The following is a 288,358-nucleotide window of genomic DNA, read 5'->3' as shown; positions in this document are numbered from 1 at the left end:
CTCACGTAGCGCTCAATTTCTCTGCAGACGACGCTTCATTCGCATCAATTCGGACGAACAATCCCAGCATGTTGGGATCGTTCGCATTCGCATCTTTTCGTCGGTTTTCGCAATTCGCAGGTCGGAACTAGTCGAGGCACTCCAATTCATTTACACGTGCTGGGAAATTCGCATTCGCATTCGCAATCGCATTCGGATGCAATGGAGGCGCGGCCTTACAGAGGCCTCATCCGATTAGTTATCGGTGGAAATGAAAAATTCTTTTTTTTTTATTGCTCCATAGTTTCCAAGCTACTCCAACTAAAGAAACTGAAAATTAACGATAGAACATCCATACGTATGAGTTATGCGTCAATTTACATGTTTTGCAAAAAAAAAAAAAGATTTAGACCTTTGGTTACATCTGGCAACACTGTGTGGTTTCTAGTGTACTTCAATCGTTGCTTCGTAGTTTAAAAATATATGCATGAACAAAGCTTCAGTTTGGTATAACCATTATTTGTGTATCGCTTCAGGTTCAAAAGTGCTGCTATCCCAAACTCCGGGTTGCATTGTATATGGATACCCTTATACAGTGATTTATTTGTGGATTTTGTAGAAGGGGGGAATGTTTATGCAAGATTGTGTTCCGTATAACAGAACAACTTTACAGTCGGGTTGGGACAACGTTATTTTTAAACCTATCTATTTGAATATTATGGTACTAGTTTGATAGGCGGTCCCGAAGTTCTTTGCTTTCTTTTTTTTTTTTTTTTTTTTTTTTTTAGCTTTTTAAAAACAATTTTATGATAAATACGGTTAGGTACGTTAGATAAGATTTAGTTAGGTAAATTAGTTTACATGTGTTACCTTGCTACTTTTCATCCTACTGCTGAAGACAAGTGTGCAGCATCCAGTAAAAGCCCTATAGTTACATTGCAATCTGCACAACTTTTCGTAACAAGTGTCACACTCCTACGTAAAACAGTTTTGTTATGACAAATAATTCTTTAGTCCATTCTAATTTGGTCTTTGAAAACCAAATTCCTCGCCCAAACAATAAATATGATAAAAGGTAAAAATTTACTTTGGGTAGAACAGTGATAGGTGCACATACACTTGAACCTGATTTTATTAAATAGAAGGGGAAAGGCGGTATTAAATGTCATTCGTCATATCATGAATGAGTTTTTGCACTTGCTCCTTCTACTTAATAAAATTAGATTCAGGGATGTATGACCTTAGCATTGTTCTGCTGAAAGTAAACTTCTGGTCAACAAAACATACTGGTATTAAAAGGAATCCGGAATTGGACAAAGACTGTAATCTGGTCTCCGAAGAATCATGAGCATGTATTAAACAATTACCAATATGATGCTACCTAGGGGGAAAAAAATACCTTTTCTTTCACTTTTACTCTCGAAATTGAAACAGCCATTGTAGCCTACAATATTTACAGTTTTTACAAGAAAGGACTGACTGCCAATTTCACCCTGAGTTAAGCTGAGGTATGACTTATGGCGTGTTATCTAACACTGTCTTTAGAAATTAACATTACTTTCACAGCGTACCTCACTTTAGAATAGTGAAACAATAGGAGGTTGGTTTACATCGGATACCGTCTTTTTCAGTTGGTTTGTTGGTATGATGTCCATTTTTTATCCAGCTGAAGGCATACTTTTCTGCATTGAAAGAAGTAATGTCTGGCCCATTAACGTTTATGGAAAGAAGACATTTGAGGGTTTTTACAGATAAATGGTTTCTAGCGCCAGTATACTGTAATTCCAAGCTGGAAAAGCCTCTCTCACACTCTGCAGAAGGAACTGGAAGCTATTCTATGAACAGTTCTTCAGAAAACAATTTTATGAACAAGACCAACATAGCTGGCGACAATAAACATACTGAAGAAAAATAAAGAATCGCTACTAAAACATGAAGTTGAATCATTGCATTTCAATTTCGTTCGTTCGTTCGATTGTTCATAGCTAGTCATGATGACTAGCACCCTTTTAGAGGGTTACGCACTCTCTTAGGGAAGAGTATTACTTAAATGGACGATTTGAGGGATTTTGTGATGGTCTCCTAGAAGTTCTTTATCATAATAATTTTTAAGGTCTTAAGGATCTTTCCGATCCTTAACATTGGTAGGAAATTAGCGAGGAATTTCAATTAATTTATTATTGTACAGAACTGGAACAGCAGATATATGATAGTAAGAATGGGTACCTAGTGGTAAGGCATATCATATTTATACAAAGTGTGAATGATGAGCATGAAGAATGAGGCGAGGTGTGTCTTCACATCGCAACACTATAAGTGTTGGTCAGACAGACGAAGATATCTTCTCGCCTATGGGCTGATCGAGGTTCCGACGTAGATAATGGGAGCCCTGTTGGTAGCAGATGGATTCAGCGAGCAAATGATGGAAATATGAGTGGAAGATGATCATGAACTTGATAGTCTGTGAGGAGCTCCTGGTCTAATGCATCAGGGGGTAGAGTGTAGCAGTAGAGAGCATAGAGTAACGATAGCGGTGGGGGGTAATATCGAGATGGAGAAGGATGGAGAGCTAAGTGGTGCATAGTATTCAGAAGTAGAGGGTGTTGGGTTTTATAACGAGAGCATATGTATGTCAGACGTAAAGTTTCAAGATGAAACTGAAGTGTAGGAAACTGAATCCGGTCGTACAAATCTGCTGTGGGACTAGGCAGTTTGACTCGATATGCAATGCGGAAAGCATGCCGTTCTAACACTAGTAACTTTTCGTAAATTTTTCGGGTAGCCGCAATCCATGCAACGTGTCCGTAAGTCAGCACAGGCCGTAGAAAGGCCTTGTATGTGTTCAGAATAGTGTTCGCTTTTAGTCCCCAGGACGTTCCGGTGAGCCGTTTTAATAAGTTAATTCTACTGTAGGCTTTAGTTGTGACTGTTTGAAGATGTTGTTTCCAAGTGAGATGTTTATCGAATGTGAGCCCCAAGTAAGTTACAGTTGAACGTGCCTGGATGGGAGTTTGGTCTACTTGTAGTGACAGGTGGTTAGGATTTCTTCTGACTCTTGATGTTCGTTTCGGTGGAATGAAGACAATTGCCTGCGTTTTTGTGGCGTTGATCGTTAGCTGCCATTTGCCGCACCAGCGAAGAAAATTGTTAATTGCTAACTGTAGAGCAGTGTTGATGGATTGGATAGTAGATCCTAGGGCAAGAAAGGCAGTGTCGTCGGCATATTGAAAGAGGTGAATTTTATCAGGAAGTGGAGGCATATCGGCAACATAGAGAAGATAGAGGAGTGGTGACAGAGCCGATCCTTGAGGTACTCCACAGTGAAGGAAAATAGGATGTGAGAGGCAGTTATTTATTGACACATATGACAGACGGCCGATTAAAAAGTTGTATATCAGTCTTATATATGGAACAGGAAATCGAAGATGAGTTAATTTGTATATAACTGCGATGTGCCATACCCTGTCAAATGCTTTCTCGAGGTCAAATAATACAAGACATGATGGTTTGACCGAGTTATAGTGTTGTGTAACCATGGTGGTTAAACGAAGTAGTTGATCGTTGATCGAATAACCTGGGCGAAATCCTGCTTGGTGTATGGGAAGTATCTGGCGTCTTTCTATGTATGCATGGAGTCGTCTTACTAGAATACGTTCTAGGATTTTACTAAAAGTAGACGTTAATTGAATTGGGCGGTAGGATGATAAGTTGGCAGGAGGTTTCTTTGGTTTTGGAAACATTAACGTCTTAGAAGTTTTCCAGGTGACAGGAAAATAGCCAGTTCGCAGAATGAAAGTAAAAATCGTGGCTAACAAATTAAGCAATAAAAGAGGACTTTCTTTTATATGGCGATAGGTTATTGTATCAAAGCCAGGTGCACTATTTCTTTTGTTGCGAACAACTGTACTTATATCTTGAACTGTGATTGGCTCTGTTAGAGGTTCATTTTGCGGAAGAGTATGAAGAGCATGAGGTTGTAATGAAGGAGAAGATGGATTGACTGTGTCAGCTGGATGTCTATATAAATATGTGGAACTGAGTGGTGTGAAGATGTCTTGGAGAAAATCAGCAAAAGCGTCAGCTTTGGCGGAGTCTGTTTGTATAGGTAAGTCACCATTTAATAATGGATATGGTGTTTTAGCATGTTTACCGCACAGAGCATTAAAACGTTTCCAGTACTTGCTAGGATGAGTGACGTCAGAGAGGGAATTACAGGTTTTTACCCAACACCGTAGCTTGTAAGCACGAATGTAATTCTTGACCATCCTCTGAAGTTGCCGGTGATGACGGAGTGATTCTGGATTTTTTGTACGTTGATAGTCACGATAAAACTGTCGAGAGCGAGTGATAAATGTGAGATATTCTGGTGGCAATGTTGGTCGGTAAGGCGTTGATGTAGTTACTGGTATGTAAAGTGAACTAGCTTCTTGGATTGAAGTTGTGATGGTATGGATGTCATGATACAGTTCGTCCTCTGATGTAGGAGGTTGCAAAGGCTCTACTGCTGCCGAGAGATATGTTCTGTATTGTTCCCAGTTGGCTTTGTCAAAACGGAGGCTAGTTCTTTGAAATTCTGTAGATTGAGACGTATGACGAGTACTGAGTTGTAATTTGATCGGAACATGGTCACTTCCTAATGGATCGAGAACATCAATATGGATTTGTGAAACGAGATTAGCAGAAGTAATGACAATATCTGGTGTGCTTTGTGATACAGGCCTAGTGGGTTTTGGAAGATTATGAATGATACCAGTCGTGTGAGTTGTGACAAAGGTTTGAAAGGTAGACCTGTCTCTCTTTGATCTGCTGTGCATGTTGAAGTCGGCCATAATTATGAATCTCTTATAATTATCGGAAATGTGTTGCACGAATGCAGTAGGTAGAGGCTTTCCAGGTCTGATATAAACTGTAGCAACGGTTATGGCTATGTTACGGAAGTATAAAGTAATGATGAGATATTCAGGAAAATCTGGCAGCCTACAAAAGTGTCGACGTGATGGAATACGTGGAGAAAATCCAATTGCTGTTCCTCCATTTGCGCGCCTCCTAGGAAGGGTGCTATCCTGTCTAATTAGTGTATATCCAGAAAAATGACAAGTGAGGGAGGGAGTGAGAAATGTTTCGTTAAGGATAAACACTGCCGCTCTTTCTTCCAGTAACAGCGCTTCGAATAAAGCTTTATTCTGACGAATGGATCTAATATTGAGAAATATAAAGACTATATCCATGATCAGTAGGTTAGACAGTAGTTTCCAAAGGTGCTGTATGAAAATAGACATTTTGACCAGAATAAGTAGCATGAAATGTAACCTGGAATATTTCTTTTGCTGCATGGGTGATTTGCTTTAAGACATGCGAACGATGAAATGGTTGAATATTTTGAAGAGTAAGTGTTAGAAAGGCAAGCATATTGCACACTGTTATAGGAGAGTCCAGTGAATGTGGAATGTCTGTAGAATAGTTATATATATGTAGTGGTGCCACGTACTCAGGGTGAGCTTCGGTAGGGGCGGGTTTGCCCTTGCACTTGTAACTATATGTCGGGTGTTGTTCATGGCAAGTGTGACAGTTCGGTGGTTGTTGTAGATTGGGACATGAACGAGTTGAGTGATCACCAGAACAGTAGCCGCAGATAGTGGTATTTGGGCATGTTGCGGTAGAGTGTTGATTATATGTCTGGCATTTTTCGCATCGAAGTGGTAGGGGTGCTGGTGACCGTGAAGGTTCAACTCTGTGTCTTCTGTTATAAATGTATGCCCCATTAGTCAGAAGAGAATCAATGGTGGTTTGAGAAGGTGTTAGTACTCGAACAATGTACGTGGGGCCTGCAGCATTTTTAATTCGTATAACCTTCTGGAGTGTGTGTCCTTCGCATGTAAGTTCCTCCTGAATCTCTTCATCGCTATAAGAAGGATCAACACCGCGAATCACCACGGAAAGGAGAGGAGGACGGCGAGGTGGTGGTATTTGCTTGCGTTGAGATGCATTGAGATTGGTGAGTTTAGCATCTTTGCCGAAGGTATCTATAGGTACTTTGTTCCTTATAGTACTGAGCAAGTTTGAATCTTCTGTTTTGAAAATAAAGCCGTTCCTAGTCTTGACTATTTCTTTGAGTGAGGCACGAGGAAGGTACTTGCGTAGTTGTAGAGCAACTTGTTTCTCAGTCGAGAAGCGTGAATCGAAATTGGTCAACAGAAACGAGTAAATTGATTGAGATAAAGCTGGAGCCGCAGTAGAATCTGTTTCCCTGTCCGTAGGGTTGTCCACTCTATCTGGTGTAGTGTGTGCTTTCTTTGCAGGTGGTGAGAATTGCAAGCGGTTAGAATAACTTTGCTTGATCGACGAGCGGGAAGCCACAGACGCAATAGAGCTTTGAGATGAACTTCTGGTACGACCACCTTGCGGTTTTCCACCTTAGTGGAGCAACCTGGAGGACCAGGGATGATACTTGGTAAAGCGTGTTTGCTGATTGCGCGTTTGCCATGTTCGATGCTATTGTCCACCATAGTGAAAACTGCCTGGTGGGCTAAGCCCAAGTATGAGATGATACCAAATAAACCGTAAAACCAAGAAGAATAGCAAAGTCGTCTATAGGTAATATCAGTTAGGCGTGTTAGCCTCCGTGGAGGCTTCAAATCAACTCGACGGTTGTTTCCTTGACCTCAAAGAGGCAAGTAATCCAACCGTATATAGATGTTCGCGATTTAACCAAAGGGAATGGAAATACTAAAGGACTTGCTTATTTTTCTCCGCCAGCTACGGATACCCTATTTTTTTTACCTGGTTAGAGATTCCAGGTGGCCAGTTCTGCATTTCAAAAGAGTTTATAGCTTAAGAAACGGAGAAAACATCTTCCCAGGCTGGGAAGGCTGAATTAAACCTAGAGACAGGGAAGTCAAAATTTAGAAGGGGGCAAATTCCCAGGCTTCCCTGGCTACAAATAAATCCCTGCCCTTATATATACACACTGTGTGATCAAAATTATCCGGACACCCCCAAAACATACGTTTTTCATTTTAGATGCATTGTGCTGCCACCTACTGCCAGGTACTCATTATCAGCGACCTCAGTAGTCATTAGACATCGTGAGAAAGCAAAATGGGGCGCTCCGCGGAACTCACGGACTTCGAACATGGTCAGGTGATTGGATGTCACTTGTGTCTGAAGTCTCTACGCGAGATTTACATACTCCTAAAGATCCCTAGGTCCACTGTATCTGATGTGATAGTGAAGTAGAAACGTCAAGTGACACGTACAGCACAAAAGCATACAGGCCGACCTCGTCTGTTGTCTGACAGAGACCGCCGATAGTTGAAGAGGGTCGTAATGTGTAATTGGCAGACATCTATCCAGACCATCGAATCAGGGTACACAATGTGGCGATCCGATGGCAGGGTATGGGTATGGCGAATGACTGGTGAACGTCATCTGTCAGCGTGTGTAATGCCAACAGTAAAATTCGGAGGTGGTGGTTTTATGGTGTGGTCGTTTGAGGGATGGTGGTTTCTTTGAGGGGACTTGCACCCCTTATTGTTTTGCGTGGCACTCTCACAGCGCAGGCCTACATTGATGTTTTAAGCACCTTCTTGCTACCCACTGTTGAAAAGCAATTCGGGGATGGCGATTGCATCTTTCAACACGATCGACCATCTGTTCATACTGCACGGCCTGTGGCGGAGTGGTTACACGACCATAATATCCCTGTAATGGACTGGTCTGCACAGAGTCTTGACTTGCATCCTATAGAACTCCTTTGGGATGTTTTGGAACACCGACTTCGTGCCAGCCCTCACCGATCTACATCGATACCTCTCCTCAGTTCAGCACTTCGTGAAGAATGGGCTGCCATTCGCCAAGAAACCTTCCAGCACCTGATTGAAAGTATGTCTACGAGAGTGGAAGCTGTCATCAAGGCTAAGGGTGGGCTAACACCATATTGAATTCGAGCAGTACCGATGGAGGGCGTTACGAACTTGTCATTTTCAGCCAGGTGTGTCCGGGTACTTTTGATCACATAGTATATATATATATATATATATATATATATATATATATATATTGCTAAAACTTTAAATAATATATATATATATATATCCCTTTCGGGATCCGGGGTTTTTGGGGTATTTTTTAGACTTTCAGTCAAGCAGCAACTGTATCGTCACTATTTATCCTAGGATCATGGTTCATACCTCATTCTCTTCAGAATGGAGCTGGCTTTCAAATGGTACCACTTGCATGCTCATACCATATACCAGGAGAGGGAAAAGTGATGTCAAAGGGAAAATTTCGAGGGAATTTTTTCACACATTGGGCCCCTCTGGAACGGCCCTGTGTGAACGTAGAGATCTCAAAAAAATCTGATAAATAGTACTTGGTATACTGAATGTGTGTGCCAAATTTCAAGTTTCTATCTTGAATACTAAGAGCGGGAGAAATTTTATCAAGAATCCCCACAATGCCCCAAATTACCACAAAACACCATGATCTCAGGTAAAAAAATTCCTGATACATCTCTATTTATCCTAGGACTATAATCCGCCAATCATTCTCTTCAGAATAGAACTGCCTTTCAGGCGGTACCATTCACGTGTCTCCATCATGTATCTAAGGCGGGAAAATCCCGAAACAAGGTTTTTTTTGGGTCTAAATATACCTTTTTTCAACTTTTAGCCCCCCTGGACCTCCCCTGTTTTAACGCAGAGATCTGAAAAAATCTGATAAATACTACTAGGTGGGCTGAATGTTTACGCACAATTCCAATTTTCCAGGTCCAAAAGCAAGCCCGCCAAAAAAATATATACCGACAATGTCCCATATTCCCGTATACAGAGGGATGTTTTGTAAAAATTCCCTGAGACATCCCTAATTACCCTAGGATCATGGTTTGCACATCATTCTCTTCAGAATAGAACTGCCTTTCAGGCGTTACCACTCATATGTCTCCATCGTGTATCTAAGGCGGGAAAATCCCGTGAAAGGGAGTTTTTGGTAAAAATATCCCTTTTTTAACTTTTAGCCCCTCTGTACACCCCTGTTTTAACACAGAAATATGAAAAAAAATCTGTTAAATACTACTCGGCGGACTGAATGTTTGTGCACAATTTCAATCTTCTAGGTGCAAAAATAAGCCCGCAAAAATACCGAAAATGTCCAAAATTCTCCTATACAGAAGTATATTTAAAGAAAATTCCCTGACACTTTCCTAATTACCCTAGGGTCATGTTTCGCCCATCATTCTCTTCAGAATAGAACTGCCTTTCAGGTGGTACCATTCACATGTCTCCATCATGTATCTAAGGCGGGAAAATCCCTAAGAAAGGAATTGTTTGGTAAAAATATCCCTTTTTTCAACTTTTTGCCCCTCTGGATCCCCCCTGTTTTAACGCAGAAATATAAAAAAAAAAATCTGGTAAATACTACTTGCTGGACTGAATGTTTGTGAAAAATTTCAATCTTCTACGTGCAGAAATAAGCCCGCCAAAAAATAATGAACATAGGCAAAAAAGAAAACATATAAAACAAAATATATATATTTAAAATTATGACGTCATCACATCCTATGTCTCGACGCAGGAAGGTGTGAAACCATACGTAAGGTCTTCTACAATGCCTCTGGACTTGAAAAACAAAAAAAAAAAAACAAAAAAAAAATCCGGACGAAAAAGCTCAAATAGGAGAGTTATAACGCAATGTACCATGAAACACCCGTATGGTACAAATTGGATTTAGTTTGTTAATTTTGGAAGGTCTTTAATGTTTCCCTCAAAATAAACTAAAGACCTCCCAAAATTAACAAACTAAATCCATTAGTGTACGGTAAACAGAGAAAGTACAGAAACAATTGTTACCTAATCCTAAACGCTACTAATTCTCTCTCTATCTCTCTCTCTCTCTATATATATATATATATATCCCTTTGGGGCACTTATGGTACAATTTGTACCATACGGGTGTTTCATGGTTTACAGTTTACAGTTAACATCTACAATTCATCCCATCTACATCTGATCCCTTCCTGAAAATATATATAGAGACCCCGCAAATGTAGCTCTTACGTGAAAAAAAAATGAAATGAAATCTTTAAGTTTTACGTCCCACGGTTATGCCGGTTAGGCTAAAGGAGACGGTGATAATGAGATATGAGTAAAATGAAGAAAGTTGGAGGAAACGGGAGAACCCCGAGAAAACCCACGAGCACGGTGTTTGTCTACCACAAAGTTCACTTGACGGGGGCTGGGATCGAACCCGGGACCTCAAGCACCAGAGGTGAACGCTCTACCACTGAGCCACCGCGCCCCAGCTCTTACGTGAAACCCAAAATGAACTTACATCGTATTGCAGTGAATGGTGAAGGATATTATTGCATTAAATTCAGCTGGGAAATCCAGCGTTATAGCTGATGAAACCTATGATACCAGTATCAATGAACAACCTAGTGTAGGCCTGTTTAAGACATGTTAAGGTGAAACATTTTATAAACATTGGAACAATTTTTGAGACTTCCAAATATGCTATGCATAAGTGTTGGAAGTCTTATACAACGGCTTTGTCTGTTCGTCTGTCGACAGGTATCAGAGCAAAAACGACAAGTTATCGAAATTCGGTTCTTGCAATCTATTCAGTGTCCAGTGGATAAGTACAATCTCTTCTCTCTATTCAAACCGGAAGTGATTCAAATTAGTCATTTGTGTTTGAATGCTTATCGCTCTAAAACTAAGACGGTAACAGATAGTGAGAAACGTTTTGTAATAAATGATTCAGCGTCTCAGGGCAACGTACCATGACTATTCCGAACACTCTAACAAAACGGGAAATAGTTAGAATTTAGTATTAATTCTGATTTCAATACTGATTTCTACAGAGCAAGAATGATAGATATATCGAGATGTAGTTTTCTAAAATCGATTCATTGTCTCAAAAAATAAGTTCCATTTTCTTCATTAACCCTCTATTGAAATTAGCCATTTAGAGTTTTAACACTTATTACCAGGGCCCGGATCTTGTTGACAAGTCAACTTTCTTCTGTTACGCATAGGAGAAGGCAAGTTCAAGTAAAAACGTTATGGGGCGTTTACACTTAGTCGATTTAGTCGCACGACTAAATCGACTCGCTGCATTTGCCACTAAATCCAAGCAACTAGGCCGAATCAGATCAATTATTTCAACCACAGAAAATAGAACGTCTTTTAATTCAGTTGCCAGTCGATTAGTCGCCTTCGATCAACAAGTGATTAAGTTGAAGTCCCGTTTACACTGTCGATTAAGTTGAAAGTGACGTCAATTCAACTGAATCGAACGCAAATCTACTAAGTGTAAACGCCCCATTATCCATCAACTCTAGGTTCTAAAAATATAGTTTTTTAGGATCAACTTTTGGTCTCTTTTTGCTGTTTTGAAATTTCAGGTCATTTTTTAATATCTTAAGGTAACATTTAGGTCACTTACGGTCTTTTTATTCTTTTTTTCTACATAAGGAAATCTTTAGATGAACACGGTTTACGGATGTGGAAAAGACGAAGTTGAATAATCTCTTTTCTTACTTCCTGACTATTGGAGTGGAAAAACTGCATTCTTAACAAGCTCATGAAAACTAAACTGTAGCTGGTTAACGAAAGGTGGGGGTTGGTAGGTGGCCAAACAGATAGTTTTGGGTTATTGACCACAAAGAATGTGATCACGTGAATAACTAAAAATGCATTAGAAGTCGTACAAGGGCTTTAAACGTATTTTTATCTATTATTTTCATGTAGTCTAAACTTGCTAAGTTTTATTGTTTAAGAGTGCTTCCTAGTTTCAACTCGGGAGTGAACTGACGCTTTCAATACTTACAATGCCGTACAATGGACTAATCAATGGACATAAGTGATCAATGGACTGCAACTAACTGAAACAAAACTTTTTGAAAAAATGTCAAATGAAATAAAAGTTTGAGAAAACGTAAGTTTTAAGGTCAATTTTTGTGATTTTTAGGGTCATTTTACAGGAATTTTAGTGTCATTTTATAGGTCACTTTTTAAATTTTTTTAGGTCAACAAGATCCGGGCCCTACTTATTACCATAGAAGAAAATGGTAATAGATAGCGGTAAGCAGGTTTTCTGCAATCGATTCAGAGTCTCTAGAGTACGTAACATCTGTAACGCCCCATTCCCCAGGAGTCAGAGGTTGAAAACTAAAAAAAAAAAAAAAGAATCCCAAACCAACCCCGGACTCCACCGAAGAAGGGACTACGGCAGGTGGATTCGCGCTGCTCAAGCTCACCTGATTAACTTGTGGCTAGACTGTGATTATCCAGTATTCACTCTAATATAAGGTTAAACAACAATAATAAAAAAAATAACCAACCAAAATTCAGTTTTCAAATAACAAATTTTATTTCAATAAGTATAGGTGAATATTTGCTCAAGCGTTTGAAGAACAGATATTCACCAACATGATTTAAAATATCCAAAAAAATTTAAACAATGTAATTAAATTCCGGAGCAATTAACCAATTTTTCTTTGTACTGAAACCTAGAACCTTCAGATTGAACCCTGAATTTATAGATTTCTCTCAATATTTTTTAGCTAAGAGCAATTCGTATTATTAGCAAAAACTCTAGAAAAAAGAATATTCAAAATTTCGCACCTGTTCGGAGAAAATATTTTTCTTGAGCAAAATATCTTAATTGATCAATATTACTAATTAAAGAAATTCAAACCATTCAAATGTTTTCAAATGCATGAAAATGCAAGAAAATATATTCAAAAAAAATATTTGTTCTTTACTGATTTTTTTTCCGGCAGTATTCAGAACTCTTCCTCTTAATTTTTTCCGCGAGGCAATTTTTTTTATACAATTTCTTATTGTGCAAAACGATGTCCTTATCACAGATTATACTAATATAACCACCAATTAAAGAAATCAATTCCAGCTTAGTACGATTTAGGACCCACAATTTCAATCCAATTCAATCAATCTGTCCCATTCAATTTCTTGAATTCAAATATACGAATTTACAATTTCAACCCTCTTAATAGCCTCTTCAATTCTGTCTATTCAAACTTTGCAAACAGCATTTCTGAAAACCAGTTTCATTATACCCAAAACAACTGTGACTCCGAGTCTAATAATGACGTGAGAATAATGACGTGAGAGAGAGTTTGCATTAAACGCTAAGCTCTGATCAAACTAATTAACATTAGAAAAGGTAATTCAATGAATACTGGACAATCATACCAAGAATTTCCACCCAAAACAGCATTTAAGCATTACTAGTGAGGTGAGTCTAAAAATTTGGGGGGGGGGGGGGGAATTTTCAATTTTTCGCAAAAAATCTGAAAATATCACTCTTATTCTCTGGAAAATACCCGAATACATGTCAGCGATTAAATGCAAGTTATATTAACCCATTTCCAGCTCATTAATGATACTACGTAACCAACTAAACCCATATGTAAACTACTAGTTAACTGCGAACTTACCAGGATTAAACGAAACGCAATTTAGCTCCAGCAATATTTTACCTTTGTAGATAATTTTACTTCCCTCTGGTTGGAACAGCTTATGTCCTATGGTCTAGTACTGACTTTCTGTTAACTTGGGCCCGAGACGAAGTGAGTATAATTGATTTTTTCTTTTTGAGAAAAAGGCCGAAAAATAGCTTTAAGAAATTACAACACATTGAAATCCAAACAATATAATCACAAATTGGAGCAGAATGGAGTTACTTTAATGGGCACTTTTGTCTGACCACCAAGGCTCACTCAAGCACCGTCTCCTCGATGCCGGTTTAACTCCATTAAATTTCAAGAAAAATACTTTCCACAAGGGAACAAAATTCTCCGAGATCACAATTACTAACAAAACACTCAGCTGTGTTCACTGAAAGCATTTCAATACACTCACTTCACCTTTGGCCACCTTTATTCTTTTCACTTTTAACTCTGCATTCAACTACAACACGCGCCATGCAAGCTATGAAACAACACACGGTGAACAAGCATACGCGAGCCCAACTCCACCAGCGGAGGTCAAAACAGCATGATACGTTCAATTTCACGTCATACAAAAAAAATATTTAACACAAATAGAATTTATGATGAGTATAGCGAATTTGTAATTTCTTACTTTCTGTTAAAGCAACGAACTAGGATTGATTTCTAATTTACATACGCAACGGAATTTCTAACGCAATAGCAGGTTCTTGTCAAGTGGTAGTCCGTCAATGAGATCTTAGCGATTGTGCCATCTAGCACATGTTCGACATCAACTGGCACTTTATGTTACTATTATCCTATAATCTAGGTATTTAATATGACTTACTGAAATGGAATCATACATTAAAGTTCAAGTTATCATTTATTGAAATAAAGAAAAAAAAAATTTTGAAATTACAGCTTAAGAAGACGGTTATAAATTTCGAACTATTGTTTCAAAATTAAGCTTGCCTCCTTTAGTTTTCACATTCGGTCAATACATAACTTCCAATCAACATTATTACAATTGCACGTGATTTACATATTCATAGCTTGCCAGTACAAAGAAGAAAGAAAAGAGGAAAAAAAAAATATAACATATAGATGATACATCGTTAGTAGTTTCATTGGTAGGCTAACATAGAGTATTACACTCCAATGGAACAATCCTATTAATTCCAACTATTCATTGATCCATTTATTTTTATTCAAGATTCAGGAAAATGTCAGGAATAAATAAATAAGAAAGAAAAAAAAAATGAAGTATTATGTTCCATGCACTTCTGTTACGTACTGCATATGTGCCCATTTATGTCATCTCCACTTTTATATACTACATTATTATTACAATTATTATTCCTCCTTAGGAATCATTTCATAACATATATTCGTAGCATATCTTAAATTTGTTTCTATGACATTGGGTCACATTTTCTAACATAACAAAACCTACATTGACTCTCAATATGAATGAAGATGATCCATATACAAATGAATATGAAGAAAAAAAAATACATCAATATTTAGCACTTTCCTGATTATACTGTGAACATGACATTTTATTCTATGGATCAATATATTTAAGTAAAAGGAAGAAAGAAACGACAAGTCGAGCATAACTAACCTAACCTTGAAACTACATAAGGACATCACGTTCGAAATCTGTACCGAAAGCTAAGTTTATTTTACCGAATGCATACTAAAATTTAATAATGATATTAGTCTTAATAATTATATTAATGGAAGTATTACGATAATCCTGTTAAATGCGTGGCACAACACGAGATTTTATTTACACATGTTTGTCGTACTATTGATGTACCGAATAAAAATTTCACAAACTGTCATTAAGTTGCAAATAGTTTAGGTTTTATATCACCACTGGTACCCTTGCTGTCATCAATCTGAATGGTTCTCGGTTCAGGATAAATAAGTAAGGAAAGTTTTTACCTTATTACACGTTGGTTGTATCCTCCTCACTCCTCCGGATTCTGCCTTTTCGTTACAGCATCGAAACTGCACACTTCGAAGAAATGATGATTATATATCCAACTTTAAACCACCCGACACCTACTAATTTCAGCATTCATAGGCGGTTTCATCAGGCGACCGTTTACCGAAATTGTTAAAGATTAATTTAGCCTTCGGCATCCAATTCTTTTATTCCAATTATCTCTAGGTTGGATCAAAACACAAATTTTGATGAGGTTGAGTCCTAAAAGTACGTTTTACGTATTTAAATTTCAAATTATCATGGATGACCGAAGGGGGTCGCCTATTTTGTAGCACGGTAAAAATGGCTGAGCATCATGCAATACCTGGCGACTACATAGCTCAACTACACCATATTTTTTTATATTGTAAAGCTTAATATTTTAATGTTATTACTTCCCTGAAATTTAAGAACTTAGTGAAGTATTAATATATATAATATATTTAATGAGACACATAATCCATCAAACTAAAAACAGAATATTGATAACTCTCACCTAGTCGTGTCTGTCCATTCACTTGAAGAACACCAATCGGCATTCAGTTCATTTTCATATCTTCTCACCCGATTATCGCCATCTTGGCCCTGTTTCCCAGCATGCTACACAGCATGCTACACGCATAAAACAATTGAATGCAAAGGACCGATGATCGACACGACTAATTATGTTACGTCATGGGTGAGTGTTATGTAAATAAGCATTTTACTATTGCAGTGTTAATAGAATCTACCTAGGAAATTTAGAAGAATCCGATATATTATTAAATCATTTGTAATTGATATTAGTTATACGTAAATATAGTGGACAGTCATAGAATAACCTCACCATCCGGTGACTTGTATTAACAGTAAGAAACATTTGAACAACTAACGTTAATAGCTAACACGTAAAACAAATAAAACATGTATACGAGCTAATGGCATGACTATACCAAATGGGGACCATATAACAAAATAACAGCACAACAAATAACAATGTAAAATACCGGTAAAACAATAACAATGTAAAGTACATGTAAAGTACCGGTAAAAGGGTACGTTACATTTTTCCCAGCGACCTCGAGAAAAAAAAATTTTTTTTTTTTTAAGTTAAAGTTGTTCGAAATCTTTCAATAACTCAATTCGCTTCTCTTCGGAACAATTAAACAATTTAACATTCATTAAATTTTGGACCGGCACTTCTCTCCCCTTTAAATCCTTTAAAAATACGGAATTATGTTGAACCTTCGACACAAAATAAGGCCCTGTAAACACAGGAAAATATTTGTGCGTGACCTTTTTGAAAGCGTCCGAAAGAAAATGAGTTTTCACCATGACTAGATTCCCTTCTTTAATTTCAACTACATTCTTTTTCAATTTCCTCTTCCTCTTTGACAACAAACGAGGTTGTACTTGTATCAACCTCTTTGAATTTTCTACATTTTGAAGTTCAGGAGGCCAAGGAAATTTCTCCCGAAACCTCTCTGCAGCCGAAAAAGAAATAAAAACTTCTGCAGGTGTACAATTAATGGAACTATTGTAGGAGTAGTTTAATAGGTCTTGTGCGACCTTCAAGACATTTTTCCATTTGGTATGGTTAATACTACATAGCAATCTGATGATCCTATTCAAGTCGCGATGCGATCTCTCCAATATTCCATTCGCCCGAGCGTTGTAAGGAGAAATCAGAATATGCTGTATCTGATGTTCCTTACAGAAATCCTTCCACCTCTGAGAAACAAACTGTGGGCCCTGATCAGAGACGATATAATTTGGGTATGGACAGAGATAAAAGTAGTCTTTCTCTAAAGTCCGAATAATTTCAGCTGTTGTTGCTGTTCTTAAAGGTAGGTAACAAAGGAATCTGGAGTAAACATCAACAATCGACAGTACATAATAATATCCATAGCTGCATGGGAGCTTACCCACAAGATCAACACACACCTTGCTATGTGGTTTATCTGCCTCAATATGCAAATCTTCGCGAAAGATAGCTCTGTTCGAAAATTTCGTTCGCGCACACGATTCACAATTGTTTATATGTTGCCGAAACGTTCGCTTTTGACCTTTCCAAAAGAATAGCTCTTGCACTAATTTCATGCATTTAGCAACACCAAAATGTCCTGTGTCATGAATATGTTTTACTGTTCTTTCAATCAGAGATTGTGGAATCACCAGCAGCCAATTCTTAGTTTTTGAATTTTGGATATAAAGTAGATTATTTATAACCTTGATTCTAGAGTTCGCAGATTCCGAATTCATTTTAGCTCTCAACTCACCACAGTACTTGTCCGATGCTTGCATTCGAGCCAACTCGTTTGCATCAAACAAGGTATTATCATTGTAATTAATGAAATTTACGTGATAGTCCTCCGACTTGGCAGGGAGTTCAGGAGAATTCCTACTCAATATATCTGCAATTTTATTATCCACTCCCTTGATATGCTCAAATCGGAGATCAAACCTTTGGAGTTTCAACAAAATTTTGGTCGTTCTAGGATCAAGGTTTTGCAAAGTGAAAGCATAGGTCACTGCACTATTGTCACAGTGAACCGTCACCTTCCTGCCTAATATATAATACGAAAAATGTTCACATAGGAACAAAACAGCTAGTAACTCTAATTGAAAAATCGAGTAAGACACTTCATGAAGCTTTAATTTTCGACTCGCGTATTCGATGACCAAAAGTTCTCCATCATCGTCATATTGAGCCAAATAACCCGCCAAATTTTCTAACGAAGCATCTGAAAATAGATGAAATGGTTTGTCGAAATTCGGTTGACTAAGTGCAGGAGGTTCACTTAGCAACTCTCTTAATTGTTGAAATTTACTCATTAATTCCTCCGTAAAACAGTATTTCCTGTCTTTCTTCAAAAGATCAAAGAATGGAGCCGTTAACGCAGCGAATTGAGGAATAAACTTTCTCCTCCATGACAGGATTCCTAAAAAGGATCTTAACTTCTTTTTGTTTTTAGGAACTGGAAAACACTTAATGGCTTCATTCTGTTTAGGGTTCGGCTTCAATTCCTTTCCATTCACTACATGTCCAAGAAACGAGATTTCAGTTTTTACAAATTGACACTTTTTAAAATTTAAGGCAAAATTTCCAAATTCTAAAATTTTGAAAAGGGTTTCCAAATGTTCAAAATGCTCAGTTAAGTTCGAACTAAAACATAACAAATCGTCCAAATAGACTACCACAAACTTTCTAGTGTTTAAACCGAAATATGAGTTCATAACATTTTGAAATATGCTAGGACTAGACTTGAGTCCCATTGGTAAGACACATAAAACATACTGTCGTCCTAGATAAATAAAACTAGTGCATGAAAAGGAGTCAGGATGAAGCCGAACACCATAGTAACCCATGGTGGCATCCATCGAACTGAAGATTTTCGCACCCGATATTCGAGAAAGTATTTCATTAATTGGTTCGACTTGAATTTTAGGGCTTATGACTTTTGAATTCAGGGATCTGAGGTCAATCACTGGCCTAACACCCCCTGAAGCCTTTCGCACGCAGTGGATGGGGTTCCTATAGCTACTCGGTTGTTCCTTAGCTATCCCCAACCTTATCCATTTGTTAAGCTCTTCCTCAAATTCCTTCTGCATGGCTTGAGGAATGGGATATATTTTTCCCACGACAGGTTCTTGGTCTTTAAGCTCGATCTTATAAGGCTCACAATTTATCGGCTTGGGGTATTCGCAAAATAAATGGTTGTATTTCAATAACAAATCTTTTAGTTTCATTTTAGTATTTGTATCTAAATCAACACGATTCTTTACATATTCTATGATTTCTGTTTTTGAAATTTCACCATAGTCATGTTTATGTTCCTCAGAAGGGGAAAGATTATGATTTAATTCAGTCAACGATTTAGCATTTTCTACATGAATTAGCAATATATTCGGATACGAAAGGTCCAAAGTCACTTCCTCTTGATAATTATTTTTCAACACTAATTGTCTATTTCTACTATCTAAAGTGACCTGGAACTTCGCAAAGAAAGGTGACCCCAATAACAAACCAGCTTTCATGTCTTTTACCACGAAAACAGGAACATCAAAGAGATTATCTTGTATATTTAACGTTAGTTCCAACAATCCTTTCACTGGGAAGCTATCTTTTCCCGCGAATGCATTTAAATGTACACTGGGTACAGGTTTGAGTTTAGCTGACCGAAAAGAATTTTGTAAGGTTTGCCAAATGTTATAATTTAAAAGGTTTAACTCAGCTCCTGTATCCAGGATACATTTTATTTGTGTTTCCCCTACTTTACAATCTAGAGAAGGGGAAGGATATATCTCAAAATTTTGATTAGCTATATTTCCTTCCTCTTCTTCTTTTAAAACGAAGTGTGTTAATAACTTCAAAGAGGGTGATACAAGCTCACTTTGTTTTGGAACTACTTCATTCCTGATTTCAAAATGTTCTTTTGGGGAGAGAAGTTCAGTCGAGCAGCCATCGTCTCCCCTTAATGACGACTGCTCAATATGTTTTCCTGATTAATAACAGGATTACTAACAAACTGGGAAACATGATTGTTGTTGTTGTTACTAACTGACTCCGCTGCAACTGAAGAATACGGCGGATTCAGTGCAGATGTGACCGTAGTCACTATAGGCATGTTCGAAGAAAATGGAGATGTCACCATTGGACCAGACAGAAATTGACCAACCGGTGGTTTTATACTATTAAAAGTATACATTCCTGGTACCGCATATGATACCGGTACTTGTCCATACATCATGGGGAATGGTGGCATAGGTCTAGTTATGTTTCGATTTTCCCAGACGGATTTTAGATTTTTAGATTTCTTCCAATTTGATCGATTAAATTTTCGAGGTTTGATATTATCAAAATTATTATCTTTACCTAACGCTTCTTTGTTCACTGGTTCCGTTTGCACCGCATTATCTATTTTATCGGAACGAGTTGTCGAGAGAAATGCTTTCCGAATTTGTGGTTTTCTATTTTGGAATTTCGTACCCCCATGACTTTCTGGAATAGTATTCGGGCCACATTCCAATTCTGCAATTCTTAAGATTAGATCTTGGACTGTACTAACTGAACCTAACTTCAAGATTTTAGATTCCTCCCCAGGAAGACAGTCCAAAATCAAATCCTTCAACTCCTGATCTGATGGAGAAGTCACTATCGAATTATACTTTTCCACAATATGACGGACAAACCCAAGCAGCGAAGAATGTTTTGATCTATCATATCGCAGTGAATAGAGGTGACGTTTCTGCGCCCTCTCCATTCGCTCCGATATGTATTGTATCTTGAACAATTTTATAAAATCATCAAAAGTTCTTATTTGTGAAGCAACACTTCTATACCATATCTTGGCAGACTTCTCCAAAACTCGTCCTAATATATATAATCGATCCTTGTCGGTAAGAACATACATGTTCATGGTCTGTAACAAGTCATCTAAAAATATTTTCGCCGCTCCCTGGGTCAGCTGTCCATCAAATTTTGGGAAGTGATGCAGTTCCTTCAGATAGGTTCCTGCACCCCTTTTATACGAAGGACTTTTGTCCCAGTGTCTATTTTCACGGTCTAAGTTTGATGTTTCCACGATTTCCTGGTCATTAACAATTAAATCTAACGGATTACCTTGTTTCGTACGCGACTCACACCGCGATTCCTTCCTTTTTCTCTTTTCTTTCATTTTTTTATGTTTACAAGCGGATTCATCCCCAACCGCTTCCACGTCAGATGAGGAGGATACCTCAGTCGTATTTATAATTTCTTCAAATCGAATTCTCTCGAGATTTGGAACTGAAGGTTCCCTACCATCCTGATAACTTCTATCACTTTCAACTAAATTCCCTTCACGAGGAGAATTTTCACTCTTTGTATTTCTTTCACCCGATTCGAGTACCTTTCTCAAATTCTCGGTGTTCCGTTCACATCTTTCCCGGTTCTGACGATATGCATCCACTACATCACGCTCCAATATCTTAATCATGTTTACGGTTTGTTCATTTACGTCCCGACATTTCCTATAGTCATTAACTTGTCGTTCTTTCACATTCTTTAGCTCAGTTTCAAATTTAGAGGTTAGATTTCCGAATTCGTTCCTCAACATTGACACATCCTTTACAGTAGTTTCTAACTTACAATCTACTTTCTCAGTGAATTCAGTAAAATTTCTAGTGATCTTATCTAAATCTAATTTAACATTATTCACACCCTGATTCACATTGTAAATTTCAGCCATGCAATTTTCCCGTACATTTTCTACAGATTGACCTAAATTCTGTTTAGTTTCGTCTATTTCATTTCGTAATTTAGATACTTCAACGTTTAGTTCCCCTTTTACATTTGCAAAAGACTCTTTTAATGCTACAATCTCATTGCTCATCTTAGTTAGTTCAGCTTTCATTTCTAACTTCAACTCATCTTTATTAACAGTCATCTGATTAGTAAGCTCTACTCTTACAGCAGAAACCTCAGACTTTAAATCTTTAATTATGTCCATCAATTTCTCTAACAATGGACCTCCCCCGATTTCTATTTCCGGAACCACTTTCTTTGGATTTCGAGCACGACTCACTTTCTCAGCACCCGAGTCTACATGCTGTTCAACTACACAGCTGGCACAGAACCATTTTTCCTCTGACCGCTTTAGCACTTCTTGTTCCGGTTCAGGAATGTTTAAACAGTTCATATGGTACCATTTGTCGCAACTCTCACAGCAAATTGCAATAGCGTTCTCATCAATATTAGCACCGTTACAACAACTATACTCTTCAGTCTCATGCATTATATCCGTTTCACTCATTTCACATATATATTAGTTGAGCCACGCATCTCTCAGTCTTATCCCAATACTTCCATTAATTATTCTAAAATCCCATTTTAGTCCTACCTACTAGACATTTAAAAACAAATAATAGTGATAATCCTGAAGCTAAAATTGCCAATTTTTGAAACATCAGCTTCACATATTAACACAAATTATCAAATAAACAAAAATCCTAAAGCTGAGGTCGCCAATTTTGATACGTTCAATTTCACGTCATACAAAAAAAATATTTAACACAAATAGAATTTATGATGAGTATAGCGAATTTGTAATTTCTTACTTTCTGTTAAAGCAACGAACTAGGATTGATTTCTAATTTACATACGCAACGGAATTTCTAACGCAATAGCAGGTTCTTGTCAAGTGGTAGTCCGTCAATGAGATCTTAGCGATTGTGCCATCTAGCACATGTTCGACATCAACTGGCACTTTATGTTACTATTATCCTATAATCTAGGTATTTAATATGACTTACTGAAATGGAATCATACATTAAAGTTCAAGTTATCATTTATTGAAATAAAGAAAAAAAAAATTTTGAAATTACAGCTTAAGAAGACGGTTATAAATTTCGAACTATTGTTTCAAAATTAAGCTTGCCTCCTTTAGTTTTCACATTCGGTCAATACATAACTTCCAATCAACATTATTACAATTGCACGTGATTTACATATTCATAGCTTGCCAGTACAAAGAAGAAAGAAAAGAGGAAAAAAAAAATATAACATATAGATGATACATCGTTAGTAGTTTCATTGGTAGGCTAACATAGAGTATTACACTCCAATGGAACAATCCTATTAATTCCAACTATTCATTGATCCATTTATTTTTATTCAAGATTCAGGAAAATGTCAGGAATAAATAAATAAGAAAGAAAAAAAAATGAAGTATTATGTTCCATGCACTTCTGTTACGTACTGCATATGTGCCCATTTATGTCATCTCCACTTTTATATACTACATTATTATTACAATTATTATTCCTCCTTAGGAATCATTTCATAACATATATTCGTAGCATATCTTAAATTTGTTTCTATGACATTGGGTCACATTTTCTAACATAACAAAACCTACATTGACTCTCAATATGAATGAAGATGATCCATATACAAATGAATATGAAGAAAAAAAAAATACATCAATATTTAGCACTTTCCTGATTATACTGTGAACATGACATTTTATTCTATGGATCAATATATTTAAGTAAAAGGAAGAAAGAAACGACAAGTCGAGCATAACTAACCTAACCTTGAAACTACATAAGGACATCACGTTCGAAATCTGTACCGAAAGCTAAGTTTATTTTACCGAATGCATACTAAAATTTAATAATGATATTAGTCTTAATAATTATATTAATGGAAGTATTACGATAATCCTGTTAAATGCGTGGCACAACACGAGATTTTATTTACACATGTTTGTCGTACTATTGATGTACCGAATAAAAATTTCACAAACTGTCATTAAGTTGCAAATAGTTTAGGTTTTATATCACCACTGGTACCCTTGCTGTCATCAATCTGAATGGTTCTCGGTTCAGGATAAATAAGTAAGGAAAGTTTTTACCTTATTACACGTTGGTTGTATCCTCCTCACTCCTCCGGATTCTGCCTTTTCGTTACAGCATCGAAACTGCACACTTCGAAGAAATGATGATTATATATCCAACTTTAAACCACCCGACACCTACTAATTTCAGCATTCATAGGCGGTTTCATCAGGCGACCGTTTACCGAAATTGTTAAAGATTAATTTAGCCTTCGGCATCCAATTCTTTTATTCCAATTATCTCTAGGTTGGATCAAAACACAAATTTTGATGAGGTTGAGTCCTAAAAGTACGTTTTACGTATTTAAATTTCAAATTATCATGGATGACCGAAGGGGGTCGCCTATTTTGTAGCACGGTAAAAATGGCTGAGCATCATGCAATACCTGGCGACTACATAGCTCAACTACACCATATTTTTTTATATTGTAAAGCTTAATATTTTAATGTTATTACTTCCCTGAAATTTAAGAACTTAGTGAAGTATTAATATATATAATATATTTAATGAGACACATAATCCATCAAACTAAAAACAGAATATTGATAACTCTCACCTAGTCGTGTCTGTCCATTCACTTGAAGAACACCAATCGGCATTCAGTTCATTTTCATATCTTCTCACCCGATTATCGCCATCTTGGCCCTGTTTCCCAGCATGCTACACAGCATGCTACACGCATAAAACAATTGAATGCAAAGGACCGATGATCGACACGACTAATTATGTTACGTCATGGGTGAGTGTTATGTAAATAAGCATTTTACTATTGCAGTGTTAATAGAATCTACCTAGGAAATTTAGAAGAATCCGATATATTATTAAATCATTTGTAATTGATATTAGTTATACGTAAATATAGTGGACAGTCATAGAATAACCTCACCATCCGGTGACTTGTATTAACAGTAAGAAACATTTGAACAACTAACGTTAATAGCTAACACGTAAAACAAATAAAACATGTATACGAGCTAATGGCATGACTATACCAAATGGGGACCATATAACAAAATAACAGCACAACAAATAACAATGTAAAATACCGGTAAAACAATAACAATGTAAAGTACATGTAAAGTACCGGTAAAAGGGTACGTTACAAGCAAATCAGCCTCAGGAGGCAGCTGCTTCGAAAGCAAGACTCGCCATACAGGATAGGAAATTCTCTCTCACGTTATTATCGCTCGTTACATTTTTTTTCTCTCTCATTTTTTTTAAAAAAGAAACATTTTCTTTCAAAACGTCTGATACCACATAAACGGTAAATAGACGTTACTGTAGACCCACATATAATGCAAATACATCATAATTAGATATAATTATCTTAAATATCAATAATATTTGACTAGATATTATTAAAACAATTTTTGCATTTAATCAGGATTTACATTTTTTTTAATTTCAGTCAATACAAATCTCTATTTCCATGTAGCTGGAATGCTACATCCTCCACCGTCCAACAAAAAAAAATCCAGAGCAAGGATTTTTTTGCCTAAAAACACAAAGAATCACAATTAGTTAAACAATACAATTTTAGAACAATAATATAGATAAACCTAAACATAGTAAATAAGATCTGTAATCTAAAGTATTCAATTTTAACTTTATTAATATTTTTACAATAATATTTCCATTTAATTACCCAAGTTTAACAATTAAAAGAGAATTTGGATTACCATGGCCATAGCAATCGTTAAAATGAATGAATCTTAATAAATATAGAATTTTCAATAATCTAATTCAATTTTTAGAACCAACACAAATTTAATTAGAAATATTAATTTATAAATTCTCTAATATAGTACTTATTTTTAATTTTGATGTTTCGATTGGATTATCAATTTTTACAGAGAGAAATTTTAATTTCTACGCTCCCGGAACAACTTAACCTCAGAAACGTGAGACTTACAATATGAATCTTGAGTATCCTCTTCGTTAGAAACCAGCAACGTATTTGGGGTTAAAAATCTTCTAATTACGAAAGGACCATTCCACTTCAGACTCAGGGATTTGGTGATTTTATCTCTCAGAGATGACTTAATATGGGTCTTTATCAATACCTTGTCACCAACCTTCAAAGTAACTTCTCGTCTTCGTTGCATCATTAGCTTCCGTCTTCTCTCCCAGCTTTTCTCCATGTTGGTTATGGCTGCAGTCCACAAGTCAACCGAAGATTTACCACCATAATCTGATTCTGCGATGTTCCATCGTATTTCAAGAGGTGTATAATTAGGACGTCCATAAAAAAGCTCGATGGGACACATCTTCAAACCAGCATGTTCACTGATGTTAAGAGTATATTGCAGATCCGGGACCAAGGATGACCAAAGATGTTGTTTACTCGAAAAATAACAACGAAGCGACGATTTTAGGGTTTTTATGAATCTCTCAGCCGGATTCCCTTCTGGGTGATATGGACTTAATCGGATGTGCTTAATCCCGAGCCCAAACAAAAACTTACTAAAGTACTCCGATACGAATACTGATCCGTTATCGGTAGAAATTGCTTCTGGGAAACCAAATCTGGTGAAAACATCTTGCAACTTATTGGCTATGATCCTGGAACTAATTGTCCTCAATTTCTCAAGAATGACGAAACGACTAGCGTTATCGACTCCAATTAATATAAATTTATATCCTCTTGAAGTTGGCAAGGCCCCAATGATATCGAACATCCAATGTGAATTAACACGCTTGCTGAATTCTGACATTAGATGACCCATTTTCTTCCTGTTATCCTCCTTCGATAATTGACAATTCTGACACGATCTCACGTATTCATTCACATCTCTTACCATATTATTCCAAGTAAATCTTTTCATCAACTTCTTCAATGTTTTGTAAGATCCCGAATGTCCACCGACCAACTGATCGTCATGATGATATTCAATCAGGAGTCTTCTCAAATCTCTAGGAATAACGATCTTAAAAGGATTTATGGCTGAATTTGTCCGCTTCATTAAGATCTTCTTATTTAAAACATATCCTGGGCAAGCTTCACCTTTCTCCAACTTGTCAATTATTTCATTTAACTCTGGATCTTCTCTCTGAAGAGCTTCTATAGGTTCTTTCACCAAAGGTAACCGCCACAGGTTGGCAAGCTTCATATTGTTGGAAAATGTAGCCAAACCAACTGGACTATCCATGATGTTAAATTCGTAAGGATCATAGACCCGTGTAAGTATGTCTGCAACTAAATTTTCCCCTGATCTAATGTGCTTGATCTTAAAATCAAATTGACATAATGTTTCAACAAACGGTCCATATTTCATGAGACGCTTTGAATTATTTAAGATCCATGTCAAGGCTTTATTGTCAGTAAGAATATCAAATTCCTTGACTAAATAATGCCTAAACCTGGATATAGTTTTTACCAAGCTTATAAACTCGATCTCATAAATAGATCTGTGTTTATCGGCTTCTGAGAGTTTCTTACTATAAAACGCGATCGGTTGGATTTCCCCGTTGCTGTTTTCTTGTGAAATGCATCCCGCGATGCTCTTCCCAGACCCATCGATGTTAACAATAAAACGCTTATTCAAGTCTGGTATTTTCAAAACTACATTTTCAATAAGTGTATTTTTCAATTTCTCCAAAATACACTGATGTTCGGTTGTCCAAACAAATTTGTTATTTACAGATTTAAGAGAACTCAAAGGTCCCATAATCTCTTGCATCTCAGGAGCGAACTTCGAATAATAACTAAAAAGTCCTAGGATTTTCATCAGCCCTCTTCTATTTCTCGGAGGTGGAATATTACGAATAGCAGAAACCCTTGCAGGATCTATCTTCATTTGATCACCACTTATAACATATCCAAGGTAATTAATTTTGTTATAAAACAATAAGCATTTATCAGGAGATATCGTTATATTATATTTTCTAAATCTTTCAAAGACCTTTTCCAAGACCCTCCTATGTTCTTCAAGTGACCTTGAAGAAATTAGGACGTCATCAAAAAAAACTCTTACTCCTTCTGACTCTAGATCTCCCAATACTTTATTCATTGCCCTAGCCAGAATGTTACTACCAGTCTTTATTCCGACTGGAACTCGAGTATACTGGTAACACCCTTTGGGGGTAACGATGGTTGTTATTTCACGTGATTTTTCATCCAAATATATTTGGTTATAACCTTTACGGAGGTCCAGTTTGCTGTGAATTGCTTTATCGGCAAGGCCTGCTAAACAAGATTCTAAATGTGGAGACGGATAACCATCATTGACAATTAACTCGTTGGCCCTTACATAATTCCCCACAATTCTAAACGTATTATTCTTGTTTTTTACTAAAAAACAACTACTAGCATAATTGCTGTGGTCAACTTCCACCAATATGCCTTGTTGGATCAAAGTTTGAATTTGCTGATCAAATTCTTTTTCTTTATTTCGTGGGATGGGAAATGGTGTTTGCTTAAATGGCTTATTTTCACTTAAATATAGCCTACCTACAAAATCCTTAATACAGCCAATTCGATCCGATATTACATCGGAGTATTTCTCCTTTAACGAATCAATAAAAGCTAAGGTCTCCGAATCCCGACATCTCCAGGACTCATTAGGAATCACCGGTTTTTCCACCTGTGTGTTATCAAGGTTTTTCACCTGTATTGCCGATTTCAATTTTTTATTAAAACATGAGTTATCCGGAGGCAAATATTTCCTATTCTGGCTTATTAATTTTTTAAAGTTCTCTGACTGTTCCATATCCACATCTGATGCTTCTGAATCGGTAATCTGAAGTTTTCTATCCATTTCCCCTTTTGATGACAATACATGCATTTCAGCATCTGAAGAGTTTCCAACAGTCTTCTTGGATCCATCTTTAACAGAAATTTCAACAGCTGGTTTGCTATTATCTTCATGTTTCATAGATTCAACTCTGGAATCACTCTGTTTCTTCTTTCGCTTTCTTCTACGTTGTCCTTTGGGAACACCAGGGAAACCAGAATCCGCTCGACACTCTTCCACCGATACTTCATTCTGCAAATTAGTCGTTGCCACCAAAGAACTACTATTTCCACCAACAGGACATTCCACATGACTTTCAGGAACTACCTTTTCATCCGAATTTAAAACAAAATTTTTAGTGTCAATTTTGTCTGTGATAAATGCTAAATCAACAGGAATCTTTCCAGAACCACTTTGTTCCCTATTTCTGTTTAAATTTTCTATCAAAGTCCAAGGTAGTTCTTGATGCGACGAAATATCACCGAAACCAATATCCTTAAACCCAGTATCCACTGACCGAGGTAACAAATCAGGACCCTGAACACCTCTTCTACCAAGTTCACACTCAACCACTGTCCTCAAATTCAACAACTGAGAGGCTGAAGGATGTTCAATTTTTAATAACTCAGTTTCTAGTTGTTCACATTCCAATTCACACTGTATTCCCTTGCTAGCAATTCCCAAATAATTTACATCCTCCTTAATAAATATCGAAGCCATACCGGAGTTTTGCCCAGAAAACCAGACTAAGTTCGAAGCACTATCGTTCCGAGTTTCGAACTGGTCACCTTGATCAACTGATCGCAACCACTTTCTTTTATCGTTTAACATACGCCGATAGTTCAAGCGAATTACCTTCTTTCCATTATTCAACATTATTCGATTGTTCACATAATCGATAACTGATTTGGTTTCACGCAGGAAAGGAGTGCCCAACAAACAGTCACATGGGAGTTGTTTCACCACACGAAAATTAACTCGCTCGAAATGACCGGACAGGTTGATATTAAGTAACACTTCCCTATTAGTTGAAAAAGTCAACCCAGACGGAGCATTCACCGTTCTTTCATCCGCTTCCTTCACAAAATGTTCAGCCCCACAACGACGCACAAGATCTTCAGTCACCAAATTGAAACTTGATCCGCCATCTACGCAAATATCAGTCAATTGACTATTAACTTTCCCAACAACAAAGGATGCTATAGTGCCATTTAGTTCTGATGGAATATTTCCCCTGGGACTGGGTTTCTCTCCTGTGAAATAATTCGGCTTATTCCAATGAGTCTCTGAAGATATCGAATTTCGAGACCCGAACCCCTTTTGATTCGATTTCGAATTATTTTTATTAGGATGTTCCTTAAAATTATCTTTCCCATTACCACACAATCGATTAGTTCTAGCATTACTACTAGAAAGAACTACATTTGATTTATTTTTGATATAACCCGATTGTTTATTATAATCAATTTGATTTTTATTAAATCAGGACGAACTGGTCAGCTATTTCCAAAAGTTCTCCTCTATCAACAGGAATATACGCATTTAACATTCTATGTCTCTGATTCGGATTCATTCCGCTCAGGATTATATTAACTAATTCAATCTCAGGTGCCCTCATTCCTAACACATTCATAGCAACCATGACTGATCGAACATAATTATTAATTAATTCATTTAATTTCTGCCTCCTATAAACACGTTCAGATATTAGCGTATGAATACATACTGGTGTCACAAACTTTGTCAACAGAGAATATCGTAACTCTTCCCAACCAATGTTATCATGTAAGGCAGACAAAATTATTTTCAAAACTGTACCTTCACATCGCGAAATCAAAGCTGTCAGTATCATTCCCAAAGAATAACTGGTATCTAATAAGATTTCTTCGATGCTAACCATAACCTCAAACATCTGAATACTATCATTTCCATCTAATTTCTTAAAATTTCTAAATTTATTCTCTAAATATTCAGAGGTTTTACTAAAAGTATGTTTAATCATGAGCTTATTCTCTACCTGAGAAACAAAATTTGCTGATGCATTTCCTGAATCACGATTATAACATTCGGGGTAATTCAAATTAGCATAGTTGACATAAGGTTGTTGCTCATTCCTAGTATTAACTACCTTAGGAGTTGAATTCCTGATCCTTGAAACTCTTTGATAGTATTGACCCAAATTCAAATACCTATTACTAGGCTCAGGATTCTGAGCCTCGATATTACTTTCTGGACACCCTATATGATTTCCTAAAGATGGTCCATTCAAACTTTCCGAAAAGGTTACCTGCCGACAATCCCGTCCATCATTACTTAAACTGGGATTCACTTGCCTACTAAATCCAAAAGTCGAATCATTTGTACTAGGCATTCCCTCATTATTCTGAACTAGTGAAGGCCTATGACGAATATAAAAGCTTCCTTGAGTCGGAGGTGTAAAAGACATATTAGCATAACCAAGACTCGAATGCTGATCTAAATCTACCTGGCCAGTCCTATCCATGGTTACAAATCCTGAGATATCAATAGGCATATCAATACTAACGTATTCTCTTTCATAATTTCGATTATCCATCCTTGAGATACAATGCTGATAAGATAATATCAATACCAAAATAAACAAAATGATTTCACTTATAATTAACATACAACCAAGTTACCACTAAAATCTACAATCTACCAGTGACCAAATGGAAACAACCCATACAAGAACTACTAATCCAATCGAAATTTCAAAATTTAATTCAAGAAACTTTCTTTTTTTTAAATATAAATAATGATTAATACTGTTCAAATTTCCAATAATATTACTACAAAACACAACCATCAATTATTTAACCGGAGGTGGAGGTCACAAATATTTATGAAAACACAGTATATATATAATTAACAAGTGAAAATTTTCTAAATTTTAACGTAATCAGGAAAATAACAAAATTAAAAAAATAAATTGGATTTGCTGTTTTGTCATTGTAACGCCCCATTCCCCAGGAGTCAGAGGTTGAAAACTAAAAAAAAAAAAAGAATCCCAAACCAACCCCGGACTCCACCGAAGAAGGGACTACGGCAGGTGGATTCGCGCTGCTCAAGCTCACCTGATTAACTTGTGGCTAGACTGTGATTATCCAGTATTCACTCTAATATAAGGTTAAACAACAATAATAACAAAAAATAACCAACCAAAATTCAGTTTTCAAATAACAAATTTTATTTCAATAAGTATAGGTGAATATTTGCTCAAGCGTTTGAAGAACAGATATTCACCAACATGATTTAAAATATCCAAAAAAATTTAAACAATGTAATTAAATTCCGGAGCAATTAACCAATTTTTCTTTGTACTGAAACCTAGAACCTTCAGATTGAACCCTGAATTTATAGATTTCTCTCAATATTTTTTAGCTAAGAGCAATTCGTATTATTAGCAAAAACTCTAGAAAAAAGAATATTCAAAATTTCGCACCTGTTCGGAGAAAATATTTTTCTTGAGCAAAATATCTTAATTGATCAATATTACTAATTAAAGAAATTCAAACCATTCAAATGTTTTCAAATGCATGAAAATGCAAGAAAATATATTCAAAAAAAATATTTGTTCTTTACTGATTTTTTTTCCGGCAGTATTCAGAACTCTACCTCTTAATTTTTTCCGCGAGGCAATTTTTTTTTTATACAATTTCTTATTGTGCAAAACGATGTCCTTATCACAGATTATACTAATATAACCACCAATTAAAGAAATCAATTCCAGCTTAGTACGATTTAGGACCCACAATTTCAATCCAATTCAATTAATCTGTCCCATTCAATTTCTTGAATTCAAATATACGAATTTACAATTTCAACCCTCTTAATAGCCTCTTCAATTCTGTCTATTCAAACTTTGCAAACAGCATTTCTGAAAACCAGTTTCATTATACCCAAAACAACTGTGACTCCGAGTCTAATAATGACGTGAGAATAATGACGTGAGAGAGAGTTTGCATTAAACGCTAAGCTCTGATCAAACAAATTAACATTAGAAAAGGTAATTCAATGAATACTGGACAATCATACCAAGAATTTCCACCCAAAACAGCATTTAAGCATTACTAGTGAGGTGAGTCTAAAAATTTGGGGGGGGGGGAATTTTCAATTTTTCGCAAAAAATCTGAAAATATCACTCTTATTCTCTGGAAAATACCCGAATACATGTCAGCGATTGAATGCAAGTTATATTAACCCATTTCCAGCTCATTAATGATACTACGTAACCAACTAAACCCATATGTAAACTACTAGTTAACTGCGAACTTACCAGGATTAAACGAAACGCAATTTAGCTCCAGCAATATTTTACCTTTGTAGATAATTTTACTTCCCTCTGGTTGGAACAGCTTATGTCCTATGGTCTAGTACTGACTTTCTGTTAACTTGGGCCCGAGACGAAGTGAGTATAATTGATTTTTTCTTTTTGAGAAAAAGGCCGAAAAATAGCTTTAAGAAATTACAACACATTGAAATCCAAACAATATAATCACAAATTGGAGCAGAATGGAGTTACTTTAATGGGCACTTTTGTCTGACCACCAAGGCTCACTCAAGCACCGTCTCCTCGATGCCGGTTTAACTCCATTAAATTTCAAGAAAAATACTTTCCACAAGGGAACAAAATTCTCCGAGATCACAATTACTAACAAAACACTCAGCTGTGTTCACTGAAAGCATTTCAATACACTCACTTCACCTTTGGCCACCTTTATTCTTTTCACTTTTAACTCTGCATTCAACTACAACACGCGCCATGCAAGCTATGAAACAACACACGGTGAACAAGCATACGCGAGCCCAACTCCACCAGCGGAGGTCAAAACAGCAAATCAGCCTCAGGAGGCAGCTGCTTCGAAAGCAAGACTCGCCATACAGGATAGGAAATTCTCTCTCACATTATTATCGCTCGTTACATTTTTTTTTCTCTCTCATTTTTTTTTTTAAAAAGAAACATTTTCTTTCAAAACGTCTGATACCACATAAACGGTAAATAGACGTTACTGTAGACCCACATATAATGCAAATACATCATAATTAGATATAATTATCTTAAATATCAATAATATTTGACTAGATATTATTAAAACAATTTTTGCATTTAATCAGGATTTACATTTTTTTTTAAATTTCAGTCAATACAAATCTCTATTTCCATGTAGCTGGAATGCTACACATCACAACCCGGAACATTTAACCAAACTGGAAGTGGTTGAAATTTACTACTACTTCCGCTTTCAATATTGATTTCTGTAGAGCAAAGACGGAAAGAGATTTTCAGATGCAATTTTTTGCAATCGATTCAGTTTTCCCAAGAGTAGGTTCTATCTCGTCCTTTAAACATCTAAATCCAAAAATAGTTTAAATTAATGATTTTTGGTCTTAACCTTTATCACCATAGAACAATAACAATAAGGCGCGCAAGTAATGGCTTTTTGATATGGATTCAACGTCCGCAGAACAGGTTTTATCTTTAATGCTATCGAGTTAATGCAACCAGTATTATAAATGTACTACTTCTAATTTTAGTGTTAAATTCCGTAGCTTAGAAGTCTAGTGTATAGTTTAACACTGTGAAACAGAACTCACTAATTTCAAATTTATAAAACTTAAGTGTTCTTGGGTTGCGATATCAAAGTAATTGTAAGTGCCTTGCGTGATTCGGGAGTAAAGACGAAAAGTTTAGTCGGCCAGAACTAGGTCAGGACCGAGATTTGTCGTCTATAGAATTTCTTTTTACACTTTTGTGTTGATGAAGTGATAAGACAACAGAAAATGCCGGGTGACATCATGTCACTGTTGGGAATTTAAAAAATCAGGGTATCAAACTTGTAAAAAAAATCACCGTGAATCAAACTTACAATGTTAAAAATTGTAAAGAACACTTTGTAAATATAAATGCTATAGCTTTATCCCTCCCCTTACATCATAGATAGCCATAAGAAAAAATAGAGAAAATTGTATTCTATCATATCAATCCATAACATATATCAGAACAGTGTATCCAACTTACAAGCAAAAAAATCCTGTCGTGTCAAATGCGTTACCCTATCTTAAAACACCAAGGTATCTAACTTACAAAAGAAAAAAATCAATAACAATGTCATTAGAAATATCGCATATAATAACTATGGTTTCTTTCTACTATTCATTTCAAACATAATGATGATATACCTGAGAAAAAGTAGGTCAGGACAAAGGTTTTATTGATTTTTCTTTCCTTTTGCGTTAATGAAATGTCACCAAAATTAAATGGTGACACGAGCTCACCCTTGGGCATTTTTTTCAATTGGAAATTTCAATTTTCGTTTACTTTTTGATCTTCTTCTCAAATATATAGAACTAGCAGCGTTCACCCCGCTTCGCTGCGGTCACCCCGGAACGCAATAAACTTTGTTACTTAGATAATTTTTACTTTTTCGCTTTCAAGTGATATGATAAAAACCATAGTAGATTGCAGTAAATGTTAACATTATATCGCCTGTCATTTATGTTAACCCGCCGAGTGACACGGTCATGCGGGTTGCATATAAATACGTTTATTTTTACCTATGATGAACTAATAACAAAGGATTTGTACGTTATGGACACTTGAATGGTCAATTATCTCAAGACACTGGTAATTAAAAATTAAAGTGATATGATAAAAACCATCTAGGGTCCAAATCCTAATAACCCCCCAAAAATAAAAGAAATTGGTTCAGCCGTATTAGCGTGATGAGGTAACAAAGGATTTGTGCGTTCTCTTTTATATAATAGATTATATGTTAATTGAATACATTAATATGTTTAGACTGTACTAAATGTGTTTCTTCTTGTTTCAGATGAGGTACATAATTGAGAAGAGGACAACGAAAATAAAAACGATGGAAGAGAAATGCTTCTTTATTTATAAATTCGATTGTGACGAGAAAGGAGAAAAATTAATTTTAAGTCAACTTCGTGGGATTCAAAACATTATTAGCTGCAGTAAAGTGTACAATGACAATTTACACATTAGCCTTGAAGAAAAACCAAGATGTAAAAGTGAAGTGTCATAAAAGTTGTGTGTCATCATATACATCATCAACCCAACTAGCCGGACACCGAAAGAGGCAGTCTCAGGATTCATCTACGGTGGCCCCCCCCCCACCTTCAAAAAAAGTACATTTCAAGTTATTGAATAATGTTTATCGGTCTTTTATAAACAATGTCCAGTGTGTTGTCGTCGGCAGAGCTCTACACTGTAGACCTTAGAGTCGCAAGTTTCTGAGGAAAACAGTGTCCATTTATTATTATTATTATTATTATTATTATTATTATTATTATTATTATTATTATTATTATTATTATTATTATTATTATTAGTCTATTATTACTAGAATGACAAAAGAAGAAAAGAAAAGACACAGTCATAGCTATTGATAGGAACAGAAGAGATATACTTTATATCACATTCTTTTCAGGTTTACACAAGATCGTAATAATATTATTATATTTATGGATTACGAAAACAAGAAATAGAGTTTAAATATTTGTTAGCTAGCAGCAGTAGTGAATTTTGTTTCGCCCTTCTTCTAGATAAGTTGAGTTGATTTTGAGTTTAACGTCACTTTCAGGAGCAAGGCGATATGAGACAAGAACTACTGATTAACGTGGAATCCGAACTATATGAGCTCTGAAGGGAATCGAACCCGGGTTTTTCTAGGTAGGAAGATGAGGTGACACTTTGAATAGAATCGTTCTTGAGACTAGAGTTGTAAGTTCGATCACTATTTGTAATTTGTGTCATACCTTTCATACTATATCAACGTTGCATGTAGCGTTAAAGCTAATAATAAGTTATGGGCGAAATCAGATGTAAAATTTGAAGACCGAGTTAGTTGTGTAAATTAGCACACAGATCGAGGTAATGATGCCAGAGTAATGTGCGTATGTCTTTGCTTCAGCCATCCTCCCTCGTAGAGTATTCGATAGCAAGATAGTCTGAAGATCTTGTAGTCCACGAATCGAATCCCGCGCACACAGAACTGTTTTTATTTCTTAAGTACAAGCAGAAAAGGCGCAAAAAAAAAAAAAAAAAAAAAACATAGAGACGTTTGAACTTTAGAGCTAACAATTAAGACCGAACCAAAGGTATGGGTCATTACGTTATTTGCTTAAAGAAACAATAAAATGGAGGAAAGTTCTTTTGTCTTTGTCTAGGAATGGAGTATAAATAAAAGAAGAAACTACACTTCTGTCCAGAATTTCTGTTGCATGTCTTTCAAAATTACATAAATAGAAACAACTCTCTTTCTTATGATAGAAAATCTTAAATGTCTTCTTAGAAATATGCAGAAAAAAGAAACCAATATTTCCAAAAAAGAAACATTTCTGTAAAAATTAAGAAATAAAGAAGTTATACTACGAAACTCAAACTCATCGCCAAATACTAAGTTCCATTTTCGTAAGCGTAGCAAACGCGCGGCGAAATTTACACACATACGGAGAGAGCTTTATCCTTTATTAGAAATACAACGTAAATCTTTCATAATCTTAGTTACTATACATATTGCACAGCTCTAATAATAATAGGAATTAAACATTTTATACGTAAACAAACAAATAAAAAGAAATAAGCCACAAAATATGCGAAGTGATCAGGCAGTTTGTGCTAGTGATTTCCTGAGATACGTCTACTAAGAAAGTGAACCTTAATATTCCTTCTTAGACTATACGATTAGAGCGCTCTCCTGAAGTGTTTTGTTTATATCCACGATCATCAGTTCGAATCCCATACACTACGTTGAATTTTTTAAAGAAAAGATTGATTCTGTCAATTTCTTAAACAGCAATGTTTTCTTCAAATAATGTTGCTTAGTATTATCGTCTTCATTCTAGTTTATTTGAATATTTCCAAATAATCCAGAATTACGTCCTTTAAATAAAGTATTACAATTATCAAGAATTTTATAAAAAGAGGAAACTTCATTTCTAATCATTATCTTAAACGGAAGGGGAAGCTTATAAATATTTGAAATGGTAATTAACATGACTAAACTTTAGTGAAATATTACTAAAATAAAACATTTACTCCGAATAGTCTCTGCATGTAATTTGTAGAAAATGGACATAAATAATGAACATACAGTATTAGTTGTTAATTAAAACTGTAGTAGCGATAGTTCTAAACCAAAGTAGCATATTCACTCTTTGCTTCGTGAAAATAATAAACATTTTACAAAAATAATGATCTTTTTCTGTATCGTAAATATTTAGTAAATAAATAATTAAAATACATATGTATAATTTAATCACCGTGACTCAATAGCTGATTGCGAGCTTGAATATAATGAATGTTACTACAAACTATTACAAAGCTAAGGGCCGCAGTGGCCCACTGGAAGCCGGTGGGAGAAGCTGGGCAGACTGACGATCGTGAGGTTTTCGAGTCCCTCTGCAAGGGAGGAATTTTAACTGTCCTCGATGTTTCTGTGTTTATGTCCCTGTCAATTCTAGTAGTCATGAAATGTAATTGAAATAGTGAATAAGTCAGGAAGTTAAAAACTGGTAGAACGTTGATCTCTGGTGCATAGTATCCCTGGTTCGATCCCAGCTCTCACCAAGTGAACGTTGTGGAGAACACAGCGCGTGTGTGGGGTTTTCTCTGGGTTCTGTCTTCCTCCACTTTCTTTATTCCACCATTTCTTTCGTTTCTCATAACCACCGCCTCCTTTACCCTAGTCGGCATAACTCAGGAACGTAAAACAGATTCCTTTTTTTTTTTTTTTTTTTTGTAAGAGGAAAATGACTAAGTAAATTACTGTAAATAATTGTGAATAGAATGTTGTACCCTCAGATAAAATATTAGCTTTCAACCCTTCCCGCTGGTCTAGCGAGTTGCACGTGCGCCTTTTATGTATGCGGTTCCGGGTTCTATTCCCGCTAGAACACAAAAATAATTACATTTTCATTTACTCTTATTAATTGTCTATAATTTTTAAAATAATTCCGTTTCTATTGTCCTGAAATTTCATTGTCTCAATCATCAATTGTTGCGATCGTGCTATATACTACCATATGTATACAAAGGGCTTGTTGCAGCTGATCCGAATTTGAATGTGGTTTTTTGTGGTTGTTTAAAGATTCAATGATTGTTTGTGTTAATTCTTAGGCTATCACTACTGCTGTGGCAAGGTGTCTTTCCTTTAGGCAGTTACCTGGTTGCCATCTAATGACTAGCTTGTAGCTCGTGCCTACGTGTTCTGTGTTGTGCTTAGCACAGTAGTCTTAATACGAATAAAGCAATCTTTTCCATTCTACATGAAGTCTATCACACAAATCAAGTATAGGTGAACGCATTTAGAAACGACAAAGTTTTCACACGTCATTCACTACAGACGAACTTCTATTATCCAGTTTTGTTTGCTGGCAGAAACTTCTGTTTTATACTGAAAATTGGCATTCAATGCACAAAGGAATAAGGTTCACTTTTGGTATGACATTTCCAAACTGTGCTATGCATAAGTATCTAAAGACTCATAGAACAACTATCGTCTGTCTGTCTGTCGACAGGTAAGAGAGGGAAAATGATAAAAGATAAAGAAATAACGGATCTTTCAATAGATCCACCGTCCTAAGGATAAGTTTAGATGTCCCGACAAAACGTACCACTTGAATTTTCGCGACAAAACGTACCACTTTTGACGACCTATCATAAATGACAATCTATCATGGATTAATTAAAGCATTTCTGATATTTATTCCACGACAAAACGCACCACTTATATAAATTACAACCTGTCATGGACTAATTAAAACATTTCGGATATTTAATCCGCGACAAAACGTACTACTTCATGTTAAGAAACTACTTCCTCATGAACAGGTAAAACAACGACAGCATAAGGTTGAGAAGAACAGACAGGTAATGTATCGAGTTGTCAAAGTGCAGAAACTCATTGGTAAAAGAGGGCTCATTTACAGAGGAAATGTAGCAGTCTATAAACTAAAAGACACAGCTATAGATCATGGAAACTTTTTGGATATTATTCCTTTCTTAACCAAATTTGATCTTCCGCTTAAAAGTAATTTAGATAAGGTCACCGAACGTGTGATTCAGTTGATTTTGAGTTTAACGGCCCTTTTAGCAGCGAGGCTATATGAGACGGGGCATACTGATTTACGGGAAATCCGAAGCACATGAGCTCCCGCCGGGAATCGAACCCAGGTCTTCCACGACAAAGGCGCATACGCTAACCGCTTAACTACTAAGAAACTCAGTTACACGTGTGGTGTTACGCTCATATACTCAATCATGTCATATGTGATCTGACAAAAAATTGCATTGATTCTGTGTCATTGTTCTGCTGAATGACTGTGCGATATTTATGCGTGAGTCTTATCAGCGAATGTACATTTGGAAGATCAAATGTTAACAAAGGCGTCTTACAGTTATTGCGGAATCAAGATGGTAGAAAACACACTGTTTTTCAGAAAAAGTTTGGTCATTTTTCGAACCAAAAAAGGTGCTTTGTATATAGGCCTAGAGTTGACCATAATAATTAAGAAAATTGCTTCTACAGAAAATATCAAACCAAAAGCTAGGTGTAAAGTGAAAGGATATATAAAAGATCTTCTCAAGTTCAAAACAATTCTGATAGCAGAAATGTTCCTTAAGATATTTCAAGAGACGACCTCTCTGTCAAACTATCTCCAAATAGAGGGTGCTGCTAGTGTATTCCTATCGGATGGTGCAGACTACTCTGTTTCAACTGAAAGAGTAGAGAAATGATTTTGAATCCGTTAAGAATGCAGAATTAAGCTTTGCAGAATGGACCAATAACAAATTTGAAGATAGAACGTGATTTCTTTTTTTCTATTGACCTGTCGACAATTCGCCTTCAGAGATGGACAAAGATTTTTCCTGTGAATATGAAGATGAAGCTGCTTCTATCCAATTACCAGGTACTGCATCGAAGCATTCAACACAATATTAGACATGGTAGTTTTGAGTATTTCTTCAATATTCAAGAAGCAATGTACTTTATGGATTATTTGGACCCTAGCCACTTCAACCAAGTAACAGAACTTCCAGACGTGCCTTTCGATAAACTTACATATTTTCTGAAACACTTCAGTTAAGAAGTTTCCAAGGATACTATAAATGTATTCTCTTGGACTTTTGAAGGACGTGGGTATCCTTGAAAGTCAGTCTTGATGACGAGCACAACCGAGGAAAAATGACTGTGCTGATGGTGCAAGTGATTCAAAATTAGGAGAAAGTACATTTGTTTACAAGGGAAGTGAATGCAAACCGCGTTGCAAAATTGTCCAATGTGCTACTTTTTAATTTTGCAGAATTGTAGTTTGTGCAGTAATTCTTATCCAGGTTTCCAGTATACAAATTTTTATTGACTTTGCCCATAACTCAGATAGCACGTGAAAGAAATTTTTCAAAATTGAAATAAACTGAAATACATTAAAAATAGGCTAACGAGTACCATGTCTCAGGAACATTTGAAAACATTCTGTTGATGTCTATTGAAAAAGATTTATTAAAAAAAATATTTCGAATGCAAAAGTGATAGATACAGTAGCATAAAACTAGTACACTAAAACATCTGCTAATTTTGTAATATAGTATACGTTCTCCTTGAACTTCATATAATATTTTGAACAATTCAGAATAATATACTGATGAAAGAATATCAGGTTTTAATTGTCAAAACTGTGCAATTGATTTGTGACATTGAGATGCTGGTGGCCCTTGTGGAAGAAAGCGCCCGCGCCCCTCTAATAATGCCTATCCGTCTCTGGTCCAACGCCTGGATGGTGTGTGATGGAAATCAGCAAATATTCAAATATTGTATATGCAAGATTCCTGCTGGTCTTGGTCTGGCGAGAATCTTGCAGGTATGGTCTTGGTGTTGCGAGAATCTTACAGGCATGGTCTTAGTCTTAGCCTTAGTCTTGGTCTTGCATCGATACTTTTCTCAGCACCAATCTGTTCAACTTTTAACCTTATTTTGGCCTATATACATACATATACACATATATATTACAGTCAATTAACTCTAACAAAAAAGCAATCTGTTTTACGTTCCTGAGTTATGCCGACTAGGGTAAAGAAGGCGGTGGTTATGAGAAATAAAAGAAATGGTGGAATAAAGAAAGTGGGAGAAAACAGAACCCAGAAAAAAACTCACAGGCTGTGTCCACAACAAATTTCACTTGGCTGAGATCTAACCAGGAACCAGGCCCGTGCTGGCCCACCGGGACACCGGGACGTGTCCCGGTGCGCCCTCCGAAATGTCACAGTATAAATAAAGGTACAAGTTTTTAGTATTAAATTCTTACAGTTTTATTGGTAAAGAACCCGTGAAAGGTGCAGTGCGCTCTTTAAATTAGATGCCCTTGCGAGACCACATCAAAGATGAACGATTTTATTTACTCTTTTGTATAGCACAGTTCTGTACAATAAATACATACAATTACTGTTGGTGAAGAACCCTTGATAGGTACAGTGCGCCCTTTGCATAAGGCGCCCTACGAAACATCACATTATATATAAGTGGTTTTAGTTATCCTGTATACCAGCTTTGTATATTAAATTCAAATACTGACTAGTAGTACAGAACCTGTGAAGAATACAAGGCGCCCTTTACATAAGATGCCCTGCGAAATATCACATTATATTTTTTTAAAAATTTTATTCTTCTGTATTTCAGTATTGTATTATAAATTCATACAGTTGCTATTAGCAGAGAACTGGTAAACAGTATAATCACTTATTATAAAGTTATGTAGCTATAAAACGAAACAATGTGATGCATCAAGAGTAGTTCGGATAGTCAAACGTACGATGCATTTATGTACACTACAATAACACTAGTCTCTAATTTACGATTTTTACGGCATCGAAGCTTTCAGTCTTAATACGCATCCATATATCCGAGCATATTGATTGTTCGTGTGTGTTTTAAAGCAGTGTTCGGATAATCAGTACCTATTGTATTTCTGAAATATAGCTATATTAATTTCCGTAAAATGTGGTCTTCCTGTCACCACGGCACGGTGCGTCCTCAGGTTGTGGATCGAGAAGATGGCCTCTGAGATATAGAGATTAGCTGCGAATATACTGAATAAGCAGTCGCGGACAGACAAGAGGTGATTCTCCACCTTGGGGATTTGGTGTGGGGCTAACAACCTCATCCTGAATTTAAAAAAAAAGAACTTTTCAGATAAGTTCGCAGAATCCCCAGATCAGAACTAATAACTTGGCACGAACTCAGCAAAGTAAAATCGACATGAGATTTGGAACATGGAATATAAGAAGTCTCTATAGAGCAGGCGCGTTGAAATTTGTAAAGAATAAGTTTAGAAATAGAGGATGGACCTAGTGGGATATCAGGAAGTTAGATGAGAAGCAAATGGAGGAGTCAAGTCGAGGAATTTAACGTTCTTTTATGGGCAACGGATTAAAAATTACCAACTAGGAACAGACTTTTCGTTCACAAACGAATATCAGCAATTAAGCGGCTTGAATTTGTTAATTATAGATTTTCTTTTACTTCTCTTAAGGATCGGTGGTGTAATATTATTGTTTCAAATGCACATGCCCCAACAGAAAATAAGGATGGCGATAAAAAATACAGCTTTTACGAAAGAATAGAAAAGGTATTTGTCATCTCCTGCATTACCATACTATTCTGTTAGGCGGTTTCAATGCGAAGGTAGGATGAGAGGGTATTTTCAAATCGATTATAGGGAATAAATGTTTGCATAAAGAAGGTTGTGGCAACGGCTTTAGATTCGTGAACTGTGCAACATCCAGAAACCTTATCGTGAAGATTACAAAATTCCAACATCGCGACATTTATAAATATACTTGGACTTCATCAGATGGACATACACATAATCAAACTGATCATGTTTTAGTAGACAGAAGAAAACAGTCTGGCACAACTGATGTTCGGTTGCTCAGAGGAGTTGATTGTGATAGTAAGAGAGAGACTATCGTTTAATAAAGGAAATATTCAATATCTGAAAACGGAGCGGTTTAATTTTTTTTTTAAAAAAAATAGAGGAGAGTCAGATGAGGGGAACCAAATTGAAGTATCGAATAGATTCTCGGTTTTAGAAGGTTCACTAAACTAGTGTTCAGGATACTTGGTTGAAATTAGAGATAACATTAAAATTTCAGCAAAACAAATATTGGGGCACGCAGAAATACGTAGGAACAAACATGGTTCAACCAGGAATGCACTAAAGTAGCAGGGAAGAGCAAACAGAAGAAACAGCGTTGGCTACAAAATCCGAACGAAATAACTACATAAAATTTCATTGTCATCTGGCAGGAAACTTCCAAAACTTTTAGAACAAAGAAACGCGACGTTTGAAAGTTAAAATTAATTAACTTGAAGATAATAGTGAAAACAAAAACATTCGGGACATGTATAAATGCATCAACGAACTTAAGAAAGGCTATCAACCTCGTGCTTATATATTAAAGAAAGCTATGGAACAGTTCTCACTGATAAGGATAGCATCTTATATAGATGGAAAGATTTCTTTGACGATTTGCTTAACACATAGCCAGAAACTAATGCGCGTGGAGAAAGTGAAATGCATACAGCATAACCGTGTATTCCAGAATCTAACCAGACAGAAATAGAAATTGCTATTCAAAAATAAATAAATAAATAAATAAATAAATAAAATAAAATAAAGAAACACACATCTCCGGGTGCAGACGAAATTCTGGTTGACTTAATTTTAGCTGGAGGGGAAAAATGTAGAGCAAGATACACAAACTCATTATCCTTATCTGGAACAAGGAGGAATTACCACAAGAGTGAAAAGAATCAATCATTGTTCCAGTTCAGAAGGAAAGCAACAAAACAGATTTAATACTTATTGAGGCATTTCTCTTCTGTCAACATCCAATAAATTCTCTTAAACATTCTATTAGTATAATTGACTCCATACGCTGATGAAATTATTGGAGATTATCAGAGCGGATGTAGGTAAAATCGATCGACTATCGACCAGATATTTACCATTCGAGTAATACTTGAAAAGAAATGAGAATACAATATCCTGGCACATCAATTATTGACTTTAGACTCGGGTAGGAGGGAAACATTGTACAACATGCTTACAGAATTTGCAACACCGAAAAAGGTAGATTAATTAAGATATGCTTAAATGAATCCCAAAGTAAGGTTCGAGGAGAGAGACAAATTCTTTTCACGAGCTTTCACGTTGAGAATGGTCTGAAACAAAGAGATGCGTTGTCGCCATTATTCTGGAGAACTTTGCTCAGGAGAACACTATAATGAAAATCAAAGACGGCAATCAGGTGGTAGAGCTGAATTGTATTTGCCAGGTTAGGGCGTATGCTGATGATGTAAATTTAATAGGGAATGATAGAACAATAGAAAGGAATGCAGAAATCTTAATTAACGCTTGCAGGGATATAGGCTTAAAAGTAAATGCAGAGAAAACTAAATAAATGGAAGTTTGTCGGGATCGTAATACTGCATTTTATGGATACTTTAAAATACCAAATAATATTTACTTTCCACAAAGTGGATACATTCAAATATCTAGGATCATTATTAACAGACCAAAACCATAATCACAAAAAAATTTAATGTCAACTAGAAGCAGGGATGTCGTGTTATTATTGTTAAAAATCTTTTGTTGTCGCTAATTCTGTTGAGGAATTTGTAGCTCAAAATATAAAACGATAATCATGCCTGTTGTTCTGTATGGTTGCGAAACATGCTCACTGACTCTGAGGGAAAATCGTAGACTGAAGGTATTTGAAAACAAGATTCTTAAATCAATATTCGAACTCCAAGAGGAACGGGAATTGGGAAAGGTGGAAACTTCATAAGGAGGAACTGCATAATTTTATACCGTTTACCAAACATTGTTATGGTCATCAAGTCTAGGAGGCTCAAATGGGCAGGTTATGTAGCCAGGATGGAAGAAATTAGACACGCTTTCAAAGTTGTAATTGGAAATCCAAATAGGAAAACGACCATTAGGATGACTGAGGCGCAGATGGGAGGACAAAATTAAAATGGTTCTCGCAGAGATTGGAATATAAAGTAGAAACTGGGTCTAGTTGGCTAAGGACAGAAATCAATGTAGAACTTTTGTAAACGTGGCACTGAACCTCCTGCGTTCATAGGCCATAGAGCTATATTAAGTTGTTGATACATTTAGCTTATTTTTATTTGACAGAAATTTTATTACAGGAACTAAACAGTTTTTGTCTAGTAAAGAGGATTTCGATTCGAGGTTAGCTATTTACGTTAATACTAAAACAAATTTGGTGATGATTTTGATATAAAATGGCACCCATACCTTTCTAAGTCTCTTTCTCTCTCTCTCTCTCTTTTTTTTAATATATATATATATATATGTGTGTGTGTGTGTGTTCCCGTTTGTATGGGCGCCCTTTTAGTAGACTTGTCCACCGCCCTCATTAGTATCCCAGCACGGCCCTGCCAGGAACCCTATGCACCAGAGATGAACGCTCTACCAGTATTTAACTTCCTGACTTATTTTCTATTTCAATCACATTTCAGGACTACTAGAACGACAAGGACATGAACACAGAAACATCGAGGACAGTTAAAATTCCTCTCTTGCAGAGGGACTCGAAAACCTCACGATCGTCAGTCTAACACCTCAGGCTACTCAGCTATTCCCACCGGCTTCCAGTGGGCCACTACGGCCCCTACCCTTGTAACAGTTTGTAGTAATATTCATTATATTCATCCTCGCAATCAGCTATCGAGTCACGGTGATCAAATTATACCTAATATGTATTTTATTTGTTTATTACTAAAATATTTACGATACAGCCAAAAGATCATAATTTTTGTAAAATGTTTATTATTTTCATGAAGCAAAGAGTGAATATTCTACTTGAGTTTAGAACTATCGCTACTATACTTTTAATTGACAATTAATATTTTGTGTTCATTATTTATGTCCATTTTCTACAAATTACTTGCAGACTATTCGGAGTAAATGTTTTATTGTATCTAGCCATTGCATCTTGCCAATAAACCAAAATCTCATCTAAAAAATGCCAAAAACCAAAACACACACAAAAAAATCTAACGCACGCCCAAATGCCATAATAAAAATATTCATTTCCTAAACCTTATCTCTCTTTTTTTATAAAATATCCTCATAAATTTCTCTTATATCCCCAATAATCTTATACTTCAAAAAACAGCCACCCAAACCCAATACCTATATTACAAACTAAATTCCACACTTTCACTCAACTAACGGCTTGTATATAAATAAAATTTCTTTTCATTTTTCCTCCCCCACACACCCTTTACATTATTTTAGTAATATTTCACTAAAGTTTAGTCATATGTTAATTTCCATTTCAAATATTTATAAGCTTCCCCTTCCGTTTAAGATAATGATTAGAAATGAAGTTTCCTCTTTTTATAAAATTCTTGATAATTGTAATACTTTATTTAAAGGACGTAATTCTGGATTATTTGGAAATATTCAAATAAACTAGAATGAAGACGATAATACTAAGCAACATTATTTGAAGAAAACATTGCTGTTTAAGAAATTGACAGAATCAATCTTTTCTTTAAAAAATTCAACGTAGTGTATGGGATTCGAACTGATGATCGTGGATAAAAACAAAACACTCCAGGAGCGCGCTGTAACCGTATAGTCTACGAAGGAATATTAAGGTTCACTCTCTTAGTAGATGCATCTCAGGAAATCACTAGCACAAACTTCCTGTGGCTTATTTCTTTTTATTTGTTTGTTTACGTATAAAATGTTTAATTCCTATTATTATTAGAGCTGTGCAATATGTATAGTAACTAAGATTATGAAAGATTTACGTTGTATTTCTAATAAAGGATAAAGCTCTCTCCTTATGTGTGTAAATTTCGCCGCGCGTTTGCTACGCTTACGAAAATGGAACTTAGAATTTGGCGATGAGTTTGAGTTTCGTAGATTTTTTTTATTAATTATAACTTCTTTATTTCTTAATTTTTACAGAAATGTTTCTTTTTTGGAAATATTGGTTTCTTTTTTCTGCATATTTCTAAGAAGACATTTAAGATTTTCTATCATAAGAAAGAGAGTTGTTTCTATTTATGTAATTTTGAAAGACATGCGACAGAAATTCTGGACAGAAGTGTAGTTTCTTCTTTTATTTATACTCCATTCCCAGACACAGACAAAAGAACTTTCCTCCATTTTATTGTTTCTTTAAGCAAATAACGTAATGACCCATACCTTTGGTTCGGTCTTAATTGTTAGCTCTAAAGTTCAAACGTCTCTATTCTTTTTTTTTTTTTTTTTTGCCTTTTCTGCTTGTGTTTAAGAAATAAAAACAGTTCTGTGTGCGCGGGATTCGATTCGTGGACTACAAGATATTCAGACTATCTTGCTATTGAATACTCTACGAGGGAGGACGGCCGGAGCAAAGACATACGCACATTATTCTGGCATCGTTACCTCGGTCTATGTGCGAATTTACACAACTAACTCGCTCTTCAAATTTTACACCTGATTTCGCCCATAACTTATTATTAGCTTTAACGCTACATGCAACGTTGATATAGCATGAAAGGTATGACACAAATTACAAATAGTGATCGAACTTACAACTCTAGTCACAAGAACGATTCTATTCAAAGTGTCACCTCATCTTCCTACCTAGAAAAACCCGGGTTCGATTCCCTTCAGGAGCTCATGTGGTTCGGATTCCACGTTAATCAGTAATTCTTGTCTCATATCGCCTTGCTTCTGAAAGTGACGTTAAACTCAAAATCAACTCAACTTATCTAGAAGAAGGGCGAAACAAAATTCATCAGTGCTACTAGCTAACAAATATTTACTCGATTTTTTGTTTTCGTAAAATAGGAATTTTCTCTGTCAATCTATAAATGTTATTACGTTCATGTGTAAACCTAAAAAGAATGTGATATAAAGTATATCTCTTCTGTTCCTATCAATAGCTACGACTATGTATCTTTTTCTTTCCTTGTTTTGCCATTCTAGTAATAATAATAATAATAATAATAATAATAATAATAATAATAATAATAATAATAATAATAATAATAATAATAATAATAATAAATGGACACTGTTTTCCTCAGAAACTTGCGACTTTAAGGTCTACAGTGTAGAGCTCTGCCGACGACAACACACTGAACATTGTTTATAAAAGGCCAATAAACATTATTCAATAACTTATTGTCTACGGTTTGAACTGCAAGAAATGATCATATTTCTTCTCGATAATGTGAATACAAAAGTGAAATGCTGTGTTTCTTCAGAATTTCCTTTTCTCGGATGACTGGATATTTTTTTTAAAAACTTCTATTGTTGTAAAGAAAAAGACGTATGTCTTTAGGGGGGATTGATCTGAGGACCCCGCGAACTTGAGACCACGGTGTTACCAATTACACCATCAATCCTTACTTGCAAGGAAAGCGCGACATTGAGTGATTTGACGAAAGAGTCTAAGCACTTTAAATTGCATTGTTTTTTTTCCTAGTTTCGTTTTTATTACGTTCCCTCTGTGTTTTTCGTACAATGCACGAAAAAGCAAATTCATTTTTCGCCACGATACCCAAGACTACTGTTTTAACTGGTCAGCAAATAGGAAGCTAGTGGCGAAATGATATGGGGTAAGGCGTAGTATTTTATTTTCATAGCAGCAAGGGGCAAGATACTATCCCGCAGAAAACATGCATTTATTTGTTTGACAGACAATACATGATCAGTAATGATCTACTGATAGGAGCTGTCATGACACTTTCCACACACATACCGAGTCCGTAGATGACTATTTGAAGTATGCTAACATTGTGCGTGGATTCTGACGTGGTCATCTCTGCGACGAAGGTAGTATCGTTATGCATCGGACCATGCAACATTGTGCCATTGCTCGGCAGTCCAGTGACGAAGGGTACATTTTCATTCCAGTAGCTATCGATGATGTGTTTTGATTGACAAACATGGGTACACATGTGGGACATGGGCTGCGGAGGCCTATATCTAACAAATCACAGTGTACGGTGAACTGTGACAGACTCACTTGTGCTTTGCTCACTGTCAAACTCTGTTAAAGACTTGTTAATTGTACGCTACAGTTTGTGCCCTAACATGTTATACAAACCTTGACAATCTACGACGTCCAATATCTTTAATGAGCTGTGGCCGTCCCATGTCTTGTGCTTTGGTGCTAGTTTCACCCTGTTTTTTCCAACTTTAGAAGACACTAATCGCGGCAGCTCGCAACACTTGACAAATCCAGCTGTTTTCGAGATGCTCGTTCCCGGCCGTCTGGTCATCAAAATCTGGCCCTCCAAAACTCTAATATATTACCGACCTTCCCCATTCTATACCCCTAAGCATCAAACTGACTAGTCGAGTAAGATTCGTGTCACCGCCTGGCGAGCAGTTCTGTTGTGTTACTTGACTTTGTTCCAAAAGCAGCGGTCAGTCATAATGTTTTGGCTGATAAGTGTATATCAAGACATACAATATGTTGCAAAGTTAGGCATAATTACTATATCTTACTGTAATTGAGACGCTAACTTTGTTGTTCATCTTTTTTTTAAAAAAAATGAATGAAAAATAGAGGAATACTTACTAAGGTACATCGTGTAATCCTATGTGAGAGAAGTTGTTGAAAAAGTAAAGATAAAAACTTTCAGAACTTGTTCGTATTTACAATATAATCCTCTTAAACACACCACAAAGAGAGATATAATCATTCACTTATGTAAATTTGTATCATTTGCTCATCCTGCATAAAGAAAAAGAGCGAGAATTTGTATCCACATGGGATTCTTTCAGCCTACGGAAGCTTGGTTTGAAATGCATAGGTAAAAGTTAATATAACGTCGGATTAAACTGAATTTACTTGAACACGAAACTTACAGAAGTTTTAAAGCAACGTGGAAAGAGCTGTTAGATGTTCTGCACTAAATGTACCTGTATGTAACCCCTAGAATGAAATGATGACATTACCTTGTTTGTAGCAAATATATGTGGGTGTAATAGAACCTAATGCTGCAATCTGTTTTGGCTCACATCTACATATACACAAATAAGTTCCTATTTACCTATATATATATATATATATATATATATATATATATATATATATATATATATATATATATATATATATATATCGTGGAAACATATTTATTTATGTTCTCTAGCAAATTAGAAAAGTTTTTCTTTAATTTACTTTATCAACGAAAGTATCTATTGAAGTAAGTTAGGAAGACAAAATAAAATAAAATCCCTAACACTACAGTCCAAGGGCAGCTTTATGCGGCACACTGAAGTGAATTATACGCGGTCAGAACATAGATTAGAACCTGTTACCTTTCTAGCCCTATGCGTAATCGGTAGATCCAGCTTCGATTCCAGGTGGGACCTCGTGGTTTGCATACCACTTTAAGGTGTAAGGGCACTTCTTATTTAGCCTCAGTGATGAAAAGGGACGTTAAATTCCAAATTAAATAATCTTTTTGCACTTTATCACTTCTATAGATCGTCATTAGTCTTACAATACATAGGTCGAGATGGTATTGGTTATTTCCTCATGCATTAAAATGAGGTACACTTCCACAAGTACCTTATCTTGCTACTGATCACGAACTGGGAACCCATAACAACTGTAGAAATCTTGGCTTACAGCCAGAATGAAGGAATGCTATAAAACAATGCAATATTGCCATAAGTTAGGTGAAATTTTAAGAATACGGTTTAGCATGAATTATTTACGTCAAAAGAGATCTGAATATTTCTCAACTATGCATGATACATGCACATTCAATTAAGGATTCAATCATAGCACACACTCAGTATCCCATTTAAAAAAATCCGAGGGCAAAGCTCTGTTTCTTTAAATTTTTAAAAGACTTATGAAAAAGAATGTATTAAACATAAATTGTCCTTTTGTACCAGAAAATAGCAAAAATTTGTGATCTCGGAAAAATTTATACATAATGTTATTTTTAAAAAAGTAGTTATCATTGTTTTTACTGTGGTCAAATTTAAGTAAGGTAAACGCATCACAAGAAGGCTTTTGGGGCTTGTTGACAGAATTTCAAAAATAAATAAATAAAAAACCTAGATTACCCATAAATGTAGTATGAAGTGCATTATCACTTTAAATCCTGGGCTTATATAACAAAATTTAGCTTTCTGTCAATTTAGTGCATTTATTAAATATATGTATCAAGTAGTGGAGTAAAGGTATGCATACAAAATGCATGGCAAATCTCTAAGTATAAAAGAAGTCTTGACTTAGTCACTGACTGATCAACGCCTAGCCTAAACTGCTTAAGCTAGAAACTTGAAACTTCGACAGTACATAGGATTTGTGACTAAAGAAGGATTTTTGGAAGTTCGACGGGGAAAGCAGAGAATGTGTGTGTTCAACCTATATTTTGTCTCAAAATGGAAATTACTAGGTTTCAAGAATGTTATACAATACGCGACTTAAACAAGAGACAGATAACTTCACGTGTAGAATTTGATATTTCCGGGTATGTTTCAAGAAAAAAAAAAGTATTTACATATCAAGCTAGTCGTACATCATAGACTCATATTGGAGTGCTAACGTTTGTTGAGCTTTCTAGTGAATTAGGGCTTCGTTGGAGGTTTTGAGAGAGAATTCACTGATTTCCAGTCTGATCTATAGAATTTTAATGATACATATTCTTGCATTGAAATATGTTAGATTATTCCAATTATTTATGAGGAACCTTAGTTGTAGAACTTCTGCCTACGAAACGAGGAAGGATTTCAAGGGGAAGCAGAGAGGAGACAGAACTCTTTCAATAAAAGATACAGCTTTTCGAAACGAACAACCCTCAAATATTGTCTTTGGGCTCACTTATTCAAACAATTATTCGAATATTATTCGCTATTCGAATAACGAAATTTGTTCAAGAATTTGCAGAATATCGAATACTGAATAATGAAAAAAAAAATTTTAACAGCGCTAGTAGAGAGCTCCCTTCTGGTGGACGGTTTTCAATTTCGGTATGTGGGAGTTATACTTTATGTTAAATAAACATAGTGCGGATGATTTCTCTTGGGGATCCACATTCCAATATCATTAATTGCTTTCATACATCATTGTCTCTCATAAGCTTCGAGCATAATTGAGGAAAGTTAAATTTCAATATATACTGTTACTAAACAAATTTTGTATCAAGAAATGCAGACAACGAACCTTTACTGAAGGGCTTTGTAACATATAGTACACAAGTGCCTCATTTATTAGAAAGAACCCGTACATCAAACTTTCTTTTCTGAAATTTCGTCCCTCATCCTACACTATATGTTGAGATAGATAGTCTTGCATAAAAGCTTCAAAACAACGAAGAGCATTCATCATTGTTTACTACAATCCCTTCAAAGAACTGAGGTATAGTTTCCAAAAGCGAATGCCTAAGTTTTTTTTGGACATGAGTGTACATCGGAATAATAAAAACAGTAAACGAAACAAACGACATTGAGAATGTTAGTAAAGTAGCTTTAGTAGTAGTGAAGTTCCAGAGAACCGAATTTTGCAAAGCTTTATTTTATATATACACCTAGGTATAATTTTAAGTTTTGACTTGAAATAAGAAATCAAGCCGAAAAGTAAATGTTTGAGTGACTGTACAATTTTTAATACTTGTTACAGCAATATGATTTTCTTTTAAAAGTAAGAAAATTATTGTCAGTGTAGTTTTAGTCCCAATATTATGTACTTGAGGCGAAAAGAAGACGATCAGAAATGAATGATGATAATGAAATGAGTGTAGAATGATAAAATATAAACACTCATGCTTTGAGAGAGGTTCGAATCTGCAATAGATAGATCTTGTGCTCGTCACCCTTGTGCACTTTACTGTTCGTCCATAACTGCTAGTAGCATGAAATGAAAATGAAATAGGGTCTTAATGTGGTTTGAATGTATTATTTTGTATACTTTTATTTGCTGTTTCTATTTCAATAAGTTAACACACTAGGGCAAATGAAAATTGCACTTATTAGGTGAACCAAGTAATCATTTTCCTTTTATCCTGCAAGCGACGAAAGGAGAGAAGAAAGTATGACGATCATAAAAAATAAAAAATCGATTTCGAGATTTCAACGGATTTACACGTTTTATGGCCCATACTTATTGAAAAAGTTATTTTTCGACATCTATCCGCCTGTTTATCCATTCGTTTTGATTTACATTTGTCTAGAGGCCACACCGTTCAACATATCGAGACCAAATACTAAACTTAGGACTTTTATTGGATTTTCCAGCTTTTTTTTTTTTTTTTTTTTTAATTTTCTTTCAACGACTAAAAGTAAAGGTAGTTTACTGAAGGGTGAAAATCAACATTGGCAATTTTCTCAAAATGGCTCTAACAATTTAATTTATATTTCGTAAATCAATTCGAATAAAGTCAACTGTGGTAAAGGGTGAGAAAATGAATCAGGCGATTTTTTCATATTTCATAAATAAATACTAATAACCTGACAATATGGCATGACTCATTTGTCCTAAAAATGTGCACGAGTGATAATTTTGGGGGGAGGTTTGTTTATTGGACGATTTTCTCAAAAATAACTTGGGAAATTTTGTTCATATTTCATAAATAAATGAATACGAGGTACATTCAAGTTATAACTCCTCTATTTTTTCTCAAAACTAGGGATGGGCATGAGTCGAGCTAAAATTCGACTCGACTGGAAACTCTACTCGAATTCGAGTCGAGTTAAAGGTAATTTTCTCTAGTCGAGTTCCGAGCCGAGTCACTCTTTTTTGAGATCGAGTTTCGAGTCGAATCGAGTTTGGTAAATGGTTCGTTCAATTCGTTTTGAAATCGTCGCCTGATTAGACTGAAAGTGAAAGCTATGAGAAATATAAACAGTAATGTGGAAGACCTTACGTTGTTCACGAGAGGAGACACTGCTCGCATCTCGTCTCGTCATGATAACTAGACGACAATAGATTTTGATAATGAGTCAGCCTCAAATATCATGAGTAGCAATACAAGTATATACTGTAGTATTCTTGCCATCAAGACTGAGACCTGCACTATCGAATTTTTGAGCCCAAGCAGATGTCCAACCTGGTAGTAATGACAATCGGCTCGGCTCTGTTCAACTGAGCGAACAGCTCAAACTGGCTCGGTTGGGATGAGCCATTGACTCGGTTCAACTCGGGTCAGGTGAGACTTCGGCTCGAGCTGGGTCGGTTTGATTCGGCTCAACTGAGCCGATTGCTCGAGCCCGCTCAGTTGGAGTGAACCATCAGTTGGGTTCGGTTCGACTCAGGTGAGCCATCTGCTCAAGCCGGCTCGGCTGGGATGAACCATTCACAAGGGGCCGCTATGGTTGGGTGAGCTGTTGGCTCGGTCCACTTCTCGGTTTGGCTCGATAGTAAATGAGCTATGAGGCGAGCTGTTGACAACCCTAAACCTGGGAAGAGCAGTTTTGAATATGTTTCACCGGCACTCTATAACATTTAACAATTTTTGGCTCGCTCTTGAATACTTGTTCCTCCGGAACTCAAACCCAGAACCTCCTGAAAACTTCTCGACGACCGAGGTCGGCAGTCAGCTAGTTTTTAGTATTGAGATACAAACCGCCCATCTTTCATGTTTATACACGGTATTTATACACTAGTACTACTACTACTACTACTACTACTACTACTACTACTACTACTACTACTATTACTATTACTAATAATAAATTGTAGTAGTAGTAGTATCATTGATAATAATTATATTGTCTATGTGCAATACTTGAAGAGAGTACTTGAAACTACACACAGGATTTGGCTCGTTTTGGCTCGACTCGACTCGAAACTAGACTCCAATTCAAGTCGAGTTTCGAGTCGAGTTGGAGAAAATCTTTCAGGCCGAGTCGAGCTCAAAGATGTTTGTTTCGAGTCGAGTTGAGTTTCGAAGAAAATTCGCTCGAACGTGCTCGTATCCATCTCTACTCAAGACTGGTAACAGATAGAAACGTACCGGTACTGCTTGTTTTAAAATACGCGAGCACTCGTTGTCAATGCGTACACAGAATCAGATGTAAGTTTCATATGTTAACACGTGTACTTTTGTTACAATGGGTATTTTATAACAAAACTATACATGTTATTGTTAACTTACGAAGCTTTTAGTGGATTTCATCAGCCCTTCCGCGAATTCTAACTCGTTTCTAGTGTTCCGCAACAACCTTTCAGTAGAAATAACACAAAAGAAGTAGAATTTATGCGCCCGGAAATACGAAATAAAGTCGGCCAAGGTGGCTTTGTGATACCCTCACTGTTGGTCTAGTGGCTAGCACATGCGTCTTTGGAATTTTAACTGTCCTCGATGTTTCTGTGTTCGTGTCTCTGCCGTTGTAGGTTACTAGAAAAACGAATAAAATGAAGTAGAAACCTAGTAATAAGTAGTTAAGTAAGTTAATGAAGCACGTTCAGTGATTCAATTTACTTAAAAAGGTAGTAGAGCGTTCATCACTTGTGCGTGGGGTCTCTGGTTCGATCCCAGCTTGCACCTTGTGAACTTTGTGCTGGACAAACATTGTGCACATGAGTTTTCTCGGGATTCTCCCTGTTTCCTCCCATTTTCTTCATTTCATCATTTTTGATTAACTCTCATCATTACTTTCTCTTTTAGTCTACCCGACATACTTGTATGATGTAAAACTGAAATATTTCATTTCATTTTTCTTAAGTGTATAAAAACCAGTTCTTTAGTTCTATAGCAGAACTGAAAAATATAACATTGTGTAACAGAAGATAATATTAAGAACTGTGTTAAAAGGAAAAAAAAATGCAATCACATCAATTTATGAAGTTATTGTGATATTAATTATGTTTTGGTTTATTTGTTTGGAGCTTAATTTTCTTTTTCAGCAGCAAGGCTAATGAGACCTTTCTGGTCCCAATGGTGAGAAATAACACTTACCCTAGGAATGACACTTACCACTTATTCCTAGGGTATCAAAAATATGCCTGGCAACACTTACCATTTACGTCAGGTGTATGTAAAGGTTCATGATAATGGGATATGATAAAACCGCAATGAAAATACTGTGACAAAATCATGGGGAACAATACTGGCAAACGATACCGTGGCACACAACAGGCCACCTTTCAAACATCGTGCCCCCCCCCCATGGAATTATTATTTCTATTTCTTAAGCCTCCACTTCCCCCTGTATCTTCAGGACTTATAGAGACAGATGCTACTGCGACTTACTGTCTCTTCTCTCTCTCTCTCTCTTTACTTTTTTGTTTTATCTTCTCTCTTGTTCGATTTATTTCCTTTAGCTAGGAACAAGGCACTTCTTTTTAACCCTTATTTTCACTTTTTTATATTATTTATTTATTTAGTATTTTTATTACAATTCCCTCCATCTCATAATAACAAAAATATTTTTAAAAAACAAAGGATATTAAATCACAGTGTCTTAATTTTCACTTAATTATTTAGTCTTTTCTTTTCTTTATCTTCTTTCTCTTTCCTCTATATCTCCTCTCATCGCCATGTGATTTTTTTTCTCTAATTTAGTTTCTCTTCGTTTCGATATTTTCATGGTTTCCTTTGGTGGCTTCTTAACTAACTTTGATATCTCACCTCTCATCATTTATTATTTGTTTCACTTAGATTTCACCTGTTGCTTGCTGCCTTTTTTCGCTTATTGACTTTGGAATAAATATTCACTACTTATTTCACATAATTACTTCAACTTGTTCACTACACTTTTATACTTTGGGTTTGCCCCTGTTTTTATTTGCAAATTACCATTTGTAACTCATCATCGCAATATCTAACTCATCATTTCAATTATGAACTACTTTAAATCTCACTTTGGTTTCTCGCCTTTTGCTCATTTCCACATAGTGATTTTTTCTAAATCTTTTCAATACTCACTACATACTATTACTTTACATACACAACGTTCACACTATTTCACTAATATCAGAACACTATTTAACTAAACACACTTACATACTTCAATAAACCCCATAGAATAATAACTTTTAACGAAGTGACATGATAAAAACTCACTTTGACGTAGATACTAACAATGTTCCAAAAGTTATTTCAGACGAGTCAGCTGTTTCCCCACCCCGAAAGCTATGGATTCGACACTTTTCTCGGTCATTTTTGGATATTTTACTTTTCACCCCTTCTCATCTACCACGCCAATGGAGACTCAACGTGGACTTAAGCAGCGTCAGAAGTGTCAACATTCATCTGAGCGATTCCGAAAACTGTAGATTCGATAGGTTGTAGTTGATTATTTTTACTTATCACCCCCTTGTGATCCCCTCCTAGGAGTTTTACTCACACTGGAGGCTGAACTTGGATTTAACGACGTCAGAAGTGTTAGTATTCATATCAGTGAACAAAAAACTATGGATTCGATATTAATACATGTCGTTTTCGATTATTTTTACATGTCATCTCTTTCTACCCCACTCGTAAAGAGCTAGGAGTGTCTTATTTTATAATTTTTCCTATATTATAAAATATGTGTGTACCAAGTTTGGTTGAAATAATTCCATGCGTTTCAGAGTTTGGTAAAACTTGCGCCTATACACACATATATACGAGTATATACAGTATATACATTTTTATATATAATGTATAGTTTTATGAGCAACGCCTAAGGCGTTGCCTCTGTCATAATTTAATAATCCGAGCAAAATAAATAACGACAAGCAACGCCTTCGACGTTGCCCCTGTAAATTCCTGAGCCAGCTGACATCCCCGTTCTTGCTTAAAGTTGGGCTTAAATGTCATCGGGTTTAGCACTTTACAGCTTAGAGACCTCGAGAACATAGTACTGAACGATAAACCCCATGGAATAGACAGCAGTCTCGGTCATCTTTGACATCTTATTTTGCATCGTTCTCATTCCCATACCGCTGAAAGCTGAATTTGGACATTAACTGTGTCTGATTTGTGATTATTCATCTCCAGTGACCCGGAAAACTATGGATTTGACGATAATATCTATAATTTTGATTGTTTTACACGTTTCTCCTTCCCACACAAATAACGGGGACGTCCATTGGGGTTTGAACCTGCACCTAAACGGCATCGGGAGTATCGTGCTATAGGGGAGGCTTTACCCAAACTGTGAGCTAAGCTTGGACTTAAAGGCACCGGAACTGTCACTAATCCACTTAGGGACCCCGAAAACTATCGATTATTTGAGAATATTTTTACATGCTACCATCCATCAACCAGAGGTGCTAATGAAGGCTGAACTTGGACCTTGGATATTTGGATAGAGGACATACTAGTTCCTAAATAAAGTCTTGACCCGACTACGATAGGTCCCATAGTTTTAGAGCTATGGACCTTTAAAGTTCATTTTTTCATGTTTTCGGCAGCCTATAACTCCGAAAGGAAGTATTTGTGCACCCAGGTTGGTCTATACGTTTTGTCTTGTCCTGGTGTCAGGAATCACCTCCCAAACGTTGTCGGTGTTGTTTTGAAACACCCTGTATAGGCGGTCAGGATCTCCCATACAGATGGACGTATGTAACATATAGCTGACGTATGTAACATACTGAAGACTGTATGTACTGTGCTATACGTACGTAAAATACTGAAGACTGTTAAATGGCATACCTCCTGCAACAGCATGATGTAATATGTAAGCGGGAAAAGTATGTACTATACGGGAAACGTATGCTCCGTACTGATTTCCATAGGAAATATAAGAATTCCATATATTTGTATATACAATATACCGTTGTCCGGATAACGTTTTTTTTTCTGTGTAGTACTGTGATATTTAAGAAATTAATTGTGCTTACAAGATAAAATTGCGTACACCGAACTCCCGATATTGGGTTCTTAACAAGTTATATTCTGATTTCCTTTGTTTTTAAGAAAGCAGTTTTACATATAAATAGCACGGTTTGCAGATCACTTACCGCAAACTGAGATACGTGTAGTGGTCGAAGTAAGACGGTATGCTGTGGTATGCCATACCGCCTCTAGTTTTCAGTGATGAAGGCATACCGCCTCCGGTTATTCAGTAATCAAGATATATCTTCAGTAGAGAGTAGATGCCTAAATACCTTTAATAAATCCATGTTTATATACAGTAGTTGACGAATAGCTTTGCACGTAAACAGATTTAATTTCTTATGTACGTAATTTGTAAGTTGACAACATCAACATTTTTATTATCTTTTTCCTAACTTTTGCTTTTAAAATGAGGTGTCTTCAAAGAAGATTATCTAGTTTATATTTTGATGTACCATATAGAATTGTTTCTTTCGTATGTATGTGTATGTGTCTTGCCTTAAATCATATATATGTCATGTTTTGAGCATAAGTGGATTTAGGGGTTGTCCGCTGTGGGGGCGATTCTTTCAGGGGTTTGGAATATCCGTCAGTCGAGTGAGGAGTCCGGGAGCTTTCCCGCAGGAAATTGTTAATATAAAAACTGGGTTTTGATCATTTTCGTGTATAATTCTTTAAAATACAACGTAAGAGGATATTTTCTAACGTTTTTTTTTTAGAAAGTTGTTAGCGAGAGATCAAAATCTCCCTATGCTCACCTCTCGTAACTAAGGGGAAGCTCTGCAGTGGTTTCCAGTCATTATGTAAATAGAAATACAATAATTTAGGCAACATACCCTCACTGTATTTCAACATTAAGAGCCTGCCTTACTAAAAATAATACAAAATTTACCATTTTTCTTTTCCTTGTTCATTCATCAGTGAAAGGAGATAATGAAATGCAAGTTACCACAATCATAGATAATGTTATTCTACAACAGAAAATATGAACCTGAAGAATGTTCAGTGTTGCCATCCATAGAAATTACAGTGTTGCCAGAAAAACAATTTCCCTAAAATCTAAGTTAAGGCAGCGAGTAGAGGAACAAACTCAACTGCATTTGGTTACGTATCATATTGATTTGGTTTCCTGTGAACTACTTTTTAAATAACAGTTGTATTTAGTTTGTAATAAACAAAATAGTTTTAACTTACAGTTATTAAAACTAAATAATAGCCGGTATGTCGAGTCAAAATCGTAGTAAATTATACCATCTCGGCTTTTTTTCCACTTCGAACACTGCTTGTATACACAACGCTCTTCAACTAACCTCTTCATCTTCAGTAGGAATTTTCTGTTTTAATAACCTCCGTCAACTGTAGCTTCTCTAGTTCCGTTTTTTTTTCCTATCACATTCCTTATGATACAGTTCTTCTCACTCAATATCCCAACTAATTTCTCGTCCCCTTTATAATTACATCTAAAAATTGTTCTCCCCTTACCGACTATTCCAAACACTTCCTCATTTATTTCCTGTTCGACCCAACTAATTCTCTCCATTTTTCTCCACTCTCACATTTTGAAATCCTCCACTCTATTTTTATCGTTTTTTGCGAATGTCCATGATTCTGTCCTATAGAGCACAGTACTCAACACTACACATTTTATAAGGCTTCTCTAAGACGAAATAGACTTTTCTTCTACCTAAATGCTTTCACTATTTCACGTTCGCATTTTGTAACTTCAAATAATATCTGGCGAAAATAGTTACTTGCTCTATTCTCCTACTTCTATAGGTATTTGATACCGACAAATTTGTTTCAATCACCACAGCTTTTGTGTTTCTAACTCTTATTTTCGACTCATAATCTTCGTAATTTTTCCTCAAGTTTTATAACTTATTAATTATCTCTTCAAATTCAACAACAAACATCTTTGCAAACTTGCCTCTGAAAAGAAAAATCGGACACACAAAGTAAAGAAAATACAGTGCATCTCAACCTTAAATAAATGTGTAGTGTACCAGATTGTGTTTTGTTTTTGAAGGCTATTAATTGTAAGTTTGTCTATAGGCCTATGTTACGAATCGATCGTTCAGAAGTGTGTTCCTGATCATTACTCTTTCCTTTTGTACAGTGTTCGAAGTGAGATGATATTCGGTAGTATGTCATACCGCCTCTGGTTTTTCAATGATGAAGACATACTGTCTCTCGTTTTTCAGTACTCAAGTCATACCGTTACTGCAAAGTGGATGCTAATATACCTTTAATAAATCTATTTTTATGCACAGTAATTGACGAATAGCTTTGCCCTTAAATATTTAATTTCTTATTTTGAAATAATTTCTACGTTGTCAACAGACATTTTTATTTTTCCTACCTTTGTTTTTAAAATGAGGTGTCTACAAAGAAGTTCACCCCTTGCTCCTGCGCAAGAACTCGTGTTGGTTGTATTGGTTACAGAAAAGGGTCCCATGACAGAAAGGAATGAATCATGGGCCAAATCCAAACAAAAAGTAAATAGGCCTATATTGAGGCAACTCGTTTAAACTGAAATCGGAAAGCATTGTTGTGAGTTCATCGGGACTTCTTTTGCGCCTATAATGATAAAGAAATATATAACTGAGGCCGATATTTACGAGGGAAAGAATATAGTTTATGCAATCAAAAAATATGTTGTTTTCATTAAAAAGTATTTTTGCGTCTTTCTGATAATTGGATCACACTGTGAATACGTGTGCGATGATAGTGTGCTTGAGCGTATCCCTAATATTTAGATCTTTGTGGCGATTGCTTTTAGATAATTCAACTTGATATTGTTACTTAATGGAAGTTAAATATTTTCAATATAGAGAAGTTTGTAGTAAAAATTAATAGCAACTCTCTTACATGCTTCCCCAATAAATTCATTTATCAGAAAGTTAATCCTCATGACATGGATTTCGCTACATTTTCTTATTATCTTAGTAGAGCACAATGAGAGGCCAAAATTTCCCTCCAGGGGTTTGGAATACTCCTCAGTAGAGTGGGGGGTCTGGAAGTTGTCCTGCGAGAAACTGTTTTAAAAATGTTCATTTAAAATCTCGGATTTTGAGCATTTTCATGTATAATTCTCTATAATACAACATAAGAGGATTTTAAAGATTTTTTTCTCAGAAAGCTGGGAGCAGGGAGCAAAGCCTCTCTATGCTCCCTTTCCCTGTAATTACGGAAAAGCTCTCCCATGGTTTCTAGTCATTATGTAAACAGAAATGCAATATTTTAGGCAACATACCCTCACTGTATTTCAATATTTAGATAGCCGGTATGTCGAGTCAAAATTGTAATAAAAACACACCTCCTCTGCTATTTTTTTCCACTTTGAACACTGCTTTTGTAACTTTATTATCTAGGTATATTACTATTGTAATATAATTGCTTCATTTCATGAGTCGTATCTCCCTATACGTAATGGACTCGGCAACGATGGTTAAATGCATTAATTCACTACTGTTATATAATTAAGAAATGAATTCCGTCGGTGACCAAATGAGAGAAAGTGAGGATAAATAAAGAACTCTGTGAGATATCAGGAAGGATTAATTAAATCAATCTTCAGGGCAAGGGTTGCTTCGAAAAAAAAAAAAAAAGTGAGAAATATACTACAATGTTCCCAAAGCTGCTGTTGCTGATGACGGGAGTGTGAATTAAGATTATTTTTCCCTTTCGTGTGTGAGCGTGGGTGTAACTAGGTAACTCCATCAACTAATTGCCTGTCGAATTCTCTTCAGAATAATCATCATTGATGCTACCCAATGTGCTTCTATTCTGATGAAAGTTTATTTTTTTCTATTTCTTTCAAACTAACAACTGACTGGTCTCGGACAGTATAAGGGGGCGTGGTTTCATCTCTGCCTACACACACAAATACACACATACGCAGCCTCCTTTTATTCTGCGAGAGAGTTTATCTAACACACGTGAGAACGTCCACAAGTCACACTGCATCAGTTAGCCTTGCCGAGCGAAACTTCTCAGTGGCTCTCTCTCTCTCTTCCATAAGTTTCACACACGAAAAAGCCGGCACGAGAGGATAGGACAACTTGATTGTACTTTTTTCCTACTTGGTAAGTACTATGTCTAATATATATATAAAATATGTGTACTCAAATATATTTTTCATACTATTTTCATTACGTTAGCGAATAATTAACAAAAATATATAGATGGAATTTCCATCACTACGTTGGTGGAAGATAGGGCTGCTTGAAAAACAAGAATTAGGGTTATCTCGTCTCAACAGTCTTGAAAGTGACGTCTTGTCTCGGAAAGTTTATCTGTTTTCATTGGAAGAGCTCTACCTTGTCTCCTATTTCATTAAAAAAAAAAAGTTCCGTCTCGTTTCGTGGGCAACGTTAATGCAAGATGATTTTTGTGTGGTTGTTAAAATGTAGCGCCTCTTTTCAGGCCCAATCTATAAGAGATGTGAATCTACAGTTTGAGATGAAATCCGAACCATAGTAAAACGTTTAAATTTTTAAATCTTTCCCGTCGGGAATCGAACCCGAGATCACGCACTATTTAGGCACTTTTTAGACGTAACCAGCAGTAAAATCTTCTTTGGTTGGTCTGACGCATGAGGATCGGACCGGACATGTCGCGATTAGGAAGATCACACCACGATGTCTATATTTAAAAGTTTATGAATCGCAATAATTTAATGACGTAGTGTGCGCATTACATGGTCACAAATTCGATTCCAATAGTGCACAAGCACCACACACACACACATGAGTTTCCTTAAGTTGATCGACTTCGTTTTAAAATATAATTCCTTTTTTGATTATTCTATTGCCTTCTATTCTTTGCAATAGAAGAACGAAATGTTTATTCTGTAATGGCAACTTGGTACTACAGAATAATGGTTAATTCATATTGATATTAGGTAGTTTTGCTTTCTTTCTTCTGAATATATTGTTCGAAATTTCGAGGGACGAAAAATGTAGTGAATTAATAAAATAGTGCAAACCTAGAAGATCTTTTTTCAGAATTTCGAATATAATTTAATATTGTAACAGTAAGGATAACTCATGAAGACGTAATTCAGCTTGAATATTTCCTTTCTAAAAACGTTATACAAATATGAATATTTTGCATCTGGAGATTATATTATTATCTACTCGACTTTCCTACACTGTAAACAATTACGATCGTATTTACTGACCGTACCGTCAATTCTGGCTACCAACTGATTACTCTAAAATTTACGGTATTACTGTAAAATTTATGATTATAGGTCATACGCGTATGGATATATGCCCTATTACCATAACTTTAACACTAATACCGTAAACTTTAAGGGTAATCTGTTGGCAGACAGAATTGACGGTAATCGGACCGTAGCTGTTTACAGCGAGGGTAGTTTTCTTACACAATGAAACAAAGAATTTTTAACAAACATTTTAATTTGTTATATTCATGTAGTTTTAACATTAAATAAATTATATATCTTTTAGAAATTGAAAATTTCGCTATAGCATCTTCATTGAAGTGGATCCCGGAAGTGTTTAATTTTAATTGAAATTATTTAATTTTCAGTAAAATCTCTGGAGCACTATCTGAATGGTGAAATTCTCTCATCCTCTGCTCTCACGGTCATCTTCACTAATTTTCCTCCTCTATTCCTTGAATATACATGTTAAAGATTATTTTAAAACATACCCTATACATCTGCTTGCAAATTTCAACGATATCTTATCGGATGAGATATCTGTGTGATGCACTTTCACCCCGTAACATTCACAACTTTATGAAACACTCCTTCATTGACAAATTGCTGGGCTTCAGGACAAGCTGACGTATTTTGAGATCAAGAACAAAACCCTTTTTGTTAAAAACATTAATTCTTTCAGGTCTCTTTTCGATAACGCATGTAGTTGGACATTCCCAACTGTGCATCTGTCAGACATAACCAGTTCAAGTATACGTAAAACTACTGCATATTTCTGAATTCAAGACGATGTTCATTGTAGCAATTTTCTGCTAAAAAATATGGGTTCATCTTGCTTTCGCGACATGTGATATGAGATTTTTCTTTCCTGAACAGAATTATAATCTTTCATTGAGTTCTAACTTTACTTTTTTCTTCACCGACCGCTTTAGCCCTGAACGCTCGCAAAATCAGTGGACTCTTTAGCGAGCAAGACTAAAAGAGATTGATTTTTAATCTAGTTTTTTAGTAGTTTTTGAAAATAACCCAACATGTGTTGTAGATGTATTTTGTTAAAAAAAAATTGTTTTAAAATGCGGAGTAATCTTAGATTAAGAAATGTATGATATACTGTATAACTGAATTTGTACATTTTCAAGCTCCTTATAATTCAATTCTCTTGGAGATGAAATCTCGTGTTAGGGAATGGACATTTCTATGCGAAGTGATCATGTATAACAGTCTATGCACACGCTAACTGCACAGGATTAAAATCTTACCGTGGTTCAGATTCCACGTAAAGAATAGGTCCATTCCTTCATAACATCGGTGTTATATAAGGAAATGAAAATATCAATATCTTAAGCTTTAGAGCATCTCTTTGCCGCATAGTAACAAAACATGTAAATGAGTAAAAGTAAATTCGTTTGGAGTAGATTGAAAAAAAAAGGTGTGAAGACAGAAATATGTTTTCCTTTTAGTGGTATGGGTAGTGTGTCTCTGGTACACTTTGTTCTTGTTCAATTCCCGCACTAATCTAGTTTTATAAATTAACTACTGAGATACAGGGAATTTAAAAAAAATAGCTGAAAGCTGGAAGTTAATGCACTGATCCCTGTCATTCAGTTTAACATGTGCTTTTCTAAGAACTAGAATAGCTCAATGGGCTAGGAACGTAATATTTCTAGAAGATATATCACATTTGTAACCAGCTGAAAATGCTTCAAGAGCATTGCCAGAACGAATTTAAAAAGAATTAACATTTTTCGCGTTGTATATGAAATTATATATTAAATTTATTTGATAAACTAATGACGCAATAATTATTGAATCAATATTGGTATAGATCAACACAAATATCATCTCTCTATGACTTACGGTTCCCGAGATATGGCTCCTTAAATCTCCTGAAATTGGAACTTTTTTGGCCAATATCTCGGGAATGGTAAGAGTAATGCGAAAAATTCCATCACTTCTTTTAAATAGTTTTTGATGCTCCATCGAATGGAGGACTCAAAATTGAAAAATTTGCAAATAACAGACAGACACACATGCACACACAGACATAGAGAATTCAGTAACGAACTTTTTAAGTTAGTTGAAAATCATCTTTTTGTAAGTTTTTATTTGATATTTGCCAATGCAAATACTGAATATGATCCGTTTATTTCCGCATTTGTTTTGTCAGTCACCAAAGGTTGTAGGGATCGGTTGAAACTGTTCTTAAACAGGAACTGAAACAGCCAAGCCAGACTGTCGCAAGAACTTTGCTCTTCACACACATTGAAAAATAAGAAAAATGAGATCAGCGTGTACTTGGTTCTCCTATTGAACTAACTTTACTGAATGAGTCAGGCATTAGAAGGAATTTTAGCAACAGTACACTAGATTCGGAACGTCACGATTATATACGAAGAAAAGACAAAAATCAAGCAATTTTTGATCAGCTTCATAGAGCAGTGACTAATTCGATATATATTTTCTTTTTCGGTATCAGTATTCGATTGATTGGTTGAGCTCCTTCGTGGCTAAGCGGTTAGCGTACGAGCCTTGGGCGTGGGAGACCCGGGTTTGATTCCCGGCGGAAGCTCATGTGGTTCGGATTCCACGTTAATCAGCCTCGCTGCTGAAAGGGACGCTAAACTACAAATCAACTCAACTCAAATAAACTAGTTGCTCCCGCAAGCATTCGGCTCGCTGTAAGTTATAGGTTAAAATTGTGTTTACTTAAAAGTTCTTGTCTAAATATGGTTACAGCCTGTTTAATGGAAGTGGAAGTGTTTAATGGAAGTTTCATACGGATTGGCGACCAAGCTTATTAAATATTGAAATATCCTAAAGATAAACGGTAACAACTGTCTGTAGATTATATACTGTGTTCAAGTTGCTTAGTTAATAGGTTATAATGTGCTTGAAATGGAATAAATACTTTTGGATTTTATATAAGTAACTGCAACCTTATTTACATTTAATACAGTCCTTGCTTTAATAATAAACAGTAAAGAATGTTTATGGCCAGCATAATCACTTTCCATTTTCAAATAAAGACAGGCAGGCAGCAAATATAGCGGTGCGGCAATTGTTAATTATTAACAATTAGCGTTACTCACAGACTGAGATGATTTTGTATTATGAATAGATTTACACAGTATAAGAAAATATATTCTGTAGTTAATTAACTTTTCTACCGTCAAACTAACAACATACCGAAAATAGTCATGTAGAACTTTCTTTAATTTATAAACTAAACTTCCATTAGACTTTCTGATAGAATATCTGAAACACCCAATAAAATGTTTCCGGATCAGAGAACAAAATGTAAATGAAATACTATACCGAAACAAATATGGATTTGTATGTGTTTCTTGATTTATGATACTTTTTTCTTGATTGCCAGTTTGAAGTAGGCAACCCGCACAACACGTGCAACAAGATGTAGAACTCTTAGGAACTTGATACAGTGGCTAGGAAATCAACATTAATCTTGTGGTATATTGGGTTGCATAACTTAGACTTGTTAGCCACCAGTAAAGTTCCAGTTCCAAAACTAATAAAGATAGGCTACCCCAAACTGAATATAGAACTCATACAGTAAGTAGTGAAAGTTATAAGAGCACTTTTTTTTTTTTTTTTTTTTTTTAATTGTAGGATTCACTACAGGAAAAAGAAATGTAACACTTGAATACAAAAATCATAGAAAGTCAAAAACGCGAAAATTTCCGATTTCCTCCTCCAAAAAAGGGTGCTTTTCTGCATTTCTACTTTTCCTATAGCATACGTAGCATACATTTGAGCTTCAGTTTACTCTCGTTTTCAGCTGCGAGGCTACTGAGACGTGGTCCTACAGCTTAACGTAGGATCGGAACCACATGAGCTATCGCCGGGAATCGAATCTGTAATAAGAAGTGATAGATAATAGTACTTTTGGATTCAGTATAGGAATAAGAGCAAAGATGGAACCTCTTTTTGAGGGAGGGGGATTACCATTCACACCAACAAGTCATTACTCGCTGTCCCTTACCGTTCATTCTCTATGGATATCTAATACCCGGCGTAAATCGAATCCCTTCATGGTTCATAACATGTCTCATGTTCGAGTGTTCTGTCCGCAGGTAGCTTACCTTATCATGCTGATCCAATGTTGAAATTGTTTACGCATAATTGGAGCCAGCAAGCCAGTTAGCCAAGGGTAGGGTGCTCAATTTATTTCTCTTGTCGTTCAAATGAGAAACTTGTAATTACTATCTGGAGCAGAGGAATAGGTTGAGGATTAGGATTACGGATATATCTATGCAAGAAATTTATAATTATTGATTCATTACACAGGTAAGCATTTCCAAACGAAGGGAGTCCGATCTAAAGTACTTCGATTTCTTACAGTGTCAAGAAACTAGTGTTTTCATAAGACGAGAAATAAGATTTCCTAACCTCGTCTTGTTATGTTACTCTAATTTTGTAGAAGTCTCATCTGCCTAGTTTCTCGAATTCTTTCTCGTCTTACCTCGATTCTCGAAAAGTTTTTTCTGATTTCGTCTTATTATGTAAAGTTATGTACAAAATTTCTGCCATTATTTCATTTCTTAACTTCATCTGGAAGTTTCCAGAATCCTTTCCATCGCAAGAGGTCCACGAAGGGACTGATACATCAACAGTTAAACCATATTTATTATTGGAGTATTTTATATTATATAATGACTTGGGTATCTTGAATCACTGATAAACGCTTTTTTCCCGGCACTCGTACAATAATGTAATCAATTTAGAGTTTTATATTATGAATCATTTAACACTGAAACAGTCTTCCAGATCTACACTTGGGTGAAGTAGTGTTCCCTACGAGGCTTCGTGTTGTTTTATAGACCAGACGGGAAATTTCTCGTCTCATTTGGCAACACTGCAAGGAATTAGAATCTTCACAGAGATAGTTCATGGTATGTCCCCACCCCGATTCCCAATCATTCTATCGTATCTCCTCTTTTCACTCCGATATAATCTTGATTAAAATGTGCTCTTCTTGTATACAGATTGAACACATTCTATGCAATTTTTTCGTTCAGTTTTGTGTTTCACGACACATTTCAAAATTTCATTGACGCATTTTGCGTCATAACATCTGTTTGTGGATACCTTGTATAAATCAAAAATAGATAATCTATTCCTAGTAATTTGCGTCAATATCAATGAAGGGCTAACATTTTGTGAATTTAAAGTATAGAAATTATACCTCCTGGTTTAATAAAATAATTACGAGTATAAACTCAGTATTTTAGAAATTATATGGACAGGGTAACCGAAATGAACGTGATATTAGTTCATGGACAAAATGTGTTCAAGTGCTCTATTATTATTATTATTATTATTATTATTATTATTATTATTATTATTATTATTATTATTATTATTATTATTATTATTATTATTATTATTATTATTGGGTTTGTGTTTTATATGGCGAAAAATAAGTTCAATATCAATTTTGTAAATAGAGTAATAATGAAGCTATGGTGACAAATATGGAGACTTTGAAATAAATAATGATAATGTAAAGGTTTCTTTTGTGCAGGCCAGCTTGAGGTAGCCCACCGACGGTATGAAGACATCCAAACTCTGAAATTGTAAAAAGTGTTTTCTTGAATTCGGCACGTACAAATTATGTGATCGGCACAACACTAAAATAATAATAATAATAATAATAATAATAATAATAATAATAATAATAATAATAATAATAATAATAATAATAATAATAATAATAATATAATATTATATAATAGGTGTGAAAACAGATATTTCGTTGATTTCCTTAAGATTATCTTACATTATGCGATTTCGCTATTATTAATTGCGTTCCAATCAGTTCTTGTTATCCCGATTTGCCAAATCGCATAAGAATTGAATAATGTGTGTTCTGACATTTTTCGTCTCCCCTCCTTCAATAGTTTTTTTTTCCCCGAAGGTCCCAATCCCCGAGGTAAAAATTGAGGAATATTTTTACCTTTTTTGCTTTACCTTTGTCTTATGAACGATAACTGCACACTTTTTATTTCATTTTTCGTTTTGCGACAAACTAGCAAAACGAATGTGGTAGTTTCCTGTTGCTTTCTACACCTCATATCCTAGCTGAGGAAGTCACTCTGACCAATCCTATGCCATAACGTCCTTCAAATTACAATCATTTTGGTTTCTGCCAACTTGAAGAACTGCTGCTTATTCTCATAGTACTTTTCGTCTGGCTACTCCATTTAGATCAGTGTATGGATCAAGCCCGATGTACACTCAGGGTGCGAATCACCGGGGGAGATGAGGGGGATTTTCCCCCTCAATCACATTTTCTCCCCCCAAAGAAGTCAGTTGAAGTATCCCCTCCGGGGATGCTCGCTTTCCCCTCCAAACTATGCTTGGTATAACGCCAAATTTCACTGATTTTGTCGTTTCTTGTAAGTTTAATCTTCTAGCTGGATTTCGAAATGAGCGATGTAAACTATTCACTTTTGGTCATTTCTAATTTCCCCACTATTTTCATCGTTGTTTATTATGACTACGGTTGTTATTTGCAATCGTATCTTTATACCCTTCAGTTCGTCGTCGTTCGTGAATTTGAATATACCAGATGCGCATAACAAAGTAACATATGTATTTATAAATGCTCTTAACGGTTGGCCAAGAAGAAGTAAATAAATAACTTCTTCCACCATACTTGGCAAAGGTCGGACATGTCATATTGATCCTCTACATTTGTATCGATTATCATCCCGTTTTTATTTTTGTCGTATTTAATTTTCAAGTATATTCCTTGATAGCGCATGGTCCTCATTTCCTAGTAGTTTGGGTGTATACAACTCAAAAATTGCGTTTAATTTGTGGTAATGAGCATAGTAATCACTGCCTTTTACAGTTTATGGAAGTGAACTTTTGGAACTGTACTCAAAATCTGAGATATACAGAAATTTAACTGCTGTTAGACTGACTACAAGGGCTGATGGAAATCAGTGTTGACACCGAAAGTAGTAGTAGTAGTATATTTCAACCACAACGGTAGGCGGTGCGGTGGCTCAGTGGTAGAGCGTTCACCTCCGGTGCTTGGGATCCCTGGTTCGATCCCAGGTCGCACCGTGTTGACTTTATTATATGGACTTTATTATGTAGCCAACATCCACTGATGAAATCCTCACATCTAAACAACAAAAAAGTACATATGAAGATAGGGCGAAAAACGCGTTGTTTCAAAGTTACGGGATTCCGAAATCGAGAAAATTGTAACTTTGAGTCTCCCTAGCTTGAAAACTATGAGAGATATCAACGACGGTTAAAGACATATTAGAGGAACTAGTACCCTGTCTATCTAAATAACTATGTTTCAGAGTTGAGACGTATCGGCGCAACGGATTTTATAGAGGGAGCTGCGGTATAGGTTCCGCTCTTCCTCCCGTCTCTCTAAAAATCATATGCGCCGGTACAACCCATGTAAGTTAAAAATGATCCTCCGATGTAAGTAAATATTCGCGTTTTTCTTTAGTAAATTGTTATACTATTGATTAAAATGTATATATATATTTCTCAAACTGTGGGGCTTGAGTACAACTGCCCCATCCTGAAGCTCCAAATTATGTATCTGATGCAAACCAATATTTCGAAAATAGCTTTGAGTAAATATTTAGCAAAATTAGACGAAAAAACTGGCGAATCGAAGAATTCCACAAAATCTACTCCTTCTGAAATACGGTATGGGTAATAAGTAGGGTGACCAGACGTTCTCTTTTACCCGGACATATCCTCTTTTTGAGACTCTAAGAAGGCGTCCGGGCGGATTTTGTAGAAAATAGTCAAATGTCCTCTTTTTTCGGGTCCTTTATGAACCATCATATAAAGTAACACGTGAAAAAAATTTATTTTTACCTGATTTTTGACAATAATAAAATTCCAATCTTTTCTTATAAAAACAAGTTTAAGAAACTTATTCTGCCTATTAACATGGAAGGCCAAGCTGACCTACTGTATTTAGTAATATAGGGAAAACGTAAGAGCGTTTTTATTTTTCTTCCCTTTTACCTGGCAACATTGAGTTTATCAGAAATAAACAGCGTAGGTTGTAGAGCTTTGAATCAACATGTTTGTGGATTTAAAAGGGTTGCGATATGTTAAAATTTATAATATATTTCTTAAAGCTCTTAGAATATCTGTCTACATTATAGACTATATAAATTCTTAACCATTGCACGGTATGATAGTATGTTCCTTATTAGTCTCACAACCACCTCATCAACTTGAAACCATCATAGGCCATGCCTTAAGTTCGCAATAAGCTATTTTCAGTGTAGAGTAATTAGGCTATATAGATATATATTATTTCGGTCCACGTTCTTTTAGACAAATGTCCTATTTTTTGAAGTCAGTAATATGGTTACCCTAGTAATAAAATCGAGACACGGGACATTCACATGGAAACTTCGTGTGATGTATAGAGTTGTAGTTCGGAAACTTAAAGTTTAGCATCCCTTTTCAGCATCGAGGCTGTGTGAGACACGAACCTACAGTTTAAGGTGGATTCCAAACCACTGTAACGCTTTCAACGCTATCCCAGATGGAGCCAAACTAGATAAGAAGATCGTCGTAGACAGCAGTGAAAATCTGTCTTCAACATTGAGGACAAGTAAGACCATTTTTTGTTTTGTTTGTTTTTGTTAAGCGATGCTCAAAATATTTGTGAAGTTGAGAAAAACAATCCTGTGAAGGATCTGGGAGCAGAGTTGTCTTCAACATTGGGAGGCGGGCAGATTTGAGGCTTATGCAGGGAAACATCAATTTCATCTCACTTTCTTTTGTGGCAATCGGACACAAATCATCACATCCCCCCCCAAAATAAAAAACACACATTCAAAATCGGATTATTGGGGGAGCAGTCCCTCCCAGTTATCCCCCGGAATTTGCGCAGTTGTCGTAGACGCCCACGCTAGCCACAAGAAAGCTTTTCGAAGCCTTTGATGAAATGCACGAACAAGAGGGTCAAGAATAAGTATCCCGTTTATAAAGATTGGTCGTTGTTGGGCTCCTTTTCAAATTGTTTTATACTCATTATTGTTATCATACTGCACATTTATGATTAGGATTACCCAAGTGGGCCTTATAAGATTGTTCTCGCTTCACATGATAATTCTTGAACGAAAGCGAAATTTTGAATTCTGTTGTTTTTTAAATAAATAACTAAACCTTGTTCGGCCTAAGCTCTAAACTGCGATAAACAAAGCCATGTGAAACTAAATCTCGCTGATTTGCTGTTAGCCTACCGACGCTTGCAGTCCTCCGCAAAATAGTTCATATGATTTGATTATTACTTTTACTATGAAGCTCCATATAAAACTACTACATTATTACAAATGACAAAAAAAATATAATACGGATTATCTAATAACACTGCAATCGAGTGTGGTTAATGAAACAATAAAAATAAACACTAAGCATGCACAGTAATTATGGCGCTAATTCAACTGTGGACGAGTGTTCTACTTTCAAGCCTGAAAGACGGCTAGCATGAATCCCGGTTCCGCGAGTCTCGAGTGTTGTGGTGAAACACCAAGGTAAACCTTTACTCACTAGGTAACAATTGTTTACCAGCGAAATTCAATTTTTTTAAATCTCCCGAGTTTTTTCTTTCTTTTCTGCTGCTGCTAAAAGTATCTGGACAACACGAGACAGTATTGTCAAAATGCACGTTATAATTTGCTCCTCCCCGTGGGAAGTGGGAGTGATAGTGGGAGTGAGACTAGTCAATCGTATTTGTGACAAGCGGAAGAATACAAATATTTTGTTTACCAGAGTTAAGAGCTTACGCTGAACAGGGAATAGAACAGTTGTCTCTGCCGAGTACGTTAATGGAATAAATCCGTTAACATCTTCACGAGTAACGACTTACGCCCGTCCGTTACTCCACACGATAACTCGAATGAAAACAATTTTTGAGTTACATTTTTGCAACAAATAACTAGATCGATTGTCTCGCTGAGTTAATGGAGTTAACACCTTAACATCTTCGCGGGTAACGATGACTTAACGGTGGCTGTGCATATTCCATTTTCTGATGCTGAAACAATGATATGTAGAATACTGGAAATTATACATCGCGTCACTAGATGGCAGCAACATCTTCTAGCAGTTGACATCTACTGGACGAAATTGAAACTTTGTTATACCCACTACTTGCTCCGGCTGGATGTCATACATTCAGTATGTTTATGTTCATTTATGAGTACAAATTGCATTACTGTCATTCAGAGGAATTACCATTTATTCAATTATATATGTTCCGACAAGTAACGAATCTGCACCATCTCTTTAGTTTAATCTACGTACAGTATTATGGATGTAGACGAAAGGGTCGGGGTCTGGCAAACGAAAAGAAGAAGAAGAAGAAGAAATATTAGCTATTCGATTTTTTCAAAATACACTAAAGCTCTTGGAAGAACAGGAACGTTCCATACTATAAAGTCTTCTAATTTTGTGGAAAATCAGTGCAAAACTCGGCAGGCAAAGGCTAAGTTTTATAGATTTAGTAGATGCAATACCAGGTAATACTGAATCTGCAAGTAATATTTATGGAATTGGTTTTTTGGAGTGGAAAAATGTACAATAATATGGAAGGCTGAACAAAAAGCAAAGGGAAAATAATATTACTTTTATGATTGTTACAAAATACAAGTTGAAATTCTATTCTGGTATTTTTATATGACATGGTAGGATTTTGAATGCTGATAAACTTTTAAAGCACTTTCATTTAATGTTTATAAGTTTACTAACTAGGTATAGTTGCTAAGATTACAACAGTAATTGTAATTATTGTATGAAGAATAATTATTATTCTTCATACAGTAACACATCTGCATGCTATTGGAGTAGTAAAATGACATATTTCACTTTCAAGTTGTTCATCACAGATCTTCTTTTCATTTTATTGTTTTCTGGTTTATTGTCCGGTACTAAGCTCCTGTAGAAAAGAAAAGTAATGAGAATTATTTAGCAAATGCATAGAAATATACGTTAATATGTACATTATTAAGAATTGCTAATATACTAAAGTGCACAATATAATTAATTATGAAATAATAATTATAATGAGAGTGTTATTAAGGTACATGTACTATATGAAATATAGATATAATGATATTTCAAAAGTAATTTCAGAACAAATACAGAAAAGAGGGACATGTTACCCTGGGTCTTATTGACCCACGCCGATGTACAGGATACTTACGATGACCCTTCTCTAATGCTGGTATTACCTGTAAATAAAGAATGAAACATTAGCAAATTAAAGAAATATTAAAAGATACTAAATACTCTATGCATGAGCTATATGCCAAACTCTAGGTGCATATAACCTAATGTATGCATGGATGTAACCTAACCTATTTCCTACCTGAATCTATTTCTATTTTCTACATGATTTTACTACTACTTACTTACAACATGATTCTGCTACTACATACTATATGAATCGCTAGTTATCCTACGAATCCTACTATACTTTTAGCAAGCACTACTAAAGCAAATCATACTAGCTCTCAAGTTTCTACTAATCTACTATCTACCTATCAGGAAATGCTTCTTTACTTGTTGGTATGATGCTTGAATGCACTGTTACTTATCGGTAAATGTTGCAATTTAATAGATACAATGTAACCCTTCTTACGCTATTTACTTATTTTTCTGTTCATGTAGTGAAATTACATAATAGTATTTATAATGAATGCCATGAATACGAGTACATTGTTGAATTCTTCTTTTTTGACTTTCATTATTATATAATCACGTGAACACACATCATATTAGCAGATTTGTAAATTTAAGGCCGTTAGATGTGGGTTGTAGTATACCTTGCATTGGGATTCGGCATTTCCCATTATACTATCCCCAGGCCCAGAATCAGCCCCAAAATGTAGGGGGTGGTAGAAGTTAGGGGAGCGATCCAACCATATTATAGTTCATTACCATATTATAGTTCATTTGCAATCCTACCGTGAAAATTTAAGGGGGTAGTAAAAACTTCGGGGGCCCGGCCCCCATGCCCCCCGTGGATACGGGCCTGACTATCCCATTCCATCAATACAATTTTCTCAGACTATCCGTTCTCAGTTGCGACATACGCCCCCCCCCCTAGATACAGTTCTATTCATAATGTCATCTCGCTTCTCGGTGAACTAGGCGGAATTCTGACAACGTTGCAAATTATTTAAACTTACAACTGCACGCGCGATACCAAACGACTTCGAAGATCACCTATTTTAACAGAACAGAATTCCAAAGCCCATATGATGGAAGGTAGAACTGAAGGGGCGCGTGATCCTCTTTACGGTCTTTAGCAAGTTTTATTGTTATTTTAATTAGTTGACCGCCATGTGCATTACCGGTGATTCACAGTGGGTGTATCGATACTTTGCGGAGCAATATGCATCATATGTGATTCACAGGCTTTGCATCCTTGTTTTTGAAGCCGTGTAAATCACTAGTGATGCACAAGCACGTAAATTTTAAATGGTGAAATAAACTCTCCGACCTCAGACAGATGTTCTTGGTTTTCGGCGTCTGACAGTTTTTTTTTCAGAAATTATTTGATCATTTTGATACATATTTTCTTCCAATAAAAATGGCCCCACAATTCACTTTACCCGATTTCGCTCTGGCAGTCTACGTGTTAAAAGATCTTGTACTCTGAGCAGCTACGTTTCTCATCACATAATGTGATAGAAGCGTAATTGTTTACTATGTAATACGGGCGCCCTATCCCGAGTTGTCACCATCTTCGGCGCTTAACATCAATAATTACTGATACTCTAAAGCGGCGTTTCTCAAACTGTGGTACTCCTTTGCGGTCCTCTTTATGTTGAACTTCAATCCAAAAAAGAAAACACAAATAATATTTAAGTAAACTGTGCGTCACTCACTATAGTTGAAAACAAGTAGTCCTATGGATTACAAAAATAATAAATACTAATTATATGAAGATTATACAAGTTCTAGTAGCGTATAAAGTTATATTGCTATAAAATATTATGGATAGACTTCGATCATACCGGTTCCCACGCAACATTTTTCATATGTGGGAAAAAAAAGAAATTATTGGGTGTTAAATCAAGTGAATAGGAACAATGAGTCATTAATTTAACATTATTACTGAAAAATAAGCGAGTTTCGTTTCACAATGTGAAACTACTGTAACTTCCAAACTATATGACTTTAATACTCAAACTTCAAGCCGTACACTTGTAACTATTGGTTACAATAGATTAGTAATTTCTTAGATAGTACCTACTCCTCGGATGCTGAATTCATATCAAAGAGCAATTACTCACTATTTCTTACTGTTATCGCTATATAGATTAATATTGAAATTGCAAATGCTAATTGATGTCTATCATGTACGGGTGCAATAGAGGAATAAAACATATAGGGTATACTTGCGGACTTTATCCATATATATATGCGATCAATATTGTAACCGAAAAATCTTACCACTGCCAACTAATCATAAGATTTTTCACCACTTTCTATTTGAATAGATAGATAAAAGTCGAGTCAAAGCTCATTCTAGGGACGCTAAATCTGTCAAGAGACCTCAGCAAGAGATCTGTCAAAATATTTTTTTTTTTTATATCTCTTACCGTTTTTCCTCTATGGAAATAAGTACTGAAACCGGAAGAACAAGTAAATTTCAGCCACGTTTGGTTTCGGTAGAATGTCGCGGGTTGTAATGATACTGGCGTTCTCTTGAGACGCTGAATTTATTACTAAAAACCGCTTTTCGGTATCTATTATCGTGTTTGTTCTATAGTGATAAACGTTTAAACTGGAAATGGTTGATTTTACCATTTTTGGTTTGAATTGAGGATTAATGAAGGAGATGAAACCCAATTTAGGAATGCTGAATCGATTGCAAAAACTGCTTCTCGATATCTCTTACGGTTTTTGTTCTATAGAAATCGGTATTGAAACCAGAAGCACTAGTAAACTTTAACTACTTATGGCCTCAGTAGAGTGTTGGTTGTAACAATACGTTTTCTTGAGAAGCTGAATCGATTGCAGAAAACCGCTTGTCGCTATCTATTAAAGTTTTTGTTATATGGCGTTAAACGTTGAAACTGGAAATGACTGATTTGTACCACATCTGATTTGAAAAGAGGGTTAATGGAGGAGATGGAACCTATCCTTTAGGTGCTGATTTGAGTGCAAGAAACCGGTTTTCGATATCTCTTACCATTTTTGCTTACATACCTGTCGATAGACGAACGGAAGGATAGCTGCATCAAATGTCCCAACTACCTCACGATGCTGTTTCAACAATGAAAATATTATGCTCCTGCTCGAATTCGTACTTGGAATTGAACTTAGGTACCACTATTGAACTGTACGGAAGTTCAAATGAGCTTATATTGTACTATATTCTCAAAGCTCCATTAATTACATACATATGATCTACATTGGTGTGCAAAACTTAAGGACAAAATTAAGTTTCGCATGCTGTCACTCCCAAGTGCCATAAACTGTTGAAACTTGAACCATACATAAAAGGTAGTGCTACAGTGTGATACAGAAAACAGCAGAAAGGAAAACATAATTAGAACAAAAATGACACTTTTATGCAGAGGCAATAACTTGCAGTGAAACCACGATGACTCGTGATGGCTCCCTTGCTCACCTACCTTACAGAAAAAGTGAAGTTGTCCTTAAAAAGGGTGTGATCACCACGGACAGCGATATTGGATGATGTAAAGGAAAATATCTCCAGTACCGACTATAAATGCGACCACGGTGGCTCAGTGGTAAAGCGTTCAGTTCTGGTGCATGGGGTCCTTCGTTCGATCCCAGCTCGCGGCAAGTGAGCCTAGTTGTGGACAAACACCATGTGCGTGGGTTTTCTCGGGGCTTTTCCGTTTCCGCCCACTTTCTTCATTCACCAATTTCGTTCATTTGTCATCATCACCGTCTCTTTTAGCTTAGCCGGTATAACCGTGGAACATAAAATTAAAGATTTCATTTCATTTCATTTCGACTAAAGATGATCAAAGATAGTTTTGAAATGGACCATCGAGAAAATTGTGATATCGATATACTCTTATCATTTATAGCTATTCCATGATGAGCCTGAATTAACTTGAGCAACTGATTTATGTCCTTGTTCTTTTATGTATTCTGCCGCATATTTCACTACCTACTATGTCTAAGAATGAATCCACAATTTTTTGATTTAAGGTTAGCTTCTCATTCTATACCGAGGCTATATGAGATGAGTATCTATATATTTACGTATGATCCAAATCATATGAGTTTCCCACGAGAACCGAACACGGGTCTCATTGACAATCTTATCACCAGACCTTCGAAACCGCGTTGAGCTTAAGGAGCTTGATATTTTGCATAGTTAGTTATATTTTTCATTAAATCTAGATCGTGGATAAGACGGGGTTTGCAAGGAAAGTTTAAGAAAAGTCCTCAGCCTTCACAAGAAATCCGAAATCATTGAGTCTGGGAAATACATATATTTGCTTAAAACCTAGCCATGGGTAATACGGAATTTCATCATTCTCAAAGAGAATAGTGTGAAAATATTAACTATTATTGCTAGTCTCTTTTAAGCCAGTGGGACACACAGGCACGAAATTTATTATATGAGACATTCTTAACGTGCTAAATTCAAAAATCTTCACTTGCACGAATTCTGAACATTTCAATCCGAAGATAGGGAGAGGGTGTTTAACTTAACCCATTAGCGCCGTGCATGATCATATGATCACAGCAGTTAGTAGTTATAAAAATAAGCCTTGTATAACATACGTTCAGTGGTTTCTTTACACTTTGTGTGTTGACTACTAGGAGAAGGTTCTGTTAACGATATTCAGACAAAACAAATTCCACATTGCGGCGTGAATGTAACCTAGAGGTACAGATATCCGCAACGCGCCAGAAATACAAGAGAAATGGCATCGTCCTCGCAGTAAGTATTAAAAAAACAATATTATATCTTATCCTTTCAAATTTTTTCGGCTGGCTTATGTTTTAGAGATGTCAAAAGTTGTTACAGATTACATTTCACTCATCTGAAAATATTTGCATGGTCATTGACGTTTTCCATCAGTGTGATCATATGAACACGCAAAGCGTTTAAGTAGCTTCTTCTCTCTTACGTACGTACGCATAGGTGTCAATAATACAGTAAAATTTTGCACAGTTTGTACATGCTTTCAGTTGACTTACTCTATTCTTTTTACTTTATTATTATTATTATTATTATTATTATTATTATTATTATTATTATTATTATTATTATTATTATTATTATTATTATTATTATTATTATTATTATTATTATTTGAAATGACTTTTGCAATTCCTGTTACTGGTAATTGTATGGTTTTCCTTTTAGATACAGAAGTATTTCACTTCAACAAATTCTTGATATTTTAGAATAGAATGACGTGCCTGACATGCAAGACATGCTGAACCTCCGAGACCTAACGCCTTTTCGGATGAAGATTCGGGAAAGGGGGATGGAAATGGACAAAATTACAGGGCGCCAACTTACCAGTCATGCTGAAGTTGTTTTTACAGATAATACTCGACTTGGTGAAGATGATGTGACAACTCTGTCGTTACAATTGCGTTACGTGTAACGGGGTTCAACCTGTTTTTAATGAGCAAAATTTCCAAAATGAAAATAGAAAGTACTCGTTCGTATGAATTCGGAGAATACACAAGCACATGAAACTTACTGATCAAATGGACCAGGATATCTCATATTATAGAATTAGAATAAAGTCCAAAATGTGGTGGTGGGCGCCTCTCTCTTGGATGATTGATGTATCGCAGGAATCGCACGGCTAATGTTGAGAAAAGCCAGAATAGGCATCTCACACTTAGAATTTGCAAGACATATTGTACAAACTTATTTGCAAAATTATAAAGCCATTTTATTAGATGCAGGGTTTCCAGGCATTTCTGAGTCCAGCAGTCAACAACACCATGTAAGGGATGACGTTTGTCTTTATGGGGGAAACCACTTAGTGGTTCGGTCTAAGCGTAAACGTTGTGCAAGTACACTGTGTTCAAACACAGTACCTACGAAATGTTTCAAATGTAGCATGGGTTTGTGCGCCTACCATTTTTTATTCAATTTCCATAAAGTCCCATAGATATTGGGCTCCATAACCTGACAATTCCATAGTCCAAATAGTGTGTTTATTTTTGTCTTCTAGAGTGTAACAATTTCTAAGACAATAAATGTCTCTTTCCTTTTCCATATGTGTTAATAATTTAACAGGGCATCCACTTAATCATGATATACGAAAGTACTTAAACGCCTACCGTGTTCATATGATTACGGGGCACCCCAACAAAACCGCTTACGTCACGAACTCAAAATTTCTCGTAAATGGTCTTTACACCTAAATAACTCAAAATTACAAATTTCACCGAAAATAGAAACAAAAAATAATTTCGGCGTTAATGGGTTAAGGGGGCAGACTATTAAATATATTTCAAAAGCTAACAATTTTCTTTTGCCCGTTTCTCGTAATTGAAAAGATATAATGAAATGTAACTTACCACAATATTAGATAATGTTATTCTACACCAGAAAATACGAATCGGAATAATTTTCAGTGTTGCAATCCATAGAAATTACTGTGAGACCAGAATTTGAATTACCCAAAAATCTAAGTTAAGGCAGCGATTAGAAAAATGAACTCAACGGTAATTGATGACTTATCATGTTGCCTTTGTTCCTTGTTAACTACTTTTTAAATAATATTTGTGTTTATTTTGTAATAACTTACATAAGAATGGATGCGGGAGAAATTATGTTGTGATTCATCCTATAACGCTGTAAAGGAGACGGCACTTTCCCTAAGGGGAGAATGAACACTTACTATAGAAGTTTTTTCGTCGTTCACCACATCTTTAAAGCTGTTAGAGGTAGAAACTTGATGCTTTGTTTAAATATTCTTCTTGAAAAAAAAATCAGCATTCACCAGATTTCGAGAGCTATTGCGCTGAGGAATTTGAAAGTTCGTACAAGTGCTCTCCTTGAAGCGTAGATTGAGCAAACGATGAACTTTTATGAAATTCAAACCCCACGGGAGGAAAATGCAAACTCTATGGGAGAAGCCTTCGAACTCTTTTTCAGCGCTTTCTAAATCTCCGAAAGCTGCGCAGCGTAAAAAGTTGAAAAATGTAAATATTATCCATTAACCACAGGGTGAGAATAAGACGGAGTTTTATGAAATGCAAACGTATAAGACGGAGAAAGGGGCTTCAAGTTTAAGTAAGCTATGTATGTGTGTGTTCTTCATATCTCAGAAATTGGTGGGTGTAGGAATTCGAGCGTTTGTATAAATGTTGTCCATGAACCGTAGACTGAAAATAAGACGAAGTTATATGAAATACGATTCCAAGAAATGAAGACTCGGACCTCTTTTCATGTGTAGTGTGTTGTTTGCCCCGGTGCCGTTCGCCACAACTCGATTTTAGTGTTGTTTGTTACGATTTTGTCACATTATATTCATAGCAGTTTTATTAGATCTCATTATCGAGAAGATTTACACACACCTGACGGAAAAAGTAAGGATTGCCAGACATATTTCTGGTCCAATGTGAATAAGTGATAAGTGTTCTAGCTAATGGAACGAGAGAAGTCTCATTAGCTTTACTGCTGAAGAAGAGCATCAAGCTCCAAACAAACGAATACAAAACATCATTAACATCACAATAATTGTGGGCATAGTGGCTCAGTGGTACAAAGCTTATCTCTGGTTCGTAGGGTCCTTGGTTCGATCCCCTCCCAAGTAAGTTTGTGGTTTTGTGGTGAACAACAACGTGTCCGTGGGTTTTCTCGGAATACTCACGTTTCCTCCCGCGTTCTCATACCATCAATTCTTCCAGCATCATGCACTTGCCTGAACCCTTTTAGGATTTTTGGTAACTTACGTTACCATGACGTCTTTGACCGGTTATTTAGGTTCTATAACGTATTTAAGCCGTTTTTTTTTATATTGGTCAAGTTAAGGATGGACCAAAGCACACCCCAGATGCGTTTTGGAACCGGATAATCAACTTGACTGAGCCAATGGGAGGCGGAGGGGCGTGACTTTTTTCTAAAGGCAAATTTCAAAAATTTTTTACGCGTTTAGTTTTCAAGATATCAGATTGAAACTTTCATACGAATTGTGTATGCCTTTGGGTATTTCTCAAAAGTTTTTGAGATCCCTACGTGAAACCAGGGCCGGGCCCGAGGGGTGCAAGTGTTCCGAGGGGGTGATTTTTTCAGAAAAAAATCAGATTTTTCCCGATTTTTTCGGTTTAAGTGTATGATACGGATCATGACTCTAGGCCAAATAGTAATGACGCAGTAATTTGATATGTGTATATGTATGTGTAAATGTATATATATAGAACCTAAATTCAGATTTTCAACATTTTTTCTGCCGTTTGTTTTCAAGATACAACATTGAAATTTTGCACACGTATTATGTACATAAGAACGTATTTTTTTTTAAATGCAGATCCCTACTTGAACCCAGGACCGGGCCAGAGGGGCGCAAATATTTCGAAAAAAAAAATTCGAGAAATCTCGCAGTTCTTCCCGACTTTTCCGTTTCTGGTATAATACGGACAAACCTGTAGTACTATTGGAAAGTATGTTCTATCCTGAAAACAACGAGTATGAACCATGATCCTACGAATAAATAGTAAGGAAGCAGTAGCTGTTTGAGTGAAAGTCTAAAATTTACTACACAAAGTGGAAATCCAAAAAGGGTTAATCATCCGTCTCCCTTAGCCTAAAGGGCATAAACGTGGAGCGTTAAGCTGAATTATTTCATTTCATTTCATTTTAATATCACAATAGCTTCATAAATTGATATGATTGCATTTTTTGTTTTAACACAGTTCTTAATATTACCTCACGTTACATAATGTTTACTTACAAAGCTCAAGCTGATCTTATATAACCCTTTCGCTAGTTCTAACTCGTTTCTAATACCCCGCAGCAGTCTTTCGGTAGATATAACACACAATAAGTAGATTTTATGCGCCCAGAAGCATGAAATAAACATAAAGTAATTAATACAACGACACATTATATTTGGTTCCGGTTCATACTCCTCGGCGGCTCCTATAAGAACCTTGTCCTTTGCAGTCTGTACAAACTGCATATCGCCCATTAAGAAAAATAGAAATCCGGATAAAACTCCTATTAACGTCCTGCCTTTGTAAATTATATTGGTATATTTCGTGTATAGTAGTAAAACAGGCTTTCACTTCTTACTAATTCTGAATTCTATGCTACATACATTTACTCACATTTGCAAATGTCCAACAGAAATATATCGCCCATGACACGACATTTCATGTCGCAAATTTTGGATCTTTTAATACCTGGTCACTGTATAGGCAGAACAGGTTCTACATGAGTTGAATTATAAACAGCTAGGTTGCCGAAGTAAACAAACCTTGGCTTTTCGTTGACAGAACAATTGTCACAACGGAAAGTCATTGTCGAAACAGTTACATATCGTTACAAGATTACCCTTATGATGTGAAGGGATGCCCATAGGTACTGTAAACTGAACACTTTTGGGCAACAATAGATAGGACACTGAATCTTCTATTTTTGTAGCTGATGAAGTTATTTGACATGGGAGTACAGATTTCCTTTAGCATGGGAACCCCGCGCTCGATTCCCTGCGGGAATTCATGTGGCTCGGATTCCACGGAAGTCCATGTCTCATTTTACAGCCTTGCTACTCGTGCGCACTCCTGTTTTACAAAGACTATGAAGAGATTGTCCATCCGTGTATTTTAATAATACCTGTACTTGTAACTATCTCTGAGGGTCTTGGAAATATTCAAGTAACAACCCAAAATATACTAAATTCTTGTATTATCAATAGACTAAACTTTGTTCTTGTAACCAAAGATGTTTAAAGATTTGCTATATCCATACATTTATATCTAATTTTGTATAATTTAATATCTAGGAAAATTATGAAATATTAAAAGATTTTTTTTTTTTTTTTTTTTTTTTATCAGGCTCCCTTCCCAATGGTCCAAGTTTCCTACATCTATCGGGATTGGTACCCCCTTCTTTATGAGTGGTCCTGATGATATGCACCGATTCAACGTTGGATACACATTCGAACATACACAAATTGTGCGACATATCAATTTTGAAACGCATATATAGGATTTCTAAGCACACAAATGATTACCTCGCGTGTTTGAACTTAACTTGAATAATCCCATAACGTGCTTGGGACCATTTGTATGTATTCTATTAATAAATATAATGGGTTTGATCGTTATAATATAGTCATCCTTAGCTTATAAATGGCAACCCTTAGCTTACGAGTAAACTTGGTGTAAATCTTCACGATTATGATATGAGGCAAATCAGCGAAAACAAAACTGACAAACAACACTAAAATCGAGTCGTGGCAAACGACGCTGTGGCAAACCGCACATAATCTTTTCATCTTTCGTCAGATATTTGAAACTGTTGGGAATAGAAAATTAATGGTCTTCGGAAATTCTAGACTACAGGGAAAACGAAATTTAGCAACCTGTGACCCATAACGGAAAGTGGGGGTGCTTGAATATTTTCTTGCCATTCAGCAGATCTCGGCGTAGAATCTTCTATGTAAAAGTAATATCCAGGGCCAGATTTAGCATTTTGGCGCCCCTAGGCACAATAATTTTTTCCGCCCCCTAGTCTGGTTAAAGTTACTTTCCTAAAAACCTTTATTAAAAAATTATATCAGGCCTATATGTTAATTGCTTAAACACCACTCCAGGATGCAATTTTATCATTGCTTTTTTTTTTTTTTTTTTTTTTTTTTTTTAAGGAATTTACTTGGTTCTGGGCTTAACAAAATACCGTTAATGTATTAACAAAAGATTGGTGAATAACTTTGGTTTTGTTCAATTTAGTCATTTGGGCAAATAAATAAAAAAAAACTCTGTAATACATTATAAAATAGTTTTAATCTCAGAAACACAATTTACATGAAGTATTTTGATAACGTGACACAAAAACTTCAAAATCAGAATGCTTTATTAGCCTGATTTTTTAAAATCAATTCAAAAAATGTTAAGTTATGGCTATTTATTTTTATTTCTAGATTTTTTATTTTTTTCTCTCGGCCGTGCGCCCCATGGGAGCTTGCGCCCATAGGCCCGGGCCTACCGGGCCTATTGGGAAATCCGGCCCTGGTAATATCCTTGCACACTAAGCTGTAATTAAGACGGAGTTCAGCGAAATGCAACCCCTAATAGAGATCTTTGTTTTCCTTCTGCACACCAACAAAATTATTAGACACAGAATCGTAAAATTTTGAATAAGTATTTTCCACACATCGTGGCCTGAAGATAAGATGGAATTTTACGCAATGTTATCTCCAATGGGAGAAAAGAAGGCTTGAATGTTGATTTACTGTTCACTAGATCTCCGAAGGTGTTTGATGTAGAATCTTTAAATTTTATGTAAATATTCTTGTCGTGCCCTAAACTGTATTTTAAGAGGTGATTTTGCGAAATGCTGTCCCTAAGGAGGAAAAGAGTTTGAATATATGTTATCATGCTGCATATCTCCGAAATTGTAAACAGAGAATCTTGAAATTTTGTATACATATTTTTCGTATACACTAGACCAGTACTTTCCAACCACTCTTTTATTGCGACACCCACTCACTCTTTTATCTCTTAGTACATACAATTTTACATGACACGCACTCAGTGGTAGTAATTACTGTATAAAACATAGATTCTATTGCAACTAATGAAGAACAAAAACATCTTTGAATGTTACTAGCACAAACTTATAGAAATCAATATCTTAATCATGCAGCTAATACGTCGAAAAGGAGGAAATTTAGTATTACCACAACCTCTGCATTCGATTTATATTCAGAATTTCAAAAAAAAAAAAAAAAAAAAAAAAAAAAACTCGCTACATCATCGGTGCTACCACGCGATACTCATGTTGTAAAGCTTTGCTTAAACTAATCATAAGACAGAGTTCTACGAACTAGAATCTTTAAGCAAATAAAGAGGGCTAATTTTCTCCTTTATTAGATCTCGGCAACTGTTAGATGTAGAAACTTAAAATTTGTAAAAATAATATCCTTGGGCTATAGGCTGAAAGTAAGACCAAGTTTTACGAAATGCTATCCGTTGGAAAGAAAGATGGATTTAAAAATATTTTTCGCCGTTTATCAGATCTCAGAAAGAGCTGGCATATGAAATTGCAAATTTGTGTAAATGTTTTACGAGAACGAGCCTACGAGAAAACAAAACAAAAAAAAAAAAAAAAAAAAAAAAGGAGGCTTGAAGGATTTTTCATCTTCACTTTGAAACCTTTTCCTTATGCTTCAGCAGATTTCCGAAAACTGCCGAGCATAGAAACTGAAAAAAACAAGTACAGATTTTCTTATTGAACCCTACCTTGAGGGTACGACGGAGATCTACAAAATGTAGTCCCTAAAAGAGGAAACTAGTTTGTACTTCCAACAGTTCTCCGAAACTTTGTAGATAATTGAAATTTCATACAAAGGTTTTCCCATGCTCTAGATCAGTAATTCCCAAGCTGGGGCTTATGATGAGTGAGCAAGGGATCGTAAGCTATTGACAGAAATGAACTACATTCATAATTATAAATATTGTAAGAAAGAAGCGTTACATTAAAAAACGTACTAAATATCTATAGAGTAAGATTATGATTTCGTTAAAAACAAAGCTGGTTACGAATAATACTGCATTCGCATAGTACCCATATCTTTTGCTGGCAATAAATATAAATTGGTTGGAATTATAATTAGGCTATTATTGAAGATTTGAGAATTCAACACTGAATCTGAAATTGCAAAAGGAGTCAGAAAGAGTGGCAAGACTTGCGAGCATGAACTATGCTTGTTGACGAAGGGGGGTACCAGGGTAAACAAGGTTGGGAACCACTGCTCTAGATTATGGTTTTGTGACAGAATTTTCTGAAATTTAACATATAAGGATGTGAGAAAAGGGGTTTAACGTTTTTCTGTTCCGTAGCAAGCTTAAATATTGTACAAATATTCTTTATATTTCTAAACTTTGTGTAAGATGGAGTTTTAAGTTATTCCACTTAGAGTGGTAGTAAGTTGATTAAAGGTTTTCTATATTACCAATCTATTTTGAAACACAGAATGCAGCTACGAATATTATACATATATTTATACATATTGTTATGCATACTAGATTTCGTGCAAGAAGTCGATTTGACCAAGATTTGAGACAGAGGAAAGATAATTTTAAGGGTGATATTTGGAAAATTCATTTTGAGTAATAGCTTTCACGAAATGGGAAAAATCTTTCGGACTCGGGTGCAGGACAGTGACTTAACTCGGCGTCAATTTGGATTAAAAAAAAAAAAAAAAGAGTTTAAAATAAATGGATTTCAAAGTGTTGGATATCGACTAAATATTTTGCGTATGGTTTGCATTGATGGGGGTAAATTCGCCGCTTCAGGGTGTGAGATAGTGATTTGACTCGGTCTTGACTTAGTGATAAGTTATTACTTAGTGATAAGATAAAAATAAAAACAAATTTGGTCTGCCACGTGGTGAACACTGCTAGAGACAAATGAGCAATAATCCGTAAAGTGGCACTCCCTTGTGAGCAACTCAGTAGAGGATGCGGAGAAATGATTGTTGGTTATGGCTAATTGGAAGATGACTTCTTGATTAGAAGAAGCATTATTGGATTTCTCATTAGATCTATTTTGGTTCTGATACCATCAAAGACTACATAGTGTTAGTTTATCTCTTGTTTTCTTTTTGTTTAGGGTTCAAAATAAGTTCCTTTGAAAGGAATTTATTAAATCATGGATAATGAAGGCAGATACCTGAACCATAATAAATAGTGTTGCGAAGAGACGAGACTTCAGGCTGTCTCGTCTCGTCTCGTACAAAACATGTCTTGCCTCGTGTCTTTTCTCGAAGGGTTCTGTCCCGTCTCGTCTCGTTTGTCTTGTTTTGTCTCGTAAACTATTGCAGCACATCATGGGAACGAAAGTAAAATGTAGCAGACTCCATCATGCTGATCAAGATATAACAAAGTTATTAGCCAGAACACACGACAAGAATTGTCATCGTAGCATTCACCTCTGGAGCGTGTGGTAGTCGGTTCGATCTCGGTTAGTGCCATATAAACTTTGTGGTGAATGAACATCGAGTGTGTGTGTTTTGTCGCAGTTATCTTGTATCCTACCACTTTCTTCATTCCCTTAATTCTTTCATCTCCCACTCGGCGTGAGCCAAGGTTGCCTAAAGGGCTTAAAAATAAATTCAGGTAAGTTCACAAGGCAAGGACAAATAGTTTACAAGATAATATTTCTCTGCTGTTAATTGTCTGTGGCACTGGTTCAAATTCCGGGGGGATGAGGGGGACATATCTCCCCCAATCTTGGAACTGAAGGGACCTTTCCCTTAATAATTCGATTTGAAATGTGTTTTTTTTGGGGGGGGAAGAAATGTGATGATTTGTGTCCGACTGCCACTTCATCTACATCGCTTGATATAATATACAACAGGTTTACCTCAGAAATCAGATTCATCTACCGTAATATAAGTTTCATCCGTCTCCTCCCCTAGTTTAAATCTGCCCGCCTGCCTCCCAATGTTGAAGACAACTCTGCTCCTCTGATCCTCCACAGTATTGTCTTTCAACTTAAAAAAAAAAAAAAAAAAGTTATGGGAACAATCTTACTCGTCCCCCGCAGTGTTGAAGACAGATTTGCACCGCTGGTCTGAGGCTCCTCGACCCTGATTTTTTTTTTTTTTTTTTTTTTTTTTTAACATTCTGAAACATTGAAAGTTGTTTTACCAGCTTGAATACACGAATATAAATTGCTCATAGGTACTCCGAAGATGAACACACTAATGTCAAGTAATGTTTACACCATAAGCAGAGGTCGATGTGACTGCACTGGCGCCAGAGGGATCTATTGGACTACTGTCTAGGGGGAGGAGGGGGGTAAGCGCCCCAGGCTGCACGTTTAGAAGGCGGCAAACAACTGAAAATAAAAGCTCCTACGAAGTAAAGTCGAAAATTGAATCGAAATAGGCCTTCCTAAACGTGTTCAAGATTTCAATACCGACTCACTAAGAATTTTTCTTTTTTAAAATGTTATTCCGTACAACCTACCTTATTCTCTAAAACCGCGGGTCAACTCAGATAGGCAGGTCTGCTGCGGTACTCGAATTAGTAATAGGTCGCCCCGCGTAGCGTAGTCGCTAACTCTCTCGCCTTTGGTGCGAGCGGCCCTGGATTCGATTCCCGGTGGGTCACTCGGCCAGCCACCCTGAATGAGGTTTTCCTCATTCACACCAGGCACCAGGCCGCTTCCTTCCCCAATCCTTTCTTCCTTCCCTTTTCTCTGATTGTGTGCTCGCCGAGGGACGTCATCCCTCAAACCGTGAAGGGCTAAATGGCCTTAGATGCTGAAAGCCCAGAAATTAAATCCTAAATTCCTAAATAGAGTTAGTAATAGCACACGGCAATTATAATAGTAAAGACGGCCGTAAGACAGGTTCAAAATGACGGCATAACCTTCACTAATCGTTCCTAAGTCCTAACATACTTACATTAGATATGATAATATAAGAATGTTTTTGACAGGGAAAGTGTAGAACAAAATAGAACTTCGTATTAGAATTGCGACCATATTTACTATTATGATTCAGCGCTAGTAATAGCAATGCCATGATAAGCTCCAGAGACAGTAACAAAAGCGTGTTGAAAGACTGTTTTGGCCGCCGCGTCGGCGCATTGTGTAGTATGGCTAAAAAATGATGGAAAGGGTGGGGAAGGGTCAGAGACTTGTGCTAATTAGTTTACCAATGAAAAAGTAATTAAATCATGATATAAATAGTGAGAAAAACTTTGTGTTTCAATGTTCAGCAACATTTTTTTTTTTTTTTTTTTTAAATCTCTACTGTTTCAATCAAATGTTCTGGCGAATTAGCCAAATAGGTAAGACACTCAACTTCTAACTGACGAGTAATCTATGTTCAAATCTCACTGCAGCTAACTTTTTTCTCTTACTACTGAAATCCACACTGTATGTTGTGTTGATCTAACACAAAAAGTAGTAGTCAGGGCTGAATCACCGCATTGTGTTGAATGAACACAGCTATTTTCTTTTTTTACTGTGCAGGACATGCGTTGTAAAACGTAAGGTTAAAAAATGAAATCTTTAAGTTTTACGTCCCACGCTTATGCCGGTTAGGCTAAACAAGACTGTGATGATGAGAGATGAGTGAAATGGTGGAATGAAGAAAGTGGGAGGAAACGGGAAAACACCGAGAAAATCCACGAGCACGGAACCTAAGATTAAGGACACATAGAAAAGCCGTCCAGTGCAGGGGTTTGAGGTCACAAATATGTGAAGAAATTTATTTTCCTCAGTCCCAGTTAAATGAGGTTTAAGTCATTTTAACTATTAACAATAAGATGCAATGGATTCAAAAATTGTATTTCAACTATAAGTGTCGGACTCAAATGACTGTAGGGAATCATGTAGTGTATAGCCTACTAGAAACAGCCGGAAAATTAAACATGAAGAAATAATTAAAAAAAAAAAAAAAAAAAAAAACATAAGCAAACACGGCTATCACTCTTAACTTTAAACACACTCACACACACACAGACAGAGAGAGCAAACGTGACGGTTTCAATGTTCTAACAACATCTTAATGTGTCGTCCAAGGAAAATAATGTTAGAACATCGAAACAAATACGTTTGCTGTGTGTGTGTGTTTTAAATTCAAAAACTGTGTTTGTATTTTCGAGACACGAGACGAGATAAGTAGTCTTCTCGTCCCAAAGGTTCTGTCTCGTCTCCTGGCAACATTAATAATAAAATACTCAACCAATATTACATTTAAAAAAAATAAGTTACGATAGACAAAAATCTAGCCGTCCCCCTCATAGGTCGAGTGGCGAGCAGGAGCACGTTTTTGGTGGAGGGAGTCCTTGGTTCTACTTCCGGTAGGAGAGCTTCGATTTTTGATACTCCAATACAGTTTTCGCATTGTACCTTGCAAGTTCATGTTTTGAGATAGAAGGACTCGGAAAACCAGGCTTAAAGACGAAATATTTTTCCGCGGCAGTTAGCGGATAGATAACTGCGTTTCACCTTGGTTTTCCTATTGTAATATTGAAAAATACATTCAATTCTGCATTCTGATGAGAAAATTCTAAAAAAATTCGAGAATCAAAGAAAATCAGCCATTCGATAAGACAGAAAAATTGCAAATGGGTTGAAATATTCTAGTTCCAACGAACTGTTTATAGAGCCGTCAGGTTAACTTTCAATGACTTTTTTTTTTTTTTTTGCTAAAAAAAATTAAATTTAATAGTGTTAGCGATAACTGATGAAAACAAAATTATTAAAAATTTATATATATATAAAAATATATATATATATATAACATTTAATATATATATATATAACATTTTCCCGGTAGCTTAAATTCGAGAGAAAGAACAATTAAAATGTTGTCCACAAATTTCTTATTTCAAAAACTTTGATACGATATAAACAGTAAAGGAAGGAGGAATTATCTGAACAAGACTTGTGACTTAATGAAATAGTTAGACTTGTGAATAATGATATAATGATGTTAGAATAACATCATACCCAAAATAACTGTTTATATGTTTAAGTTTGTAAACTGAACTCAGGCTCAGAATAAAATGTTTCTCGTAGAGATGCAAGGGCTCGGAAAAAAACCGGCTTTTTTGGAAAAAAACTCGGTTTTTTCTGCTTTGCTTTTTTGCTTCGGAAATTTTGGGCTTTTTTCAAAATACTGCTTTAAATTGATAAAACAGACTTTGTATCGCTTCTCTATAACACAAAAAATCATTTAATTAGTGGTTGATGCTGATAATAATATAAAACATCGAAAATAAACTATGAATTTCGAAAAAATATTTCAAACAATTTTTCTTCAACATATTTACATTATGAATTCCACAGGATTAACCAATGTATATAATAAGAATTTTTAACCTCCTATATACAAAAGTAAGCAGAGTTGGCAAGAACCATGGTTGTTTTTAAAAATGCCAAAAACCCGTTTTTTGGGGGATGTTTAAACCAGGCTTTTTTGACTTAGATTTTTTGCTTTATGTATTTATATTTCATATTCACAGAAATAGCCAAAGTTTGTTTCGCCTTGATGTTATTATGCAACAGCGGGGTTATGCCGGAAGAACTCCCATAAGCTTAAAGAAGTGCGGTCAGTAAATTTCTTAAGTTGAGAATCTCCCGCTCTAGCCATTGGGAAAATCCCGTCATTACTTGAAATGTAAGACAATAACGGGAAAATCCTGTTATTGCTTTGCATGTAAAATTTAAAGGTCAACATACCATAGTATGCTAAAACTGAGGTATTAAATTACAAATTTAGTAGCGGTACGTAGATATCATTGAAAGTCCAATCCAAGCTAATGTTGGAAGCTACGTAGGCAATCGATAAATTTTGCCAATTTCTATCAATATATTTAAGCAATATTGGCTTCTTTATAAAACAACACGCATTTAGGCATGTAGAAATATACAATTTGGTTTGTTTCGTATATTTAGGCTTAACATCCTTACGAAATACCGAGGTTATCAAGGAGAAGACTTTCGCTTAAACTGACATCCGAACCGCTACTTGGGTTACGCATGAAAAAAGGATTGTGGTTCGACCGAGAATTGAACATGGGACACCTTGATTAAAAGGTGAAAGGGAAATAAAACTATTGCAGGTGGTTTGATATCTGGAAACGTTACCATGAAGTTCACACGATTCGCATTTTTCATTCTTTTTATTTTTGTGGTTTAAACCAGTTATTAAAAAAAAAAAAGTTGGTGTAAATCAGCCAACCCTAAAAGTAAACACTTCTTTTTAAAGAATACACAAATAACTAGCAAAATAGTATGTAGTATTTTTACTTCAAAATATTCCATACCCTCTTTTTGAAACAAAATAAAATTAAAATAAAACATAAGAGAAATACTTAGATGTATATGATACACTTAAAGGCTGCACATCTAGAGCTTTTGGTTCTGTATATTCTTGAAATTCTACAGTTAAGTTTTATAGAACCACCATCACAGTTTACCCAATCCTCAAGTTTTCTGAATTTTTAACAAGAGGGATTCAACATATCATTACGGAACTCCCCCCCCCCCAAAAAAAGACTACGGAATATATTTAAGTTAAGCTAAATACAACTGCACAACAAACATGACTGAGTTATTAGCTTTTGCGCTTCTATCGGGAAGTCCGGGATTCAACCAGCATTCGACCGTTCTGACAAAGCTTTTCTTCATTCCATCTGTGAATGTAGAAATAGTGCGTGTACTGTGAGTTGGGCGACTTCCTTTTTTATTGTTTTTAAATCGTTATTATTACTAATTACCAGCAGTGATGGTTTTGCGAAGGTTAGGGGAGCGGTCTTTCGGACTGAAGCCCGTTCTCCAAAGTTACGGAATGTCTGCAACAAACGAAATATCTATTATTTATGCCTTTACTCATAAACTTTAAGCTCCCGTCAAATAAAAATTACGAATGTTTAAAAAATCTAAACATTAGTAAGAAACCCTTCCCAAAATACTTTTCTAAATCCGCCACTGATTCTCAGTATAAAATGATTTTTAAAGTTGTATCCGGAAGATTATTGCTAAACATATAAACGAAACGAAATATTAGTTATGCCTGTACTCATAAACTTCAAGCACTTCCCAAATAAAATTAGGACTTTTTAGGAAACGAAACAATCAGAAAAAACCCTCCTAAAGTACTTTTCTAAATCCGCTACTGATTATTTGTATAAATTGGTATTCAAGGTTGTGTCCGGAAAATTATTGCTAAATCACTTCACAGCTACAGTATAACAGAAATGTGGAAGTACGGTTTGACGGACATATTGAAAAACGTACGCTTTGGCGGATAAATAGAAAAACGGGCAAGTTTAACTTTTGCGCTAGAAGCTAAAGTACTAAAAGCTCTTAGAAATGAAACACGAATGACAAACTAAAGAAGAAAAAAGATGTCGATAACTCAAAAGTTAAAATAAAGTTAAATAGCCTCTAAAATTACCCTCAAATACTACATTCTTCATGTTAGCTTTAATTCGTAAAACATGTGCTCCATCCATCTTGATGGTGAATTTCAGAGCGAAATATCACATTCAGGTCATGGAATTTTTATCTAATTATAGAATATACTATAAGAAAGCTATTTAGATAGAAAAATCATGAAGTTGAAAAAAGCCAAAATTTCCAAAATTCTCGTTTTTTTCCCAAAAAAGCCGGCTTTTTATGTGAAAAAACCATCGATTCAAAAAAGCCGGCTTTTTTGCATCTCTAGTTTCTCGAACAGAGAAACGAAAAACAAGCAAAACTACAAGGAAATAATAGTGGTACTTTAACAATAAAATCATAGTAAGGATAAAAGCAAAAAAGTTCGATTTTCATTAAAAAAAAAAAAAAAAAAAAGCTATCTTCTTACGGGCAAAAATTTCCGTCTCGAGAAAATCATTTTTGAATCTCTATCCATGTTTCATTAGGATTTAGATTTCTGGGCTTTCGGCATCTATGGTCATTTAACCCGTCACGTTTGAGGGATGACATTCCTCGGCGAACACAGTATCCGGGAAAGGGAAGGAAGGAAGCTGTATGGAATCTATAAGTTAGGTACTACCCCGGAATTTGTCTGATGTGAATGGGGAAAACCCAGGAAAACCTCATTCAGAGTGGCTGGCCTGAGAAAGCGTTTACACGAACCCGGGACCAGGGACCGAAGGCGAGAGCATTTTTGTATCTCGATCCATGTTTCATATAGCCTCGCTGGTGAAAATGAATGTTAAACCCCAAACTTACTAACATCTCTTTTATCCATGTTCGTAAAATTTATGTTGTTGCATATATATATATATATATATATATATATATATATATATGTGTGTGTGTGTGTGTGTGTGTGTGCTCAAGCAGGGAGAATGTCGCCGTCGTTTTCGGTTGAGATAAAAGAAAATGGTATCACTGTGGTCGAGAGTTGCAGTTTGTTTTATTTCAATAGATGTGCTATTGTATCAGGCGCGGATCCGGGACGGACTTCCGGGGGGAGGAGGGGCGGTGGGTTGGAATACTGCTACTTAGAGCTACTTTTAAGAGCTCCAAACTCTGGGATGGATTTTATTTATATAAAAAATAGTTTCCTCTTCTGGGGGAGCCGATCGCCCTCCCCTGGATCTGCCCCTGTATTGTATATTCTGACATCACTGGGTAATTATATACAAAATACAGTAATTTAAACAAACTTCATTCAAATGTTTCCTATTACAATTAAGTTAAAACTGAGTTCATAATTCAGCTACGAGATTAGTAGCTTTGCATTCATTGAAAGATTAGATTCTTTAGATCAGTGCTTCCTAATCTTTGCCTATTTTTTTTTTCTTTCTCGAGAGCATCCTTCAGAGAAAAAGGTATTCCTCATTATAGAGTGTCACTTTTGTGTTCCGAAAACATTAAGAACAGAAGTACCTAATGCTGTCATTGATTTTTAAATTGCATAAAATTACAGAAATGGATATCTTGATCATGCAGTTAAAGCGCTGAACGGAAAGAAGGAAATTTTGTACTTCATTCGTTTAATATTCTGCATTTATAACAAATAATTTCGCGACAACCTTGATGCTACCATACCCACCGAAGTCCAAAAACTCTGCTTTAGAGATGGGATTTGGTAAAAGCTTGAACTTCCCTTTATTTTACATAAATTGTATAGCGTAAGATGTAGATAAATATTTCGCAATGTTCTTCACAATTTTGTAATACATTAACGAATTACTACTTGGGGTCAGATCCTGGAGTATACGTGGGGTCAGACCTCCCACTATATTCTGAAATACATCGTGAGTATGTGTTTTTGATTGTTAGTCTCTCTCATAGGAAATCTTAACCCTCCCGGAATAAAAATAGGTTTCGAATTGACTAATATAATTGTTTTTAATTTTTTGTGCAAATTTATTTGAAAAACAAGTTATCAAAACATTAATTTATTTTGAAAATCGAAATTTTAAAATACCTTGTTTCATGTTTGAAAATTAAAAAAAAAAAGGATTTTTGTTTTTCGAATTCAACTAAAAAATTATCCTTGTAAAATGATTAAAATCATAATTAAACATTTTTATATACCCATTTCGATGTTTCTGCTTTGAACAAAAATTACCAACAACAATCGATAAAAATAAGTTTTGAAATATACTACAATAGTTTAAAGAGAGCTACACAAGGAAGGTATGCCTATATATTTGAGTGTTAATATATTTTATAGCACTCAAAATATTCATTTTTAATTTCAAAAATTGACCATGGAAAAATCAACGTTTTAAGTAATTTGTCAAAAATTACTGTATTCTAGAAAAAAAACTTTTATTTAGAGCTATTATTATTATTATTATTATTATTATTATTATTATTAAGCAAAACTGCAATCATTAACATTGCAACATTTTGTATTGTCGATATAAAGATTTGAATTGTACTATCAAAAATACCTGTTAATTTTAGATATGAAGGAATAAATTATATTTTGTTAATTGCGAATAATGATTTTACAAAATGTGTGTGATGACACCTAAAATACGTTCATGTGTTGGAAACAACGCGGAAGTACAATAATAAAAAGGGAAAATAAACTGGGGTAAACGAGTTTATATACGTAATGTGGCTACAACACAAAAACATCAGACGCATTTATTTTCAATGATCTGATCAGTTGATTAAAAGAGTAAGAGCACTGCGATCAGTCCCTAACTGTTGTGAACGATTGTAAACAGAAACAAAATTGGAAGCTTAATGTGGCATTTGTATATATAGAGAACAATCAATTGATGTTAAGATAAAGGAAAGATAATATTTACTTTAGTCCGAGGTCGCATTGGACAGCATAGAATACAAAATTTATTACACTAGTGAAGTCTCACACTTGGGGAGGTGATAGCATATAGTATGTAAGAGTGAACCTTGTTACGTAACGTTAAATTTATGTTATACATCGTGTACATATCAACAGAAATTTATAAAATGACTTCTTGTTTATGAATCTCTTTGTGAGGAAAATTAAGTCGACAAAAGATTGACAGAGAACATATTGAAAATCCAATGCACCTGACTAAAACAAAGAGTAGGTCATAAGTTAGCATGTAAGAAAACAACAAACAATGGAAAACAAGACTAATAATGCTGAAAGTATATTGCGATTCAAAATATGACCTATTACAACTTTGGAATCGTATAGGAGCTAAAGTGAGCCATCTTGATTTCTTTCCAAAATCTCTTATCGCCTTTTCAAGGCAAAATGACTTAACCGTTTTAAATGGCTTTTGAATTTTTGAACACTTAGCTCAAGCCGAGTTTTTATCATATCATTTCGATTGAAATACGTAGGAAGGGGATTAAAATTATTTGCAAAAAATAGAGTAACTCACGAGCTCCTCAAGTTACGGAGATGAAACTCGGCAAATGACTCCTTATTAAACAAAAGTCGACATGTACTCTAACGTTTTCAAAAATTCATCCTCGAAAGGGGGATAGAAGGGGAGCAATTTTTATAATATTCTAATTTCCGATTTATTATTCATAAAGATTTTACCTAACAGTTTCCATTAATTTGACGAATCCATCGTTTTGATGTGTCAGAAAATGATTTAACTCGATCTTGATTTTGTGAAAACTTATTTAGAGACGATTTTCAGTATTTACGTAATTGCAGTGAAAGCAAACTTGCATCAACAAGTACCTTGAGAAGCAGAAGAAGTTCGTATATAGCCTATCTTTCGAACATTTTCCATAAACTGTATTCTTTTCCTAAAAAGAAGAGTACTCTGCTAGTTATAATAATAATGTGTGGCTGGCTACTATTTATTATTTGTAAAAAGTTAGGCTTTTAGGAAAATTTTCTGCCAATGTACGACAAAGTTAATGTCAAATTTCAAGCAATATATCACTATATTTAGATGAACTTAAGTATTTGATTTCTTCGTTCTTATAAAAATAGAGATGGCATACTCTGACTTCTAATCCTTCATGTACAAATCAATTCAGAAAATACATGCTTGATTGAAAGCTATTTTAGCAAAACGAAACAAGTTTAAACCCAGTCAAGTATGTTTGAAAATTGCTACATACATTTTATATCTGAAAAATGTCTTCGTTAATGTTATTGTTTGAAGCGAAGCGAGAGTAGGTCTATGTAGTTTTAAAGCAAGATGGTTTTAAGGACTATTTATGGAGAGTTGGTCATAGACCATGGGGACGACGAATACCCCTCAAAAAAGATTACAAAAACTTTGTAAATCATTTATAGTTAATGACAAAGTAACTTGCGTTTAATTAACAGAAAATTAACGTCAATAAATATTATTGTAAAATCTAGGTTTGTTTATCATTTGGGAGTACAAATAGAATTAAATACACAGATATAATAAACAAACTTGGAATTTGTATTGTTGAAAGGCGTGGGAAGTTTAAACATTCATAGGAATGGACGTATTTACGTACTATATTTGCACTCTACAAAGAAAAATAGTTGCAGAGATAGCTCCAGTGTTAAATTTTAATGAAAACTGTGGACGAACGAGATACAAAATAAACAAATGTAGCCTACACATTTAAAGGATATCAATGTTCCAAAAATCAATAATTATTGTTAATTGAATTTAATTCCACTATAATTTGTGGTACAAAAATAGCATTTATACATACAGTACTCATCTCAAAATAGCAGATCAACTGTTTGTTCCTACGGAAAATAAATCCTCAAGGTAATTAGATGTTTAGAATTTACGAGAACTTTTTTCAAACTACAAGATTTAAATTGTACAGAATAATACAAAATACAGACTAGTATGTTGTCGCCTTGTTAGTTAATATGTCAGTTCTCTTAACTGTCGGAATTTTTTTATGCATCACGCATGTTCCATTAAGGTCATTTCCAAGAGATCTTGACACACTGAAATCCATCTGACAGAAACAGTTTCTTTTTGCAAAGTATTTCTAATTAGGCCAGAAATGAAGGGGTCAGGACCTTCAACTAACAGAAAGTTTGAGGGCGATAATTTTCATAGCAGAGTTTTCAAAAGTATGCAATTCAAAACTATCATGTATGTCGTCGACTTACGATTGCCAACTAAAAGATGGTTTCCATCATCTCAGGGACAGTTTTTCATTCAGCAAAAAATAATTAATTTCTTCTTTCTTAGTTTTCAAACTAGTACAAGGTTTAACTAATCAAGTTATTAAATATTTGTCTTTTTTCACTTAATGAACGATTATGGTCGGGATATAAAATGATGGAACAACGTGTAGTAATTGCTAGATCCATGTTCAGTAATATTTGTCATAATATGACCAAGTTTGTAACGTTGACAAAAGCCAGAATAAAGCCAAGCTTGTTAAAATCTGAAAATTTTTCGTGGTTTGATTTTCATACTTGTCACAAATATGAATGTTTATTGTCTAACTTGTTGTGGGTCTGTAAAATTTCTTAATATACTGTATCTATTTTTACAACATATTAATTTACAAACTTTATTTCAACTATTAATTTAAACTTCTGGTACCATGATTGTTTCGTCTGTACAGAACATTTCTACTTACTTTTTACTTTTAAGCGGAAGGAGAAAAGAAAGTATGGTAATCAGAAATATCGAGTTAGAGATTTTAACGAATTTACGTTAATGTCGAGAAAGTGGTGAATGACTGTATTTTGTTCGTACCCCCCCGAACTACGTACACTCACCTAGAGATCATACTGTTAAAACGTATTCGCCCCACATTATAAACTTAGGGATTTTATAAGATTCTCCCTTTTTTGGGGGGTTCCTACTCCCCAAAATATTGGTAGTTTGGTGGAGGGTGAATATATATAGGAATATATACTGTATATTCGTAAATGGACTTTTTTTTTTTTTTTTTTTTTTGCACAATTCAACGTTTATAATATAGTATAATTCAATTTTCTGGGGAAAATCCAGAAAGGAAAATTTTCTTTTGGGAATGAGTTCTTTTCGGACAATTTCCTCAAAAACGACTCATTCGACTCCGTTAATATTTCAATAATATTCCTACGATATAGTGTAACTCAATTCTTATGGAAAAATCCAGAAGAGGTAGTTAAATTTTAGGGTGAGCCTCTATAGAACAAAGTCTTCCAAGAACGTAAATAATGATTTTCTTCATATCTTATAACTAATGTTTCTGTTAGAACTATATAGTATGACATAATTCTATTTAAGATATGAGAGCGAGAAAGTTTAGTGCGGTGGCTTGAATTTTCTTATTTTTAACATAAAGGAATGACAAACTTAGAATCAGTAAATGAAGCGAAGTTCAGAATTGCTAATTTCACTGACGGTAAAATCAGGATGTCTGGTATCAATACACTAACTACGAAAAAGGGGTTATACAAAAATTTTGTTTAAAAAAATAAAGGAGAAAGAAAGAAAATGGGGTTTCTTTCCTACTCTAGTTATTGCAATGTGGTGTCGTTATTGCTTGATACGAGAAGGGTTTGAAAAGTTAGCGGTTTTGAACTGGAAGAATTTGTATTGGAAATTGAATTTCGTACTGGAAAGTGATATACTGTATTTTGCTGCTTAGTTTCTTTAAGTTAGACACACACGTTATTCAATACTTTTGTGGGGGCTGCGGTGGCTCAATGGTAGAGCGTTCACCTCTGGTGCTTGGGGTCCCGGGTTCGATCCCAGCCAAGTGAACTTTGTGGTGGACAAACACCGTGTGCGTGGGTTTTCTCGGGGTTCTCCCGTTTCCTCCCACTTTCTTCATTCCACCATTTCATTCATTATTCATCATCACCGTCTCCTTTAGCCTAACCGGCATAACCGTGGGACGTAAAACTCAAAGATTTCATTTCATTTTCAATACTTTTGTGCCTTCATAAAAGTGAGACTTGTCAAATGCAAAATACACGTTTGTGACAAGTTTGATCTGCTCATCAGGTGAAAATTAACTTCCATCGAACCATATCTTCCAGGTTTTGAAGAGAAAAAGCTCAGTAGGGTCAAACCTGGAAAAAAAAATATGGTGGATGAGATAACAGTTCTCAGTGTGATTCGACAGTTTTTGCCATGAGACTTGCAGAAGTGTGAAAACAGAGCATTGCCCTCATAAAGAGTTTTTTCTTCCCTAAATGGAAGTACTGATCTGTAATAGTTATCCCTTTCCAGGTAGTCGAAGGAAACAATGCCATGAGGATAAGAAAAATCGTTACCATCACTTGGCAGTCGAAGGAACAGTTCTTGACTTTTCTGGATCCCATTATCCTGCTGAAATCCACTGCTTTCACTGTTCTTTGTTTTCTAGTTCGCAGTAATTATTTATAAAGAATATTAAAAACACGTTCGACTGAGGTATTTGCCACTTTAGCTGTTTCATTTGTTTTTACTCCAAAATCTTTCAAGACAATATCATGAATTTTTAAATCATTTATTTAGGTGTGGCTTCTTTTGGACGCGCAGAACGCTCAATATCGTCTGCCAAATTACTTTTGTAAAATTGTATAAGTCAGAGATGAATCTCCATAATCAAGTTTCTCTTTCGTTTCCTTAATAGTTTTCCTTGAAAAAATAGTATTTAATCAGCACATGAAATTCGCTTTTTTTAAAAAAAAATCAAATACTTAACACATACTTATCCGGTTTAGAACGCTGTCATCACCAATATAACATACAAAAGACAATAGATTAGTTTTTTTATCTATCTAAGAGTTATCTATTGAGGATGGTCAACTTCAACTACAAAATGAAACTTGTGCGATCGGAGTGCCATTTCATGAAAATTAATGGGCTTATCAAATTACCCTTCCCATGCGTGAATTCGAACTTCAGTATTATGTCCCTAAATGTCAGGTAGTCTAAAAAGTAGTGAGCCTTTAGCGCACGAGGTGAATTTATTGTCCCAAATCTCATAGTATACAAGTTGCAGCGGGTAAGACCTAACGCCATTCGACAGTTGACAATTAAAGCTAGTAGGTGAGCAAAATGTGTTGGAATACTTATAATCGGATGTGAGGTATTGCACCGTGAAGATGAGCGAACTTTCGTCAAAACTTACATTCTACAACTTTATTTCAATAAAAGCGCAAATGCTACCTAGGTCCGTGAAGAAATTTGTGCTGTTTATGGGCAAGATACGTTATCGAAAGCAACAGCCACAACATGGTTCAGTCACTTTCGTTCTGCAAATTTCGATGTCCAAGATGCTTCTCGCAGTGGATGACCAATCCACTTTTGCTGATGATATTCTGGCATAAGTCGAGCGAGATCGGCAAGTAAACAGTAATGAATCTCCAATGGCCTTGAGCGCCACATGATCTTACACAAAAACATTTACTCTATCGAATTTCTATCTACGAGTCTTAACTGAAACGTAATGAACTTGAGCCATTTTTGAAGCGGCTGGTCACGACCACGAGTGATGAAAAGCAGGTAATCTACGGTAACAATGTGAGAGAAAGTTAATGATCGAGGCGAGGAGAAACTCGGGTCGAAGCGAGGGTCTATGGAAAAATAGCACTCTGACGCCCAGGAAAGTTAATGCTGTCCATTTGATGGGATTGGAAAGCTATCGTGGATCACAAGCTGCTACCGCCAGACAGAAAAGTAGACTCGAATATGTACTGTCTACAATTGACGCGAGTGCACCTAGCAATTGAAAAGAAATTGTAGGAACTGGTCAACAGAAGCGGTGTCGTATACTACACTTGTAATGCCCCACTTTCCATGATGGCATTACAAACTCCTAGATGACAGTACTATTATTCAGTATGTTTTTATTTGTTTACAATAATCATGATTAAATCATGTGCATTTTAATTTTATTCTGAAATTTCAACGTAATGTCAAAACTACATGGATTCTATGTATTGGCGAAAAATGCACAAGTCTGCACCCGAAAATTTTAGCACAAATGAAGAAAATAAATAAGACTTCGAAAAAAGGTAGATGTACTAGAGTTTTCGACAATCAACAAACAAATATAAAGACCCAGTTTTAATTTACAATATCGAAGCAGAATATTGAATGTTTAAACTAATTATTTGTGAATTTTAGAGAGTCAATTGGAATAAATAAATTTCAAACAAAAAGTAAAACTGAAAAGTATATTTTGATGTTGGTTATTATGTTATTCAAGTGAGATGGCATTTGAAGCTATTGAACATTAATAAGAAAACCCGCTCCGGGTTCTCGTCAGCAATATCCCGATGATCAGCTAATTGTATTGCTTTCTAAATCTTCATCAAAATTCTCAGTGAACAAATCTATTATCTATGTATGTGGTATCGGATGGCGTAACATTTGGAAATATCTGCTGTTTTAACAAAAATCTATTGGTATTCTACCAGGATATGCTGCATATATTTTGTAATATCATACATATTAAAAAACCATAGGATGTGCTTGAGCGTGCTGTTGATTAAAATTTAGTGATATGGGCGTATATAACTTCAGGTATGTTTTAGTTACAAATAATATGGAAGAAGTAAAATGAAAGATACTCGAAGAATTAATTAGAATTTTATTAGTAATGTCGACCAGAATGTATGAGTAAAAATACTACATGTTTTAATGAATATAATTATAAAGATAAATGCAAATATAATGAGACAAAGTTATAAACAAAGAATAATGAAATACGTCTACGAACTACTATTCACAAACCTGATTAGATATTAAGCAGTGTTGCTAATTAAACTCAATCAACGCACAATAATAATAACACTAACACAATATGCAACCATGGAATAAAGCAATCTAAAAAATATGCTAGGTCTTTAACTACATCTAAATATACTACAATTACTAAAATAAAATAAAAGGATACTTACCGTATAACGAAGATCGTCGTCCCAGTCACATCATGAATGGAAGTCAGCGATTACAATCCGGAAGAAACGGGAACTAAGAATGATGTGTAAAATGCAGATAATAAGTTTTTTGATAATATCTTTGCATGTAAATGTATATATGTATTATGTATAAGTTCTGTGTTAATTTGTTTCGTTTCAGGCTTACTGTTTGTAATAATAATTTGAATTGTTTTTGGTCATATTAATCTTAGTGTTGTATCAAGATCTTTTTCAGCTTCATATGTTCGATTCCTTGGGTACAGACTCCCCCATTCCGCATCTGGAAGCGTTTGTTTGTGTTTTCTAGCTTGGGATATCATTCTAAGCTGGCGACTCGGGCCGTTCACGTCGCCTATCGTGAGTGCTTCCGCGTTCACGTAGTGTGACGTGTCCTATTCTTTTCCGTTGCGTTGATTTGACTACTTACCCCACTCTTCGTCTTATGCTGCTTTGAAGAAAGTCCATTCTGTAATGACAATAGAAGACGCATCGAAAGAAGAACATGTGACTACATCGCAGTGGTGTCGACGACCGAGGCGTGTCACACTGACAACTCCAGACTACATACATATTTAACGACTCGTCAGAAATTAAGAAAACTTGGCTGGAAGATTTTAATGTAACCGTCGTATAGCCCAGACCTGTCGCCACTTAACTATCTTTCGTTTTATCTCTTCAGAGCCCTGAAAGGTGTTAAGCTAGTTTCAAAAGATTCGTGTGAAAACCACGTGTAACAATATTTTGGCCAGAAACCACAGAAGTTTAATAGTGATGGGATTATGATATTGCCAGAAAATGGCAACAGTTCATCGAACAAAATATGCGTATGTGATTTTATAATGTTAATTTCAAACCACAATAAATATATTCTCAGTCTTGACCTCCGAAGGCTCAATACATTTTAGATACCTGGTATTCAATTATGGAGATAAACAAATTGAAATATCAAATTCTATAATATGAACATCTTGGTGTCTTCCGAACAGTATAGTGGATGGTAAAAACAGTAGCAAGAATTTTACTTCAGTATTTAACTGAAACAATTGCAATGAAAATTCAAGAAACGTGGATGCAAATCGAACTTAAATGTTCTTACGACTGACAAACCGATTGGGAATGTTATTGAACCATGCCAACTGTACAAATGTTACCAAATAATGTTTCACTGCGTTGAAATTAAAGTGCATTTGTTTCAGAATTCCTGTAAAAGTTCAGATGGCGATATAAGAAAGGTCTAATGCATTTCAACTATTTACGAGTGTTGCTTGTACGAGTGTTGTTTTCCGGAAGCAGGGAAAGTATATGTGATACACAATGGAACTTTATACGTTGTATATGAAGCAATTACTCTCTTTTGAATATGCGAAAGTCGTCACATTTTTGGCATGAAGAGATTTTACTGTTCTTAAAGCAAATTTCTTCTTTCCCTCATCCCAAGAAATAGTCTTCCTTTCCCAATAAAAAATAATCAAAAAAACACCGGAATGTTGTAGACACGCAATATGCTTATATTGGGAACGCAGAAGTTTTAAAAAAAATCTTTTACAGCAAAGACTGAACCATTGAATGCCAATGACGTTACACACCCACAAGATATTATTACATTACGTGGAAGGTCATTCGCATGAAGCTGGATGGGCACACTACTTAGAACATTTCTTTCGGATAAAAATAGTTAACTCTTAGTATTGGCAAAAGGTTAAAAAGCACGTATTGTTACGGGAAAAGACTTGTGCAATGGCATTTGCTATTTTACTAGTCACGTTTCGAGTATGCAGAATAGGTGGGCGTCTGGCGAGTTTCTTTTCTTTTTAAGCCTCTGGTTTATATTTATACTTCTTACTTGTTTTGCCAGGACTGATTTTTCTTGAGATAGATAGAGTTGTTATAATCATCTTATTATGATAGTTTAACACATGTAACACATTATAGTTTAAAATACAGTGTGTGTTGAAGCTTTGGTCAATATTTCTTTTGTTACAATATCCAGTCCAAAGCCACGGATAGTATTATTACTGAAATATGTATATGTATAAAACGATTATTATACCTATTGTCCTATATGTGGTTGCAAGACATCGATGCTTACTTTCAGGAAAGAATACAGGCTGAAAGTACTCGTATTAAAAATAAAATCTTAAGGTAAATATTCTGATCTAACGAGGAGACCGATTCAAGTGTGACACGAAATTGTGGATGAGTTTACGAGCAAACGAAGTGTTTTTGTATACAATTAAACCCATTAGAGGGAAAAATCCTCAATCTCAACAGTTCCTGAGATATAGAGGGGTAAGGGAAAATTTGACGCTCTGATATTTTCTGGATTTTCGGCTGTGTTGCGAGTGAATATGTTTGAAAATTGAATTTAAATGTTAAGAAAGATGTACCAGAGCGAATAAAAGTGTTGTTGAATGTTGAGGTGAATGGCATAGCTTTTACCCAGGGCCGGAAACAGAAGGGGCTATGAGGAATAACAAACGCCATTGACACGAAGAACAAAATTGTATGATATTACTTGCTAATATATCATGTTTTTAGTTCGTAGTAAATGAGAAAAAAGTTATATAAAAATGTATTAATTATATTGCCAAAGGAACAGAGATGTTATTATGTGAACAAAAATACAAGGTCATATTCTGTGCAAAAGCGCTATAGAAAAACAAATCAAATAGTATGAAACATAAACATATTGTTGCAAACGTAAGTGCTACAGTGTGTAATTGTGTGACATACGTATATTAAAACGTAAAGTATGAATCAACAAACAAAAATAGTATCTTCCACTTAAAAAATGAAAACCTGTACGCCTTATATACTGTATATCACATACAGTTCCGATCAGTTAATAATTGTAGAAATTATAAATGATTGGAAAGTTCGGATTGCCACCATGTTTTTTTTTTTTTAAATCCTATTTGATGATGCTTTTACTCGATTCAACGTACCAAGAAACCTGTACATAAACACCTTACACGCCTATTTTAGGCAACAATGGAACTCCGGTATTTTCGTCTTCCCCATCCAAAACATTCCTCCACTAGAGTTTTTATGGACTCTTCGGTTTGTGGCCCTTATATCTAAAGCGACGTATTACTATAGTTTCGTGGCTGAAGGAATTCTTCATTTTTAAAAGTTTCTTTTACTTGTACTATCGCTACATATTCAAAAATTCACGAAATATCATAGCACCAGCCTTCCCCTTATTTCTCTATATCTCCGGAACGGTTAAGATCAAGGGTTTTTCCCTCTAATGGATTTAATTGTATACAAAAACACTTCGTTTACGCATAAACTCGTTCACAATTTCGTGTCACACTTGAATCGGTTTCCTTGTAAGAGGGATTAGAATTGGAAACGGTGGAACAAGGAAATTATTAATTTATACAATTTACCTGACATTTTTAGGGTCAATAAGTCTAGAAGGCTCAAGTGGATAGATCATGTAATCAGTATGGAAGATCTTTCAAACTTTTAACTAGAAACCAATCGGAAAAAGATAATTAAGATGACCTAGGCATAGATGCCAGGTCAATATTAGGATGGATTTCGCAGAAAAAGAAATGTGAATTAAAAATTTGATTCCGTTGGCTGACAGAAGTCAATGAAGAGCTTTTATGAATGAAGTATTAAATCTTCGAGTTTCATAGGGTATAGAGTAGGGATGGCCAATTCTGGAATATTTACTTTCCAGAATCCGGAAAGCAAAATCGGAAAAATTCCGGATTTCGGAAAAAATCCAGAATTCGGAAAAATTCCGATGTCGAAAAATTCCTGAATTTAGAAAATTCCGATTTCGTATTTTCTAAATTCCGTATTTTTTCCCAAATCTGGAATTTTTCTGAATTCCAAAACTTTTCCGAAATCCGGAAAGTGAAATTTCTAATTCCGGAAAATTTTGGCCATCCCTAGTATAGAGTTATTTATAATATGGTGTTATTTTTCTGCTCTTGACAGATACTGTGGATAAATACAAGCCTTTCTTTCTTCATTTATGCACGTTTTACACATCTGTTTTTATGTTTAAATACACTAATTGCCTTCTTTACTGCTTCTTTGTATTACATAGGAGTCAAGAGTTAAGGATTGTATAGTCTCGAAAAGGTGTCGTACTATTAATGTCTTGTCTCGGAAAGTATCTATTTTTATCGGAGAAGTTTTGTCTTGCCTTTTGTCTGGTCACGAAAATTCTGTCTCATCTCGTCTCGTCTCGCAGGCAACAATATTACTACTTACTAAGAGGAGAAGAAAATGCCGGTTCTAACTATGGATATAACTGGAAACTAAAAGTTAACACCCATTGACCCACATTCTTCTGTTCATTTTCGTAAAATTAACAGGACCATATGTTAATTTCAGGTAATACCAGAACGTTTCGCCTGAGTTACATCACATAGTTATGACATAGCTTAACATGGCGGACAATTAAGAAAAAATGAAAAAAATAAAATCTTTAAGTTTTACGTCCCACGATTATGCCGGTTAGGCTAAAGGGGACGGTGATGATGAGAGATGAATGAAATGGTGGAAAGAAGAAAGTGGAAGGAAACGGGAGAAGGCGGGAAAACCCACGAGCAAGGTGTTTGTCCACTACAAAGTCCACACGGCGCGAGCTGGGATCGAACCAGAGACCCCAAGCACCGGAGGTGAACGCTATACCACTGAGGCCCTGCGACCCCGTGGGCAATAAAGAATAGCGAAAGTGAAGGGAGATTACAAAAGAAAATGTTCTACTATACAATGTGAAGAATTTAGAAATCATAGCACCAATAAGCAATGAAACGTTTAAATGAAATCATCAAATAATATGTTGAAATCACTGGCGTACGCAGAAGTTTGTTAGGGGGTCAGAAGTTCATATAATTTCAGGTGTTTATACATATATAATCTTAATATGATAAATGTTAATTTTGCATGATATCTTGCTTAAGGGGAATTTAAAAGCCCAAAACTGCCCCTTCCGTGTGCCACTGTTGGTTGTAATAGTTTAACATTCTCCGTGAACAGAATAGTTAAACTATGGTTAAACTTAAAATAAAAGTACCTATAATGTTAATGTACTTTAAATGAAAAAAAAATACTCGTAATTAACACATCAATAGTAACTAATTCAACAAATAATTAAGGAGTCAAAACTTTTTCTACTAAAAGTACTAGCATTACTTGCAGAAGAAATTAAGCTTTATAGTCATTCACCGATGTATTATCGTGAAAGAAGTCTTTCTGTTGTAGGCTTACTTTTGGTGCCTTTCGTGGACACAAAGGTATTTATACTTCGCTCATACTGTTCATAGGAACAATGGAAGATATTAAGAGACGATCCGCTTCTTTAAATTTAGTAATTTCCCTTGATTTCCGCGATTTTTTTATTGTTTGTTACTTTAGGCGAAACTATGATTAGGCATAACAAGTGTCCTTGTTTCGCCTAAAATGACAGATATAAATCTTATCATTTATGTGCCATAATTGTATGAGATACTTGGTTAGAGGAAACGAGGATTGAGCCGAATGATGCAAGTCGGTGACGCCAACCTGCCGAAGAAAAATCTTGTATTGTATACTTCCGTTTCTATCACACCAAATACATTTTAGCAATCCCTACTCTACGGATGACATCAGTGTTGATTGGGTTAAAATAATGTTATTTTAAAAACAGAAATGAGATAAATCTTTGCCTGCATTTGCCAAAATCTGTTCTTTCGTAGATAGTGAGGTGTTATTATTGTGTCGTTCCCGTGAGATTGCCGATGAGGTTTGGGTAATACTTGGATGAATGATATTGGAGAAAACCAGATTGCGTTGTGAGAACAATGAATGGATGAAACATGACATACTTCCGGCATTGTTTCCAGTGGGTTCCAAATAAAGTGCTACGTATGGAAATTTACCATGGTTATACACAGTGTATATTGTGTTGACCTATAAACATTATAATGAAAGAGAGTGGTAAATTTTGTCAAATTTCTGAAACAACGACAAAGAATAATAGATCAAAGGCAAGTAAGGTTAGGATATGATTTGATGAAAATCAAAGTCAATCATGTATTGCTCTATTTTTCTTCACCTAGAAGCCATACTGTTTGGAACCGATAAAGCAAGTTTTTAGAACCTTGCACTTTTGTTAACACTGAAAGTGACGACATTACTTGGCTCATCCATGGAAGATGTATTTAAATCAAGGTTGCCTACAGGCAGACTCCATTCATGGTTTTTGTGTGGGGGAAGGAGGCAATTTTTTTATTGAAAAGACACAATCGAACTTTAATTATATCAGAATGATGCTTTTAAAAGCGCTAACTGTGAAGTGGAACATAACACATATAACATTTTAAAATAATTAGTTGCCTATTGTAGTGTTTACACATCCAGAATGATACATTTGGAGGAATTGCACTGATTTGAAATGAAACTAGCACCGCTGATTTGGAATGAAAGTTGTCGCCGACTTCTGTAAAGAAGAAGAAGAAGAATACCACATTTCGGCCTGCGATGTACTGACCACTTTCTCAATTTAAAATCGCTAACTGCTTGGCTCAGGCTCATCAGAGCTTCTTATTAATGCGTTTAGTTTTATTTTAATCACTCCAGACAATGAAAAGTATTCAAAATATAGCTTTATTGTTATAAAAGCTTTTCTTTTGGTTCATATCTAGTAGTAATCTATGCAATTTACTCAAAACATACAGAACGGGAGGCAAAGTGGCTCGGTGGTAGAGCACTTACTTCTGGTGCCTTGGGTCCCTGGTTCGATTCCCGGCCAAGCAAGTTTGTGGTAGACAATATCATGTCCATGTGTTTTCTCTCATTTCCTTGCTCATTCTCATTCCACCAATTCTTTCATCATAATTCACTTGCCTTAATCATCGTCTCCCTTAGCCTAAAGGGCATAATCATGGGACGTTAAATTGAAAGATTTCATTTAATTTCAAAAGATTCAGACTTAGCCCATATACTGTAAAGGATAGAGCAATCTACAAGATAACGTTCAGTAATTAGTATGGGTCCCATTAATTAGATGCTGATGGATAATCCTATCAAGAGATAGGGAATATGTATACATTAGAATGCTGTTGTCTGAAGGTAATTTTCGTATGAAATGTAAATAAAAATTTGGGTCACACATTTTATCATTCTCTTGAGTATTTAGCAAACTACATAAAATATTAGAATGTGAGAACTACAAATCAAATAGTTTAACATGAGTTTCTGAGAAGTAGAGCCAAGGTGATTATGATAATGTGATGTATCTTCATTCATGCGTTGATATGTATATATCAGATGACGCTCTCAACCATGGGAAATACCTCCCAAAGAAAGAAGAAAATATTCAATCTCAGCGAGAGTATCGTCTCCTGTCACCCTTTGACAACTTGAGTTTATCCTTAAACAGTCCTCTCTTATCTTCTGTTTATTCAAAATTATCAAGTCTTATGTGCACCTGCACCATCTGCCAGTATATGTGATATCTTACATGATGTGAACTGCATGTGTTATGCAAAGTCAGAAATTCTGATTGAGCAAAAGTACACTCTCGTCTTTCGCTTTTACAATCTTTGTTCTTCGCAAACTTTGGAACTTCAGAAATACGTACGTGAATTGGAGTGTACTTTCCTTTTATATTATTATTATTATTATTATTATTATTATTATTATTATTATTATTATTATTATTATTATTATTATTATTATTATTATTATTATTATTATTTTAATTGATATTCTTCCCGATTTCCTTAAAAATGGATAATTATAATTGTAGGCTATAAAGGAGGAAAATATGTTTTTCTTGCTAGAAATCTCAAGTTAGTAGACTGGAGAATTACAGGCCTATCACTTTTCAACATTACCTACAGTTTAATTCGAAATTCAAACTACCATCACGCGTTCAAGTTCCAAAGCTCTCCCAGTGGGAATCAAATCCAGGACCCAGTGCGCTTAAGGCAAGTGCTAGTAACTAGGTCAGGGGGAAAACATTTTCGAATCACTCAATGAGGTAAGATGATTAAATGTGGTGTTGAAAGTAACATATCTATACTATCTTTATTTTATAAACACCATTTGTAGATATAGTTTGCAAGCTTACAGAACCGTTGATGATTTCAGAGGATGACCTGGGGGAAAATCAATCTGAGCGACGAAATCGCTCCCTCCCTGAGGCATTTCTGAGATCAGGCTCAACTTGGGTTATTAGTACAAGTATTTTCACAATATTACTTCTACTCAAAGTTTATTCTAAGTCCCTCTTAGGGGATAAATTTTCCGACATCACTGTACAAAACAGTTTTATAAATCCAGTGACATTTTAACTAAAAAGGACAACAAAGAAGACCCAAACGGCTTAAACTGATATGAGACTAGCGATGTGCTGACCATACATAATCCCAATATTAAAATCATTGGCTGTTCGGCTTAAGTGTCACATTAACAGACTAAAAAATTAAATTACGCAGATAAATTTTGTGAAATGACGTACGATTGGTAAATGATGTGAAATGACGCACGATTGATGAATACTCGTATATTGGTATTATAAAATCATTCTTTATGCATTGTATTGCTATTATTGTTAATATTAAGCCAGGAGATTAGCGCTTCAGTCTTTGAGTCGAGACACTGAGGTTGAGTTTCTGATGGGAGTATTGTACTTGTGTTGTGTCTACACATTATATTAAGGTTCATGTTTCGCATATTTTTAATGGTGAAAAATACATAAAATTCCAAACGAACAATTATTGTTATAATAATATATTTGCTTGTTCTACGATTTGCTTATCGACTGGGTCAGGAGAAGAAGACAAAGGAGTTTTACTTATTCAGGATTTTATTCATTCATTCTAAGAGCCAAACGCATAGCTCATAAAAATTTATTGCTCTGTCTGGTTACGGGGATTTACATATTCAGTTGTAGACAAGATTTTCTTTTGAAGCGATTATAGGAGGTGTTGCTGAATGCCTGAACTGCATTTTTATAAGCAACTTTTAAATCTATACGACCTTTGAAAAATATATTTTAACTTCTTGCAAATGCAATGTATTATACTTTAATAAAATTATACAGTATATAGATTTTATCACTTATTAGACTCCCAAACTATGGATACTTATTATACTATGGATAAGTATCGGTTGTCTTACAGAACTGCTATATCCGTCTGTAACGTTTCTCTGTCGATAGATATCAGAACAAGAACAGTAAGAGATATCGGGAAGCGGTTTTTCGCAATCGATTCAGCGTCTCAAGATATCGATTCAGCGTCTCGTTCTCCTCCATTAACCCATTATTCAAAATAAAAGTGGTGGTAATTAGACATTTTTGATTTCAACGATTTTCACCGTAGAACAAAAAGAGTAGATAGTAAAAAGTAGTTTTAACAATGAATTCAGCATCTCAAGAAAACACATTGTCGCCATACACAACACTCTACCAAAACCGGAAGTGATTGAAATTCACTACTACTTCCGGTTTCAAATTTGATTTCTATAGAGTAAAAGCGGTAAAAATATATCGAGAAGCTATTTTTTACAATCGATTCAGCATTCCAAGAGTAGATTTCATACCTTAGTGTAATGATCTTTTCAAAACAGGAATGGTAGAAACCAATCGTTTCCAATTTCAACGTAAATCAATCACTCCGGTTTCAACTTAAATCAATCATTTCCAGTTTCAACGCTCATCGCTATAGAACAGAAATTGTAATACATAGCGACAAGCGTTCTTCTGCAATCAGTTCTGCGTCTCTAGAGAACATCCATCACCACCTGAAACACACTATCGAAACCGGAAATGGTTGAAATTTACTAGTATTTCACGTTTCAATATTGATTTCCATAGAGGAAAACGGTGAGAGATATCGAGAAGTGTGTTTTTTTTTTTTTTAAAAATCGATTTAACTTACCAAGAGTAGGTCCTAAATTTTCCGTTAACCTACTATTCAAATCGGAAGTGGTAGAAATCAAACGTTTCTATTTTTAATGTTAATCGCCGTAGAACAAAAATGATAAGCGACAAACGGATTTCAGCAATCAATTCAGAGTCTCAAGAGAACGTACAATGACCAACCACAATACTCTACCAAGACTAGAAGTGGTTGGAATCTACTTATTTCCATAGAGGAAAAATAATAAGATATATTAAAAAAACAAACTTTTTTTGACATATTTAGCGCTTCAAGAGTAAGTTTTATCTCTACTTTATTCATCTATTGAAACTAGTAGTGGTGAAAATAAATATATATTTATTCGATTACAACAATGATCACATGATGGATAAAAGAGAAATAGTTAGCGACAAGCAGATTTTTGATATGGGTTCGATACAAGGAATATGTTTCTCTCTAATTTTATTCTTTTCATTGTAATCAGAAGTGATAGTCATCAACTATCACTTCCGGTTTTATTGTTAATTTCCATAGAGCTAAAACAGTAAGAAATGGCAAATAATGCCTTTTGGAAATGGATTCAGCTTCAAAGGAACAGGTTCTATCTTCGATCTTGTTCCTCTATTTACGTAATAATAAATGTACTACTTCAAGTTTAAGTATTGAATTCACATAGTTTGGAAGTCTACAGTAGTTTCACACTGTGAATGAAACCCACTTGTTTACCTTTAAGGATATAGTCTTCCAAAGTACTCTTGAAATGAAAATGAAATTAAATTGATATTTTGAATACAATTATAGTCAATCACTGAATAGATGCAGTTTCGCAGCCAGAAGTATGGAGGACCAAAAATATGTTTGGGAGACAACTCAGATTTTACATGAATGATATCCGTAATTCTCATTGTATAATCTTTCAGTTTAACGTCCCACGTTTATGACCTTTAGGGTAAGGGAGACGATGATTGAGTAAGTGAATGATGATGGAAGAATTGGTGGAATGAGAAACTGGGAGGAAACCGAAATCACCGGGAAAAGTCCGTGGACACGATGTTGTCTACCACAAACTTACTTGGTCGCGGTCAAACCAAGGACTCCACACACCAGAGGTAAGCGAACTACCGTGCCCTTCAATTCTCATTATATTTCTTCACTCTGACTCTCTATTATTACTACTATTACTATAATAATAATAATAATAATAATAATAATAATAATAATAATAATAATAATAATAATAATAATAATAATAAATAATAATAATAATAATAATAGTGAATATTTCAAAAATTATTCATGGCACATGCTGTTATATAACTAGCACTCCTATTGAATGTATGAGAGGCTTTCCCTAATGCATTTCTATTTATTGAAGAAGGTATATGTTGTGAAGTTCAGCATTTTAGTATCGTAGTGGTACTATTAATTTTGTTTAATCAAGTTTTTTGAGTTTTTTTAATGACAATTTCTGTCGCATGTAACTTCATTAAACTGCTTATCCTTAACCTACGAAATATAAGCGTGGGAGGCTCGTAACACTACCAATAATTACTTTATTGATTGAAAAATGGAGAAAGATTAAATTTAAATTAGATTAAGTAATTATAATACACTTTTTACCATTTGAAATTATTTAAATAATAATATCCGAGTAATCTATTAAAATGCATATTAAATAGAAATAAAAGTAAAAAAAAGCATATTTTAAATAAATGGGAACGCACTAAACTTCCGCCTTCTCATTTATTAAATTAAATCAAATCATGTTGTAGTTAATATTAAAGTATTTACTTATGAAATATGAACAAAATTATAATAGGCGTTTATAGACAACCCCGAAGAAAACTTGTCCCTAAACATAAAATTCCTAGTTGTTTTTTCACTTGAGATAACATGTGCCAGTTTATTGTATTTATTTGTAAAAGACGAACAAAATCGTCTGAGTAATTTTAACAAAACCGTATGCGAAACTCATCCCAAGAATTTTTTTTTTTTTTTTTGTGTGTGTGTGGATATTTTCAAAAGAAACTTCTTACACAGTATTATATTATTATTTGTGAAATATGAACGAAACCAACTGGCAAGTTTCTGAGAAAATCGTCCGGAGAAAACTTATCACAAGGATAAACTACTTCCATGCCACAATTTAGGACTGTTAAGTAAATATTTAAGTAAAGAGTAGATTACCGCTTGTAGGTTTCTCCAAAAGAAATAGCTCCAGGATAATATTACAGAGTTGTTATATTCATTAAATATGAACAAAATCGATTGAGCAGTCTTTGAGAAAATTCCGAAATTAAACTATCCCAAAATACACTACTCCTTGTGGACTTTCCAGGAGAAAAGACTTAGGTCATATTATAAGTTGTTAACGAAATATACAGAGTCATCTGTAAAGTTTTCGAGAAAATCTTTCGATAAAATCCCACCCCCAAGAATAAGCTACCTAGGCCCGTAGCCAGCCCAAAAAATGTATTGGAACCGGTAGAACTTAGGGGGGACGCGACCCAAACATATTATAGTTCATCCCCATATTATAGTTCATTTGCAAGCTTACCATCAAAATTTTAGGGGGGCCGGCCCACCCTAGCCCCCCGTGGATACGGGCCTGAAGCTACCCTATTTGGAATTTTTCGGTAGAAATGGTTATGTCATATTAGAGGGTAATTAATGAAGTAGTTATTTATGAAAGCCCCGCGATCGATTCCCGGTAAGAGCACAAAATTTATTTACAGGATCATTCACTTTTATCATCCATCTCGTTTAGCCTAAAGGACATAATCGTTGGACGTTAAACTAAAAAACGTCACTTCATATTTCTTAATTTATGAAATATGAACACAATCAGCTGCGACGTATTCGAGATTATTATCCGAAAAAAATCATTCTTAAGAGAAAGATACCACTTATGGACTCCGAATGAAATGCCACTTAGTCACATTGTATTTTCATTAACAATATATACAAGGTGTTTCAAAACAATACCGACAACGTTTAGGAGGATATTCCCGACACCAAGATATGACAAAAAGTATAGATCAACCTGGGTGCACTAATGCTACCTTTCGAAGTTATAGGCTGTCGAAAACATGAAAAAATGAATTATAAAGGCCCATAGCTCTAAAACTATGGGGTCTACTGTAGTCGGGTCAAGATCACTGAGGAACTATGTGCGCTATCCAAAAATACATGTTTCAAAATCCTAAGGTACTTACGCAACAATTTTTATAGAGGGTGTTTGACTATGGACATATAATTTGAAGTATTCACCAACTGTCTCTATAAAAATTGTTGCGGAATTACCGCAGGATTGTGAAACTTGGATATTTGAATAGGGCACATGCTAGTTCCTAAGTGAAGTCTTGACTCGACTACGGTAGGGCCCATAGTATTGGAGCTATGGATCTTTAAAGTTCATTTTTTTTCATGTTTTCGGCAGCCTATAACTCCGAAAGGAAGCATTTGTGCACTCAGATTGGTCTATACTTTTTGTCTTATCTTGGTGTCACGAATCACCTCCCAAACGTTGTCGGTGTTGTTTTGAAACACCCTATATATATATATATATATATATATATATATATATATATATATATATATATATATATATATATATGAAATACGAACAAAATTGCCACAGGTGGTTCTGAAAACTTGTTCAACAACTACCCCCAAGAGTAAACTACTCTTTGAATTTTTTCAGGAGAAATATTTGCACGGTATTGTAGGGCTATTAATGAAATATGTAATTATGAAATATAAACAAATTCGTCTGAGTCGTTTTTGAGATAATTCAAAAAGAAGCTAGCCCAAGAGTAGAGATGCAAGGGCTCGGAAAAAAAACGGCTTTTTTGGAAAAAAACTCGGTTTTTTCTGCTTCGCTTTTTTGCTTCGGAAATTTTGGGCTTTTTTCAAAATTCTGCTTTAAATCGATAAAGCAGACTTTGTTTCGCTTCTCCATAACACAGAAAGTCATTTAATTAGTGGTTGATGCCGATAATAATATAAAACCTCGAAAGTAAACCATGAATTTCGAAAAGATATTTTAAACAATTTTACTTCAACATTTTTACATTATGAATTCCAAAGGATTAACCAATGTATATAATAAACACATTTTAACCTCCTATATACAAAAGTAAGCAGAGTTGGTAAGAACCATGGTTGTTTCTGAAAATGCCAAAAACCCGTTTTTAGGGGGCAGTTTAAACCAGGCTTTTTGGGGGTTTAAACCAGGTTTTTTGATTTAGATATTTTGCTTTATGTATTTATATTACATATTGACAGAAATAAGTTTGTTTCGCCTTGGTGTTATTATTCAACAACGGGGTTATGCTGGAAGAGGTCCCATAAGCTTAAAGAAGTCCGGTCAGTAAATTTCTTAAATTGAGAAACTCCCGCCCTAGCCATCGGGAAAATCCCGTCATTCTTTTAAATGTAAAACAATAACGGGAAAATCCCGTAAAATTTAAAATCCCGTAAAATTTAATTTGCATGTAAAATTTAAAGGTCAACGTATTATAATCAGTACGCTAAAACTGAGGTATTAAATTACAAATTTAGTATGTAGTTATCATTGAAAGTCCAATCCAAGCTAATGTTGGAAGCTAAGTAGGTACTCGATAAATTTTACCAATTTTAATCAATATATTTAAGCAACCTTCTCTTCTTTATAAAACAACAGGCATGCAGAAATATATTATATTTGGTTTCGTTTCGTATGTTTAGGCTTAACATCCTTACGTAATACCGAGGTTATCAAGGAGAAGACTTTCGCTTAAAGTGACATCCGAAAGAGTACTTGGTTTACACATGAAAGAGGGTTGTGGTTCGACCGAGAATTGAACATGGGACACCTTGATTAAAAGGTGAAAAGGAAATAAGACTAATGCAGATGGTTTGACATGTGAAACGTCACCATGAAGTTCACACGATTTGCATTTTTGTTCTTTTAATTTTTTTTAGTTTAAACCAGTTATTAAAAAAAAACAGCTGGTGTAAACGAGCCAACCCTAAGAGTAAAAACTTCTTTTAAAAAATACACAAATAACTAGCAAAATTCTATGTAGTATTTTTACTTCAAAATATTCCATACCCTCTTTTTGAAACAAAATAAAATTAAAATAAATCATAAGAGAAATACTTAGATTTATATGATACAATTAAAGGCTGCACATCTGGAACTTTTGGTTCTGTATATTCTTGAAATTCTACAGTCAAGTTTTTCATAACCACCATCAAGGGCGCCCATCAGGGGGGTTAAGAGGGCGCTTGCCCCCCCTAGACGAAAATGTACTTCAGAATATTGAAAATCCAATAGGATTTTTACATTAGTTACAGCAAAATTTGAAACTATTTTTGAAACGTCGCTTATACTTGCCCCTCCTTGGAAACCACAACATGGGCGCCCTTGACCACCATCACGGTTTACCCAGTCCTCAAGTTTTCTGAATTTTTAACAAGAGGGATTCAACATATCATTACGGAACTTCCAAAAAAGAAAAAAAGAAAGAAAGAAAGAGAAAAAGACTACGGAATATATTTAAGTTAAGCTAAATACAACTGCACAACAAACGTGACTAAGCGGTTGGCTTTTGCGCTTCTATCGGGAAGTCCGGGATTCAACCCAGCATTCGACCATTCTTACAAAGCCTTCCTTCATTCCATCTGAGAATGTAGAAATAGTGCGTGTACTGGCCGACTAGGAGTGTAGGAGTTGGCTGACTTCCTTTCTTATTGTTTTTAAATCGTTATTATTACTAATTACCAGCAGTGACGGTTTTGCGAAGGTTAGAGGATCGGTCTTTCGGACTGAAGCCTGTTCTCCAAAGTTGTGGAATGTCTAAAACGAACGAAATATCTATTATTTATGCCTTTACTCATAAACTTTAAGCTCCCGTCAAATAAAAATTACGAATGTTTAGAAAAACTAAACATTAGTAGTAAGAAAACCCCACCCAAAACACTTTCTTAAATTCGCCATTGATTCTCAGTATAAAATGATCTTCAAGGTTGTATCCGGAAGATTATTGCTAAACATATAAACGAAACGAAATATTAGTTATGCCTGTACTCATAAACTTCAAGCACCTCCCAAATAAAATTAGGACTTTTTAGAAAACGAAACAATCAGAGAACCCCCCCCCCGCAAAGTACTTTTCTAAATCCGCTATTGATTATTTGTATAAATTGGTATTCAAGGTTGTATCTGGAAAATTATTGCTAAATCATTGCACAACTACAGTATAACAGAAATACGGTTTGACGGAAATATTGAAAAACGTATGCTTTGACGGATATACAGAAAAACGTAAGTTTAACTTTCGTGCTAGAAGCTGGAGTACTAAGCTCTTAGAAATGAAACACGGATGACAAACTAAAATGATCTAGAGAAGGAAAAAATTGTAGATAACTCAAAAGTTAAAATAAAGTTAAATAGCCTGTAAAATTGCCCTCAAATACTACATTCTTCATGTTAGCTTTAATTCGTAAAATATGTGCTCCATCCATCTTGATGGTGAATTACAGAGCTAAATATGGCATTCAGGTCGTGGAAATCTTATCTAACTATAGAATATACTATAAGAAAGCTATTTGGATAGAAAAATCATGAAAATGAAAAAAAGCCAAAATTTCCAAAATTCTCGGTTTTTTTTTCAAAAAAGCCGGCTTTTTATGTGAAAAAAACCATCGATTCAAAAAAGCCGGCTTTTTTGCATCTCTACCCAAGAGTGAACTAACTTTTTGGATTTTCCCTACAAAAAACGGATTATACCGTATTATAAAATACCCAAATTAATTTACAATTTTCGTAAATTTATTTTGGATATTTTATAATATTGTAGGATTTGTTAATGTTGTGTTAATGTATGAAATAGCGTATAAACAAAACCGTTAAAACTGTTTCCCAGCAAAATCATAAATTTTAATTTTCATCCTTCAATTAACTACCCTTATTTTTGGAGTGGGAAGAAAATTCGTAAAATGCCTCTAAAGAACGTAACAAAAATTTAAAATTTTTATCTGAATACTTTGAACGATATGGCCTCTCGGAGAGCTTATATACATAGGAGTTGAATGAGTTGAATTTGAGTTTAACGTCCCTTTTCAGCAGCGAGGCTATATGAGACGTGGACCTACTGATTAACGTGGAATCCGAACCACATGAGCTCCCGCCGGGAATTGAACCCGGGCCTTCCACGCCAAAGGCGCATACGCTAACCGCTTAGCCACGGAGAAGCTCTATATACATAGGAGCGTACGAGCAGATGGATGAACAGACAGAGATAAATAACTTTAAAAATCATTTCTTGTGTGTGTGTGTGTAGGGTCCATGACACGTTTAAAAGTTTTAAAATCTTTCTGATTATTTTCACGATCATCACAGTTTCTTCTTTCCTATCGTCGCTATGTATGAAAACAACAATAGAACAATTAATGCCACCGTTGTGTAAAATGTCATCATTCCATAACGTCGGGAAGTGAGTTAAATTAGCGTTGCAATATTTGAATACATCCCCAACCACTAAAGAAATACACGTGAAAAAAGTGCTTCATGAAATCGATCGGTGTTATTTTACACTAGCTCTCATTGCAAGTTCTTCGCACGGGAAGAATAAGTTTATATAAAATATTTGAAATATATTTTAACCCGTGACGACGCCAGTCACATATAGCTATAGAAATAGTTGTAGTGTCCTGAGGAACAAGCGAATGACTGAGAAATTTTTTGAGGGACAATCGAAAGGATATAGAATTTTTTTTAGCAGCCACTTTTTTGTATACTGAAAATAATAGGTAGTTATATATTTCTTGACTTATATTACAATACAACATGCCTGGGACAAACGGGGAAAGGTTATGCTACGGGAGGGTGCCCGTCCTTTTACCCCCTCTAGCGTCGTCACTGAACCCCTTCTCCCTGCTTTTGGAGGGGTATTTGAATCGAAATCAAATGAGAAAATCACAGCTCGTCCCAAGTGTTAACCGTGCCCAAAGTTCATTTCGAAGTGCAGCATTTATGAAAAGCTAAATACCCTTTCCCTTCTTTGGATACGGATGTCAATCAAAGTGCTAACAGCTTTAACGGTTGAGCAAAGTGCCAACTGTTTTTCAAAATTAATTTCCAATGGTTGAGCAGTTTTGTCGTGATAATGAAACAGCTGTTTCTAATTACAGCTGCAAGGATTAGAAGAGTTTTTAAGTCTCGAAGAAGACACACATCATGTTTCACAAGGATAGAATAATTGTTTCGAAAATTATCGTGGAAAAGATACTTTTAAGATGGAATAATCACCCCTTATACTTGATCAACTTGCATGTTGAACAAAATGCATAAGATGGGATACTTGCCTATCTTTGCACTGCAAACAAATACTTTATGGACAGACATTTCTCAACTCCCTTGACATGAAACTGATAAATTCTAGTCCAACACAATGATTTACGTTTCAATTTTCGAAGGTAGATTAGAATACCTTGTAGTTGATTAAGTCTTAGATTTTTCTTAATCCATACAGTAAATATTAGTTGCAGAGAAACCAAAAGGCTCAAGAGGGGAGGAAGAATCGCTTTTCACTGTATCGAGTCTTTCGAGAAAAAAAAATCATAATAAGCCTACTAGTGAAAATACTTCAGGTAGAATTTCGTGTTGCTGAGATAGTAATGGAATGCATATATGATTTACATTTGCTATATAATTTGAAAATTTTATGCTTGTTACGTTTTTTTAAACGAAAGTTTCCCTTTTTTAAAACGGAAAGTTTTCCCTCTCCCATATAAGTTTTTCAATAAATGAAATATTGACGTTTCTACGAAAAACTCTAGCACCAAACTTTATTTTATTACTAGTAGGGGTAAAATATAGCACACTAATACTAGCAGTGGCGAAGCGTAATCCCACAAGTAGGGTAGGTCTAAGAACCAATAACACAAATAATATTTAATGTATCATAAAATATTTAAAATTACAGTGAGAATTCTATTTTCCTTATTGAATTAAAGAAAAAAAACTACCAAATTATTTATTTTAAAGAACTTTCTTAGCTGTATTTCAAACACTGATTAGAATTGAATTGATGTGCATGTATACATAGTAGTTTTTTGTTGTTATTTACTTTAACAAGCAAGAATGAACATATAAGGAAAAGTAGTCTATTATTATTATTATTATTATTATTATTATTATTATTATTATTATTATTATTATTATTATTATTATTATTATTATTATTATTATTATTATATTATTATTATTATTATTATTATTATTATTATTCAACAAATATTTACATTGAGGGAAAACACGCAATGTGTATTAACGGAATATTCCCATTTAGCTCCACTACAAATATTTTGAAGTGCAGTTCATATTTTCTTCTGTTGGAATTTGCAGGAGGGATGAGGAGAATTTCCTCCTCACTTGCTGTTTTCATTTCCTGCGCATTTGAAAATGGAGGGAGAGAAAAAGTAAGTACATTCTTACAGTTAGCTGTCAAATTTCTTGGATAAACGTCCGTCACTTGCATCTCCCACTTTAAAGTAAGTACAATACTACATTTAATTAATGCATCACGTGATAATGACTACTAGAAATGTTAATGCTCGGAAAGTACTTCATTTGAATTAACGCACGATATTTAATATTGTATTCTATGTAGTAGCATGTTTAACGGGGTGACTTCCGGGCTTAAGCACTCACCGAAATTTTATCGCAACATTTTATTGTTTTATATGTATTGCAGAATTTTCACATTACCAGGAATAAAGTCAGCAAAGCCCCTCCCGAAACAAAATCGAAAATACCCCACTGATTCTATGAAATGGAAAACTCAATTAAAATTACACATATATATAATTATATAATTATTTTATCCTGGTTTGGTAAATTTATGCATATGTTTAATGTACCAGATTTACATTCTACAAGCCATTATGGACCAGGCCCTATGTAGGGGGGAAAACCTACTCCGAATAACTTCTGAGGCTATATACCAAAATTAAACAAGTTATTACTAATAGAAATACATAATTCTACACAGGAACTTCCTACTCTGTGTTAAGGAAATCATTTTATAACATATTAGCAATATTAGCATTGAAAGATTCCATCAGCGCTAAAACTGAACTCCCAGAGGTGAGCCTTCGCACCTTTCCAATAATGCGTGCAATCTCCAGCGATAATAGCTTCGCTCAGTGAGCAGCATATCTCGTAAATCTGTATAGCGAGCTGGTGAGGCTCAGACGGAAGGGACTCCAAGTGTTTTCAACCTATTATTTTGTTACTGGAAAAAAAATTGTTGAAGTATTGATTTTATTTTATAAGAAACCAAAGATAAAGAAAATATACGATAGAAAACAGGGTAGGCCCGGCCTCAGAGCCTCATAGTACGTAAATACTAGTGCAATTGACAAAAATACGTAGCTTTAGAAAAGTGGGTGTGGAGAAGAATGAATAAAATTAGCTGCGTTGAACGAATAACTAATGAACAATAAAGGAAAGAACAATATAATGAAAAGAAGTTGATTGAGACATTCAAAATAGACTATGCTGAGGGAACATTAAGAAATATATGGTGAAATAAAAATGAGGATGAGGGAAATGTATGGTGAAATAAAAATGAGGAGGGAAAGAAAACGGCTGCAGTTAATGAGCAGTATTAAAATTTATAATTGCTGTCTGGACGAAGAAGATAGTGAAAACCTTAGTCCATGGAAGCTTCTAGGTGACAAGTCACCTGCGAGCATTGGCAGAATAAATCTACTTGTAATAATGATAGTACTAGTGTACGGTAACATGTCTATATATTAAAACTTCATTCAAAGTTATGGGCATAATTGTCACAAAGTTACGGTCTCTAATATAATTGAGAACTGGAAGAGCAGAGAAAGTTTGCCATATCAAGTAAAGCAACCTTATAATTAAGCTTGACATACGTCTATTGCATATAAGATCAACACATCTCAAGACCTCTCTAGTCTATAGTGCACGTGATCCTGGGTTCAGTTCCCGGTGAGACATTTTAAAAATGTTGAACGCATTATGGTGATTCGGATTCAACTTTAAACTATAGACACACGTCTCATATAGCCTCAGTGGTGAAAAGGGAAGTTAAACTTCAATTAACAACAACACGTAAAGGTAGGGGAACTCATGTGTTTCCATATATTTGTAGTAATATATTGAATATTCTGTTACGTTCTCGATAGTATGGATCAGGCAAATGAAAATTTGAGAATTCTAAAACATATTTCTATGTTTTATGCTAGCGTAATTATCTTATAATTCAGTTTTACGCATTTCATTTGATATATTTGATTTAGGAATTAGACTTCTGGGCTTTCGGCATCTATGACCATGTTAGCCCGTCGTATTTGAGAGATGACGTCCTTCGGCGAGCACACTATCCGAGGAAGGAAAGGAAGGAAGCGGCCTGGGACCTATATCGTAGGTACCACCTCAGCATTTGCCTGGTGTGAATGAGGAAAACCTCATTCAGGATGGCTGGCCTGAAAAAGCCTTTTACACTTTTTCGACCGAGCCATCGGGAATCGAATCCGGGACCGCTCGCACCGAAGACGAAAGCGTCAGCGACTATGCTACGAGGGGCCACTTGAACTATTCTATGTAGCATCATATAGCTAATATCTACTTTCTTATATTTACGTCGAAAATAGTTCTATGTGTTTTATAACTTATAGCTATCGAACGAAAATTATACAGATAATAAGAGAATTCCATGGTATTTATCTTAGAATTTGTTTGTTACTTCATTTAGTCTTATATTCAATAATTGTTAATGAAGATTTGAGTCCTTACTGAGGATTGAACTCGAGAACCAGGCCCCTGATCATGCCAAACGTAAACATGCAAACTATTCGTATATCATGGAGTTATTTTTATATTACGGAATTGTATTGATCAAATAAACATTTGCATTTCTTTTTACACAAAAAATTTAGTGTATATTTTTATAATGTTTATTATTATCATTTTTACTGTTGTAATGTCAATTAGTGGTTTTAAAAACATTACTGTCAAACATCAAAGCATTCTTTATGGCAAGCTGACAAAAATTTTGCGCTACAGAAAACCCAAAAGATTTGCTTTTATGGTTTAAGTATGACAATAAAGATCAAGGAAAATAAAGTCTACTCTTATACAGCCTGAGATTCTTTGTAATTATTTGCCAAAGGAATATCTGAATAGAAATGAAAACGTGAAGATGACACCAGAAAGATAATAAAGAGGTGTTTGGCTCACTCAACTACACGTGAAAATAAATACCGTTGTTATATAAAGGATGCATAAACAGGATGTGATTCACCACCGAAGACAAATTATGCATGCGTATACCTGTTTTTTCCCCGGTTGCTGAATTTGTTTAACATTGTTCAGTTTGGAGTGAGTTGAATCGTTTATTCTAAAGATTTTGTCATTTTATTTTAAATTAAAAAAAAAAAAAAAAAACAAAAAAAAAAAAAAAACGTATGGTTAGCATTGCTTTTCCATATGCAGCTAAAAACGTTATTTGAGGTTACGTCTTACATGTTCTTACGGAAACATGCTGGTAAGTTTTTTTCTTATTTATATACTCTTAAATATTTATTATTGTAATTTTACAGTCATTATGGTTATCTTCATGAAACTTTTATAGTCATTATTATCAATAATTTTGAAATAATATTAGCTTATTTATTTATTGAGGAGTTATGAATCAAGTATCTCTGGATGACTCAAGTATATTTTTAGAAATGGATCTTCTATAAACATCTAATAAGTCTACTTTCTAAGACGGAAAGTAGAAATTGATCATTTATAGTTGTTTTTTTTTTTTTTTTTTTTTTTTGGTTAAAAGGAATTTAGCTTGAAACAATTCTGGTCTGAAGTGATGCTAAACGTACACATACCTGGATTTTGTAAAAAGATAAAATTTAAATGAACTGCTATTATGATTTCATACAAGGATAGTCATGGGCAGGTTTTTAGAGCGCAGGCTACACTGATGAAAATAGAGGCAGCATAATTTTTCATTGGAAATTATACAGTTAAAAGGAGAATGATAAATTTGGGACTGAAAGATAAAATATTATGAATATTATGGAATGGTAAGTTTGGGGGCTTGCATTTAAGCCCTTGGGGGGGGGGCATTCCTGGGTGTATGTGTAATGGATGATAGTTCTGTTTAAAATGTAGATTACTGTCGTGCAGTTGTAAGGTAGTAGATTGTGTGCAATCCATGTGAACAAATGATTGTTACTCGAATGGAATGACAATAATTGTAGGAAAATGTTTATTGAAATAGTCATGTGTCATAGAATGACGAAGTCAATTTCTAGAGGCATGCCGTTGCCTATTTTGTGTGTTAACAGGACTATACGAAACCACACAACAGTTTCTCTGTGCAAAACAAATAACTATTAGTCCAGTCATAATATGAAAATTAGTTGAAAAAATCCTTATAAACATGGGACTTTGTAGATAAATGTATTAAGTTGCATTGAAAAACATACTAAAAGTCCCCAAGAATCGCAAGTGTGCTACTTCCGCCATATTGAAAAATGGCCATCGCAAGATAAGAAATGGTTTTAAAGTTGCGATCAGTGTTTTAAAATACTTATAAGCATGGAACTTACTTTATAGCTGCATTTTGTTAGAGTGAAAACCATACTAAAAGTTGGAAAGAATTATAGGTGTGCAAAGGCTGCCATATTGGAAAATGGACGACACAATATGAAAACTTCGTATGAACTTGTAACTAGAAGAAAACTTACAAGAATGGGACTTCGCAAATAGACGCATTCAGAGGTAGTGAAAGACAAGGTATACTTAAAGCCATCAAATGTTGGAAGTGTGCTATAGACGCCATTTTGATAAATGGCCACTTTATTTTGAAAATTATTTTAAAGCTATCATCAGTTTGAGAACTTTTAAATATGAGTATTTGTGAATAAATGGTTTCAATTGTAGTGAAAAGCACAAACCAAGGGGCATCTCCAATGACTCCCTACTTTCTTGACCGGTGAGTAATAGGGTCGATATGGATATGTTGAGAACCAATAGACTCTATATTTCACAAATACGTTGGTCTCGATGTCACAAAGTGAGGAGTGTTCAAACAGGAGTCGAGAAACCGATCAACGGTACCGACAGTGTTGTGGTCACTTCTCGGGTCACCGTGCGCCAGTAGAAATGCTTCCGGTAGAGATATTTGTATCTATCCTAATCTCCTGACTGCTGCGTAATTCTATGCCGCACACTACCTAAGAAACCACAGAGATCCTGCAGGACAAGAAGTGACAAGAACCGGCCCAGAAGCACGGATTGTTTACTACTTGTGGGGGCGCGTGTGTCTGGAGACCGACGGACCCCTCGGACAATGTGGGCATGAAAAAAAAAAAAAAAACGTACAGACACGCTAGTTTCAGAATATGCAAATCTGATGTCACATTGAATTTCTTCCAGCGTCAGAGCCCACAAGCGGTTTCCAGCGTCCAGCGTCCTAGCTACGAGCCTGCTGGATATCAACCAAGACCAAGAATGGGTTCCTACTGGAACCAAACCAAGCTCAGCTGACGTATGCCTTGAAATAGCCTAGAACGATCAGCAGTGTCTGGCTGTTTTGGGCCCTGACACTGGAACATCTTCAAATGCGACATTGGGATTTGCATATCTGAAAACTAGCTTGTCTGCATGTTTTCCCCATACCAATATTGTCCGAGGTGCCCGTTGGTCACCGAAAATACGCGCCCCCACAAGTAAACAATCCATGCTTCTGGGCTGATTCTTGTGAATATCCTACTGGATCTCCGTGGTTTAATGGGTAGTGTGGGACATAGAATTACGCAGCTGAGTCAGGAGATGAGGACAGACTTAAAGATCTCCATCGTAAGCCTCTCCAGTGGCGCACGGTAACCCGGAGAAGTGACCATAACACTGTTGGTACCGTCGACCGGTTTTTCGACTCCGGCTCGAACACACCCCACTTTGCGACATCGAGACCAACGTATTCGTAACCTACAGAGCCCACCGGTTCTCTACATACCCATATCGACCCTGGTACTCACCAGTGAAGAATGTAGGGAGTCAACAATGCATTGGGATGCCGAGAGCAAATATCCAAAGCAGGGGAAATATTTTTACTACATTTGTATTGTGGCGAACAACAAACATTGGACGATCTACGGCACTACAGGCAAAATAACATGATATCCAAACAACCTTTCAACATGACGTTTGACCTTTCATTACTACCTCCTACAAGTAACGCAGCTGCCCAACACTCGTATCGTGTGTACCTTCAGGTCCAGCTATGGAAACAATAAATTGAACCCAACCGACTTGGGATGGGTACAGTTGGGAAATGACTTGTCTCTAGTGCCGATGACAAGGAGTCCAGCACCTCCAGAGTTGATGAAGCTTATTTCACGTACATGTCGATCTACATGCTATAAAAATGTTACTGTAGAAACTCGGGTTTGTTATATACAGCTGCGTGTAAAAAATGTAAAAGACTTTCCTGTATGAATAAGGCTAATACAAGTTATCTATTTTCTGATGACGAGGAAGACATGTACTAAAAGTGGTGATTGACATAATTTGATTGCATTAATGTTCTTCATCTTATGCTTACTTGTAATGCTTATTGCGATCCTAGCATAATTATGAAGTATAACAGGCTACAAAGGACATAGTTTATTATTATTATTATTATTATTATTATTATTATTATTATTATTATTATTATTATTATTATTATTATTATTATTATTATTATTATTATTATTATATTGTCACAAGACAATCAAGTAAGAGTATTCAATAAATCGTAACAGTAGCGTACACAGAATTTCGTCAAGAGGAATTTCGTTCAAGCTCCCAACTTCATATCATTTCAGGCGTTAGTCTGTAGTCTATATCTTAACATAACAAGTGTTTATCTTTGCATAATACCTTGCTCTAGGGGTCAAAACCCGGAACCTCCATTGAGTACGCCACTGAGCTGTAATATTCAGTCCACTAAATTCACTTTGTGCGCATTCATAGTTTGTCTATTGTTATGATAAACATTTGTCATCAGTATTATAAAAATAAATATTTGAGATCAGGTCTGACAATAGGACTAATAATAAAACAGTCTGTCTATATTGGTTTAAGAGTTGTGTAATAGATCCCATTGGCCTTCCAAAGGTTAGCTTATGCAGCGTAGTAACTCAAAAGAAATTATACTACTACGCGTCTTTCTTTTTTTAAGCTACAAGGCAATAAATAAATAACACACACACAAGGGTCAGTTAATCATTCATCTCCACTTCATGTGTCACTCACTACAGAATGAATGAATATATTAAAGACAGATAGATGGTGTGATGAGTTTCTTTTTAACGAGATACGTTCATTTGGACAGCTGATCTAGAGGAAGGAAGTTTGACCTGAACATATCTTCATCAGCTACTTCATTCAGATCCTAGTGTTTGCGCAATTTTTTCTTTCATTTCCTTCTTAATTCTGTTCTGACCCTTACGGTCTGTTAGTGACGTCAATGCGTGAGAAGCCCTTTTCCCTTTTGATGGCGTCCACAAGAAGCCATAGTTCAAGTAGGGCATGATAGATTGGAAGTCGCCACATTTCTAGCAGCAGCAGCAGCAGCAAAGAGCACACTTCCGAAAAATCTTAAAACTTACGTCACAAGATTTAATGTTGTAGTTTTATTCTTCTCCCCCCCCCCCTCTCTCTCTCTCACCACACATTTTTTTTTTTTTTTTTTTTTTTTTAATTTTCTACACTACACACTCCGTCAGAGAAAATTTCCTGCTCTAAGCCATCAAACCTGTCAAGATTTTCATCTCTTCCAACAACGTCAGAACATTAGGAATTAATGAGATACGAAAATGTCTATCCATCACTCGAAGAAGCCATGTTTAATGATTGGAGATTCTCAGAAAAAAGAACGAGCGGTTTTAAACTGAACAGTCAGATGGCTTGTGGTAACACCTGGCGGAAATTTAGGGAACCAATCGTTTTGAATATTTCCAGGAATTATGGGAGGAGTTAACGAATACTTAATTGTGTGATATATATCTTACCCTCCTCTTACCAACTTTAAATGTAGACAGTATGGTAGCCTCATACAAGATGAAGAAAAGTTAAAAAGAAAACTTTAGAAAGCAGCATAAGGCTTCCGATATTACTTAGTCATTGTTTAGAGAAGTAATCAAGCAAATATCTCTGTACATTGGGGTTGAATGATGTTCATCTTCTGTTGTGTTTTTCCAGGAAGGAGAAAGTATGAACAGTTGACGTCAATAGTTTCGAAATTGGATAACAAAAACTAGCATCCTTATCATGGAAAGTCACAGTGCCTTCTGTTATTTAAAAATAAGGAAGGAAGGAAGAAAGAAAGCTATATACAGTTATGTTCGTGGTCTGCTGTTCTCGACATAATAATAATAATAATAATAATAATAATAATAATAATAATAATAATAATAATAATAATAATAATAATAATAATAATAATAATAATAATAATAATATTAAAGCCAAGTTTAGTGATGTTGAATCCAGTGGCGACTCTGGAGGGAATTCACGTAGGTAAACATTTAAATTTTGTCCCTACGAGCAAAAGGAAGAAAGTTCATACAGTTTCTGAAAGCTGAATTAATACATTAGCTAAGTTTTCTTCCTTATAGCTTGTAGCGAAAAAAAAATTTTTTTACCGATGTGCCTTTCCTTAAGAGCCGCCACTGACTAATAATAGAGAGACGAGATGTTCCGTTTCTGTAAGAGAATGAGATATACTCTTAGCCTGGTGCAACATTTATTCATTCTCTTTCTTTTTCCTTCGACCCATTTAAGTTTCGTTCACTTAATCAATGCAAAACAAGAAAAACTAAACCTGGCGAGATTGGACCGGACCGCAAAAAAACCAATCCGGATAGAGAGAAATTGCGAACTCCACACTGAGAAAAAAAAAATGTAGGTGGCATACTTAAAAACGTAGGTTACATTCGTAATTCCTGTAGTTTCTGGACTTAACGTACAACCGTATATAACATCCTGCAGCAAACGTATAGCTGAAAAAGTATGTATTATACGTACTGTCTGCACAAGTGCAATGACGTCATTCGTGTGACGTTATCTGCAGTAACAAGTATATACGGAGGTAATATCTAGCTTTGTGACGTCAGGGTCGTATGTAGCATGTGGGTTAATAATGACGACATACACTGACTATCAGGACGGAGCATGATTTCAAGAAGTATGCAATATACGTTCTGTACGTATGTTTCTTGCGTTCAACCCCGAGACAGCATCTATATTGTACTTGTACCCAGGGGTGCCCATCCCCCCCAAAGCTGATGGCGCACTCCCCCCCAAAACTAATAATCTCTTCCCTCCTCAAAACTCAAGTCCTCTAAAAACAATTGCCCAATGTAGCAGTAGTTTTTATAGTACTAGTAATTGTTATTTTTGTTGTTTTTTTTTTATTTCCTGTAGTAGTATTATAGAATGCTTGTAGTAGTAGTAGGGGCAGTAGTAATTATAAAAATGGCATTACTTTTATTAGTAGTCTTGATAGCGTACAATACTAAATATGTTCTATAAGTATATTGAAGGGTATAAAAACTTCTACACACTGTGTATGGCATAGGTATTCTTTTTTTTACAATTAGTAGTATTATTTTTTTCTTTACAAAATATTGATATAATTTCCTTGTACATGAAAAGTAAGACGCAAGTTACAAGTTATTGAGTTTGATACCAAAAGAAAATGTTATTCTCAAAATTAGCCTACAAAAAGAAGTGATATCCAACAAAAAACATTCCTGTAAAAGAGCCAAGTACGAGTGGCCTTAAAAAGAATTGAAATCACAAAAATAGGCGCCAAGTTCTGGTGGACAACAGTTACAAACACTCACTGGCTCACTTCAAATTTAGATAGAAACTTGGCTGTTGTCTGTATGGTTACCACTAGCTCACAATTATGTCAAACTACTTTATAATTTTCAACAGACAACATAGGCAAGTTTCAAATCTAAATTTGAAAGTGATTCCTTGACTGTTTGTAACTGTTGTTCACCAGAACTTGGCGCCATCCTTTCATATAGCAACTTGCGCGGTACTTCATTCATAGTTTCTAAGCAGGGGGTAGGGGGATTCATTCTCGAGATAAAAAAAAAATCGCATCGTGTTCCAATGTTATTCTGACGACAGCAAAATTACTTATTCGACATTAGAGTAAAATTCTTCCCCAAATTTTTTATTCCCCCCAATTTTTTTCTCGATGGTACAACTTGCGCCATTCATCCCTCCTGTGGGCGGCCCTTCTCTCTTAAAACGAACCAACCTTTCCTTTCATACGGCTACTTGCGCGGTACTTCATTCATCGAGTATCAAAGCAGGGGGTACGGGGTTTTACCCCGGAAAATTTTTGAAAATTAGCTTCTCAAAATCGTGTTTTAATGCTATTCCGGCAGTAAAATTGCTAGTTCGAAAGTAGAGTAAAATCCCCCCCAAAATTTTTCTCAATGGCGCAGCTTGCGCCATACATCCCCCCTGTGGGCGGCCCTGCTTGTACCCCATACGTACGACTAGATACAGTATACGTATTGTACGTATGTATTATACAGATTTTCCTTATGTCGCACACAGCTTGTCCAGATACAGCATACAGAATATCCGTATGCAGCATACAGAGTGCATATATGTAGCTTACAGACTGTCTGCATGCAGCATATAGATTATACGTATGTCGCGTACAGGTTGGCCATATGTAATGTATAGATTGGATGTATATAGCTAATAGGTTGTCCATATGAAATATACAGATTTTACCTGTATCGAATACGTATTGCCTTCTTGTAATGTATGGATCGGACATATGCAGGATCTAGAGTGTACGTATAATGCACCATTATTAAAGTGCTGCAACATACTGCAAAGTGCATGATACATTCTTACTGTAATGTTGTCAAATATTGTTTTACTCTGTATGAAAACAAAAATAGCTTAAAATATGGTTGATCTCCTTTGTGCCAATAATAATAAAATTAACAATACTACACTTTTCAAATCTTAGTTTGGAGCAGTGAAACTGTCCAAAGAAATGTATTTACCTGCAGGGTGTCCTATAAGTTTGGGCTTCCTGCTAATTCGTTGGAAAGCTACTGCAAAGTCAAGTGTTGAAAAGTGACACAAGCGTTAATTTTAAAATTATGGGCACAAAGCAGGGGCGGATCCAGGACGGACTTCTGGGGGGGCGGTCGGCGGTAATACTGCTACTTTTAAGAGCTCCAAACTTGTTATGGATGGGTTTATTTATATATAAAATAAGAAAGTTTCCTCTTGTGGGGGGGGGGGCGATCGCCCCGATCGCCCCCCTCTGGATCCGCCCCTGGCACAAAGGAGGTTAACCATATATTAAACTATTTTCGTTTCCATACAGAGTAAATCAATATGTGATATATTACTGTAAGAATTTATCATATGGTTTGCAGTTAGTTAGTTGCAGCACCTCAATAATAATGCAAAATGCACAGCCTTATACAATCCTATATTCAAACTCAAACAAGATTTACGTACAATCATTTATTAAGCTGTTATCATCCATTGCTTGTACGATATAAAGATTATTTTACCTCATTCTTTTCCTTAATAGTATCTTCTACTAAAGTGCAGTTGTTACCACAAGAGGCCTGAATAGAATTTTCCAGAAATAACTTCTCTGTACATTTTAATTAACAGGTATGTCTTTTTTTTTTTAAATGTCGCAATAATTAAAAGTGTGGTGTCAGCCGGAAACGTATTCGCTTACAATATGATTCCTACTCAGTACTCGCCATTAAAAATGAAACACCAAGAAGGAGACTGGGTAGATGCGCCAAAGTTCCCAGGCCGATACCTAATAGTAAGTGCAGAATACTCTTAAACGTTCGCTGTATTCGCTGTGTGACAACGTGGTGACAGCGGAGGCGTTGTGCAGCCATCGACTAAACATATTTATTCTTCCCTGCTATAGACATTCTGCAAATTTGGACTTTCCTGGATGCATCCTTCTTAGTGCAACATTTTAAGGAAAGAGCAATTTAACAGTCTCATACATTGCTTAAAGAAAGAGCAATGATTCTCAGAATTACTCGGAAGATATATATACACAATAATTTAAAACGGTTATTTCAAACTTTGCAATTCAAAGCACGAAAAGAACTATAGATAAAGGAACACTGATTTTAGCCAAATAGTAATTAGTAAACTCAATCACACTCAGTACCATTAGTTGCTTGGTGTTATCCGTAAGTCAGAGATCACGGTATCTCATTTCGTGTAGATTTTTGCATTTGTTTAACGCTAAAAATGTATTTCATCGCTAATTGAACCCAGTACCATATATATACCGACAGGACGTACCTTAGTCACAAGGTGACATGAGTGAAACACTAAACTATTCGATTGACACCTGCGGCCTTGTCAACACTAGAGAAAGTTACAAAGTGATTAAGTAAATACGGAACATAGTTCATACAAAGTATAGCGATGTATGAAGTCTCCGTTTCATACGACTTGGATAAAGGATACATCTGAAATAGCAACAAAGAAATATATAATGATTTCTCTGGATAATTTGGATTAGTCCAGAATTCGAACACACACACGCTGGTAAGTCCAACATTTTTTTTTTTTTTAACTTCTTTCTTCGGATTCCCAATAAAGTTGACTACTGAAAAGCTGAGTTATAGATTCTGTATTAAAACAACACCTTCGCTAGACATGTTCAGTATACACATTGTCTTACATACAGAACAATACATTAGTTATTAATGCATGTCTGAAATAATAGTGCTTCGTATAGAATTTTACTTCATCCAATCGCAATAGCACAAAGATAAAAAATATTGCTAGGGATAATGTTCTTATTACAGAGAAAAAGAATTAAAATGACTTAACATTAACAATCATTTTCTTTAAACAGAGATAATATTTTATTATAATTTATGGAAGAAAGAAATAATTTGTAGTACAGTATCTTTATTAGGGTTATATATTCGTACAAAATAATGTAAGTACAACTGAGTCTGTCTTCAGAAAGGGCATACTTTTAGCCACAACCTACACTGCTTCTTTTGACTGTCTTTCAAGCAGAATCCTGGTTTGATGCACGAAATACCTGCAACAAAAATCAGAAAATATTTAAAATGTTATATTCAGTGTGCTTAATTTGGTTGTACTTAACAATACAAAGTATCTTAACATTTTTGAGATTAAATGGACAAAATCTGTTCGGTCAGGTATGGACTTTTGGGTTGCACGTAGAAAAACTATGAAGTGTTTATTGATGCTAAACAACAACTCAAAATGTATTACCATTCAAAAGTAAGTGGGTACCTCAATGGTGTTCGGGCTACCATGGGGTACCTAATGTCTGTATTTTTTAGATATATGAAAATATATGTCTCTAAAATGTAAGGAACTGACATCTGTTTACCGAAAACCTCAACTCGGTAAGCCTTATGGATATCGAGATATGGGAAAATAAAGAGCGACACTACAGAACTGTGGAGTTTGCGTACTAGATGGTGCAGTTTCGGAAACGTAATTACGAGGGCTTACAACAACCTCAAAAGTAGTTTCAATTAAATACACTACACACACGCCCTGATGGGGGTTTTCGGGTACCATGATATTCCCAGAACTCTCATTTCTAAATATTCTAAAATATGTCTTAATAACGTTTTAAAGATCGTTAGAGGTGTGTGTTTACCGAAACCGCAAGTCGGTACGCCTAACAGTTACCGAAATATGGTGAAATAAAAAGCGACACCATAGGTACGTGGAGCTTGCATATTAGACAGTACAATTTAGAAAATTAATTAAAATATGACTATCAAGATATTGTCAAATAAAGGGAGGATCCATATAGTTATGGGGTTTTCGTGTTAGGTGGTAAAATTTCCGAAACCGGTCATGTAAAGTTAATAAGCATCAGCAGCAATTTCATCTTAAAATAATTAGGTATTTCCATGGAGTTTAAGAACATCATGGGGTCTACCAAGATTAAATTTTAAAAGTTTTGTAAAATATATTTTGACATTTGTAAAGAGTATTAGAAATATGTATTTACCTAAAAGTTCCAGCTAGTACATCTAGCAGCTAGAGAGACACCATACAATAAAAGCGTATTAGATCTTGAAATTTCAGAAAACAATTATTGATCCTAACAAAAGTTAAATAAGATGGTACTTATATGGATTAAGTGAGTACCTCAGACTCGTCAGTACAATTTCGATCGAAAGATTAATTCAGCTCTAAATTTTCTTTGGACAATTCCAAGCTTTCATCGGGCTCTGAAATAAAGTGAACATTTTTTGTCAATATCTAATATAGCAAGCGAGATATAAGGAATTATGCATTTTATGACGTCGTAAAAATAGAGACCCACATGGATTTGTACTTTTGAGTATTTGCTGTAAGAAGAAATAATTTCAGAAAACAACCGTATATACCTTAATAGACAATTAAATGGGCGAGGGCACGATGGCTTAGGGGTAGAGTGCTTACCTCTAGTGTATTGGGTTCTTGGTTCGATCCACGGTCAAGTCAGTTTGTAGTGCACATCGTATTCGTGGGTTTTCTCGGGGTACTCTCTTTCCTCCCACCTTTGCATTCCATCAATTCTGTCAACAACATTCACTTGCTTTAATCATAATCTCCCTGAGACTAAAATGCATAATCGTGGGTCGCGTACTGAAATATAAAGCGTACTGAAATATTTCCTTTTATTTAATTTTAAAATTAAATAGGGAGTTAAGTATGATCGTATCTCTACAGGTTAAGTGAATACTCCAATAGTTTCTGTAAAAAAAGATTAGTTAGATACCCTACCACTAAGCTACTGTGTCCCCGCCCACTGAATTGTCTATTAAGGTATATACAGTAGTTTTCTGAATTTTTTTTCTTATAGGAAAGAGCCAAAAGTACAAATCCGTAAAGATCTCTATTTTTACGTCATAAAATATATAATTCCTTATATCTTGGTTACTATCTTAGATATTGACAGCGAATTTTCATTCTTTTGCACAGCTCGATGAACCCTTGGAATTGCCTGAAGAAAACCTAGGACTGAACTAATCTTTCGATCGAAATTGTACTGAGGTACTCATTTAACCCATAGAAGTACCATCTTATTTAATTTTGTTGCCACCAATAATTGTTTCCGAAATTTCAAGATCTCGTACGCTTTTATTTCACAGTGTTTCTCCAGATGTTAGATGTACTAGCTGGAAGTTTTGGGTAAACACATATTTCAAATACTGTTTACAAATGTCAGATTATATTTTCAAAAGCTTTTAAAATTTAATTTTGGTAGACTCCATGATGTTCTAACACTCCATGAAGATATCTAATTACTTTAAGATGAAATTGCTACTGGTGTTTATTAACTTTCCATGACCGATTTCGGAAATTTTAGCATCTAACACGAAAACCCCTTAACTGTGTTGGTCCTCCCTTTATTTGACAACATCTTGATAGCCGTTAGTCATATTTTAATTCAATTTCCGAATTGTAGCGTCAAGTATGCAAGCCCCACATACCTATAGTTTATTTTCCCATACCTCGGTATCCATAAGGCTTACCGAGTTGCAGTTTTCAGTATAAAAAAAAAATCAGTTCTTTACATTTTAGAGACATGTATTTCCATATATCTAAAACGCAGAAATTAAGTACCGCATTGGAACTCCATTGGAGTACTCACTTACTTTTGCATAGCAGGGTAAAAACGCCAGTGGTTCTCACTTTAAGGTTGAAAACATACTATTTTGTCTCTTCTCTGAGCATCGTGAATCTGTCGGAGCTGTACCATAGTTGGAAAGACTCACTGATCCTTCCTATAATGACCATGTAGTTAGAATTAAAAAAGGAGTAGCCGTTGGAGGAAAAACAATATTTTAAAATCCTTGCACCAGTAGTCGTCACCTTAAAATCAAAATGTTCCAGTAGTAGTCAGGATTTTCTACCAGTGTTCGTCACTCAAATAACTTGACATAATTTATTCAAAAACGCACTGTGTATCAGTTTAGGGTTAAGAAATGAAATGAAATCTTTGAGTTTTACGTCCCACGGTTATGCCGGTTAGGCTAAAGGAGACGGTGATGATGAGTAATGAATGAAAGGGTGGAATGAAGAAAGTGGGAGGAAACGGGAGAACCCCGAGAAAACCCACGCACACGGTGTTTGTCCACCACAAAGTTCACTTGGCGGGGGGTGGGATCGAACCCGGGACCCCAAGCACCAGAGGTGAACGCTCTACCACTGAGCCACCGCGGCCCCAGTTTAGGGTTAAGAATACAATATAAAGTAGTAAGCTTAATAACTTTGCATCACTTTTAGCACTCAAGAAATAAAATAAAAACGTTTTTACATACTTTTTAAAGCAATTTCAGAGAGAAAAATGTTAACTGAATTCAAAAGTTAACTGTATATCACTTCCACGTTAAGAGTACAATATTAAATACTATGTTTAATAACTATACGTCACTTTAAACTCTCAAGAATGAAAATAAACGTTTGTACATACATTTTAAAAACAATCTGAGAAACAAAATAAGTTAACTGAATTCAAAATTTAATTATACATCACCTTAAGCTTGAGAATACACTATAAAATACAGAGATTAATAAAAAATGAAATCTTTAAGTTTAACGTCCCACGATTATGCCGGTTAGGCTACAGGAGACGGAGATAATGAGAAATGAGTGAAATGGTGGAATGAAGAAAGTGGGAGGAAACGGGAGAACCCCAAGAAAACCCACGAGCACGGTGTTTGTCCACTACAAAGTCCACACGGCGCGAGTTGGGATCGAACCAGGGACCCCAAACACCGGAGGTTAACACTCTACCACTGAGCCACCGCGCCCCCCTGAGATTAATAATAATGCATTACTGAAGAATGAAAACAAAAATGTTTTAGCTACCTATATTGTATTTACATGTTACCGGTATTTCTCATTAACTTTTTTTTTTTTGATACCTCATGATCAAGTGTAGGGATGCGCAAGAGAAAAGATTTGAGATTGTCTCCTCTCGAAAAGGTGCCGCGAAAGTTATGTCTCGTCTCGAAAACTGGATCCGTTTCTATTGGAAGAGCTCTATCTCGTCTCGAATTTCGTAACAAAAATTCTGTCTCGTCTTGTCTCGTGCGCATCCCTAATCAGGTCCATAGCCAAAAACTTCATTTCGGAGGGGGTTCGATAGGGCTTTGGGATATCCGAATTTAGATATAGATAATCGATATTGACAAACTATCGAAACTTGTTCGAAATATCGAAAAATACAGCAATATCGAAATATAAACAATATCAAAAATCGAAAATATAGAAATATGAAAGAGATCAAAAATATGGATATATCGATCAAAAATGGATATATGATCTTGGAATACGATTTGGTGGAATAATGAGGGAGAAAAATAATCATTGATTAAATATTAAATTGAAAAGAAATAAGAGCCTGACGCTCAAATACTTATCTATCCGGCACCCATCTTGATCCCCATAAAATATCATGAAGTGCTTGATTGATTCTAAACCCAATAATAGTAATAGTAATTTAACAACAAACACAGAATATATAATTTACGCACCTTGAAATGTAGAAATTAATGATTGTAATCCCCAGCTTTCCAATAGACGTTTGATTTCTCCAAATGAAGATTCGGATATCTTGTTTCTTCTCAAGCAATAATGGGTTACAATAATCAGTTGCAGTCCAAAGCCAAGTCACTAAGTTAAGCATGAAAATAAAGAATTCATTAGTTAGATGCATACAAAATCCTACGCATATAAATCCGAATCTACTTGTATTAAATTGTAAATTTAAACAAACTAAATTATACTACTTTGGAAAGCGTCTCCAAATATAATGTTTTCATTCTAAAGTGAAGGAATTTTTAAAATCGGATGACCCGTTTGCGCTGTACACTCGCTATGCGTCCAATGTGAAATGAAAATGCAACATTGCCATTTACCTGGACCCACAACGTAAGTGAGTGAAGTTACTGTCTTTTACGCTAACATGTCGATGGCCAGCCCCCGTTTCAAACAGTAACTTCATTCACTTATGTTGTGGGTCCAGGTAAATGACAACGTTGCATTTTCATTTAAAATTGGGTGCATAAAGAGTATACAGCACAAACATCTCGTCCGATTTTTTTTAAAAAGTGTTCACTTTAGATTGAAAACGTCATATTTCGAGATGTTTTTCCTCTTACATTTTGTTGTAACTCTGATAATAACAGAGTTATCCTATGTCAGGGAACGTTTGAGACATCCTGTATACATCATAAGAAGTTCCTTTCTAAATTCTACACGGATGTGGTTTCATTGAATGTGAGGTGGGTGATACACATTAGGCCTTTTGGGAGTACGTCACACGGACGACCGTAATTTTGTGTTCAAAATTTTTATGAATTGATGGGATATGTGATACATATGGCCACGGACTAGAATTTTCTCAGTATGTCAAATATGCAATCAGATTTCATGCAGCTTAATTTGGTGAAAAGCTATTGCCAATTGAACGTTACATTTACCTCTTTCTTGCAGATGTTGAACCATGCCGTTAGCACGTGAGGAATGGATCGAAATAATCAAACTGTGGGGCGGGAGGAGTATATGTGCAGTGGTTGCCGATTGCAGTCATCCACAATGTGACTCTGTGTCACATGTTTCAGTGTCACAGTAATTAACTAAATTTGAGAAGACGGGGACATTCGTGAACATACATCGTAGCGGTTCAAACTCGCGGAACCTTTTTCCTTCCCCATTTTGAACCGGTACATGAAAATGCCATTTTCTCCATGTTTGCCTGCGCCGATTTTGAAAATTCCTTCACTAATCGATTTCTCAAGTCGAGTACTACAAGAAACAGTTAAAATCTCGCGGGCCCTTTTTTCTTCCCCATTTTGAACTGATACATGAAAATGCGATTTTCTTCATGCTTGCCTGCGCCGATTTTGACAATTCTTCACTAGTCGATTTCTCTCGTCGAGTACTACAAGAATCAGTTAAAATCTCGCGGTTCTTTTTCATTCCCCATTTTGAACCGGAACATAAAAACGAGATTTTCTCTATGTTTGCCTGCGCCGATTTTGAAAATTCCTTCACTAATCGATTTCTCTCGACGAGTACTACAAGAATCAGTTAAAATCTCGCGGAACCTTTTTCCTTCCCCATTTTGAACCGGTACATGAAAATGCCATTTTCTCCATGTTTGCCTGCGCCGATTTTGAAAATTCCTTCACTAATCGATTTCTCTCGTCGAGTACTACAAGAAACAGTTAAAATCTCGCGGGCCCTTTTTTCTTCCCCATTTTGAACTGATACATGAAAATGCCATTTTCTTCATGCTTGCCTGCGCCGATTTTGACAATTCTTCACTAGTCAATTTCTCTCGTCGAGTACTACAAGAATCAGTTAAAATCTCGCGGTTCTTTTTCATTCCCCATTTTGAACTGGTACATGAAAATGCGATTTTCTCTATATTTGCCTGCGCCGATTTTGAAAATTCCTTCACTAATCGATTTCTCTCGACGAGTACTACAAGAATCAGTTAAAATCTCGCGGAACCTTTTTCCTTCCCCATTTTGAACCGGTACATGAAAATGCCATTTTCTCCATGTTTGCCTGCGCCGATTTCGAAAATTCCTTCACTAATCGATTTCTCTCGTCGTGTACAAGAATCAATTAAAATCTCGCGGTCGTCTTTTCTTCCCCATTTTGAACCGGTACATGAAAATGCGATTTTCTGCATGTTTACCTGCGCCGATTTTGAAAATTCTTTCAGTAATTTATTTCTGTTGTCGAGTACTATAAGAATCAGTTAAAATCTCGCGGGCCCTTTTTTCTTCCCCAAGCCAATATTTTTGTATATTTTGAATGTATTCAAGTATGGAACAAAAGTATTATATAATTCCCTTAGTAGGTTTCTCAACTTCATATTTTTCAACTTAAATTTTATTTATTTTAATTATTTATTTTCTTGTGACTCAATATTTAATTGCAATCGTTCATTGGGGAGAAGGGTGGCCATTCTCAAATATATAAATATAATATTCTTAAAATTTATGTGTTCTCGTACTATTAGTTTCTTCCACTAGACCTGGAAATTGAAAAATTAATACCTGGAAAACCTGGAAAATTCAGGGAAATTGAGTTCCATATTTATGTATGAACACTGCTATTTACAATGTTTTTTTCGAATAGGGAGAACTGTACAAAAGGGTGTTTTGGGAATGGTATAACAATAGGTTTCTGGGAGTGTTGTTCGAAATGAAATCTTTAAGTTTTACGTCCCACTATTATGCTGGCTAGGCTAAAGATAACGGGGTGTTGTTCGCAGTGTTGAATTCAGACATTTACACCCGGGGGGGGGAATGTCAACTGCTCGGGGGAGGGTTATTTTTCTGTATTTTTTTCAAGAAAGCAGCATATTTAACAATTCCATTCACATACACATCTTACCTAATATTGAGACTAATTGCTGATAAATATTCAATGAGATTATAATTTTAAGAAAACAATCGTTTGATTTCATCTAAAACATTAAATAAAGACTGGCAAAAATAGTTTACACTAAACTTTAACTGCTATTTACAGTAACTATTTTTATTATTTCCTATATTCAGTAATTACTGTTTGTTACTAATGTAAAAATTTTTAAAAAGATTTAAATTAACTGAAATATTTTTTCTCCTAAAACAAACATACTTAGGAATATCTTAATAAAAAGTTATCATTCTTTCTCACACTTCTGATTCTAAATCAAACATATTAGCCTTGGTTTCTTCACTGCATATACATCAATAGTTTAGTTGACGAAATCTTCAGTAGGATTAGTGCCGTGTCGTGGAAAATCAGCGCTTGGCGCGAGAGTATACGACGGCATCCCCGTATATATGAGTGAGGTCGACAGACCAGCCGCCAAAGGTGGGAAAATTTTAAAAAGTAAACCCTGCTTTTCCTTGATTTTGAGCACTTTTCATTACTTTTTTCCTTTCATTTTATATATGTCCACATGTATTTCATTCCTCTGTTTTTCTTTCCTTTTTTTCTTTTCTTTTTCCCTCCCGAATTTTTCACCCCTTACTTCGGCGCCCGGGGCCGTCGCCCCGCTTGCCCCTCCCCTATGGAACGGCACTGAGCAGGATCTTGGCCACCTTCAATAGCAATCTTTCACTTATATACTATTATCATATTGATAAATTCTATATAAGTCTCTAATCAAGGAGGGATAACTGTTCCTCCCTGATCCCTCTAAATGACGCCCACTGAATCTCACCCTTTAACTGAATTATTTTTAATTAAAGAAAGATGTGTTTACTTTAACAATCGTAAAACACATTTACGTCTGTTACTTCCGATGCGAGAAATGGGATTTAGGCGCCCTATTTAAATAATGTAGGAACTGTATATTTTCAAGAACTGAAGTCTGCTGACATGAGAGATTATATGGAATGATCGAAAGATCTTCCCTATCTTTCCTTTCGTATCTCAACCTGTGCTAGTGCTACCTACTAATATATAATATAGGGCGAGAGTATAGTACCTACTAAAATACAAACCTTTCTTCAACAGTTAACAATTTCATGTTCTGCCAAACTCAGTCATAGCGTTAAGAAATACAAGTTTTATTCACTATTTGGTATTCTATCTTAGATGTTACATGTTAACATTTATATAGAATGGGTCTGCGTCATTTATATGTATATTGAGAGATCGGATTTCGTCTGCACGTACACGGACAGAAAAGCAAATAATTGGGTGAAGTAATTTCTACATTTTGTGACTGAAATTTTGGGAGTTTCTCCGGGGGGGAATGAATTTTCTTCGGGGGGAGATTCCCCCCCGGGCTACCCCCTGAATTCAACCCTGGTTGTTCGGTGGGGGTCAATGTTGCCAATTTTGGGTAAAGTCGCTAAATAAGGGGAATTCGACCTCAACGATAGCGTAGGTTGACCATAAAATTTTCAGTTAAAAACGGGACAGGTTCTTGCAACCCTAGACTTTTAGATCTACCTTTGTTCTTATCAGTGCCTTGATATCAGATTTCCTCCTCTCTCTCTTTGTTACAGAGCGGGTACTTATGAAAAAGGAAAGACACGTTGAAATTTGTTCAACACACAACCAACTGCTAAAACCTCTGCTGCCTTTCGAGCAGTACTGCGAACTATAGAGTATGTTTAATATAGGGAATTTCAGTTCAATTTTTGCCTCTTTGTTATTATTAATTATTAATACTTTTAAAAGGAGTAAAGATACTGGGTTTGTTATTTACTTCTTTCATTTACATAGAACGGGACGAATACTACTTTTTCCATCTACTGACGGGACGGCCGGGACACGCCACTAAAACGGGACTGTCCCGGTCAAAACGGGACGTATGGTCGCCCTACGATAGCGACAAAAAATATTTTTTTCCGATTGGAGACTTTTTTGGGTGATTTTTAAATGACGATTTACCTACTTACACATTTAGCGACTTTTTGCTCCAAACAAAATGTTCATCTGTAGAGAAGCATTATTAGTTCAAAACAGTTTTTACGTTCTTTTTTTCTGTTTGTTTGTTTTAATCAGCGCAACTGATGAAGAGTTTGGAAATACAGCATACTCACTGCCCCACAATCCTGCATTGTTATGTTACCCTTGCCCTCTAACGAAGAACAACTACAAACTTGATGTCCTTTAGTTCGCAGAGTTTCCGTTGAGAAACACACGTAATACATCATTACCGATAGCAACAAGATTAGCTATAGATTGCGTGAATAAAGGCGAAGAAGATGTTTGTTATATTTGTCCTTTGGGGTCTTTTAATTATTCTGCACTTTTTCTTTTACAAAAAAATTGCTTAACGTAAGTACTGTAGTGTTAATTATTTCGGAACTATTTTGACCACAATATGAACAAAAGTACCCGAAACAACCTGAAATGATCCCTGAATTAAAGGATTGGTTGCGCCCTATTTACAAAGATGTGAGTAGAACCAGCGGCGCAAATCTGTCTTCAACATTGGGGGGGGGGGGGGGTAAGACCGTTACCATACTTTTTTTGGCGATGTCCAAAATACTTATGAAGTTGAAAAACAATGTTGTGGAGGGTCAGAGTTGTCTTCAGCGTTGGGAGGCTGCAGATTTGAGGCTTATTCTGGGGGACATCTATTTTATCTCACGTTCCTTTGTAGCAATCGGACAAAAATAATCAAATTTCTCCCAAAAAACACATTTCAAATCGGATTATTGGGGAGAAGTCCCCCTCAGTTCCAAGATTGGAGGGGACATGTATCCGTCATCCCCCCCCACGGATTTGCGCCAGTGAGTAGAACATATTGTTTAGTTTACATCTACAACTTTAAAACAATGCTTATAGACAATGAATTTCTCTATTATTTTTTATAGCGACTTTTCACCCAAAATTGGAGTCGTCATATCCCGTTTCGCAAACTTATTGCCAACATTTTGGAAACTGGTTGCGAAGAGAGCTACAATGGATGAGTCGAGTTATTTCGTCGCTTCCGCTGTGAACCTAAGTACAAGATTCCAAAGAGATTAAGAAAAAATGAAATGAAACCTTTGAGTTTTACGTCCCACAGTATGCCGGTTAGGCTAAAGGAGACGCTGATGATAAGCAATGAATGAAATGGTGGAATGAAGAAAGTGGAAGGAAACGGGAGAACCCCGAGGAAACCCACGCACAAGGTGTTTGTCCATCACAAAGTTCATTTGACGGGGGCTGGGATCGAACCCGGGACCCCAAGTACCGGAGGTGAACGCTCTACCACTGAGCCACCGCAGCTCTTAAGAGATTAAGAGTCACAAACATAGTCACTTTCAATTTTGTAATATATATAGGTCTATATATTGCATCACTGACTAATAACTAAAATCCTTGGATTGTATATATAAAAGTCGCCCCCCTGCCCGTAAAAAGCTTCATTCGAACTCGGAATCGAACAATTGCATCTGTAAAACAGTGCTGATTTGATTTTAACGTTCCTTTCAGCAGCAAGGCTGTATGAGACGTGGACCTACAGATTAACGTGGAATCCGAACCACATAAGCTCCGGCCGGGAATCGAAAAAATGAAATGAAATCTTTGAGTTTTATGTCCTACGGTTATGCCGGTTAGGCTAATGGAGACGGTGATGAGTAATGAATTAAATAGTGGAATGAAGAAAGTGGGAGGAAACGGGAGAACCCCGAGAAAACCCACGCACACGGTGTTTGTCCACCACAAGGTTCACTTGGCGGGGCTGGGATCGAACCCGGGACCCCAAGCACCAGAGGTGAACCTTCTACCACTGAGCCACCGCGGCCCCCGGCCGGGAATCGAACCCGGGTGTCCCACGCCAAAGGCGTGTTCACTAACCACTTAGCCACGAGGGAGCTCATCTATAAGGCAGTGTAAGCAAACAAAAAAACGCACACTGGATGTTTGCGCAACTGAGGATCAAAACATTCTCAATGGAGTATGAGAAATAGTTAACGCCAATCAAAGTGTGCTTTTGCTTATTTATTACTTCGTTAATACTTAATTCCTTCTAGAAATAGTGAAACTATACTATGAAGAAACACTAATAAACTAATAACAATTACGTTGTATTTCTTACCACACCACGACCATTTTTACCACCCATAGAATTTGAACCTAGTACTATACTGCATTAGTCACGCCGTAACGAAAGATGAACACCTGGCACTCGTAGCTGTTGAAGCTGTTTTGTAGCTACCTGTATATCACGCGGCCTGCGTTGGTACTCCTCAACATAAATACCTCACAGCCCAAAGCCAGGAAACATCACAGACAGAAGACAGGGGCACAAGCAGTGCCTGACACTTCACGAACTCTAAACCCGCCAAGACTCAACTCAACATGACCTTCAATTACGTTCTAGAAACCAAACCAATGCTAAGGCACAAACTTACCAACTTCCTATATGAAAACACAAGAACAAAAATCTAACTTTTTTGGTTCCAAAGTGATGACATAACAATAATACTAAAAAGGTTTTAATTTTCAGTAACCCAAACATTAATTAACTAGGGAACATAACAAAGCAAAAATAAATAAAAATAAAAATAAATTAAATTAAAAAATAAAAATCTGACAAGTAAACTCTCCCTGACTACTTTTTTTTTTTTTAAATTTCAGTGAGGCTGTAAAATATGTCAGTATCTTCGTAAAATATATATATTTCAATGTAAACAAGTTCTTTAAACAAAAGAAAGCTTTGTAGTAGAGCGCTTACCTCTGACGCGTTAGGTCCCTGGTTCGATTCCTGCTCCCGACAAATAGCCTTTTGGTGAACACTGTAGGTGTGGTTATTCTTAAGACTTTCCAGTTTCCTTACATTTTCTTGATTCCACCATTATCATGTATCTCATTGTCACCTTCTCTCTTACATTGATGTACAATCATGGGGCGTTAAACTAAAAGCAAAAAAAAAAAAAAAAAATTTGCAAATATCCTAGTAAAAATGAGTTTTCTAGACTACACAAGTGGCCCCGCGTAGGGTAGTCGCTAGCGCTCTCGCCTTCGGTGCGAACGGTTCCGGGTTCGATCCCGGGGGAGAACTCGGTCGAAAAAGTATCAAAAGATTTTAAGTCCAGCCATCCTGAATGAGGTTTCCTTGGGTTTTCCTCATTCACAGCAGGCAAATGCCGGAGTGGTACCTAACATATAGGTCCCAGGCCGTTTTTTTCCTTCCCCAATCCTTTCTTCCCTTCCTTTCCCCGGATAGTGTACTCGCCGAGGAAAGTCATCCCTCATATGGGGTAACAAGGCCATTGATGCCGAAAGCCCAGAAATCTAAATCCTAAATCTTCACTACACAAGGAAATTTCCGCGCTGAAAACGGTTTATTAGCAATTATGTTAAGCAGTCCTGTAGTAAATCTGCACCAAGAAATAAATCGTCACATATAAAATGGAATGAATAAACACATAACATTCATTTTGCTACCTTGAAACATAATATGTTTCAAAACATTAATATTCAAAGTTTTTTCAAAATTCAGATTCACCCATTCCATTCTCCTCAATCATTTACGAGTTACAATAGTAAGAATTGTAGTCATAAACTACATTACTTACTTAGTACTATATTAAAGCAAGTTACACTAAAAGAATATATAATTAATGGAATATTTAACTAAAGTAATAGTTAACTATTGTACTTACCCAGGCTTTTGTTTCCTCCCTCTCTTCTGTTCCGTTTGTAAACAACCTCGTTTCGCAAGCAAAAGACGGTAGTTCAATGACGTCAGCCATGGCGAAAGAAAGAGTGTCTATAGGCGGTCTGGATCTTACACACAGATGGACGTATATAACGTATAGCTGAAGTATTTAACATACGTATACGTATGTAAAATACGGAAAATTGTTAGATGTCAGACATCCTGCAGCGACATGATGTAACATCTAAGCGGGTAAAAGGCAGTACCTCTGTAGTATATGGATAAAGTACGCTCCGTACAGATTTCCTTAGTAAACATAACGAATCCTTGTATTTGTACAATATACCGCTGTCCGGATAATGGATTTTTCTCAGTGCATAAAATCAGTATATATGTATATATTTATGACGTAACCTTCAGATAAAGATTTACACACCAACTCGGTGTATTAAAACTCTTTTTTTCTGTATACAGGATTTGTAGGAGTATGGATGTCAGTGTTAAATCTGAAAGGATTAATCATGAATACTCAGATAAATATCGTTTAGTGATTGAATGCTTTCATAAAAATAGAAATTTCACTGTCTAGAATGGGTGTGAGTTGCCAGACAGCTTTTAGTTGAGCAACGTAGCACATAGATACACATTGTCACTATGTTATTATTCTAGATCTAAGTTCTTCATCTTTTTGTTCAAGTAACTCATCAATAGCCCTCAATGTTGGCTCATCAAAAATATATTTTCTTACTGGAAATCCAAAACAGAATCACACATGTACTTCCACCGGTGTTGCCCACAAGGCGAGAAGTGTATTTTCAAATTCGAGATGATACGAGAACAGGACAATTCTCGTATCGTTTTTGAGGCATTTTTTAAGTCTTGTAAACCCTTGCCTGAGATAGTATTATTCATAAAGTTCTGATATGTGAACGGGAAATAAGATAAGGGTAGGAATGACGAAGGAAGTGTTAGAAAGGAGAAAAGTGTGTTCTGCGGGTGTTGGAAAGACCTATCAGTTAGGATGGAGTCCTATCAAATATTTCAGGTGAAGCTTTGTTTATCAAAATAGATACATGAACATTACGAAAAGTGACAGGGACATTAGAGGCTTTAGAAACCTGGACGAGAGGAGAAATAGAGAAAAATAAGCAGAGTCGTACGGAAAGGCAATAGTAAAGTGCTAGTAAGGAAGAAATGCATGATATTAAAGGTAATTAAGAAGAAGTAAAGAAACTGGTTTGGACATTGTTCGGGAAGAAATTTTGTTCTCCTAAGGGGCACTTATAATGGTGAAAGAAAAACAAGGAAGGGAAAGAAAAATATAATTGATACAGTACTAAAACGGACATACTGTATACTACGTCAAGTTCTAGTTGAGATTAGCTATGGATCACAGTGCATAGAAGGTTCATAATTTGCTTCAAGTAATAGTAGAACTAAATATTGCCGCTTAATAAAGAATAAGTAAATAAACCATGATGGAGTGATATGCGATTACACCTGCCTACAGCATATATCTATGGATTACTAAAATTCTTCACTTTAATTTTGAACAATTGTTTAATTTTGAAATTATCCAATTGTAGGTTGGATAATTTCGATCACTCCTTATATGTTGATGTGAATTAACCACTCATCTGGACGTTATGTAAATAAAATTTTGCTACAAGTGGATATATTATCATATGAATTAACGTATAAGGAATTTTATCAAGTTTATTTCCACAACACGTATAATGGTATAACAGTAGCTTACATTTCTTTTTCAAAGAAAACATGCCATTACTATCAATTTAAGTTCCTCGAAATAGATTATTGTTTCGGAAGTAAACAATAAAGAACAGCACATGGTTTGAGTTACACATATTTCATGAAGAGTTAAAAGAATTTCATATAAGTACAATTTAAATAACACTGATAATATTGCGATAAATGTATTGTTTAAACGTTTCAGAGTTGCCCAAAGACTTACGCCATCATGTTAAACAATTCTATACGTCTTTTAATATCAACATGTAGACCTACTCCTCCTTCGTTATGGATTACAATCCAAACTCTTCCTGCCCTGAAACTCAAACATATTGAATTCGTGTGACTGATTGATATATTCAGGGCCGGATTAAGAATCTTAGGGGCTCTAAGCTCCCATCCTGTATATTTAATTCAAAATGTAAACTATAATAAACCATAAAATATGCATTTATCGAAATTAAACAAAACACACAATAAAACATTTTTTTGTATACTTCTATTTCTTTATATATTTTCTTGAAGAATTATTACAATTACCATTATCAATCATTACCTCTATCATTACTATTATTATTGTTTCTACCTCCGGTAAGGATGTGTTTCTGTCGAAGTATATGTATATATCTGTGTATGTTTTCAACTAATGTTGTTCAGCAAGTAAATCTATACAAATTCCACAGACCGTATACAGTTCCCCCTGCTTTTATTTAGGATATGTAGATAGATTCCCCCCCTTCGATTTCATGATCCATGGCTGGGGTCTACGAATATTCGGTGTAAGAGAACTCCTTCTAAGAAAATTCGGTGTACGGAAAACTCGGAGTGGGGAAAATTAGATCTAAGGTTAATTCAGTGTAATACATATGCATATTACCGCCTACGATAACTGACAAAACTTCATATTGTGAAAACGAAAACGCCATAAAATGCACCGAATAAAATGTTATTACGAATTTCAAAGAAAAGAACATTTACTTTTTGAATTGGGTCCGATATCTCTTACATATCTTTTGTGGGGGATTACTATTAATTAGTTTCCATCACACTTTTTGTCAGAAATAAAACAATCACAACCGTAAGTTCAAAATATTTACCTAACTTAACCTATTGGCTTCTTCTTGACTTATCCTCCAATCAGACGTAGACACTTTAGTTGTTGCATTTATTCTTACGCCTTTGAGTAATATTCGATAAATAAAGAAACTAAGTCGTTTTTGAAGAGCTTAGATTTAAATGTTTATTAGAAATAAAATCATTAGAACTATCTTCGAAAAATCTGCAATTTTTAACTTTACTCCTCCAGTAACGTATATTTCTTTTTGGAAGTAGAAAATTTTAGAAGACACTCTCTAAAACAGCATAAAAACTTAAGTTTCAAATTAAATGTAGATGCATTGAATGGAGTAGCCTCTATGCTTTGCTAAATCACACAGACAGTGTCAAAACATTAATTTCTCGTCGTGTAAGGGTCATGAAACGTTGAAATCCGTCGAAATCTCGAATTCATATTATTGCACGATCACATTGTTTTTTAAATTCCTTTAGTAGACAGTAAAAAAAAGTACGCTCTACACAAAATTTGAACTTAATACGCTGCGCTTCTTTGTCCTCGAAGTTAAGTGCCTAATGAATCCTACGGTCTACTACAACGAATCTTTCTTTACACCTAGCATTCCCTACACCGAATTTTCTTACACCAAGTTTTTCTACACTGAATCTTCCTGCTCCCCCTTGGCACTTCTTCAGATCCTAGTTCCGTTGGACCATTTGCAGTATTGCACTATATAGCCCATAAATAATGGTAAATTCAGCTATGAAAAAATTCTGTAGTGCCCTTTTCCCTTAACAGCCTAAGTACATGCTTATTTTGCTTAATAGATAATTCATTTTCTCAGATGCACAAAGCCCCAAGATACCAGGTATTTTCTGCTAAAGAATCAATTCTTCATATTGTAACAGATTATACTGACAAAAAATGTTAAAAATATATACTTATACTACATTTGGCTTCTGATTGAGATACTCACGCAAAGTACAAATTCATTAGATTTTCGGACGGGACGCTTCTCTTCACGAAGGTCAGCTCGAAATCGTTCGCTGCTATGTTCCTCGCAACAGAAATCTAGCATTCGATTCGTTTCAGAAAAATATTCAAGCAAAATCTAAAACCAAAATTTGCCTTCTAAAATATATCCTATATGGCTAAATGTATATAAAATTTTCCCGATTATTCTTAACCACCCAATATTCCTGTTTATTAAATTCTCAAGTTAATATTTATGTCTTTAAATGCGTTCATAATTTAACAATAATCATGGGTATACAAGCACTGGATGTACTTTAATTGTGTCAGCAAGATTACTATCTTCCCAGCGCGGTTATTTTTTCTTTGTTTTTCTTGTTTGTTTATTATGATAATGCACGCTTTGAACATCATATAAATATGGAAAAGATTCATAAAAATATCTTAATTCCAGAACTCCCATTCTGTCCTCAGACGCCAACATAGTTGTTTTGTATTTTCCTGGAGTCAACTCGGGCGCTGATTGACTATTGACTGCTCTTAAATTGGATTGTTTAGATTAGAACAAGACCAAAACTAAATATCTTAAACGAATCTATTTAATTCAAGACAAAAGTGATGTCAGTGCAGACGTCTTTTGTCATCAAATAGTTTTAAATGGTCTTGAGCAAGAGTCTTGTTCAAGCTTCTTTGGCCGTGTACAAACAACATTAAGATTCTATGGATTTGAGTAAATTCGCTTTTTGCAGATGCTTGAAGTAGTAAAAAGTTATTTAGAAGCAATTTAATGAGCACTTTAAACATAATTACAGTGAAATCAAACTTGCATTGGCAAGTATTTGAAACCAGAAAACCTTGTATTATACCTATATCTTTCAAATATATTTTCAATAAACGTTATTCTTCCAGTGTGAAGAACGGACATCCTGCTTAGTAAATAAATAAATATGGTGCAGTATCTAAATTCCTAGGTTTTACTTATTACTCTTCATGGGCTTAGTGTAATTATTGAAATAATTTTTCTGTTACTATTCGAATATTCGTTTTCAACGTTCAAATAATTGTTCGAATAACTTTCCGAATAAAAAAAAAAACTATTTGAATTACGAATATTGAAAGAATCCATTATTCGAATTTTACCAACTTTAATTAGCATTAAACCATCAGAAATAACAAAAATCAAGATTGTGACACAGTGTGCCTTTCAATTTACGATAAAACTAACTAACGTCAATTCTAAACCGAAAAAACAAATCAATTTGATGCTACACCTAACGCTTAGTAGCTTGATAACAGTTCAAAAACCTTTTTTCAATTACAGCGAGCGTCAGCAAAGCTTTTTGTCCGCCTGTCCCCATGATAACTCTAGTAAAATCCTAATGAGACCCTGTATGTAAGCTCCTTCAACTTCGAAAAATAACCCTATTGTTTGGGAGTTTCAATCTATTAAATTTAAGGAGGTAAAATCCACTCCATGTTGCACATTTGCACATATGCATTGAAAATACTAATTTTCTAGTATAAACTTACAAATAAACTACTCCATATTGATATAGTGTGTATTTTCTTTATGGCATTCCAAACTATCCCCCACTGGTTGCGGTCAAAATGTTCAAGGATTAGCGGGTAAAACGGGGAGGTTTCCCGAATGTTTGAGGTTTCTTCAATTAAACAATATGACTACTGAGTTATGCATTGTGGACGAGAGCGATTCTCCCTCTCACTAATTTTAATTTCAATCCCAAACGATTGAAGTGATTCTTTAATCTCTACAATACACAACATCAACACATCGTTCTTTAAAAATCTGAGTGTATATAGGGTATAGTACATATTCAGTATCTATAATCTAATCTTCTATCTAATCTAATCTAATATAAATAAATTAAAGAGTATGTTTGTGTGTCTGTCTGTGTGTGGCCTGGGGACCAGACGAGTGGACCGAAAGTTAACAAGTTTTGGTCACGGACCCAGGCTCCAGACCAAGACGAAGCGTTTTCAAAATTCGAACCAGGGGGTCTCAGGGGAGGGCGTTTACCAGGACATGTAAAATAGTAGAAAATGACCGATATTAGTGTAAAATTCATAGTTTTCGCGGTCGCTGAGATCAATGGTGAGGCTCCGATTGCATTAACTTCCAAATTCACCTTATTCGGCTGTGGGCCGGGGTCACCGGGAGGGGGAAGGGGAACCGAGACCTGTAAAAATAATCTAAAATGACCTATATTAGTGTCAAGTCCATAGTTTTCGCGGTCCCTAAGATCAACGGTGACACTTCCATTAGCGATAACTTAAATTCAGCTACCATTGTATGCGGGCCAGGGGTCAGCTGCGGGGGGGGGGGGGAGTTATAGAGACGTAAAAATAATCCAAAATGACCGATATTAGTTTTCGCGGTTGCTGAGATGAATGGTGATACTTCTACAGACGTTGACTTCCAAATGCAACCTCCATCGGCTGGGGGCCAGAGATGTTTTTATTCAAAATTTGAATCAGCGGGTCTCAGGGGACGTTTCCGGGATATGTAAAAGTAGTAAAAAAATGATCGATATTTGTTTTCCGTTGTTCAGTTTGTTTACATTGATATTTTATGACTCATGCGAAGAATTGGCATTTCAGCTAGTGTTATATAAAACTGGAGAGACGTACTCCCTTATTATTGACCTATTTCAATTGCAAGCAATTGAGACGATTGCAAATTCCCAGTAAAAAAATAAATCACATTCGAGAAAATTATATTTTCTACGAAAATTATCGAAGAGTTTTTTATTTCTATCTTCGCAGGGGAAGGGGGTTCAGGTTTAAGTGATTGATGGACTTCAACTGCAAGAGTGGAGATTTGTGAAAACTTCAACAAAGAATACATAATATTATTTAAATTCGAATAATATTTACGAGAGTTATCGGAGAACATTTTAAATAAAATTTGGTGGTAGGTATTCATTCTCGTTCTCAATTCATTATAAATTCAAGGAATTTTGAAGTTTCAAAGCATACGTCATATTCCATTAAAATATAATATTTTTACAAAAGATATCTTGGATCATATTTTTAATCTTATTAGGATCATATTAGACTGCGGAGTAATCTATATCACATTAGGGAATAAATTCATTGCAAATTCTTGACTGATTTTAATGCAGAACAACAGGAGATTACGGAAAAGAGTCAAAAAAGCTCTACATAATATTGTATCAATACTGAATGAGTTTTATATGAGTTATCATGGAACTCTAAAATATGGAGGACGTGAAGTATTATCACTACTTTATTATTTATTTATTATTTAAGCTCAATGCAGAGTGAACGATCGTGAAACCTTAAAGAATGTACGACTATCTATCTATTACACGATAATCGAACAGTTGTAATGAAAATTATCGTGTAACATATTCGTATTTTTTATATTGGGGAGGAAGTAAATCCACACCACATGAGGGGGCTGAATGCATCGCTCATTGGCCGATTTTAATCAAAAGCACTGGGGATTATGGAAAAGAGCCAAATAAAATGTACATTTCATGGTATAAAAACCGGATGAATTTTAGAAAAAAAATCGAGGAAAGGGAGGGATAGAAGGGTAAATCTACTTTATTCTTTCCTGATTTTAAATCACTATAGAGAGGATGATTGGGGAGTCTCGAAGAAAATGCGCGACATATTACGCCAAAATTGAACATTTTCAAACGAAAATTATCGTGGAAAATATTTCGAAATTGAGAGGGGTAATTTCACACTTTAATTCTTGGCAGATTTCAGCCTTAAGCTGTGGGGATCTTCCCAATGTCATAATGAAAATATATGTTAAGTTTTGCCGGAAAAAAATACTTGGTTCATATTGAAAAATTGTGTTTCACGTAAGGGGTGAGTTAAGCCTGTTATCCCTTTTATGCTTCATGGATTGCAACCACAAACAATTGGGTTATTTCTGAAAGAAAGATACATACCGAAATTTGATCAAAATTGGGTAAGTTTTACGAGAGTTATCGTGGAATAGGCAAACAGACAGACATACGAATGTCAATCGAGACGAATAGTAGAACCTTCACCAGCGGTTCACCAACGGTGCTAGAATAGAACCTAGCTTCAATAAAGAAATAATTTTCTTAGATAACGTTCGCCAGAAGGGTTTGGTTTTTATGCAGTATGACGTATACTTATTTGAGGCTTCAGAATCATTCCCATTGCATGGAGTTAATAATGAGGTAGTTAATTCTCCCCAATTTTAAATAACATATTTTCAGCATTTTCGAAAGCATTCCGATTTTTATAGAACTTTAACTTATGTTTTGTTGGAGATTTTAACCTTATTCTTATAGTTTCGAGTTAAAATTGGTGAATTTGAAGAGGGTGGATCGCTCTCTTCAATAATGCATAACATCATTAGTTATTACAAGTACCGGTAGTCATTTTTATGTATCATGTTATGATTTGTGTGTGTGTGTGTGAGAGAGAGGTAAATATGTATAATATGAGTCTGAAATACATTTAAGGGAATATATGTGGTTTAAGAGGATCCAGCCCTCTAAATGGACACATTATACATATATCGTGGAAGTATTTGAAAGGGGACTGTTTAAACTAATTCCATAGTAAAGCTTAGCGTTGTTCCCTGAGATATAAAATGCTAATTATGTTACTATGTATTAAAATATACATATGTAGTGGACCCTCAGTCGTGACCTTGATCCGTTCCGTAACTCTGTTTGTGAACCGAAATTATTTTTCCCATTGATACCAATGTAGACATAATTAATCCTTTCTAGCCACGGTATTGTGCGTACTTTTTTACAGTTTTCAATATTTTATTGTTATGAAAAATGTAGAACGAAAATAACATTATCCTTTTGAAAAGCAAATAATTAACATTAATGAAACAAAACACTACGAGAACTAAAGAACACAAAAAGAGCATAAAGGATGAAAAGTATTGTGTTCGAACACGCTACATCAAACTCACGAAAGCATTACTGGGTGCATGGGATTGTAGCTACAGAAGTGTGTAAGAGTACATACACCGAAATGTTCATCCAGTGGTCCCCCCCCTTATGTCCATGACGAACTCCCCCCGTATAGATGTTCTTCCATGAAAAAAAAATATTTTCGATTAATTTTTACACCCCCTCAAACATATTTATATAGATTTTTACCCCCCCAAATATTTCAATGACGCAGTTTGCGTCATAGCCCCCCTTGTGGGTACCCCTGCATAAGCTGATAGAAAGATTGCTCACAAAACTTGTTCTTAAACCGTTTGCTTGTAAACTGAGGAGTTCGTGATCCTATGGTTTACTTGAAAATGAGTGGGGAAAAACTTTGATTATTTCGACGCCTTAAGCTCATCGCATTATGCGCTTCGCCCTGGCCTAAAATCGTGCCAAAAGTGTTGCAGGAATTAAACTGTCAAAAATGGTAACTATCTTTCTTTCTCAGATTTTATTTTAATTGTAATGAGTCATCAGCGACGACTACTCATTCACACACGTAAAATATATAATTAAAAATTAAAAAAGAAGAAAATAAAAACTGTCAACAACATAATATCTAAAAGTAATTTGCAAATTTGTTAACAGTTACAGTAGCTGGAGAATAGATTATGTGGGTAGAAACGTGCGAATTTACTCTTTTTTTAAATAAAAGTTCAAATTTACATAAATAATAATAACACACGAGATGATGATTGCAGAGAATGTGGGCGTTCTTGTGGAAGGGGTTCATACTTTTCGAAGCTAATATTACCGCATCCTATTCTGCAATTCAATGGAAAATATTTACGTTTGTGTTCTCTTCTGAAGAGCTGAACTCATTAAAAACAAACAAAGAAAAAGCTCTACAAGTCACCTCAGAACTCTGTGATTTTTAATGTTTTTTTTTTTTTTTTGGTCATTCTACACCAGCGTGCATAGAGTGGACCAAAAGTAATCAATGGAATGTGTGAGATTCTCCCAGGGAACATCGAGAGAAGAAACTCATAAAAAAGAAGAAAAAGAAGAGAGGGGAGAAAACAACACAACGAAAGATGAAAATAAACAAGGTTTGCTGACATCAAATATCAATTATTTTCTAGTTGACTTAGCGTTTTTCCCACACTCTTTGCGGAAAAAAAAAATACACGAGTGGTCAAGCATAGTAATATAAGGTGAACAACCATGGAGAGGACAAATGAAGATCAATCCCATTAATTGAGCGAAAAAAATAAATGATACATTCCTTTCCCCCTTCTTTTCGTCTCTTTTTACATATGATGTAGAAAGAATTAAGGAAATGTTTCAAATATGTATTGTTTCTTTTGTCAACCAATTTGCACTTAAGACTTAACCCTGTTTTAAGATTAGCTAGGTGTAAAGATTAATACAGTGCTGGATTAGGTATCTTTGTATTACATATTCTACATTTGGTATTTGGTATAACCAAAAATGAAAATACAGTTATTCAATTAACTATGAATTGATTACACAAATGTCGAGCTAATTCGATCAACTTCCAGTATTTTGGAATGTACATGCTAGACTGTATATTTTAACTTTAAGCTAAATTTTAAACATCTTTTAAGTTTATCTGGTTTCTATTTCCATGCTTTTTACTTACTCTAAGGCAGAGTTTCTCATCCTGTAGGCTATTGGTGGCACATATGACTTAGAACAATATTAATAATTAATATCCTTTGGTGGTACGCCAATGAAAATGATTGAGAACTCCTACTCTAAGGCGTTATCTTTGTGAAAGATGGCGTTCTTCCATGAATCACAATTAGGCAAACGAAGCAGAGGAAAAGAAACCAGAGTTGTTTAATGTACCATCTCTGTCTTCGTTACGTAGGAATGAGTGAAACCTAAGATTGACTCAATTCACATAGTCACGAACCTAACAATTGTTGATGTATTAGTTCCAAGTTAAGAAAAAGACTCAAGGCACCCAAGTGTTCCATATGAAGGACTGCATTCTACAGGGCAGAAATGGTTTGGTTATATAACTTCGCGGTCGAACAAAGTTGAAGAAAAAAAAATAGTTGAAATTACTGAGGAATCCAGAACTGTATATATAAAAAAGTATAATTGATACAAGAACAACATGTTTTACCAAAATCGCATGCCAGATTTTGGGAAAGGTTGTTGGAGATCAGAGCCATTTAGTAAACTAAGAAATTGTTGCTGCTCTTTAGGGTTGACATATCGAATGAAGCGTGTCTTCCTGTTTCGCTTATTCCTGTTTCGCCGAATGACTTTGGGTACTAAATAATCGCACAACCGGACAAGCGGCCATGCTCGGCGAATCAGGAATTTCGGTTTTCATTGAGGGTTAGGCTGATTATGGAGCAAAACACTCCACTTAGTGTTAAGTGCAGAAAATATTCTTTTTTTTTCTTTTCTACAATATTTCTAAATTAAAGGTTATAACTTTTGATTCATTGTTATCCCTCTTTAACTGTATTTAAGACTGCGAAAGACAAGAGCTTTATTATTCGATATAATTTCGGAACTTCCTTAATAAGATAAAAGAATTGTGTGGTTTCAAAAAAAAAATTCTTATGATTGCCGAACACGAAAATTGAGCTTTCAAGGTTCTGTATAATCCACTACACCATTCTACACTTTGCTAATATGCATAAAAATAATTTGGCAATTCAATCTGATAATTATTTACACAAAATAACCTGAAAAACGGTCTGTGGATAATCTTAAAGTTTCATCAGGCAAATAAAATCAGGTGAGAGTTACAAGAAAAAGCCTTCATCATAACAATAGTCAAAAGACTGATATCTGAATCAAAAAGAATCTGTAATTATTGTACGTAATTGAGCTTATTGTATGAAACTTGTGGTATTTAAATTGCTGAACAAAATCAAACTCCAAGTATAAGAATACGTCTTAAGACTGTCGACTGTCTTCTAAAGTAAAAAAAAAAAAAAAAAAAAAGCTACATCTAGGACCACACTGCCTAGGTAGCCTATATGTAAATTATCAAATAAAATCAAGTTTTTAAAAGAAATAATATTTGCAGTCCATACTAAGAAAAATGAAATAGAGGCTTAGTGGTTATTCTCCAAAGTGGTGATTGCGCGAACGTGAATTTCGTGGACTTTCCCCGAAAGAAGAACATTGTCGTGGCCTTCACCCTAAAAGATATGTTTTTTTTTTTTCAGAGCCATAAAATTAATCACAGGACAATGAAGTGTATACTTTTTTCTAATGCATAATACTAATCCTCATTGTAGTGGCGTAGCCATAAAAATATAATTATCATTGATAATTTTTTACTTAATCTTGTTTTCAGTAATAATTCAATACAATAAAAATATGTAACGAATCTTTCTGCCCAGATTCTAAGATGTAATTTCAAATATAAGGATCATTTATAGAAAAGTGGAATTACAGTTACTATGATAGACACACATGAGAGATAAAACAAATGCTTGTTTGTGATTAGCCAAAACTGGTAAATGTAAACAAATCCTTATCTTTGATTGGTTGAACGCATCTCTTATTGTTTATATAATAAATTCAGCCTCATGATTTTCGAGGAATGACCACGAGTAGAAAATAATTTCGGGCAGGAAAACACGACGGGGAAGATCCACATCGGGCGAAAACCATGCAAAGAAAATAGACTCTATGTGATTACAAAACTAGACTTCATGTAATTCTCCAAAATATGCAATATGTATGAAATATTAACAGAAAGTGTCAAATTAAGTTGACAGCTAACAAGCCAATTTTCATGGAATGTCATGCAAACCGTTGAGCGGAATGTCGAGACAGGCTGCAGACGGTGCAAAATACTCCGTCAGGACTGCCGAACATGCAGCTTTAGACCCGTTCTCCCGAAAGATAATGAAGTCATGTTATCCCTTTCACTGGTCTGCCCTTTGCCAAGTTCCATAAAGGGAACTTTTCTCAAACCGTTGTGGTAATAACACACCAAATCATTTGAAAAAGGTGCTGCGGATGTGTAAACAGTCACTTCAGCCAAACAATCACATGCGGCTTCGAAATGAAGCCTTGTCCGCTACAGTAGTCAATAGGTGTGCCATATAAATTGAAAAAAAAAAAAAAAAAAAACCACAACCATGAACACACTACACTTGTATGTGAATAAAACTGATTTTTAAACTAACTAGTAAATATTTAAAATGAAACTTTAAAATAAAAGTGCGGCTTCCAAAAAGGAACCTTGTCAGTTCAGTAATCATATAAACCAAAAGAAACAAAGTTCTACAACTATGAACAAGTTGTACGTACATAAGTGATTTTTAAATTAACAAATGCAATCATAGTCAAGACATTAAAATAAGTGAGCATATATGCAGAGTAAATTGAGAAAAGTAAATTTATTTGTGATCACAGTTACTAATCACCTAATCCTCCTCTAAATGAACGTAGTGTGCCACAACAACACCATATGGTTTAAGTCAGTGTGGCAACTACGAAGTCTAGTCTTGAGTCTTTAATGATAGAACGTACAACGTCCTTCCAGCAGAACGTGACGTCCTAAAAGTACTACCATGTTTATCTATAAATTAGACTACTTTGTGTACTTCAGCGGTACAGAAAGTTCTCCTGGTGGAAAGAGCATGAACTCTAGTGTAGCACAGAAAAAATACGTTGGTACGACTGGCTGGACGTAGGCTTGTACGTTCTATCATTAAGGCGTTCGTTTATACGATTCCGTTTCATCTTTTGTGGCTTAGAATAATATCCAACTTCCAATATGGAGGTTAATGTTTTGTTTTCTGCTTGTTACTCTTGCATCAAGGTAATAAACCTGAATATATTTGGATGATCAGTAATTGACTTTCTCCTTATCTTCGAACACCATCCTTCCAAATTACTGTTTGCGCATTTAAGGGGATGATCTACCTTTTCTCGGCACAAAAATTTTTATATTGGACCTTATGGGGAGAACATGGCTACCGAATTTCCTCAGTTTCTAAGGAACTAGGTATCTCTAATGGAAAAGAAAAATTTTGCAGATTCTACAGAAGTTTATTAACGGGTTGAAATACTTAAATTGTATATTTGTCTGCTAGTTTAGCAGAAATAAATAATTAAAAAATAAATAAATTAGTTTCTTTTTATACAAATTAAAATATGTCTAACTTTGGAACCAATTATGGTAGAAAGATCAACTTTTTTTTGTTTTATTCCTTGAGAAGAAACGACTCTAATAGTTTTAATCACAACCATATCTGATACGCCAATTAAAAAATAGTATTTTAATATAAGTATTAAAGTCCACCTGTCAAGAAGTTTGACGAGGGTAAGGCATCCGCGCCCACCCTTTTCTTTTGTTTTCGTCCCGCGAGATATGAAGGGAAGGGTCTTCACAAATCTCTTTCAGCTATGTACACAGACCGTTTGCACAGCAGGTGTCAATGCGAATGTAAACATCATGTCCTCACGTTCAATAGCCCAAGTTCGGCCACTTTCTCTCTCTCTCTCTTTTTTTTTCTCTCTTCCGAGAGGTGTTTCTACCCTGTAAGAAAATTATAGATATGTAGAGAAAATGGTGATCAATTATTTCTGATAGCCAGATGATAGACAAGCATTCTAAAATGCCTTCGAATTCCAAAAATGTATCGACCATAACTTTACCATCTGGTTATTTTCAGAAGGCAAAAGTTATATGATTATTATTATTATTATTATTATTATTATTATTATTATTATTATTATTATTATTATTATTATTATTATTATTATTATTTGGAGTTAGAGTGCAAAGCCACGAAGATACAAATGGCTCCATTGGCTAAACATACACATAGCTGTCCCCATTCAGAACATTCCTTTGTGCGTTAGAAAACATGCTATAACAATGCGCCCCTCGCAAAAAATCTAATTCAACTCTTATTGACCTCAGTAGCGCTTACTAATAGCGTAAATGCTATAAATCAGGCATTTGCAAGTAGGAACAGGGATTGGCCGAATCAGAGAAATCTTACTGTCGTCACGGGCTGTAAAAGGTAATATATGACATTTTCACAAGAAATAATTATCGGACCTACCGTAGTCGGGTCAAGACTCCACTTAGAAACTAACAGGTGCGCTATCCAAAAATACATGTTTCAGAATCCTAAGGTACTCACGCAACAATTTTTTATAGAGGGGCTTTAGCTACGGGCATATAATTTGAAGTAGTCACCAACTACCTCTATAAAAATCATTGCGGAAGTATATCGCAGGATTCTGAAATTTCGAGTTGGTCTATACTTTTTGTCATGACTAGCTATATACCGTTTATATGCTAGTCAGTGGCGGATCCAGGGGGCAATCGCCCCCTTCCCCAGAAGAGGAAACTTTCTTATTTTTTATATATAAATAAAACCCATCCCAGAGTTTAGAGCTCTTAAAAGTATCTGTAAGTAGCAGTATTACAACCCACCGCCCCCCCCCAGAAGTCCGTCCTGGATCCGCCCCTGATGCTAGTTTAATACTCTACGTTGAAATGTATCATAACTCTGTCATTTGAAGGAAAAAAAGGAAGGAGAGCTGTTGTGCAACATAACATGGTGTTGACATACTCAACCAAAACGACCAGAATGCTTCATTCGGGTAGGTTCAAGACGATTCTTAGTGCACGTACGGACACAACAGCTGTAAATTCCTGGATATTGTAGAGAGTTGTCACAGGAAAACACAAGAGTAGAAGAACCTCTATTTTGAATTTGGTGGAGAAGATAATAGAGCAGAAACCTAGAGCTGCAGGTCCTTCAAGAAACTCAAGAATGTAAAAGAGAAGAGACCCTAAAAGAGAAACCTCAAACTAATTTCGTGATCAAAGGTTTGCAATGCTATCCTAGAAATGTTGGATATTACAAGTGTCAATAGTTGAGTAATTGTGTTAGAATCATGTACAATAGTCTATTATAGAAAAAAGTCGATAGAACATACTCAAAGAATTCTTGTAATTTGTCAACATTATTTTCAAAGACGTAGCCTTCAATGTGAATGCATTACTAGAAAATAAAGATTATACGGGGGGACAGTCAAAAAGTTCCTGGAATATTATTGTAGCTATTTATTACCACGTACAATAGTCTATTATAGTCTGCATATATATATATAAATAATATGTTTTTATGTATGTGTGTGTGTGTGTCGTGGATGAATAGTTACGCTCATCCCTTATAATCAAGGAGTCCCTTGTTTGATTCCCGATGGAGACACAAGTGGTTCGGATCCTACGTTAAGCTGTAGGTCCCACCCATAGGACGTCATCATTCTGAAAGTATGTTCTTTTCTGCGTATCCTGCTTCTTGTTTCAACTCTTTAGGATAAATCGAGACTAACTGACAGTGCGTAGTCTTAGCGGGGTAAGCGCGGAAAACGAAAAAGTCAAAGAAAACAGGACTTTGCTCCCTTGTCCTCATATAACAATGCACAGTATGGACACCGTTCCAAATGGGTCTTATAAGAGTTATCATGGCAACATTTTTGTATAAGACAATTGGTGTGTGTTGTCTGCATGGTTGTCTGGGGACAAAAAGGGCAAACACGTTTTTCAATAAATAAATAAATAAATAAATAAATAAATAAAAGAAAACGTGCATTTTTCAATTCTCATATCCTCGTCATAAGAAGGCACTTAGCGCAACGAGCCTAAAATTTAAATGCTTTGAAAGTTTGTTCTTTTTTGCGTATCCTGCTTCTTGTTTCAACTCCCTAGGACAGTGATGATTTCAGGAGTGATTCTGGGGGGAAATTCTCCCAAGAGCTACGAAATTCACCCTCGGGTGCTTGAGATCTTCGCAGAAATTTCTGTGGAGCACGCAATTTTTTGTCGCTTTCCCCCCCTGTGCATGCTGCCTCCGGAGGAAATGATCTGAAATTAACACTGCTATAGGGTAATTAGAGATTGACTTACAGTGCTTAATATTAGCGAAGTAAGCACGAGAAACCAGAAATATCACAAAAAACAGGGCTTTTGCTCCGCTGTTCCCCCGTAAAAATGCACGGTTTACACACAATACAGATTGGATCTAACAGGGCTATTTAGAGAACGTCTTATAGAGAATGCATTTGGTGTGCAGTATTGTCTGCGGACAAGGAGGCAAAACCGTGATTTTCATTAAAAAATGGAGTATTTTAGATTTCCTTCGCCCCCTCAGGAGACGCTTCTTCAATGAGACCGTATCCTGCCTCTTTCTCCCATTCTCTAGGCCAATTAGGACTGACAGGCATTTGAATAAGTCCATTACTTGGTTGCCTAGTAATTAGCCATCATATTGGCTGCCATATTGGATTTAGACAAATGTTCTCTCATGTTACCATGTAAAATATGTCTTGTCGTGATGAAAGCTACCAGAAAAAGTAGGTTTCGCGTAGTCCTGAGGAAGTACGCTACATCCTAAAGTAATGCTTGCATATACGCATTTGTAACTTTGCACAGTTAATCGTTAGACAACAGTGTTGCCAGGTTGTAAGGTTTCTAAGTGGCAATAAATAATGCCATATTCATCGGCCTCAAAAACCTATACTTTGACAACAAAATTATCTTTCTAAGTGCCTTGGTTCAAGATCTCTCTCTTTATATATATATATATATATATATATATATATATATATATATATATATATATATATATATATATATATATATATATATCTCGGGTGGGTGTGCAAAACATGTTAAGTCCAAAATGGTAAAAAATGAGCTTTTCACGCTATCTGAATAAGAAAATTTTTCTCTACAATTGTGTATACTCGGCTAAGTCCTATCAGGTTTTTCAATGATGTTACAAACCCGTGCGTTTTCAGTCATGTTTGACATACAGATTCTATTTCGTGCAAAACAAGTTAAGTCCATAGTAAGTGGACTTAACATGTTTTTCCCAACTTTGTTCATTCATATATGAGTGTGAAAAGAAAGGTAAGTCCTCTAAAATGTGACTTAACATGTTTTGCACTGCACTTAATTGTTGAAAACATTTCCATCGTGTGAATGAAAGAAATGCAAGCAATAAACTTATGTGAAATATATTAAGGAGAAACGAGGTTGTAAATTATTTGCTTAGTTACTATTCGAATTATATTGGTTTTTCATATTATTCAGAGGTTAAGTAGTATTTGTTTGAAACAAATACAATCATTTTACTCTGTTTGTGTTTTCTATCTGTATTTGAATATTTTTATGCGCAATAATGGAAATAGACCCGAATTTTGATGGAAATGATTCTGCATCCGAATCAACAGAATCCGAAGCAGAAGAGAAGCTTAAAAGTCATAGGACGAGACGCAAGAAACAGACTGGTAAGAGAAAAGTAATGAAAGAAGATAGTAGTGAGAGAGACGGGAAAACATCTATTACTGTGCTCGGCCAGTGTACAGATCTGCACAATTTATCAGAGAAACCAGGAACATCTGACATTGAACGCGAGGTACCTGTGGAAGATAGGTCACGTGAAAATAGAGGACGGAAAGAATCATGAGGTTTGAATGGCGATACACGAAAAATTCGTAAAACGAGAAAACGTCTCAGAAATACAGGTCAATCATATGTTATTTCGAAAGGGCAATGCGTTCTAGCTCGTATATTTCAGCTTCCCGGAGATTGTAGAAGAAAATGTAAAATGTTGTGTTCAGAAGAAGTGTTTAGAAATATATTTGACAATTACTAGGCTCTTGATGATTATAATCGAAGAGTTATGTATATCTCTAGTTTGCTGAATATTGCTAATAAGCAGAGAACCAGAATCAGACAAAAAGATTTTGAAAAGCAGCACTATCGACAAGTGACGGTTTTGTATCACATCGAAGTGTCGGGTAAAAGACATGGAAGTAGGTAAAAGTTACTTCTTGTGTATTTTTGGTGAAAGCAAAAGCTTCATAGAGTCTGTAATTCAAAAGAAGCGTGCTTCTCTCTCTAGTGTTATAGACATTAGAAGCCGAGGAACCCACAAACCTTCCAAACACCAAGTCCGAAAATGAACTGGAAGAGGTTCGCAGCAAACACATTCAATCAGTTCCCTCATATGAAAGCCATTATTACCGACGAGACTCCAGTAAAAAGTGTTTACCGCCATACGTGACACTTTCGAGACTATATGAGGAGTATAAGAGAATATGCAATGGGATTCCCGTAAGTAGACGTCTGTATGAGCGTGAATTCCACAAAATGAACTTGAAAATAAAGAAACCGCACGTAGATACATGTCAAGTATGTGATAAGTTATTTCTTCAACTTAAAGTGTCCGGAGATCCTTCCATAAAAACACAGTTGGATAAACATCATCAAGAGGCGGAAGTAGAATATGACTCTAAAGCTTCCGACAAAGAACTGTCTAGGAATGATATTACACGCAAGACCATCACATTTGACTTACAACAATGACTTCCAACTACCTGTTTACAGAACTCAGTATCATTTTACAAAAGACAGTTATGGACATTTAATCTTACAGTTTACGATTGTGACAATCAAACTGTTGTTTTGTTTCGTGTGGCATGAGGGAATCGGTGGAAGAGGAGCAAATGATATCGCAATTCCCACTTTGCAGCCATGTGCTTCACAGTTTTACAGAAGTCTATGAACCTTGAAACTATTGACCACAAATTTCTAATACCAGGTCATACACATATGGAATGTGATACACATCATAGTGTTATAGAGAAAAAGAAGAAAAAAATTAATGGTAACGTCGAGCATCCCCACGACTGGGCTCAATTAATTCGTCAAGCAGGGAAGAAAAACCAATTTGTAGTACGTGAAATGTTTGAAGATATCTACGATTTTCCCTCTGTGTTAACAGAATCTATTCAATTTCGCAAGAGTGACAGTGCTGGTGAACGTTTTCTGTGGAGACATATTAAGTGGTTACGCTATGAGAAACAAAAGCCAGGTGTATTATTTTACAAGACTACACACAATAGTTGTGAAAATTTCAAAACTATAGATGTTTCAAGAAGGAGAAAGCCAAGTGTTTTGATGACAAAACGTCTCTAAAATGGACCGATAGCAATCAGCAATGAAAAGAAGAATTATCTTTTGGACCAGCTTCCGTTTGTATCCCCTGTATTTCATGAGTTTTACAGGTCATTAAAACTGCATCGTCCGTTCGAAATGTATTTCCTGATAAAACAGAAAGCAGTGCAAATGAAGACGATTAGTAAACTGACATTAACCATATTATAGAATTAATCTGAGCAAAACACACAGAGATTAACTTTGGTAAAAATATATTACATTTCTGTTACAGTTTCGACATATTAGCTCTGTCTTCTACAGTCAAACATTACATGCCTACTTGAGTAGGTAACGTTTGTCTATAGAAGACAGAGCTAATCTGTCGAAACTGTAACAGAAATGTAATATATTTTTACCAAAATTAATCTCTGTGTGTTTTGCTAAGATTAAATCTATATTTGCTAAACTTAAAAAGATGACTTTATGACATTAACCATAACCACCATCATATCTTATATTATTTCCTTTTATTTACTTCCTTTAATTATTAATTGCAATCTGGTAATGTTTTTCCATTAAAATAATGTTATAGCATTATGCACAGTATCACATAAGTATATACATTCAGTGCAAAAACAGATAAGTCCACAAGTGCTGTAAGTTGTATTAAGTGCAAAATCAGATAAGTCCACAAGTTCTGAAACATAGTCCTAAAAACAACTCTAGAACTTTTTTATTATAAGGTGTTAAGCACTAAAAACTGAGTATAATGTGCACGAAGGGACATTAATTGAAATAAAATACACAAAAAATCATACATTGTAGTTTCTGATTTTTGTCGAATTTTCAAACTTTCAAATTGAGTTTTCTCAAAAGTAACATTTTGTGACTTAACATCTTTTGCACACCCACCCGATATATATATATATATATATATATATATATATATATATATATATATATATATATATATATATATATATATACACACACACACACACACATATATATATATATATATATATATATATATATATATATATATATATATATATATATATATATATAGAGAGAGAGAGAGAGAGAGAGAGAGAGAGAGAGAGATTTACGTAGGGCGGCGGCCATATTGGAAAATGACGGCTACCAGGAAAACACCTCAAATTTGAAATATATACCCAAGACATTATAAAAAAACTTTTTTTTTTACGAACACCTGTATATGGGGGCCAGGACTTTACATTGTCGGAATCCTGTGGGGGCACCCCTCTGCCCCCTTCCCTTCGCCACTACTGTATGCTATAATATTTGTCCGGAAGGGGTAAAAATCCCAAAATAACAGCGTTTTCTGATATATACTGTTCTTCTCGCGCACTCTAGAATGCATCTTGATGAACTTCCAGAGGTAACGGGGAAAAGAGGATACTTCACACCACATCGTCCAGTCTCTTAGTATGGAACCATTGAGGGAGACAAACTCTATCAAGCTAACAGTATTTGGCAGCTGACAGGTAATCTCAGAAACTGGTCGAGAATCTGTTTTATTCAGCCATCCACCCCCTCCATTTCACCATCCCCCACCCTTTCCGCGGCCAAGCTTAGAGTGGGGTGGGACTTACCCTCGTCAAACTTTGACAGGTGGACTTTAATACTTATATTAAAATACTATTTTTTAATTGGCGTATCAGATATGGTTGTGATTAAAACTATTAGAGTCGTTTCTTCTCAAGGAATAAAACAAAAAAAAGTTGATCTTTCTACCATAATTGGTTCCAAAGTTAGACATATTTTAATTTGTATAAAAAGAAACTAATTTATTTATTTTTTAATAATTTATTTCTGCCAAACTAGCAGACAAATATACAATTTAAATATTTCAACCCGTTAATAAACTTCTGTAGAATCTGCAAAATTTTTCTTTTCCATTAGAGATACCTAGTTCCTTAGAAACTGAGGAAATTCGGTAGCCATGTTCTCCCCATAAGGTCCAATATAAAAATTTTTGTGCCGAGAAAAGGTAGATCATCCCGTTAATTTAGAAGTTTCTTGGAAAGGAAAAAAGAAAAGGTACCTAACAGCATCTAAGTGGAGTGTAACGTTCGACGATGATGCGCATGCCTTTCCATGAAACTTGGCAAAATTGCAAAAATTAACCACAAGAAAATGAAAACTTAGATGGGAAAAATCCCTTTCTGTATGCAAATTCCCTTTCAACTGGTTTTCGGCGAAACATGAATTCCTGTTTTGCCGAACATGGCCGACTGTCCACGTGTGCGATAATTTCGTAGTTTAAGGCATTCGGCAAAATAGGCAGGAACCAACTGATTCGGATATTGATTCAGAAGAAATTATATTCTGAGGAATGTGATGGAAGATATAGTGGAAGGAAAAAGAGGGAAGACGGGAAACTAGTTGTAATTGGTTGAAGGTGTTGAAAGTGATAATTTCTATATCAAAACCTAAAGGCCAGCTAAAATCCGTGCTACATGGAAGCTACTCAGTTAGCTTTCAGTGATAGCAGACTATCTATAATGATGTCCACAAAACATGTATCAGATGATGCATATTAATGTATAATATCTTCATTTTACACAGATTTTGTTCTAAGCTCTAGAAATGAAATTCTCAATATTCTGATTAGCGAACTAGTACTTTACTCTTACTTCTTATACTCACTAAATCATTTTTCTTCTCTCAAATCTAAGTTTTGAAGATTGAAATTTGATTTCAAAACTATATTAAAGTTTCATTAGTTGTATCACGTGTGTTGCAATACATTTATTAGCTCCCATGCTCTACAGTTCACGAAGAACTATAGCTGGCCTAATGGTGCACATTCAACTGTGTTATACGTTAATAGTAGTGTGCGAATTACTGCAGATGTGAGAGGAAGTTCCCTCTCTGAAGATAGCATATTCCCTTTGTAATGAAGTAAAATTATCATATAGGGGGAATGTTACTTCATGCGCATAATGAAATATTTATTATATATATTTTATTATGCATCTTGTAATTTTCTATCTGAAGTTCATTTCACCCTTCTCCTTAAAGTATCTTCATTTAAGCTTCATCTCCCAATGCCATTTCTGGCTTCCTAGTAGAGACCTGCACGGGCCAAATTTTTCGGCCCGAACCCAATCCAGCCCAAACGTACCTAGCCCCGCCCAGCCCGGGCCCGAAAAGTTTTGGAGATTTTCGGCCCGAGCCCGGCCCGATATTTTTTTAAAATAATTAGCTCGAGCCCGAATCTTTCTCAAAATTTAGTACTAAATTTGACCTAACCCTCAGAAACATTTTCTAAACTTTGGTTCACAACCTGACGCTTGCCTTCCGAATGGTGCCATTGCCTGCTAGAACTTTGCCTGTCATCGAGAGAACAAAAACTCCATTCCCTGTAGCAAAAATCTAACTTAATTGATTTTTAGCATAAAGTGAAGATGGCAATATTGTTTAGCGACAGGCAAAACATTCCCACCTGCTCTTGCCATATTTTGGGTTTAGTGAAGGTCAAGGTCAGAGCTCAATTTACCGCATAATGCCTGCAATCCTCTATAGTGAAAGTGGAGCCGCTAAGCAACACAACGTGTAAATAGCTATTGCATTCTTTGTAACATTTTTCACGGACACACTTCTTCAACTTTTGGCTTTATTCCAGTGGCGTGGCGTGACACTTTCACAGTTGTTACCGTTTGTTGTTTTTACAAGTATCTCTAGTTTTTCAATATCAGAAAATCTAATCCTTTTTTCCTTTTAGCGTATCAATCATTTTAAACCATAGGCATTGGCAACGATTTTTCAGGGGGGAGTCAAATCCCACTTCATTTACTTTGATCTTTTTGAAAAGTGTGCCTTTTCAGGTTCTTCCATTTTTACTAAATATAATCGAAACCGCCTCTCAATGAACTTAGATATTCTTCAGTCATTTATTTTTTTCTGCAAAAACTTACATCATGAATTTCCTTCTGTAAGATAGTGAACAAGATTTCTTATCTTGACCCTATAACATAAAAGAGTTTAAGTAAAAAATTGAAGTCAAAACTTTGAAGGGTTTGGTAGAATTTTGCTGCACGAACTCTGGTTTGAGAATCTCATTCGTCGATATTTTCGTCATGGATTTAAAGAGTCCTAACAGTTCATCTTTAAAGCTATACAGTACATCATTTATCCTACTTCTATAGTTCCACCTGGTGTTTGAGGCTGTTGGGATACTTTTGTTGACTACACAGGCCGGTAGCCAGCCCAAAAATGTAGGGGAGCGGCTGAAGTTAAGGGGGGCCGATCCAACCTTATTATACTTCATCACCATATTATAGTTCATTTGCAAGCCTACTGTGAAAATCTTAGGGGGGCAGCAAAAATTTAGGGGGACCCGGCCCCCCTAAACCCCCTGGATACGGGTCTGTGACTACATAGTTCAAAAGTTTTTTTTTTTTTTTTTTTTTTTTTTTTTTTTTTTTTTTTAAGACCGAGAATAAAGAAGCAAGTCACGACATAGTTTTAGAGAAAACTTACACCGTTTTGTACAGTCAACGGACTTTTCTAACACTAAATAAAGCCTATGGGTATGACGATGAAAAAAATAGACTTCTGTATATCTTTGTTTAACGAAAGGCTTCTGCTTCCTACCTCACCAACCATAACCGAAGCTCCATTATATGTTTGAGCAACAAGTTTTCCGTATTGAAAACTAGTCAAACTGTCAAACACAATGCGGGACAGTCAAACTACGGCATAGTGAAGACGATTGCACAGTTCTTTTTCAACACATCAAACTGCATCAAAGTGCAAATTCAACTAGTAGGCTAGAGGCTAGGGCTGGAAATTTGCTGAATCGAAAGTAGGTATTCTATACTAAATTAAAAACAAAATATTTTCAACTTAATGAGCATAAATCTTAAATAATAATAAATATATGAATTAGAAGGAGCGCCGGGAAACATCTCTACTTCTCTCTGATTATCATTACTATGAAATTGTATACTGTTAAGACAACGAAATAACTTTACGAATACGGAAATTACAGCCAAGTTTCCATACTTGGATTAGGAAGCAAACGAAACAGTATAGTTGAATCACACTGCCAGCTCGATCCTCTATAGCGAGAGGAGAGCGAGTAGAATGCTGATGATATTCTAGATTCTCCTTGTTTTCACAGGGAACGTTTCTATTTTTTCCTGTTCCACTCACAAGGAACCCTAGGTATCTATCAAAGCCCGATTTTTATGAAACTTTGTATATAGATAGAGTACCTCGCGAAACGCGCACAGCCAAAATTGTAGCTGCAGAATCCAAGACTTTGGGACACTAGGGCTCGAGAAAGATCAAATGTGAAACGTCAGTACAATAAGGACATGGTGAGAGAATGCACGTTTTTCTTTAAAACTGGTTATTGTAACGACACGAAATGAGCATACATGGATACGAGATGGTAGATATGATCTGTTAAAACTTATGAAAAGTATATCCGCCATCTTGAAAGAGGCCATATTGAAACTGGTGCGATTGGTGTAAATGAGAAGAGGGTCAGGCGATGCATCAATTTGAAGATAGACACAAAAACCAGTTAGTGAAGTCTGTTGTGGGATTACATTATTTCTGTGCTTCTGACAGAGTGGTTTAGATATAAGATGAGCAAAGTGTATCTCATGACACTTGAACAGATGCAGGTTATGGTGCGCCATGAGTGGGATCAGTGCAACTAGAAAAACAGAGCGAAATATAATTTTAGTCCTTCATGATTTGTGTCAGTCAACATATAATTGGTGTGGATGTGCTGATACGACGGGTTCTTCATAATAATGCCATGGTTAGCATTAACTTGTAACTATTTATTATATTCCCAGTAATTCGAACAGAAATCTGAACTCCTATCTGTTCACTCATAGCGCTCCATCTGCTCGAGTGTCATTAGATACCTTTGTTCATTTTGTATCTAAACGACTCTACCAGAAGCATAGGCATAGTGTAATCCCACAACAGACTTCACCAACAGGTTTCTGTGTCAATTTACGTTCAAACTGACCCTCTTCTCATTTACACCAATCGCACCAGTTTCAACATGGAATCTTCCAAGATGATGGATATTCTTTTTATCACCTTTAACAGATCAAATATAACACCTCGTATCCATGTATGCTTATTTCGTGTCGTTACAATGACTAGTTTTAAAGAAAAACGTGTATATTCTCACCATGTCCTTAATGTATTAATGTTCCACTTTTGATCTTTCTCGAGCCCTAGTGTCCCAACGTCTTGGATTCTGCAGCTACAATTTTGGCTGTGCGTGTCTCCCAAGGTACTCTATCTATATACAAAGTTTCATAAAAATCGGGCTCTGATAGATACCTAGGGTTCCTTGTCAGCCGAACGGTAACATAAGGATCATTCCGAACGTCCAAATACGAGTGCGCAGAATGCTTCTGGCCCTGGCTGGTACGCTGAAAGGTGCTTCTGAAGTGAATGACCGCTATCGGGGTTCGCGTTACCTCTGAAATCTATGGTATCAACAACAATAAGTTCCTATTTGGCGCTGGCATTGTAAATGCGGCATAGGCCGTCCGAACTCTTTTTTTTTTTTTTTTTTTTTTTAAAGAAAGGAAAGGAAAATATGTAAACATCTTCTCATGTTGATGATGAAATTTAGACATATGGAAAAACGAAAAACTGTCATATTTATACCGTTACCTCCGGTAACAGCGGTAATATGCACTACGCGTCCCTGCTTTATTCCAATTATCGTTTAACGAAAGTCAATAATGATTAAAGAATTGCATTTGATCGGCCCCAGCCCGGCCCGACCTGAAGAGAAATCAGTGTCGGCCAGCCCAAGCCCGGCCCGGCCCAAAAGAAATAACAGAGTCGGCCCGCCCAATCCCGGCCCGCGGGCCGGCCCCGGCCCGTGCAGGTCTCTACTTCCTAGATCGGAGTGCGTTACCTTTCAATATAAATAACTCCCCTAATAATTGCATCAGGATACTAGGCAATACTGAAAATTGATACTCACATCTGAAAGTTAGTTTTCTTTTTCTTTTTTTGTTTTTAAATGATCAATGACCCATTCTATATGAAAACTAATTTTAAAATATTATTGTAATTTACTTATGCCGTTCTTCTTTTTCCATTTTCAGACATGGAGTCACGACGGATTTTGAACGTTTCTCACACACTTGCAATTGTAATATTGTGGATTGGATTTGTGTTGTCTACTCCTTTCGTCCAAACTGAAAGCGATTCGGTAGAGGTAAGTAATGAAATCTAGTCACCAAACTAATTTCTTATCATATACATATTAATTTAATAGTAATAATAAACTAACTTTTGCAGTACTTTAATATGAATTTCGATTTGCTTGATTTCATATAGCCTTTATTATTTAGATAACGTATTTTGAAATCGTTTTATTGCTAAACGTTTCTCCTCAGCCTACTGTTGGAGATGATGACTGTATAAATAGGTAAATAAATAAATACATAAAATCATTCAGCGCATTCGTCGTATTTTCCTTGCAAATTTCCTATTCTATGTTTATTTTACATGAAATATTATAGACAACTATTAATACTTAACATATTTTATAACCTCCCCGATAAACACCACTTTTACGAAGACATTTATGTGTCGGGTCGGGAGGATTGCGTGCTACAGTGAAATTTAGACCGATGTCGGCGGTAGTTTACTGCGAGAAGGGCCACCCCTACCAAATTGGTCTAAATGGAGTAGCCAGACAAAGACTGTCCTAGGATAAGACAGCCGTTCCCTACTAGCCAAGTAGGCGGAAACTAACAAACTATAGAGATTAGTAGGGTAACTTCGGCATTAGTCCCAGGCGTGGTCAGAGTGACATTAACGGCTGGCATACTGCGGGGTATAAGGCAACGAGAAAGCACATCTCTATTTTTCCCTAGTTCGCTGACAGCAGAATTATAGCATATGCACAAAGGTCTTTCCCAGGTCAAAATGTTAAAATGTTTCAGTGTAAAATGGCCTCTATCTGAAATCTATTATAAATAAATAAATATAGTTCCGGAGGTAGAATATCCACAATTCAGATCTCCGGGAGGGGGATGCCTTGACAAGAATTATTGAACGAGAAAGTAATATGAGAAGATAGATAGAGAAGAAAAGACATGCAAGATCAAAATGTTTATGATAGAGACATGGAAATTAGAAAATCACGTGTTACATCTCATGTTACAGGGAGGGAAATTAGAAAATATTAAAGAGAAAATGAAACAAAATAATGTAGAGTTGGTAAGAATTTTTAAAGTTATATGGAAAGGTAATGAAGTGTTGAACAGCGAAGGATATAGAATGTTTTACTCAGGTAATGAAAAGGGAGGTCATAATGTTGTAGGAATGATTCTTGGTAAACGCTTAAATGAGAAGGTAGTGAAAGTAGAATTTGTAAGTGATAGAGTTATGATGTATAGACTTTAGTAAAAAACGAAGGATCTAGTGGTGATACTGATATACACACCGCCGACTTCGCAGGCTTCGTAGGCTTTTGGGGAAAATTTGCTATTAAAATGAGGTGTCACATGCTTTAGTTTTCATTTTTCAAACTTCAATTTAATTCAAAATGGCGGATTTCAAGATGGCTGCCGTCAAGGATACCTTTACCGTATCAATTCCCTCTAGGCATAATATGTATTACCGAAGCTTTTATCCACTTATTATCATTACTACGCGGGTTAGAAGCGGAGATAAGAGACTTACACACGTAGTAAGTATAAACAATTAATATGCCTGTAACTTTTTCACAAATGGGCGTATCTTAAAACTAACTTCATTGTCTTCCTGATTAAATTCTAGCCCGATATTATGTATCATATTACCCTATTCTCATTTTAAAAAACTTGACCTTAATTCAAAATGGCGTATTTCAAGATGGCTGCCGTTCTGCAGTAATCTCTAATAACCATATCACAACTCTTAAAAATTATAGAAAATTAGAAAACATGCACCATGGCAAAAATTTATGTCATCACAAATAATACATACATGTCCTCTATCAGAAAAAAAAATCATTGAAATCGAAGCCCGACAATTGGGTGATGTCCTTTGTTAGTAATTCATGCATATTTTAAAGGCTTAATCAGTACATTACGTATTCAAATTAGTTAGGGTAGACTTACTTTAGCCTATTCTACTACCTAGAGAAACCGTCTCTGATTCACACGCGGATAGATAGTATTAGAACTGGAACACCCAAGAGGCATAGTACTTGCAGTAAACAATTGTCCTTAAAATAGAAATGGAGTACAGATGTGAAAGGAATTAGCTTACAAGCGAATACTGTATATTATTCTTCCAACTTGTTTCAGATGATTATTTATGCACTTACGGTTTTGCAATGGTTGCCAAGTTTAATCTAGATTTCAACGGTTTAAATGTTCTCCCATCATTGTCAATAATCTGTCACTCTCTCTGGTTCCTTTCTATTATTGAGGAGAGTTCTATAGTTTATAAACATTTGTTAATGTATAATGTATATATTCTAAGATCAGTTACACGTATTTGTAATGAGATTCTTTTCTTTTCCCGACATTTTAAAATCCAGATACTCTGTCTTCAGTGTTCTAACCAAGGGATTTTAAATGACTTTAAAATCTTAACTGCATTAACTGTATCATTTAGCTCTACTCGACGCGGCTCAGCTTAGTTAAATAAATCATTAACATCGTACTTATAAATTGCAATATAATCTTAAGACAAAGTATTATCAAAACTTATTTAATAATTCAAACAATAGCAAATTAAGTACTGATGGACTGCAATAATCTTCAAAAAATAAAAATAGAGAAATAATACTGATAATAATTTGGGAGAAATGTCAATAGCTTCGAAAGGAATTAATTCACCTCAATTCGCTGTAATGTGATATTCTAAAGCTAGTTTTGATGTTTATTCATTTATTTATTCATATAGACCTGATTATACCTATGAAAATATAACAAGCTAACAATATAACAAATGTAGACATAATTTTGAAAGGAAGTCCATCACAGCATCGTACAGGTGTCATCTCCGCATGTGAGTTCAAGGAAGACTCTGCCAGGATAGCCATTACAATGGGATTTAAGCTCCAGATGGCCCATTGTAAAGTAAGAACAGTAACTGCTATGCACATACTGTTCCAATCGATAATCCATATATGGTTTTAGATCGATTGGAGGGATTACATTAAATTGCAAAATAAATTTAAGGTATTAGACCTGCAACCTTTCATACCATAGATGAATGTCCTATCACCATATCTCTTGAGAACATTAAATCCAATTAATGAACACATAAAAACTGAGAGGTCTCCACAGAATAGTAAGCGCTTTATCGTTTCATTGCCCTCACTCCATTACCTTCAGTAAACATCGGTTTCAAAAAGCTTACTACACACCTTTCGTGAATATAGACACAAAAAGGTAGCAAATGAAGTAAAATCTTATTTTTTGCAAGATTGTCTACAAAGTATTTTGTGAATAGAATTTTCATTTTTTAAATATTGTAGACAAATTCGTTCTAACGGTGTTTGTAATATTGAGATAAAACGAAAACGAATGTTGTATATTTTTGTAGACAAAACTTAAATCCAATTCAGCTTTGAAGATAAAAGAAAAAATATTAAGTTCCAGTTCCTTTATGGTGGCACTAATTCTAAAATTTTCCACAAAATTGTCCGGCGATTAGAAATCAGTTTTGTTAAAATCCTATCTGCAGACGATTACAAGAGAGTGAGAACTGGGATCATAATTAAGCATTGAACCAGAAATAATAGAAGCTGAAATAAAACAAATTTAGAAACTACGTCTATTCACATCACGTTTTTTGCATGTCTGTCTGAAGTTCTTAAAATATGTACATAATCTTTTAAATATAAACTTTTTGTATATTCATTTTTATTGTTAATAATTTACACCAAAACGAGCACTTCAAAATAGACTGGTGTATTACATATTGTGCGTATTGAGTGCAATGTAGGATTAATTCTGTTGCTTCGCTGAATATGTTTTAGTAAACAACGACAGGTGTACAGTTCCCACACCTACGGAAGTTCAAAGGTTTTAAAATTCAATTATTAAAAAATACATGCATGCATATCTACTATTTATGAAATATTTGCATAGAAGAAGCGTCTAGGGTTCCAGAGAAGTTTAAACTATTTGTAATTGTTAATGTATTTATTTAGTAATATTGATTAAACTTTTAACATTGTTTATGTCTCTTTTTTAATCAATAATAGCTATTTCAGAGTTAAACTAAATGCATTATTCGTGAGCAGGGGCGCCCATGTTGTGGTTTCCAAGGGGGAGCAAGTATAAGTGGAATTTCAAATATAGTTTCAAATTTGCTGTAACTATTCTAAAAATTCAATTGAGTTTTCGAAATTCCGAAGTACAATTTCTTCAAGGGGGGGGGGCGAACGCCCCACCTTGGCCCCCTAATGGGCGCCCTTGTTCGTGAGTGAAGAAAAAAGCTTTAAAGTTCACTGCAGTCTCATGCGTCAATTGTAGAACATTTCAATAAGTTTAGATCTCGTATAACTATTTATTCATAAACAAGGTTCATTACAATTGCCACAGGTTATGTTGACCTAAAATGTGGGTAGAGAGAGTGACCGGTGGCCCTATGTTTTAGCGTTCATCTCTGATGCTTGATTTCAAATCATATGACGTGGACAATATCGTGCACATAGGTTTTCTCGAGTTATTTCCATGTCTTCTATTTGTACAGGGAGTTTAAAAAAATGTCACAATATTTTAGGAATAGACAATCATTTTTAGAGAGACTGTTTGGGAGTACTTGATCAATCTCCACTCACCTCTCTAAAATCGGTGTGTGCAAGTACTGGAGCATTCTTAAACATGGGCATTTGGATAATTCACATGCCAGTTCCTCACTGATGTCTTGTCCCGACAACGATTAAAAAAAATGAAATTAAACCTTTAAGTTTTACGTCCCACGGTTATGCCGGTTAGGCTAAAGGAGACGGTGATGATGAGAGATGAGTGAAATGAAGAAAGTGGGAGAACCCCGAGAAAACCCAGGAGCACGGTATTTGTCCAGCACAAAGTCCACACGGCGCGAGCGGGGATCGAACCAGGGACCCCAAGCACCGGAGGTGAACGCTGTACCACTGAGCCACCGGGCCCTCCCTTCCCCGACAACGATTAAGTCCCATAGTAGTGGAGCTGTGAACTTTTAAATTTCACTTGTTTCACATTTTTGGCACCCTATAACTTCGAATCTATCCACTAAGCATAGATTCATATGAACTTTTTTTTTTTTTTAAATTTTAATGTGAGGAATCTGTTGCCAAAATATTGTGATACATTTTATTACACCCTGTATATTTATTTAACGGTATTGAGTACTATATCTACGACATCTTTCTATTTTAGTCTATTGATTTACATGAGAAATTATATTTGTTTGCTTTGAAATGGAGTGGAATTTTAATTATGTGGTTTTTACTGATTTCTTCAGTTAAATCTCTCTTGCTTTTTCAGAATGATTTTTTTACATATACATTGAATATTATTATTATTATTTACATTATAATTGATTATTAAATATTTAAATGATCTCTAACAAAATTTAACTTTTACGAAATAAGAAATATTTAAATACATAGTAAAACCAAACTATTAAAATTCCAGATGTCTTCAAAGAAATCAGAAAAATGATTTTCCAGACAAATCAATGGGTTAAAAACATGAAACATAGCACAGTTAATTACAGGTATTAAAGCACAGTTAATTTTAAACTTTCTGTATTTAGTTTACTACTGAAAATTTTAGCAGCAGTATAGCGAACACTTTCTAATCATTCTACAAGCCGTTGTATTATAATTCACCTAAAGAAGACGTTAATTATGATCTAGCAACGTGAATGAACCCCTAGCTACGAGTCTTACCAATCCTAAATGACGTTCTGATATGCACATTCATAAAGATAAGTGCAAACCTAAGTTTAAAGTCGTAACTGCCCTTTTGTCGTAATAATACCAATTTTTCTCTGATGTGGAAGACACTTTCATGCTGTTTTTCAAGAAGGATACTCTTACTATTAGTTATACCACTGTACCTGCATTTATAAACCAGGAGAAATCATTAGTTGTAGTTATATTCAATTAAATCTTGATGAACAAGGACATTAAACGAAAAATTTTCTCTTCTGTGCAAGACAGATTACCTTCCTGAAATAAAGTGTGCTCTATGAAAAAGGAAATGTTGACGAGAAAGGTATCTTTACATACTAGAAAAAAATATTGAAGTTAAAAGTTAACTGATTACTTGGCGGCTAATTTGAACATTCTTCAATGCGTATTTTATGTTTTGTATTATACTTGTTTTGCTTCCGGTATTAGATAGAGACTTTATTCTTTTCAGAGCATGTGAAAAAGAAGTGGTAGTAACATATATCCTAAGAGGATTTTCGAATCTCCTTGGAAAAATGAAAGTATTAATAGGTCAAAGACAGAATAGTGAGAAAAAAAAGCATTAGCCGGTTGCAATATCGCAATCCGCAAAAGTCTAATTGAAAGCTTGCTTGGTTTGAAATAAAAGAAGTTAATCGGCGTCTCACAGATCTTGTAATGAGAAGTAGGAAAGCCGTAGTAATTACGAAGACTATAGACAGTGGCAAAGTTTTATTTATTTATTTATTTTTAAATCAAGTCCAACGATACAGTGTCAGTTTCTCTATAAGAAAGTAAAATCGAATTTATATCCCGTATGAACTGCCGACTCCATGAATTCACTTATTATTAAATGAAAATTGACAGTTTCAGTATTCAGTTAACACAGTGATTCTCAGCCGATTCGCTGTGTTGCCTTGGAACTTTCGTGACAATGTGATAATAAAGGTAGGAAAGAAATAAAAGTAATCTATATAAATAAAAATGAAAGTGACTATGTTTGTGAGTTAATAACTGTTGAGCCACCCGACCGATCTCGATCAAATTTTCAACATAGATGAGATTCGGGCGTGGGGTGTTTTTATTATTTCACTTTGATGGTGCAACTCAGGCAAGGGAGAGGAGGAAGATATATAAAAATGGTTGAAAATGACCGATATTAGTATGAAATCAATAGTTTTCGGGGCCGCTGAGATGAACGGTGACACTTTCGATGCCGTTTAAATCCAAATTCAGCCCCTCAGCTTGGGGGAGGGAGAGGGGAGAAATAAAGGAGTGAGCGAAAATGACCGATATCAGAGAGCGCTTCAGTAGTAATAGAAAGCGACTGACTTAACGCAACATATTACTAATTATTGTTATTTAAGTCAACGAAGTGGGTAATTGACGCTAGTTCAATATAAATTTGAAAACCAAAGAACTAAACAAGTATTCCAATGGTCTAAAATTATTAATTTTCCAGAGATGTTCAAGAGTGAAGACTAGTTATTAACGTAAATCTGAAGCATTGTGGCCAAATCGCACATTACTGTGCTACAGCTAGTGCTCTCACGTGACCCGAATTGACTGACCCGACCCGACCCGAGTGACCCGACCCGTGATCCGATCCGATTGACCTGACCCGACAACTGGACCCGAATAACCCGACCCGAGCTGACCCGATTGACCCGACCCGACAACGCGACCCGAGCTGACCCGATTGACCCGACCCGAAAAATTCGACCCGAGCTGACCCGACAACCCGACCCAAGCTGACCCGACCCGACCCGTTTGAGAGCACTATGGTCACCACACTTTGTGAACGCCAAAATGCACTCCCATTGAGAATTAAACCCGGACCACATGTACCGAAGTCTTACACGTTAACCACTAGCTAGATCAAGCGGGGGATTTGTATATGCATCTTAATGAATATTTGGCACTTTTGAGGTTTGGTTATTTCTTTTTATAACTGATACCAATGTCCGACGTGGGAGAAATTTATTTTTTTCTTGCTTAAGTTCCATGTGACGAAATTTTTATTCAAGTTCAGTTTTCTCACCTGCTCGGACGGCAGGGGGTCTTCTCGGAAGGCAGTAGCAAGAGTCTCTTGGCGGAGGCAAAAGGAAATCGTTTAACTACAATGATAAGTGATGAGGAAACGGGAGAACACCTGTGATTTTTTCCAACCCTTCAACTTTCATTCCAAAATAGGTTCTTATGATTCCAGGACCCGCGCCACTTTGATTTTTCTTTCTCGGTAATTAAAACGTATTTTACAGTATACATATTTGCAAGTAAGAAGATACATAATATAAATTTTGTAATTTAAAATTTACAAATACAGTATGATAATTAATTATGAAGTACTAATTTTATTTCATCACTTTCAGCCCAACAAATGAAATTCAAACAACTCGCACCCTAGGTCTTGGTGATCAATATTGCGTCTTATTCTTTGTCTTGCACAGTCAAGTCTTGGTCCTGCATTTCGTAGTCTTGGTGGTCTTTCATGCTATATAAGAGCCAAGAATGCTCGCCTCATTGGTACAAATGAAGACCAAGTGTGATTTTGATTATGGTCTTTCATACTATATGAAAAGCAAGAAAATTTGCTCATCGCTACTTGGTGATCACCAAAACAAGGCCAAGAGCAAGATTACTATGCACTTCGTCTTGCATATCCAATCTTTATCTTATTCTTATTTCGATGTTCTTGGGCTTGGTGAAATAAAATGAAATACTCAGTTTAAGGTCCCTCAATTCTGCACCGAGGCTAAGGGATATGGTGACCATGAGAAATGAATGAAATGGTGGAATAAAGAAAGTGGGAGGAAACAGCAGAACCTCGAGAAAACCCACTACATGGCGTTTCTCCACCACAAAGCCCACTTAGCACAAGCTGGGATCGAACCATGGACACCATGCACCAGAGATGAATTCTATACCACTGAGCCACCGCGGCCCCCCTTGGGCTTGGTCTTCAATATCCAATCTTTCTTTTGGCCTTGCTTAAACAACTTCTTGTTTTGTTCTAAATCCAGACTCCATATTGGCGTAGATATTAATATTACAGTCGATTGGTAAAATCAATCTTCCACATTTAAAAATTAAAATACACACAAGTACAAAAATAAGCATTTACCATAAAAACATTAGCTGCAAGTGTTCAAAATAGATTTATAGCTTCTATAAAATCAATTGAAAATTGCTATTTTTAATTAGGCAGCTAGTGAAAAACAGCAACTTTCGACTCCAGCCGAGTTTAAGCTCAACCTAAACTCAGTTGACCAAAGTGAACTGACCCGACTGACCCTACCCGACAGCCCGACCCGATCTGACCCGACTGACTCGACCCGATAACCCGACCCAAGCTGACCCGATTGATAAGACGCGACAACCCAACTCGAGCTGACACGATTGACCCGACTCGATTGACCCGACCCGACAACTCGACCCGAGCTGACCCGACCTGACAACCCGACCCGAGTAGCCTGACCCGACAACCCGACCCGAGCTGATCCGACTGACCCGACCCGAGCTGACCCGATTGACCAGACGCGACAACCCGACTCGAGCTGACACGATTGACCCGACCCGACAACCCGACCCGAGCTGATCCGACTGACCCGACCTGACAACCCGACTCGAGTAGCCTGACCCGACAACCCGACCCGAGCTGACCCGACTAACCCGACCCGACAACCTGACCCGAGTTGACCCGACTCGAGCTGACCCGACCCAACCCGACCCGTTTGAGAGCACTAGCTACAAGTACACTCAACAAAGGAGACTTGTGTAATAAAATAAATAAATAAAAATTGAATTACGGTATTATTATATTCAAAGAAAAAAGTTTCGTACCAAATATGATTTAATCAACGTTATTATTGAAATTAGGTACTTGTGGGATAATAACAAAACGTACGTTTTCTTACACGAGTGCAGAAATCTGGACTGGACTCTATACATTTTTCGTAGGATGAGCAAGTGATATCAAAGAATCTACATTATATTAATTTGTTTTCTTTCTTACAGTTCGAATTTTAAAACTGTAACTTTTCATAGGAGTCTGAAACTCCAAGTTTGTTAGATGTTATATTTAGTTTCTAAAATGTATTTAAAATGTGACCAAAATTCAAATAGTTGCAACTGGTAGTAATTTAAATTCGCTGATGAATGAAAGATGTTCTTACGAATTAAGAATGCGTCGTCTTTCTCTTCGGTGACATGGATTAGGTACTTTTAATTCTACAAGTTGTTAAGAGTTTAACGAAAAAAATACAGCAACATAGATCTCATTAAAGTTTCCAGATCTTACGCTTTCTCATAAGATTTACTTCTTCTTTTGCTGGAACGCATTAAGTTGTACGTTTTTATTTTCTCCGTAAAACGGAGAAGGTAGTTACGAGCATTCTTCTTTCGCCATTGACTGCGAATCTATCAAAAAGCAATGAACGTTCTCCTCGTTATTTCTAGATAAATGTTGGAATCTACAACTTAAAAATTGTTCAGAAACGTGTTATCTCACTATATTTCCTTCCCCCTAAAAATACAAGTATAAAATTTTCTTACTACGAACTCTAGACATGATTGTAACGAACATAAGTGTGTGTTCTTCACAATGCTAGGTACTTCCTTGCTAATTTACGGTTCAAAACATGTAACTAAGAGCTAGCGCAGAGTTCTTTTTAAAGCAAGATGGATGGTTGTTCATTACTTATTATAAGCATGATTGTATTTAAAATAACATCAGTATTAACAAGTATTTTGTTTCTTCTTTTCAGAATTCCCTTGATCCAAGTGCTAACACAAGAAGTGACAAGGAAAATGGTAATTTTCTATTCGCACTTGCTTATGTTACGTAATTTTTAAGAACATTAAATATTTGGAAATACTCATACTAAATCACACATCAATATACACCTGGAAACCGTAAATAGATCAACGATTAAATCATTGCAAATGTCAAATTATTTATTATGCTGTATATGAAGAATTTTAAGAACGCGTCCAATAGGGTGGGCCGAAAAAATATTTCTCTGAATTTCCATTGGCCGGGTTGCGGAAAAGTTCTCTCGTGTTAGTGGTAATCTAAAAAAAAAAAAAAAAAAATGGTCAACTCCTTCCTTTACTTCATGGGACTTGAATATTTTTATGGCGGCAGCTATGCAACCCGCACGATACTATGAAGAAAATTGTGCTGCACACCTATAACTTTTTTTTTTCACACTGAAGCATTCTGAGGCTGAAAATAAATAAATAAAAAAAAAAAAAAACAAGAGAAAAGTGAGATGCAATATTGTTCCTATATGGTTAGAAATTATAATCAATTAGACGAAGAAATTATGTTGGTGTTTCCAAAACACATTATGAATATACAGTAGGTCATGAAAAATTGTTGATAAACCTTTCCTTGCAGTTCTTAGCTTGCTTTGGCACATACACTCCGAAACTCCCCAGAACCCACCAGAGGAGGTGGCTGCAAAACGAGTTCCACCCTCCAACCCACTTGTTTCCGATTTTTTTTTTTTGGCTCGTTTACATTTGACAGTCTTGCTGAGAGTCAAAATTTTGCATTTTTTCGAGACTCTAATTTTGCCCTAATAAAGCCTTCATCGCTTGCGTATTGCACGGAAAACATCGAATTTCCTCAGAAACTGTAGTCGCCGTTCAAATAATTTCTTCTATCTGGCTCGAAGAAAATTCTCTTGTTAATGGTGACTTGGTGACGTCCATTGAGAACCAATCGATCATTTCATGATATTTACTTGGTCTAAGTTTACTTTCGGATCAACAAATTGACATAGATTTGATCTCTTCTTCTGCTAACACTTTTTTTACACTTCTCCAGGGGTAAAAGTGGATTTGAAAAGGTAGGGGACGGTATGTAGTGGCATGACGTCACTCCGTCCCCCTGTCATCTTAGCCCATTGTAATTTCTTAGGAACTGGGGTACGGTGTATTATTTTTTGCAAGTGGGGACACGGCGTCCACCTGCTTTCCCCGCACTTTTATCCCTCCTCTTCTCCATCCTAAGACTCGAATGTCCTACTTGCTGTCGGTGATAATTGCCAACGACAAGTTTTCAGGATGGGCAAAGTAAGCATTGGAACTAATCACAGTATACACGGTTCTTCTTAATTCCTCTGGAAGAAATGATGCAGATCGAGCGAATAGCCATAAGTGTCGAGTCCCGTTGGTGAGAGAAGAATTTCGCTTTATTTCAAACCAAACTCGTGCATATACTTTTCTGACATACTGTGCAAGCCAAGAAGCGCTTCTTCGGGATTTTTGGAGTAAATTACGAGTCGTCAAACAATGGGACATGACAATTGGTCCAGGCTTTTTCTACAGAAGGTCTGGAGGACAGAAACCTTCTGAAACGACTCGGCAAATGTTCAAAAGGTATTGCTGATCGTTACTCAAATTTTTTAACACCATTTTGTCAGGTCGGGCCGGCACCGAAATACACAGGTATAAAATTACAATGTATAAAATTTCAATGTTTCCGACTTTTTATGAAACAATGCTTTACGTATTATTATTATATATTTTATATATATTTTACAATACAACATAAACAATTATCTCTTATACTTATTGTATTTTTAAGGAGCATAAGTGTTTCGCTCGCCATTAACAGTAGAAATATTTGTGTGTGTGTGTGTGCGTGTGTCGAATATAATCCTGTATTAATCTGAAACCAAACTTTTTTTTTCTTATTCATTGAAGAGAGTAAATTTCATGATCACCATACATTGAAACTTCTCTGGTTTTACTTATCACAATTTAGCGATATAGTCCAGAGTTTGTTTTGTATTTGAATGGCGCTAGCGTAAAAGAGCAACATGATTGCGTTTGTGCAATTCCATCCTTTTCCTGCTGGTTTGCTCTTCACATATTTGCACTGGCTCCCAAAGCAGCAAAGGCGCAAATCTGTCTTCAACATTGGGGGGGACAGGTAAGACGTTCCCATATATATATATATATATATATATATATATATATATATATATATATATATATATACGATGTTCAAAATATTTATGAAGTTGAAAAACAATGCTCTGACGGATCAGGGGAGCAGAATTGTTTTCAGTGACGTATTTAGGAGGCTATCGGGCTCATTCTCCCCTCGAAATAATTTGTTAGTTTTACGCATTCCACGTACAACAATAATCCTTCTTACCATTTTTAAGAATGTCATTGACTTTCCATTTTCTTATGCTTTTTGTTCAGAAATAATACTGTATTTGTCAAATTTCATTCCATATAAGAACTGCGTCCTTAATAGTTCTTTCTGTCATCCTTTCTATTTTTCTGTTTCTTTTTCTTGACGTTACTACTTTCATTTCGCCTATCATACTTTATCGACCGTTGTCAGTTGTGATTCAAGTTGGCCGTCATCAGTAACACCAAAACTAAGAAGAGTTGATAAGCGAAACTAATGTACCACACCAACATGCGCGGATATCAACATGACAGGACTTTAGTTATTATAACAAAGGAACAATTACATCGTTTAGTTATTTTTAAATGAAGGAAATGTTTGCATTAAAGAAAATCAAAACGGGGGAATAATTAGCCCGGGAAATTAGGACGGCCAAGAGGATGTTTTCTTTTTCTTGTATGAATAGAATAAAGGGTTAGATTCACCTCTAAATTTTTGTATCATATCATATAGGATTTATCGATCTGTAATTCTTGCCATTATAACTTCAAAATGCATAAATTAAAATATATTTAATTCTCAATCTCAGGTGGGCAATTGCCCACTTCCTTCCTTGTGTTGGGCATAGCCCTTGAAAGAAAATCCTAAATACGCCATTGGTTGTCTTCAACATTGGAAGGTGGGCAGATTTGAGGCTTATTCTAGATAAGGGAGATGAAACTCATATTACGGTAGATGAATCTGATCAACTGTTGTAGAGTATATTATATATTAGGTGATGTAGATGAAGTAGTAGTACATATCAGTATTACAAATCACTGATGTGAAAACATTCTGAAATCTGAATACATGCATATTTATAATTGGTATGTTTCTAATTAGGCATCCACAAAGATCCACGTTAAAATTGTTTTATAGTAATATAATAATATAAATGACGCCTTCCCCAAAACCATGAAGAAAGAATATCAATTATGTATGACGCAACAATACTCTTTGAGCAAAATGATTATAATCTCAATAACATTACAGGAATCGTTTCGGAAATCTGACGCATGTTATACTCTTTACTTAACAGATGTAACCTTAAGATTATAGAGAAAAATGTTCCAGCAATTGAATTCTTTTCTTTGCTTACGAAACATCCTCTCTCAAAAGAAAAATTGGGACACGCGGAAATACGTAGGAACAAACCATGGTTCGAACTAGCAGAGAAGAGAAAACAGGCAAAATTACGTTGGCTACAAAATCCGAATGAAATAACTACACAAAATTTCGTAGACATCAGGCGAGGAACTTCCAAAACTCTTAGAACAAAGAAACGCGATATTTTGAAAGCTAAAATTTTGGAACTTGAAGATAATAGTAAAAATAAAAACATTCGGGACATGTATAAAGGGATCAACGAATTTAAGAAAGGCTATGAACCTCGTTCTTATATATGAAAGAAAGCTGATGGAACAGTTCTCACTGATACAGACAGCATTTTAAATAGATGGAAAGATTTCTTTGACGATTTGCTTAACACGCAGCCAAAAACTAATGTGCGTGGAGAAAGGAAGATACACACCGCAGAACCATATATTCCAGAACCCAATCGAATAGAAGTAAAAATCGCTATAAAGAAATTAAAGAAACACAAATCTCGGGTGTAAACGAAATTCCGGCTGAGTTAATTTTAGCTGGAGGCAAAAAAATTGTGGAACAAGATACACAAACTCATTCTCCTTATCTACAACAAGGAAGAATTGCCACAAGAGTGGGAAGAATCAATCATTGTTCCAATCCACAAGAAAGGCGACAAAACTGGCTGCAATAATTATCGAGGCATCTCTCTTCTGTTAATATCCTATAAAATCCTTTCAAACATTCTATTAGCAATATTGACCCCATACGCAGATGAAATGTTTGGAAATTATCAGTGTGGATTTAGACGAAATCGATCAACTATCGACCAAATATTTACCATTCGCCAAATACTTGAAAACAAGCGGGAATACAGTAGTCAGGTACATCAACTATTTATTGATTTTAGAAAGGCTTATAACTCGGTTAGGAGAGAAACATTGTACAACGTTCTTACAGAATTTGGAATACCGATAAAGCTAATTAGATCAATTAAGGCATGTTTAAATGAATCCCAAAGTAAAGTCCGGGTAGGAAAATATTTGGCCACGAGCTTTCACGTTAACAATGGCCTGAAACAAGAAGATGCGTTGTCGCCATTATTATTCAACTTTGTCCTGGAATACGCTATAAGGAAAATCAAAGATAGCAACCAGGGCCTAGAGCTGAACAATGTTCACCAGGTTATGCGTACGCTGATTATGTAAACTTAGTAGGGGATGATAGGAGAAAAATAGAAAGAAATGCAAAGGTCTTATTAGACGCGCTTGCATGGACATGGGTTTAGAAATAAATGCAGAGAAAACTAAATACATGGAAGTGCGTCGGGACCGTAATACGGCAATTCATGTATGTGTTAAAATTTTAAATAACACTTTTGATAAAGTGGATTCTTTCAAATATCTAGGATCAATATTAACAGACGAAAATCATATTCACGAAGAAATTAAATGTCGACTAAAAACAGGGAATTCGTGTTATTATTCAGTTCAAAACCTCTTGTCGTCGCGAATTCTGTCGAGGGATTTGAAGCTTAAAATGTATAAAACGATAATCATACCTGTTGTTCTGTATGGTTTCGAAACATGGTCGCTTACTGAGTGCAGAGCATAGACTGAAAGTATTTGAGAACAAGATCCCGAGAGAAATATTCGGACCAAGAGGAACGGGAATGGGGAATGGTGGAAACTTCATAACGACGAACTACGTAAATTATACGGCTTACCAAACATTGTTAAGGTCATCAAGTCTAGGAGGCTTAGGTGGGCAGGACATGTAGCCAGGATGGAAGAAAGTAGGAACGCTTTCAAAGTGTTAGCAGTAAGACCAATCGGAAAACGACTTTTAAGAAGATCTAGGCGCAGATGGGAAGACAATATTAAGATGGATCTCGCAGAGATAGGAATACAAACTAGAAACTGGATCCAGTTGGCCAAAAATAGAAGTCAGTGGAGAGCTTTTGTGAACGCGGCATTGAACCTCCGGATTCCATAGGCTATAGAGTTAGTTAGCTTACGAAGCATGAGTAGATGCCTAGGCTGATACTACAAATAGATTAAATGCGCATTTACTGAAAAGATGGGTTCTACTGACGTTGGATAGTCTATATACTCTTCGTGTGCTAGGGCCTAGGGGAGAGGAGGAGATAAGATTTCATATCAGGTTACGTCACGCACAGTCGCACGCCTTCATTTTCATTAAAAATGGAAAAGCCAAGAGAAACAAATTTCATCTCATTTTCCTTTGTGCCAGTCGGACACAACTCATCACAGTTATCTGCAAAAAGCACTTTTCAAATCGGATTATTGGGAGAGCCTCCAGTTCCAATGTTGGGGGGGGGGGGACATGTCTCCCCATTTCCCCGGAATGTGTGCCCGTACCTACAGCTGAGACAACTTTCCAGCATGAGGAGAGGGGCATATCCTCCTCTGGCATTTATTGCAATTTGTGCCCAAATAGCGGAAGCGGAATTAATACATATTGATGAGACTACTAAACTCACTACAGCACGACGTTCAGTTTGAAATACTACAGAATACGATTCTTTTTTAGAAAAAAAATGGAAAAGCCAAGAGAAATCAATTTTATCTTACATTCCTTTGGAGCAGTCGGACATAAATAATGACACTTATCCGAAAAAGCACTTTTTAAATCAGATTATTGGGGGGTACAGTCCCCCCCAGGTCCAAGATTGGGGGGGACATGTCCCCCTCGTCCCCCCCGGGATTTGCGCTAGTGCAAAGCAGTGAGAAATAGTCTATGGCTTTTCGGTAACTAGGATAGCAAATCAATCCTCTTTCCTTCTATAACTGATAAATGATCACATATCAAGACATTTGTTTTATGTTCAGTCAATTTTTGAACTCTTTTTGAAGATAAAATTACATTTAAACAGGAACAAATACAAGTTGAAAATAAAGTAGATTTGACATCGTTGCGCCTGCAAATTAGTGACCTTGTCCTTACTCAAAAAAAGTATATCATTCAACATATGATAGTGTAGTAGTTCTCAACCTGAGGGCATAAACAACGAGAAAGGGGCCGAAGCTACTGACAGAAATATAATAAGTTATAAAATTATGAATAAAGCACCACTCAAAATGATTATTTGCAGTTTACTTGTAGCTTTTGCAAACTTCATAGACTACATATTTGGCATTTTGTATGGTGTGCAGAAGTCTTGCTGGGAAAAAATATAAATTGATGAGATTATTATTATTATTATTATTATTATTATTATTATTATTATTATTATTATTATTATTATTATTATTATTATTACTGCTATTGAAGATTAGATAATCCAGTGTTATATCACAAATCGAAGAAAGGGTCAGACGAAAAGCATGTACGGCCAACGAGTGGGAAGAAGGGGACATGTGGAATGTGTAAGGTTTGCAAAAGGGGTGTCAGGTAAGCAATCTTAGGGGATCTCTGTTTTGGGGTATCAAAAGCAGAAAAGGTCGTTAGGATGAATATTACTGAATAGCAGGGAGTTTGTTGTTTAGTAGTAGCGAGATTACTCTTTACTTCATGCAAAGTAAATGCTTCGATGCTAGACTATGTAAGTTTATGGAGAGCAACATTGTACTAGTAGATTTTCTAGAAATTCTCTGTTATTTCTTCATACTATGCGTTCTTGTCATCTTCATTCACTTGTATTTGTCATGCATCCCCTTATATGGAATGTTAAGCTAAATCATTTATTATTCAAAGGTGTTTTCAAAAATGAGGTTCGAGCACAACTTTTTGAATATAGAGGACAGGAATCTTAATAATTTCATAAAATTGTGTCTTACCACATCGAAAATTTCGTATAACTTTATAAGTACACTGTATTTACATGAAAACAAATCAAATCATGATAAAAGAAAAAAAAAAGTTGTTAGAAGTCTTCATTTCTGTTTCAGGAAAATCAGGTTTCGCTGGACGGGAGTGGGTAAAGATTTCTTCAGCGCCGCCAAAAATAGTTACTGTGAAAGTGGGAACCAGTATCCAACTAGAATGCCAAGGAAGTGGGAGTCCTCCTCCAATGATTACATGGCTTCGAGATGGAGGGCTGTTAGATGTTGTAAGTTATGGAGGAATTAAAAATGTATTATTTTATTTTCTTTTTCAATTTCGTATGTCTTTTTTTGAATAAAGTTGTTTTCCTGATGTTTAGAAAGCTCTGTTTTCGAAACCAAGTCTACCGCACATAAAAAGAGAGTGGTAACTATACGTATTGGTAAATATGGGAGAGATGGTGCAAGAAAACAAGACTGTACATTTCGGTTTACATAATATCTATTATACAGCATTTGAATGACGAAATGACGAAATATATATTAGGTTCATTAATATTAGCTGGTATTGCATATGAAATAGAAAATACGCCTATTACTATTATTAGCTGAACCTGCGCTGTCTACACAGCGCATCATTCTAATATGAGCATAAATCAACTTCCCATTTCCTCACTTTTTCTGTGCATGTTTGTTTACAGACACAAGTGAAGAACGGGAGGAGTCTGAAAGGGAGTGGATTGCCATAGAGAACTTAGCTTTTTAATATATAGATGTTAGAATGAGTTTGTATCAATCTTGGAGAAGTGATAAATGGTGTCAAATGCAATTTCTTCCCTTACAAATTCACATCCGTGTACATCTCGTTGCGACTCCACAGCCCTTTGAAGTTCCCATATAGAAAGCAAAGCGCCTACAATATTCGCCAACTTGCTATATATAATTCTTCTGCTGGTTGCCTAACACAAGTGTATCAACCTTAATGACGCCCTAGCGAAAATGTTAAACTTTTATTCTCAAAACGAAACCTAAAACGTTGAATAGAACACTATTTTTTTTTAAAAAAATCATAATTTAAAAAAAAATAATTAGAGCTAGCAAATCTACACAAAATTTGAAATCGATCTGCGAAAACGACGTGGTTTCCGATATCTTATTGTCGATAGGGATTCACTACAAACATACAAACGTAGTATTTTAACGCACAAACTAGCCTTTGGCCATCTGTGGGCTTTGCTCCGAGACCCCCTTCCTCCCGTGTTTGCTCTCCCTACGGTCTCTTACCTTATATTTTAACCGTTTCTTCCTAATACGCCTCACATTTTAATTTTACGTTCCTAATACGCCTCACATTTTAATTTTACAACAGTCTTTGTTTTGTCATCCAAAAAATATCGACTTATTGTTTGATGCTGAAATTGGGTCCAGACTCTTTGAGCTTTTTCTTTATTTACAGTTTTTAGCTTTCGAAAAAGAAATTCGGAATTTTTCTGTGGATTAGTTCCAGAAGGCTACAAACATGCCAAATTTAATCAATCTAGTCCTACCAGAAGTACCCTATTATCGGGTGTAGAAGGTGTTACATTTAAATAACGTGGGAAAGGTTTTTCAGTTCCTCATAAAATGCTACTAGAGTTGGACATTTTTATTTTTGGTGATTAACTTAGATAACCTTATCAAAAACCTCAAAACATACCAAATTTCAAGTTTTTATCCCAATTTCAGTTATCTAAAACATGAGATTTAATGTAAAAAAAGAAACATTCATTTAAATAAAATTAGGAAATTTATCCCCTTCATTTTACCTCCAAAAATGTAGAAAATACTTAGCCTCCAATACTTAGGTCCTGAGCTTAAAAAGAAAGCTTCTCTTCGTGTTATAGAAATTATCTATTTTAATACTTCCGTCGGTTGTAGCGTTTCCATCCCCTCTCTCTTATACCTTCCACCATATCTTTTATCGTGTCTTTTAGAATACAGTGCGTTGTTATCGAATGTCGCAATCAGTTTCTCTTCCGCTTTTAGTCTCGAACAGTATTGTTCTTTTCTCCCTATTATTCCCACTATTATCCCCTAGTTTTCCGTTTAACCCATTTTTTCATTCTTCTCTACACTCACATTTTGAAAAGCATCTAATCATTCTCGTTGCTTTTTAGTAGGGTAAATGTTTCTGCCTCGTTGCATGTATCAATATAACACTCCAAACGAAACGATAAGTCATTCTCTTTGACAGAGATCCAGAAATTGGACTTTTTCTTTTTCCTAAATACTTTTTTCACCATTATAATTTTTGCTTTTATTTCCCGTTCTCACTCATGATTTCCCTAATTACACCACTTTGGTACCAGGAATTGGTCATGTTTTCTAATTTTCTACATTTGCATTTCTATCTTTGATACAGACCGCTTCAATCCGATCACCACCATAGCTTTTTTCTTTCTAACGTTTATTTTCATTATATAATAATTATTAAAAATATATATTCCTTTCTCTGGCTGCATCTTTCATCAACAAAGATCGTTCTTCATTATAACACATTAGGGCTGAACTAAGCCTTAGAGGATCTAAGTACTTATATATATATATAACCAGAGCCAAGCTCGATATACCGATAAATATTTGAATAAGCAAACATACAACGTATGTGTAACTTTTAGCGTATCAAAAAAGACAATGTTATGTGTATCGCAAACATTTCCGTGATATTTTAATTTTTTTTTCTGTGATTTTTCACATGATACCTCAAAACCACCGAACCCTCCAGTTGAAAGTGTCTGAATTTAACACTGCTTATGTATAAAAGAAATTCGATTGTTGTGTGCTAGGTGGCAGGAAGTGCCTACTTGAATCCATGTGACCTCAAAATGGAATTTTCAGAGTTTTTGTTTTTATTGACTGTTTTTCTGTTACAATTCTTTACGAAAGTGTGGCGTTGTGAAACTGCAGTGATCTTTGTGAATTACTCTAAATTCATTCTAGAAGACCAGGGTGCCCCGGGTCCTGGTTCGATTCTAACTCGCGCCAAGTGGACTTTGTGGTGAACAAGCACCTTGTGTGTGGATTTTCTCGAGTTTCTCTCGTTTCCTCCCATTTTCTTCATTACACTATTTCATTCATTCTCATTATCTCCGCCTACTTTCGCCTATAAAGCATAGCCCCTAACTGTGGGACATAAAACAGAAATATTTCATTTTTCGAGAAGGTTAAAAATATTATGCATGCTTAATTTAGTATAAATATTCGAATAACAAATTCCAATAAAACCAATTTAAACTCTGAGAAATTCAATTACTTGAAGCTTGTTTATTTGTGAAAGTTTTGGATCCCTATTCGCCACTAAGGTTATATAAGATGTGACCTCTGTGTAAGGTGGAATTCGAACCACCGAAATGCATTCAATACTTTCTCACCCGAAATAGAGCCCGAAACCACGAGCGCTAAAGATGCATGCGCTGGACAATAGACCAGTAGGGAGAGCTGTTTGAGAGTTTAGTTATAAATTTTACTTTTTAATCAATGAAAATTTAGTTATGCTTTTAAGTTGAGTGAGATTCTTCCTTCAAATTTCAATTTGATATCTCTGCAAACAGAGTGTATGAAATTTTAAACTGTGACATGAAGTTATTAGAGGTACAGAAACATGGTATTCCACCGCTAATATACAGAACATTATTAGCGTATATTGCTCTAATGATGATTATGTGTATATGGTAAAGACGGGGCAAACGGACATGCTAAGCAGTTTTCTGTTGCTTGTATGAATACGAATGATCGAAGAGAACTCAAGATATTTCTTACAAACCAGTAAACTTTCTGCAAAGTAAAGGTATAACAAAGAAATCAGTTTGTCAATTAGTCAAGGATATATTGAACAATTAGTATACAAGGGTGCAAGATGTCCATATGCCCCATGGGGTGGGGCAAACGGACAGTTACAGTTACAGTTTATAAACTTCTAGCACTATTACAATGAATGCGTACTAAGTGTGCATCGCGACCATTTGGATCACATTATACATGGAACCAGAAAAAACAACCTGTACACATTACCCAATCTTCTCCCTCGAGATATCGTTTGAACGAGTTAAACTTCTAGCTGCAGCATAGGACAATGATTGCGCTACACGCGCACTAAGTGTTTTGTGACGTTGTCCCAATCTTTACCAGCCATTTTTGCATCATTATTGAATATGTGTTTGTATTTGTCCTCAACAGCAAAGTTGTACGACAACTTTGTAATTCGCGTAGAGTTAACCCAAATCCCATTTCGTCCAAGGCAAGTAGATGCTTTCTAATTCATTTGCTGCTGTGCTGAGAATGTTGTATGATTTCCAAACTTTCGGATTCTGTGCGATGACATAACGCGTCGTCGTAGTGTATTACGAGGGACATTGAAAGTTGTCGATACAGTTGATAGAGGCATCTTGTCTTCACGTACGGTTCTAACAGCAGCGGCTATGGACTCATTTTCCTATTTGCATCTGTGTATTGTGCGAGATCGATAACGTACCATCTTTGGAAGAAATGGTAGTACTAATAACAAACTTCTTAAGTAATATACATACACAGAAATATTGTTTTTCTACTTCATACTAACCATTTATGTCACTGTCCGTTTGCCCCGCTAATTGCGTGTCCGTCTGCCCCGCACACACATTGGTTTCAAATATTTGTGACCCTACTCAATAGATGGCACACAACATTCATTTACTCTAGTGATGCGTGTGACTATCAATCTATTGTCTGCTGCTCTTCCCGCGAATGTTTAGCAATTTTCCTTCCTTGTCAAATATTTAATTTTTGAAGTTGAGTTTTTAGAAATCACGTTTTGGGACACTTACTTCTTTGCAATTGTTGCCGATTTCTTCGCAATAGTGCTGTACACATACGATATTCAGTGAATTCTACTCCTGCGATGTGAAGCACGAACTATAACCAAACACCACGCACGACTCGTCTCACTGTTGCCAGGTTAGCATATTTCCCATTACTATATTTCTTAACTCCTGTCGGTCTGCCCCCACCGTCCATCTGCCCCGTCCTTACCATAACCTGCATGGAGAACTTTATTTAACTGTTTAAGTCAACACATTATTGCAATTCGGAAATAAGTTTGAAGGTGACCGCATGCACATATAGTGCAGTCGCTTGGCACAAAAATATTTCTATTCTGGATACCAGTATGAAACTTGGCACATTTATTAATTATAACATGTTGAATGAAAATCCGCCGGGACACAAAACCGATGATCATCCCGTCGGACAGAATTCAAGATGGCGTCCAAAATGACGGCACAAACTGAAAATACTCCAATTTTGCCGTTCTTCGGGCCAGTTTATATGTTCATTGGCATGCTAAATTCAAATAACACGCTTTTACAAATATTCAGGTAATAGATTTACAAACATAAAGAATTATGGCATATTTACATCCATTTTAATGGAAAATTAAACGTGCTATTTACTGTAATAACAACGAAAAAATCGTTTTTAAAATTTTGAATGACGTGTTCAGACTTTATAAGTAAATCCAAAGGTATTATTGTAGTTAAGTGTTAACTATGTGTTTTTAATAATTTCATGTTGTAGAACACTTATATTTTCTTGCAGTTCTTGCAGATTGAACTGAAATACCAAGATGTCTAAAAAGAGAAAACTAGAATTAATTGAGTTTGATTCAGCAGTTCCGCCCAATCCGGAGGTTAAATGGGAACAATGTATAATCTGTCAGGAAGAAAATGAATCCCCTCTCGTAGTGGACTGAAGTCACTTGGTGAAGACTTAATAGAATGCCCTAACCTTGGAGCTTTCCCAAAATCTGTTCCAATTGTTCAATTACAAGATAGTGGTGGTATTGTTCAAAACCTAGTGTCAAATTCAGCAAAGTTTGATAAGTCATGTCGTACAAAATTTGACAAACAGAAACTTGAGCGTCTGAGGAAAAAGAGGCAGCAAACAATAGTTGAGTTACCTCCTGGGACATCTCAGGAAGTTAAAACAAGATCAAGTACACCAACTGTGGACATTAAAAATACGTGTTTATTTTGTGATGGAGCGGAAGAAGAAGACAAGTTAGTATCTGCGCAAACACTAGAAATTGGTTCAACAATCATGTTTTTAGTAAAGGAGGTTCAAGATGACAAAATACTAATGAAATTATCTTCAACTGATTTAGTGGCACAGGAAGCAAAATACCATAATCTGTGCTACGTGCGATTTAGGAACCAAGTTAGAAGTGAACTACGAAAAACGGGACCCAAAAGTGAAAGTGATATTAACAGATTTGTTTATGGTTCTGCGTTAGCTCAAATGGTAGAATATATTGAAGACATTTATTTGCCCAGTGATACTTACCTGTATTTAAGTTAGCAACACTTAAGAGTCAGAGGGAATGGAAAATGCGCAATCTAGGAATTCCAAATGCACAAGTGAATCGGCCAAAACTAAAAGAGTAGCTAATATCTTTAATTCCAGGTTTGACTGCCACCAAGTCTGGAAGAGAAGTACTGTTGTACTTTGAGGATGTAACTGGAGAGGCTATACGTGATGCCATTGCATATAATGCCATGAGTGATGGAATGTGTTTAGCGCATGCTGCTCAAATAGTTCGTAGAGATTTGTTCAATGAATACCCAAAATTTGAGGGTTCATTTGCAAAAGATTTTACTGCCAAAGAGTCAGTGAATGAAGCTGTATTATTGTTGTTACAAATGATACTAGAAGGACCTGCACAAGATAAACAAGGAGATAGTAATAGAAAGCCCCTACTATCTATTGCACAGTTAATACGTTTTAATGCTACCAAATCGAAACGAAGGCACGAAATTTGTAATATTAAACATCTTATAGAACGAGAAACACCACTACCCCTTTATATTGGTCTCAAATTGTATTCAAGTATAAGAACCAGAAATCTTATTGATCAACTCCATGCTCTTGGCTTATGTGTTTCTTATGACAGGGTTCAGTTTTGTCAACAACAACAAATGTTGCATGTGAAAAGTATAACAATTTAGGAGGAGTAATTCCTGAATGCTTACATGAAAAATTTTTTACAACACCAGTAATTGATAACATTGATCATAATTCTTCTTCTGTGACAGTTAGGGACTCATTTCATGGCATAAGCATTACCTTGATACAGCATCCAGATCGCACATTAGCACAGAAAAGATATTTGCATATTGCAACTTCACAATGGACCAGCGAGGTAAAGAATGCGTTACCTTCTTCCTACACAACCGTATCCCCAATACGTTTTAACACAAAGTATTGTGAAATGCCCCTCTCAACTGTTATTACACCACAAGAAATAGAAGGTTCTAATTCCACAGATATAATAACTTGGTTAGAATCAGTCAAAGGAAGCATCGAGAGCGATTTTACTTGTGACAGTGACTCTTCAGATGTACGTATTTCTTGGTCAGCGTTTGTATCAGAACATAGACAATCACCTACACTTCCAAAATCTAATAATGTTTTACTTCCATTGTTAAGTGAAAAGGTGCAATCCCCAGCTGTGGTAGCACACTGTATGGAAGTACTTTCCAATATTTTTGATAAACTCTGTTTGAATGATGGAGTACCGATCCTCACTGGAGACTAACCAATATATGCCCTGGCAAAACAGATTCAATGGAAATATCCTAGTAAATATGGTGAAGACAATTTTGTAGTAATGATGGGAGGTTTGCACATTGAAATGGCTGTAATGAATAAGATAGGAAGTTTTCTTATAGGATCTGCGTGGACTTATTGATGATAGAGTAACATCAACTGAACGAGTTGAATCGATTCTATCGTGCTCTCACGTCAAGCGCGCTCGCTATGCTAACCAAGTAACGGTGGCTGGACTATATATTTTGAAAACAGAAGCATACGAAGCATATAAATATATCAATGTCTCTTAACGAATGTCATATTTAGATTTTAAAGAATGGTGTAATCTACGCAATGAAGAATCTCTGCAATTTATTTTCTGGTCAATAACTATGAAACTACAGATTCTATTGCTCTCCTTCATACAAAGTGTGCGTGAAGGAAATTTTGTACAATTCAAAACCATTCTGGAAGATATATATCCCTGGATGTTTGTTTTAGATCACACAAACTATGCCCACTGGTTGCCAGTTTTCATCAAAACACTGAAAGAACTGGAGATCCGCCATCCGTTTATATATAAAGAATTCATGAAAGACAAATTCGTAAGTCAGAAGAGCAATCGACCATTTTCAGCAATGGCGGATGACCATTTGCATGAGCAAAATAACAAACAAGTTAAAGGAATTAGTGGAGCAATAGGACTTTTTGACAAACCTGCTGCACTTTTGAAATGGATGGTTGCAGGGCAGATGTTGTAAAAATGATATCTGTCTTTGAAGAACAGTTTTCAGTTTTCGATGGTGAAGAAGATGCAGGTGATGAAAATGACGTAAAGCATAAGGAAAGCAGCAAAGCTTTTGAAAAGAGATATAAAGAACAGGTTTTAGATGTTGTAGCTTCCTTTAGAAACTACGGTAACCCATTTGAAGAAGATATATTAACAACAGCAGTTAGCAATTTATTTTTAATATTCTACTTGATGATGATGATGATGATGATGGGTGTTCTGTCCGAGGGCAGGTAGTTGGCCCGAAGGTCCCTGGGCAAGGTGAACCCATGGCGGTGTTGCCATTGCCTTCCATGGGATGATGATGACGTTCTAAGGACGGCTCCTACAGTTTAACGAAGAATCCGAATCACTTGTGTCCCACCGGGAATCGCACTCGGAACCCCTTGATTGCAAGGCGACGAGTGGAACCACTCATCCACCAGGAACACTATATTCTATCTTAACACGCAATAATTCAACGCAATAATTTAGTAAATGCTCCCATATTATTTAATTTTACTCCCTTTACTTTCTATTTATCACCCTACTGCCAAAGAACTTAATTGCAATAATTATCCCCCTCCCCTCCTTTTATAGAAGCTCATATGACTTGTGTCCCGGTGGTTTTTTATTGTGTATTACCATCTAAATAACTATGCCAAATTTTATTCTGGTATCCGGAAAATAAATATTCTTATTGAAATTTGTACCAAACGACTGCACTAATAATGCATAATACATAATTGCTTGGAACTTCTGTCTTATATAGCTTTATTTTTCTTAGGTTAGAAGCTCTGATAGGAATGTGAACGCTATTGACGACACTACAAGGACCAATGCATTGGCAAACACAATTTCCATAATGAAGATAGGATGCGTTACGCCCCATCATGAAGGTGTCTATACATGTCTCGCTACGTCGGGCTCCAGAACTGCTTCGGCCTCTACTGTTCTTCGAGTAGAAAGTACGTAAGTGACAAAGTTTTGTTTTAAAATATTAAGTAACAAAATCACTTCACTACGTATAAATTCAAAGCAGAAGACCGGAATTCGTAGTTGTCAAACTATAGACTTTTACGGAACAATTGTTGATCCTCCACAAAGATAAATAGGCTATTTTCCGAAATAGCTTAACCCTTTGGGGATCCTATGGTACAATTTTGTACCATACGCGTTTTTCATAGTACATTGCGTTATTTCTCTTCTATTTGAGCTTTTTCGTCCGTTTTTTTTTTTTTTTGTTTTGTTTTCCAAGTCCAGAGGCCTTGTAGAAGACATTACGTATGGTTTCAGACCGTCCTGCGTCCAGACATAGGAGGTGATGACGTCATAATTCAAAAATTTCTTTTCTCATTTTCTAAGCCTATGCTCAATATTATTTGGCGGGCTTATTTTTCTACGTAGAAGATTGAAATTTTGCACAAACATTCAGTCCACCGAGTAGTATTTACCAGATTTTTTGTTCCGATGTCAGTGCTAAAACAGGGGGGAACCAGAGGGGCAAAGGGGTGAAAAAGGGATATTTTTACCCCAAAATCCCGTTTCTCGTCATTTTCCCGCCTAACATACATGATGGGGACACGTGAGTCATACCGTCTAAAAGGCAGTTCCATTCTGAAGAGAATGACGGTCGAATCATTGTCCTAGGGTAATTAGGGACGTCTCAGGGATTTTTTGAAAAATATACTTCTATATAGGGAAAAGTGGGACATGGTGGGTATATTTTTTTGCCGGGCTTACTTTTGCACCTAGAAGATTGAAATTGTGCACAAACATTCAGCCTACCTAGTAGTATTTATCAGATTTTTTTTTCAGATCTCTGCGTTAAAACAGGGGGGTCCAGAGGGGGAAAAACTGAAAAAAGGGATTTTTAGATAAAAATCCCGTTTTTCAGGATTTTCCCGCCTCACATACATGATGGAGACACGTGAGTCATATCGTCTGAAAGACAGTTCTATTCTGAAGAGAATGACGGTCGAATTATTATTCTAGGGTAATTAGGGACGTCTCAGTGAATTTTTTTCAAAATATACTTCTGTATAGGGTAACATGGGGAAATTTCTGATTTTTTTTCTGGCGGGCTTATTTTTGCACCTAGAAGATTGAAATTGTGCACAAACATTCAGTCCACCGAGTAGTATTTAACAGATTTTCTTTCAGATTTCTGCGTTAACACAGGGGAGTCTAGAGGGGCTAAAAGTTGAAAAAAGGGAAATTTAGGCAAAAAAAAACCTTTTTCTGCAATTTCCCGCCTTAGATACATGATGGAGACATGTGAATGGTACCGCCTGAAAGGCAGTTCTATTCAGAAGAGAATATGGGCGGCACATGACCCTAGGGTAATTAGGGATGTCTCAGGAATTTTTTCCCCTGAGATCATAGTGTTTTGTGGTAATTTGGGGCATGGTGGAAAATTTTGATAAAATTTCTCCCTCCCTTACTATTCAAGATAGAAACTTGAAATTTGGCACACACATTCAGTATACCAAATACTATTTCTCAGATTTTTTGTAGATGGCTACGTTGACACAGGGGGGTCCAGGGGGGCCAAAGTTCGAGAAAAAATATTTCCCTCCGAAACTTTCACTTTGACATTTTTTCCCGCTTCTGGTATATGGTATGAGCATGCAAGTGGTACCATTTGAAAGCCAGCTCTATTCTGAAGAGAATGAGGTATGAACCATGATCCTAGGATAAATAGTGACGATACAGTAGCTGCTTGACTGAAAGTCTAAAAAATAGCCCAAAAAGCCAGGATCCGGAAAGGGTTAAAGCATAACACAGTGCACTTCCGAACCTCTGCAGCGATCAACGTGAGTATGAGTGCCGTAAATGTTGCAAACGACAGTGGTGTATGTAAAGGGAGAGTTCAGAGTTTAACAGTCCCCCTCAAGAAGACATTAGAGGAAAATAAACATTTGCAATACTCATTCAAAAGTCACATGTTATTCTGAAATAATATAAGCTTGGGTGCTTGAACCCTTGTGATGACGTTTTGTGTACGCTACTGGGCAACAAAATATATACAGCGCATCAATATGAAAATGTCAAATGGAGACTATCCTAAAATCTCTATCGATTTCAATGAGCTATAGCTTGAAAACGACTAATGTTATTTGAATGAAACTCCTCCAATTTGAAAGACGGAGTGTTCGAATTCGTACACATATATCCCTACACATCACCTAATCTAAAAGTGCTGTATTAACTATTTTTAAAAAAAGCAGGTGGATCGTTTGGGGTGAGAAGCACATGCTTTTTAATAAATTGTATAATAATATACTAATAAAAACGTGAAAATCTTATGTCAGTGGACAATCTTGTTCGAAACTTTGGCTAACTCTGGAATGTTCTACTGTATTAAAAAAAAACTGCAAATTTGTTACAAGATACAAAATAATTGCAGTTATACCAAGTTTTCAATGAAAAGTTCAGAAATGTTCAGTGTGTCCTCTTCCGGCACAAATCTCACATTAATTCGATAGTCAAACTTTCACATCTCGAACAACACTGATGAGTGTTGGTGATATGACTCATGATTGACGGGAGACCACTAGCATTCATCGCTCCTGCTCGTTATTGACATCTCTCGCCAGGTAAACGAATACCTGTCGTTCAAGGTATATAGACCCTAAGTGTTTAATTAAAATATAGTTAGCCGTTTTCAAGTTATAATATTTTAAAATCGTATGAAGGCTTTAGAGACACTCTGTATGTTGACAATATTTAGAAAAATCATAATATTTAGACAATATTTAGTAAATAAATATAAGGATCTTAGAATAAGTGAAGTTTTTGTTCACAATCATCTGTATTGTTTGGGTTGAAAATAAACAAATAGTAAACTTTCTTCTTCTTTCTTGTGATCGATGTCTGTAGTTGCTTAAATTTGTAATTGCTTTTGACAATTCTATTAGTCACTGAATAACAATACTGTGTGAAAGAGCAGAATTTATTATTCATAGTTGCCACATGCAATTTGGTGAGGAAAGGAGAGGAAATAATGTACAAAATAGCTGCATCTATGATGTTCATGTTTTCTAAAGTGTACTGCCAAGAAATTGAATGACAATCTTGAAAATTGCCTAGAAGACGGAAGAAGGGAAATAGAACAGGTCTTTGTAGACCTTACACTATAAAACAAATGTGGTTTCAGTCAGGGATGCCCGCATAATTTTTTCCAAAATGGAGAAAAAGATCGATTTCAAGGAGGGAGAGAACAAGGATAGAAAAAGACCGAAATCGCGGAGCAAGAAACCGACGTACAAGCACAGTCTCGAATACACTTTCACATAATGCATGATGGAAAACTACAATTATTTACGCACATATCCTTAACTACAATAAATGTACTATATTACTGTACTAGTCCATTTATTGTAGTTAAGGACTATACTATAAACGGACTAGTATTTAAAATATAGGCCTATACTAAGTATTATAATATATGGGAGGAAATTAGTATGCTTTGATATGTACTTCCAAAAACTGAACAATCTTCGAAAATCTAGAGGGGGCAACTTCCCCCTTACACCCCAGCTGCGAGCAGACATGGTTTCAGTGATTCCTATTATTGCGTCCAACTAATATTGTCCTCTCATCTGCATCTAGTCTTCCTAATGGTCTTTTTTTGATTGGGTTTCATTTTAAATTCTAAAAGCGTCTTCTTTTCTTTTATTCTGGCTACATGACCTGCCAACCTTAACTTGATCCTAACAATATTACGTAAATTGTATGAATTATGCAATTCCCGAGTGTGAAGTTTCCGATATTTCCCATTCCCGACGCACTTGATTAAAAAAGCTTCCAGTCTGCGTTCTTCACTCAAAGTACGCTATCATGCAACCATACAGCTCAACAGGCATAATTATCGTTTTCCTATATATACTTTAAAGGATATATAGGCTATTATTTATTTGAGATCAGAATAAGAACTATTAGAGAAGTGGAAAATTTGGGGATGTGACGGTAAATTACTATTGGTCTAAGTAAAATATCATATCTAGTCTTTACTCTCCTCATACAGATTTTTTCCCTTCAGTGGCAAATGAGTCTATTGGCTTTCGGTAAAAGTTACATCCAGAGAGATTATTAGTACATACTTCCCGCCTTGATTAGATCTGGTCCTCCGTTTCTTCTGTTGGACACTGAATCAAAAATTACCACAACACAGACGATAGATGTGGAGTGGAGATTCAGTAAAGACTGACCTCCGTGTTTTGATGTTCTGGATTTAGTTTGGGAATGCCTTCGAAAATTCAATTCAGCAGTTTTCTACCATCGAATCCGGCAGTACACTAAAAGAATCCAAATCTAGAGCGCAAGCGATACTCTTTTAGCTGAAAGTATATTATTAGCTAGATTAATGTTGATAGGAAACAGAGCTTTAAGTATCTTGTGTTGCATTTTTTTCTACGAATCTTATTATTCTGTACTAAGCAACCTAAAGGTACTGAGATAAAGTAAACTAATATGCCCCATGATGTGAGGCTTGAATCAAGTGTATGAAAAAAATATTTCTGCAAAAATGTTGCATAGCAGTTACGGAGAATTTTTCCCGAGATAAATTCCACGCCCCGTTCCGACATATTGAACGCTTTTGAAACCAAAAATTTAGTTTGCACTATGTTGTTTCTGTAAATTTATATGCGATTGCTATATATTTAAAGGTTAGGTAGAATATAGTGGTTAAATCTCTTTTTAAATATAGGCCTAGTATTTTCATTTGAACTCATTCAATTTACTTCAATTATGCACTTAATATTTATTTAGCTTGTACAATAATTAAATATAGGAATAAGATGTTGGATGGCAGTTTGTTTTGGTGAAAAATTATGTTATGGTATTCTGATGTTTCTGATATTTTTGATATTCTGATGTTTCTGCAGGTGATTTAAATTTTGGTACAATGTTTTCGCTGTGTTCGACTCGGAAATCCAAAGCAGTACCCGGTATGGTAATACAGTGGACGAAGACATACTTAGATCTTGCGGGTAATGACGCAGTTCTAATTTGTAGAGCATCTGGGGAGCCAAAACCCAAAATTTTCTGGTTGGATCCAGAAAATAAACAGATTATCAACAACGGAAAATATCAGGTAATTGCAGTGGTGATACGTTTTCATAATGTTAGGTAATGAAGTTCAGATGAAATATTGAAAATACTTTAATGATGAAAGTTTTAATTTTTGAAGATTAATACCTTTATAAAGTGGTTTATCATTTTTAAAGCACTATTATAACAAGTTTGAAATATATATGTATATATTTATTTTATCCTTTCAAAATCTCACGACCTCCGCCAAGTGAACTTTGTGGTGGACAAACACCGTGCTCGTGGGTTTTCTCGGGGTTCTCCCGTTTCCTCCCACTTTCTTCATTCCACCCTTTCACTCATCTCTCATTATCACCGTCTCCTTTAGCCTAACCGGCATAACCGTGGGACGTAAAACTTAAAGATTTCATTTTTTCATTTTCAAAATCTCACGACCACCATAAGTTGACTTTAAGCATAACGACGAGGAAAATTGTGATTCGGTTTACAGAGTTTAACAATTAATGCTTTACTTACTTATTGATTTTCTTTCTTTCGAGTATTGAATTATTGAAATCTATCTTCCCCTAATTTTAATCATTAATTAGAATTTAATACGCTATTTCAACAGAGAAACTTGTTTTAAAAAAGGACAAAGGTATACTTGAAACCTGGATTACATGATCATTTGTGTCCTTTCTATCTCTCTTAAAGTTAGCATCTCTTAGAGTTAGCATCACTTTTCACCACAGAACCAATATAAGACGTACATTAAAAAAATTACGTACCATTTTCCCACGCTTCCACAGTTTTCAGTTTTCGAGTTATATATTTTTTATCAGTTCTCAACACAATTCTTGTCTATATCTACACACAATTGCCATTTTTGTATTCCACTATCAGAAGCCTCTGAGAGTTTTGTTCAGGGTTGAAATATGTTTTAGACATTCGAAAATGGCACTTCCGAGGGCATTCTGGACTCAAAACGTTTACCTCGCAATGATATATTCAGTTTTAAAAACACACAGAGAGGTCACTTGGTTATAATTCTTGAGAGCAGAATGCATGAGGGACCATTTCGATGTTCTTGTTCCTGTAAAAATCCTTCTTCTTATCCGGAGACAATCTTCTCTTCATCGAGCTGTCGAAAAATTAGCGTAAACCGAAGGTGGGCAACTTAAGGGCCCTGTTAAAATACTTTCCATGGAAATGAGATTACCCTATAAAGTTACCATCTCCTCAGATGTTATCCTTGTGTCCTCCATGATCAGAGCCTGAACATGAGCAATGTTTTCTGCGATAGTTACACAAATGGAACTTCTGGACTTTGGCAGATCTTTAATTGATCCCTTATCCCATAAAGTCAGACACGCACTTCCACACAGCACATAAGTCCCTATAAACATCCTTCAACTGGCGGTGAATATCGACACGTTTTTCACAACACTTATACCAGGCACTTCTATGACGAAATCCATAATTTCTGGTCAGTATGAAAAAAAAGGTTTTCCTTTACAGGTGAATTTGTTAAAAACGAACATAGTTAGAAGCTTAAAATTTTGCATAATTGAGCCTAAATTCTAAAATTAGTGCCTGTATAATTACATTCATCTACTTTTATTAGTTTTTGAATTATGGCAAATTGGTACGTAATTTTGATATGCACTGCACAAAATGTGAATCCACAGTTTAACGTGTGATTTTCATTTTTATTCAGTCTTAACAAGGAACCCAAAAACGTCTACTCTTTATCCACGGAAAAGCTACTTGCTAGCTTTGAAACCGACTAGTAATTTGGTAACAAATTTTATATACAGAACGTAAGGTGAATCAAATTAAAATCTGAAGTATAGATATAAATTGTATGATATTTATTTTTTCTGGTAAATGGAATACTTGGTTTTGCTGTTTTGTCTTGAGTAATATGTTTATCTACGGAAATTATTTCCTTTTGATAGTAGAACTTAGGGGACGGGAGGGGAGAGGGATAAATATTTAAAATGAATAAAACTTAATAACTCTTGAACCACTTGACCGATCTCGATTAAACTTTTTAATAACTCTTGAACCACTTGACCGATCTCGATTAAACTTTCAACATAGATAAGGTTCGAACCTGGGAGGTTTTCATCATTTTACTTTGTCGGCATAATGTAGGGGAGGGTAGGGGGGCATCTAAATAAAAAAAAAATAAAAGTGACTGTCTTTGTGGCTTCATTACGCTTAAACCACCGAACCGATCTTATCAAATTATCAACATTAGGGTGGTTCGAAAAAAAAATAGTTTTTCTATTTCCGAAACGCTATAGTGCGCAAAAGTTGCCATTGGTATAGACAAGGAAAAACTCGAAAGGAAAAAATTATTTACATATCTTCCGGTCCCGCATCGCCGTTGAAATTTGAAAAATCCGACAAAAACAATAAATTTCCAATATTTTTATAACGACTGAAGAATATAGGGCGGGGACCCTATATGGCCCAAAAGTTCCTTCAAGTATGTAAACACAACGTTAAAATAAATAAACTATATTTATATTATATCTTCTGGTCACGCGTCGCTGTCAAATATTTGCAAAATATGCGAATTTAGCAAAATTTGAGAGTTTAACTTTTTTTTTTTAATTTTCTTAAAACAAGTAAGATAAGGACGCTTCTCACCAAGTGGGGATGACTGCACTTGGGAGTTCCACTCACACCCTACCAATTCAGTCGTCCAATGATTAGGGTGTATTATTTACTATTGTATTAACAAGTTTATAATTTTATATAATTCGTCCACTACAAATTTCCATTTTCCCCATTATTTTTGTCCATTACTAATAATTTTAAACTCTTGATTTATGCGGGGGCAGCGGGGACTCACTGATAAAGCATTCACTTCTGGTGCATTGGGTTCTTCTTTCGATCCCAGCTCGCGCTAAGTGAGCTTTGTGGTGAATAAACATGGTGCGTGTGTGGGTTTTCTCGTGATTCTCCCGTTTCCTCCCACTTTTTCATTCCACCATTTCATTCATTTCTCATCACCGTCTACTTTAGCCTTGCCGGTATAATCGTGGGCCGTAAAACTTAAAGATTTCATTTTTCATTTGTTTTCTGATTTATGCGAAAATGTAGGCATGGACATGTAGCCATGTAGCTCTGATGAAGCCATCTCTAGCACTGTGTCCATACACTCTACCAGTTATTGAATTTGAACCTATCAATTGTGTGATTCCTGAAGTAGACACTTAGATACTCAGCAAAGACCAACTGTATTCACTGGACATATCAAAAAGTCATCCAGTTAGGGCACTGCTCTGAAGATTTTTCAGTTCGTGACCCTAGCCCTTTGTCACATTCAAGATGGCTCACTACAGCTAATGAGTCCTGTGGCTATACATTAGTGTGGAAAGTCTTTCAGATGAGGCAAATTGTAACCTTTATCTTAAAAGTTATATATGCCTATGTGGTTTCCCATTAAGTTGAGCAACAATTTGACCGAAAGTCCACGACATGTTTACGAAACAATTCAGAAAACGCGGTATTTTGCCAGAAGAGCTGAAATAAGTGGTAGACCCCGTTGTAGAACGGAATGCCTACTTTGCTAATCCCGAAAATTTACTTTTGGCGATGGTCATTGACGACAGAAACCACATTCGAGAGCTTAGGAACAGACGACTTTTGAAGGCAAGGAAAGCAGTTTTTGAAAGTGATCCTATTAGATATTTTTGCCACCAAACATGAAGTTTGTAGCTAAAGATTACACCGAAATAATACAATGGGATACTTGTAATCTTCCTTCTCCTTTGTTAAGACCATTGACTAATGATGAAATAAAGTAGTTTCTAAGCAGACACTAAGCTAGTTATGAATTTTAAGAACTTCTCATGTCATACTTATGCTGTCGGAAGATGCGTTAAGTTTGTGACAGAAGCTTCCGGTATAGTGTGGGGACACAGTGCTAGAGACGGCTTCATCAGAGCTACACTATTGTCAAGATCATCCATGCCTACATTTTCGCATAAATCAGAAAAAATTAAAAATGGAATCTTTTAAGTTTTAGCCCCACGTTTATGCCGGCTAAGTTAAAGGAGACGGTGAAGATGAGAAATGAATAAAATGGTGGAATGAAGAAAGTGGGAGGAAACGGGAGAATCCCGAGAAAACCCCCACACACGGTGTTTGTCTACCACAAAACTCACTTGACGGGAGCTGGGATCGAACCAAGAACCCCATGTACAAGAGGTTAACGCTCCACCATTGTGCCACCGCTGCACCCGCATAAATCAGAGTTTAAACTCATTAGTAATGGACAAAAATAAAGGGGAAAATGGAAATTTGCAGGGGGTGAATTATGTAAAATTATAAGTTTATAAATACAATTGTAAATAATACACCCTATTCATTGGATGGCTGGTTGGGGGTGCAACTTCAAGTGCAGCCACCCACTCGTGGTGAGTAGCGTCCTTAGCTTACTTATAAGAAATTATATCTATTTTATTAAAAAAAAAAAAAACGTTAAACTCTCAAATTTTGCTTATTTCGCAAATTTTGCAAATTTTTGACAGCCATGCGCGACCGGAAGATACTATATAGATATAGTTTATTTATTTTAAAGTTGTTTTTACATACTTGAAGAAACCTTTAGGCTATATAGGGTCACCATCCTATATTCTCAAATCCTTTTAGAAAAATATTAAAAATTTATTGTTTTTACCAGATTTTATAAAATTTCAATGGCGATGCGGGACCGAAAGATATATAAATAAAAGTTTTTTTTTTTCTTTTGGGATTTTTCTTGTCTATACCAACGGCAACTTTTGCGCACTATAGCGTTCCGCAAATAGAAAAATATTTTTTTTTCCGAACCACCCTAATCAACATAGATGAGGTTCGGACCTGGGGTTGTTTTTATCGTATCCCTTTGACGGTAGAACTTAGGGTAGGAGGAGGAGATGGGAGAGATATATAAGAATAAATTGAACTTAAATACCTCTTGAAACACCTGGCCGATCTCGATCATATTTTCAACATAGATGACGTTCGAGCCTGGATTTTGTTTTTAATATTTTCACTTTGAAGGTGGAACCTATGGGAGGGGGAGGGAAAAGGGGAGATTAATAAATAAAAAATCAATCATTCAGACAATAGTGTCCTGCACTTGCACAGGACATGCGGCTTTGCTAGTTATTATTATTATCAAGTGTTCTGCCTTTTGGCAGGTCCTGGGGCTAATGAGGTTTTTCTTTTTTTCTTAATTTTCAGTTTGGGCCGGGAAACGTTTCTTGATTCCTCTTTTAACTCCCAATATTTTCTTCTATTTTTCAAATCATCGATCACTTGTGTTCTTCCTATTGGTCGCTTTCCTTCTATGACGGTATTAAGAAAATTTTTCGCACGATGTGTCCAATCCAATTTGCCTTTCTACGAAGGATCATGACTAGAAGCGTCCTCTTCTATCCGTTTTAAAACGTCTTCGTTTGTTACTCTTTCTGTCTATTTTATGTTCTCCATCTTCCTCCAACACCACATTTCGAAGCTCTCTAAATATTTCTTCTCTAATTTCTGTAATGTCCAAGTCTCTGAACCATAAAGTCCAATACTCCATATAGCACTTGACCAGCTTCTTCCTTATTCCAATATTAAGGCTGCTAGTTAAGAGCAACCTTTTCTTGTTGAATGCTTCTTTGGTTATGGCAATTCTCGACCTGATCTCTCTGGTGCAGTACGCCTCTTTCGTCAAAATACTTCCCAGTTATTATAATGGTCGTCCTCTTCAAGTACTCTTTGTTCTACTTTGACCTGTAAGGAGGCATTTCCACGGGATATTCTCATGACTTTCGCTTTTTCGGTGTTGATTTCCATTCCATATAGTTTCCCAGTGTCAACTATTTTGTCAATCATCTCCTGTAGTCCTCCTTCGGTTCTAGCTATAAGAACCCTATCATACTTGATTTTACTAATGATCTACCCTCCAATCGTGAAATCTTCAATTCCCATTAATGCTTCCTCGAGTAACCATTCACTGTAAATGTTGAATAATTGTAGCGACATACTACATCCTTGTCTGACTCCTCTTCCAATCTCCACAATATTGGTTTCTCCTTCATTCAAGCACATCTTGACTCGTTGTTCTACGCACAGGTTACGAAGCAGCCATTGGTCTCTCCAGTTAACTCCAACTTCTTTAAGTATTATATATATATATATATATATATATATATATATATATATATATATATATATATATATATATATATATATATATATATATATATATATATATAGGGCAGTGTTGGGCAAAATCAATTGAAATCAATTGCAATTGATCAATCAATTGAAAGTAATTGCTCTGAGAATCAATTGCAATTGAATTCAATCATAAAATTTGCAATTAAATTTTCGTCAATTGTTAATTGTTAATTGGTCACCAGGCAATTGAAACTTTTAATTGTTAATTGTCAATTGCAAAGGGTGCAATTGAAACATTTAATTGTTAATTGCAATTGACAATTAAAACTTGTAATTGTTAATTGTAATTGTTAATTGTAATTGAAATCAGCAATTAAAACTGAAGATAAGAAGATGTGTGTGTATTGTGTTGTCCACTTGTTACTGTTTTACATATTTCTAATAAGGTACTTATAAGAAATGCTGAATACCTACCATCCCTTCCCCCCCTGGGAAGAAAGCCAGGAAACTAACTATTTTTTAAAATATATTATGTTTATGGTTCTATCCCCCTCGAAAGAACTCTATATGCCCGTCATGCATACAATAGGAATGGGCACCAGCGAGTTCGAGCGAGTTTTCTTTAAAACTCGACTCGACTCGAAGCAGACATCTTTGAGCTCGACTTGAGATCTCGGCTCGAAAAATTTCCCCCAACTCGACTCGAATTCGGATCGAGTTTCCAGTCGAGTCGAGCCAATTCGAGCTAAATCCTTTGTGTAGTTTCAAGTACTACTATCTTCAAGTATTCTACATAGACAATATAATAATCAACGATACTACTACTACTACTATAATTAATTATCATTATAACACCGTGTACGTGTATAAACATGGAATATAGGCGGTTTGTATCGGAATACTAAAAATTAGTTGACTGTCGATCTTGGTCGTCAAGAAATCTTCAGGAGGCAAGGACATCGGTCACGAGGTTCTTGGTTTGAGTTCAGGAGGAGCAAGTATTCGGGCTCGAGCCAAAAATTGTTAGAAGTTATGGGACTCCAGCCAAACATGTTCAAAACTGCTCGACCCGGGTTTAGGGTTGTCAACAGCTCTAGCGGCTCGCTCACAGCTTATTCACTTATCGAGCCGAACCGAGAAGTTAGCCGAGCCAACAGCTCATCCAACCGAGCCAGCTCCAGCCGATGGCTCACACGAGCCGAGCCGAATTGAGCTGATTGCTTACCCCAACCGAGCCCGTTCGAGCCATCGGCTCAGTTGAGCTGACTCGAACCCAGCCTATGGACTCGTTTCAACGGAGCTGGTTCGAGCCATTGGCTCCAATCGAGCCGAGCCGATGACTCGTCTTTACCGAGCCGGTTCAAGCCATTGGCTCAATTGAGCCCAGTCGATGGGTAATCCCAACCAAGCCAGCTCAAGCTGTACGCTCAGTTGAACCAAGCCGAGTCGGTTGACATCACTATTCCGGTTGGGGTTCTATTTTGGCTAAAAAATTGGACCGTGCAGTTCTCAGCCTTGATGGTAAGAACTACAAAAAATGATAAGAAATCTTTAGTTTTACGTCTCACGCTTATGCCGGATAGGCTAAAGGAGACGGTGATGATAGGAAATGAATGAAATGAAGAAACGGGAGAACACCGAGAAAATCCATGAGCACGGTGTTTGTCCACCACAAAGTACAAACTGCGCGAGCTGGGATCGAACCAGGGACCTCAAGCACCGGAGGTGAACGCTCTACCACTGACCCACCGCGCCAACTGGTAAGAACTACAGTATATACTTATATTGGTGCTCACGGCGTCATTAACTTGTTCCGCCACCAACGAATTTCAAGGTACTTTGTTTTGCATCTTTTGTGCGTGTTTTGTGTCGCTTTATGCGCCTATTCCCACATTTTGTGCATCACCGGAAGTGGGTCAAAATGTGCCTACAAATATGGCGGAACAAGTTATTGCTCTTCTGCCACCAATGAATTTCGAGATTGTTTCCTTCACATCGTTTTGTGCCGTTTTGTGCGTCTACTTCCGTTTTGTACGTCGTGGGAAGTGGGTTAAAATGAGTCCCCAAGGTGGGACGAAAACGATCAAGAGTTCCGCCACTATTAAATCTCGAGGTCGTTAATTTCACATCACGTACCCTTTTGTACGTCTATTTCGACGTTTTGTGCGTCACTGGAAGACGGTCAAAATGGGCCTCGAAGGTGGGACGAAAATGACCCACTGCTCCGCCACTACCGAATTTCGATATCCTTCCTTTCGCATCGACTACTGAATTTTCGTGCTGTTTCGTGCCCCCATTTCCACGTTTCGTGCGTCACCAGAAATGGGTCAAAATGGGCTTCCAAGGTAGGACGAAAATGACACACTGTTCCGCCACTATCGAATTTCGAGGTCGTTAATTTTACATCGCGTACCCTTTTGTGCGCCTATTTCGACGTTTTGTACGTCACTGGAAGATGGTCAAAATGGGCCTCGAAGGTGGGATGAAAATGACCAAGAGTTTCGCCACTACTGAATTTCGATATCCTTTCTTTTGCATCGACTAGTGGATTTTCGTGCCGTTTCGTGCCCTTATTTCCACGTTTTGTGCGTCACCATAAGTGGGTCAAAATGGGCTTCCAAGATGGGACGAAAATGACCGAGAGTTCCGCCCCCATTAAATCTCGAGGTCGTTAATTTCACATCGCGTACCCTTTTGTACGTCTATTTCGACGTTTTGTGCGTCACTGGAAGACGGTCAAAATGGACCTCAAAGGTGGGACGAAAATGACCCACTGCTCCGCCACTACCGAATTTCGAGGTTCTTCCTTTCGCATCGACTACTGAATTTTCGTGCTGTTTCGTGCCCCCATTTCCACGTTTCGTGCGTCACCAGAAATGGGTCAAAATGGGCTTCCAAGGTAGGACGAAAATGACACACTGCTCCGCCACTATCGAATTTCGAGGTCGTTAATTTTACATCGCTTACCCTTTTGTGCGCCTATTTCGACGTTTTGTACGTCACTGGAAGATGGTCAAAATGGGCCTCGAAGGTGGGATGAAAATGACCAAGAGTTTCGCCACTACTGAATTTCGATATCCTTCCTTTTGCATCGACTAGTGGATTTTCGTGCCGTTTCGTGCCCTTATTTCCACGTTTTGTGCGTCACCGTAAGTGGGTCAAAATGGGCTTCCAAGATGGGACGAAAATGACCAAGAGTTCCGCTACTATCGAATTTCGAGGTCGTTAATTTTACATTGCATACCCTTTTGAGCGCGTATTTCGACGTTTTGTGCGTCACTGGAAGACGGTCAAAATGGGCCTCGAAGGTGGGACGAAAATGACCCACTGCTCCGTCACTATACCTACCGAATTTCGTGGTCCTTCCTTTCGCGTCGAGTAGTGAATGTTTCGTGCCGTTTCGTGCTCTTATTTTCACGTTTTGCGCGTCACCAGAAGTGTGTGAAAATGGACGTCCAAAGTGTGACCAAAATGACCCATTGTTCCGACACTATCGAATTTCTAGGTCGTTTCCTTCGCATCGTTTAGTGATTATTTTTTTAAAAGTTTTCTGTGCCTACTTCCTCTCTTGTGCGTCACCGGAAGTGAGTTAAACGGGCCTTTAAAGTGGGAGTTAAATGGCTCACTATTCCGCCACTATCGAATTTCGGGGTTGGTTCTTTCGCATCGTTTAGTGTGTATTTTGTACCGTTCTGTTCGCCTACTTCCACGTTTTGAGCATCACCAGAAATGCGTCAAAATGGTCCATCAATGTGTGAGAAAATAGAGCCATTGTTCCGCCACTATCGAATTTGGGGGGTCGTTTCTTTCGCATCGTATAGTGCCTGCTTTGTACCGTTTTGTGCTCCTATTTCCACTTTAGTGCTTCTATTTCCACTTTAGTGCGACAACAAAAATGGGTCAAAATGGCCTACAAGTATAGTGGAATAACTTAATGCTGTTCCGTCACCATCAAATGAGGTCGTTTCCTTCACACTTTTTATACATGATTTGTGTCGCTTTGTGCATCAGTGGAAGAGGGTCAAAATGGACCTTGAAAGTGGAATGAATATGTCTTTCTCTGCCATATTTGTAGGTCACCTTTGGCCCACTTTCGTTGGCCTACAAAACGTGAAAGTATGCGCAGAAACGGAATAAATATGCACTAAACAATGCGAAAAAAGCGACCTTGAAATTCGATACTGGTGGGAGAGTGGATCAGTTTTCTTCCCACATTGAATGCCCATTTTGACCCACTACCATTGATTCACAAAACGTGGAAATAGGCTTACAAAACGGTAGAAAACACGCACAAGACGATGTGAAGGAAACGACCTCGAAATCGTTCCTGACGGAACAGCATTACGTCGGCGGCAATTCAAAACCTGCTATGTGCATTTTGCAGGAGAAGCGAAAAACAGTATCCTGGTTAGATTTTTGGCTTTATAAAAGTGATGTTATAAGTAATATTTGATGCTGCACGTAACTTGATACCTTTTCAAGTAACTTGAGAAGGTACCAGTTACGTGCAGCATCAAATATTACTTATAACATCACTTTTATAAAGCGAAAAATCTAACCAGGATACTGTTTTTCGCTTCTCCTGCAAAATGCACATAGCAGGTTTTGAATTGCCGCCGACGATCCGCCATATTTGTAGGATAACGTTGACCCATTTCCGGTGACGCAGAAAACGAGGAAATAGGCGCACAAAACGACACAAAAATGGAAATTTAGCTTAATTACATGGAAATTTTAAGTTTGTAAGCTTAATTATATGGAAAATTTTATACATTTTTCCTTTAAGTTGGTCTACTTTACGTTGATTTGGGACTTTTAAATTGTATTCATTTTTCCACTGAAAAATATGTATAATTCAACAAGTTGATTTGATTTTGAGTTGCTTTTGGGGTTTAACGTCCCGGTCAGCAGCGAGGCTATATGAGACATGGACCCACTGATTAACGTGGAATCCGAACCACATGAGCTCCCGCAGGGAATCGAACCCGGGTTTCCCACGCCAAAGGCGCGTACGCTAACCGCTTAGCCACGGAGGAGCTCTATGATTCAACAAGGAAATATTTATTAGTTATAATTATAATAATTATCTATATAATTGAATTCATTGTAATTTGGTCCATAACAAACACTTTACCATTTCGTACTAGCTGTTATGCCCGTTTTTTCGCACGGATCAGATAAAATATCAATGTAAACAAACTGAACAACGGGAGAACAATTAAGAAACATTTCTAACATTGGATATATTTTGTGTGAATATATATCCGACAACGTACATGTGCTTTCATTGGGAAGGCCGATGGGGCTGAATTTGAATGTAAACACTATCGGGGGTGTCACTATACGTCTGAGCAACCCCGATAAATATGGATTCGACACAAATTCTACTACTTTTACATGTCCCGGTGAACACCCCCTCAGACCCCCTTGGTTCGTATTGTGAAACAATCTCCTCTGCCCCCCACCAACCCCCAACTAATACCACGAAAACTATGAATGTGACACTAACATCTGCCATTTTCTACTACTTTTCACATATGCCGGTAGAAATCCCTATAATCCTCTGGTTTCAATTTTGAAAAAAACAATGCCTCTGGTCCGCAGCCGATGGGGGCTGTATTTGGAAGTCAACGCCTGTGGAAGTATCACCATTCATCTCAGCGACAGCTAAAACTATGGATTTGACACTAATATCGGTCACTTTCCATTAGTTTTACATGTCTCGCAATTCCCCACCCCCGGTGACTCCCGGCCCGCATACAATGGTGGCTAAATTTGAAAATCATCGCTAATGAAAGTATCACCATTGATCTAAGCCACCGCGAAAACTACGGAATTGACATCGGTCAGTGTGGATTATTTTTACATGTCTCGTGATCCCCTTCATAATGCCCCCGTTTCTTATCTGATGGGGGCTAAATGTGAAAGTAAACGCGGTCTTGAGTTTCACCAGTGAGCTCAGCTACCCCGAAAACTATGAATTTGACATTAATATCGGTCATTTTCGATTATTTTTTTTTACATGTCTCGGAATTCCCCCCTCTGGTGACCCAAGGCCCGCATACAACGGTGGATGAATTTGAAAGTCATCGCTAATGGTAGTGTCACCATTGATATCAGCAACCGCGAAAACTATGAATTTGACACTAATATCGGTCATTTTGGATTACTTGTACGTTTCGGTATCCCCCCCCCCATTGACCCACGGCCCGTAGCAGAATACGGTGAATTTGGAAGTTAATGCGATCGGAGTTTCACCATTGATCTCAGCGACCGCGAAAACTATGAAATCGACACTGATATCGGTCATTTTCTACTACTTTTACATGTCTCGGTAAACGCCCCCCTGAGACCCCCTGGTTCGATTTTTTTCGAAAAAGCTTTGCCTTGGTGTGAAACCTGGACCAAGGTATCTTTGACCAAAATTTGGTAACTCTCGGTCGACTTGTCTGGTCCCCAGGCCGGTCCCGGTAAACGTCTCCTGAAGACCCCATAGTAAGGAATTAAAAAAAAAAAAACTCTTCGTCTTGGTCTGGGGCCTAGACCAAGCTACCCGTGAACAAATTTTGAAAAGTTTCGGTCCACTCGTCTCGTCCACAGGCCGCACAAAGATAGACACACAGACACACGAACAAACTATTTTATTTATATTAGAAAGGTCAGATCCGCTGTTATTGTATTAGTGCGATACTTGAGCGATTGATCGTAGAAATTCAAACTCCGATGAGTGATAATTTTATAGGCTTGTTTTATTACAAGTTTAAACTCTTTAGTCAGTAGAGAAGAGGGCGTGAATCATGGGGGTATCGGGTTATTTCCTCAAGTGCGTTTTCCTCAAGTCCAGAAAATGTGGGACATTTCCTCAAGTGCCTTATCTTGATATTGATCATGAACTAGAAATCCAAGACAGAGATACAAATCTTGGCCAACAGCCAGAATGGGGGGATATGATTTCTATGCGTGATAAAATGAATACAGTATTGCCACTGGTTAGATAAAATTTTACTATTAAATTTTAAGAATGAAGGTCTTTTATATCAAAGGACATCTGAATATTCCTAAACTATATAGACTACACAAGCTTTCAATTTAGAATTAAATCATAGCAGTTTCCACGTTTTCAGTATCCCATTTGAATTACAAAGGCAAAACCCTACATCTGAACCATTCAAAACAAAAGGTTTCTTTAAATACTCAATAAATAATTACAGGCGATATTGTTTTAAATAAATTGTCCTATACGCACGATTGCCTCAGTAAATCATATTAGTTTCTTGGATTGTGTATAATATAATTCGAATCAGCTGATTGAAGAATACTATAGTAAATTCTCCAGTATTGAAAACAAAACAATATGGTAATACACACTGGTCTAGGTGAGACGATATACGGTGGTATGCCGTACCGCCTCTGGTTTTTCAGTAATGAGGACATACCGTCTCTGGTTTTTCAGTGACCAAGACAATATTTAAATGACCAGAGGCGGTTTGGGACTCAACAGGTATGTTGAGTCAAAATCATAATAAAACATACCGCCTTTTTTTTTCCACTTCGAACACTGGTAATACAGATCGTGATAAAACTGAGTCACACTATTATTTTTAAAAACATTTATCATTGTTTTGACCAAATAATGTACATGCATCACAAGATCTTTTGGTCTAGTTGACAGAATGAGATTCAGGATAGATTTCCTGTAAATAAAACCCTAGGATTGCTACCCATAAATTATTTATTATTATATGTTTAATAATAATGTTATGACCTCATAAATTTATCGTGTTATGCTTAGCACCTAAATATACCATATCAAAACTCTTACTATTCTATTTCTTAGTGCTTCCCATGTTCTAGATTAGTGCTATTTAACCGGGGGTACGTGTACCCCTGGGGATACGCGAAGATATTTCTGGGGGTACGTAATGCTGCCTCTGGGGGTCTGCTGGAAATGTCCGTTGACAGTTCACTGCAAATGAAATTGGATAACTTGTCAATTTATGACTTTTGTATTTATGCTCGAAAAGAGTAAAATGAAATTAGTGACAGTGCTATTTCACAACTTCTTCCATTCAATCAACATATATGTGTGAACAGTGTTTCTCTGCATTGACATCAATAAAAACGAAACACAGAAATTGCTTGAATCCAGAATCAGCTCTGATTCTCGCACTCTCGAAGATTCGACCAAGAATGGAGTAGTTGGCGTTCCGGAAACAAGCTCAGTTATCTCATTAACAGGTTAGGTCTAAAGTTACTTTTAGTTTTTGAATTTTTAACATTGTCTTCAGTGTACGAATTATCAGGGAGGATGAGGCGAAAATCCTCCTCAGTAGAACTGGATGTCCCTCATATATTTTTAAATTTCTCATGTTAATTTTTTCGGATGTGCACTTGTCCCCCTAAAAATAGTGTTTTGATTGGCCCACAGATTGTCATTTTGTTGGGTCTCTCTTTGTCCCCCTTTTTAATCAACAAAACGTGTATTAAGTTTAATAAGTTCATTTTGATTTAATTTCTCTTAAACAGCTTCAGGAGTACACAATTGAATGGCGAATTGTCTAGGGGTACCCGAGAAAAAAAGTTGAATAGCATTGTTTTCGATCACTATGTTCTATACAGCATAATAATGCCTTTTGCTTATTTTAGATTCATTTAAAAATGTAGAATATCATCAATTCTACGTCGAATGGCTTTTAAAAGAAAACTGTTAATCTCATTAGAATTTGTCGTGTTTTCAAATGATGAAAATAAATGTAAATAAATAAATAGGTATTATAGAACTTTTGGGGTACGACACAACTGTAAGTTCCCGACAGTTACAGCTTCAAATCACTGAAGACATAAGCGATTTTAATAATAAAAATAATGTTTCTTCTAAGTGCAAGGTTTTAAGCGCTCAAGGAAACTTATTTACTTTCAGTTCAAGATACAACCGGAAAGTCTTTTCACTTTGAAAGATTAACAAGTAAAAGAAAATTTGGGGAAAAGCCAGCCAGGAAGGTATCATCGTGTTAAGACTGAGAAAATTAGCCTGCCTAATCAGGATATACAGACTTGAAATTTGAATCCAAGATCTCACGATTGAAAAGAGCAGCGCAAACTGTTTACCTCACACTCTTTTAACTTGATCTTATACAGAACTACTAGTAAGCTTACGTGTCAACAGAAAGTTTGACCAATGAACTAAAGTTTGAATTAAAATAGATAATTTCCTTCAAAAGTGATAATAATATATAATTTATTCAACAAATATTGGAAGAACATGGTTCCAACAGTGTCAATAGAAACTCGGCAATTGATTAATGTAACTTCTCATTGTCCGTGTGACTTGTTCCATATCACAATACTTTACCCAGCACTTTTAGATTTAAGGGATTTAAAGAATAAATCCGTGTAGTGATTCTGCCTTGAGATTTGTTTCTAAAGAACAGTTCAATGAATTCATTGTAAAACATACATTTCATACTCTGCAGATATACCCTATGTTCATTTTTAGTTGGATTAATATTATAAAACAAGTAACATTATATGCAATTTTGTTCGATAAAGTATGATCTTATTTGACACCCTGCAACCCTAGTTATCAGCAACAGCTCAAATAGCCAGCAGCGAAGTACCACCCCTCTTCTTTCTTGTATTAGTTAAGAATTTCAGCAGTTGTCCTCCTTCTTTTGGTTAATGATCATCAGATTAAGAAGAAAGATAAGCACTTGAGGAAATGACACCTTTCTGGAAAGTTGGGGAAATAGACAGTTGAGGAAATAACCCTATTTCAATCGTGGGTCAGAGTTGATGACAATGGGTTTTGACGGGTCTGTGGGTCACAGTGGGTAAGAGTGATTTATGGTGGGTGGTGGGTCAGAGTGGGTCACGGTGGGTCGTGGGTCACGACGGGTGGTGAGTCAATTGGTCGTGGCTAAAGTTTTCATTGCCCCACGCCCTCTCTGAACTACAGTGTTGAAAATTAATCAGTGAAAATCAATTGCAATTGATCAATCAATTGAAAGTAATTGCTGTGGAAATCAATTGCAATTGAATCAATTGCCAATTAATTTCAATTGCAATTGAATTACAGAATTCAATTGCAATTACTTTCCACTGCAATTACTTTCAATCAATTGATCAATTGCAATTGATTCTCCTTTTTTAATGGCAAACTGCAATTAACAATTAACCATTACTTATTTCAATTGTTAATTGCAATTAACAATTAAATTTACAGATTAATTGTTAATTGTTAATTCAATTGAAATTTGCCCAACACTGATATAGGGTGATCCATTTTAATCTTTACACGGAAATATCTCAAAAACGGTTGAACATGGATGAACCAAACAAAAACTCAAATAGGAAAGATCATGGGTAAAATCGAATGTTGTTGTCGCCTGGCCCCCCAGGACTGCCTTCATGAGGACCTAGGGCCAAACTTTAAAATTTTTAATGTAAACATGGAGTGAGTGATACCTCGTTTGATAGATCTTTAGAAACTAAAAAACGATTTGGCAAAAGATTTTTTATATCGGTCACCATATTCAAAATGGCCACCAAGACATATTGCCTGTATCAGATAAAATGTCCAGTTCAACTAATATGAAGACGGCATAATGCAAAAGCTCAAATAGAAAATGTTATGGGGAAAATCGATTGGTATTGTTGCGGTGGCTCCTAGGGCCACTCTCCACGGGAACCCAGGGCCCAACTTCAAAACTGAAATTGGAAACATGGGGTGAGTGATACATCGTTTGACATATCTTTAAAATCAAAATGATCACCAAGACATGATACCTGTATCAGATAAAACGTCCAGTGCCATTAATATGAAAACTGTTAAAGATAAATGAACGGAGCAAAATTTCAAATAGGAAATCACAGAAGGTATTTATCATTCCATGGCTCGAGAATGTTGCAACAGAGGAAAAGATGATTAGAGTGAAAGTGCCATAATACAAAGGAGGAAATCTAATTCCTAGAAAATTATCGCTCCAACCTCCCTTCGTAAGTAAGTGAAGCGGGAAGGAACGGTGAAATTGCAAATGAGAACCTTAGTTTTTGCAAATTGTATCTACGAAACAAAGTTATCTGAAATGCGTTTTTTTATAAGAGACAGATGTCTCTGTAATGGGATAAAGTATATAAAATTCTTGTTAAATGGTACCTTCCATTTTGATTGCAGACAATGATTTGATGCAAAAGTGAATCAACTGAAATGCGAAACAAATTGTCGTACAATGCAATTTAGAACAATGTGTACAAACGTTGGTTTTGTTCAACAGTCGTCTGCACGATATTGGTTCGATTCTTTTCCTTCTATGTCTTCTTGCGTGTGACAGAATATGAGCTTCACAGAAATCTTGTCCACAGTTACATTCCGAATAACTTTCAGCGGTAATCTTAGCTGTGATTCTCAGTAAGAAAACGGTACATACTGATGCCTCCCATACTGATACAGATGCCTCCCAAACATCTTGCACGCATTGCGTTATCAGAGGCGGGCAAAATGTTTACGAGTTCCAAAATTATATTATTAAAACCCCTGCTTCTCATTTCAGTTGCTTCTTTTTTCCCACCCAATCACACTTTGGAATACAAATTCAAATTTAAACTTGAATTTCACCTTATTTTTATTCATTACAGTACCAGTCACTTGTACACACAAGAGTTTCAGACAAACCATACCTATTGCAAGTAAAAGTGGGGTTCTCATTAAAGATTTTACTTTAATTCCCGCTTCACCCACTTACGGAGGGAGAGCGATAAGATAATTTTCTAAGAATTAGATTTCCTCTTTTGCATTATGTAACATACTTTAGTCATTTTTTTCTCCGTTGCATTATTCTCGAGCCGTGGAATGATACATACTCTCAATGTTTTCCTATACGAGTTTTATTCTGTTCATTTATCTCTAACCGTTTTCAAATTAGTGGTACTGGACGTTTTATCTGATACAGGCACCATGTCTTGGCGGCCATTTTGAAAACGATGACCGATATGAAAAACTTTTTGCCACAACGCTGTTTAGTGTTCGAAGATCTGTCGAACGAGGTATCACTTGACCCATATTTCTGTTTAAAAGTTTTAAGTTGGATCCTGGGCTTCCTTGGCATTTCCTGTTTGAGATGGATATAGATATATAAGTGTGACTCGGACAAACATAATGATACCTCACATTTTCTAACTTTCGAGTAAACTTGAAAAGAAGTTTGACCATTCCCATGCAATTTAATGCAATGACACATAACAAACAAGCTTCTCCTGCCATCTGCAGGTACATTTCCGAAATTAAACTATCTACATATTCTTCTGTGGTTCTATCACAACCCATTCCATTTACTAACTCAATCACACACAGCGGAAGTGGCGTTTACCATTATGTTCGGCCGAGTCGCTCATGTATTTCTAACTAGTAAGTTAATGCTTTTATCGATGTAGTATTATATACCTGGTAACATTTTTCATATCTTAAATTTCTCTTCTTCTTGCTTTGACTTCGGCAAAGTAATCTATTACTTCTTCGAAATCCAGCTTCCTAACCATAGATTCCTCTAGGGAAAGAAGTGCAGATCTTTTTATTTTTTCTTGATCACCTTTCATAATATCTTTCGATTCACTGACTACAGATTAAGATTCTTCCCTTACTAAAGTTTGTAAGAGATTATAAATTATGGATCATTTAACAGAGATGTACTTTAAAATATTAGTTCCATGTTAAAAAATTGATTCTTTCTCTGCGATTCTCTCCAGAATATTGCTGGCTAGCTCTTAATACTAATTTTGAAATAGGCAAAAAACCTATAATACCGACTAAAAACTTTCGTAATCGCCTACTTATTCTAATATTTATCACATTTTCTTTATTTTGTTTTTCAGATTCTAGGTAGTGGTGATTTGTTAATATCAAATCTTTCATGGAAGGACATGGGTAGTTATACATGTGTCGCTGAGAATTATTTTGGAAGGGAATCAGTATCAACGTTCGTCTATCCAGTAAAGGTAAGTACATTAGACATTAACTAACTATCTACAGTTACTAACAATACGGCCTACGGAATTCGGAAGTTCAATGCCTCGGAGTTCACAAAAGCTCTTCATTGACTTGTCCTTGCCAACTGGATCCAGTTTCTACTTTATATTCCTGTTTCTGCGTGATTCGTCTTAATATTGTCCTACTATCTGCGCTTAGTCAATTAATTTGTTTAATTCATGATAATTCATACATCAAATTTTGTATGAATTCCGATCCAGTGTCACTGCAGCCTAAATGTTTGGCCGACGATGGACCATAATTGTATTTTGTACTGTACTCTATAGTAGGCTATCATCTGGCTGACTTACTACCCGCCAGTCGTAACTCAAGTCGACAATTAACTGTATAACTTTAAGAATATGTTTCAGGATAAATTTTCTATTTAGAAAAACACGAAACAAATTTTCATAGAAATTTATAATGAAATAAGGAGAGTGTATTCTTGGAAAATTAAGAATTATTTCAGTGTTTTGAGAGAAAAGGGAATTGACATTGATAAAGGGTAAGGGGATCAGAAATCTAATGAACTTACTCGCTTCTACAATGCACACTAATACTAGTACATATTTTTAATCATCAATTAAAGTTTAAGCGTTATGAACTGAATGACGATATTAGTCTAAACTTTTTAATCTTGCCCATTTTTACTGTGTCATTCGTTTTCAACGTGCTTAGTGTGTATACCACCTGTGAAATATATTGAAACAAAGGTAAAATCTTTACAAACTATAGACTATTAATATATACGTTAAATCTAATTACGTTTTCTTTGCAGAGAGAAGAAAGCTAAACTTTTCATTTCTTCCAAGGCATGAAATACTTGACTACCATCTGGAGTTTTAATTATAGGTAAGTATAATGTAACATACATTTGTTGTTACGATTCTTAAGTATTCGTTTTGAAAGATTTATTTGTTGCATTCTGTTCTAGGAATTAAATATGATATTCTAGTTCAAGAAATACTTTTTTCCTGAAAGAAAAATAGCAGTAATCATTATGAATATGGAGTTACAGGAACTTTCATCTTTTTAACGTATCCTTCGTCGTCTCTAAATCGCTCCTTATTTTTTATATTAACCGAATGACAACATGGGAGAAGCCATGAATCTATATATTTGCTATGATTAAATTGTGTGAGAAGCGATCGTATTGTCCGGTGTGAATATCAGAACATAATTTGTAATTAAAAGCAGAGATGACATATCTCAGATATCCCTTTTTTCCCATTAGTTGAAACATATTGCAATAATTGTGGCTAAATAGTGTCCAGGACTCCATTTTCCTGAAGATAGTTATGGCAATCGCGAATCGCTTCTCTTTTATTTAAGAAAACTTTTGGCAGCTACGAAGGCAAGCTTCAAAATCTAAACAAGTGAAAGGAACTAACAGGTACTGCAAAATATTGAGCGTATTACTTTTTAAATGCACATAATATACTGTTGTTCCAGTCTTGAAATCAACGTAAATTGAAAAATTCATTTCATAAATTCAAAAATAATAATGAGTAAAGAAATGTTTTGCTACTTCAGAAAATAGTAACTGTACTACTTACTATTGCCTACCACCAGAAGAAAAGCACGTTATATGTCTGCGTTTCTAGAGGGAGAAGATAGAAACATAACTGCGGGTAAAATTAGAGTTCAATACATTTTTTTCTGATTACCTGGAAACTAACGTACTGTGAGTATTTCCATTGTCTACTCATGATAACTTGATTGCTGATAGAGTTGAGAATGAAAATTAAAAATTCCCTAAGGAGCTCTTATTGAAGCGAACTTCTACTATTCGACTGATCTTTCCTGAAGTGTCGTCCGTCTACTGTTTCCACGATAACGATCGCAAAATTGATCTGATTTTAATGTAACTTGGTATGTCTTCCTCCAAGGTTACAAAATATGCCTATGGTTAAAATCTATCAATAATAAGGGAGTAAGGGCAATCCTACCATCTTTTTTTCTGATATCTGTCTGATATAAATATTCTCCTGACATCTTTCCGATAAGTGTTCTACAATGTCCTGATAACAATCAGGTGGCTGATAAACCCTATCAGCTGGTTGTTACCATGCCAGTAAGTTCAACTGCCTGTTAACAGCTATCACCTACTTGTTAGTTGTCGTGTAGTGAATCATGGACGAAATCGAAGAATTGTTGATGCTGTCAGATGACGATGAGGAGATTGTTCAATATATAGCGAGGCGTAGAAGGCCAACAATCATCAGACAACGAATCGATCACTTTGATAAATGGACTGCAGAAGAGTGTTTTCGATTTCGATTGACAAAAGACAGTTGTCGTCAGCTGCATGAGGAAATTGCTGACGAGATAAGAACTCAAACTGATAGGTAAGTTTTAGTTCGAATATACGCCAATTTTGGTATTGCTTCGTAGGTTGTAAGGACGAACAGCAACATTTCTATGTATATGGTACCAATGCATGTAAGTGTAGCCTAAAATGTGTTTATTACTTAAGTTTGTATTTGCCTTTACGATAGTGTGTCCCTAGACTATAACGTGCATAACAAAAAATACCGGTATTCATTTCTTTATCCCATGCGAAGTGTAACGCACTTGACGTTTCAATTGTTTTCAGTATCAGCAACAGAAAACCAACCAATTACATGGTTCGTTATAACCTTGCTTCGAGTTAACTATCTGACAGTGTATATCAGGCACAGTACATTGTAGAACGATCCATGGTTTAAAGTAGCTGACAACTTCCTGATATCTAATTCTGACTTATAGCAATCAGAAAGAATGTCAGGATATTGTAGGACTGGCCCCAAAAGAAGTAAAGTAATTCTATCTTGCAAGTTTGAACAAACTGAAAATGTAATAATAAAAAAATTCCATTATATCATACGTAAAAATTTACTCAATTTTGATACAATTTAGTGTATGTTTTCTTCAGATATTCTCTATTATTCTCATTACTTTTGGTTGAAGTGGGGTCAAGAATAAATGGGAAAACGGGGTAAGTTTCATCAAACTTCGAAGTTTATACAATTAAACAAGTAAATTTCGTTTCACAGTGTAAAACTATGATAGACTTCTAAACTATACTATGCAAATACGTACTTAAAATTGAAGAACTCGTACATCTATAACTTCTGGTTGCACTAGATTAATAAGATCAAAGATAGAACCTGTTCCTTAGACGCTGCATCCATAGGAAAAATCATTACACCCTATCTCTTACGGATTTTACTGTTTGCAAATTAACATTGAAACCGAAAGTGGTTATTGACGTCTACCACTTCCAGTTACAATAAAAGAATAAAATCGGAGATGAAACATACTGTATTCTTGAGGTACTAAAGTCAACACACACCAACACACACACACACACACCAACACACACAGTATATATATATAAACTGCTTATCACCATTCCTGTTTTATCTATTATACGATCAGGATACCGGACATCGTAGATTTCACTACTTCTGGTTTGAACAGGTAGATAAAATTCGAGACAAAACGCAATGCTGGCTCTGTGTTAGAAAACCAGTTTTTGGTATTCCTTACCGTTTTTGCTCTGTGAAAATAAGTATTGAAACCGGAAATACTAGTGAATTTAAAGCATTTCCAGTTTTGGTAGAGTGTTGAAGCTGGTGATGGTGTGAGGCTCTGAATCAATCTCAAGAAAACACTTGCTGGTATCCTTAACGTTTTTGTTGTATAGTGATCAACGTTGAAACTGGAAATGGTTGATTTCTACCACCTCTGGTTTGAATAGAGCTTTAACCTACCTGTATTCTTGGGACACTGAATTGATTGCAAAAGTATGTTCTTCGATATTTATTATTATTTTTGCTTTATGGAAATCAATATCGAAACCTGAAGTACTATTAAATTTAAACCACTTTCGGTTTAGGTAAAGTGTTGCGGGTGGTGATGATATGTTGTCGTGCGACGCTGAAACTTACTGTCGTTATCTATTACCGTTTTTGTTCTTGGCGATCAACATTGAAACTGGAAACGGTTGATTTCTGCCGCTTCAGGTTTGAATAGAGCTTTAACGAAGGGGATGGAATCTATTCTTGCGATGCTGATTTGATTGCAAAAACAGCTTTTCGATATTCTTATCGTTTTTGCTGTCATACCTGTGTACAGACCGACGGACGGATCTATATAGCCATTCTATAAAACTTCTGACAGTTATAAAGCGTAGAGTAGTTTGAAGTCTAATAACACTGGTCTAGAAAAAAAATGTTCTGTCACAATAATCAAAGTTACCATGTCTAAGTGCCCTTTACAACTTCTGAACTCAAAAATAAAATCAGAATTCTTCCATTGGGCAAGGTTTTGTTATGACAGTCATTTTGATATATCTTCATACGCGAAATGGACCTATTTTCTTGACACATGGATGTGTTCGGACTGGCGTAGCTCAGCTGTTTATTAATGTAGAAGAATGATTTAGGTGTCAGATTATTGTAGAAGAACAAAGCTTTCATTTGGTATAGCGTTTTTCATCATCGATCTCATAGGGAGGTAGAGGTCATTAAATTTCCGTAAATTATAGTGGAAATTATATACTTTTAATTGCGCAATCGGTCTCCTTGCCGCACCTTAACAACAGGCGACAAAATTATCAAGTTAGACATCTTATGGGACGCTCATGTCTTATAGGTATTCGATTTGCCGATTGTATCTCTGTTGTACAGCAAGATAAAAAATAGTAAAAAAAAGTAAACATCATACCTAAGACATTGTAAATGATGATTTTCGGATATATTTAACATCTGACATGTTTCTTCAATGTCCAGCAGTAGTCAGCCAGCATCCTAGAATCCCATTTACCTTGGTACGTCTTTTCCATTGTAGAAATATGCTTATGGGATCGCTCGCCGTACTAGTCTCTTATTGAGTCAATATTTTCTTAGAAAAGATCGAATTGAGAGTCTAAGAAATTGATTTTTAAAGACGCGTGATATCTCATAGCTTAGTAAGAATTCACAAGATCACTCACTATTTCATTATAGTGGTTAAATTTATATTTTACAAGAAAACCACGACAGATACCTACAAAGACGTTCACGCTTTGTCTTCCAGGGAATTGAAAATTTCTGAAAACCATCTTCATTTAATAATGACCTGATTAGTGGAGCAATAAATACGCCTCCGTTCTGTTTTGCATAGTCAAATTTGGAAAATTTCGATTTCAAATACATGAATGCAGGATAATTTTTATCATCAAGAACTTTTACAAAATTCTTCATAATTCCCAATTTCATGTGCAGCGGTGATAAGTGCACTCGTTCAAGGTTCATGTATAGGGTGTGAACCACATTTTTGCACCAGGAGTAAAAGTTTCACGTTTAGGCCATTGCTTTTTAACATAGTGAACGTTCCATCTCTGCTCTCATTCACATAAGAAACAATGAAATTTGATATTTCCAAGTTGCAAGCCCAGGAGTAAAGTTTTGCAAACATATATCAACTCCATAGTCAAAGAAGGTTATTCATAGATACATAAATAAAAAAAACTATATAATATTACGAAAAAATTACTTTATCAACTTTTTTTTCAATTCACAACTAATTTTAGTAATTTTTTTCAGGTTTACGTCCAAGTACTTAAAAATGAGATTGAAATTTGAAGATCAGAAGCAAGAAGACGTTTCTAGAATAATCAATGGTTTCCTTTCTAGTCTAATTAAGGATGTATAAAGTGCATCTATATTACATATACGTATATCACGGTTTATAAGTTGCTTTCAATGTAGATAAGTATAGGATGTGTACATAATATGTATATGTACAGAAGACAAGAACATGGAGCACCGATTGTTCTCCTATATACAGATACCATTGTCATAAATTTACAGTTTATTCAGATATTTTCAAATCAATTCTTTTTGAAATGAAACTGGAAGAAACTGAGACATCTTTAACTGCTATAAAACGAGTTTCGTACTAGATATAATTAGTGATAATTTTCAATTAGAAAGCCTGAATATAATTGTCCCAATGGAAAACAATAAATGAATATAGTTACTGATTTACTTGTATGTAACTATAAGAGACAATATTGTAACTATCTAAGTGGTCCTAAGAGAAAACAGAAAGTCTTTATTTGATTTCAAATGTAGAATTATTTGAAATATAATTGAACAGAAAGATGTTTAAAATCATTTCTCATGTACTTGTAGTTCAAAATCTCATTGGTTCAACATTTCCTCTGTTATGTGGAATTCCTTTTAAAGCAGCTTTGACATCTATAATTTTATATTTTTGTTTAGAAGTGTCTTGAAGACAAACAATTTTGTGAAATTCAATGTATTTTTACCATTATAAACTAATACGTTGAAGGTACTTAGATCTATTACTTAAATTATATAAAGTTTTACTAAATTCATTAAATTATAATATGTTATAATTATTGTTAGCAGAAATATTACTTTGAAAACATTTTTAATGTAGAAAAAATATTGTCTGTTGCTAGTTCCTTCGATTTTTGCAACTCAGTAGGCATATATATCAAATCACCAGCATGAACAACTTGAACCGTTTTAAGACATTTTAAAGTAATGAATGTACTCTGGAGTAGCAAATAAAGTCTAAAACCTTACTAGATTTAACAGTTTATTGAATAGCAGCTTAATATTCTATTAGCTGATGTAATTTAACTAAAGAGGGAAAGACCAGCAAAAAGCTAACTTCATACTTTCAAGAAGTTAGTATACAGACAGTGAGACAGTTGAATCTCTGTTCAGCTCAAGAAGAAAATATTTGAGAAATAGCAATCGATTGTTGGCTTTGGCTTCTAGTGTGCCTTAAATATCATGCCATCATGAACTTAAATAAACAATAAAATAAAAAAACAGGGTAAAACTTTCAGGAAAAGCGCATACCTTCTCTCTACATGTTTCTTAGTTATTTCGGGAAAATGACAACTCAGGTTTCTGTAACGATAAAGTCACATGTGAAATTCTTTACATCAAAGGTAAGTGTACTCAATTTAGTCATCTTCCGAAATTATTGTGAAAGAATACGTAGGGGATATATATATATATATATATATATATATATATATATATATATATATATATATATATTCTTTCGTCAAAGACTATATCAAATCATCAGCATGAACAACTTTCACCGTTTTAAGATACTTTAAAATAATGAATCTACTACACAGTTTATCTCTGAAGTAGCAAATAATTTAAGTCTAAAACCTTAATAGATCTAACAGTTTATTGAAATCTAAGTATAATCAAAAAATCTAAGTATATTCACTATACACTTTAAGTCTATTGCTAAATGCAGATTATATTGTGGAATGGAATAGCTTATAATATTATTTCAAGTGGTTACATTGGTGAACACAAAAATTTAGCATAATTATTAAATTCTAATAAAATTAAGTAATAATTCTTTAATAATATATAAAAATATACGAGGGGTACATGGTTAATAATTATTATTTGCATATTTCATCATCAAGGATTTTCTAGCATGATAATCTAGAAAAAATAATTGAAGTTACAAAATTATATTTAAATAAAAATTATTGAGTATGGGAAAATAGACCTGCTAAACTGTAACTACATTTTAGAGATTCGTGTTATCTCGTTAACTAATGGCGGTGTTCAACATAGATAATATGAAAACAGACTCGAAAGCATTCAGAAATGAAGGAAAAAGAAGTTACTACTATCACAGTACTATCAGTGAGAACAATGTCCTTATATATCCCAGATCATAGTATTAAAAACTAAATAATAGCTGAAACTTACAGTAATTGAAAACAATAATAGTTGAAAATCAATGTTCAAAATGAAATGTTATTTTTGAAGTTGAGTGATTTCCTACGATTGAAATACTTTTAACTTTTTCTTTGACTATCGCTTACATTTATATTTCTGATGATTGTTACATTAACAAAATTTTGCATTTTATTTCGAATCGTAACAAAAAGTCCCAATAATACTATCCACTTATAACAAATTATTTAGCTTTATTTAGAATAATATTCAGATTAAGGTATAAATAAGTGAACTTATCTTTCTTAAATAAAACTCTTGCACAGTGTACATACTTTTTCGTTGGTAATAATAATAAAGTAAAAGTTAATGTAGCAATGTTGGAAGCATAAGAATCACATTTCAGCAAGTAAGAATCACATTTCAGTGAAGATGTATTCATAAATCATAGTTCTAACGACTCTGGATTTCTGAAAATTTCAAATAAATATGTTAATTTTAACCACTTCAAAATAGCTTGGCAATCGGCGCTTCATGTTATAATAAAAGTATTTATCTGTAAGGTATTTCTATTAATGACTGAAACATAAATGTCTGTGAATGTGTGAAAGAATAATATGCTATTCTCTATAACGACGATATTAATATTAGAAGTTCCATTATAATTGATTTTTAGAAAATTATAAGTTATTTCAAATTGTTCAAAATGATTCTAATTCTTGTTTCGTAAGAATAATATTCCAGTTTTGAAATGATTTCCTTTTATTGTCATATGTTCAAGAAATTAATATGAATTTACATATGGTTATTAAGAGAAAAGCCATTAGCAAGTCCATTAATCATTTCTCTAAAAATAATTGTTAAGTGAAATGCTTATATTTTCATAATACCTAATGTTTTCTTAAGGTATATTACAGTAAGAATATACTGCTAAGATTGGAAAGAGTAACATTAAAGTTGATAAATTCTTATATAATCTGCTAGAAGAAGGAAAATTACCTAAATATGTTAACGTTGATAAATTCCGTATGACTGAGTATTTCTTAATTGCAAGAATATCATTGTTCTTAAATAACAGTTCCATCTTTGCATTGGTATAGCCATCGTATAAGGCTATGGAAAAAATGTGTTAATTGAAAATTAATCTTTTTAGAATGAAATTATACATTTATTTGCTTGACAAGGCTCATTAATTTAATAAGGAATTTAAGGATGACTTAATTCACTGGTAACCTTAGAATCTTTCATACACGTACTATACTCAAGAAAGTTCTTGTGAGATCCATAACTGTGATTTAAAATTGTTAAGATTGAATATCAGGATATTGCTAATATTGTGATTAACAAATAAGTAAAAAAGAGTGGGATAGAAAATATATCAAGAATTTCTTGAAAAATATTTTGAATTACAATATGGAGAGATTTTATGATATTCTGTAACCGTTTTTCAAGTTGGTTATTATAATTTTGAACAAGAGCGATGAAATTTGTAAAATGTGCGTATTTTAAAAATATGTGTTAAAAACGTAGAGGTACAGAAATAAGAATTTAATTTATTTCATTATGTGAGACTGTTCGTTGTACGTATAGACAAAGTATTGTTTCCATTACATCTTATTGCTATACAGCTTTTAATTTATTGTTTCGAAGGTATGTCTGTTTTGTTATAAATGTGGACTTGTGAATTAAATTGTTACTTCAGCATATTAATTTAATTCATTTCATATAATTATTTCCATGAAGCTAGATGAAATTGTACAAATATATAATTTTTAAGGGTGAGATCGCGACTACTCAATGGTAGGGCGCTCTCCTCTGATGTGTAGGATCTCTGGTTAGATTTTAGTTCACGCCAAGTGGGCTTTGTGGTAAACAAACACTGGGGATCGATGTTTCCTCAGAGCTTTATCGTTTTTTTCCCAATTCCTTTTTTCCACCGTTTTGTTCATTATCATCATCACCATCTCCCTTATCCTCAGAGTATAATCATGGGACGTTAAACCTATAAAAAACAACTTCTAAGGATGAAAAGTTTCAAACTCCATGTATAAAATCCTGAGTATCGTATAAGATGAAATGAAGATATCACCAAGTAGAATACGATCAAACAAGATTAACATTACGCGTAAACTTTTCTTTTGCATAAATGAAAAAAAAACAATGTAGATAAGGGAAGCCGGCTAAAGTCTGTACTTCGAACATCACAAAAGATAATAATATAAATGACGTAGTAAAAAAGTCAACTGATTCCTAAACGGAGTGTCTAAAAAGCCTATCAAAACAACTCGAGGGTGTTTGGAATGTAGTAAAATCCAGAAACAAAGGTGTACAGTGTATAGAACAACAACAGTTTTTTGAAACATTTTTATTAAACTCTTGTAAAACTCTGAACAATATTCAAACATATTTACAAGTAAAAGAATAAATTTACGCCACATTACCCGTCTGACAATAACAAACATTATTGCTTACATGTAATCAGATTTTATCTTACCTGTCACAATAGTACAACTACTGAATCTATTAAAGCAAAAAGTACATTCCTAATTTTACAACACATAATGATAATGTAGAAATGTGGGTGAAGCACATTTAGAATAAACGTTATATGATTTTCGTTAAAAGTATTTAAAACTGTACATACTTATATGGCTATGAGGAAACTAACACTAACCGTTGTTTGGACAAATTATATATAATGAAAGTACAAGTTTCAAATAAAGGATACGATGTTGCAATCGCAAATCAGAGAAACCATAAGCTAGTATGCAGTACTGACACAATAAAGAAAACCATAACTTGTTCTTTTTTCAATATGTCATTACAGAATAAAAAAAACTCCCAACTCAAGAGAATGAATTTGTAACTATGCTCTAAGGCTGATATTTATTAATTATGTTATAATTAATATTAGCTATACAATAATAAAACTTTACATGATGGAAACAAAGTCCATTTGTAATACTTTAAATAAATTTAGTATTTTCCTAACGCGTAGCATTAGTAATAAAACCAAATATGATATACATATTAATGAGAGCAAGACGAAATGAACATTCAACACACTGCGTATACTAATAACTTAGATCATTTTTATTTTACTAAACAAAGTACACGAAAATAATACGTGATATGAATATCAAAACTACAGAAACATCATTACAACTGCAAATGATACAAGAGACTTTATTTTTCCTTAATGACATACACACGTACATACATGCACATTCATGCGGTATGAGATCAAATTTTGATTAATCAACGATTATTCACATAAACAAATCAACATTTATAAAATGCAACATCACCTATCACCAATGTGTATATTCAGTGGTTCCTCTGTTCTCAAGGTATGTGACTTGAAGTCACTTGTGAATGCACGACATTAAGAAACAAAATCAACTTGACAATGAAAATTTCTTACTTTACAATAATAAATATTGATAAGTTAAATAAACATTATAAGCATTTTATTGAGAAATATCTATCTTATTTCTATCTTATTTCTAACGTTAAAAAAAGAGACCAAGTGAACATGTCAATTAATCCTGTACTGAATTTTCCATATTACAGATGACATAAAACTTATTAATGTTAAACGTCATATATATAATAATAACTAACACTCATTTAAATTTAAGATCTTTTAACTTCCGAATTCGATTTTATAATATTAGCCATTTACAGTAGTTTCATATACCTGATATATATATATATATATATATATATATATATATATATATATATATATATATATATATATATATATATATATCAGGTATATAGTGTATGATGGAATGGAAAATAACTTTTTACATTTACATTTTGCACCTTCTTTCACCAAAATAGATTGCATTTCGAAAATATTCCACGTACAGGAAGATTTCTATTTATTGGCTCTTATTATCACCTACTGGAATTTCTCTTTTTCCTTATATAAAAAATTAGATGAATTCATTTTAAAGGTACAAGTGAAAAACAATCTAAATTTAAAGAGTGAAAACTATTGTACAGTAAAAACTTGATGAAAATGAAGAATCAAACATTGAAGCACAACATATGTGAATGGAGGTATGATTCTTAATCTTTCAGCATCTTGTTTCTCAAAGGATTGTTATATTTAAACTATTATTCAAAACGTTTAAGTGACGTTAATTTTAAAATGTTCACTTTTTAAGATTTTGATTATTCTTTCCTTGTACCTTTATTTGTCAAAAGGGTACTTGATTGTTAATAGTGCCAAAAACAATTAATTACTTGCAAACATAACACGATAAATCTTTTCATCATAAACATCGAAATAATATATCACTAAAATCCAAAGTATTAGTCATTAGTGCTTAATTACAAGAAATGTAAAAACAGTGCTAGAAATGAATAACAAACAAGCAAATAGGACACAGGTATTTTAGTTTTCTGTTCATGTTCACTTTGCATGTTAAGACTTTTGCTATTCTGCACAGAGATTAAATGGCAAGTGTAACTTCTCAAATTAATGAATCGATATTCAGTCGGTATTCTCTTTCTCGCGATTATGTCGATTCTCTTGAAGTTTCAGTATTGGTAAGTGAACGTTTTGATTCCTTGCCTGAAATGACATCATCAATCATTGAGCTTCAATCATGAAAAATAATTGACAGTTATTATTCCTATATCTAAAATTTCTTAAATGATTCTTTTTAAATGGAGAAAGCAGATTAACACATAAAGCTAATTACATTTCTGACCGTGTGCACCAACGAAGTTCAACTGTTGAACGATGGTCATACCCAAGCTTGGTGAAAATGTCTGTTGCACCAACGAAGTTCAACTGTTGAACGATGGTCATACCCAAGCTTGGTGAAAATGTCTGTTGCACCAACAACGTTCAAGGTTAAGTCTCGGTCAAATGGTTTAGCTTGAACGGACGAATTTGGGGGTTTAAACTTCGTTGATACAAGTCAGTCTTTTACATTCAATAATGTCTTTGTATTTTTCCACTAATGAAATTACAATACATTTCTCGTGTTCGGAAAAATTTTTACTCGTTGCTTTATTATTTTTTCCATCACAATTACGATAATTGAAATTAGACTACTCACAACTCTATGTACACAATCTCGAAAGTCGAAAAGACCAGCACGCGGTATGCTTTCTTCATTTGTTACTTTGTTAAACGAAAATTAGAGACAAAAGATGACAATCAATCAGAGTCGATTTTACAAATTGACCGAAGTTTACTAAAACGAGATATACTGAACTTAGAGTTTCAATGGTGCAACAAAAGTCCTGGAACCATGTTTAAACTTCCAAGTTTAATGTTGAACATGTTTGAGTGAAACCTCGTTTAAACTTCTTAGTGCACACGACTATTCAACTCTGTTTAGATCTACGTCATTTTAAAAATATTTAGAATTTCCTTTAACGCACACAAATTTCAAAATATCTGCATATAGTTTCTCAAATATAAAATGTTTAAAAAGAGAGAGGAATTTTCGGAACCCTTGTTTCTTATTAATATATTCTTTCCGTTAAATAGAAGTGATAATGAAATATTTTGTTTAATATTATGACATCCGTACTTCCTTTAAAATTTATTGAGCTAAGTAAAAGTTATTGTATTTGTGCGATTGTGTTATTGTAAATACACGCACAGAATGTTCACTAAGCTACTGAGTCGGAAACCACAATCAAATATTGGAAACCTTTTTCCTACATTATGATGATGGTTGAAATGCAGACTCAATTTATTACTATAGAAGATTACGTATAAGGATGATCCTCTTGAAACCTAGAATAAATATTAAACTAAGATTGCCTTCAAATTTCTTGTACCGAACTCTTTGTTTGTATATAGCGCAATCATGTTTATTGCGCTCTATCTCTATTATTTATTTTTATTCCTTCATTTTTCTCTTAGTACCTTGACGCATAATTATGTCAGTACTTTAGCTCCTGATGATGAAGAAATTAGAGTATAACAATAGGATTTATTCTCAGTAATTTTAACAGAATCTTCAAGTTCGTTGTTCTCTTTGTATTTTGCTTCTTGTTTACGAATTTAGTTTCCAGTTGTACGCGAACCACACTCTGAGATTCATTTGTCCTTTGAGAATAGCGGCACAAATTAGCTGCGTAAGAAATTCAGGTAATTGACCTGTGCTGTGGCAGGGAAAAATAGTCTCAAAGATGACATCTCCATCAATCAATACCCTAGAACTAAAAAATAAATCTCGCTATGCTAAGAGTAGTAAAACTTACCATAAAATTACCTATGCAAATCACAGACATACTTGTTCTTTTCGTTGCTTTTACCATGGGTTAGTAACACCTGCCATGTTCAGTCCTTGGGGTCTACCAGAAAAGATAATAAAAATAGAAATTAATGCAAGATACATTCTTTACATTCAATTTGTCTCTAATAAATTTCTAAATCGAAGATTTTAGATTAATAAGATATAAAAATATTTTAAATATTAAATTAAGACGAACCTCCCCACTTACGTAAGCAAAATCATGGAAAATCACACTTTGGTAAGAAGTTAGTGGTATTTATAAATTCATTATCTCGTAAGAGTAGGTGATCTCGTATATGGAGGAATTTAGAGTATTAGCTGTTAACATACGATAACTTTTAAAGATAGGTTATGTTACGTTAGGTTTAGGGCAGGATACGTTTAAACTAGATTGTACTATGTTTCGGAAGCAAAACATTTTTATACAGAAAAGTCAGATGATTGCTGCGTTAGCATCACAGTGTAACATTCTATAGCTCTTATATTTATAGTGTGAGAAAGGAAGCAAAGAAGAAATTTTCCCACTGTCAAACATTTATGTCTATCATGAGACAATACAGAACAAAATTTTCTTCCTTCCAATAAAAACGCAGAGGAAGTGCGGGTAATTTGGACCATCATTTTTATTTTTAAACAGAAATTTGTCAATATACAAATGTATTGAATTCCATTAGAAGAAAACAATTCGATGTTTATTTATATAACATCTGAACACAATAATTTTACTTACGTTGTGTTAAGTTTTCAGTTATTCTTCGTTCAATAAAAAATGGCGAGCTTTGCCGTTAGCAAAATGGTCGGATAAAGTGGACCCCGAGGTCCACTTTAGCCTTCAAATTTCAACTATTACTAAAAGATCATACGTTGCTTCACTTTCCTGATACGTAACCACAGAAAATCACTATCACAAAAGCATAAGTAATAAAAACAGACGAACAATAATTAAAATAAAAATGTACTATGCGCTCTTCATGCACTTTTATGTCAGAACAATCAACAATTCAGAATTATTTGAGCACTACTTAGCTATCCCGAGATGAGCAATATGTTATCTATTCTTTACAGATAACACAAACATAAGGCTCAACACAATCTAATCCAGTGCATGTTTCATGCCACCACTCAAAACACTGTACGCACTGCACCCACTTCTCATCACCACAATCCTTGCTTTTTTTTTTTTACTATGATAGTATAGTAGTTAAAATAGTATCACTTACCACGATAATCGCTAAATTTTTTACTATGATGCATCACCTTTGTGTATAATAGGCATATACTGATAACAACTTCATATTTTTTTTACGTTATTCGTGTAATAAATAGTAACACAAATAATAGAACACTATACTGAAAAGGTCGGGCAAAGTGGACCGTATTTCAGTTTAGCCGCCATACTGGGGTCCACTTTAGCCGCCAACAGTGATGTTACATGTTTCTTGGATAAATTACATGGTATTCATTTTAAGGTCACACCAAGCTAATGTAACATACAGCGATATTTCATTCGTGATACAGCAGTGTTTGTATAATCCTGCATGTACACACTATAAGAAAAAAACAGCAAACAAACTTTGCTTTGCAAAATGTTAGAATCTTCTTCACACATATAATAATACCTCCTAACTCGACTTCAATGGCCTCCTTACTGAAAGTTTACGTAGATGACTAGGGAAGAGAGTGACACCTTCTAACAGTATTACCAACTCGCTGTCCTTATTTATTCTGGAGCAAAACAGAGGGTTCACTTTAGTTGCCCGGGTCCACTATATCCGCACTTCATCTACACTTTCCAAGACGAGACATCACTTTTACGACGCCTTTTCGAGAGATACATAACATGTAGTGTCAATTCTTACCCCCATAGGAAACCCTATGCTTATATTTAGTGATGAGCGCAAGAGTCTTGGTCTTGCAGTTTTTACAAGTCTTGGATGCAATACCAAGACCAAGACCAAGACCAAGACCAGGAATCCGGATGCAAGACCAAGACCAAGACTCTTGCGCAAGAGTCTTGCACAAGTACCGGCTCACTAGTAGAGCGTTCACCTTTGGTGCTGGGTTCCTGGTTCGATTCCATGTGAGCTTTTTTGGTGGATAGAGACCGTGTGCGTAGGTTTCTCGGGGTTTTCCCGTTTCCTCCTACTTTCTTCATTCCACCATTTCACTCATTTCTCATCATCACCATCTCTCTTAGCCTCGGTGCATAATCATGGAACGTAAATCTAGCATCACTTCAAAACGTATTAGTGATGTTCTTCTTCCAAAACTAAAGAGAAATGTAGTATTGAACATCGGTAATTCCGTACACCATAGGTGCCGACTATATGGGTATGGCCTTGACTCCAAGGATCAAGCATTCGTTAGAAAATGTTAATGTGTGCTCAAAAAATCAATATCGAAATAACATTTTCATGACATTGACAAAAACTTGTATATGTGACCGCAAGTTTAGCTTCATGGACGGGTGCTTATACGTTGAATAATTGTTTATCAATATAACTTTTAACCTCCTCATGTATATGGCACACGAGGATTGAGCGATATAATATTATACTACAATAAATAATCCACATTCACAAGTGAGAGTGATTTTGTACAGTTATTTCAAATAACTTGGAGTTTGATGCTGTATTTTTGTATTTCTAATATAGGTCAAAAGTTTTTGTATAAGTTGAGTTTACACAAAAGACATGGACAGTTGTGTCTTTTCAGTTTTTACTCAATTTATACTAAAATATTAAGAGGTTTGATTATAATCGTTATTATTTTAATTTTTCTCTCTCTTTTTTCAGGGGTGCCCACAAAGGGGGACTATGACGCAAACTGCGTCATTGAAATATTTGGAGGAGGGGTAAAAATCTATATAAATTAATCGAAAAGTTTTTTTTTCATGGAAGAACACCTACGGATAGACAATTGGGGGGGTGCGTCATGGACATGATGGGGGTGGGCACCACTGCTTTTTTGGCCAATATTGCTAACATATCATAGCTATTCTGCCACTATTGGCAGGTCACTTGTTTGCAACTCAGAAGATTCGATATACGATGGTCCTCAGCTAGTCTCTGTCTTGACGTAGCAATTTTCTGTTTTCATAACTTCCTTCAACTACAGTCTGCTTTGCCCCTCCCTATCTTCCTTTCCACCATATTCTCTAGCATGTCCATTGTAATAAAGTTCCTCCTCAGCCAATGTCCCAAGTAGTTCCTTTTCCTTCTCTTAATTACATCTAAAATTCTTTGTTTCTCCTCTACTGCTACTATTTTTAACACCTTCTCTCCGTTTTCCGTTCAACCCAGCTAATTCTCTCCTTTTATCGAAAGCCTCCAATACTTTTTCATCGATTTTGCGTAATGTCCAGTTTCTGTTCAATAAAGTACATTGGAATCAGTAAAATAAAATCTCAATATTTAATTGGAAGTTTGTTCAATACAAAGATTAGCTAATCTTAGTTGAAAATAATAATAATAATAATAATAATAATAATAATAATAATAATAATAATAATAATAATAATAATAATAATAATAATAATAATAATAAATCATACGCTTTTAGAGTGTAAAAATAATTCAGCGATTTATGGTATTTCAGTAATCTGTGCAGTCTTGATTTATTTGCGTGCATCTCCCCGATTTGGGAACCAGTAGAGTATTTAATCTTTTAAAAAATATAAAAATATTACGAAACGTTGAAATTTATCTTATGAGTAGTGAAGCGTTGGGACCCATTGAAAAAAAATAAAGGTTATCATCTATGTTGTATACTATCATCATACTTACACGAAGGTAAATTATTTCATTTAGAAACATACATTGTATTTCCGTTACTATTGGCGCATTGTAGAATTTATCCCGAGTAAAATTTACGTATGAAAAGCATAAGATTTCTTAAAAACAAGACTTGCGAGATTCTTGCAGCAAGACCAAGACTGGGTGTGCAAGACCAAGACCAAGGCCAAAGGTTCCAGTGCAAGACCAAGATCAAGACTGGATGTGCAAGACCAAGACCAAGACCAAGACCAAGACCACCTCGGTCTTGGTCTTGGTCTTGCATTTGCTCATTACTATTTATATTTTTTAGAGTGAGGGGAAAGAATTTCTGTAGCAAATACATTGCTGGTAAGTCAGTATACATTCATAGATCATAGGGTAATAGATTTGGAAATGAGTAAATTTCTGAGCAAACATTGAGGTAAACCAATTATCTGAGGTAACTCAATTATACGGTACTTTATTTTTCCTAACTTTAGTTTCTTTAAATGTGGCATAAAGGCTGACGAACATATGGCATAGGAATGCCATCAGAATTGTTTTAATAGCTTCGTATACTCTTGAAAAAGGAATGCACTGAGCTAAAAATGTACTTTACATTCATCGTTAGAACTTATTTCTAATTTTGCATGACCTGTAAAAATTTTTAGGAATATTTACGAGTTTGAAAAATTAAGGAACTCGTAAATATAAAAGAAGAATATAAAGCGAGGAGTTATAAACTCACAATTTCGAACAATGTTACGTATCCATTTACCAAATTTATACATTATGAAATAGTTATTATTCCCGGTAGTTCGAGGAAAAGCATGTAAATTCAGAAGAAAGAAGCACAAGGACTAGTGGGCAGATGGAAAAACTCAGCTTCGTATACTAAAAAGCTGCAGAAGAAACAGTAACATATCGGAATCGGGCACAATTGAGAAGTAATATTGAAGAAAGCGGAATAAAGTAGAGCATGGAGTAAGAATGGTGCCGACCAAGGGAAATTGATATACAGAAAGCTAAAAATTGTGAATTACGCACTGAACCCAAATAAGTGAGGAAAAATCTGACAGAAATGATTTGAGGAAATAGAGGGATTAGAAATAATGAAGGAAATATTAAAAAAAAAAAAAAATGTAGCGGGAAGTTAGATCAATGAAAATATCGTCGCATTAGAACCAGAGGAACGTAACTCCAAAAACGCTGTTTTCGTTTTCTTCATATTTTTATATAATTTTGAAAGCCATACTTGGTGTAAATGAAACGTAACGCCATCTCTTCTCCTTGTCGATTATCTGTTGTAATGTAGCTCATTTATCATCTTATTAAAAACGCATCTTTCTAAGAAAATATTATTTTTGTCCTCTCGCCTGGAAATCTACGAAAATGGAGTTACGTTCCTCTGATTCTCATGCGACGATATGTTAAAAGAAAGAAAGAATAAGTACGAGGTTAGAAAATGAAAATAAAAAAGGTAGCGAGGGAAAGTAGTCTTGGCCAGATGGAAAGAATATATCAGATAATATTATATAGCTGGAATAGACCTACGTAGATATTGAGAATGAAAAATGGGTAAATGAAGATAAAAAGTGGTTAAGACACTGAGAAGTAATTAGAAACTCACGCGGGACGTGCGGAATGGAAATGCAACTGCACTAGATAGTATACCTACTGTTTGATTAAGAATTTGGACGAAGAGAAGAAGAAAGAACTGTTTCGTATAAGCTGTGGAATATCTAAAACGGGAAAATCGCTAGCTGAAAGACTGTTTATAAACTGTGATGATTCCATTGGAAAAGAAACCGAATACAAAATAGTGCATGGAGTATAGATAAAATAATTTAATATTATAATTAGCAAAATATGTACTTCGAATATACAACAGGAGACTATATCTGTCAGTGCAACAAGAAATTGAGGAGGGACAGTTCACATTTAAAGCAGGATAGGGAACAATAGACGCCGTCGAGTTACTTAAAAGTAACGTATGGAAGAGTTGCTGAAGAGGAAAAAGATGTAACATAGACCTGCGTCACTGAGCACTGATGAGTATGAAATGTGCAACAAACGTTTTGCTCCTCAGAATAAGTAAGAATAGATTAGGAATGAGGACACACTCACTGATTTCCCCGAATATTAAGATTCCGTTCCGCCCACTCAACAGACAACATTGTATTAACAGAAATAATTCCAATTTGTCTCTCTAGTAATAGAAATAATTATGTATAAGTAATGGTAATTGATTTAGTAAATCCTTAGACAGAATAAAGTGGGATATCTTGATGAGAGTGCTGAAGAAGATTAAGTTGGAATAGAAACATAGAAGATTTATAAGAAGATAATACAAGAACCTTCTAGATTTTGATTCTAGCTACGGGCCTGCAGTTAGACTGATAAAAAGCTGAACTACTTGTATGGGATTACATTTGTAGAAATATTTTTAACTAAAATTTTTATAAATATTATTTTATTAGTAAATAAGATGTTATAAAAATAATAATATGTTATTTAGAGTACTTAAGGCTTGTGTATAGCCCGCTCCCCCCAGTTCTTTGTCACCGGAACTGGAAGAGTCACTACTACTACTACTACTGCTGCTACTACTACTACTACTACTACTACTACTACTACTACTACTGCTGCTGCTGCTACTACTACTACTACTACTACTGCTGCTACTACTACTACTACTACCGCTACTACTACTACTACCACTACTGCTACTACTACTACTATTATTACTTATATCGAGAACAGAATCCAACCAACCCCTGAGGGGCTTCTAACCCGTTCCTACTACTACTACTACTATTGCTACTCACTACCACTACTACTATTATTGCTACTAACCACTACTACTACTTCTACAACAACAACTACTACTACTGCTACCTATACTAAAGCTTCCTTACCGCAAGATTTACATCTTAAATCTTTATAACATGCGATTCCGATTCATTATGAACTAGCATGAATCGTTAGAATCACTATGATTCGTTAAAAATCACTGGGGGGAGCGGGCTATACTCAATCCGTACTTAATAATATGTTTTAAATTACTATTTTCGTTGCTACCATTTAAAACAGAACTTTAAGAGTTTCACAGTGTTGCTTTAAGAACCATTTCTACTGCAGATTTTCAATAGCTTGAAAGAAAATTCCTTGCCATAATCTCATAAAACTTTGCGATAAAATATTAAATCAATATACAGTCGCGATATCAAATCAATACTAATGTTAACGTTAAATGGCAACCTCACCTGAAGTCTGTTTGGTAGTTGTATCTTGGATTGAATTGCAAAGTCTCTTTGTTGGGGGGCTGTTCTCTCACATGAACTACTGTGGTGTCCAAGACTCGAGGATTCTTCTTGTATTTGTACCACCAGTACTCAAAGGCAAGAGTGATGCAAGCCAAGCCAATACCAACGAAGATTACAATGAATACACCACCTGGGATGAAAGAAACATATTACAAATTATGATCTTCATTTAAAATAACAAAAGCAGAATTAAATAAATGACTATATCTTATAACAGTGGCTTATTTACGATTTTGTTTCGGGAGGCTTTGCTAACTTTCGGGGGGGGGCTTTGCTGAAAATGTGAAAATTCTGCAAGATATTTCATATACTTTACTACAGTAAGTAAGATTTCGGGGGGGGGGGGTTAAGCCCGGAAGCCAGCCCCTAAATACACCACTGTCTTACAACAATATACTATTACCTGGAATTAATCCGTTCTAAGTCGCATCATATTCTGTAACTCAAAATCTAGTACCAGGGAACGTTTTGCTTAGTAATTGTTGAAGAACAGAGTTCTTCTTGCGAGGTCGACAATTCAGTATTTTTCGTCAAACTTGATAGGTGTATTACTAAGAATTTATACCTTACTAGCAGTGGTGTGGGAGACACGGGTTCGATTCCTACGAGCTCATGCGGTTCAGGTTTCACGTTAAGCTGTAGGCCCACATCTCATATAGCCTTGCTACTGAAAGGGACGCTAAACTCGAAATCAAATTAAATCAACCTTACTAGCAACTGTCGTAAACTGATACGAAATTCTTGAAGGTAACAACAAAATATTTGAATGAATTTACTTTCGAATAAGGGCCATTTTCATAACCTTTCTGCAAATTATAAGACAATGTGGATCAATCTACCAATCTTATCATTTTATAATCAAGAGTTTCCCACTTCAAATGTTGCGACCGTCTATTCTGACTATTTCAGAGATCCCTCTGGGTCCTATCAGCCGGGAGATTATTTATTTATAGGCTCTGGCCGGCCTCCCTTCTGTATAACCTCCCATTATGAATGCTTTCAATATAAAATAACATCTACCCTATATGTGAAATAAATAAGATATTTGCTTATTCATATACATACACAATGATGAAAGAGCAAGATTCGTCTAATACACAGAAAGAAAAAAATAATACTTTGAAAATGTAAATTCGTTGGCTTACTTGATCTTAATCAACTTTATTATCAAAATTATAAAATAATATTCTTTATTTTTTGGATCTTATTAGGAGATGAATTAAACGATATAATGACGAACATCTATTCTAAAACTTATTCTAATTTGGAATAATACAAAGTATACAAAGTATAAATAAACAACTCTTCACCACATGTATTAGCCAATGTAATTTAATTTGCCTTTTTATATTGTAAAGTTGAGACTAAGAAATGCTCATAGAATTCAGCATAAAGATGACCAACACAGTTCTTTCGCTTTTTCATCCACCACCTTCGAACATTGATATGTCACCTAAGACGTGCCTGGAAAGTCAAAAATTGTCCCCATCAGCATCAACGACCTTCTGCCAACGTTCTGGGAAGACTATGGATTAAATCGCCGTAGAACTTGGTGGGCCGTGAAGCGAAGAAAGTATCAAGTGCATTTTGCACCTCTACTAGGAATTTGAACTGGCATTCTCAAAGGTGATTGTCCAAGGAATGGAATAGGTGATAATCGGACGGTGCAATGCCAGGGAAGTATGGCGGATGCAATAGTGTTTCCCATCCAAGGCGTAGAATGGTATCCCAGGTCATCCTAGCGACGTGGTTATTAGCGTTGTCCTCTAACAGGAGGACCTCTTTGCGATTCAGAAGTGCTGGCTCCAGAGTTGTGAGTTTTTCTTGAACACGGTTCAACTGCTGACAGTATACAGTTGCATTGATGATCTGACCAACTGGTAGCAGTTCCCGATGCACGATGCTACGAGCAGTCCATAGACACATAGAAAGACCTTCTTCTGGTGCAGTGCTGGTTTAGGCTGTTTGGAACCGGTTCATGAAATGCTAACCAATGATGACGGAGTTATGGAGCATACTTCTCATCACATGTCAATACCCTGTCTGGAAATGTCTCCTTCCACAGACGAGACAGCAAACAAACACAGGTGTCTGCTTGCGTAGCCTTCTGGCCCGGAGTCAAATCATGTTGGACCCATCGACCCAACTTGTAGTGCTTCCCAAGTTGATGGAAGTGCTGCCGAATGGTTTCTCCACTCCACTGAATTATATGTAGTCCCAGTTTCTCGCATGTCTAACCACTGTTCGCCTCAATTGCTACGTGAAGATCTTCATTCTGTGCATGTGTTGGTCTTACGGCACGTGGTGCGTCTTCAAGTGTTTCGTCACCGTACTTAAACTTCTTAAACCACCGCTGCACTGTCCGCGTAGTCACAACACCCTCACCAAAGGCCTGGCATATCTTCCGGCCCGCTGCAGCGGCGTTGGACTCCAGTTTGAACTCGTACAGCATACACGTCCTTATGACGCTCTGTGGAGGCCCCATTTTCACTCTGTCCCTACGCAAGTTCACGGTGTAACTAAACTGCCACAAGTAGGTAGTATGTTGGATATAAACACATCAACAACTGACCTTCAACTTATCTCCATTCGTATTCGACTCACGGTGTGAGGGCTAATTGAACACAGACCTCCACAAAAGAGACAGATCTTTCTTGGTTACCTTTATATATTTATATTAACATAGAAATATTTATACAAGTATATAGGGTGTTCATTTATTATGTAGTCAAAATCCACTAGTGAAATCCTTACACCTAAACAATAAAAAAGTCTATATGTACACTCATGTCCAAAATTATTGTAGCATCTCAATAAATATGTTGTGGTAGGAATATAATTTGATAACGAATTCGCCCGGAATTTCTTATAATGTTAGTATGTATATAATCGGCAAATACATGTATGTGGCAAATTTCATGTCAAAAGAGCAGTATATAAGAACAATAAATCAAAAATAAAACTTTCTTGCCCATTTAGCAACATTTTGTTTTACTCATTCTAATTTTCGTATTTATAATTCTTTTCCTATGAAATTTACCACAAATATACATTTCCCGATTATACACATAGCATCAGTATTAAAAGTGCCCTGCTAAATCATTATCAAACTATATTCTTACGAGAAGACAGTTATAGATATGCGACAATCATTTTGGACATGAGTGTACATAGGGTGAAAAACGCGTTGTTTCAAAGTTACGAGATGCCGAAATCGAGAAAATTGTAACTTTGAGGCTGCCTAGCTCGAAAACTAAGAGCGATATCAAAGGTGGTTAAAGAAATATTAGAGGAAGTAGTACACTGTCTATCTAAATAACCATGTTTCAGATCTGGAACGTATCGGCGCAACGGATTTTATGGAGGGAGCTGCGGTATATGTTCCTCTCTTCCATCTCTATCTCTATCTCTGTGCGCCGGTACAACCCAACTCTGAAACATAGGTATTTAGATAGAGAGTGTACTAGTTCCTTTAACCACATTTGATATCTCTTATAGTTTAAGAGCTAGACAGCCTCAAAGTTATAGTTTTCAAGATATTGGCATCTCGTAACTTTGAAACAACGCGGTTTTCGCTGTATGTTCATATGAACTTTTTTATTGTTCAGATGTGAGGATTTCATCAGTGGATTTTGTTTACATAATAAATAAACACCCTATATATATATGTATATACATCGTGGGGCAAATAAAAGTGGTCCAGGTACTCATTATCAGGAGAACAGAGGTCCAGGATACAAAGAAATGCAGCAAAGGAAAGAAAATAGTTAACCTCATTACAGCAGATGTTGAAAATGACCATCATTCATCTCTTGAATGACTACATATATGAAAATGACCGCAATTTCAGATGTTGAGAAATATTTCGGAATGTTTTTTGCCTTGATCAAAAGAGATCCTGTCTCAAGCCATTTTCTGACTAATCCTTGCATTGCAATCTTTGTTGGCACTTTGAAATTCATGAGCAAACAACTGACCACACTCTTTCCACCAATTTGTTTTCAATTTCCATAACGAACACCCTCTGCTGCACTGTGAGTACCATCTGCACCTATGCACTGCTCAATTCACACTGATACAACCCGCACTAAGATCTGAACCGATGGTGTGCGTACACGTGGTGTGGATCCATGCATACATTCACGTCCAATCGTATCCACTCGTCCAGGCCACTTTTATTTGCCCCACCCTGTATATATGCACTATGTGATCAAAAGTATCCGGACACCACCAAAACATAGGTTTTCCATATTGGGTGCATTGTGCTGCCACCTACTGCCAGGTACTCATTATCAGCGACCTCAGTAGACATTAGATATCGTGAGAAAGCAGAAGGGGGCGCTCCGCGGAACTCACGGACTTCGAATGTGGTCAGGTGATTAGGTGTCACTTGTGTCAGAAGTCTGTACGCGAGATTTCCACAATCCTAAACATCCCTAGGTCCACTTTGTCTGATGTGATAGTGAAATGGAAAAAGTGAAGGGACACGTACAGCACAAAAGCGTACAGGCCGACCTCGTCTGTTGACTGACAGATACCGCCAACAGTTGAAGAGAGTCGTAAAGTGTAATAGGCAGACATCTATCCAGACCATCTCACAGGAATTCCAAACTTCATCAGGATCCACTCCAAGAACTATGACAGTTAGCTGTGAGGTGAGAAAATTTGGATTTCATGGTCGAGCGGCTGCTCATAAGCTACACATCAGGTAATTGCCAAATGACACCTCGCTTGATGTGAGGAGCGTAAACATTGGACAATTGAACAGTGGAAAAACGTTGTGTGGAGTGACGAATCACGGTGCACAATGTGGCGATCCGATGGCAGGGTGTGGGTATGGCGAATGCCTGGTGAACGTCATATGTCAGCGTATGTAGTGCCAACAGTAAAATTCGGAGTTGGTGGTGTTATGATGGGGTCGTGTTTCTCTTGGAGGGGGCTTGCAGCCCTTGTTGTTTTGCGTGGCACTCTCACAGCACAAGCCTACATTGATGTTTTAAGCACCCTCTTGCTTCCCACTGTTGAAGAGCAATTCGAGGATGGCGATTGCATCTTTCAACACGATCGAGCACCTGTTCATACTGCACGGTCTGTGGCGGAGTGGTTACACGACCATAACACCCGTGTAATGGACTGGCCTGCACAAAGTCCTGACTTGAATCCTGTAAAACACCCTTGGGATGTTTTAGAATGCCGACTTCGTACCAGGCCTCACCGACCTACATCGATACCTCTCTTCAGTTCAGCACTCCGTGAAGAATGGGCTGCCATTCCCCAAGAAACCTTCCAGCCCCTGATTGAAAGTATGCCTGCGAGAGTGGAAGCTATCATCAAGGCTAAGGGTGGGCCAACATTATATTGAATTCCAGCAGTACCGATCGAGGGCGCCACGAACTTGTAAGTCATTTTCAGCCAGGGCCCGGGTACTTTTGATCATATATATATTACTCCTTTCATGCATAAGAGCTCCTTCGTGGCTAAGCGGTTAGCATACGCGCCTTTGGCGTGAACGACCCGGATTCGATTCCCGGCGGGAGCAAGGGTGGTTCGGATTCCATGTTAATCAGTAGGTCCACGTGTCATATAGCCTCGCTGCTGAGTGGGACGTTAAACTCAAAATAAACTCAACTAAACTCCTTTCATGTATATCTGTAAAGGAAAGTAATCAATAACCAATATGATGCAGGGATTTAGAAAAAAAACTCCCTCAAATATAAGAAAGGCAGGGTTTCCGCTGTAAGCCCATTTTCCTGAAACTATTAAATAGACTTCATAATTTTTCTTTTGTTAACAAACATTTTTCTTACCAATATTTTGGATGCTGATTCCATCTGATTGGTCATCCTCCTTCTCACATGTCTTCTTCAGTGGGTTCTGGTTCCACCATGTTTCCTTGAGTTTCTCCAGTTTTCGCTTATTCAGCAGCTGCAGGATTCTGGAGATACAGAATACAGAACAAAATCGTACAAGATAAATTGTATATCATTATTATTTATGTGTTTTAATTTTTAAACTGCACATGGCATCGGAATTTACAATATGAAATTCTCTTATATTATCATAGTTCCTTGATACCTCTGTTTTCCAATTTCAACTTCTTTACCATTAATTCCAGGATAATCGTTAAGTAATGGTTATCACATTAAAATTACAAGAACAACTGAAGGAAATGCAGCTTTCTTAATTGATAATTTGTGGGATCACTGTTAACCTGCATAACAGCTCTTATTCGTTGTGGAATAGAGACATATAAGACAAATAGTTTTCAGAGAAATATTGTATCGTTTCTTATTCAGTGCAGGGCTCAGGTTTGTCGGCGAAAATGAAGAAGGATGTCTAAGCTTCAGAAGTGACTACAGGTATCCAATAATATTGAGATCTGTTGATTGAGTGAGGAAAGAGAGATGCAGTTCATTCAAATATTCATGAAACCATGCCTCAATAGCTTCAGCAGAGTGGATTGGAGCATTATTACCTTTAAAATTGTCATTGGTCGGAAACGACATATGAACTATAGCGTAAAGTGATCACCTAAAATGTCTGCATATTCAGAAGCAGTAATGTGTCGTGTAATCATAATAATAGGACCCACGGATGATGAAATTTATAACTACTTCCTTTGTAAATAATAATTATTTGGAAAGTATTTCCTTTAATTGTTTTCATCTATTATATCAAGCGGTCAAGTGCTAAAAGCTTAAGAGACAGCTTTTACGAAACTAATACATACGCGTTATTGAACTGATCCTTCAATGGTGAACCCTGTTGCACAGCGATAGCATATGGCTTCCTAGAGAACTCCTCGCCTACCATCTGAAGATCACAGTTGGTCAGCACTTGGTACCGGATGTCAGTGGCATCTCCTGTAAGAGCAGAAGGAAAATAATAAATTGATTAAAATAAGAGAAAAAGGAAAGTAAATATATTAAATAAAATTACAGATTATTCAAGTCAATGTGCACTTGCGTACTTCAATTATTTAATTGAACAGGCGAGGAAGGAAAGGATGCAGAACGATTATATTTGTAGGGAAAATTACTTTCAAATTTGTTCATTCACCTGATTTCGAACGGAAGGCTGTACTAAAAACTATTACATGAATGAGTTTGCTTTTAATTATATCTCTTTACTCAGTGGTGCTGTTCAGCCGGTTCACTAGAACCGGTTGTTAAAATATTTCAAGTTCGCAGGACTGTTTGTTATACCCAGACATAAACACACATATATATATGCATAACGCATGACCTAACCAAGAGTGAAAGAAAGAAGCCGAACAAATTAGTGAAAACACCTCTGTACTTTTCTGGCTCACTTGTATTGTTATGAAAACAAACAACTTTCAATTGTTTCAATTCAATGGGCAGACAGAAATTTGAATGGGCAGATAGAAATGTGAATATAAATTGGAGGGGTTTAACGTCTTCGTTACGTAACGTGTTTTTTTTTTCTGTATTCTTAATTTTTATTCTCAGGTTTATATGCAAACTTTAAACAAATAATTTTATTCAGTTCTTTTCATTTTTATGAATAAACATTTATATAGTTTTGGAAAATTGAGAACATACAGGCTGTAGAAACTGAATCACGCAGAAGGGATTTGAAGACGCTACTATACACCTGCATGATTGGTGACGAACCCTGTGTGTATACAATACAGCTCTGTTTTGTGGCTATCGCCGCAATGGATTTACGGTACACGCTTTTCTGAAGTTAGTTGTTAGCGATCGTAACTACCGCTTGAAAATGCCCTCGCGTTCCCACTCGTATCGCTATATCTAAGAATAGATTTAAAACATTTGATTTGAATCATTACCCACTCTATTCTTTCAAGAGGTTTCGCATGTGAAACAGAAAAAAAACTTTTTCTGAAATAATATTTTCCGCGTCATCTCATACTGATTTTTTTAATCTTTAGATTAGAATTTTCCAAGAGAAATCGAGTTTGTTCGCATGGTACTGATTTAGGGCAAGAAGAATTTGAAAAAGGGTAAACTGAAGTCCAAAGAAGATGGCTAAAAGCTTGTTCACAAACGTGATATCCCTGCTCCTTCAAGTGTCCTGCCACGTCCAGTCTGTGATCTACGTGGAAGAGAACTTCTTTCTATCATCGATACTGGGAAACTTCAAATACAGGAAGCATCCTGAATTCCAGAAAAAAAAATGTCAATGTCAATTCTCTAAGTCTTGTTTCACTTGTATCTTCGTGCAGCACTTCCTCCTTGCGAATCATCGGTAACCTAAGAGGTTTGGTGCGATCTCCTTGGGAAAACGACAGTATGGAATTTCGAAGAATTAAGACTGGTTAATTAAACAATCCTATGGAGTTAAAATATTTTGACGGTACTACCATTTTTTAATACTTTGATTTGTTGGCAAAAAAACACTACAAATATATTCAAAATACATGATTTTGTAGTGAAAAGTTGGGTCATTATTTTTTTTTATTGTGATAACCCCCAAAATGAGCAAAAGTGGGAAGAAACAAAAAGCAAAAAGCGTTACGTTACAAAGAGGGGAGGGTTCAGCCTTGCATTACGAAATGTTACAAGGGAGAGGAAGGTAGTAAACTTGATCAAAAACAGCGTTACGTACTATGAAAACGGCCCCTAATGCCTATTATGCGTGCTAGGTATCTGCAAGTCTTTGAATGACTCCAATGTCTTCATTAGTTCTCGAGATATGTACCTTTGAAGTAATGTGTACAAAATAAAGTGGTCTTTTCATCGATATCTCGATCGATTGCTTGTCATGACCAATACTATCATATATATATATATATATATATATATATATATATATATATATATATATAGAGAGAGAGAGAGAGAGAGAGAGAGAGGGAGAGAGAGAAAGAGGGAGGGAGAGAGAGAGAACCGGTTGTTAAAAGATTAGAATAGCACCACTGTCTTTACTAGTTGTATTGTTGTATTTAGCGTTATTAATATCTAATTGACATTTATTAAGTTATCCAATTTTCAATCAAATCGTTATTTGAGCCCTTATTTCTAGTGCACTATAACGTTTTAGTACACAATTTGATAATGGAAATTTAATCAAATGGTACATATTCATAACTGAGCTACTCAATTGTAAATTAATATTAAGTGCGGGTTTAATCTAAAATAAGAAAAAAGAACATACGCAGCTAAGATTACTTATTCTATTACCAATTATATTACAAGTTTTTTCGTACTTTAAAAATATTTTAAGGTGCTTTTTGTCTTTTATTGTGGTTATTTAAATTACTTTTTGAGTTTTGGTTACCATTCTGTCTAACACTTTCAACATTTTGTTTTCTTTCCGTCATTAGTTTCGAGTTATTAACAAAAAAAAAAAAAAAAGGTTCTCGATTCGACCCTTTTTTATATTTACACACAATATATATAGTGTAAGAGTTTACACATAACTTCGACATAGATGTGCATCAATTTTGCTTATTCCCTTTTTGATTGATAGAGTATAATTTCTCAGCTGTCTCACGTGAATTTCATCTATAATAATAGTCTTCATAGGAAAACCATGAAATGTCTCAACGGATGACACCGTAAATATCTTAATTGCGTGTATGTTTACGCATACTTTCGTAACGCTTAGACTGATCTCTTTAGAAAAATATTTATAGGCTGTTAGATAAATATTTCATAGACTTACCCACTTTATAGGAAGTTAGTAATCTTCCTTATGGTTAGGTAACTAGCTAAACTGCCGGGATAACGAAACAGTGAAATGTTTAAAAATAATTGAAAAGAGAATTACCGACTTCAAGTAGCACTAAAAAGGAGAGACTAAGAACACATTTAGAAAAAGACTATTAACCGATTTAAAAAAGAACTAAAGAGCAGAAAATGGTGAAAAAAGCGCGCTGAAAAGCAGAAAATAACAATGAAAAAAACGTTCAAAAACAGAAAGTTTTAGTTTGTGCAAGGCCAAACTTAAATGCCTCAAAATTAGGATTGAAAATGTAATTGAATCGTTGAGTTCGAAAACCGGTCAACTCCATCGAAGCTAATTTGAGAGGAGTGACAAACAAAAGTAAATTAGTCAATATGTATCTGACATATAGGGCTGTTTTCATTTTTGGACCGTAGATCTGACATTTTTTTTTTTTTACTTTCCAAAAATGGAAATAACCCTATTTGTGTTGATTTTTTGAAACAAAGGTATTAATTTTAATGTTATTTTAGGCATTTAATTTATTCAGAAGACTTTCAGTTATTTGTTTAAACCTGGAACAGGTAAGGTACTATATTAAAATACTGTATATGCCTCGTAAATACCTCGTTCAAAGTTTCTTCACTTAATGCAAATCATATATATATTGATTGTCAGATGTATATTGATTAATTTAGTTTTGTTTGTTCTCTCAAATTAGCTTCGATGGAGATGACCGGTTTTCGAACTCAACGATTCAATTTTGCATTAGGAATTATGATACAAACTTCAAATCTTCTGTTTTTAGCACTTTATTAAGTCGGTTAATATATATATATATATATATATATATATATATATATATATATATATATATACGAAGATCTTATTAGAAACATTCTTTATTCCTATCGATTGCTGTTCTTCCTCAAGCAACCTTAATTTTGTTCTAGTCCTTAATATTACAATGAAATTATATTAAATTTCATGTTTACTAAAACAAACATATTTTGACGATATTAAATTTATTTTATGAAAATCATCACAACAATTATATTACATTTACTATACTATGGAAACTATTTCACTATTTGTGTTGATTGTTTGAAACAAAGGTTTTTAATGTTTTTTAGGCATTTAATTTATTCAGAAGACTTTCAATTATTTGTTTAAACCTGGAACAGGTAAGGTACTATATTAAAATGCTGTATATGCCTCGTAAATACTTCGTTCAAAGTTTCTTCACTTTATGCAAATCATATATATTATCACTAGCAAAGTAGTAAAATGACAAAGGACGAATATTTTTCTTACTACGTGCAAGGATGACGTTTATGCTCTAAAACAACCTAAGAGTATTCCATGAATGGCAATTCAATATTCTATTTGTTTATAAACAACAATGAATAGTTTTCATTTATTTAGAACAATGTGTTAACGATGTTGCGTTAAATGATAGAATAATTTTTAAAAATGGTATATTAACATTCAAATTCCTGCATTCTTTTTCTGTTTATTTGTGGCTATGTGGAAAGCGCACGCACCTTTGGCGTGTGAGACTCGAGTTTGATTCCCTGAGGGGGCTCATATGGTTCGGATTCCGCATTAAGCTGTAGGTGTACATCTCATATAGCCTGGCTGCTGAACGGGAAGCTAAATTCAAATCCAATGCAATTTAATCTTTTCTCTACATAAAATTGTCCTTAGTTTATTTGTTATCAGTTCTACATTGTGCGTTGACTATATTTAACATATACAGGAGCTAGAATATCTATACCTATCTATCTATCTATCTATCTATATCTATATCTATCTATCTATCTATCTATGTATCTATCTATCTATCTATCTATCTATCTATCTATCTATCTATATATATATATATATATATATATATATATATATATATATATATATATTTGTATGTGTATTGGGATATGCATATTGCTATGTTGCCATTTTCATGTATGGTGTTCAGAATTTTCTCTGTTGTACTCAGAAGACAAAATTCATGTCTGGTATTCTTCTTCACAATAGCTATCTTAAAGTTTTCGTGTATATATATATCCTAGCTGCAATTTCCTATGGTCATATTGAGATGAAGACCGTTATCATTTATGCATGCGTTAGCAGTTATGTATGCATCATTTATGCGTTTCTTTTCATTAAAAAAGGAAAACTTATGCGATGAGGCGATATATTTTTTATTACTACTAACGTAATATCAACCATTTACAAGTTATATCAATTAATTAATTTCCATTTACAAGACAATTTTAACTGATTTTATTGAATCAAGATAAAAACTTACTCATAATCTTTTATCTACAATTGTAAGGAATGCATATGTCAATTAGGTATACAATTTTATGCTTTTTCTATTTAAGATTAGTTATTTATTTTGTAGAATGCAGAATGACTTTGGGAAATTTGCTCTGTTCGTCAATCTTTTAAATGGATTTCTTTCCGTTTCTACAACACGGAATCAGACAGTTGAATGCTGATCAGACAATGAAACAGAAGCATAAATTTATAGTGTTATATCTCTTGTTATCAGTACAGTATGTTACACAAGAACAGTATTTCAGAAACAACTGTTGTTCTTCAAAAAATACAGGATTAGATCAAATTAATAATAGTAACTGCTGTGGATCTCATTGCCAAGATAGTAACTACACACAGTCAAAAAAAGGCGGAGAGTGTAATGTCGAGATCATAGGTAAAGTAAACAAAACAGATGCTGAAAAGAAACCAATGACACTGGAGGAATACGTACGTTCAGAAATTATGAATGAAGGATACGATATTATTAATAATAGTAAAGTAGATGTAGAGATAAGCAACAATGGATTATCAGGAATTTTGATAACCCCAGATATCATTGATGAGTTGGCAGTGGACATGCAAGTTTTGACAGACAACAAATGTAAAACTAATGAATCCTCACGAGTAGGGGGCAACAAACTAAAACGATCCATAGATGTGAATCGTTCTTGTACTATCAATAAGTCAAATAGTATCGAATCCGACAACTTTTACCTGAAATTACCAATGAAGAAATACACCAATAATGCTGGAACTATAATTATACCATCAGTGACGGTACCATACATAAGGAAGAATCCAATTTTCAATGTTCCTGTTATTCAGTCATTTGATAAAAGAACTTCGAATGAACACAACAGAGTAAAGAGGCACAAAATATATTTAACAAATGAAAAAGAAGACAAAGATAGTTCCCAATTTGATTTACATCATTTTGTTTCGGAATGCTTGTGGAAGCATAAAACAAAGGAGGGAAATAGAAGAACTAAAATACCTTGCAAAATACAGAGATATTCGATTCGCGAAGCGAATTCAAAATTAAACACATTACATCATCATGTCGGACAATGGATACAAAGTAAGAATATTGAGATAAAGGTTCCAGTAGGATACCATAAGACTTTTGTAAATCCAACTGAAAACCAAACCACTTTTGTGAATTATGTTATAACAAAAACAATTCTACCTAAGAGTCATCAGATACTCAAGCAAACTGTGTCTCCCTCTCAGCATAAACAAGAAATAAAAGAAGTCACTCAATACAGAATACCATCATACGAAACTATCCTTCACGTTGTTAAACATAAAGATAAAAATAAAACAAACAAGAAAATGCATAAACACGGCAAGTGCTCATCTACATCTAATACGAAAGCAGGAGCTAACACTAGAAGGAGTTTAACCCCGATGTATTTTGGTGAAGACCGACGTCAAACAGTAGTTAAAACAAATACCCATGAAAAAGAAAATTTATTTGTAAAATCAACAACACAAGTTAAATCTTATGAACAGAGTATTAGTACTTGTTTAAGCTTCAAGACTACAAATTGTAAAAAACACCCCATAAAGAAAATTAGTACGAAGTCTGTGAAAAATCCCTTTATAGTTAAATGTTTATCGGCTACGACCCCTGTTCATGAAAGAATAAAAGGTAGAAATACAATGGAAATTCACCTGAAGACTGAAGCCAAAATGATAGGAGACAGCAGCAAACACGAAATAGTTGATGTTAAACAAACTTATAATGACTATAGAATAAGATATGAAAATACAGGAGAAAAATACAAATTTCTTTCAATGTCCTCCAGAAAACAAACAAACAATAGAAATGCAAATGCCATAAAAGAACAAATCACACCCAATCAAAGTCCAGTTGATGAAGAAAAGAAAAGAATATGGCAGTCAAATTCAAATGCTCAGCGTAAAATTTTACATATTGGCAGAAAGCACTCAAAAATCAGTTGTAATGAAAACAATAGTGTCAATGATTATAAGGATGGAAAGTTATAGATAGAAATTTAAAAAAGCAATTTCTAAGAAGCAAGTAATAGAACCTAACTGCAGATTTTATAAAACGAAATCAAGCAATGGAATAAACAGCAACAATAAAGAGACTTACCTGTATAATAGAAAGGATTCACCAGGCACGACTTCAAACAACTTTCAAATTGAAGGACTTCCAATAGAGGAATCACCTCATGTGTTTCAGAAAATAAATCAAGCGCATGCTCAAAGACACAAAGGGGAATTTCCTTCTCGTAAGGAATGGAGAAACAGGTAGCTTACCAGGAAGCACAACACCGCTGCTACATACAAATATATCCGTTGTTTGATCTCAAATAACAGGAGCCAGTAGAACTTTGTGATGAGATAAGGGTAGTTAGAAGACAACTGTAAATTTAAGAACTTCGTGTTGATGGATACATATATTATGTACTTACCTAAGGCGATTTCCTCCAAGAACATATATGATTATGAGAATCGACTATGTCAAAAAGATAATAGAGGAAAATGATTTCTCTACTTTGATTATTATCTTCTATAACAGAACTAAGGGGAAAAATAGTTTACTGCAGATACAAAATAAATAACAGTTGTTAAAAATGTGTAATGTGAAGATTATGCGCCAATTTTTATATGATTTGCTTCTCAGAAATTGTTCAGTTCTTAAAAAAAAGAATCAAACCGGGGATTATGAGTAAGAAGAGTTACTTCACTTAATCCTTTGGTGTGTAAGCAAGTTTTGGACATATGACAATACAAATAAATTCGATATGATTCAGAATTATTTCCGGAAAGTAGAACAAAAAATCTATATTTTAAAAATAAATAAAGATTTCAGAAAATAAATACATTTAAATACACCTCATTGTTTTAATATATTACAATCTTATCTTGAACAAAGCTTGAAAGAAATAGAGCTAATACAACCAAATATTCGTTCTCTGCGAAGTGATTATCTTTATTATATCATTCACCAAAATATCACATTGCTGACAAAAAGCAATTAAAAATCAGTTTTAGTAAAAATAATATCAATATTTACAAAAATGATTTCACTTCCTCGAAGTTCGAATTGCAAATCCATTGAGTTGTAATGGAATGTTTTCAAACGTGCAGTTCGTCAAGTCCGAATAATTAATAAATCACATCTGTAGGAAGCAGTAGCTCAGTTCACGTTTTCTTGGAATAGAGTGGGCGGAGCCAAGACTATCCTCCAACATAAGTAGTTTTACGTTTCTCATTAGTGCATTACTATACTATTGATTAAAATGGGTACCCCAACTCAGGGGGAAGAGGCTCACCTTAATGCCCCTGGTGGGAAGTACTATAAGATGATTGGAAGACAATTAACTTGGAATTTTTTGCAAAAATTGGTAAATAGTATAACTCTATTTATGCACTAGTCTAATAGGAACTTGGTGAGGTTGTTTTGATAAGATCAGAATTCAGAAACTTGTATAATAGATATTCTACAAGTTCAGTCTACCTAAAGTATTGACGATAGTAAATCATACTAATAGTTTCATTATATATCCCTCTTAGTAGTGATTGATGTTTTAAAAAATAAATAAACTAACGAATGACGTATACAGTCTACTGAAGATGGCGGTAATTACATCATCCAGCAAACCAAGCCCTCACTTTTATTTCTTAACGGAAAGTAGAGAAAGTAAACTTGGTGGACGGTTAGAGTTCTCGCTTCGTAATCAGGAGGTTTCGGGCTCGAATTCCGCTATTAACTGAAGTATTTTTAGTGCCGTTCTTTATTAACACCACCTAAATGCGAAGACGATGACTTCTAATAGCTCTAGCTGACTTCTTGTCAAGATTCCATCATATATTTTATTGTTGATTTTTAGGGTAAAATGACTTCAAAGATGCAGTCAATTATGTTAACCCTTTCACTGTGGAAGGCGACGGAAAAAAATTTCCCTAACCTGCGAATGTCGATTATAGTCGACGTGTTAAAATTTGTCTGTATCTTGGGTTTGTCTATTGTAGTCGCCAAAGGTTTTCTGTGTGATTTCTATTGTTTATCAAAAACAATAGAACACAAACAAAAATGAACGGTACAACTTTGGCGACTACTCTCGACAAAGCCAAGATACGGGCAAACAAAGTTTAACACGTCGACTATCGTCGACATTCGCATGTTAAGGAAATTTGGTTCTGTCGACAATTCCTCTGTGAAACGGTTAATCGAATAATAGTAATAATAATAGTAAAAGCATTAATAGTTTCGGAAACTATTAATTAGCTGCTTTCTTATAATATTAAATTATAAAAAATAAATTCGGCATTACTTTATTTATAAATACAAAATATGTTGGCAACTTAATCGCAGTTGTAACATCAAACCACCATCTTATATATTCTTTATTTCACTATCTAAGAACATCAGCTTATGCTTCTGTTTTTTTTTTGTGTGTGTTTTAATGTCCTACTAACCTAGAAAGGCAAATCCTTCGCTAGATGATTTGGAGGCTCTGACTCTCTCTAAGGCCTGTTCAAACGTTCCTGGTAATCCAGCCTCCTTCATGGCTTGCCACATCTTAGTATACTTGTCACTCACTGGATAATCCCATACAGCCAGCTTAGCTCTCTCCACGTCGCTCAAACTGTCATTAAGGCTCATGTCCTTCCAGATTCTATGGGAAATAAAACAATTTGACATTTATGAACTTAAAAAAACAATCGAGAGAGAGAGAGAAATAAAATAGAAAGCAAAATACTAATATAACAATATAGTACTACTAATGTTTAAAGATAGTAATAAAATATACCAACAAACGAACAAATTCGCCATTAGTCACCTCAGTCATTAAATAATTGGTTCTGTCGCTTCAAGAACTTTACTCCTTAGAACTTCCATGTATTTAGGACATAATGGTTACTGAACTAACAGCACTACTGAAACAAATTTATGAATACAGTATTCGCAAGTAAAGTAACTAACCGAGAATAATATTATTATTCTAATACAAAAGTTTATATTTTTATGATATGCATACTTATATTTGAAATAGTAATTCTGAATTTAAGTCAATCCATATTCTCGGGCTTGAAACATACAGAAAGTTTTCTCGTAAAGTGTAGCATTTGCTACTTTTCCATAGTTCGTAGGTAATAAACAAAAATATTTTATAAATTCATTTACAAGTATCAATGGTGAGCTAATATTCTATAGATACGTATAATAAAGTTGAGAATTTAATTGAAAATATTAACAACATGATAAATGTATTAGTGCAATCATAATTTATTTCATTTCAAACAGTTGATGCAGCTCTCGCATATGAGAATGATTACCTTCTAACCTTGTTTACGTTTGGCGTATATGTGTGTGAGTATACTCCCTTTTCGGAACTAAGGTTCAATAACTCGACAGAGCTACTTGTGAAACGTAAACCTAAGTAAACAATGTTTATCTTCTACACGGTTACCACATTTCATAAAGTAAACAAGAAGACATCTGACATAAATATTTATTTACAAAATGTGAACAAGTATAAATATCCTTTTGCCTTTTGGATGGTTTTTCTTTACTGCTCTACAAAACTTTAAACATATTTTAAACAACATACATCAATTTCAGTTATTCGTATCCATTAATATTATTGCTGAGAAAATTATAGTTGTGTCTTTTCTGTGTGAAGTATTAGCAGAAGAGCACCTCCCGAACTGAGTTTGACTATTACAAATTTCTTTTGTGATTGAAGATACAAATATTAGCAAAAATCGACTTATTTATTTCTACTTTTCATTTTCCTCGTGTCGTTAGAAACCTCGGACAATTTCATTGTGAGAGAAAATCCGTCCGAATGCTTATTTTGCTCTTAACCCTCCGTTAGTTGTAATATTGTGACGCATAATTTTTGTCGCAATGTATCAAATTGATACACTTATTTCCTTACCAATTTTAGATAATTATTATTTATTTATCGTTTTCATATTTTAAGGATAAATTCAGTAACTTGTTTTAAATACCTCTAAGCCAAATTTATTGTATGATTTTTCCGCGTTTGAAGAGAAAAATAACATTTGAATTCATGTAAAATCAGTAGCATATGTAATATTTTCTTTATTGTGACAAGAGTTGAAATGTATCAAACTGATACACTGGAAAACACTTTGCTCTTTTATGCGCTACTTTTTATTTAAAAATCGCGCTTCAAAATGTGCATAAATTATTCTTATTATACAATATATTTTCATTAGGTAGACTATTTATCCCTTTCTACATTTCATATATACTGTTTCGCTTAAAATGGAATTTTTTGTTTTTATAATAAGGCACTTTACGTAATTAGAATTACAGGTGCTTATAGGTAATCCCTAACCGCATATATATATTTATATTCAGTCGATTACAGAACTTCTTGATAGATTCATTCGCTTTGTGTAACTACTATTTTTAAAAAAAAGATTGATGTGCAGCAAAAATGACAAGTCGCAGAAGTTTCATTTATTACTCGATTCCACCTACTCCATTAGTTACAATAGAGAAATATAATTCTTCATCTTTTATTACGCTTCGTCATCAAGTGTAAAACATCACATGATATCCAAATAGCCGAAGGCTCTTGAGATGCCTTAATTTATATCCCTACAAATCTTCCAGTGCCCTTCGGTTTGCGTGTAATGATTTAGCGAGGTAAAGGAATCGAATGGAGATCACGATTTTACTCAAATCGATATTATTTCCATCGCCCTCTCTTGTAAATCCTCTGCTTTCACTACTTATAGACTGATTAGTATAACAATATTATGAAGTACTTCAACGGAAAAGAAGTTTTTCCAACAGTCTACTTGGATCTTAATTTATCTTCACGCAGGAAGTTTGATCATTATGTTCTGAGAAACCTTTGATAGCTGTCTTGACAAGACACAATTTGTCACCTTCTTGCTTTGTCTTTACCAATATAAATCAAGTTATGGTTTGGACCACTTTCTTCATTTGTTCCTTTTTCTTTCATTTCGGAGTTTCCTTCACATTCCTCATAATTATCAATAGACGCACCAGTGTCAAAATCTTCTAATTTAGCTGGATCATTTAAATTTTCATCTTTAAATTATTTGAACATCAGTAAATTATTCAGATTAAAAGTACTTCATCGTTCTGCCATACTCTGAGAAAGATGAGCAGACAACTCACCGAAATGAAATAAACTCATTACACGAAACAACATTACAGTGATAATACACTGCAACTGGCAATACTCTAAATTGTAATGACGCTACTCGCAACGTATCAATTTGATACAATCGCATGCAAAGGGGAAATACCACCTCTCATTAAGGTCATCTCCACCACTGGCGTGTTGGAAATCTTGAGTGAGAGAGGTACTGTGATATGAAAAGCCGTCTGCAAGCACATTCAAAAATGCAACTTAAAAAGCGGTTGAATGCATCAATCTGATACCCATACGACTAACTGAATGTTGAAAAGAGGACATGAGATCTTTGGTAACCCTGGTCTCCTATGGTATTAGCTCATCAACGTCATATTTTACCTCAAAGTGAAAGACAAATTTTCATTGCGACAATTTGTGTTATATTTTCCTTGATTATGAACTTAAGATATAAATAAAATAGGTGTGTATGACTGTGGTGGCAGATGCAATTTTAGAAATATCGTAACGAACATAATTTGTAACGTGTCAAATGATGGTTATTTCTACATTTTGTTAGTGCATAACATTCTATTATGCTTAAAATTTCTCTGTTAACTCAACGTCAAACTGGAGCAAAGTTAAAATAAATATTAGAACAATACAAAACATAGAAGATGTTATAGATTCATTGCCTGAAGTAAAATAATTAAATGCAATATCAATAACAAGATATTGTAGTAATCGTAACATATAATAAAATATGTACGCTACTTCATGAATAAACAGTGGTTAAAATATACATAGTGTGTGAAGATGGAGATTAAGATATACGAAGTCGCAAAAATGACGTCAGAATGTAATATTATTCAAATTATGTATATATCAGTTAGAATTTTGTATACCAGGACTCTTGTAAGTCCTGCCCCGTACAGAAGTAATTAATATCAGTCCTCTACTAGGCAATCAAATCAAAAGCACAAATTTTAACTGACGCGATTTGTACTGTAGAAGTTGCTTATATCATTGTATATTTATGTATATATATCTAAGAAACATTTCAGTGCACTATTTCTTCACAAAATCAACGCTAAAAATAACAAATTTACATAAAAAGGTATGTGATAACTCATATTGGTACTTTAGATCTTCCATTGATGTATATTGTTTTTCATTTGAACTATTCTCAACATATGAGCAGCTTTGTGCTTCATTAAAAATTGTAAATGTTCAAATTTTCTTTTTAAATGTAAATTTTATTATTATTATTATTATTATTATTATTATTATTATTATTATTATTATTATTATTATTATTATTATTATTATTATTATTATTATTATTATTATTAAACTAGTGTGCCATATAGTGAGATTTAATTCAAATTCCCATTTGAATCATTTTGCTTGGATATAAACCAAAAGAACTTTAATAAACTTACTCATAGAACCTCTTCTCGATGTCAGCCATTCTTTGGAAGTAGGTCATAGCCGAACTGCCATTGACAGGAGCGTACTGGATCTTGTACTGTTTGGAGAGGTCATCCAAAGATTCGATGGGAGTGTCCAATCGCGATACAGTCAAGAAGGCAGCCAAGTTGGCAGTGTAAGAGGCAATGATGATGAATCCAAACAACCACCATGTAGCTGCGACTAAACGACCAGACAAGTTCTTTGGTGCTTCACCACCTCCCTGGGAAGAAATTATATTAAAAGTAAAGGATTCTACGTAGTTATATCTAACAATGAAACTACATAAACCTTATTTTATTTTTAGATTGTCGCATTCGTAGATGGCAATCGAGGACCAATATGCAATTGTCTTGCTCCAGTACTTTGCGATTGCGAGTGAATCACTTATGGAACGAGTTATGGGTCACTGGGTCACTTGGATCACGAACTTTGTTGGGCTGTTCGGTCTGGAAGTCAGTTGCCAGACAGTCTGACCCGATGATTCAAATAGAGTCGAAGACCCAGACAGACCCGGCGCCCGAAAAGCAGCTGAAGTATCAGCTATGCACCATAACTGCAGAATTTTATACCTGATGAGTGTTCAGTACCCGAGCTCGAATATTCATTTGTTTGATTCTCGATGTGACAATCCTTAATCAAGATATCATGTCTAGAATATTTTAAATATAGTTCCATGTTTATTCATCTTCTCATTCTAATAAATAATACAGTTTTTTTTAACAGAGACTATACAAAATGATTTAACAAAACACTATTTGGAGTTAGCGGCATCTTTTATTTTCTAAGAGACAATTTTTACACGTTCACTTGCCTGATCTTTGACAATCGCTCATAAGAAAAACATGTAAGTTACCTTTTCTGTCATTTTGACACATTTATACTATCATAAATATGTAGTTATCTTTCAGTGCAATGCTTTGACACACCAGACGCAAACGACAAGCAAGAAAGAAAAAATATAGATTTAGTGAGAACAGATAGCAAGAGAAGTGTAGTCTGCCATCTGATAAGCCCGCCCTCTTACGGTGACCGGGGTACTACGACATGCAAATTAAAAATCTACAAGTCCTTTATATACATCCATATTGTGTGTTTTCAATTTCGTTCGAATTGGATGATGGAGAGTTCTCATATGCGTTTAAAAGTGTATAACAAGGAATACCAAACACTTTCATTCTTTATGTTCATACTGCTGAACATTTTGGGTCCTGTTAATTCAATGTATTCTAACTATTATTTACAATATCTTTATTATTCTTCTGTCTTAAAATAGAATTTCCTTGTATGTTAACATGGTGAATAAACGTTTACACACAACTATAAATGAATAACAATTAATCAATAAACAAAAATTATGAATGTCGACCTACCTGAGGAGTCAGTGAAGTCATGCAAAACCAGAGACATTCTTTAAGATTGAACTCTCTCTTTTCTTCATCGTCCTTGTACTTCTCTCGGTTATTTTGGTAGCTGTACGGACTCCAGCGATCGAATACCCACATCAAGAAGCTGTAAATAAACAATTATTCAATAGTTAGAATTTAGAAGCAAACATTACAAAGTAGAACGCAGGGCAATTTATGGTTTAATTTTTATTTTGTTTTTCTACAGAAACTTTGTACCAACAGAGAAAGTTCAGAGATCAGAAGCTGTTATTTTTTTATTTGTATCACATGCTTATGCTTGTTTCATTTAGGTTTATTTTATCTGAATATTAGGTAGTAAAAAAACGTAGGCAAACGGAATTTATGCCAATAAAACTTTAAATATTTGGATGAAGTTGCTACAAAATTGATTCTAACAAATACTGTTTCAGTTATGTGGGGGGAAAAAACTTAATATGCAAAACGCATGAAAACTCTTAGTATTAACATCATTGGTGAAATTGCTACAAAGTATCATCAAATAAATTGTTATCACTTACATGAGACATTTAAGAGAAAAAAACAATAAGGAAAGTGTTTGAAAACCGTTTATAGATTCTTTGGTTTTTGGTTGTACAGTACATTTTGAAATAGTCTTGCAGCCTACTAGATGTTCACAATTTCATCGTCAAATACCAAGAAATTAATACTATTTTTCTAGGTGCGAGCCCGAATAAGCTTTCCACATTTCCGTTCACAGCTCGCAGAGACTCATATGTATGACTCAGATTTCGAGCTCTGTCCAGTTGAATTGACAAGGTACTACAAGACATACTCAGGCTTAAGATTGAAAGTCTTAAGATGTTGTATACATGACTATTTAATCAATATTAGTCAACTCTTTCATGACTCATCATATTAAAGTCTCTATCTCCCCGTACATATAATCATGATTATTTGAATCAATGTGGGTTTTGAGAGAAAACAGCGTCAATGATAACAGGGCCCTGTTGCTTGTAATATTAAAGTAGGAGTTATGAAAAGCTTTCTTCTTTTACAATTGTATACATCATAAGAACCATATAAATTAGGGGTACCGTAACAACACTAATACGCATATTTACAAGTGACTATTGCTGTTTTTTTAGTAATTCTACTTACTGATATTTTATGGACCGTTAAAAACTAGTAAAAACTCTTAAGTCTTGCAAAACAATCCTCTATGTCTAATATAACAGAACTTTTCTTACCTTGTGAAAAAATAAGCAGCCAAAATACATAGCCACACATCATTCTCCAACACTGTCAAGAATTTGAACAGTGATGTTTGAGCTTTAGGTTTCTTCATTAGAATAGTTATCCCTACCAAGTCATAATACGGTACTGTGAAGTCAACAACGTTTTCCCGTTCTGCCATTACTGACAATGAGCCAAGAGCAATGTCAGCTTTCTAAAATGGAGAAATAAATGTTTTATAAACGATTTCTTCATTATCCAAAACATTTGTAGTATATTTGTTAGGACACGAAAGGTACTTGACACAATTCCTACATAATAAATACTCAATAGCTGTTGCATACGTTAGTAATTACATATCTTTTAAGAATGTTACTAGAATGTAACGTAATGCGTATAGGTGAGTCAAGAAATTTCGTATATTCCTGGTGACAATAAAGTTCAAATTTCCAAATGCTGTATTTTCAGTTTCAAGCAGTGTGGCTGCTATGCAAAGAAAGCAGTGCCTAGTATAAGAATTACTTCTTTTCATGCCTTCCTCTTTATTTTCTTATCTTCTCTACCTTTGATCTATTTATTATTTTAGTTTCTTGTTTTGAAAATTTAGCCATAAAAATATAATTCTCTGTTTTATTACAATTTTTATAGGCATAGGAGCCGGAACCTGTGGATTAAAAGCTCTCACCCCTAAAATATTGTCGTTGAGTGGGCTGTAATCCAATAATGTTCCAGTGATATTTTTTGTCATCTTATCTTCAAAATTTTTTTTCGTGGCTAAGTTTGAAAAATGTTCACTATCCATGAAATATTGGATATATTCATATTTGGAGAAATTAGCGGAAACTATCATGCGATAAAACTTTACTGTAACTGAACCCTTCTCTCCAATGTAATGTAAACTTCGCGTCGGCGCTTATATCTATAGGTCAATATAAAACGTACCACTGTCTGTTTCACATATTGCACATTTTTTTGGAATCCATCGGAAACGCATGATGCCGCAAGTACGTCATGCTTGACTCATCCATGAAAAGATACAGAAAAAATAGTTCAAGGAAAGTAACAAATTACGTTTTAAACAAATAATTTCAAAAAGCTTTATAAGTTTATCGGTCCCCATCGCAATTTACTACCAGAGGGCATTACATCGCCAATATTCAATTAAGGAACCGGACTCTTATTACAAAGGTGTTTTATTTTTAACAACATTCAAAAATGAAATGAAATATTTCAGTTTAGCATCCCACAATTAAGCCCCTTAGGATAAAGAAGACGGATGATTAAGGCAATTAAATGACGATGAAAGAATTGATGGAATTGTCTCTTCTTGCTTTCAGAGTACTATCAGAACTTCCAGAAATACACTCGTGGCAAAGCCATTGACAGATAGATTATGGCATTAAACGATCCTGTGATTATTTCTAATCTGAATACGTTTATAAATGTCTTCTTTGAGGTACTGGACGAGCCACAATAAGAGGACTTCCTTACGAAAAGAGGACTTCCTCCACCACTGCAAAGTAGAGTTGAGTGTTTGGTAAGTTATTCATAGAGTAATTCATTTCACGTCATACATCGAAACAATCAATACAAATGACTATTGCCAGCAACTTGAACGCCTACAGACTACGTCATTAGAGAAACGTCTTGTTCTGGTTCATCATAAGGGCGTGCTCACTCACGGTGATACCGCACCCTTCCCTTCCCCCCACAAACACACGTCAAGAAGGACCTGTGCTGAGATCGAAGAATATGTCTGGGAGAAAATTCCCTACCTGGCGTTTTCACCAGATCCTGTATTAGCAGTGTAACGGACTCCGGTTTATTATTCTTATTTCTATATAAGGTTAATCCGTGTAACGTAGGTTCCTGTCACCACGGCATGGCGCGTCCTCAGGTTGCGGATCGAGGAGAAGGCCTCTAGATATAGAGGTTAGCTGCGAATATACTGAATAAGCAGTCGCGGACAGACGACTAGGAGTGGTCCTCCAGCTTGGGGGTTTGGGTAAGGCTAACACCCTCATCCTGTAAAAAAAGGTACTTGTTCAGAAACATTCACAAAAGCCTCGGACAAGGACTGATAACTTGGCACGACATCAGCAAAAGAAAATGGACATGAGATTTGGAACATGGAATATTAGAAGTCTTTATAGGGCAGGCGCGTTAAAATCTGTAACGGGTGAGTTAGAGAAATACAAGATGGACTTAGTAGGAGTTCAGGAAGTTAGGTGGGAAGGAAATGGATCTGAGAATTCCGGAAATTTTACGTTCTTTTACGGGGAAGGAAATAAAAATCACCAGTTAGGAACAGGGTTTTTCGTTCACAAACGAATATTACCAGCAATTAAACGGGTTGAATTTGTTACTGACAGACTTTTTTATTACTCTTAAGGGACGGTGGTGTGATATTATTGTTTTAAATGTACATGCTCCAACTGAAGATAAGGGTGACGATATAAAAGATAGTTTTTACGAAGAAGTGGAACGGATATTTGACCAACTCCCGCGATACCATATGAAGATTCTATTAGGGGATTTCAATGCGAAGGTAGGACGAGAGGATATTTTCAAACCGATTATAGGGAACGAAAGTTTGCATAAGGAAAGTAATGACAACGGTGTTAGACTCGTGAACTTTGCAACATCCAAAAACCTAATCGTGAAGAGTACAAAATTCCCACATCGCGACGTTCATAAATACACTTGGACATCACCAGACGGAAAAACACATAATCAAATTGATCACGTTTTAGTAGATAGAAGAAGACAATCTAGCATAATTGACGTCCGGTCGTTTAGAGGGGCTGATTGTGACACTGCTCACTACCTGGTAGCAGCGACAATACGGGAGAGATTATCGTTGAATAAATGTAATACTCAATGCTCGAAAACGAAGAGATTTAATTTAAAGAAATTAGAAGAGAGCCAGGTAAGAGAGGAATACCAGATTGAAGTTTCGAATAGTCTCGGTTTTAGAAGACTCGGAGTGCACTAGTGTTGAGGATACTTGGATTGAAATTAGAGATAGCATTAAAAGTTCAGCAATAGAAAAATTGGGACATGCGGAAATACGTAGGAACAAACCATGGTTTGACCAAGAATGCATTAAACTAGTAGAGAAGAGAAAACAGGCAAAATTACGGTGGCTACAAAATCCGAATGAAATAACTACACAAAATTTCGCAGATATCAGGCGGGAAACTTCCAAAACTTTTAGAACAAAGAAACGGGATTTTTTGAAAGTTAAAATTAAGGAACTTGAAGATAATAGTAAAAATAAAAATATTCGGGACATGTATAAGGGGATCAGCGAATTTAAGAAAGGCTATCAACCTCGTGCTTATATATTAAAGAAATCTGACGGAACAGTTCTCACTGATACGGATAGCCTCCTAAATAGATGGAAAGATTTCTTTGACGATTTGCTGAACACGCAGCCAAAAACTAATGTGCGTGGAAAAAAGGAGATACACACCGCAGAACCGTATATTCCAGAACCCAATCGAATAGAAGTGGAAGCCGCGATAAAGAAATTAAAGAAACACAAATCTCCGGGTGTAGATGAAATTCCGGCTGAGTTAATTTTAGCTGGAGGCGAAAAATTGTGGAACAAGATACACAAACTCATTCTCCTTATCTGGAACAAGGAAGAATTGCCACAAGAGTGGAAAGAGTCAATCATTGTTCCAATTCACAAGAAAGGCGACAAAACTGACTGTAATAATTATCGAGGCATTTCTCTTCTGTCAACATCCTATAAAATCCTTTCAAATATTCTGTTAGCAAGATTGACCCCATACGCAGATGAAATTATTGGAGATTATCAGTGCGGATTTAGACGAAATCGATCAACTATCGACCAAATATTTACCATTCGCCAAATACTCGAAAAGAAGTGGGAATACAATACCCCGGTACATCAACTATTTATTGATTTTAGAAAGGCTTACGACTCGGTTAGGAGAGAAACATTATACAACGTTCTTACAGAGCTTGGAATACCGAGAAAGCTAATTAGATTAATTAAGATATGTTTAAGTGAATCCCAAAGTAAAGTCCGGGTAGGAAAATTTTTGTCCACGAGCTTCCACGTCGAAAATGGCCTGAAACAAGGAGATGCGTTGTCGCCATTATTATTTAACTTTGTGCTGGAATACGCCGTAAGGAAAATCAAAGATAGCAACCAGGGCCTAGAGTTGAACGGCATTCACTAGGTTATGGCATATGCTGATTATGTAAATTTAATAGGGGATGATAGGAGAACAGTAGAAATAAATGCAGAGATATTATTAAACGCTTGCAGGGACATGGGTTTAGAAGTAAATGCAGAGAAAACTAAATACATGGAAGTGCGTCGGGACCGTAATACGGCAAATTGTGGAGGCGTTAAAATATTAAATAATACTTTTGATAAAGTGGATACTTTCAAATATTTAGGATCAATATTAACAGACGAAAATCATATTCACGAAGAAATTAAATGTCGACTAAAAGCAGGGAATTCGTGTTACTATTCGGTTCAAAATCTCTTGTCGTCGCGAATTCTGTCGAGGAATTTGAAGCTTAAAATATATAAAATGATAATCATGCCTGTTGTTTTGTATGGTTGCGAAACATGGTCGCTTACTCTGAGGGAAGAACATAGACTGAAAGTATTTGAGAACAGGATCCTGAGAAGAATATTCGGACCCAAGAGGAACGAGAATGGGGAATGGCGGAAGCTTCATAACGAGGAACTACATAGTTTATACGGTTTACCCAACATTGTTAGGGTCGTCAAGTCTAGGAGGCTTAGGTGGGCAGGTCATGTAGCTAGAATGGAAAAAAGTAGAAACGCTTTAAAAGTCTTGAATGGTAGACCCATAGGAAAACGACCATTAGGAAGACCTAGGCGCAGATGGGAGGATAATATTAAGATGGATCTCGCAGAGATAGGAATACAAAGTAGAAACTGGATCCAATTAGCTAAGGATAGAAGTCAGTGGAGAGCTTTTGTGAACGCGGCATTGAACCTCCGGGTTCCATAGGCCATAGAGTTAGTTAGTTAGTTATATAAGGTTAATTCCGAGATAAATATTCCGGGTGTGTGATGAAATTAATTTTTCTAGAAAGTGAAAAAGTTAGAGTTGTTTGAGCTGTTTGGCTTTGTTTACGCTGTTTGAGATTGATGGTTTGCTTGATATATTTATATATTTACTCTTTGAATATTGATTATTTTTCTGCCTATTATATTATTTAACGGATTTAAATCCTCTCGTTAAATTAATTTTTGATTTCTTCTATTTCTTGATTTTCTATTTTATCCGAAATTTGGGCAGGTAAGACCTCTTATTTATCGGAAAGCAAAGGAAGTACTCAATTTTTTGCTAGAAGAGTTCATGTGTAAATCGCATTTGATGCTTGACTTAAAATATACAAAATTTTTACAAAAAATATAACACTAGTGGTGTAGTGGTAAGGCCCTTGATTGACCATTGAAAGTTAAATTACTATTGCCTATTTGGAATAAAGTTTTTTAACTATTTTCTTAATGTTCGCCTGAGGATTTACCAAATCTTTAACTAAGTTCAATCTGGGAGTTGTTATGAGCGACTGATAGGATTTAAGCCTGAATTTTGCAGAGCAGAGAACTTCATAATTTGTAATATTATTGTAATAAAGTTTTTGAATTGAAAGTGTTGTTTGTTATTTATTTGAAATATTTAACTGATTTGTGTGTAAATTTCTCTCCGTATTTTCGAAAAACTTAAACAAAACAGCAGCGCATATTTGATGTGTCTGGTGTAAAGCTCCTTCTGCAGCCTTTATTGGATATTTTTTTAACTTTCCACTTACTCCAATACGCTGCGGATGGGGGCGTTACAGCAAACAATTATCTTTTTCGCAACTTGCTAAACCACCTTTCTGGGAAGACGCAGTAAAATTAGGATCATACGACGAACAGTGACGTAATTTTCCCTTCAAAACCAATGACTTCTTTCATGGGAGAATTCAGTAACTAGTTGACAGGTGGCACAGTGCAATTGAGGTTATTGTCCTGACTAACAGTGGTGTTCCATTAAGTTACCGTTCTTTTCCTTACAGTGCAAAAATACGACATTAATTATGATTCGGTAATAACCGTTTTCAAACCTTTGCTTATAGACTACAAATTTGGGTACACAATTTATCACGTCATTATTGTTGGTGATCCAAATTTATATAATACACGAAAGACTTCGAAAACAATTTTTAGTTCATGTAATATCATCTTGCAGATTCTCACTTTCTAAATTTTTGATGCTCTTCATTGACTTTAAGGTTAGTTTAAAGGAACAAATTTTGCCGAAAGATGTCACTACAGTCTTTGTATCTCTCATGTATTTTTTATCTTTCACGAAAATTCACGATTTCTCTTACAAATTTCAACCTAGAGACTTCAAATTTTTAGAGAAGGAACTTCATAACCTATCAAAGACAACAATCCGTGCCGATTTTATATTTAAAATTTTCTTCATTGTTGAAATGGCTTGTTTGTTGAAAGGGATATTCAAACCTTTAACAATATAACTTTCAACAATGAAGAAAATTCTAAATAAGAAATCGGCACGGATTGTTGCCTTCGATAGGTTATTAAGTTCTTTCTCCAATAATTTGAAGTCTCAAGGTTGAAATTTGTAAGAGAAATTGTAAATTTTCGCGAAAGGTTAAAAAAATACATGAGAGAGAACGAAGACTATAGTGACATCTATTGGCAAAACTTATCCCTTTACACCAACCTTAAGTTATTCTCTAAAATTTAAAAAAGTGGATGGTGAGATTAGCAAAGAGTTTACGACTACATCCCGTATGAAAATGTATTAACTATGAAAATAGTGATATATTTTTCAGGACCAACATTGCAATCGAAAGGACTATATACGAAGTGATTAATTAGATCAATAGTATTGTAACTTCATTGAATAAACTCCAACTTAGAGATCATACCTAATATCTATAACATAAATATCATACGCAGAGCTTTTGCAATAGTAAAGTAAATGGGAACTGAAAAATAAAAGTTGTAATATGCAACATTGAATGCACAAACCAAATGGAGATACGTATGATCAGGGGAAGTACTCTGAATTAAATGGTAATATTCACTCGATGGGAAGATCTAGTGAAACAAGTGGATTAGTATTTTCAGTAAGACATTTTCTTCTTTCTCCTGTCTAGCCTCGTTTGCTACATTATTGCCAGCACCTTATTTTGATGAGCGAAATCAATAGTACTGAACTACGTAATTAAATACGTCTTTGCCGGGTGATTGTGGCTACAGAGTATTTTATGAAATTAAGACTTACTAAGATCAATGAAGATACTTTTTCTATATCAAAAAATAAAATAAAATAAAGAATGAAATTTGATTTTCAGCATAGTACTATCTTCATACTTAGAGTTGCTTGTCGCAACAATAAATTTTCTACTCTTTCTTCGAGTGATTTTCTAATTAATGAAAATTAATAATAATAATAATAATAATAATAATAATAATAATAATAATAATAATAATAATAATAATAATAATAATAATAATAATAATAATAATAATAATATGATATAATGTTTTAAACACATTACGAAACAGGGCGGTCAGTGCAATAAGAAATATCCTCCCACATATTGTTTCAGTATACAAAGTGAGAAAAACTATACATCGAGGGGTAAAGAAGTATGACACAAAGTGTCAACTTAGGATGCAAATTTGTCTCTGAAAATTCTCTCTTAAAACAAGTAAATAATTAAAAAAGACGTATGAAGTATAACTGTTGCAAACTGGTTTAACCATTTAAAGTAAAAACATCATTTGAGCTAGTGTTGAAGGAATAAATTACTGGGAAGTATTAAATCCAAAACACATTGCCCCGTCAATTATTAGGAATTGTTATATTACCCCTGAAAAGGGAATAAATGCCTAACTATTATGTAAAATACCTGGTTGAAAATATTGATGCGTTCTAATACTATAATGAGCTTTCTTTAAATGTATTATTGTATTATTTAAATTAAATGTATTCAATATAAGTGTGTACCTTTTAACTTCTGTACATATTACCCAAGAAAGAAAATTTTGGGTCCATAACTCTCCTTACTCTCACTAGAACTATTTTGTAAATTTCTAGTACTTCTAACAAAACACGTTTTTTAAAGCTACAATCTTAAAAATTGAGGCATAAGAATAACTAACGCATGAGAGCCAACATTCATAGTCTCTTTCAATGAACTAGACATTTTTCTCGTATATTGAATTTAAGGTGTCTATTTTAATGCGTATGTCTTCATAGCGTATTTTAGTTTTGTTCACACTTAAAGATTTATACATACGACTATAGATGTGTAAAGTATAATTAAACATAATCAATACATCATTGTTTTATTAATTATGTGATCTCTGAATTATCTTAATCAAAAACTATCTTGATTAAGACTTTCTTGGAAGAGCATAAAACACATGTTCTACGTCTCATATAGTCTCGGTGCTTGAAAGGAATGCTAAAGTTAAGAAGAAAAAAATAGAATTAGGAGTCTCGTTAACACGTCCAACATATGTGTCAGCTGTGGCACTCTCGTGTTACTCGAAATATTTTCTATTGACGCATCAAGAAATGAAAATTTCAAGCACCTTCGTGGAACAGAACTATGTCTTAAAATTGGGACTGCCCACTCTGGCTTTTAATGCTTCAAATAGAAGAAGTTTATATAATTTCTGTAATACAATCATACAGGTCTATCAAGTTTCTTTAGAAGACTTAATTAAGATGTTACCTTTTTTACTAACTCGTCAATCATTCCATTCCAGTTCCCGTTGTCATCCATATTACCGAAATGGTCTACATGTCGAATTTGGAAATCGAACTTCAAGATATCCTTAATATCGTTTATTAAGTCAATGCAGTATCCTTTGTACTCCACTTCGCCACTCTCTTTCGTTTCTACATACACAAACGGTGGTTGCTATATGAACAAGAAACAAAAATAAAATAATATTATTAATTATTTTGTCAAAATAATAATCTTTATATGACCTTTAAGAACACATCTAAATACAATTGTATAACAAATATTCATTTTAATCTATCACATCATTAACTCCAGAGACTCATCCTCGGAAATTGGGTATGAACCAAAAGGATTAAATATTTTTACGTAAAAGTATACGTTAAAGATATTTGATGCGTCGTAAGTGAGAAATCAGTTCGTAAAATTTTAGAAACGGATACCTCCGCAACATATGTGAACTACTGCTGAGAAATCGATGTCCTAAGGCCCGAGTCAGACCAGAAGAAAAGCAAGAGATTGACTTTGCTATGCCATATTATATCAGATAGATTAACTAGTATGCTCTATAATCAAGTACGAAACCAATGCTCTATAATCAAGTACGAAACCATTATCATATAAAATGAATAGAATTACTCTAGCAATAGAACTTCAAACAGAGACTGAAGTTAAAAGTAGTAAAAGCTTTTAACAGTACGTGTGTAAATCAAGTTCGATGAGTTTTATTGGAAGACAATACAAAATTATAAAATTTACAAAAGACACAGTAATCACAGGAAGCACAGTACATATCGACATATACTGGTACACACCGTATATACCATATATCGTGTTCAAATAACGGAAGTCAATACAAAAATTGATAATTCAACAAATAGTTTCAACGATTCATTATTGGAGAAAACTATATCATCATTCATTCATCCATTTGTCCGTTAAGGAGATCTGAAAGAATTCTACTCAAATAGCCTCATTGTTTAACTTATAAAATCAGAATAATGATTATTTTCATATCGCATCATTATTGCTTTTCTTCACGAATACTTCATTGAATTATCATTTGCATTATCCAACATATATTTTTCCGAACATCATCAAAGAGAATTATTACTGATCATCATTTGAGCAATAATTAAATCAGTTTCAACACCATCCAATATGATTAAAGTAAGATTATCACTTTAATGGTTCATTCCGTGAGCACATATTTATGACAGTAACAATATTTATTATATATCTATTATATATCTATCTAATAAAGAGAAAGAATCGATTATATCTATTTATTATTAATAATTATTTTGTATTCGCTTAAGGCTTGACACGAATGTCGATATATTTTCTTTGTCACATAATCTTGTTTCCGAGATAGGTTCGTTGATTGTTCTAAAGTTGGTCTCTGCTATCCATACAATTGTCATTGTTAATTATTCAAATCAGGCAATTCATACAGTACATACGAGGCGCATTTCAGAAAAAAAGGCAAGTAAGTTTTTACGTGAGATTTTCAACACTGATGGAGTTGAGCATGAATAGAATTCTGTGCTTGCAACGAAAATAGAATAGTCCGGTCGTAACACAAAATCCACCAAATGTGAACTGAGATCTGTCGTGTGATTTCTAAACGATAAGCGGCACAATGCAAGTGGCATGCAGCGGGAATTGTGTACTATTTATAAATATGACAGTAATGAGTGAAGGGAAAATCTGGCAGTGGCGCAGAGAGCTTCAGAAAGGGCGTTCAAATTTTCGTAACGACGAGTGTAGCGGAAGGCCTTAGTGTTCAGATGGACGATCTGCTGGAACGCGTTAACGAGAAAGTATGATCCAATCGCCGGTTCACAACAACTGAACTCGTCAAAGAGCTCCCATATGTGCTGGGAAAACAATGGGGCGAATTATGATTTATAAGCTGGGTTATCACAAATTGTGTTAGATGAGTGCCAAAAATGTTGACAGAAGCTCAAAAAAAGCAAATAATGACTGCTGCACGTGATCTTTTCGGCCCACTGGGAGGAAAGATGAAGATGACCTCTTTCTTCACATAATGACGGAGGATGAAACCTGGATATCGTACGCTACAGGAGAGTCAAAGCAGCAGTCGGTTTTCCTAAAACGAAGAAATTCAAACACCATCAATTTACAAAATGATGGCAACCTTGTTTTGGGAACAAAATGATGTGATTCTTTTAGAATTCTTGAGACCTGGACGAACTATTGCAGCAAATGTATAATGTCAAACTGAATAATTTCCGACGTACCATTCAAAATTGGCAGAAAGGAATACTACGCTTTGGAAATCTTCTGATCCGTGACAACACTCGCTAAAAAAACAGCTGCTCGTATTGTTGAAAAAATTCTAAGATTTCGATGAGGACTATTCAATTATCCCCTTACAACCCCGACCTTGCCTCCATTATGGAGTAGCGAGCATGAAAATATACCGAATGGAATCGAAACGCCCGCCAAGTGTGAACTACATGATATAATTCGATTTCTCTAAGCGGCTGCTAAGTTCCTTGAAATTCCTAGATCAGACAGTTAAGAATACCGTATTCTACCCCTACGCGTTCAACAAGGTCGTCTGCCGCCCAGATTTCCATCTGTGGCTACTCTCGTCGGCAATTCCTTCATTAACCCTTAATTGGTGACATGAGATCCCACGGACACTGGACACATTTTTTCTTCTCCCTCTAGCAGACGATTGACCTTGAATACGTGCCACTCCTAGTACCTTTCTCGCTCGCAATTGGCTACAGGTAGCTGTACAGTTCGGATGTCTAAGCGTCACTGTTACGTTTTCTTGCAACTAGTGGAGTCCCAGGGACCACACGTCACTAATTGTGTTACTATTTTGTTCGAGGGCAGTGTTCATGAATTGAGCTGATTTTCAGTTTTAACGTCCATTTCAGGAGCGAGGCTATATGAGACGGGACCTACTGATCAACGTGGAATCCGAACCATATGAAGTTCTGCCGAGAATCGAACCCGGGTACGCTAACCGCTTAGCCACGAATGAGCTCGGCAGTGTTCATATTTTATACATTTTGAAAACTTTATAATCACTTTTTCTCGTTCAATATGTTTGACAAACCTGGCCCATCTAGTGTGAATGTGTATGATTCTGAATTTACAGAAACAAAATTAATTACATGTTACATATTTCATGTTAAAAGGTGAAAGTGATGTAGTAAGAAGTAAGGTCGAACAGACCTTTGTAAAATTGGCGAAACTAATATATACTTCAAAAATTTCACAAATTTGTAAATGTCTTGCCTTCCATTGACAATAATTTTGAGGAGTTCGTTTATTATAATTTGCATATTAGTGTCAGTGTAGCCATATATAAAGCTATCTTTATTTACATTAGAAAATTTATACCAGATTGGTTTGAGCATGTTATATCCATGTACATTGCTATATTTCTTTATTATGTCTATGGTGCGTTATGTCCTATAGATACAATGTATAATTTTAAACAAGTTTGTCTTTTAAAAGAGATCGTGCTCCTTTTTATATTTAATAATTAATAAGGGGTCCCAAGGTCCTCACGTCACTAACTATGCATAAAAATTCACTACACCAGTTGAGGGTTAAACACTCTGCATCATTCTGCATATATCCATCACTTATATAGCTCGCACCATAATTCTTACTCATCCGAAGATGAATTACAGCTTTGCTATGACTTTCAATCTGGGGAAATCTACTGGTAATCACACATAGTTCACAATTGGCGGACACTTCGATAGCACTCGGTATGTTTTCGCTACTCCACAATGATCGAATTGCAGCATCTGTCGTTCTATGTGGAGAATATGTGACGTCCAATGAACAGTTTTTCTTTATCTCACGTGGCTCTCCTAACATTTCTCTATATTACCGATCCGCGAATAGGAAGGTTAAAATTTCCCATGTGACTTGCCATGATATCTATGAAAGCCTTCTTCACAATCTCATATCTCATACTCGTTTCCTGGTGCACAGAAAACTTATTAATTATTATTATATTACAATAGACAGTTGAACTTCCCCATCTACTGCAACAAGATTTAAAGATTCAATTACTCAATACCAGCAACCTTTCTTCCAAATATTGGACACTAATATTGAACACTACTCTTTAAGTTTACAACATTATAGAGATGGCATGCAGATACTGTTCTTTATTTTCCTGATATTTTGAAATTTATAACTATCTACTAAAAAAAGCTTCTCCTCTTAACAAAATATTGCTAATGTATTCCACGTTTCTTGTGCCATTTTCCAGTTTAATTCTTTTGTTTTGGAAACAAAGGCAACGTTTTATTTTTTGTGGCTAAATTGAGTTGGGACATACATCCTTTTATAAAGTTAATCCCCGTTGACATTCATTTCTTGCACGTGCGTAGTAACAACGCACTTAATTTGCTCCACTTTTTTTCTGTGGAATAGTGCTGAAGGGGAACCTTATCCTATCACCATAGCAACAAAGCATACAAATCTCGTGATTTTGTAACTTGACTTGTGGGCAGATTGAAGAAGTGATACAAGGGGGAAATATTGCTCAATCTGTTCTGCAATCGAGAAACTCCTACGAAAGTTCATTTATTATGAACATTTGCATCCGTTATTATCGGTATTAATGCGATCAAGTCTAAACTAAAAAAATAGGCATATAGGGCTATTAGGATTTCGTAAGCTTGTTTCATAGTTAATACTACTGTATTATGCTAGAGTGAGCATTAATTTATAGTTGCTGTTCCACAATTAATATATGTAGTAAACCGAAAATCTGAACATTTATTTTTTATTATTATTATTATTATTATTATTATTATTATTATTATTATTATTATTATTATTATTATTATTATTATTATTATTATTATTATTTAAGACTGACAGGTGTAGTAGGTAGCTGGCTAGTTCAAAGATTTGATTGACGTTTTCAATTATGACACAAATTTTCAATACTGAGACTATATGAAATGTGTGTCTACAGTTTAACGTGGTCTACAGCAGGGGTATCGTAAGGATTTTTTAAAAAGAGGTTTGTTGTCTTTGACCGCCAGATCACGCCACTATGTTGCCCATGTTTTTGGTTCGATCAGTGTGTCTCCTAACTGACAGTTTTCATTTCAGTACCGTTTCCTGTTTTTTTGCAGATTACATACCACATTTGCACAATATTACAATTACTGTATGTTCATATAGTGTACTGTACTGTAAAATGCTCTCGAAGCGGGCATGAGTACTTCAACTGCTAATAAAACTAATAAGTATAAGCATGTGACCCTTATTATACAGCAAAAGCTAGAGATAATTACGGGTCGGGGTAAATGAAACAGAAACTTCATAATATGTTACTTCAATATTAGTTCTTCGACAATTTATGATATACAAAAATGATGAAATACTTTATAGAGTAGAATATTTATATCGTCTGTACAGATTTAGAATGTGCGTAAACACTTAAAATACATGATCTAATTGTTCGAATTTGTATCTAGAGTGATTTTTCTTTGCTATTCCCGCTAAAATTATATTACCATTCAATAATATCAGTGTTCCCGAACGTGCCGGATCAAAAAGTGCCTGCCGTACTTAATAAAACAAAATTATTTAAGTACATTGCATAACTTTATTAATTACAATAAATATGGAATAGTACTATGGTCTATATTTGTGTGAGTAAGCAAATTTAAAAATGTTTTAACATGTATTTCAAAGAGCTCAGTTCCTCCGAAAACTAGAGCAGGACAATTGGCTCACCTCTATATCACTCTATGGGCGACCATGATTTGCATTTTAATACGAAAATCCACCCCAAATCTTCCGAAACAAAGACGGCAAGTTGTGACTTTATAACACTTTTCATATGATAAATTAGTTCACCCTAAATTAGTGCGATCCAAAATCAAATTATACCCGCATGAAGTCCTTTATTGGAACACTTGTACCTATAATTAAAGCATAATTCAATACGTAGGAAAAACGACACTTCTCTCGTCTGATTTTCCAATGAGACGGCACAGCTAGAAAGAAATTAATTTCATTCTACATTGCAAAATTACGATGGACTTGCAAACCCTGGTAATCCAGACTTGAAACTGGAAAGTCTACCACTGTCGACAAAGAGAAAAGTGGCCGATAGACTTATATAATGTTGGTTGAATCCCATACTTATGCACAGCATGTTTGGAAACCGAATAGAAATTCTACTTATAGCGGCGTTGTTTTTCTATTCTGTCTCTCCTCAGAAAGGAGGGATTAAATATACTATGTTATGTAAGGTGAGTCATTTATCTTCAAGCGCAGTTGTAAGATTGAACAAGTGAGTTTCGTTTCACAGTGTAAAACTACGGTAGACTTCCAAAATATGAAAATCCAATACTCAAACTTGAAAAATACTGGTTGCAATAGATTAATGAGATCAA

At 35.3% G+C, this 288,358-nt stretch overlaps 3 protein-coding genes across 4 annotated transcripts in view; 2 read left to right on the top strand and 1 right to left on the bottom strand.

Moving 5' to 3' along the window:
• Window positions 1-63,313: 63,313 nt before the first annotated feature.
• Window positions 63,314-238,323, top strand: ImpL2 (Ecdysone-inducible gene L2). Of its 2 annotated transcripts, none has more exons than XM_081764295.1 (9): window positions 63,314-63,473; window positions 177,455-177,567; window positions 188,007-188,052; window positions 195,430-195,590; window positions 204,459-204,639; window positions 209,563-209,771; window positions 228,746-228,868; window positions 229,678-229,751; window positions 234,470-238,323. In XM_081764295.1, the coding sequence occupies exons 2-8, from the start codon at window positions 177,457-177,459 to the stop codon at window positions 229,690-229,692; spliced, it is 846 nt and encodes a 281-aa protein (XP_081620421.1). In that variant the 5' UTR covers window positions 63,314-63,473; window positions 177,455-177,456; the 3' UTR covers window positions 229,693-229,751; window positions 234,470-238,323. The 2 variants fall into 2 exon arrangements, with proteins under 2 accessions (XP_081620421.1, XP_081620431.1); XM_081764305.1 differs by lacking the exon at window positions 63,314-63,473 and adding an exon at window positions 124,877-124,895.
• A 2,046-nt stretch (window positions 238,324-240,369) lies between these two features.
• Window positions 240,370-288,358, bottom strand: part of Ir25a (ionotropic receptor 25a) — a 222,565-nt gene continuing 174,576 nt past the window's right edge. The window contains exons 10-19 of the mRNA XM_081764277.1: window positions 281,925-282,113; window positions 273,152-273,351; window positions 271,908-272,046; window positions 270,507-270,757; window positions 266,402-266,601; window positions 256,704-256,836; window positions 255,781-255,908; window positions 249,914-250,103; window positions 242,858-242,950; window positions 240,370-241,205 (exon numbers count right to left, since the gene is read on the bottom strand). Of these exons, the coding sequence (XP_081620403.1) occupies window positions 242,908-242,950; window positions 249,914-250,103; window positions 255,781-255,908; window positions 256,704-256,836; window positions 266,402-266,601; window positions 270,507-270,757; window positions 271,908-272,046; window positions 273,152-273,351; window positions 281,925-282,113 (1,473 nt within the window). The 3' untranslated portion in view covers window positions 240,370-241,205; window positions 242,858-242,907. The remainder of the gene's footprint in view (window positions 241,206-242,857; window positions 242,951-249,913; window positions 250,104-255,780; window positions 255,909-256,703; window positions 256,837-266,401; window positions 266,602-270,506; window positions 270,758-271,907; window positions 272,047-273,151; window positions 273,352-281,924; window positions 282,114-288,358) is intronic.
• Window positions 260,735-264,748, top strand: LOC145689929 (uncharacterized). The gene is made up of 2 exons (XM_081764287.1): window positions 260,735-260,808; window positions 262,032-264,748. Exon 2 carries the CDS (start codon window positions 262,079-262,081, stop codon window positions 263,957-263,959), a length of 1,881 nt encoding a protein of 626 aa, XP_081620413.1. The 5' UTR covers window positions 260,735-260,808; window positions 262,032-262,078; the 3' UTR covers window positions 263,960-264,748.

The sequence above is a fragment of the Thermobia domestica genome, chromosome 1 (assembly GCF_964235325.1).
Source record: "Thermobia domestica chromosome 1, izTheDome1.hap1.1, whole genome shotgun sequence".
Lineage (NCBI taxonomy): Eukaryota > Metazoa > Arthropoda > Insecta > Zygentoma > Lepismatidae > Thermobia > Thermobia domestica.
This window is presented reverse-complemented; position numbering and strand designations above follow the sequence as displayed.

Coding starts and splice junctions, on each gene's coding strand:
- ImpL2 (XM_081764295.1), top strand. CDS start 177,457: ATGGAGTCACGACGGATTTTGAACGTTTCTCACACACTTGCAATTGTA. Junction 188,053..195,429: donor AAGAAGTGACAAGGAAAATG/GTAATTTTCTAT, acceptor TTTCTGTTTCAG/GAAAATCAGGTTTCGCTGGA. Junction 204,640..209,562: donor TACTGTTCTTCGAGTAGAAA/GTACGTAAGTGA, acceptor ATGTTTCTGCAG/GTGATTTAAATTTTGGTACA.
- LOC145689929 (XM_081764287.1), top strand. CDS start 262,079: ATGGATTTCTTTCCGTTTCTACAACACGGAATCAGACAGTTGAATGCT.